The 206,338-nt window shown below is 45.5% G+C and overlaps 1 protein-coding gene and 1 long non-coding RNA gene across 2 annotated transcripts; one reads left to right on the plus strand and one right to left on the minus strand.

Annotated features, from left to right (window-relative positions):
• Positions 1 to 56,234: 56,234 nt before the first annotated feature.
• LOC129385892 (uncharacterized) lies at positions 56,235 to 58,084 on the minus strand. The gene is made up of 2 exons (XR_008613376.2): positions 57,617 to 58,084; positions 56,235 to 56,346 (listed from the first exon to the last, which is right to left on the minus strand). It is a non-coding gene; the product is annotated as an uncharacterized lncRNA (long non-coding RNA).
• Positions 58,085 to 101,620: 43,536 nt separating this feature from the next.
• On the plus strand, positions 101,621 to 184,632 carry LOC126535396 (ATP-binding cassette sub-family C member 2-like). Its single transcript, XM_050182278.2, has 9 exons — positions 101,621 to 101,857; positions 109,947 to 110,288; positions 115,252 to 115,353; positions 122,247 to 122,280; positions 123,800 to 123,912; positions 152,366 to 152,524; positions 155,148 to 155,314; positions 179,455 to 179,649; positions 184,207 to 184,632. The coding sequence occupies exons 1-9, from the start codon at positions 101,621 to 101,623 to the stop codon at positions 184,370 to 184,372; spliced, it is 1,515 nt and encodes a 504-aa protein (XP_050038235.1). The 3' UTR covers positions 184,373 to 184,632.
• The last annotated feature ends 21,706 nt before the right edge of the window (positions 184,633 to 206,338 follow it).

Below are 206,338 nucleotides of genomic sequence, written 5' to 3' on the forward strand. Positions count from 1 at the left end.
CAGTTTGGCTGATATACTTTTTTCCACACTTCAATGGTATGTAGTATACTACCCCTTCTTCACACTTCACAAAAGGGTTCTTATGTTTAATAGGACACCCTACTTTTTTAGAGTCATCCGCACCAATCAGGCGGCACAAAGTACAAAGTTTTCGAGGCGCGGATAAAACCACAGGAATGTTGTATTTCAAGGCGACGTGTTTAAGATTATGCGCCACTTTATGAGAATATCGTATCACCACCACTTTAGTTTTCTTTTCGACAGTTTGACCTTCTTCACTTCTTTTTCTTTCTTTTTTCAGCTTTTTCAATAACGCCTCCGAAACTGCGCTTAAAACCAGGCAAGGAAAACGAGCCTTCCTCAACTTCAAAATCTGGTCGTCAAAGCTTGCTTGCGCCTTATGACAGCACGATTTTTTCTGCGCGGATTCGAGGCACATAGTGGCAATTGCTCGTTTAACAGTCTGTGCCTCGAATCCGCGCTGCAAGAAATCTTTGAGGGGGGGGGGGGGGGGGGGTGGAGTGGGTGAGCCGACGTTGTTGGCTAAGTCTTGTGTGCGCAAAGGAGAAAAGCGGAAAGCAAGCGCGCCGCCTTACTTCGCGCGCGATACATCGGGGAGAGTGGATGGAATAGAGGTGGCATCTAGGATTCTGTGAATCTGTGATTGTGCAACATGTTGATTTGCCTTGTCTGACGCATTGTATACAGTGACGTTTTCTTAGATAGGTAGATTTATTGGATACTCATGCGTATACTTAAATATCTTGTTGCCAGGTTTTGTGTACACGTGCAGTGAACTTTCTTTTTAGTGACACTTTTTTGCCCTTTATTAAGCTGTATCTTCGCGTTTGTATATATCTTCAATTGTATATTCGCATTTAAATTGTACGAGGCCGAGTGAAATGAAAGTTAGCCTACCCACCGCGCGCAATAATGATTCGGTTCATTATCTGCGAGGCATGCGCGCAGCACACAGGCATCTCTGATTTACAAAAGTGATAAGCAGGTGTAAGGATAAATGTTCTTTAATCCTCTCATACACTGTGTTGAACATGGATGCGTGACGTAATGAATGCTCCAGTAGTTGAGCAGCGGGGTGCCGTGAAGTTTTTGACAGTTGAAGGTGTTTCCCAAAAGGAAATTAGTCGCCGTATGGCTGCCGTGTTCGTTGAACATTTCATTTCATTGGCCACTGTGAAGCGTTGGAGTAAACGGTTCAAAGAAGGACGTGAAAGTTGCAAAGACGATCCAAGACCGGGCCAAAGGCATCATGCAATCACCCCCAACAAAATTCCAAAGCTTGATGATCTGATGAGACAAAAACGGAGGATAAGCATCGATGAACTTGCACGGCGTGTGAACATCAGTCACGGTTCGGTTAACGCCATAATTCGTGAACAGCTCGGTTATCGGCTTTTGTGTGCGCAATGAATGCCCAAAATTTTGAACCATTGCCAGAAGACGGAGAAGTACGGCGTTGCCTTGAGTCATCTGATCCGGTATCACAATGAGGGAGACCACTTCGTCTCTGGAATTGTAATCGGGGACAAGCCATGGTGCCACTACTGCGAGCCGGACACACCATGGCAAAATTTACAGTGGAAACATTCGAATTCACTACGCCCAAAGAAAGCAAAGGCCGTCATTCTCGCCGGAATGGCGTTGGTGTTGTTGCCTTGTTTTATTTTTCGATCGTCAGGGGCCATTGCTGATAGAATTTGCTAAATCTTGAGAGACTATCAATTGTTTAAAAGCCAGAACGGCTGCGTGTCGCAACCAAGAACAAACGACGTGGAAAATTGAGTAATGGAGTCATCTTGCTCCACGACAATGCCCGTCCCACGTACCTGATGTGGTTCATGCAAAACTTGTAATGTTCCAGTGGGAAACGCTGAAGTATCCGCCATACAGCTCAGACCTGTCGCCTTTCGACTTCCACAGGTTAGGGCAGCTGAAAAAACAACTCAAGGGAACCAGATTCGTGTGGGACTATGACGTGAAAGAGTCAGTTGCAGGCTTTTTGAAGCAGCAACCCAAGGAGCTTTATGAGACGGGAATTACGCGACTCGCTAGTCAATGGTAGAAATGATTAAATGCTCATGAAGATTACTTTTAAATAAAATACTCCGTTTGTCATGTATTCCCACTGGCTCATTTTCATTTGACTCACCCTGGTATATTTTGCAGAACTCCCGCTTTTTATACGTGCTCTCTTTTGCGACTATAATTTCGACGCAATTACACACGACACACGACCGGACACACGACTGCTCCTGCGTAATACATTCGAACAAATGACAGCGTCATTGAGATTTTTCACTGCCCGTTGCATATGTACAAGAATGTGAACAAGGTTATTGAATGACAAAGTTTCATTAATACATTTGTCAAATACTTGTTCATTTCGTGGCCTTTACATTTTTCATATCAGCGGCATGCACTGCTTTGCTGGTTTCGAAATGATATAGTTCTAACGTTCGTGTTATATTTTTTTTTACTTATTAGATAGACAAAAAAATGGCTGTGGCTTAGCTAAGGTTAAGCCCAGGATGCGAAGCATACTAGCCTTTATTTTAGTTGTTGGACCACTGTTTAGCCTGGTGAACTGCTGTTGCTTGGCTATATTTGGTTCGGCTAGACGAAGAAACAACTCATGCGTTACTCTGCTTCGCCTTCAAGAGTGGAATGCGACAGCGTTCCCGTCGACCCGCCAAGGGGTGTAAGACAATGGGCTACAGCGTAGCGACTACGCGCCCCGCATTGGACGCGGTGAGCGTCGAGCAACGCAGCGTTCGGCGCGGCAACGAAATGTGCGCCTGAGCAAGCGACGCACGCCTGAGCCTTAGAAACAGCTCGTTTTAAGGCAACACCGCATTCACTAGAGGCGCTTTTGTACCGATTTGAAGCATCGTACTCGTGGCTCAGTGGTAGCGTCTCCGTCTCGCACTCGGGAGACCCTGGTTCGATTCCCATCCAGCCCATCTTGCAAGAGTTGAGCCAAAGCCACCTAGGAACAAGCGCAGCTGCTTATATACCGCTGCGACGCCGCGAGCGACGGCGCGAGTTGGAGCCCCGTTTCTCCTCTGTCGTGACGTCACGGTGTCACGTGGTCAGCCTTGAAGGCGACGGCGCGAGTTGGAGCCCCGTTTCTCCTCTGTCGTGACGTCACGGTGTCACGTGGTATGGCATGGGGTCACTAAAGGTCATTGAAGGCGACACCGCCGCGCCTGAGGAGCTGGGTTGAGCTCTAGTAATAATAGCTCTAGTTGACATCATTTATTCTAGCACAATTTTTGGCACATGCGAGTACATTTTTTTATGAAAAAATACACATTTTACTTGTTTTTACAGTGTGTAGCGTTCAAGAATTGGTTTGCAGCATCTTTGGCAATGACAATGCAGTTATTCATGTACTCGACAAATTGTTTAAGAGGAATCTTTAGCTCGCGCCTAACTCCGACGCCGGCTATTCAAGTACATTCAAGAACATTTTTATGAGATAACTCCTCGATCGCTTTTCTTGAAATTTGTTGCACTTGAGAGAGAAAGTTAAGTTCTAGTATCTGTTGGAAGCGGAATTACGATTTAGGGTCTGAATTTTGTTTATATATCTTGAAAAATCCGAAAGTTAGAAAAAAAATAGAAGCATGACGTTTAAAGCTAATAGCTCTGCATCAAAAACAGATATCGCGGTTTCGTAAAGGGCATCTATTATAACCGTCAAAGCGGACAAATTTGATATGTGAATTTGTATCTTACGCGAACTGGTTACGTTGTGTAAATGGGTTCTGCAGAAGCCGTATTTCCATAATACTAATTTTTCAGAATAATGTGTAACATCGATTTTGTCCGCTTTAGATGTACTATTAGATTCAATTCACAGAATTGCGATGCTATTCTTCATTGTTGCGTTACAGGGTGTTATACTTGATAGTGTCGTTTTCTGAAAATTTTAGATTTTTTCCAATTTATAATAAAGAACTGACAACCTAAATGAAAAAATCGAAACGAAAAGTGAATAGAACTTGAAGTTTTATTTTAAATGCCGCAAACCAGGTCAAATTTGGTGCAGTGGTTGCCGAGAAAGACGTGTTTACATGTATTTAAATGTGCACCCGAGCTAAAGCTTCTTAAGGAGGAGGCCGAGCTGCAATGTGAGCCCCCCCCCCCCTCCCCCCCGGGCGAAATTTATGGCTACGCCACTGGCTACCTGTGCACTTGTTACGGATTAGGGGGTTACCCACGCGATAGTTGCGGCCTCTTTGGCTACCCGACCATGGAGTCAACGCGAAAAAACGGTGAAGCGAAGCGAGTAAGCCATTTTGCAAAGATCACGAGATTCGCGAACGCCTCATGGTTCCGCCGACCTGATCGATGGTGACGCAGCTCTCTGCCAGGAAATAGTGGCGGTGGTGTTTACAGGAGAACTCGAGGTTTGAGGCCATCTTGTATCTACGTGTGTTCTTTCTATTTATAGCTCGTGGCACTCTGGCTGCGCATGTCCTCTCTTTCGTTGCTCGTGGCAGTGTGTGGGTGTGTGATGGCGATGAGGAAGAGGAGCTATAGGCGCTAGAGGAAAGAAAAGAGGCGCGGCTGTGGCTTTTCGTTGCTCTTGGCGCTATCGCTGCCCGTGCATTCTCTCTGGTTGCTCGTGCCCCCTCACACTCTGCCTGCGCTTTCTGTTGGTTTTCGTAGCGCTCTAGCTAAGCGTGCTCTCTCTCTCTCTTTCTCTCTTGTTACTCGAGGTGCTGAACACTGTATAATGAGCAGCATCACGTGCACTGCTTGAATAACGGCAATGAGTAAGCTACAGTGCCGTTTTAAACAAAATTTCAAATGAAGATTACCATTTCCGCGATGTGAACCCCTAGAAAAACCAGTGTGTGCTGTGCTTGTCATTTTAGGGCATCAAGTGAAAGGTCGAGAAAAGGCGCGATTTCAGACGCCAAGTATGTTTCACAAATCGGTAACGAGATATTCTACAACAACGAGCTCATGTACTCCAGTTTGTCGCAAAAAGAAAAAACTCCAATGCAAGAACTGTGGAAAAAAAAAAAAAACGAGCACTCTTGATTTCTTTTGGATGTAAAGCACGCTAATAACATTCGTGAGGTGCTTAGGACCCTTCATTTGTTTGGTAGCTGCATTTGTGTGCAAGCGAACACTTTCTTGTACAAAGCTTCTTAGCTGGGCTTGTATATTCATGTATATTACGGTAAAACAGCCCAATGTCCTTACCGTTTTTTGTCCTGTCCTCTGCACTGCTTTGTCATAATGCACATGCTTGTGTTAACGTCAGAAACTTTGGTACTTCGGCAACGATGTTTTGTGCCACCATTTTCAATGACCTTGTACAGACCAGGGGCCGTATAACGTAAAACTATTCCAATATGTTTTTATTCCAATCTCCTGACGTCAAATTTTTGTAACCTCTGAAGCAAGCGTCGGGCGGTCACCCGCAGGGTTGTCTGAACAAACCAATCAAATGCTCCCCTTGTTCATAGGAGGTCACTTTTCTTTGCTGGAAAAACGAATAACGTTGTCTGCACTGAGTGGCTTGTCTTATCCAATTGTCTTATCTAAGAGGCGAGGAACATGCTCAAGTGGAGAGGGATTCGAATGGGGCCGAGCCCCTGTACTGAATGTCGATAACCTGATGAAAAGCGTGGTGCCAGCGTCTGCGATAGGTCCGCTTTCTGTGATTTATAGCTTGCGGTGGCTCGTCGACAATCGCGGCGGCATGCAACGGAAGCTCCAGTATGATGCTAAAACGGATCATCAGCAAAGAAGAGTTGGCAGAACGAGGTCGTAGGCCTGCCGAAAGTGCTCGAAAACGTTACATGGCTACACAAAATGTTTTATTACACGCAAATAAACGCATGCTCTCCGCCAGGTGCGAGTAGCAAGTGCCTGAGCGATCGCCTGCAGCCATGTTTTATTCCTTTGGGAACGGGGCAGCCTGCCGCTATTCAGACGAAAATTAAGTTTTGTTCGGAATAATTATGCATCTTTAACGCGTAAAGTCACTTTGACGCAGTGAGTTCTTGCGGTTTTGTGACGTCGCGTGACAGGCAGGTGAAGTAGGTGCAGCCCGAAAACTTTTCACCAATAGCCGATCGGTAACGGCGAAAGGGCGCCGAATCAGAAATAACTAATGTTTTTTTTTTTCGTTCGGTCAAATCATGCATAATCAGTGTGTACACATCCGATCAGATCGGCAGCTCTCGCGGTTTTCTTGACGTCGCGTGATAGACAGGTGAAGCGGGGGTGGTGCAAAAAAGTTAAGTTATTCACCAATCGTGGAGGACAGATTGCAGAATTGGAATAGAAAAGTTTTGAACGGTTTTACGTTATAGCGCCCCAGGCACATATCTTACCAGGCACAATCTCTTTAGGAAAGAAGTGCATCATATATGTACATTTCTTTCGTGCTAATAAAACGTTGTTACGCATTTAAAAATACGGAATGTTAAGCAGCTCGAACTACTGATGGTGCTTTTTTTTTAAACGATTAGAACAACTTAGTACGTGAGCGGCACGAATGAAAGACGAATAAATATTGCTTGTTGATAGAGCTCCTAGTCAATATTTGTGCAGATTAGCGAAGAGTTGCGGAGAATAACTTATGTGCTATATTACAAACAGTGTGCAATTGCCAATTGGTTAACCTAATACTAACGCTGTTTTGTCACGCGCCGGTCGGCCAGACTCGCAGAACACGAGTACAATTTCCGGAAAACACCCAGAAGGTTTCCGCTTGTCATTGTTCCCCAAATTTGCTAATGCAGTTACAGGGTTCCCACATTGCACACTTAACCATGACGATGTTTATTATCAGGTATTTCTGCAGCACACAATTTTATGTACGAATCCTACTAAACATTGTAGCTGTGCTCGTTGCGGCCACTGAATTTTGCACACGGCACACGACAAAGGAACGCCTGCGAACAGAAAAATACGCGGTTTGGCCATGTGTAAAACGCGGCGCTTTTCTCATACGCTAATTTTCTTTAAACAGGAAGTTTCATGAGCTGCTCTCAGTGTTTCGTGTTTTCGGTGTTATTTGGTACAAAATGCATAAAAGGACTATGTACAATGCTTGCATATTGAAGAGGTGCCTTGCTCGCCACCGTATAAACACTACTACCGATACCACGCACTCCAGCGCGAACATCCGCATGGTTGCCCACACAAGAAACGAGGCGACAGTCGGCGTTCGATTCTGCTCGATAGGAGAGCAACCGAAGCGTATGTCGCGAGTGGATAATTGACGTTGCCTTGTCTATCGAACTGCTGTTTCGCATGGTTGAACATTTTTGTTGCGTAAGCCTTCTGGGACCAGATAGCTCGAAAACCTCTCCGTCCATAAGTCCGTCCATGCGTTCGTGTGTCTGCAATGCATGACACGATACACTCCATATGTATATTTATATGGGGTCCTATAGAGATATGCATGAGAGTGCCTCACGAATTGGTTGGACAACTGAGATTTATGATTAGGACCATATGTAGTGAGTACTGAGAGGTATTAAGGGGTTTTAAAGCTAATAAAAGACTAATAAGTACAGTTATGCTTAAAATATTTCAGTCTAAATAGACTCCTTAACGCGAATGTAGGGTAAGGAAACCTAACAGAGAATAATTAATCATTTCAGCCATATGCCACATATTTAACTTAATACGAAATAAAAAATAAATTGTTTTGGCTAATTATTTGTATCTTAAAAATTAACTAAATTACAAAATTAATATGTCTTAAGCGCAGTGATTTCGTGTAAGTCTGATTTTGCTTGACTAACATGACATTGAATAGCACTAATCAGGGTTACTTGAGAGTAAATGGGATAAAGTAAGCAAATGTCAGTTAATTATTATTTCATTGAGCATGGATAATTAGGAATTTTGAAGGTATTTAGGATGACTTAGATCTAATTATTATTGTTTACGATTGTATTAGCCCCATGAAGTAAAATAGGTGTAATCAAAATAAGGACTCGTGCACCTGTTTTGTATAAGTGAGGTATCAATCGCATAATAATGCCCACACTGTTTATTGGCACCTTTGCCACCCCCCCCCCCCCTTATGTAATACCCTGAAAGCGGTCTTTAAGGGACAATAAATGATGACTTATAAGTTATGCTTCTTGCGAGGACTGCATTTCTCAACCCGCGAGCAACTTCGAGTTGTCGCTTAGCCGAAGACGCGCCTGCATGATTTGAAATGAACTCGAAATTCATTGCTGATTCTAGCTGTTGTGTATGCTCTCGTGGAACTTTCTGTAATCACATTGTATGCGCGACACAAATAGTGTTGCCCTTCTTGGAAGCCACGCGGGCACAAGCGATTACACTGGAACTTTCGAAGAGTCATGCATGAATGCTGGCGCGCTGGACCACCAGATCAGATTTGCGACGATCGCCGACGGTGCTCGTTGCTATCGTTGTGCGTTGAGCGTCACCTGATTTCTTGGGCGCAGGTTCGCGCAGTAATCAGTATCAATTTCTCGAAATTTCCACTGCTGCCTGCTTCTTCACCGTCGAAGCAATGTGAGAATTTTGTCATGTTATTTAAGCCTGATTTAAATTAGCAGGAAATTAGCAATTTTGCCCAATAGAATACTAACGGATAATTAGCTTGACCGATTAGATAGTGCGAACATGTCATTGCAATGCTCGCAGCGCATGACATCATCCTTTACAGAGTAAGCCACGGTGTGCGTTACTCGGCCATTCAATCCATCTTTTCGTACTGGAGTGCACGATCAACGAGGGGAAATGACGCTTACGCCTTATCTTTTATGTTCCACTAGAGAGTATCTACAACATACATATATATATATATATATATATATATATATATATTAAGTTCACAGCGATGTCATGTGTACCATCGCAAATGAGAGACAGCACAGAATTGAGGCTATTCGTAACGACGTGTTCCTTCCGCTTTTTCCGCTATATGCGATGAAAACGTTCTCCACGCAGACGTTTAAACGTTCGCAAGGCGTAAACGTCATCTGATAAGCCTGTCTTACGCCATTACTTTTTTAACGCATGGATACATTTATTCTTCTTGGATGAAGTGCTTCAGGGACAGCCCTACTAGTTAAATTTAAGGAGCATTATTCTTGTTTGAATATTAGTGTATAAGTAAGTGTTTGCTATTCCAGTCGGAAACGTGTTAATTGCTGTAAAGAAAAGAACGAGAACTAGTGCTTGTGGTGAGGAGGATGGCTGCTGGACAATTGTACAGCTTTTAGGTCTCGCGTTTGTCAACGCTGTACACCTACTTACGGCTCCAATGATGTCTATATTAAAAAGGAGTCGGCAGAGCCGATGGCATATCATTGGGGATTGGGCGTAAACTGGGCACATGTGCAACCCTCCCCCCTCGAAATTTTTCTCCGAAGAATAACGTGAATAAGCCGCCGTGCGGGAACACTTGCCTACTCGGCCTCCTACCCCAATCAAATGCATTTCGCCTACCAACCCCCCCCCCCCCCCCGCCCACCTCCCAAGATAAAAGAAATACCTCGCTAGGCAACTGGGGAGCAAACAACAAATACAACACAAAGAGAAGAGTTGAGTACGACACAAACGCTACAAGAACTGACATCGTCCCGTTTTCGGCAGATCTAACCTTGGGCTTTTACAAACGCAGGGGAAGCTGGCCTTCGTGCCACAGAATGCCTGCATCTACAACATGTCCATTAGAGACAACATCCTGTTTGGGAAGCCACTCGATTCCGCTCAATACATGCGAGTGATGAACGCGTGCGGGTTGCTCGACGACATGGATCGCCTACCAGCTGGAGATCTCACCGAAGTCGGAGAAAAGGTACGGAGCAAAATTTTACGGCGGAACCGCTAGAGCCAGTGGCAGCACTCGTAAACGTTGCATGCGAAAACACCGGCATACTCATGCACGAATGCGTACGCACTAGAAACAGACACGCTTAAACGCACGAATGCGTATCAAGACGTCCACCTGCGAGAATGCAGGCAGACGCACACACTCAAATATACACTCATGCAAACACGCAAGAAGGTGCGTTGTTACGTGCGCACGTACACATACACAAATGCAACACGCCCGCATGATAACACACACCCACCGCAAGTACACGGCAATGTACTCGCACACGCTCACATACACCCGCTCGTACAGACGCAACTGAAAACATGTCGACACAGACATACACACGCAGGTATTGATACAGGCATGAACACATGTATACAAACTTGTAAGCGAACGCTAAAAAAATGCACATGAACGTAGGCGATCGATCGTGCACACATTGACGCGCAAACGCATCCGGGCACCTACACGTATGTTTTCGCACGCTCCAACACACGTGCATAACACATACACATGACCGTACATGTGCTAGTTCACCAACGGACGCACACACTGGCGCAATACAACACGCGCCCAGTCTGGCGTACGAACGAACATGCGTATGTAGACGTAAGCAAGCATGGACACGCGAATACACCAACGTAATAGCTGACGGTAGCGTAAGCATGTAAGTACGCGCATACGCGCACACAACGCAAGCATACACGTTGAAGACATTAACAAGCAAACATATAACATGTGTAAGCCTTCCATCTGCCATAGAAACTGCCAAAATGCACACTTTTATCATTATAATAGATCGCTTATGGCTCATTTTAAAGGCTTTACAAGTGTTATACGGGTATTACTTGGAAAAAGTTGCTCATTAATTTTTTATTCAAATAGTTAGCGAAATTAGCTTTCACGCCACCGCGTATACTCTAACTTTGTGTCACCATAAAAAAATCATTTTTCTTGGCAAAACTTGTAGAGGCAGATGTGTGCATTGTATGGAAAATAGAAATATTTGAAGATTGTTCAAAGCGTAATGACCACATAACCAAAATAGAAACGTGCCCTTCTTTCAGTTATGTACTGGTATTAAAATGTGCCATGTAAAAAGCCTTTGTAGCTTTTTTTGTATGTTGATATCACGGCCAACTTTGTCGCAAATACACAGCTAAAGGTTCATTTTAAAATCTTTATTAAAAAGAGAGCTATGCTTCTTGAGATATGAAATAACTGCAAGAAATGCGTTCCAAGACAACGATGAACAAAGATTCAAGCAGACACAATGTTCACAAGATGGATTCGGGAGAGCAACTATTGACCTTATTTGTAGCTTCTCTTCTGACAATTGCTCCAGCCTAATTTCGCCATGAGAAACCAAATCTTCTTCTTTTTCGTATTACTTTGCACTAGCTATGCAGTAATGGGTGCCCTTCAGGTTGAGCGCCTCGTGAATTGTGCCACGCCTTTGTATCGCATGAAGAGAGAGAGAGAGAGAAGGGAAGACGGAAAGGCAGGGAGGTTAACCAGACTGAGTACAGTTTGCTACCCTACACGTGGGGAGGCGAATGGGGAGTGAAAGTGGGAGAGAGAGAACTTAGGTGTAGGATGTCTACAGTCGGGCACTCACGTCTGTTGCCCTCAGGTAGCGAAAAAGTATCGCATGAAAAGCTAGGTTCTAATTAAGAGCTTGTAGTATATTTCTATTGCGATCAAGTGTACCTTTCTTGAAAATTCTGGAATAACAGAGGGTCTGACAAAGCGAAATTTAGAGTCAGAAGGTTCACCTACTTGACATTTGCTAAGTTATACCATTGGATAACTTATTCAGGGCAAGCCAACGTTTGACAGAATACCAAGATCTGGGGACGTGTCCTTAAAGTGCTGAGTTTGACACCATAATACTGCAGCCATCCGTCGCAATATTTCATCATCATCATAATCAACATCCCCTATTTTAAGTTCGCTGCAGGACGAAAGGCCTCTCCCTCCGATCTCCAATTACCCCTGTCCTGCGCCAACCGGTTCCAACTTGCGCCAGGAATTTTCAATAGGTGAAGCGCCAATAGTGACGGCACACAAGAAGGAATACAGACAGTATGTCAAGCAAGGCTTCATGATACGACCATCATGTTTAAAAGTAAAGATTCTGTGGAGCGTGAATTGTTGGAGGCCAACGAGATTAAGAAAAGAGGGGACAACTGTGTCAGTACCCCGTTTCTGAATTTATACACGAATGAAAGCATGTTTTTAGATAAGTTTTAGTTTTAGATTAAGCGTGATTCCCTTCACATATATCTTCAGTGTTCTCGCACGTGCGCATTCACATATTCAGTGTTGCTCTATTTTTTCGTTCCCCTCTCCTTATGGCTATATAATCAGCAATCTGTGACTTCAATAATTAGTTGTAAGTAGGACCTTGTCCTGTCTTTATTCCTTCGTGTGTGCCGTCACTATTGGCGCTTCACCTATTGAAAGCTATGCACCAACTAGCCCCACAGCGTGTTTTACTGCGCCTGCAAATCTCCTAATTTCATCACCCCACCTAGTCTTTTCCCGTCCTCGATGGCGTTTCCTTTCTCTTGGCACCCATACTGTTACCCTAATGGTACACCTCTTATCTAGCGTACGCATTACATGACCTGCGCAGATCGATTTCCATCTCTTAATATCAATTAGAGTGTCTGCTATGCCCGTTTACTCTCTGATCCAAACCGCTCTCTTCCTGTATCTTAACGCTACGCATGTAATTATTTGTTCCATCGCTCTTTGTGCGGTCCTTAACTTGTTTTCGAGCTTATTTGTCAGCTTTTCAGTTTCTGCCCCGTATGTTAACGGCGATAGAACTGACAGATTGCTCACCTTCCATTTTAACGCTAATGACATGTTGCAGTCAGGATCTGAGTACGTATGCCGCATGCGCTCCAATCTAACTTACCAAATTTCGATTCCCTTTCTGAAACACTCCTGTGAGCAGATCCTTCATTCACAATTGTATCTCTATTAGTTCCTGGTTAACGTTCGTTTCTCGTGTTTTTAAACTCCGTACATCGCCATACTGTACCGTCAAGTGCAAATACGAAAGATACAGCGCATAAATACCGCGATGAATGGCAATTTAGTGTTCCTTGAGAGGTGAAAAAGTCTGGACCAGTGTAAAGAATTTATTTCAAATTATATGCATCGCAGTGTGAACGCGTAGGTTTATGAGAGGTGAAAACCTGCTGCGAATACTTTTAAAACCGCACTTCCTGTGTCATCCTATCATAGATGACATAATTATGAGATGCTGTATAATCTAAGCACTTGTTTCTTTGCAGATAAAAGTGCTACCCTAGGTTTTTGTTTGACAGACACTGAACCTGCGGTTAGAAGTTTTGTATGCCTCTTCACAGACAGAGAACCTAAATTTGGCTCCAAAATTTTCTGCACGGTCGGCACATCTAGGATCAAGACCAAACAAACAAACAAACAAAACAACGCTGGAAGGAACATTATTACATTGCCGTTCCAACGTCTGCTTTCGCAAACAAAGAGCCATATTCTTTAAGTTTAGGTCAGTGTGACCTTTGCTGGGTCAATTAATGCAGAACATATAGCTGCAGTCGTTTGATTTTACCCCTGAGCTCTGGCCCTTTCCTATGGCGTCACCGCTCATCCCCGGCCAAAAGACTGAGCTAAGAAAACAGGCAATTGAATGACTAAGCGCCGTAAGTACCTCTGTTTTTTGACGACAATTCCCTCATGACGTTAGCTGTAAGTTGTAAAAATTCGCCCGAGATTAACAAATATTAAAAAAAAATTATTGGTGAATTGTGGGCTGAAGTGGTCCAATGCATTGAAGGCGAACAGATGGCTGAGGTTGCTCGCGTTCAGAATAAAAACAATCAATACTTGAAATAATAATACTATTTATTCTGGCCAGGTACAACACTGCTGTTTTAGGGCTGGTGTGCAGGGAAACAAGAAAGATGGAAATTCAAAAAGAAAGTCTCACTAGAAAGGTCATTAGAGAAAAAAATAAGAAGAAAACTAAAACGAAAAAGAGGTAGATAAATAGCAAAGGGAACGGTCAACTGATTGACGTAGTACTTATACTCAAGAGGGACAAACTGTGAGAAGACAGACGAAGAATGCAGCAAGAAAGAAGGCTCTAGGGAATGTGCGAAGTTGTAGCAACATAAAGACTACACGTTCCAAAAGATTCCAAGAGGAAATAACGTGGTAGTTGCAAATAATTTGTAATCTGTACACAGGCGAGTGCCTGCCGAAAGAGGCCGGAACGTGGTAGAGTTCTTATTTGCTGATGGTCGTCTGCGGAATGTTGAGTGAAACAGAAGCTTGTATATCTGAACATGCTGTAGCAGCGTGACTATCGCTTCCAGAGCCGGTGGGAAAGAACACGGTTCACGTGCATTTAGTGCTAGATAAGAACACCCCATTGCACGAACAACGACCTAGAGATGTTGACCTGAAGATATCCGAAACGGGACATTCGAACGTCCCTAGGACATAGGTAAAAAACCTGTGGATCATTTCTCGATTTTCATGGGGTAGTCCCACGGACGCGAATAGTCGAACGTAGCACATCATCATGAGATATTGGCACGCCCAAGGGATGTTTAAATGTGTAACCTTATTGCATCATCTCGAATACCTTCTAAGCACATTAATGTGAGGATTAAGGGCGTTTTGGCAGTGTTTGCTTTAGCAATTGTCCAGAGTACGTTTCTTTGACATTTGTTTACGGATTTAGAACATCTACACGATGTCCGTATTGAATGCAAATTACCCTAGTACAGACGTTCCTCAATATCTGCATCAGCTGTGCGGCAGGCCTGCAGCATTTACCAATATACTAGTAACAAAGTAAGCTTGCCTCTTTGTCTGTCGGCTTGTTGGGCAGGATGAAAAGGAACTGTACGGCTCTTGGAGATCCATCGCAGCGCTCCATTAAGGCAACCATTCGTTTTGTTCTTGTGAAAGTTGAAGTACTGCCAGAGAGGCCAGGAATATAGCCCACCGCTTCTCAACGCGTGCTAAAGAAGACTCCAGTCCAGCTTGGATCTTGGCTCATAATTCTGTGCCACGGTAAACTTAACATCACAATGACCACGATAGAAAGTACATAATATCAAAGCATATAGCATGACCTATATTCAGCTGGGACAAGCAAGCAATACTTTTTTGTGCCAACACGATCAAAGCTACAGAACTAAGTTCTGTAGGCTGGTTAATCATTTCACAACCTTTTTGGAAATATAACATTTATTTCAATAAAACAGCTGCAGGAAGAGTGCAAGTTCTTCTTTCAAATTAACTCAGCAGTGTTAAGTAAAGCACATCGATGTCAAAAATTAGACTTAGGAATTTCATCATACAAGTAGAGCCATAAGGATATATGACGCACCATGGCGAATAAAAGAGTGAAGCTGTGGGAGCTCCCAGTTTCGGTTCAGTGAGTTTCGGTTTTGTCTCCGGTGTCTGGTAACCACGAACGGACCCCGAATTCCGCCGGAGAGCGCGGATAAAATTAATGTTGAATCATGTTATGCGCGAACCCCGGCAGAAGACCAGACGCTACCGAGGAGGAGAGACGTGCTCGTGTGGTTCTGTCATGCAGTCATGTAAATCAATTATAATAACTAGTTAAGCCGAAGCAGCCGAGGTACGCGACACCAACCGAAGCAGCCGAGGTACGCGACATTATTCTCGGCCGTCCTACTGAGCAGCCATGAGACGCCCTGAAACGTGAGCTCATCCGCTGCGCCACCCTTTTAGACCAGAAGCGCCTGCAACAGCTCCTAACTGCGCAGACCTTGGCGACCACAATATATCGCAGTTCCTACGCGGCGTGCCTCAGCTTTTAAAGGATAATTCTTCGATGATGGACGACTCCTTCCTTTGGCAACAGTCTGTGCAGTGCCTCCCTGCAAATCTGTGCATGCTTCTGGCAGTGGCAGGGCAATTGATGAGCTCGCCGCTCTTGTAGACAAGGTTCTGGAGGTCGCGCCGCCGGGGATTTCTGCTGTTGACAGCACAGCAAAAGTGCGTGAAGCTTCTCCCGATTCAGTGATGGGAAATCCCATCGCGAAATTAAAGTCACTTAAGGCAAAAGTCCATTGGATTGGGCGTGCTCTTGCAGCACTGTAGATGCAAAGAGACAGATGCCAGCGCTCCATCTCACGCAAGGACGCGTTGTCTGCTTCTCCTGACGCTGCACGCATCTGCTAGTACCATCCGCGCTTGGGTGAAAATGCAAGCAAGTCCGTGGCGCCCTGCGCCCATCAGAGAAACAGGCCACCTGCGCAGTGTGTGTGGCTGGTGCACCAGTGCCAAGCGCGCCGCTTCTCACCTGCTACCCTCTCCGTCAAAAAAGCTCATGATCAACCATCTGTCAAAATGTCTACTTCCAAAAAGTTAGATTTGCCAGAGATTGGCATGCGCCATCTAAAAGCGACAACCCGCCTACTGGACGGAAGTTTTTGTCTCGAGTATCCGGCCAATCCAAATCCCGCCTGTTGTATGTCGTGCAGAAAGTCTCAACACCCCACTTTTTGGTTGACACAGGGGCCGAAGTCAGTGTAATTCCGGGGACACGTGCAGATTGGCAAGGCCATCCCACATACAAGTTTCAAGCCGTGAACGCCGCGTGAATTACAACGTATGGGCAACGATCTTTGAAGATGGACTTTGGCCTGCTCCCAAACTTTTGTTGCATATTCATTGTGGCAGATGTGAGGCACGCGATCATAGGAGCAGATATTCTTCACCGCTTCGGACTTCTTGGGGATATGCGGAACAACCGGCTACAAGTACAACGCACTCGAACATGCTCGGCATCACACCCTGCACTCAAATGATGACGTCAAACCTCCTTCGACAGGAGCGACCGAATGTGCACCCCAAACGTACAGACTTATTAAAAGATTTTTTTTCTGCTTCACATCTCGTTCACATCTCACGCCCCCTTAACCACAGCGTTACAAATCACATTGAGTCGTCGGGACCCCCAGTACACGCCCGTCCTCGACACCTGCCACCTGCCGCCTGAACATCCCCCGACGAGAATTTCAGCATATCGACACGTGTACTTATCTTTATCGGGCAACCACGTTTCGCCGCCTAACAAATGTAATCGCACAGCATGGGACGCGCCTGCATGTATCCGAAGTTTCTGGGAAGTTATCGATGTTTCTATCCGCTGTCTGTTGTCGCCGAGACTTATGTTATCTGATTTCATCACCTGACGCGAATGGTGTAGAACTTTGTGGAAGGCACGCGGGTCCGAACGATTAGTCTGGAACATTCGTCGACTGTTGTATAAAAGCCGACGCGCTTGACCTGCTGATCAGATTTTCGACGATCGCCGACTGTGTTCACCGCTCTCGTTGTGCTTTAAGTGTAGCCTGTTTTGTGGGCACAGGTTCGCCCAATAAAAGCTAGTTTTGCCTTTCACAGTATTGCTACTGTGTTCTTTGCCGTCACGACCACGTGACATCTGGAGGAGGTGCCGGGGTTGGATCAGGGCTTGTCGGGGGCGTCCGGTACATGGACCAAAAGCCCGGACCGTAAAGAGAGCACGAACGTAGTCACGGACCATCGAGTAAGCCGTCGTCTACAACAGCTGCCCCCGGAACACGGACTTCTACCTGAGAAGACCAAGAAGATCGTGGCCAAGACAACCCCAATGGCTGCCCCAGCGACCCCCGTTGTCCTGCAACAACCTCGGGACCCACCGACCTTCCATGGAGCAGCAACTGAAGACCCGGAATCCTGGCTGGAGACGTACGAGCGAATCGCGACTTTCAACAACTGGGACTCTGACGACAAGTTGCGGCATGTATACTTCGCCCTAGAAGACTCCGCGAGAACGTGGTTCGAGAACAGGGAGTCGACATTGAAAACATGGGACCTGTTCCGTACCGGCTTCCTGCGCACCTTTACAAGCGTCGTGCGCAAGGAAAGGGCCGAAGCTATGCTGGACGCCCGTGTGCAGCTACCTAACGAGAACGTCGCCATATTCACGGAAGAAATGAACCGCCTGTTCCGCCACGCCGACCCGGATATGCCCGAAGAGAAGAAAGTCCGCCTTCTCATGCGTGGTGTGAAGGAAGAACTTTTCGGCGCAATGGTACGAAGCCCACCGACGACCGTAGCAGAGTTCCTTCGCGAGGCCACCGGCATTGAGAAGACACTCGAAATGCGGAACCGGCAATTCAACCGCCGAACAAGCTCTACCCACTACGCAGGAATTCAATCACTGGCCACGGACGATCTGCGCGAGACCATCAGGGCCATTGTGCGCGAAGAACTGCGCAAGGTCTTGCCTTCGTCGCAGCCTCAAGTGGCCTCTATCGCCGACATCGTGAAAGAAGAGGTGCACCGATCCCTTGGAGTTCCTGAGGTGCAACCAGAACCACCGCAGCCGGAAGCAATGACCTACGCCGCCGTCGTCGCCCGCCGTCAAGGCCCCCCTGCGCGACCGCGCCAAGGTCCTGCAACACCGCAATTCCGTCGTCCGCCGCCGCCGCCGCCAGCGCGCCCACCCGTCGCCCAGCGCACCTATGCGAGGAAGACGGACATTTGGCGAGCCCCCGACCACCGCCCGCTCTGCTATCACTGCGGAGAAGCCGGCCATGTGTACCGCCGATACCCATACCGCGACAAGGGACTGAGAGGGTTCGCCGTCAACGCGCCGCGTCCACAGCTTGGGGAGCGCCCACGTGACATCTGGTGTTCACGAGACGTCAGTGTTCACGAGACGTCATTCTCGGTATGGACTTCCTGGACCAACACGGCGCAATCATCAACCTGAAGTCGAAGTCAGTAACGCTGTCGGAAGATAAAGCAATGCCGACGGAGAGCCCTCGTAGTCATCACGCCTTGAGTGTGCTCGAAGATCAAGTGAGCATCCCGCCTCGCTGCGGTATTGTTATTTCGGTCAGCACCGAAACACCCGCTGACGTAGAGGCGTCATCGAAGGCGACCAACGTCTACTGCTAGACCGTGAAATTTGCGTCGCAAGAGGGATCGCTCGACTGCATGGAGGGAAAACTGAAGTGTTGCTGACAAACTTCAGCCAGGAGTTCAAGCACATCAACAAGGGCACGACGATCGCGTACATCGAGGAAATTCTGGAAACAAGTAATGCGTTTGTCCTCTCGGATTCCGCCGCATCTACCCCGACGACCATGGTTGCTCCGACGATACAGTCTGCTCCGACGATACAAAGGCTGCTTTTCGACGTCATCGAGGATTCGACAAACACCAGTCGCCAAGCATCGCATAATCACCGAGGAATGCGCACGACCACTCCGTCAGAGCCCTTACCGAGTTTCGGCGCGAGAACGTGAAGCTATAAGAGAACAAGTCGACGAAATGTTGCGCGACGACATCATCCAGCCGTCGAAAAGCCCGTGGGCATCCCCTGTGGTTCTGGTAAAGAAAAAGGACGGAACCCTACGTTTCTGCGTCGATTATCGTCGTCTAAACAAGATCACGAAGAAGGACGTATACCCCCTCCCACGGATAGACGACGCATTGGATCGGCTCTGCAACGCTAAATACTTCTCGTCCATGGACCTCAAGTCTGGCTATTGGCAAATAGAAGTCGACGAAAGAGATCGCGAAAAGACCGCCTTCATCACCCCAGACGGCCTCTACGAGTTCAAGGTTATGCCATTCGGACTGTGCTCGGCGCCTGCAACGTTCCAGCGCGTAATGGACACGGTTTTAGCAGGATTGAAGTGGCAGACCTGTCTCGTATACTTGGATGACGTCGTCGTCTTCGCCGGAAATTTCGACGTTCACCTTAGGCGGCTGGCAACAGTACTAGAGGCCATCAGGTCATCAGGACTTACTCTGAAGCCGGAAAACTGCCGCTTCGCTTACGAGGAGCTTCTATTTTTAGGCCACGTCATCAGCAAATCTGGAGTCCGCCCCGACCCGCAGAAGACAGCTGCCATAGCAAAGTTCCCACAGCCCATCGACAAGAAGGCAGTGCGTAGATTTCTTGGCATGTGTGCCTACTACAGGCGATTTGTCAAGAACTTTTCACGCATCGCTGAGCCGCTGACGCAGCTAACTAAATGTGACGTCGAGTTCAAGTGGGAAACGCCGCAGGCCGACGCATTTCAAGAACTCAAACGACGCATGCAGTCGCCGCCCGTACTTGCGCACTTCGACGAGCACGCCGATACCGAAATCCACACTGACGCCAGTAGCCTAGTCCTCGGCGCCGTCCTGGTCCAGAGAAAAGATGGACATGAACACGTGATAGCTTACGCTAGCCGGTCGTTGTCAAAAGCGGAAGGCAATTATTCTACAACCTAAAAGGAATGCCTCGCCATCGTTTGGGCTACAGCGAAATTTCGCCCTTACCTATATGGCAGGCCATTCAAAGTCGTCAGCGACCATCACGCCTTGTGTTGGCTAGCGAATTTAAAGGATCCCTCAAGACGGCTGGCACGGTGGAGCCTGAGACTACAAGAATACGACATCACTAAAACATAAAAGTCCGGACGAAAACACTCGGATGCCGATTGCCTATCACGCGCCCCCATTGACCCGCCGCCGCAAGATGACGAGGATGACGACGCCTTCCTTGGAATAATAAGCGCGGAAGACTTCGCCGAACAACAACGAGCGGACCCGGAACTTAAAGGCCTCGTCGATTATTTGGAAGGGCACACCGACATTGTTCCCAGGGCATTTAAGCGCGGATTATCTTCCTTCACGCTTCAAGACAGTCTACTCGTGAAGAAGAACTTCTCACCAGTCCGCGCCAATTACCTTCTTGTTGTCCCGTCGGGACTTCGTCGCACGCCCTACATGACGATCCGACCGCTGGACACCTCGGATTTTCCCGGACACTATCGAGGATACAAGAAAAGTATTATTGGCCGCGCCTGACCGCCGACGTCACCCGTTATGTCAGAACATGCCGAGACTGTCAGCGACGCAAGACACCGCCGACAAGGCCAGCCGGATTACTACAGCCAATTGAGCCTCCTTGCCGACCATTCCAGCAGATCGGGATGGACTTGCTGGGACCCTTTCCGACGTCAATAACCAGAAATAAGTGGATAGTCCTGGCGACGGACTACCTCACCCGCTTCGCTGAAACAAAAGCACTGCCGAAAGGTAGCGCAGCCGAAGTGGCGAAATTCTTTGTCGAAAACATTCTGCTGCAACATGGCGCCCCAGAAGTCCTCATCACCGACCGAGGAACGGCCTTTACAGCGGAGCTCACCCAAGCCATTCTGAAATACAGTCAGACAAGGCACAGGAGGACAACGGCTTACCACCCGCAGACGAATGGTCTTACGGAGCGGCTGAATAAGACCCTCGCCGACATGCTAGCGATGTACGTCGACGTCGAACACAAGACCTGGGATGCCGTCCTGCCGTACGTAACATTCGCTTATAACACTGCGGTACAAGAAACAACACAGATCACGCCGTTCAAGCTGGTCTACGGCAGGAAACCGACGACGACGCTCGACGCCATGCTGCCTCACGTCACGGACGAGGAGAACCTTGACGTCCGTACCTACCTCCAGTGCGCCGAAGAAGCCCGACAGCTCGCCCGCCTGCGAATCAAGAACCAGGAGAGGACCGACAGCCGACACTACAACCTCCGACGACGCTTCGTGGAGTACCAGCCCGGTGACCGTGTTTGGGTTTGGACCCCTATACGCCGGCGAGGACTGAGCGAGAAGCTTTTGCGTCGCTATTTCGGACCGTACAAGATCATCCGACGTATTGGCGCACTGGACTATGAGGTCGTGCCAGACGGTATTTCGCTATCACAGCGGCGCCGCTCGCGACCTGAAATAGTCCACGCTGTGCGACTCAAGCCCTACTACCAGCGTTAACGAACTTTGTGGCTTCGCGTAACTGACCTTTGGACTTTATTTCTTTTTTGTTACTTATGTTTAAGAAGTGTCCTTTTGTGTTTCGCTCTCTTATATTTGCAGCATCGGGTCGATGCTTTTTAAGAGGGGGGTATTGACACATGTACTTATCTTTATCGGGCAACCGCGTTTCGCCGCCTAACAAATGTAATCGCACAGCATGGGACGCGCCTGCATGTATCCGAAGTTTCTGGAAAGTTATCGATGCTTCTATCCGCTGTCTGTTGTCGCCGAGACTTATGTTATCTGATTTCACCACCTGACGCGAATGGTGTAGAACTTTGTGGAAGGCACGCGGGCCCGAACGATTAGTCTGGAACATTCGACGACTGTTGTATAAAAGCCGACGCGCTTGACCTGCTGATCAGATTTTCGACGATCGCCGACTGTGTTCGCCACTCTCGTTGTGCTTTAAGTGTAGCCTGTTTTGTGGGCACAAGGTAGCCCAATAAAACGCTAGTTTTGCCTTTCACAGTATTGCTACTGTGTTCTTTGCCGTCACGACCACGTGACAATATTCTCAAACTCGATATTGTGCGCCCTATCACAAGTAAGTGGTCATCCCCGCTCCACTTAGTCCCGTAGTCTACTCCAGCTGACCGGCGTCTACGCGGCAACTACCGTTCCTCAACAAGGTAACACAGCCGGACCGCTATTCAGTCACTCATTTGCTTGATTTTATCGGAAAACTGCATGGAGTAACCGTGTTCTCAAAAATTGACCGCACCAAAGCTTATCATCAAGTACCGGTGGAAGAGGCTGATATTCTCAAGACAGCAGTCATGACACACTTCGTTTATTTAGTACACCAGAATGTGTTTCGGACTGCGTAATATATCAGACTTTGCTGCGGTATATCGACGAGGCGAACGGAGGCGTGTATTTCTGCTATGAATACGTCGATGACATCCTGGTCGCCAGCACTTCGGCTGATGAACATGCCGCCCATTTGCGGTAACTATTCTCTCGACGGCTCGAATACTGAATTGTGATCAATCGAGACAAATTCCTCTTCGGAGCAGGAGAAATAAATTTTTTGGGATATCGCATTACGTGCGGCGTCATAAGGCCACCGAATGACCGAGACCAAGCTGTTCAGAATTCTCTTCTGCCGGTCAACAAGTAAAAGCTTCGTCAATTTTTTTGGACCGGTTCATTTCCATTGCCGTTCGTACGAGCTTGTGCGCGCACGCTGAAGCTGTTAAACTATTTTCTCTCAATACGCAGACCAGGCACAGCATCGTTGGGTGTACAGGGGAAGCTCGCGCCGCTTTCTACACCTCCAAGGATTATCTGGCGACTGCAGTTCCTCTCACTCATCCGCGGCCTGATGCACCGACCCGTCTCATGGTAGACGTTTCCAGAAATGGTTTGGGCGCCATGCTACAGCTATGCTTTGGGGATGTACGGAAGCTTCTCGCATTCCTTGAAAGAACGCTCTCCCATGCACGAACCCGCTACAGCAGCTGCAGACATGAATTATTCGCTGTCTATATGGCAATGAAATATTTGCGCTCCTTTTTCCAAGGCAACTAATGCTATATTCTCACTAATCACAAGCCACTAACCGACGCTTTTCCAACCAAATCAGATGGATTGTCACCGAGAGAAATTTGGCAACTGGCATTCATATGAAAATTCTGCACTGATATTCCCCAATGTCACCACCTCAGAGAACGCCGTAGCTGATGCACCTTCCTGTGCACAAATGAGCATTGTAACTCTGCATTCAAATTCGATCGACTTCGATCGAGTTAAGAAATTCTTCAATGACTCTCGTTTTTCAAGACGTGCCCTTGCAGACATGCACGCAGGTGCTTGCATGTGACAAGTGACAAGTCCGCTCTCACACCACGGCCATTTGTACCCAAATATTTTCGCCGCTGTGTATTCGACTCTCTGTACTTTCGCACCTGGGAATTCGTGCAACGCAAGGACTTCTCCCCGCGTGATACCCGTGCCCAGGCATGAATAAAGATATCAGATATCGGTGGCACACATGCACTCAGTGCCAACGTTGAAAGATATAGTGTAACGCTCTGACTCCAGTGTCAACCTTCCTGCCAGCAGACACCCGGTCCAAGGAAGTGCAGATCGATATAATTGGCAGTTTGCTACCTTCCCAAGATTGTTCCTGCAGCCTTACCTGTGTCGATCGCTTCACTCGCTGGCCGGAAGCCGTCCCTATGGGAGATGTCTGCTGAGACTGTGGCAAATGCATTCCTGCAGACATGGATTACACGCTTCGGAATGCCATCCACCATTACAAAAGACCACGGGCCCCTGTTTCAGTCTCCACTTTTGAAGCAACTTCCAGCCCTCCTCGACATCATATTTGCACCACCGCGTATCAACCAGCAGCTAACGTCCTTGTTGACCGAATGCATAGGCAACCTAAATATTCTATAACGGCCTACGGGGAACCAGGTCGATGGACCGAAGTGGCGCCTTTGTTTTGCTCGGCATGCTTACTACGCTGAACATTGACTTGAAATGCACCACTGCTAAGTAGCTCTGTAGCACACCCATCGCCTTCCTGGCCAATTTCTATAAATGAGCAAAAATGAGCCCTTGCGCGACCCTCTCCAGTACCTGTCAGCCTTGCGGACTGTGATGGACAGCCTCCGTTCCACACTGACTCGATCAAAGCCGACTACTTTTGTCTACGTGTCCAAAGACTTCGATAACTGCACTCACGTTTTCCTGTGGTGACACTCCGCGAGGAAATACTTCAGCCACAATACGAGGACACATTGAAAGCACTACGTCGCAACCTAAATACTACCACAATTGAAATTGGCGAATGATGCCTCGCCCTCTCCGTGCACCGACTAATACCGGCTACATGGAGGAACAGCTTAACAAGACCGACACTGACCATGCTCAAGAGCCACAGTTGCATGCAACAAGCCTTCCGAAAGGACTCTGGGTCAAACTGTGTCATTTGGAACTTGACTGTTCGCCTATACTCATAGCCTAATCACTCGTCATCATTCTCTAATACACTTGTCTCTTCATTTTACAAGGAAGGGGAGTGCTGTGGTCGCACACAGTTTCGGTTCAGTGAGTCTGGATTTGGCCTCAGGTCTGGCAACCACGAGGGAATTCGCTATGCCACAGGAGGGCACGCGTAAACTAAACATTGGATCATCTTACGCGTGGACCTGGGGAGCAGGCCAGACGCTACCGCGGGGAACAGACGCGCTCGTGGGCTGTCTGCCACGCAGTCATGGAAACCTATTATAATAAATAGTTGAGCAGTTTAATGTGACCATATATATATATATATATATATATATATATATATATTTCCATAAAGCTCTTCAAATGTTTCCATATGCACTTTGGCAAACAGGAAAACTTAACTTGCGGTGAGGCCACTACGGAAGTTATCATGAAGCCTCCTGCGAGCTCACTTCCTTGGTCACCGGCACATTAACGTAAAATTTACTAAAATGTTCAGATAAGTTAGCCACTATAAATTATGTGTGGCTTTCTGTAGGCCCTCTTTAATAGTTACACGCACTAACACAAGTTATGCTAAAGATGGCGCAACTACATTAGGCATTAACGATGTTACTGGCATTAGGCATTACCTATGTGGTAATAGGCATAAACAGCTGACAGCTGGCAGCAAATTGGAATACTTCTGGAAATATCCGAGGTATTTTGGAGACTAAACAATTTACTAAGGCTCTGTGCAGGCTGGCATCAGCGGTCGAAACAAATTACATTGCAACTCACAGGTACTAAGAGATCTAGTGGGGCACTTCTGTGCACTTGCTTCAACAGTCAAAGAATGAAAATTTAGCCCAGAGTTCACAGGTACAGCAGCCTATAAGGAAGTTACCACTCACTGGATGCAGCCTTTCATCCGTGGTTGCAGGTGCAGAACAGATCGCGGGTACGTTCGTGACTGCACCATTAACTAGTAATCCTGAAGGACAGTGCAGCCGCAGACACGAAAAATCACTTTTAAGACCAGAGGTACTGAGAAAGCACGAAATTTCTGTGGGCTTGTTTCTGCGCTAAGCATCAACGAATAATAATGTCGACACAAGGTGACAGCATGCTGATGGCAGACACATCGTGGCTGTAGAGTATGCAAGAAAAACGTGTTTGAAGTATGTATGAAAATAACTATCTACCCTGTGCACGTTAACAACCTGCACTTTAAAAAGGAATCTGCTAGTTCTGACAGCAACTTTGCTTCCTCGTGGCTTTACACAAACTTTCTGAGCTAACAGTCACCAGAAAAAACGTTCTATTAATTTCCAGCTTATGCAAAAATAAAAGCAATTCTCCTAGTCTCTACATCGGCCTAGCTTTGTCAAACGAGCTAATGAAAGTAAAACATGTCGCAGTTTCGCCCAAAAAACCAAGAGGTGATTGCAACAGCAAATTACTAGACAGCTATTATAATAAATTAGGTAGCTGTATGTGTTGTCCGATAGTAAGCCTGCGCTTTCTTGGTAAATTAACAAAATTGTTGTCTTGAGCAACGCCACACATGAACGCCTCTCACTCGATCACGGTAAACTTTCTCTAGAAACGCTGGCATGATGAAGCCAGGCAGTAGCGACGAGCAATCACTTCTTGCTGCTTCCAGCTACAATGCTTTTCCTGAGTTAAATTTACGCGACCTTCGACACTAAAGCTGCTCGTGAACAGCGTTGACGAGTCACAACCCACCGCCGCACATGCACGCATCAGCGGAATTTCGTCACGAATGTCCCTACAATTTCTATCGGAATAAGAACTTTAAAAATCTGGCGAATGTCGACTATGTAGCTTCACTAAAAATGAAGACAATCTTAGATGCAACGGTCTCGTAGTGTTGTACAGCACGTCGTGCACACATGACCTAAGGTACGCCGACCCAAATGAAAGAAAATGAGATAGGAAAGAAAACTCAAGCAGCATGGCTGGTCGACAGCCCTGTAAGAGAGGTGCTTCCATTAAAATACAGATGCCTACAATAGTTCTGTTATTCGGCTCTTTTGTGGTTTAAGAATTGCCCTTGCAATCGCAGTTGCGCAGTGAAAACTCAAATTCTAGACGAAACGTAAGCGACATTGCTGAGCACCGAAGTTGCGTGACAGAAATATAACTAACCGCCATCAAAGACAACTGTTGCCCATTAAAAAATATGACAACGTGGGATCGAGCAGTAGTCTAAACGTAGCGTACATGTTTCCATCGTTCCAGACAGCTGAGACGTAAGTTTCACCTCACCATTACGCTAGCCTGTACGCGACAACGTCAAAATAACAAGCTGTTTCACAACAAATCGCCCAGAGTTTCGTTATTTCCAGGAACGCACGTGTGCAGCATTGTTTAGCACAATAAATACACCAGCCTAAAAGAAGTGCGTGGGAAAGTCCAGCAGTGCGCCCGGCCAACCTACACGCGTAGCAAGGAGTGCGATCGCGATACAAATGTCTAGAAAAGTTTAGTAATTCCAACATTACGCCGTCTCACGATTGCTCCCTCAATCGTTGTTACGCACAGAAAACTCAAACGGTAGACAAAGGTTCAGCGGCACAGTTAATCAGTGAGGGCGGGTGCGTGACAAATGTATTAGTCAACAAAGACCAATGCTCCCCACTACTAATTCCTAATACTAAGCAATACGGTCACGTGCGTGAGAGGAACAGTCTAAGTACCGTAATTGTTTCGAGTGTTACAGGAAGCTGTGACCCAAATTTCACCCTATTACCATCATAATAACATGAATCTGATCACGTGCAGATAGGCACCAGCCTAACAAGTCACCTAAAAGTGTTGTTGTTCAGAGAAATGTGCGTGGGACTCTTCTGGTGCGAACAGACGCGCCGTAAAGACAAGCGTGGTAAAGTTCAGCAGTGTGACCAGGGATAATTAGCCATCACGTGCAGCAAGTGCTGTGATCGTGATACAGATGCCTACATATGTATTCCATGTCCCCTATTTGCCTAAAAACTTCCACGCTTATTTCTTCATTCCGAGGACAGCGGCTAGCTGTTGCGTCATCCTTGAACACAGCAATTCCCACTTATTGCATAGAACCCCACTCCTTTCCGTAAGGCCTTACGTGTCATTCAGAGTATTGAAATAATAAATAAATAAATAGGTATATAAATAAATAAATATATAGATAAATAAATGCATAAATATATAAATAAAGGAAAGAAGTTCAGTTTTTCCGTCCTTACGCAGTTTTACGATTCCAATCGCTCTCCTTACGGAAACTAAACGTCAATGGCAGACGAAGCTTACGCGACACGTTTAACTCCTTCCCTAGAAGGCCATTGTGCATCGTTAGCCCGCTATCGATCTCTTGAAATGCTGCTTTAGATACCTTCCACGCCACTTACGGACGCACTGCGCCATCGGACATGAACGTGAAGAACCGTATTATTGTTTCTTAAGCTATTCGCATTTTTCTCGCTTGGCGGTGATGTTTGAACGCGCTCAGAATTTTCGCGTTCGTCAAAGTAGAAAGCAAAAATGGCCGCTTCCGAAAGCGGCACACATTTCGGAAATCTGCAGATTTCATGATTCATCTGCGTATGCGGCTGATTTTATCGATAGATCGAGCAGCAGCGAGTCTGAGGTTGCTGTCTTTTCGTCGTACTCTGACTGCGAGAGCGACGACGACGCAAACCAGCCTGGAGAATCGACGGCTGCAGGGCGGCTAGTTTGGCTCTTCGCTTTGGCCCACATTTGTTGCCGTTTGGAGTGCTTGAGAGCCTGCAAAGATGAGGGCTAATATAATCTGCAAGAAATGGTACAGCGACAGGAAAACCGAGCAGTAAACGAGAGTTTACTTCAAGCCACGCAACGTACTGCTATCTTTTACATGGAGGAACTGCTTCGCCGCATGGTACGCACACCAGCTTTTTTTATTGAAATGAAAATAAAAGAAAGAGATATAGTTACCCCATAGTGTTGACGGCTACTAATTTTCTCATAGCAGACATAACAAAATATTTAAAGAGATAGGAATTTGAAAAGAAAGGGCGTCACAGGGCCAGAAATCAACAGCACAGAGTCCTGTACATACACGAACATATACATAAAAATGCAAAGGCAAACCGCAGCACAATGAGTTTGCAAAGGATCACACAAGCGGCCGCGATGCAGACTGCGATGAGCACGTAAACAAATGGGAAATTACACAGAGTTAAGATAATGCGCAAATAATATGAGCGCCACAAGTGAGTTTCAGCGCGTTATACAAGGGAGTACTACTTGTAATATACAAGCGCTAATAATTACAAATAATGAAAGTATATTGTGTGTTTATACAGTACGATATCTAGTACTTGTCAGTGCATTCAATGCGTTTTTCTGTATTATATTTGATGACCACTTACGCAAGTTTGCGCGTGAGCAAGTTTGGTGAGGATCAATGGAGGGTAGTGCTCGTTGCAGCTGCCGCCTATGCTTCTCATGCTTGGGGCACTCGAGGAGAAGACGGCGAATACCCTCATCATCATTGCCGCTGGAGCGAGCCGAAGAAAGGGGAAGTCCGCAGGAGCAAGTCCCTTTTATTCGATATAGAGAACGTTTGGCGTATGCTGTCCTAAGGTGCGGTTTATGAATGAGTGTCTCGGCACTTTTCCAAAGTTCTACAACCAGCCGGTTTTTGAGTTGAGGGTCTACTTGGTAAAGAATCAATTACTTAGAATTTTCAATGAACCAGGTTGACATACAAATCTCCTTTTTTTTAGTACGCTCAATACGCTTTGTGTGTACATTGGGCACAAAAGGATGAGTTAAATTTCTGATTCTTCATGGGCCGACTTTGCCAATGAGTCCGATGATTAGTTGCCTGCTTAACCAGCTTGTCCTTAGAGCTCCTGTAATATCATTTGATGTTTTCTTTCAGTAACCTCAGTTTAACTGTTCGGTACTGCGTATGCTATTTGTAGGTCTGTTTTGTTGTCATAAATATTTTCAAGACATGCTAAAGCCGATCAGCAGTCCGTACAAAGTACCCGCTTTCTTTGTGTCTCATATCTTTTTACAACATTAGCGCTTTGGAGAGTTGCCACTAATTCAGCTATTGTTGGTGATGGCGTGCGCCCTAGCCGTCACTCGTATGCCACCTGTAAGGATGAGATAACATAAGCTGCAGTCCCAATTTTTTTTATTACAGAACCGTCCATGTACTCGTGAATAGGCTCTTGGTGCTTGTCAATGTAAATCTAATTGTTTAACTACTAATGTGGAAACGTCGCTTTTATTTTTAAAACCTTCCATTGGCTCTTCTACTTTCGGTGTCGGTAGTAGCCATGCATGGTGGACAGCAGAGGTCTGAATGCAAAAACTGATCGTGAAATTCGGGATTTGTGCTCTTGAAACATGGCGTGTGTCTGTGCACCAGGACGGCTCTCCATCATTGAAAGAAGTGGATGCGCCGAATGCTAGGTAGAAATTTTGAAGAGATGCCGGCAAGTGTCCAGGCAGCGAATAACGGCGAAATGTGGTTCCTGCGCTTCCGTAATAGTGAGGTGACTGGGTGTAACATACGGGATTCCTACGCAACACTCGTAAACGCCGAGCCTGCGACAGCTGTAGTCGGTGATGCAATATTCTGGCGAACAAGTGCTGTTTGAACATTGAATAGTGATGTAGTTGTTCCACCCCACAGCGTACCTGCGATTCTGCGAAGAACATTAGTGACACCACCAATTTGGTCCTCCAGGGTGGTCAAATGATGAGTGCATCGAAGCTGGTGGCTTCCTAACCAGTTCAATATCGGGGCCGTAACTTTTATAGTTTCTTTTCTCGTGAAGCGCAAAACAGCCGATTTGGCATATATGCACGCCCCTTTTTCTTAAATGATCACTTATTCGATTTAACGCTTCCGGCAAACGATGCGTGACCACGCCTAGAGACTTGTGCGATATACATATGCAAATGTCAACAGCATACATATACATCTTTACATCTGCTGGTAAGCCTGCTATTGCTGCAATGAAAAGAAGCAGACTTAATGCTCTTCCTTGCAGAACTGCTTTGTTTATCGTGCATGCAAAGCTTTGTACGTCATTGGTATGTATTTATAACTTTCTGCCTTTCAAGAAGTTAGCGACCGATTTGAGAACCAGCGCTGAGAGTCCAAGCGGGACATGTAGGTGACTGCCTGAGTGGAAGGCGTTCTTAACATCAATAAACACAGCAACAGCAATGTTCCCACAGCTAACCTCATGTTCAGCAAACTGCAGTGATCATAAGTAAATGTTTTTTTGTTTCGTGGAACGCCTGTTGGATGAAAAATATTGATTTCCTTTTGGAGATAGTGCCTGTTAGACGGCAATGCATTTTGTATATCTCACAGTTTTGTTACGCAGGTTTCTTATTAGATACAAGCGCTTCTTCACAAGCTTCGTTGAATTCCATCCCACAATCTTGATTATAGCAATTTATTCCTCTTTTATGACATACGCATTTCGGTAATAAAACCTTTAGACTCGAAAAGTGCATTCATTCTTCCCCCCCCCCCCCCTCTGTTTATGTTTTACATTAAATACTCAGTGCAGTTCTTTCAGAAAAAAAATTGGCGTAACATAGAAAAACCCAGAGATTTTCCTTTTCCCCATGGTACGGAAACAGTTATTCACTACAATCGCGCGTCAGATAAAGTTAACTCAGACAAACTTCCACAATGAAAAAATGCGACCACGTGCGAAGTGCCAATCTGCGCAAACGTTTCGTCGTTACTGGCATGTACCGGGAATTTGACATGAACACCATAATAGTCTAGGAAAGTGATGTAGCTGCTAGCATTCTGACGCATCAAGTAACCAGGGAGACGGCGATGAAGGGCGATAAGTTCTGACACGGGCAAGTCCATATCCAAGAATACGATGACGAGAGGTATAATTTGAAAACCTAGCTTTATTAACTTGGCATAACTTTTAGGTTTACGCTGTAAACATATTTACATGCAAAACGATGTCATACGGCCTGCCTGAACGACCTGGTCGCCCGCGGTGAAGTGGCAGTGCGGGCTGCTGTCTCGTTGATCACCCCGAAACTACTCAGACCCCTCCATGAAATTGGTTTCAACAGTATCCAAGGAACTCAGGACCAGCGGGGAGACGCAGGATTCTCCACCAATCACCTACTCAGATCAATCAGGCAAGCCGACATAGTCCAATAGGGACCAGAGTTTAAGTGACCAGAAATGGTCTCGAATACACCCAGCACAGACAATAAAATTGACCATGACTAATGAATCTCTGCCCCCGATACAGCCAAGCGTGAGAGAACCATGCGGTACGTGTATGACTGTCAGGTACGGCGGCGTCGGCCGGGCGACAGCGCATGCCCGATGCGCCGTCGTGGTCATTCCCGCACAAAGCCTCCCCCGTATCGATGCACACACAACAGCCACGGAAAGAAAAGAAGACCCCACGATATACTTTCTTCATAACACTAGCATGCATACACTAGCTCACGTGAGGCAGGAGTTCAACAAGTGGCACAAAGGTTCCGTTATTGCGAGAACGTGCACGACAGTGTTTCCCGAAAAGGTACTAGCCCTACAGACACGCGTGGTTAAATTTAGCTGCTAGGCCGGCCATCACGTGTAGCAAGTTTCCCGATTGACAATACAAACGCCAACAAACGTTCTGTTATTCCAAACCTACGCAGTTTTACGAGTACTTTGGAAATCTCGGTTATGCAAGCAAAACGCCAACAGCACACGTACCCAAGTTGAACTGACACGGTTATCACTACGACTGCGTAGAAGAAACAGACAACTGAGAAAAAATTGCATTGTTACGTACTAAAAATACGACCACGTGCGAACGAGCACTTAAGTTAGTGCAAACGTTTCAATTTTCACGGGCAGCTGAGGAGCCCCTCATGTCCTCATGTCATCCACTGAACGTCCTAACGGGAACTTGGACGTTGGGGCCCCAATAGTGATGTCCAGAGGATATTCGTGGCCGAATGGGACGCTAGAAAACTCGACCAGAGTGGCCGCGGTAGCTGCCGCTCCTGAGATCGCGAGATACCATGGCTGGACAGTCTAAATAAAGCGTGGCTACGGCGGCTACCTTCTCGCGCCGCCTTCCTGAAACTGGATGACACCGGACAACCAAGCCCAGCCATGACAGCATCGACGCACCAATTCTACCAAGGCGAGAGTAACGTGGCCTCACGCGGTGCGGTAAACGTCCCGCCGTTGTAGGGTGTAGGGGAACTCTGCATCGACATGCCGTACATCTGGTACATCCAGCTGGACAATTGTAGAAGCTGTATTTCCGTATCAAAAAAGTTCCAGGCTCCGGCTGTGTTCAAGGATTTGGCTGCCACCCCCGGCCCCCAATTCTATGAGGACCTGAGGGCAGTGGTCCTTATTATTTTGTTAATCAAGGACACACCGCCAACCCTATAAGGCATAATTGCAGAAAGGTCACAATGTAAAAAAAAAAAATGTACTTGGTGAATTCGTAGTAAAAATTAAAAAAAGTACGAAGGCATATACAGAATCTGAACAGCAAACATCTAAGTGGCAACATCAAAGTCGAAATGTAAAGAGACGTTAAATATGTATATCTATACGTTCTGACAGTATTTACAAAGATGTTGCAAAGAAAATTAGCAATTAAGTGTAGCAAAATGTAGTGAACAAGGTCCGCAATAGTAAAATGTCATAATTGAGAACCCACTAAGCCATTTTCAGGAAGTGAAAAAAATTTGTAAGTGTTATCTATTGGTGATAGCCGGAGTTAAACAATTTCAGTGACTTATGGCTAGCGGAAAAAAGAGTATTTAGAACAGGCAGCTTAAGAACGATATCCCTGTAGGGTATGCTAATGCTCAAGTTGTGTTGTTCTGGTCTTTGTTATGGTAACGTACTTGGAACTACTAAGGTTAGATTTGTTATGAATTAACGGGTGCAGTAATTTCAAACGGGAGAATGTGGCTTGGTTTTGGACTACGAATATTCTGGCAGTTTTGGTAGAGCACTTGGAGAATCTGTACGCCAATATTTATTGAAAATGTCTGTCACTGCTTTGTACTTCCTTTAGCATGGTAATTAGTTTGGTAGTCGACCGAAACCAAGCTGAGATAGCATTCTCTAGGGTTGATTTCGCAAGTGCATTATAAGCTAGTTTATTTAGTTACACGTGAAGCTTGGTCTAGGCGCCGCTTAAGAAAGAAAATTCAACTTAGGGCCGTCGAAGTAATATGTACCGTCTAAGGTCAGGCGGTAGTGCTATATCGAGATACTTGTGATCTGTGACTGCTGTTATTTGCCACTTCGTACACTACGGATAGACTAATATTAGTGCATTGTTTGGGATACGTGGTCTTCTGGTGAAGTAATTTCTTTATACAGTGTACAATCCTCAGCGAAGAGTCTTATGTTGACGTCAGTGGCAGTGGACGAATCGATAATATAAACTAAAAGTAGTACAAGTGTAGAACGGCGCCACTGCCTCCTCCAGATTTGGTGAAGGAGAACACAACTCACGTGTCTGTCGCGCGAGATAAGAACACGATAGCGCGCTTGACCTGAACGGCCGTGGTAGCTGCCGCTCCCGAGATAACATGGCCTCCGTGCTCCTGTTCTGGCACAGAACGCCACATCGAGGGCTCCGTCCCAACTAGTCTAGCCATTTCAACCGTCGCGTGATTTCGCGTAATGTCATTCTACATTGCCAGCGTCTGCTCTTGCCGATCGTCAGCACGCGCCGCCTCCAAGATCAAACTTGTACTCGGTCCGTGACCCTCGTCCTCATTTTAAAGCCGCCGCACCACTATGCTTTCCAAGAAATCCACTGAGCCAAACACAAGTGCTTTCATCTACTCTCTTTCCATGAATGTCCCTGGCAAGAGCTGACCGCTTTTCGTTCGGAGGCACCTCACTCATCACCGATTCAGAAGCTCTCCCACCGCGTCTACTGGGCACAAATTTCCTTCCGTTGGAACAGCGACGCCACAAGCACAACCTTCACGATGCCTTCACCAACCACCGCAACCCTGATGCTGTCGGCATTCCAGATTTTGCAGCATGCAGCAGCAGGCGAGCTTTCAGATGTTCTGTGCTCGCACGTTCTGCGGATGCATGACGTACCAAAGTTTTACAGGAGAAGCTCTGACACTTGGTATCTTCAACTAAAGAATCTCTTCTACGTCAACAAAGTAAGACACCAACACTTGATTGGTCTCCTCGCAAATCGCGAGCTTCCCAACGGTCCTACGCTGCCGGTGCTGCCTGGTAGATCTATCTTAGATTACATGAACCCGACACTACGAACAATGACAGAATCTAGTTTCCGTGGCACTTCTGAGGAACGGCCTAGTATATTACGCAAAAAACCAGCAGCGGCCTGAGTGACCACGCGATTTCGATACCAAGGCCTTGCTTGTTGTCAGAATACGCCGCCCTGCACAACTGTTTCCCTAACTTTAATGGCGACGCCACCTGATTCAGCAAGACACGGCACAGTGACACTCGAAGTTGTCTGCTACTGGCACCACTCCACGCCCTTCGAGGACAGTGTCTTCAGCGTTCCAGTCAACGGCCTGAACTCACGGCACTTGTCAAGAACCGGCGAATGCACCTAAATTGTGCTTGCCGAGTTGCACCTCATAGAGCGCACCAACAAAAGACATTGCGCGCTGTGTCCAGACAACCAGAGAGCTATTTGTGGCCTTTCCTGACGAACGGACGTTACCTGGACACCTTGACGGATGCTACGAACTGCCACTCATGTATATGGGCTTACCGTCCCTCTTTTTTATATACGCGGGCCTTTTGCACGTATTTTCATCGCGCTTTGGACTAGGAGGAGGACCCTTTAGCGATGCGAATATCGCTTCCAGAGCCGGTGAAGTAGACGGCTCACGTGTGTGTAGCTCGACAGAGCCCCGCTAGCGGGCTCCACCAGCGCACCCGGAAGCTGCCACTCCCGGGCGGTGGTGGTAACAAATTAATTAAAATTCTGCTCAGGTAATACCTGGCAGGCCCGAGTGCTTTAATGGCGCCTCACGGGGAGCGACTCTTTCGGCCCAGGCAACGAGGCCGTTGATCTGGCCTTCTCAGCGGCTCCTCCCACCTATGTTGTGAGGTAGCTGGGAGAAGCAACCTGGGAGGGGAAAACCCTCGTACCCACAAAGAAAGTTATTTTTGGTATCCATTGTTTGATTTCCGGAGTTTTTGACACAGTGTGTTCGTTTGCTTGTTAGTAATTAGGGCCAATCAGTGTGGGCCGGGGAACGAATCAGTTTGGATTTGACGCAGGATCGAAGCTTCTGCTCGTGTGAGGCTTGTGTTTGCAGGCGGATAGATTCGCCTTCTGTGCCTGTAGTAGTTTGTTATTTACTGGTATGTCGTCGGTGTCTCATCCATGGCATCCTAGTCTGAAGTGCACACCTCCAGGATGATTAAACCTCGGGATACACAGTGTGTCTCATCATTCGTTTGATTGCTCCAATAGGCAGGGACCCATAGAAGATCAATAACCTTTTCATTGTTGAAGTACCATATGTCTCGCGCCACGCAGACGCCTAAGCTGCCTCTCGAAAAGCTGACAATTGCCCTTTTTGAGTCGCTTATGACGGCTTGCATAGAGGGATTCGTGATGGGCAAAGCAATGATAGTCTCTTCCGCTTCCACAATGGACGGTATTCTTATGGTTGTGGCATTGAGGATACTTCCTTCTGCGGTTAGGACGTTCAATGCGTAACTTTGGCGATTTTGCTTTGCTGCATCGTTATAGGCGGTGCGCTAGTTGTTTTGTTACCTTTTTTGAAAAGCCTTGGCTCTAGCAGACCACTTCTCGCGTCTCCGAAGGAGCATGGTAACGGTTTGATAAGAAACCGGCGTTTGACTGCACCAAATAGCGTGCTTCATCCTGCTGAATTCATAACGATATGCCGCTGTGAATTCTCAGTTTACTCAGAGGTACCCTGCCAGTTCCGGTGCTGGAGAGTCGTCTACGTTGAGTAGTTTTATGGGCTTTCGTGAGTTCGTCTAGGACATCGTATATACCTAGCTCAAGTTATCGTTCAGTGCTGACATACCTAGGGAGAACAAGGACTGCTTTATGAGCTGTGCGCATGACACTGTTCACCTTTTCGTTGTCAGAAGGGCACAAGTGGTAGTAAGGAAGGGAGTATGCGATGTGACTGGCGGAGGCCTTATGAGTATGCTAGACATTTGGCGGGCTGTCGTCTTTAAGTGGACAATATCCTTATAAGTATTATGCGCAATCATTTCCTCGGGACCATGGCGAGACGGTCTAAATGAACATTGGCCATGGCGCTTACCTTTTCGCGCCGCCTCCCTCAATTTAACAAATCCATGAATATTTTGGTATAAAAATAGGACATAAAAGGACAAATAATAGGACAAAAATAGGAGCTTAATGACTGAATTGAGTAGTAAACGTGACATGTTCTTGGTGCGCGATGTCAGAAAACGTTGTTTTTGTGTACTTGCAGCCCAATCGCCCACCCGATTACTATGCTAACTGAACTGCTAGCACCATTCAAAACCACCTAGGTGTATTAAGATAATTCGACACAAATGGATTTCTGTACCTTGAGAATGTGAATTGAGGGACCAAAATTTCTTGAAAGTCTGCAGACGAAGCTGAGCGTGCGCCGTCCTCTTGATGCGACATGCTAAGGGGGGGGGGGGGGGGGGGGCGAAATTTCACGAATAGTACTTCAATAGTAAATATAGTAATGCAACTTTATTCCCACTCTGTGATTTTATACATTTCGTGCCCGCTTAAGGAAGTTACCGCCTGTGGGTATTCCGGGTTATGTATATGCAACCAACATCACTTGATTCAGTCCAGTGAATCAGAAAACAATTTTTCAATTTGCATGTAAATATGTAGCAGCTGTCCATGCCAGTACCAACCGCGAATTCGCGTTAAGTTCCCCCTGTCTGTCAATGTGTGTTAGTGGAGCCGCAGTGAAATAGCATAGGCTCCTGAGGACTTGCTTGCTTACCCACATGAGTGTGTAATGCTTTATTCTGCTCACAATTCCACGCGCTGATTATTTGGGCCGGTAGAAAATGTTATAACGTTCCTGTATATGGTAATGCATTGTGGCAGGGTGCAACCTTGAGCGGCGGACAAAAGCAGCGGATTGCCCTTGCTCGAGCGGTCTACAGCGACAGCAGCATCTACCTCCTTGACGACACACTCAGCGCTCTGGACGTCCACGTGGCTTCTGACATTTTCGAGCGAGTTATTGGACCACGTGGAATCCTCCGAAATAAGGTATTGAAACATGGCATGACGGCTTTCTGTCCAGTTCACAAGTATTTCATCATAAAATAAAGCCCGCGAAGTTTGAGCTCAAAATATGCCGTCACTTTCTGCCTGCCAACAGTTTGTGTCTGTTTGTTGCTGGGCAAGATGGTTAACCTTGTTTCTTGAAAGAGCACAAATGAGACCAGCGATACGAGAAAAACTGCAAAGGATAGTCTTGTTAGAAAGGTATAGGCCAGGAAAGAAGGTGAAGTTATTTTTTGTACCAAAGGTCACACGATCAGGAACAAGTGCTTCAGCGCCCTACCTGTTAATTCCTTTTTTTTCATACTTTATTCATACATCGCCCACAAAGCTATGAGTCTGCAGTATACAATATTTCTGCGGCCTATTTTTTGTCTTGGAGCTATTCGTTCTTTATAAATCACCACAAGTATAACACTTTAAAGCACAAGCCTGGCATATCAGACGCAATGGGGATGGTCGCGCTTTCGATGGCTCACACGCATTTTGTTTAATTTGTGTATGTATCCATCGTTGATTTCACGTCACATCAGCAGCAAAGCACCTATATCGAAGGAGACTAAGGGCTCTCGACATCGGAATCCTGATGATGTGGTGGCTCAGCATTCGTTGGTGGCTGTCTCTTCAATATTTTCTGAAGAGCTACCAAAAGTGCCATATGAGAAGCTTAGCTTAGCTGGCGAAACTAAAGTCACAACACCAAGCGATGCTCTCAGCTTTGTAATATTTTGTCGTAGATCACAGTGCGGCGTATTCCCTTGTAAATATACTTGTATATAGCTTTTTTGTCTGCGTCTTCCTACGTAACATATCTGGTGGAGGTGGACGTTCCTTGTACTTCGTCACGGAGCTTTGCAATGGACGGTACGTCGAGCCTTCCTTCATGGCTCCCTGCGACGACAACTCGACTCCGCCGGCTCCGACACCTGCTGCCACTTCAACGACCTATATCACCCTCCCCGCTCCCCGTGATCCTGGCGTATTCTCGGGCAAAGATGGGGAAGACGTCGATGACTGGATCAGCCTGTACGAACACGTCAGCCCCATAACCGGTGGCACCCTACTATCATGCTCACCAACGTAGTCTTTTACCTCGGTGCCACACCTCGAGTTTGGTTTCGGACGCACGGAGATGAGCTCACCAGTTGGGATCCGCTTAAGCAAAACCTCCGAGACTTGTTTGGCAACCAATACGGTCACCAACTTGCCGCGCAGAAGGCGTTATCCGGCCGCGTGCAGACGTCAATGGAGCCCTACGTCACGTACATTGAGGACGTCTTTGCTCTGTGCCGCAAAGTTGACGCACACATGACCGAGCCTGACAAGGTCTCCCACATCCTCAAAGGCATTGGCGATAACGCGTTCAACTTGCTCGTTTTTAACAACGTGGCGACGGTGGATGTAGTTATAAAAGAGTTCCGCCGCCTGGAACTCGCTAAAAGCCGACGTATCGACCAGCAGTTTGCCCGTCTGCCCTACACCCCAGCGACATCTTCATGTGCCGACGCTCCTCGTCACACCAACACTGGCGATGTTACCCAGATCGTCCGGCGTGAGATCGAGGCCGCCTATCCGGCTGCCTTCGACTCCAGCCCCTCCAACGCATCTGCAGTCATGGTTTCCCAGATTCAGGCAGTTGTCCACCAGCAATTTGCAAACATCTTATTACCCACCATGTTTCCGCAACCCATCTGAATGGCACACTGCTGACGACAAGCTCATTTGTTTTCACTGCCGTCGCATCGGGCACATTTCTCGGCACTGTCGCAGTCGTTGGAGTTTCCCGACCCGATCTGCTTATACTGACTACGCTCGCCCCTTTGGTGGCCCTCCTCGCCCCTATGTCGCACGCTCCGATAATGCCGCCAATGGTTCTCGTTCGCCTTCGCCCCAACGACGACAATCTCGCTCTCCCCAGCCCCGGCGCTCTTTTTCGCCGACTCCCTTCAAACGCCGCTCCCAGCCAGAAAACTAGACGTTGCAGCGCCTCGAGGTGACGCTGCATTGCTCCCTACGCCGCCAAATCCTCTACTGACGTTGCCCACTCATCTGAACCTTCTTCACGTGCAAGTCGACGGTGTTTCTGTATCTGCTCTTGCAAACACTGGGGCGCATTTGTCGGCAATGAGCGCTTACCTTCGCAACCGCCTGAACAAAATAATCACGCGTGCCACGACGCCTGTTGTCCGTGTCACCGATGGCGGAACAGTCCATTTTTTTGTATGTGTGCCGCCCGCGTCTCCTTCGCCTATCTCTCCACTATCGTACTATTTACAGTCATCGCCCACTGTCCCCACGACATCATCCTCGGCTTAGACTTCCTCTCCGCACATTCTGCTCTCATCGATTGTTCCGCCAGTACTCTCCGCCTTGTCCTGCCCTTTCTGGATGCCGCTGAACCACAACCCAGTCGCCTCAGTTCCGTCGACTTCCTTCACTTGCCACCTTCGGCAGTGACTTACCTTGACTTACTGTCATCCCCACCAGTGCCCGACGGTTACTGCATCGCGACTCCTACGCAAGACGTCCTACTTACCTAGGGGATCACAGTACCTCGTACAGTTTTATCTATCACGGTGAATTGCGTCGGCCTGCCAGTGGACAATTTTGGCTTGACGACACAAGTGCTGCCACGCGGGATGTCTCTGGCCCAGCTTTCCTCATTCGATGATCACTCAGTAGCATTTATTGCAGTAGCAAACAATTCAGCTGATCCTCCTCTACCATCGCAATCGGCAACTTGTACCATCGCCAACTTATAGAAAATGATTGCGCCCGACATGCCGTCCGAGCACGCTCATGAGCTCTACCTCGTTCTGTTTTCCTACCACAATATTTTCACTTTAACGATCGTCCTTTGGCCCAAACTACAGCTGTTAAACATCGCATTAATACTGGCGATGCCCCTCCTATTCATCGCCCTCCGTATCGATTGTCACCGGCTGAGCGTCAAGAATGTTATTGAACCGTCATGTCGTCCATGGGTGTCGCCTGTTGTACTGGTAAACAAGAAGGATGCCTCATGGCGCTTTTGCGTGAATTATCGGTGCCTTAACAGGGTTACCAAAAGGGACGTGTATCCCCTACCTCGGATTGATGACGCCCTTGACTTCCTCCACGGTGCTCGCTACTTCTCCTCTATTGACCTTCGCTCCGACTACTGGCAGATTGCCGTAGATGATCTCGACCGCGAGATGACTGCTTTAATAACACCAGACAGTCTTTATCAATTCAAAGTGATGCCGTTCGGTCTATGTAACGCTCCTGCCACTTTTGAACGCATGATGGACTCCCTTCTTCACGGTGTCAAATGGTCGACGTGCCTGTGCTACTTGGATGATGTTATAGTATTCTCCCCAACGTTCGCTACGCACCTAGAGCGCCTCTCCTCAGTCCTGGACGTTTTTCGTCGAGCCGGTCTGCAACTCAACGCATCGAAGTGCCAATTCGGCCGTCACCAGATTGCCGTCCTTGGGCATCTCATTGACGCGAAAGGAGTGCAACCGGACCCAGGCAAGATCCATCCTGTTAAGCACTTCCCTGTTGCGAAGTGTGTCAAGGATGTGCGCAGCTTCATCGGCCTATGTTCGTACTTCCGCCGTATCGTGAAAAATTTTGCGGCCATAGCACGACCACTAACCGAGCTTTTGAAGAAAGACGCCCCTTTCTAGTGGGGCTATGACGAGGCCACTGCTTTCTCGCACCTAATCGACCTTCTCAAAACACCTCCCGTTCTGGCCCATTTCGATCCTTCTGCACCTACCGAAGTCTGTACTGATACCAGCGGTCACCGAATTGGCGCATTACTGGCACAATGCCAGCGTGGCAACGACCGTGTTATCGCTTACGCCAACAGGCTCCCCTCACCCTCAGCGCGCAACTGTTCCATCACTGAGCGTGAGTGTCTGGACCTAGTTTGGGTGGTTGCGAAGTTCCGTCCATACCAATATGGCCGACCCTTTTCCGTTGTCACAGACCGTCAAGCGCTTTGCTGGTTATGCTCACTGAAACATCCTGCAGGAGGACTTGGTAGTTCCGCCTTACGCCTCCAAGAATATTCGTATACTGTCACCTACAAATCTGGCCGACTACACAAGGACGCTGACTGTCTGTCTCACTACCCGGTAGACGAGCCTGGTGACGCCCATAGTAGTACCGCCAACGGCCTCTTCACTGTGTCGGCCTTGCTAACATCGCCGATGAGCAGTACCAAGGCCTATCGCTGCGAGAACTCATCGAGCGTCTGCGCTCTACGCCTACCGACGTATCCGTTCGCCGATATGTCCTTCGGGGCGGTATTCTGTACCGAAGTTACTTCCTCCCTGACGGATCTGATCTTCTTGTCGCGCCAAAACATCTACGACAGACTGTGCTCTTTGAGATGCATGACGCACCCACTGCAGATCATCTTGGGGTAACCCGCACATACGACCGCGTCTGCCGCCGCTTCTATTGGCGTGGTCTCGCTCGCTCCGTCCGACGCTATGTTGCTGCCTGTGATCCCTGCCAGCGTCGGAAAACATCTCAGGTGCTACCTGCCGGTCATCTCCAGTCGATAACCGTCCCTGTAGAACCGTTCTTTTGTTTTGGGTTAGGCCTCCTCGGCCCCTTTCCCACGTCATCATCTGGGAACAAATGGGTAGCCGTCGCAACTGATTACGCCACCCGATATGCCATCACGCGGGCTCTCCCTACCAGTTGCGCCACTAACGTCGCTGGCTTTCGGATTCGTTTCATTAGCTTACTTCATGGCGCCGACAGCTGCTTACTGACCGTGGTCGCAACTCCTTTTCGAAAGTTATCGCCGACATTGTGCGTTCCTGCTCCACTCAACACAAGCTGACTGCCTCATACCATCCTCAAACCAATGGCCTGAGAGAGCGCTTAAACCTTACTCTTACAGATATGCTCTCCAAGTACGTTTCCAAGGACCACCACGACTGGTACATTGCGCTTCCTTACGTCACATTTGCGTACAGTTCTTCCCGGCACGACACCGCCGGATTTTCTCCATTTTACCTACTGTACCGTCGCCAACCGACCTTGCCCGTTGACACGGCACTTCCACCTGCTGCGATCTCAAGAAGCGAGTATGCGCGCGACGCCATCGCCCTCGCCGACCATGCACGCCGGCTTGACCGTGCTCAACTGACGGCCTCGCAGACCACTCAGCAGCGTCAGTACAATGCCCGCCACCGTGACGTGCTGTTTTCGCCTGGTGCGCTCGTGCTCCTGTGGCGCCCTCTCGTCACGTCAGACTTTCAGAAAAGCTCCTTTCGCGATACACAGGGCCCTACCGCGTGCTGCGCCAGGTGACGCCTGTCACGTACGAAATTGCTCCTGTGAGCTCAACCTCGTCCTCTGCTCTGGCCTCTAGTAATGTCGTGCACGTCAGTAGGCTCAAGGCCTACTACACTGCTTCCGAGTCCGACCTTTAGTCGCTGCGGGACGGCGCTTTTGCCGCCGGGGGTAGTGCGAAGAAACAGTGTTTAAAATGACGAAAAGGCGAGCAGTGAGAGGACGACGACAATTAGAGGCTAGCGCGGGCTGTTGCCTCTTGGCCAAGTGTGGCGTATTCCCTTGTAAATATACTTGTAGATAGCTTTTTGTCTGCGTCTTCCTACGTAACAATATTTTAAATTTTAGGTTATATTTGTGGTCACTGTGGTGATATAGAAGATTGTCAGAAACTATTTCAAGCCAGAAACGGCAAGAAAATTTTCCCTGACACATCAGTTACGAGGCTTGAATGAACCATCCTCCATCTATCTACATCTCTGGATATACGGTACAGACCGTGGATCCCTACTAGATTTTGTGTAAGAAAACAAATGATACATTTACATAAAACTTGATTCAAATGTTTTATGTCTCAGAGCAAATTTCCCACTTAAAAACTGCTTCAGGACAAGGCTCACTCATGTCGTCTATAAATGATGAACTGCACTAAAACATTTTACTGAATAATCTGGCCAGGTGATAGATTGGACGGGGAGAAAACACAGTGTGTTACAAGGTTTTCGAAAAATATAACTTTTTTTAGTATTGGTACCAATGTTTTCACGATTCATAAGCAACAGGAATTGAGAAAACAAGACAGGGCACATTAATTAGGCAAACAGAAAAGCGATCAGGCAGGGACCTCGTCTTCTCTCTGTTTTATTGAAATGAATATTAGGAGAGGTTGGCGCATTTATGATGCCACTGCATACTGCTTGTCACTTAGAAAAGGAAACAAATTTGCGTAAAAAGGTAGAATAGTGACACAATATATGGTACTGAGTAGTACACCAGGTGAATAAAATCTATGCAGTCTATTAGTACACGAATCGCAAAATTTTTTGCGTCATTTCAGTACCAATTTGCATGTATAAAGACAGACATGTTGAATAGTCAAACACACTATACATGTAATTAAATTGCAAGCAGAGAACACAATAACACACTGTGTAAAAATCACATCACCACATAAATAAATCTTTAGCCTAGAAAAACACCCAACCACTCATTTAGAATATTAGGATCAACTGAAACTTATTATTTCACTGAAATGCTAGTGTCCTCGAAAAACTTTTTTAAAGTAAGATGTGCTCTTTACTGAAGGCGCGCAATTGGCCATGGACCAAGTATATTTTTTAGAGTGAATGAATTTCTGTCTAAAAGCAACACATTTGCTTGTAATACCCTTCGTTATGGATCGTATTTAGTGCCCTCGATGAGGTTATACACATCTTCCTCTGGATGGCCACAAGAACACTGCGGACTGGAGGTACGTTTTAGCCTATGTAAGAATTGTCTCGCAAATGCAGTACCATGCCGTAGGCAATGCATTAATGTTTCAAATTTACGGTTTTCTCTTAAATTTTCGGGAATTGATAGGTTTATACGTGTGGCTATAAAGTATAACTCCGAGTTCTGAGACAGCTGATCAAACCAGGTAGCTTTGCTTAGGCGACAGGAAATGTGTATCAGGAGCAGATGGATTTTACTACGCAAAAGGAAAAGATTGGTTGTCTCTTCGGTATTGCGTGCCCTATTCGTTGCTGCATCCGCTGCAGTGTTACCAGGAATATTGCAGTGCCCAGGTATCGACTCACATGCAATTACGTGATTCATTGCGCTTGCTTTTGTATGTTCTTTGAGCGTCTCATCTTATAGCAAAGTGTTAAAAGAATTTTTCTTGTTGTCTTGTAATAATGTGAGTGTGGCTTGCGAATCGCTAAAGATACCCAATTTTTGCGAATGCTTTTCTGATGTTATGATAGGCAAAGCACACGGGATTGCAAACAGTTATGCCTTTAGTTTTCTGCGGATTAATTTTTAGACCCACCCTTCTCCCTTGCCTGTCCAGGTCAGTTAGCATGCGTTGTAATTCGTTCCCTGATTTACTAAGCAAGGCAATATCATCAACGAATCACTATTTACTAAGGTTTTCTCCCCTAACTCTTATCCCCAATTCTTCCAAATCCACGTCTCTGAATACCGCCTGTAAACACGCTGTGAATAGCATTGGAGAGATCGTATCTCCCTGCCTGACACCTTTCTATATTGGGATTTTGTTGCTTTCTTTATGGAGGACGACAGTGGCTGTGGGGCCGCTAGAGATAGATTTCAGTATTTTTACATACGGCTCGCCTACACCCTGATTCAGTAATGCCTGCATGACTGCTGACGCTTCGACTGAGTCAAACGCTTTCTCGTAATCATTGAAAGCTGTATATAAAGCTGGTTATATTCGGCACATTTCTCTGTTACCTGATTGATAGTGCGAATCTGGTCTATAGTTGAGTAGCCTTTACGAAATGCTGCCTGGCAATTTGGTTGACAAAAGTGTTAAGGTGTTCCTGATTTTATTTGCGATTACCTTAGTAAACTTTTTGTAGGCAACGGACAGTAAGGTGATCAGTCTATAATTTTTCTAGTCTATGGCGTCGCCTTTCTTATGGATTAAGATTATGTTGGCTTTCTTCCAAGATTCCGGTACCCTCTAGGTCATGAGGCATTGCGTATCGGAAAGGATGGCTCTGGGTAACTGCAGCACTAAAAAATTGGAGAATTGACCACATTCTGAAAACTTGAGTGAAAGGAGACAACGACGCACAGTATTCTCGCCATCTTCTAATACTTAATTTTTGTAAAAATCTGCGCGAAGTTGACTGAACTTTCTGTGTCATCTTGTAGTCATACAAGTTTCGTGTGAGGCGGTAAGCACGTTCTGGGCGTCTTCTAACTGATCTCAGACATTCATATTCCCTGTCAGAGGCAGCGTATTCATTTGAAACAAAGACTTGCTTTGTGCAGATCTGGTAAGACTCTCCCAATATATTTGCAAAGCTTTCAAAGTTCTGATTTTCGCCCAATGAGTTACTGAAAGAGTGGCAAAAACGTTGCCAAATTGTATATTTTGATTAGCGCCGGGTCCCTTCACTCCGTATGAGACGATTTTTTACCATAACTGGAAAATGGTCACTACCGTGCGTTTCTATGTCCGTTGACTATTCAACGCCATCAAGAGGGTATTGTGAGTAGAGCGTAACATCTGTACAGCTTGAGTAACAAAACCCCCACAAGAACGTTGGTGAGCTGTCATTTAACACGATCAGATTACTTTCTTTCTGCGGCGCACTATATAGTGCTTCCATTTAAATCATTATATTCACTGCCCCAGATGACGTTATGTCCGTTAAGTTCCCACATACCAGCACAAGTGAATTTGCGATACCAAACACATTCGCCAAGCTGTCGTCATATATTTTGCTAGAACATTGTAGATCAAGACTGGTCACTGTGAGAAATGTATTTGTAAAACATATCTCCCATGCTACGAACTATGGTATATCTAGATGGCTTAACTGTAATAAATAGAACGGCAGGTCTTTGTTCACGCATAACATAGCCCTGCTACTTCCAGCAATGCGGGATGATTTATGTATAACATAGCTTGAAAGACGAAAGTCATCTCGTACGTCTGCCTCCTGTACACGTAAAACATGAAAGTTATGTTTAGCTATTAGTTTGTGAAAATCAGCTTAGTTATTTCGAAGGCTATTAGCATTCCACTGAAATATGAAAACTTTGTTGTAACGATTATTAATGGTAAGCGTGCCGTGGAGCTGTTGGTGGTTGCGGATGCACCAATGATTCCATAGAAAACAGTGCTTTTACCTATGGCAGGTTGACTGCGCGTGGAGTGGCACTGAGGATTGCATGCAGAGCTGTGGTAAGCATGGGAAGATCAACTGTGTGCCACGTAATAGCCCGTAATCACCAAACGAAGCTGAAGCGCCATGTGGAATCGAAGCAGGTAGTTGAAGAGCTGACTGGGATGGTTGCTGGGATGAGTGGTGTGGTTGAGGCGAATGCTGAGGTAGTTACTCAGATGTTAGATAACGTTGCTGTGTCAATGGCACAGGGTGTTGCTGAGAAGGTCGGTGAATTTTACTCGATGCCTAGTCAAGATGACGAGCATTCTCTGAAGATGGGTTGTGCAGCTCGCTCTCAGGACGTTGTCGTCCTGAGTGCTCTAGAGCTGCAGAATAGTTAAAATTGTCCCCTTGCTCTTTTTTTCTTTGTTGGGAGTTGGAGGCGCATATGTTATAGTATCAAGGTTGGGTGGAGGCACATTACGAGAAGGCAGTCTCCCATATTTCAACTCATGACTATGTAACTTTGAGGCAGCTCTGCCCTGAGGGCAACCTCAGTAGAAAGATGTGTGGTTTCTGCAGTAGTTGGCAAATTTGGCTGACACACAGACTTGCACTCTGAATGGTTGTGGTCTTCTGAGCATATTTTGCAGCAACGTGGAGTGGTGCAGTTCTTCGATAAATGTCCAAATCTCAGGCAATTGTAGCCTTTCAGAACAGCACCATGGTATTCTTCTACACGATGGTTCGCGAAACCCAAGTGCACTCATCGCGGCATTGGCTTGTTTTCTCTGAACTGAAGAAAAACGGTTCTAAGAGTGCGCGATTATTTCGCTCCGTCTTCACTTCACTCAGGTCCACCTCTCCACCTTTCTGCCAATTAATATTATCACTCTCTATCTCCATCTTCTGTGCGATTGTAGAGCGCCTGACAAAGGGAAGATGTCACGCCAACACCTTTCAGGAAGTCAACCAGTTGTTCATCTGTATATTCAGATTGGACATGGCGCATTTTGCCATTATTTTTGGTAGAAGAAACCGGAATAAATGGTTTGACTCCCAAACCAGCCACTTCACTCATCAACTGTAGATTTCATGTAGATGAGACTGAAGTAACAGTGACAGAAAAGCTTCCATCTCTATTCTCGAGGAATGTCTGTATCTTCCTTTGCGCGGAAACAATTTCTGAGGCAGCGCGGTTTGGATCTACTCGCCAAATGCTGCGGCCGTCCTGTGAGGGTCGAAAAACAACTGAAATGACCTCAGGCCGTTTTTGTACATTACCAAAGAGAATGGCGTGTCATCACAGTCAATGTCTTCATCATAGGTGGATCTCCTGTCTTCGTCAGCCCGCGGCTTCTTGGCTTCACTTTCACGTGCCTCAGCCATATTCAATGAATATGCGCTATAACGCAGTGCAGTGTCGAAAACTACCGTCGCCAGATTGATGACAATAGGCGCGTGTTGTGGCGCTTCTGAGTGAGGTGCCGATTCTGCGGCACCCATGGGCCTATGAACGCGCTGTAGGACATATGGCTCGTTCCGATGTTCTTTGCTGCCCACCGCCGTGGTAGGTGCACATGCGCAGCAGAGCGCAGCAAAACCTCGCGATATTGTGCGTGATCTTTAGCACATAGGTATCCCACGGGATGTCTGTTCTCTCTGGTCAACAGCACAGTCTCAAAACAGCACTGATTCTTCAAGAAAACATAAAATAATATCTCACCGAAGAAGCAGCGGCCGCTTAGTGGGACTTCTTTCTTGTGCAATGCGCGAGATATTCATTTTTCTCTACGTGCTGCATATTAAATGTGGCACATGCATCCCTCCAGAGGCAGCATCGTCCCGATGCTCGCCTAGCGGCAGGTGCGTCGTTTCTTTTAGAACGTACCGCTCAACAAGTAAATATGGTGAGCCATATGTTCGTAACTGCGGAGTTCTTTAGGTTGCCGCGCAAAAAGTTCCTTTCTAAAGCATCTCTTCCTACATAAAACGACCATCAACTAATATATATCCTAAACAGCTGACAAATGTTGCAAAACATAAAGGGTATAATAAAGGGGAAAATCTATGTCTATTATCCTGCAAAATTTGCTTAGTATTAGTTTCGTGCTAAAGTCAGTTGTAAAGTGTACCATTTTATTTCACATATTGCAACCTACTCATTACCGTGACAGCCTTCTACATGCTAAATCCGCTAAAACCGTCCAGAAATGGAGGCGATGTAATAAAATAAACAAACAGCTTAAGGAACTGGTGTTTTAATACCACGAAATCGAAATTTTCCAAAGATGCTCCTATAGGGCTGTCCTTAATATATCTCTCTCACACTAATCGATAATTGCGGCTGTGATGTACCATCTTTTGGTGACATGCAGCCCAGAATTACGCAGCACCGAGGCTACGCCCAAGGAGAGAGAGCTACAAGCTTTTTGCTCGCTTCATGTCCAGCATTTATGCGAATTCCGACGTGCGCCATGCATCAGCAAAGTTTTTGTTGGTAATACTATATCCCAACGCTAACAGATAAACTCGCTGGTCGTACCATAGCTGAGTTCTAGCGTAACTTTGTTTGAGGGTTATTCAAATCTGTTTGACAAGCATTTCCATCCTTTCAGACAAGAATAGTGGTCTGCAATCACGTACGATATCTGAGACATATGGACAAGATACTCCTTGTGGACAATAGACAAGTCCGTTGCTTCGAAACTTTCGCACAATTTTTCCATGAAGGAAAACGTACGGAAACAATACGGTGTGAGCAGAAGCCGGACAAGGAGGACTCGCAACGAATCTTCAGGTAAGCCAGGTACATATCAATGTCAACGTCAGAGACTGCACCTCCACTGCTGCTGAAATCCTCGTTGTCTAGTTCTGAAGATCTGTAAAAGCTCCCTGTGTCGTGAAAGGTCCATTTGGCTTTAGCGCCCCGTGTACTGCGTGTTTAGCATGCGTTCTGCGTGTTTACATAGTGGTAGCGTAGGATCTGACGCAGTTGGCTCACCGTGACGTCACACGAAGCAGCTACCCATTTCCGTTTCGGGATCTCGTTTACTGGTTACTTAAAACTATTAATGAACTTCTAAGCAAAACTGAACCACCCTACCGGTGACAGGACTGTCAATGCCATGTGAAAATGCAGATATCCTTATATTGTCACGTGGTAGTGACAGTGACGAAAGCAGCCAAACTGAGAAAGACGAAACTAGCGTTTTATTGGGCGAACTTCGGCCCTCAAAAACAGGCTACACTCAGGAAATGGCGACAGCGGCGAACACAGTCGGCGATCGTCGAAAATCTGATCAACGGTTCAAGCACGTCGGCTTTTATACATCAATCATCGAACGTTCCAGACTAATCAATGGGACCTGCGTGTCTTCCACAAAGTTCTACACCATTCGCGTCACGCAATGAAATCAGATAACACAAGGTTCGGTGAAAACAGACAGTGGATAGAAGCATCGACAACATTCCAGAAACTTCCGAAACATGCAGGCGCGTCCCGCGCTAAGCGATAACATTTGCTAGGCGGCGAAACATGTCGCCCGATAAAGGCAAACAAGTACACGTGTCAGTATGGTTAAAAAAACTACGGCGTGGCCCCTGAAACCGATTGTTACCTTGCTCGGATCTGAGAAGCACCATGAGTTTATAAATCAACCATCTGTAAGTTGCACTCACACACCATAAGGTATATGAGAACACAGAGCAGGAATAAACTTTATTTGTGCACAGCAGATTTGACACGTAGGCCTCTCTACCTACATGACGGCCTCGAACCCTTGGCAAGGTAAATATAACTGGTAGCGAAGCTTCCATAGGAGCCCATACGTTCAAAACATGGCAGTCCATCGGCGGTTCATGGGGCTTAGCGCCACATGTATGTGGTGGGAACACATCCGGCGGAAGAAAAAATAATGTGATGCCATGTCCGTTAAAAGCAGAAGTGACGTCATTTTGTTTTCGAAGGCGCGAAATTTGTTTTGTTGGCCTGCTTTTGGAGCTATATATTCAAATGCCCCGCCATTCGACTTGATGGGCGTTTCGAGCTTTCAGCGTGGAAAGCGATGCAGGAAAAGCCAGCCGTACGGTTGTCGAAATCGCACCCCTGCACAGAACATACTTTCTTTGGAGGCCGACGAAAGCTTTAGGTGTAGAGTGCTGATCCTGTGGTCGGACGCCAAGCTCGTCGGCCGGCGCAGCCGCACGAAAACAACTACAAACTTATCTGGCGGTCGTAACTCACTACTTTTGACTGAACAGATTAAGAATGGATGAAGCTACACGCGTCACCAAATTCAGACAAATTTCGGCAAGCAAGAAAGCACAAACTGTGAGGGGGGCGTGTTTCAACAGGCGAACTTTACGAGCGCGCCTTCCTGCCCATTTCAAGACGTGCATTGCATTGCGAGTGATAGTGGCGTTAACGCGCCCTGTAACGAAGGGCGTCGAAAATAAATGCATTTATTAATAATAATAAACTTGAATAAACTTGTATTTTCTTAACTGGTCACGAATATATAAAATTGACCAGGACTTTTATTTTCGCTGAACAAATCTGTGTCTCGCTTGAATTAAAAAAAACGCTTTTTTTCTTTCCCAATGTTTGTTCCCTCCAAACATAGTCGCGCTTCAATCGCTGCTCCCATAACCCCCCTCGCTGATGTCGGTGACAGTCTATACTGAACCGATTTTCGCCCGAAGCTTCGCCACCTATTTGGATCGACCTTGCCCTTGGGCCCTGGCGGCATATTCGGCCTGTTGGATTGCCTCTAGTTGGTCTTCCGGTGCACAGCTGAGCAACGCGGTCTCCGACTGCTTTCTGGTCTTTTGGGTTGGATCAACAATATTGTGGCCGCTAGTTTATACTTAATGCATTACCATCGTTTGTAAAGAAAAAGAAAAAAAAACTTCAATGTATTACCTCTTGCTTTATCGAACTGTTTGATTATGAAGAAAACAGGACAGGTAACAGTATGAGCGCTAAGGCCTAGCTGGTGTATTCCATGACCTTATAGCGCATTATATGGGCCGCTCATTACTAACGCAACGAAAACAATGCAAACGACAACCATACAAGAGACACACGACTGCAGTTCACTGCACAAGTCACGACCGTCTTAGAAAGTCACGTTCCTTACCTGATAAAGATAAGGATGGTGTACTCCCGCGCACCTTACCGCATTCGGTAATGGCATCATCTTTTATGATCTCGCCTGTCAGTTGCTTGTGACTGCATCTTTAGATGACGATTTAAGAAAAAATAAACTGGTTTGCATCCACTGGAATTGCAACGCATGGCAAAGAACCCACTCGATGAAATTTTGTTTTTAACATTGTAAGTATGCTCGCGCAAGCGATCATTGATACACCTTCCGGTCTGTGCAATGTCGACACCGTCGCACGACGAGGGAAGCTTGTATATCGTAGCTCGAAGGCAGTCAGCATACCTGGTAATATGTCTTTTTTCCCACACTGGTTGCGCTTCCCTCTTGTGGTTGGTTAGTTTGCAAAGTCTGCCCAATTTATTAGGACCAGAGAAACGACTCGGATGTTCACTATCTGTGCAACCTTTTTCAAATATTGGGAAGCGTATTGAATATACGGCATAGCAATTGTTTTCATACCAGCTACCGTTGCATCGCACTCCTGCCGTTTGTGCTTCCGACAATGTTTCAGCAAACATTCTGCCACTGACACTTTCTCTGACATCGGATAGCCTACTTCGGACAACCGCTTGTTTTGCCTTTCCAAATTAGCGAACATAGAATGAAGACACGACTTTATCAGGGCATTTTGAAAGCAAAGTTTGCCTATGCCTCCTTTTGTCAGTTTCGAATGCGCGGCATTGTATGGTAGGAGAGTCTTACTAGATCGTGTTTCATAGCTTAGCATGTGTGCGCTACTGTACAAAACCTGCGAATGTCGAGAAACCCATTGGTACCTTCTTGTGGGATTTCATAGGTGATTTCCAGATCAGCTAGACACTTCCTAATTGTTGGCAGAATTGTGGCAACATTATTTTCCACTTCATCTGAAAAGCAATCAATATTAAAAAAAACTCATAATGGAAGGTTTTTAACACTATGGTCTGCACGAGTATGTCATCGAGGTTTACATCGAGTCTGGATAAAAAAACAAATCACTGATTCAAATCAGTTCTTAAAAATTCGTCATCATAGGACGCAGTTACAATCAACTGATGCGCTAGATTATTGAGGTTGATGCCATTACCAAACGCGTTAAGGTGCGCATGAGTACACCCTCATTACCTTTATCAGGCAGTCGACTTTCTAGGACAGTCGGCACGTGTTCAATGAACGGCAGCCGTGTGGTTCTTGTAAGGTTTTTGGGTGGATTATTTTGTCACGTGTGTTATGAGCGGCCCATACAATGTGCAATAGGGTCATAGAATAAATGCAGTTGAAAGATGGTGCCCCTCCTGTCACCGAAAATTTTACTTCATGCTCACTAAGTTGCACTAAAGTAAGCCAAGAATATGATGTACCAACTCGCCCGTTCACTTGTCCCCTTTAAGAATGGAGTGAACTACAAATACTTCCAATAAAAATCGTCCCGTCAGTAAGGTGAATCTGTGGTGGCCTACCTATATCACGTCACGGTGGATATCCTTTCTTCTTAGCTTTATCAGAACCATAAAATGCTACTTCGCACTGATTTACACCTTGTTTCATTTTAGCAAGTCGAAGTAATTATAACAGGTGAGGTTTGCAAGAAGCAAAACGTTAATACTGATATTTCTCTATCGTACTGCGTCATGAAATTTATTGGCAACACTAAGCGTTGGGCGTTTACACAAGGAGGTCTCTCTACATATTTTACCTGCCGAAATGACTCAGTATATATGATCAGGAATTCGCGTGTGGACCTGTGATAGCGGCAGCACTCAAATGGCCTTGAAACGTAAACGCAGTCGTATACCTTGCTATGGGTGCACCCTGAAGAACCTCACGTTCCCAAAATTAAACTTGACCTACGCCCGTGGGTTTTTTTCAAACGCCATGCATTGCTCTGGGTGTCGTAGGTTGTCCTCAAAACATGGCGGGCATACTGTGTTTTCGCCTCTTGTACTGGCTTCCTGTGCATGCAGCCTGAAATAGCGCAGCCTTCGTGACCTGTTTCTATAACTCCGATGTAGCCCTTGTGGAGGCATGAAATTTCATGCCATCAACTCATATTTACAAAGAGTGTCGCAGACAGTTTAAAACATCACAATATCTGTCTCCCAACGCAGCATCTGGTCAGGCTGTTAGTGACAATATTTTACTCAGGCCTGCCAGCTGCTCACTTCCCTCTCTATGGAACAGCAACTACGTAAATTTTTTCATCAAGAAATCATGGAAAACACTTGAAGTGATTATATAGCTGTAGGTCCGTGCCCTCGGTATTTCTTTTAATTCGGTGGTTTTTATGGGTGTTTCTCTTGGACCCTTGGAATCGGTGTTTTTTGGTTTCTAATCTAAATGCCGGAGAGAAACCGATGTTCATTAGTGCTTATGTTGCAAAGCGACTGCATAATTAGTGGAGAAAATATGACCAACCTGACATTACACACGTATGTTTAACACAGGGCAAACACAACACACAAATATTTACCGCACCAACAAGTGAATGTGCTAAGTCAAAGGCGAGGCGTTTGGGAGCATGTATTAGATTTATCGAAAGCAATTTGATGAGGTCCAACGCACTGTGGGATTTATGCTACGTCAAGAATTTTGCAGGTACCGCACTATCCAGCATTGTTTGCGGTTGCGGGGAACAATATCAGGTAGGCCAGCGCGTTCCTGTCTTTTGAGCAGTTTGTGTGTGGGCGTCAGCAAGCCGGCAACCCCGTTGTAGATAATGTTATTACAGCAACGGCATGATTTCTATGGCGGCCGTTGGACGCGAGCCTACGACATGATGACTGTTGGGTTCTACATAAGGAGTAAACGAGCGTAAGCGAGAGAAACATGTATTGTGACGTCATGAGTGAAGGCATTTATTACAAGTAAACTTGGATTTGTCTTCTTGAAGACAAGTCTACTTGTATTAAATGACTTGACTTGTTAGTGGACTTGTAAGTTTACTTTTCTTCTTTGGCTCCAAGTGTCACCATGTTCTCGTTTTGTTCATTGTCTCGAATTTCCAATTCTCGCCTTCCCCGCGTTTCCCTGCATTTAATACAGTCGCACGTGCACATGGTCATTTCATGTGGCGTATGTTAAAACTACGATGGCAGTTGTACTTTGGTAAATATATGGTAGAACGTGAATAACATTAGCGGTCATGAAGTCTGTACAACGTCGGACATTTTCTATGCAGTCTAGGCCGCTACGAGAAAAATACTGCGCAAATTGGGTCAGTCGCAGAGATGGTGCCGTGAATCACAAGACCTTAAGCCCCCGCTGTCTCCAGGAAACAAGAAGACCCTTATGAAAATGGTTATGTCCTTTATGTTTACTGTATGTTTCCTGCAGTTCACATGAGGAAATGTCCTTTATATTTCCTCCATGTTGAAATTTGGCCACTGCTTTTATGTTTCCTTCATGTGTCCTCCCTTTATGTATCCCTTATGTTACCGTACTTTATGTTTCCTCCATGTTGAAATTTGGCCACTGCTTTTATGTTTCCTTCGTGTGTCCTACCTTTATGCATCCTTTATGTGGCCCCAGTGATTAAATCCTGTATTTTACGTAGACATGCTTAGATGAAGAGTTCCGTGTACAAATTTTATATTTATAAACCTTTCCTGATTTAAAAAGTTTTGCATTGGTCTTCATTGTAAGGTTACTGTTCCCTACATGATGCAGCGCACGCATTGGAACTCTGCTATGGCAGAGAAATTCATGCCAATTTGTTCTAAAATTACAAACTAATTAGACTTCATAGATTATTTCAGTATAACACTTGGAGTACCACTGTACGTTCCTCACTGCAGTGCTGCTGTTGTAGTTATGTCTTTGTTACTAATATAAAATGTAATGTTTGGATAGAAAGATCAGGTTGGATCAGTGCTTGCACTTTTAAAAGAAAGTTTTGACTATACTTTGCAAAGGTTTGTCTGAAACTACGAACAGTTTATTGGACTATCTGGATGTTACTTCAATTTGCCACGTCTGCTCACAGCAGACCTCTGGAATGTGGTGCTTGGGTGAGAGCTCACAAGGCACCTGAAAAACAAAACAAAAGCCAATCTTTTTCACTTATTCAAAAATATTCATATAAGCAAGAATAGCCTGGCCTGTATGCACACAGCTAAGACACGTGGAGCAGTCAAAAACAGCTCATAAAAACATCAGGGCAACACAGAAGCTTTTAACTAATTGTTGTTTGAAACAGACTGAGCTGCCAGTCCACTCAGGTATTAAACCGCTCACAAACTTTTTTAAACATTATTGCAGCAGCTGCTAAGTAGTACATGACCTTTAGAAGTGGGCAACTGGCCAATAAACCTTTGTGTGCTTGCTTGTACAGATGCCTCGTAGTTATATCTCAAGAGGTTACACTGTTATATGGTAAAATTCAGGCGGGAATAAAACCAGCAGCAAACATCAGACTACCAAAACTTAACTACCTAGTAAATCAAACGAACAATCGATTATGAACGGTCTAAAACCAAGGCCGCGATTATGTAGCGATCCCTTTTCCGATGCTACTCGTTTTGCTCATTTATCTGACCGACATTCCGCTATCGTTATTAACTAGAACAGCCAGCCGTGCAAGGTGGGTTATAAGAGTGGGAAACATCGAGCGCAAAGCATCGCAAGAAAATCGCATCCCTTGTTAGGCAGTGCTACAAGCCACTGTCTTTAACAATCGCAGGAACTGACATCCTGTTCTTCGGATGAAAACATTAATGAAAACGAGCGTCTGATTGACATGCCTCGAATAAAAAGAAATTTCGCTGTTGTAATGTCGGTCTATATTTGCCCTACAATATAAAAGACAAATACGCGAGCACGTCGAAGAACACAAACAATGCAGACAAGTTCTCGCGAAGCTGGACTTCAAACTGAACACTATCAATAAAGTAATCTTCACACAATCTAATATCTGTTCAAGTGTCAAACATCGCAGTCGCGTGCCAACTCGCGATGCCCGTGACACATCGACATGCATTACACACGTAACTTGCGGAAATTCATATCTACGGAAGAATTTCTTGCCGGGAAACTACCGAGAAAACAGTAACTTTCAGCGTTTACGTAAATATTTGCCCATTAAATCCCAACAATCAGCGGTGGTAGCACATCACTCCATAGAGCAAGTAAGCGGTAAGAAATAATACATTTCACGGAAACTCCCCTCGTGAAACGCTTTGCTAAATGTGCACAATAACATGGTCAACGTACGCTCAGAAAGTCTTCTGTTGTCGTTCCACAAAGCTTACTACGTGAACCAAAAGCTGCGAGAATGCGCGCAAGCGTCAGACCAGCTTACCTTCAATGTGGTCGGCAAACGGCTTCGTCTCGCAGGCACCACACGACGACGCTCTTTCCGGCGCGAACACTGTCGAATTGCCGATGAACACCAGCGGACGAAAGCACAACTTGCAACAAATTCTTCCACGCACCATAATTCGAAGCCACAGTTCCAGGTATTCCACGAGCGAACGCGGACAGCCGAGAACAAAGGCAGCTCGGACGGGCGCTGTAGTACACATAAGACACTGGCGTATCGCAGGAAACATAAGGCGAACTAATGGCGTTACACGACTCCAGAGGTTTCCTGATGGTTAATGCACACGGTACGGATCACAGTTTGTTTAGGCACTTCGAAAATATGATTAAATTACCGTGTAACTGCAACGAGCACTCTCACCGCTCACAGCAACACAACGTGGCTTAGCTCACCGTCAACCGTCACACTGCGGCAGCGCCGCACTGCGGTTAACAAGTGAATTTAGCCTCCGAGATCTACATTTCATTTTAGGGCGTGCATTTTGGAAAAGCACGGCCTTTGAGATTCAAAAAAAAAAGTCGTAGCTGGAAGGAAGGCTAGCATTTAAACACAAATTATTGAGCTTAAAGTGTCTTGGTGCGCTGCCTTGTTTTTTTAAAGTTTATGCAGAGATTTTAGACTAACTATGCGCGAACTTTTACCGGCGGACACGAGCCAATAAGCGCGCATCATGGCGTACGGTGTGCGTGAAGCCGCGATAGCTGTGACACCCACCGATCAGAAATTCGGAATCGCCACACATATACACGCTTCTTATGGCGCCCAGTGGCGTGTTCTTGAGAATGTCAGGCCTTATCTTGAATAGGTGGAACCATATTTCCTCGTAGCGTAAGGAATAACGGCGACAAAATGTGGCGATGGCTGGCTTGCAGCGGCAGCGGAACTTCGGCCAAAGTGAAACAGGCGTACTGCTTGCATGCTCGCGTAATCTTAATACGGCCATACTCCGCACACAACTTTCATACTCAGCCAACTCACAATTATAAGTCATTCAGTCGTACGCCCAAGCTAGCATTTGCGGAATCCGCGCTGCCCTACTTCTACGCGTGCTAATATCGACACAGCAGTTACTCGTACTTGTGGTCAGCGCGAAAGCGACACGGACAAAAGGAAGAAACACAACAACACGGCGCTGTTTCTTCGGAGTGTTTGTTCCTTGATTCCGCGTTGCTTTTGTGCTGTTGCTAAAGGTACGATGAATCGTAACCAACTCGCCCACTTTGCTATCTCGCTACAGCAATCACACTCAGTTTCGAAAAGAAAGGCACCTTTAGCATCAACCGCCGGTTCTGCATTGGTTAGCGACCAAACTTTTGTGTATAATCTGTGTGAGTAGTAGAGAAAAAGTATCATGACAAGGCCGAGGGCTGAAAAAAAAAGATAGCGTAGAAAAAGCAACATGTCAAAAAGTGCTTCGAAGACCACAGTTTTGAGGTGGAGCAGTGGCAGCGTCTCCCAATGTTCGAGTTTTTTTTTTCAGCTTAGAGCATCAGAAACGTTACAGATATTCAAGTTCACTATATTCTTTCGAACTAGGCGTTCTAAAAGTTAGCGGCAGCTCCAGTTCAGCTTTGGAGGTGGCAGCGCTTGTATTTCCCGCTGATGGCTGCAAAAAAATCTTACGAGCGTAATATAGAGACAATCGTAATGTACGTATTAGATATTTATGTGTAATGAGGTCATCATGAAACCAATATAACACCGCGAACAGCTACTTAAATGGTTGTGTAATCATATACGCTCACAGCAAAGCGGCGGATTGGCTGCGGAGGCGTCCGCCTCTTTTGCGGTTCATGTAGCGCAAGCCATCGAAAACTGCGCGTCGTGCCACCGCGTCTCCAGCCGCCGCGCAATTGTTATTTGTCGTGAGGGATTATTCGCTGCATAAGGCTTTGATGTACGTATGTACTGTTGATGACGCGTGGTGATCAATACGGCCAAGATATATAGGGAGGGGGAGGCAGGCGCCCCCCCCCCATTTTTTTTTTTTTTGCTTTGATACGCCAGTAGGTAAAGTTAATACATCTTTCAGGTAGACGATCCATCTGTAGCATGAGTAAAAAGATAATCACTGGGCGCACTCTATGTTACCTGGATGTGCACTCGAGGGCGTACACAGCCAGGTAACATAGAGTGCCCACACAGGTAACATAGTGCTCATATATATATGTATAAATTAAGTAGAATATTTCTCAAACTGGAGGCGAAGCGGAGCATCTGAAAGACGCCTGCTATGAGAACCGTCTTAAACATTCAATGAACTATATTTGATAGCCTAGCTGGCACAAAACTTTCATGAAATTCTTGCATATTAGGTTAAATACTGCAGATTTCTGCATCTGACTTGCTACTGGAGAATAACAGGTTGAAAAAGTAAGAAATACTTTATATATTAAGAGAATGCATGGCATATATCATTATATACACCATCCTATTTCATGGCATGCTCAATTTTCCGCACAATATAGCCACAATTAGTGCCGGTCGGCATGTTTAGTGCGAGGGGGGCAAGCAGTGCCTTTTCCCTGAATCTGCCAGTGACTAACATACAGTACAGATAGCTCTAACTCTACTATTTGCAAGAGATGCTCACTGCGCACATTCTGTTACCTACATGTGCACTCAAGTGCACATGTAGGTAACATATAAAGAGTGCATGCACCATATATAGATTAATGCTCTATGTTACCTACGTGTGCACTGAAGTGCACACCTAGGTAACATCCCGCCGTAAACACAAAGGGCACATCCTACAATAATTATAGTAAGGGTTGTTTTTTTGGGGAAAAGGAAAGGATAAGTCAAGATTTAGTACTTACAATGACTCTGCAGAGTGTATCGATGGCTGTCACACAGTACAGATATATCTGCCTGTATTATATGTACAGACAGTTGTTATGTGCACTCTATGTCACCTACATGTGCACTCAAGTGTACACACAGTTAACACATAGTACACACCCAGTTAACATCCTGCCGTAAACATAAAGGACACATCCTAGAGGCATAATAAAGGTCACTTCCTCGAGGTATACGTTAGGATGAGTAAACATGTGGTACACACAAAGTTGGCGTCCCGGAGGTCACACAAAGGACAAGGAATCATAAAGGTCACATAGGGCACAAGAAGGAAACATAAAGGAAACATAAAGGCAATGACCATTTTCATAGGGGGACAAGCTGGTGTGGGGTGCACGCGCCGAGTGTTTCAATAAGCTCGCTGAATTTGAAACAAGAGTAGCATGCATGCCATCATGCCTAATCTCAACAAAGATCGGGAACATCATATTTAATTAATGTTCTTCAAGTATCTGCGGATAGGAACAACATAGTCCGAACAAGGAGATTCAAGAAATAAAGAAAAAAAACGTGGCTTTATAGTTAGGGAAGCTCACTGTTGTCCTCGACGGCAGCAGTTCGATTCCTTCGTCGCCTACTCAACGTTTTTTTTTTTAAAGAGGTGAGACAAGAACCTGCCTACCATCACGTGCCAAAAATGTGCAAAAGAATTATTTGCGTTAAATAGGCATGTACATTGAGAGAGATTCGTCAGTCATCGGAACGCACGCCTGCGGCTCAGGAAACGTAGGTCACAAGACAGGTTTTAATTTGCGTTGGACACGGGCATTGGAAGGAAAGTGAGCGAAGATTTTGACAAGACCGGCTATTATTTGTTGTGTGCTCTCCTAAAGCTGCCGAGGCAAACTTTCGCAGATGGAAATTCATGCAGAGAGAGGGAGACAGAAGCTTTAATGATTCAAAGATAATATTGTAAGACTTTCTATATAAAATATGGTAGGTTCGCAGAGATCACCACACGTAAAAACAATCCCCGGAACCTGTTGTTTCTGGTGCGAATCGGTCCTGTTTCCTGGCAAGGTTAAGAACTTGCACAGTTTAAATATGGAATTTTTGTGTGTTTCGCCTGATTGAGAGAAAGCCGCCTCGAGGGATTAAGTGTCGGTGTTAGTGTGGCGCATACCATGAGCATGTGCCAAGGGTATGTGCTCCTGTGGCCACTGGGTGTCGACGGCAAGAATAAACGGTTATACTTTTTCCTGCGAGCATGATGACTTTGCAGACACATATTGGCACTCCTGGTGTGCGTCTTAACTGAAAAGTGCGCGAAAAAGACGTAGACGAGAAAGAGAGAAACGACACTGTGTCGTCTACATCGTTATCGCGCACTTTTTCGTTAAAGTGGAACCAGACCAACAAGCTCACCTCTCAGTTTTCCTGACGTGCAGATGTGTACCTGCTACGTACACTGTGATGAATAGACTCCGTTTTGTGAAAGAGCCGGCAGCGCTACGAAATTATTTTCGCATGTAATAGTACTCTATCAGAACAACTTTTAGGTGCTCCGGTCACACGTTGTTCTGGGATTCTTTCATTGTTGTATTAACCATGCTGACAAAAAGAAAAGGTGTGGTTGTTATGGAATGGCCAACTGTTTTTTCAGGCGTTATAGTGAACCAATTAGTGAACACAGCTAGTTTATATTTTCTAAGACATATCAGGACAGCTGTCTGCCAGCTGAATGGATGATAGCAAAAATAGTCCCCATTCACAAATCAGGCGACGTCGCTTCAGCGCCTGATCACAGACCTATGTCGTTAATTGGTAACTGCAGCAAAATTCTTGAGCATGTCTTATTATAATTTCTCAAAGAACATACGGAGACTAACACTATCATTCATCACAGCCAGCATGGCTTCAGAGGAGCATTGCCCACTGTTACTCAACTTGCAGAAATTTTCTCATTACGTCGCGCATAGAATCAATGATCAAAGCCAAACTGATATAATTTTCCTCCATTACTCGAACGCTTTTGATGGTGTGTATGATGCTAAACTGAAGTTCAACGTGGTTCCGTTACGGGAGGGTCTCGTTACGGGATCGATAGCGACCTACTTATCGAAACACGGACACCACCATAACTCTTTTTTCACCGTAACAATGTGTTTAATATACTAACCATGCCTCTGATATCCTGCCGGTCTTTCCTGGACTACCGCAAGGCTCCGTCCTAGCACCATTTTTATTTATTTTATACTTTCATGACATTACGTATCACGAGGATCTAAAAATATCTCTCTTCTCCGATGACTGCGTGCTGCATTAAAGAATGAATCAAGCAAGGCTAAAATAGCTTTAAGCAGCGTGATAGATTGGTGTAATATCTGAAAAATGGTGATCAATCTAAAGAGAACGGTAGCGATGGTAGCCACAAATAGGAAATCAAAACTTAGTAATGTCATTATTACAACGGTAACCGAAAAGAAATATCTTGGTGTCATTATTTATGATGATCATAGCTCAAAACTCGAAGTGCGAAACACAACGAAAAAAGCAATAAACAGTTTGCTTTCTTAAGCACGCCTTGCGTTATGGAACTTCAGATACCAAGTTACTCGCATATAAGGTCCTTATCTGTGAAATCTTACAATACGCAAACAATGTATGGTTCCCGTATATGCAAAAAGATACACACAATCTCGAATCAGTGCAACGAAAAGCCATTCGCTTTATCTAAAACAGGTACCGGCGCACTGTATCCCTCATGAAGCTCGTTTTCTGCGCAGGCCTAGACAGATTATCAAGTCGCGTAACACGTCGTATTGCCATGTTTTTATATCAATTTATAGATAACGCGTTCAACACAGATCCTGCTACTTACATTACTTTTGACCGTTCTTGGGAACCGCGTCTATAGCATGAATTTACGATAAATGATTAGTCTTGTGTCAACAACATATATTGCTTCTTTTTCTTCCCCCGATCCATACGGGAAGGGATCGCTCTAGATAAGCTCACAATATTGCAGGATACCTTAGAAAAGTCAATTGTCCTCACGGCTCAAGCAGTCCCGTCAACAAGCCAGACATGATGAATATCTCCAGTCGGTTATCGATTTGTGTAATTACTTGCTCGATGGCTGAATGTACGAATAAATAATTTGCGACGTTGATTTGTAATTTTCCTCCATTACTCGAACGCTTTTGATGGTGTGTATGATGCTAAACTGCGAGCATGATGACTTGAGTATGATGTTACAGCCACAATTTGTAGTTCCAAGGCAGAAAATATTTATTTCGCGTAAGGTGTCGCAGGTACAAAACAACCGCACTGCGAAACGCGCGCATTTAGACGCTTATGACCGGACTACTTGTTTAGCTTGCGCAGAATCGCCTGTTACGTATGAAGCGGGATATATACTGGTGTGAGCGGAATAGATAGCAACCGTCAAGCTGAACCTATTCATGGCCACGCTCAAATGCGTAAGTGCTAGAGTTGGAGCTCACGTGACCTCCAAACACCGCCCACCTCACTCAGCATGAAACCTATCGAAGCAAAGGCGTTAAACTTACAGAAAGAAGGAATTCAACGAAAGAAGGAACTTCCAGAAGAAAGCAAATTTGAGCTTGAGGGTGCCTATTTTGTACACATCAGATATCAGGCACCATTGGTTGTTTCACTGCGTCATTTCATAGATAACAAAGCTATCAGCGAGCGCATCTGGACGCGTAGTACATAATAGGCTACGAGCATGGTAATAAGTACAGGGGACTTCAAAAGACAGGGACGAAGAAAGATAGAATACGAGCGCTAACATTGAAGAAATGGTTATATTAAACCGAGCTACACATATATGCCTTGACGACACCTTGTGGCAATGGGTTTTGTTTTACGTTCTAGAAAGCCGGCAGTAGCAGCAGCCATGGTCAGCCAAGTCTGTGAGGGCTACACTAGAAAATTGTGGTTTAATAAATGACAATGAGCTGAAAGCCTGTAACATTAATGGTTACATTTCGGCTGCTTTTTGGCATTTTATGTTAGACATTGTAAGCCCGCGGGAGAGTATTCGACTCACACTGTCAGGCAACAGTACCTGAGAGTCTTCGGAATGACCTGAATGCCTCACCACATGAAGTAAATCCCACCCTCTGTTTCTCTTTTTTTTTTCAGGAATTCCAAGCTCATTGAAGGCAACAGCGTCGGCGAAACTAGAGTGACAGAGGACGAAGTCGAGATGTCGAAAACAGTACGTCAACTATTACGTTCGTTATATTTCCTTCTATCCGATATGCGTTTGATTAGGACCATCGACAATGCCATATTGTCAGACATTGTTACATACTTGCTTAGAACAGCGCTGAGCTTAAAGAAGCGTATCTAAAGTTTATGTATCCAAAGTGTATCTATGTTTAAAGAAGTGCATATAAAGATGTTAGTATTTGATTCACTGCGATGATTATATTGTTTCTATGAGCTCTTTCTGTCGTGGTCTTTCTTCGTTTATTCAATACAATTTTCGTACAACATAGCCTTGCGAGACACCTGAACAAAAGGCTCACCTGGCCATGCCACACTGACAGCAAATCAGCTATAGAATAGAGTATAGTATGAGAAAGAAAAAAAAACACATAGAGCATCTCTTTATGTCGTACATCCTATAAAAAATCAAAACAGAAACGCATGTTGATTGCACATACATATAGTCGTTGCCCGCATGAGAGTACTAAACATAATTGTAAAAGGCACCATTAACACCTATACAAACTCGTACAAGTACAATGTTAGGAATTTTAGACATCGCGAGCTCTTTTGTATTTTCAGCTATCTGTTCTGTTCTTACTTTATATGCTTTAGATAAACTTCCACACTATAGTAAATCTAGTGTGGTTGTGTATTGATTTAGCATTTCCGCTTTTTTTCGAATTTTAATCATTGGTTTCTGTATTTGATGCGTGATTAAAGTTCTTCGCCAACAGAAGCAAATGTTTCTAAATTTAAGCATTATTCTGACTATTTCTGTTTAGTCTGAGTGCAAGTATATGGGCTCCAGAAATACAAAGGTGCATTTACCAAATTACCAAATACGCGAAATCTTTACGGTCACAATAACCGATTGCGTTCTTATAACTCGGTAACCCTTTCAGGCAAAGGTATTTGCGACATTTCCATATATGTATATAAGTTAGACTGCAGCTTCGCGTTTCCTGCTGAAGGCAGCAAGTAACGCCTACGGATAAATTCGTGGATCCAGGGTTTTTCCTGAAGTTAGTGAGGTTAATTAATAACAACGTGTCCACCAATTCCCAGCACGCAATTCTTTAGGAGAGCAAGACAGCTTCGTTGAAGCACCAGCGGCTCTCAACGCTTTAGTCTTATGTGCATGGCTGTGGGCAATTCTTTTGTTTTCCTCCCTATCCAATTGTATTTGATCGATTATATAGCCATACTTATTTAAACGTCAATGTAATTTTTAGCAAACGGCCATTTTTCATTTTCTTGGTTAAGTTTTTTTTTTATTTCTTGCTGCGCCTTCTGGCTCAGTACCCTAAAAAGTGGCCAGGCAAAGCTTCAAAGCTTCCTGCTGACAATCATTTCACAATGACTAGCTCTAACAAAATATTAGCATTTTTGAAGCGTCAGCTCATTTAGGCATCATTGCCTTCCTTTACATCTAAAATTTATTTTACTCTCTCAAGCGCTTCAATGCTTGGAGGATGACTTTCAGAATAGGGGCAAAGGGAGGTTCCTGAATAAATTTTGTATGACTGTTGACCAATTTCTAGAACTCTTCCAGTTCTACCTTTCTTCAGCATCCATCGTGTTGCATTATATGAAGTGTTTGTATTCCATCGTGCCTCGCACATCTCGTGAGAAACGTATTTCGACTTGCTATACGATACAGAAGTGTGTGCATTCGCTCGCAAGAAGTGAGTGCCACAAAGATGTATGTACGTATAGATAGATAGATAGATAGATAGATAGATAGATAGATAGATAGATAGATAGATAGATAGATAGATAGATAGATAGATAGATAGATAGATAGATAGATAGATAGATAGATAGATAGATAGATAGATAGATAGATAGATAGATAGATAGATAGATACGTTGTATTCGCAGGTTTCGTAGGTCAAATACATGGCGGAACGAATCAGGACAGTACACATTTAATGAACAGGCGAGCGGCTGCTGCAATAGCGCTAGCTAGCAGCTCATGGGGAGAAAGGAGAAAAGTTGCGGTCTACTAAAGATGGGGGCATTGGCTCCGAAAACTGGAAGGGGGGGGGGGGGGGGGCTCCAGGGCCCGTGCTTCCTCCGGAGTTTTCCGGACGAAGCGCCCCCCCCCCCCCCCCTCCCCGTGGTGGTGCCCAAGCCTACTACCCTTACTTAACGTGACACTGCCAGAGTTTTGACCCCAACATCATTCGAGGTTTCTTTTTGCTTGCCTCGACCTTTTCACTTAACATTTTATTGTGGTTAATAGCTTACTACATCATTGTTGGCGTGGACATCCACGGATTTGACTTCAATCTTTGTTTTATTTTTGTAAATTCTGACAATAGGAGAACAAGCGAATTAGAAGTCCACGCTGCGCCTGCCTCATTCGTCTTTTGTCAAGTCAACATTCTTTTAAATTTTTCACTGTAAACACTATGCACATACGCAATATATTTAACTATATACACATGACAATGTTTATTATATATTTAAATATGGGGAAGTAGCGAATTAGCAATTATTTCTAAAAGTATGGACAGCTTATGCCTAGAGGATGAAGATGTTATTGTATGTTCGCGTCATTTCAAAATACTTTGCATGCTTTTTTTCACCCTGCAAGAAACATGTAGACTTTAGTGGCCCCTTGGGCAGAGTGTTTTATCAACGGCGTGGGCAATTCACGGGAATGATAAGTGTCTCAGTATCGCTTCTCTTTCCAGTAAATAAAGTTAATGGCTCAAAAAGACCGCTTCTACTAATTTACAACATTTATTAGGGCGGGAAACATCGTAACTTGCATGCAGAGGTCTAAAGTATATACAGGGTATCCCATTTACCTATCAAGCAATAAGATGTTAAAAAGCAATGCGTTACGTGTAGAAAACATAGCGCATATTGCTTCCAGTACAGTGCAGAATCTGCCAATAATATTGTCGCTGCTGAGGCTTAATTAGGTAATTGTATTTATCTAATTCCAGGTGCACTATACTAATTGTCAAAGTGTTAACCAGACATTTGTAGGCACAGCCAAGTGACGTCAAACTGCGGTATTTTCGGCGATGTACTGATTGTGTACGAATTTTTTCCGACCGATAAGTCAACATGTGACTGCGGTCATGTGATGTGATATCATGTGACTGCGGTCCCGCCCGCATGCAGTGATAGCCAGAAAGAAACGAAGGAATTGAATAAAAAAAGCACTGCCCAAGCACTCCGCACAGATGGTTAACCAGCGAAGCTGAAACGTGCGGCCCCGGTGTTTACCACAGGGTTAATACCGACGGTTCATTAAACGACGCCTTGGTAGGCTGCCGGATCTTCGGTACGCCGTTGCTGCTCGCACTCGGCTGCACGAGCTTGTTCTTGTGCCCTGGCAGTAGCATCGGGACGGCGTAGATGAGCTCGTTCCCCGTTCTGCTCTTAGCGTTGATGATCGAAAGCTGCCTGCCTTAGCTGTACAACATCGTGATCGAGCTAGTGCCTTATCTGCGACGCCACCGCCAATGTAACCTGTAGCGTTTGGTGTTAGTTGGGAACAAGCGATGATAGCCGCTGTCTTAGCGTAGACAAAGTGCACGTATGGTTCCTTTTTTGCCACCAGATCTCTCACCTCAAACGTGAATTGGTAACGTCAGTGCAAATGTTTAAAGGTGCGCTTTGTTTCGTCCCAGTCACCATGTCTTTTTCTAATGAGCAGAAGGTAAAAATGACCCTCGCCGTGGGAGCTGCAAATGACCACAAGAGGAAGGCCGAAAATATATATCAGTCATGGAAGTCTGGCGGTAGACCAAACGCGTCCAATATCATCAGACATGACGAAAACCGGAGCTATACCGGCAGCTTCAAGAAACAGCGGCGTAAGTCTCCATCTTTGAGTCGTAGTCTATAGACGGATGTTCAAGCATTTATGGCCTCAAACCCTCATGCTAGCGGTCGGGACGTGGCCGCCCAGGTACCACTTTACAAGTCAACAGTTTGGAGGATTCTACACGGCGGCCTTTCACCCTTACCACCTTAACTAGCACCAATGCTTGGAAGATATCGACCTGTAAAATCGTCTAGATTTCTGGAATCGGGTCCCCACAAGAGCTGATGAATCACTTGACTGTTTGATCAGCATCACGTGCACAGATGAAGCCGATTTTAACAGAAACGCCAAGGTAAATTTACATACTGCACGCTATTGGAGCATACTCTTGGAGCATACCGTTGGAGCGCATACTACAATGCACATTGGGTAAAGCGCAATCGGCACCAGTAGCAGTGCTCTTCCAATGTTGGGTGCGGAACTTACGCCGACGCTATAATCTGTCCCATCTTATTCGATCACACACGGACTGGACAGCGTTACGTGGATGAAATGCTTTAAGGAGTGGTGGATGAGTTTGTCAGCGAAGTCCCGCTGTCACGTCTTCCACTTCTATGGTATAAGCAAGATAGAGCGCCAGGACGCAGCAGCAGCCGAGCACGAAACTGTCTGGATGCGACTTTTCATGCGCAATAGATTGGAAGGCGCGGGCCTGTAAATTGGCCGGCTGGGTCACCCGACCCCTCTCTCAACAATTTCATTATTTGTGGTTATGTGAAAATCGTGCTTACATGATCACGACGAACGACAGATTATCTAAAAACAAGTATAATGCATGGCTGCCGTAGAAGTCAAGCGTCCGTCATCAAGAAAGCCACTAAAGATTTGATAAAGCGGACTCAGTAATGCGTAGCTGCACAAGGAGACCTATTCGAACACGCCCTCTAGGCAGCACCTGGTGTTCAACGGCGCTTAGGAATTCATAGATAATAAGGGCACACTGAAAGCTGATGGTTATTTTTTCACAGGCGTCCTGGTTGCCAGTTTGGCTCATTTAGAAGTGGTATATTTACTTTCTTGAGCGCAACAATTTTGCCTTTTCTCTACACTTAAGTCGCCTCCCGGTATGCTTGTACCGCTTTTATTTTTTGCCACGAACCTGTTTTTGCAGAACGTATGCACTCTCATGGAAACTAAAACGGTCACTTTAATTTGGCTTTTTTATTAAACTTTTACTATATTTTAATTTTTTTTATTTAGCAGGTCCGAAGCAAGTTTCTGGCACGAAATATATCTTTATGCGTGCTCCTTCAATGCGGTGCTAGCAAAGCCGGGATTTCAAGGCATGCTATATCTGTTACATTTTGTTTAATTATACAATACTGCGGACGCATGGTCCAAGCAGGGTAGTCTATACAAATACAAGAAATACAAATGAAACAGCAACGAAAGAAGCAACAATAGCACAGGCTCAGAAAGGTTATTTCACAGTTTGACCACTTGTTTTCATAAAGCTGTTCCATTCACTAATGGTTCTTGGGAAATAAGAAAACTTAAATGTGTCTGTGCGAGCAAAATATTGGGTTAGGGCGTTTTCATTGTGGTATCGGGTGGGCCTGCTAGTTAAGGGTGACAAATATGTTTATGCATCTAGCGCTAGTTTGTTTTCCAAAAGTTGGGAAAGAAATTGTAATCAAAATTTTTACCTTCGTGCCAATAATACGGGAAAGTCATTTGCTTGTATTAAATCAGAAGGTCAATATAATGCTGACAATTTGTTAAAAATAAACCTTACGGCCCTTCCCTGAATACGTTAAAGACAATCAATGTTGCACTTAATATGAGTATCCCATATAATGCACGAATATTCGAGTCTTGGCCGCACAAGAGCAGTATAGCAGAGCAGCTTAACATTAGTGGTAGCAGTTTTAAGTTTATGTTTAAGAACACAAAGCTTGCTGAAGGCGGATGAACAAACATTATCAATATGAAGATTCCAAGACAGGTTTGAAGTGAGTGTTACATCGAGATATTTATGGCAATTTACTTCTTGCAATGGTGAAGACCCTAATATGTAGGTATATGACAGCGGATTTTTTTGGCGAGTTACTGGAAGGGAGACACATTTGCTCGTGTTAAGGGTCACTCCCCATTTTACACACCATTCTTGTATATTGTCCAGACTAGTGTTGAGATCGTTGTAATCGTTAGTGGAACTAATTTCTTTAAACAAAACGCAGTCATCAGCAAACAATCTTATTTTTACACCAGGGCGAACAACATCAACAATATGAATAATATACAATATAAAGAGCAAAGGCCTAACACGCTGCCCTGAGGTACGCCGGATGTGACCGGAAGACAGCCCGAGTGTTGACCCGCTGCATCAACGTATTGTTTGCGATTACTCAGATAGCCTGAAATCCAGTCGACAAGTATTTGCGGAATGCCTATTGCTTCAAGTTTAAAAATGGGTTTACTATGAACTTTATCGAAGGCTTTGCAAAAATCTAAGAAAAGCATGTCTATCCCACTGTGTCTATCGAGGGTCAATGCCAGAGAATGAAATAATGTGACGAGTTGAACTACGGTTGATATTCCTTTCCGAAATCCGTGCTTATATTGGGTCAATATGCAGCTTTCCTAGAGGAAGTTTCTTATACTAGTAGCTATGATATGTTTAATAATTTTACAGCATAGCAAAGCTAGTGAAATAGGACGGTAATTTTTTTTGTTAGGCGGTCTCCCTTTTTAAAGATGGGTACAATTCGGGCTGTTCTCCAATAACTGGGTAGTTGTAAAGTCAGCAAAGACGTGCGAAAAATAATAGCCAAAAATTTAGCAAGAGGTAAAGCATATCGTCGTAGGCATACGTTTGGGATATTGTCAAGACAACACGACATTTTGGTTTACAAATTTAGTAACATAGATACTACGTGCATCTGTATGTGAAAAGACTGTCGTGTTACATGCACAGTTTGAAACGGAAGTGTTGAACACGCTCTGAAAGTATTCATTGAAATTATTGGCAATGGCTCTCTGACCCGTTACGTTGATTCCGTCGATTGACATATGTGATATCGATTTTTTCTTTTCGCCGATACAATTTCGCGATGCAATTGCATGCTTTTCACGTTTAATGCGTGGCCAGATCGGCGCTTCAGCCGCGTTATGAAGGGCCTTTTGTTATCAATGTGATCAGCTGGCCTTGAGAGACGGATAATAAATGTGACGTAGAGATGAAGGAACAGCTGCAAAGCCACTAAACCTGCCTTTTCGGCATGTTCCGTACCATTATGAAGGTGATGCGCTGCCTTTTCGGGTCTGCGAAATTTCAGAAACCAAGGAATTACTGGCGGCTGCTCCAGTGCACTGAAACCGTATGCGCCAGGTTTTCTTGGAGCATCGCAATTACTCTTGTTTTAAAGTATTGGTGCGTGACACGCGTGGTTGCATATAGGCTATGGCGCTGGGATGCTATGCATGTGGTCAACGGATTGAATCCCGGCCACGGCGACTGCATTTCGATGGGGGCGAAATGTGAAAACGTCCGTGTACTTAGATTTAGGTAATCATTAAGAAACCCCAGGTGGTCTAAATTTCCGGAGTCTTCCACTACGGCATGCCTCATAATCAGATCGTGGTTTTGGCACTTAAAACCCCATAATTTAATTTAAGTGTTGGTTCTCGATAGTTTGGACGCCATGTATAATTAGAAAAGAGAGAGAGAGGGGGACGCTGCAGTTTTGCCGGAAAGGCGAATCAGGGACAGCGAAGTATACGACAATTACACGAAGGAAGATTACACTACCGAGAGTGACCAGATTTTTGGTGGTCGGAGAGGACTCAGGCTGTTAAAGTGAACTGTCTCCTACTATGACGCCTTGCAATTTTAATATAAGACCGTCCAGTGAAAAATTCTTCGAGGTACCACGAAGTTTCTTCAAGTGCCAGAAAAATATATATATACATATATGGGGTTTGGTTGGAAAGCTGGTCGGGCCCCAGCCACCCCTCCCCTGCGGAAGAATGATAACCTTCCGCCTAGGGATGTGGGTAAGAAGGATACCTAACAATATCTTGCGCCCCAGCAGATAACAGTAAATACTTCAGAAAAGGTTCGTTGCTCTCTTCCACAGTCCTTGCGAGACAGTGTTTCATAGACCACACAAATCTCAGTTATCCAAAAGGGCAAAGTGTTGTTCTCCTCAAGCATCGCTCTTCGCGGCAGTCTTCTAAAACAGGCATAAATGCAAAATTGGTCTAATTCTCGCAATACACGTAACATCTCGGTTTTCGCGTTCTCTTTGCCTTGCATTTTTTGAAGAAGCCCAAGTGCATTGAGTTTTGCTTACAAGGAAATTCGTCTTTAGTTGTAAGAGTGATTCATCACTGTGGAGCCGCTAACTTGTGAGATGTGCAGCTCTATCTTCGCTTCTTCGCGGGAGGGGAGCGTGCCCTCAAATGCCATCGTTCGGGCGCGCTTCGCATGTATTCCGCTTTAATTTCTCCGAAAAGTGAAAAATAACATTTTTTCGCCGTATCCACAGTACCATCTACTACCGGAAGGCTCGGGGACCTTATTGGCACCAACTTTGGCCATGTGGGCGAAATTTTCGCTAAATTATCGTCCTTCGACGATCGGAGGACCATGACTGGGTCTAGTGAGGAATATGCCATCTGGCCGATGCTCCGGCGGGTTAGGCCTAACTCGACAACGGCCTTCGCCGATGCCACGAAGCACCCCACGCCGTCCCCTGAGGTGGCGGAGGGGGAGGTCATCACCGCCTATGAGCTAGAAAGGCAAGGCTACTAGCACGTACACGGATCCACCGAGAAAATGATCAAGGAGGCGAAAGAATAGCGGTGGCCTCCGCTCAAACCACGACGCAGTAGAAATCTGCCATAGAGAAACAAATTCACCAAGAAGGGACACTCCCATAGAACCCAGCGGCCGAATTGAGTTCAACCCACGAAGCAGCGGGAATTAAAACTAGAAACACCCTTCATGTTTCGGTTTCGCCCAAACGTTTTTACGATAACTGGTACGCCTTACGCAACCTACGCTCATCTGCGCAGCAGTGTTTTTGCTTCTACTGCCCAAGCGCACGCAGTCTTGGTATGAAATTAGATTTTTCTTATTTATTTATCTATTTTATTTATTTACAAAATACTGCAGACGCATGTGGGCCCAAGCAGGATTGGTAAAATTACAAAGAATAATCGTACATGCATTCAGAAGAAAAGAAAGCGCTGACATTGCTGTTGCGAAATTAACAGATAAAAAATTATTCAGATCAATTGAGTAAGTGCTGTTTAAGACTGGTAATCTTAGTGTGACCCGCCGTGGTTGCTCAGTGGCTATGGTGTTGGGCTGCTGAACACGAGGTCGCGGGATCGAATCCCGGCCAAGGCGGCCGCATTTCGATGGGGGCGAAATGCGAAAACACCCGTGTACTTAGATTTAGGTGCACGTTAAAGATCCCCAGGTGGTCGAAATTTCCGGAGTCCTCCACTACGGCGTGCCTCATAGTCAGAAAGGGGTTTTGGCACGTTAAACCCCATAATTTAATTTTAATCTTAGTGTGTTCTATTCTTCAAAATTTGAACGCATTGGTTCTTGTTTGATAGGGAGTTAAGGATTCAGAGCGGGGATTTCTGGTTTGTCTTGTGGTTGATGGTCGGGAATATGGAGCACTATGGATCGGGAGTTTGTTATTCTTGAGTAGAAAAAAATATAATCCTTAGAATTTTCCGCCGTAGTTCTGATGCGTGTCTACCGCGATCGTGCATCGTATTTGTTAGTGAGTCAGTTTTACTCTACTTGAAAAAAATAAACCTAACTGCTTGCCACTCAATCATTTCCAGTACATTAATATTGTGTTTATTATGTGGATCCCAGACGCTGCATGCTTATTTAATTTTCGGTCTAATGAGTGATTTAAATGCATGAAGTTTAGTTTCTGGGGGCCCTTGTTTTACATTAAGACGCAGAATACAGTTTGCGAAATGATGCAGCACATGCATTGTAGACATGATAATTCCAGCTTAGGTTGGTAGTTATTGTCACACCCAAATATTTATATTCATATATTTCGACGAGAGGATGAGTAGGAACACTATAGCGAAACACCCACCTACGTATTTTTTTTTTTTGGTTATCTGCATCTATACTGTTTTTTTTCTTCATCCAGCTTCATGTCCCATTCTTTCCACCAGGAATAAATGTTATGAAGGTTATTATTCATAAGTTTCGAATCCCCTTGGCAACCAATATCATGGAACAAGCAGCGGTTGTCTGCGAAGAAACGTATTTGTACTTATTCAGTAATAGCGCTAACAATATCACTAATAAAAATCAAAAATAAGAGTGGTCCAGTACGCTACTTTATGGTACCCCGGAAGTAACTGGCAAACGACGCCAGGGGTGAACATTAACATAAACCGACTTGGTCCGGTATGCTAAGCAGGTGGAAATCCCGTTAATTATGAAAGTGGGGAGGCCAATGTATTGGGCCTTGAAGATTAACTTTTGGTGTGAAATAAGGACGAACGCTTTCGGTAAATCCCAAAAGATGACGTCAGCTTGACCACAGTTGTCGATAACGCTAACAAAATTGTGAATTACTGTAGTTAGTTATGTGACCGTAGAAAAGCACTTCGTAAAACCATGCTGAAAAGAGAGTGAATGCTTTTATCAGTTGAAAACATGATGAAGTAATTAGCACCAATATCTTCAAGTATCTTGAAGAAGTCTCGAATTTCGAAGAAGTCTGAGATATAGGACAATAATTTGATATCAGTCACCTTTCGTGTGTATAGGCGCCACACGCGCCGTTAGCCAGTCAGTGGGTAGATCCGCAGGGGATAGGGATGCGCGAGAAATGCATACAAAGAATGGGACGAGCGCTTTCCCGTAGCGAAGACGGCGATCTGAGCCAGTTGATGCTTTAGTCTTCGCGTTAAGTAGCATAGCCACAACCTCTTCTAATGATACGTACTTCGAGATCATTGTACGATAGAGGTGTGTGAATGACTGTTTCAAAAGGGACGAAAAACACGCTGTGAAATTAAAAGTTAAAATGTTCCGCAATGGTCTTCTTGTCGAAAATTCGCACACCATCGAGTTGTATGTTTTTCTTCTGATTCAAGAAGTCCCAGAATTTCTCAGGGTATTCTTTTCAAAATATTTGGTTGGGTATGTTGAAAATAATGTCAACTGGAACATTTGAACGCCTCATTAAACCCCATTGAAGCTATTTTAACAATGCTTGTGGCTGATCTACTTTCATAATGCAAAAAAGAGGTGGGTCGTGCAGAGAGTACACAAGAGTACAGAAGTGGACAACACGAACGCCGACTTTCAACTGAAGGGAGCACTGAGGCGAAAAAAGAAAGAAGACACAAAACTCACCTGCGCAAGCTCAGGATTGGTATCACCACGTGTTAGTCGGGTACATGTGTCGGTCTACGTGAGAGATAACTGTTAAGGCACTTAATCTCTTCCTTATGTCAACAAATCGAAGGCTGACTCACGCATGCACTTGCACCATTATAGATATGCCATGCCTCCAACATAAGACGGGTATCTTCATTCTTATCTCGGTACAATATCGCGCATTCATCTAACTCTGGCGTGCAGTTACAACCTTGGCAATTTAGGGAAAGATTAGAAGGCGATCTACCGGTTAACAACCTTTTACGTTCCATTAGCCTCTGATTGATATACCACCCCGTTTGCCCTACGTAGAACTGGCAACAGCTAAGGGGAATTTCAGAAACCACACCCATACGACAGTTACTAAAACTGTTGTTCTTGTAGTGCTTCACTGGACAAATATCTGATCTTTTCATGCCTTTTACCTGCTCCTTTTTCCTCTGTACGGCAGTGCATGCCTTACCTAGCTTATTGGGAGCAGTGAAAGCAACATTAACATCATATCTACTTGGAATTTTTTTAAGCCTGTGCGACACTGAAGGAAAGTACGGAATAGCCACTACTCTTTTTTTCCTTTTACTGGTTTGTGTAATCACGTACGTCCCCCTTGAAACCGACTTCTTTAGGCGCTCAGCCACAGTGGCCACTGCTACACTAGGATAACCTCCTTCTAATAGGCGCCGGACCTGCGCATTAAAACGTGCGCTCATTTTGTGCATGCCGGATCTGGTGAGGGAGGACTTAAGGCACGACATGGCAATTCCGTTTTTTACTACTTTGGAATGGTTGGATTGAAAGTTTAGCAACGGCTTCGAAGATCTTGGGGAGTACTGCCAAAAAACGTGATTTTGTTCGCAGACCAAGAAAATGTCAAGAGACTGAATTCCGCGTTGCTGAGGAAATTCCTTGGTAAACTTTAATCCTCCTCCATAAAGTTTAAATTGCACACTTACTGAGGTAGCAGCGAAATCTAATTGTTCCCTCTTGCAGAAAATCAGGTAATCATCAACGTAACGAAATATCTTTATAACGCTATCACCTACGGCTTTCTCTAAGCAGCTGTCAACCTTACTCAGGTAAATATTGCTAAGAATAGGGGCAACCTTTGAGCCAATACAAATGCCTGATCTCTGCAGAAAAACGCCATCTCTTCACCCAATCAGCGTTGACTTCAGGTACATTGAATGAATTTCTAGAAAAGGTCCCGTGGAAACACCGCATCTGTCAATAAAAGCCGACTCTGGCGCTCGTTCTTTTATGCACTCATTTATCGAATTTAGCGACCCGTCATGCGACAAGGAATAATACAGGTCTCTGATATCCATACGAAAAGCTGTACAATCACCAGGATTTTATTCTCTCAACTACTGAACTAGTACCTGAGAAATACGCAAGCAAAAGGGGTGTGAAAAAACTAGTGAAGTTAAGCAGTTCTGTAGGTAACTAGCGACACAGACCTGCCACGTCCCTTTCTCTGACAGTATAGCACGAAAAGCAATTTCTTGCTTATGGGTCTTAGGTGATAGCCTTAGGAAGCCTTAGGGGATAGCGTTAATCAAGATATTTCGTTACGTTGATAATTGCCTGATTTTCTGCAATAGGGAAGAATTCGATTCCGCTTCTACGACAGTAAGTGAGGAATTTAAACTTTATGGAGGAGGGTTAAAGTTTACCAAGGAATTTTCTCAGCGACGCCTAATTCAGTTTCTTGACATTTCCTTGGTCTTCGAACAAAATCACGTTTGTTGGCTGTACTCGCCAAGATCTTCGAAGCCGTTGCTGAACTTTCAATCCAAGCATTCCAAAGTAGTAAAAAAACGGAATTGCCACATTGTTCCTAAAGTCTTCCCTCACCAGATGTGGCATGCACAACATGAGCGCAAGTTCTAATGCGCAGGTCCGGCGCCTATTAGAAGCAGGTTATCCTAGTGTAGCAGTGGCAACTGTGGCTGAGCGCCTAAAAAAGTCGGTTTCGGGAGGACGTACGTGATTACAGAAACCAGTAATAGCAAAAAAAGAGTAGTGGCTATTCCGTACATTCATTCAGTGTCGCACAGGCTTAAAAAAGTTGCAAGTAGATATGATGTTAATGTTGCTTTCACTGCTCCAATGACCTAGGTAAGATATGCGCTGCCGTACACAGACAGAAGGAGCAGGTAAAAGGCAAGAAAAGAACAGATATTTGTCCAGTGAAGCACTATGAGAACAACAGTTTTCGTGACTGTCCTATGGGTGTGGTTTATAAAATTCCCCTTAGCTGTGGCCAGTTCTACGTAGGGCAAATGGGGCGGTGTATCAATCAGAGGCTAATGGAACAGAAAGATGGTTAAGTGGTGGATCGCCTTCTAATCTTTCCCTACATTGCCAAGATTGTAACTGCACGCCAGAGTTAGATGAATGTGCGATATTGTACAGACATAAGAATGAAGATGCGCGTCTTATAGTAGAGGCATGGCATATCTATAATGGTGGAATTGCATGCGCCAGTCAGCCTTCGATTACATTACAAAAGGAAGAGATTAAGTGCCTTAACAGTTATCTCTCACGTAAACCGGCACATGTACCCGACTGACAAGTGGTGATACCATTGCTGAGCTTGCGTAGACGAGTTGATAGTCGGCGTTCGTGTTGTACACTTCTAAACTCTTGCGTCCTGTCTGCACGCCTCACCTCTTTTTTGCATTGTGAATCCTTACCAATTAGCTTAGCTTTCGTTCTAAGATCCACTTTCGTTAGGGCGCTTAAGTTTTCTTTGTAGATGTAAGACCTCTCGTTATCCAGGGATTCGAATTTTTTTATTTTCTTAGTTTTCTTTTGTAGGTAATTATGGAGGCAGTTGGTGCATATCTGTTTAAATTGATTTCAAAGCATATTGACTTCTGAGCCTTGAAATCTCCTGAATTTTAGTTCAAGGTAATCCAGTACCCTCATCCCTGGCACGAGGAAAATATTTTACAGAAACTATTTCAGAGGCAGCAATACGAGGCTTTTCAAGGCTACAGGGTAGCAACACCATTGCATGATCAGAAATACCGGGATTCACAGAGACTGTATATTCCTCAATTGTCCTAGGAACAAAAACAAGATCTAGAATTCAAGAGGATGCACCACAAACTTGCGTAGGCTAGGCTACTACTTGTTGCACATTCAAGTTAAGCATAATTTCAAGCAAGGATGGAACATTTGAACACTGATCTCTATATGTAAATGGATAATACCAATCACCAGAAATTAACCTAAAATTGCCAACATTTACTTATTTGTTAGATGACCCTAAATGATCGCGTAGGCTAGGCTACTACTTGTTGCACATTCAGGTTAAGCATTATTTCAAGCAAGGATGCAACATTTGAACACTGATCTCTATCTGTAAATGGATAATGCCAATCACCAGAAATTAACCTAAAATTGCCAACAATTACTTCTCTGTTAGATGATCCTAAATAATCGCGTAGATCTTTCAGAAATCGCGGTGGAGCATTTGGTACTCTATAAATCGCGGACAACAATAAAGCACGACTTGAAGAGAACAATTTCAATGTAACACTTTCGTGATTATATACCTGACGTAGCAGAGATGTTCGAAGGCCGTATTTTATCAAGACAGTAACGCCGCAGCCTTTAGTAGGACTGGCCCGGCGAAAAACTTGATATGAGGTTGGAAAGACACCAATGTCATCAATGCCTTCGAGAAGCCAGGTCTCCGTGATAACAACAACACGGGGATCGTAATATTATAACCAGATGGCTTCTAGTTTTATTGACTTGTTAATGACGCCACGCACATTTTCATTATATATTTTAAGTTGATTAGTGGGAGGTCGTACAGGTCAGACAATTTTAGAATTAGCATGAAAGAAAGGTGCCTTTGTTGGGTTTGGGTGTCTTCGTCCCCCGTAAAGAGCTTCTCATTTACTCGCAGCTTGTCGTTAATGAGTGACACATTCTTTCCTTGTCATTGTTGGCCGTTGCACTTGCCCATCGCAGCTTTTTCTTTCTGCAATGTTTCCCCAGGGAGTAATCATTTTCGATGGATATTTTTGTCCCTTTAAGCTTGTGTGCGTTTTTAAGCACTGCTTGCTTCTCATTATTGTCCTGAAAATGAACTATAATTGGTATTAGATTACCACGTCTGCCTAAGCAGTGAATTGTGCCAATAGATACGCATGATGGCTGTAGTTCTGGTTAGAAAAGTCTTTTAGAAGTTTTTGCTTAAAATCGGAGTCTTCCTTATTAGGATATTCCTGCATTCAAAAAATAACTAAATTTGAACGTCCACTGCGGTAATTTAGATATCAAGACCTTAATTTATTTTTCCCTTGATTCGACCTGGGCAGTTCGTTTCTCTATTTCAAGAAAGCGCGAAGTATGAACAGACATTGCTTATTCATCCTCTCTTGCTGTTTCCTTAGGGCAGCCATTTCTTCAGCTAATCTATTTTGCCCTGCCAACAATCCCTTCAGCATTTCTTCTGTAGAAGGGCCTGGATTAGTCTCCACACCACCACAAGTAAAGTAGCGCACATACAGAGACTACATCGTACGCAATCATAATACACTTTTGTGGGCACGGCAGGACCAGAAGGCCACGATAATTATTACGAAAGCTACTGTAACTTGGACTAACCTGCACGAAGTAGAAAAGGGGATTTCGTGACAACATGCCGCAGTCTGGTCCGCCGTACCCACTGAAGGTGTTGTTCTGGGGACGATCCTTTATATACAGGGCCGATGACGCAGTTGCAGTAGATGATGCTGTCATCCCAGCTTCAACGAAAAAACTAGCTGCTGCGTGAACCAGCGGAGATGCGGTAGCACACGTGCCCGTGGAGAGTTAGTAAAAGTTAGTCAGTGCATATTTACTAAAATAAATATGACTGCGAGCGACCTTTACCAGCCTCCATTGAATGTGTCCCTATGCAACCTACAATTTCATAAAGTAGATGCCAGATTTCTTGTGAAATGAGGAAATGTATATCTTGATCAATATAAATGCTCGTTCCGTACATTTGCTGTGTTCATCCAATGTTGTGGCACCAGGTAATCAGTAATAGTTTCCGCAAGAAGCTCCACCGGACATCATGAACTGAAAAAAGTAAACTACCAGCATGTGTCAATGTGGCTGCTTATACCTTCTAGGGTAACTGCGTGTAGAGGCGAAACGTGCAAACGCAGTGAACCGGCGATACTACAAACAAAAGGAATTCGAATTTACAGACATGGAGTAGAAAATACCAGGCTCATCTGAAGAAATGCCGGACAAAAAAATTGTGAGGTCTTATGTGGCAAAAGCGATATGATTATGAGGCACACTGTATAGTGGGGGACTTCCGAATAAATTTTGACCACCTGGGGTTCTTTAACGTGCACTCACTGCATGGTAAACCAACGTTTTCGGCGTTTCGCCCTCCTTGAAATGCGGCCGCCGATAATGGGATTCAGGCTCAGCAGGCTCAGCGTCGGGCTCAGCAGCGCAAAGCCATAAGTACTACGCCACCCCGGCGGGACCTGGCCACAAACAATACTGTGTGCCAGGACATGCGGCAAAGAAAGGAGTGCCGGATGCGAGCGTAGTCGAAGAAATGTTCATATTATTGAGATCTACCCAGTCGAACCGGTCGAACCGGTCGCAGCGACAAGGTGCCGTGGTCCGTTTTTTTTGTTACTTTTGTTTATTTCTCTTTGTTAGATCTGAACAGAATCTCAGTTGTCAGACAGCACCCGTGTCGCGCACTCCTTTTGTCCTTTATCCAGGCAATGAAGTTTGTTCATTACCATAGATTCGAATAAACTAGCTGAATTTAGAATCGCAATGCACTCGTTACTTCTTGCACAGTCAAGCCAAAAAGTGTAGACACCATAAATCAGTGTAGACACCAAAAGCCTACGCAGGGAGACTAAAATCCAGTGGTAGTCAACGCGCTCCCGCTCAAGCCATGTCATGTACGTAGATACCTTTATGTCGCACGGCTATGTTAAAAGAACTCAAACTTTTTTTATCTGGTGCCATGGTCTCTAGACATCTGCTAGTGCGTCTCTTTTTGTGTAACGTTCGCTAGCCGTGTGCCACAAGTGATAAGGCTCGCACAAGCGTTCTCATTGCGAACAAAAAAAAACACCGCCCAAGCACTCGTCACAGAGGGTTAAACAATGCAGCTGAAACGTCCGGCCCCAGTGTTTATGGCTGGGTTAATCCCGATGCTTCATTCAACAAGGGCTTGGTAGGCTGCCGGATCCTCGGTACGCAGTTGCTGCTTGCGCTCGTCTGCCCGAGCCAGTTCTTGGGCGCAGGCTGCAGAACCGGTGCGGTGTAGATGAGCTCGTTCCAGGTTCTGCTCGCAGCGTTACTGATCGAAAGCTGCCTGCTCCTCAGGAGTACGCATGACGCGTGGCGTACCCCGTTCGGAGACGGAGAGAAACTGCTGCACGCGCGTTCGGTTGCTACGGAGAGCAACGACATCACTACTGACGCAGCTAATAGAACACCACCTAGATAGTACAAGGCATAGTCAGTCCCATTTATGACGCCATGTTACCTGTCCCGACTGTCATAGAATTTAATGGAGATGCTCCCGAGTAGACGATAGCCATTTTGACGTCACTGATTTCATCACGCCAATAAGGACGTCGGGGTAGCAGATAAATTTGGGACATAAGAGAGAAAGGTGCTTCACATGCAGGCGGCTGAATCACCGAGAGAGAAGCATGCCCAACACCCGAAGAAAAAAGGTGCCGAAAGCGCTGGGCCCTAAACCCGGAAGTGGGTCATAAAATGTTATCCGACATATGCTCTCTGTGGAAAGGGGCACCGCACTGGAGACAGAACCTGCCAGGAAAAATAAGACATTACCTGGGCAAGAACAGGGCCTGGAAGAAGACTAAGCATCAGCAATAACAGCAGCCACAGCGAGCAAAAGCAGATGAGACCAGCCGTCCAATGGAGAGCACGAGTGAGCACCATACCGGGGCCTGCAGGAACCGTTCCCGCTCCTGCCCGAGACTTCCCGCCAGCAGGGGTGGCAGCAGAGCCCTGTTCAAAAACAAGTTCACGTCCAGCCCACACCGGGGTCAGGCCACCACCAGGGTAGTCGCGAGGTTTCAACACTGGCAACGAGGGAAAAACACCAACAAGCTGAGAAGCGCAGACACGGCTTCCGGCAACTCAGCAGCTGTTTGGTCAGGCAATCAAGATATTAGACCAGGAACTGATGCAATATAGGAAATTACTGGAAAAAGTAGAACTTCAGAAGTCATACCAGAGAGAGGAGGCACACAGGCTCAGAGAAGAGAACGCTAAGCTACAGCAAGCCAATCGCACAGCTAGCATGACACCAACGCCCACAGAGCGCGGATGCCGCAAAACACAGCAACGCCACCGCTACAGAAGCGTAAAGCAGAAGATCAGCCTGAATCAAAATGAGACATGTTCCTCGAACTCACTGAGAGAACGGAGAAGCAATATGAAAAATGAAATCTCAATAAAGAAGTATGGAGGCCGAGCTGCCGGAATTGAAGCCAAGAGTCGTTGAAGGGACTCACGCAAAACAGCACTCGAAAAGTTGAACACCGAATAAGTACTCGCGGGAGTAGGCCCAATTAAGGCAAAGTCATACGTTCGATATACTTCGATAAAAGGGAATAAGGCCGTCGGGGGAGGTCAATCAGTCAAAGATCGCCCCGAACAGAAATGATCTAATTTAGCAATTAAAGTGTCGTGGATATCGCAAGAAACTGGCAAACCTGTATCAGGTCCTTATCAATCTAGATAGAAACGAGACGCCATATGTCATATTGCACTACACGAAACGCAGGGTGAGTCAAAATTGTTGGGATACAACTCCTATGGCAATACTGGAGAAAAGTTGCGCGTTATTACATTAGTAAAAAAGCAATGTAGTATGGCCCAAATACGACGCTGTAGTGTCTGGCTACTCACCTGCTACTTGAGATAATTCCCGACAAAAAAAAAAGTCACTGGCTTTCCCGGTATACGCAGCACACTCGCAGCGTAAGCTGGAGGAGCGGCTTCATAGCAGCTCCATTTCCGGCACCACGCACTACAGGGACTTTGCCGCAAAGTCTCTTCGCGTAGTGTTCTCGAGAAAGATCTGAACTCTTCGCCCGGCGTCAATGGCAAGCAACGCCTTTTTGTCCTCTCTGCACAGCGGTCTGCTGTGCCCTATTTTGCCTGGTTGCAACCGCGCGCGTACATCTAAGAATAGCTTCTTCAGCAGCAGTTTGTACCTTCCAAGGAGGCGCCATAACGTGTACCGAAGAGTAAACACAGGTATCCAGAATACGTGGTGCAGATATCACGTCCCTTGACGAGTGCCATGATATGTTGCTGTTGATGACGATGACAATAATCGTTCATTGTCATCCCCTTCGAAACGGGGTGGTGAAAAATAGTCATCTAGCCTAGTTGCGTTAGCCACGTCCAGCTACACGCAGAATGAAAGCGCTATAAGAACTGCTAAAAGTGCGGACCCATGGTTGAACATGACGGAACTGCAATGCAAATTTTGTAGTTATGAATGCTACGCGGCGCACATATCACATCATTTATCAAATGGCACAGTACCATGGTAATGATGCTGATCCTGATTTATTGGTATTCCCTTTGAGACAGGACGGTGAAACACAGTCATCTAGCCTGCTTGAATTATTCAGGTATGCCGTCCATGTCTTTCAGTACATCTCTATTTATGCGTCTTCATATTCTTTTTCTTCCTCAAGACTTCTCTATCTACCTTTTACTGCTACCTATGCAACAGCTACATGAGGTGCCTGCAGGTGTAGTAATATGTAACTGAAATGCAAACGGTGCACATATAGACGCTACGCGACGCGCATCTCACATCGCAAGGCAAGAGGCACGATACGATGATAACAATGGTGATGATTTTTTGGAATCCCCTTTGAAACGCTGTAGTGACAACCTCAGCTAGCCAGCTAGATTTATTCAGGCACATAATATATTTTCTAGCATTTTGTGTACATCTCCTTAAACTTCTTTTTCTTCTCTGAACCTTCTTTAACCTCGTACTACTACCTGTGCAGCTGCTACATGGCACTCTACCTGGTATAATAATATGCAACTGCAATGCAAAATATCAACGCACGGACGCTACGCGGCGTGCATGTGAGATCGCGTATGTCCTCGCGCGCCAGGGCGCGTTCATGGAGCATTTTACCGCGAAATGTTCAAGCGCGTAGTATGGTTACATTGTTGATCCCGTTCCAAAGTGGATTTCGCATCTGAAATTTTTCTTATGCCCCTTGTGTTTCTTTTTTTGCCCAAATGTTGAACTTTCATTGGAATGCCTAGCACTTGTGTATTTGTTTATCATGTGTGTCCAAATGTAACGTAACAATTTTCGAATGACATGACTCCTAATTCAATGCAAGAAAGAAAAAAAATTACCAACCTTCCCCTACCGGGAAATGGGGATAAGCGAAGCTTGTCCTGCATGCTACTGACCTACGTTACGGTTAAGTAACCCAAAGGTAACGGTGCCGGATTGCTTCGGCCTCTCGCTCCCTCAACTCGTGATCTTCTCGTTTCTGTCAGATTGCCCGGGCTTGGGCGGCTCTAAAGGCACGTTTATAGTCCGACGTTATAGCCGTGTGAGAGAGCGTCGCTCGACGCCACCCGCGGGCCGACAACGGGAACGCAAGCGATCGTGTAACCCTTTGGTGCCCTTCCCCTCTCCGGCGGAAGCGAATCAGCGCTGTCTTTGTAGCGCGCGTGGCGTGAGCGCGCGCCTGTGCAGCTGGAATCCTTCCTATTGACTGACGGTCCGGCGCCGGCGCAGCGCTTAACTCAGCAAAATGCCCTTACGCTCAGCTGCTGTGCTCTGGTATCAACTGTTTTTTTTTTGCATAACCATGACAACGCCACTTGTGAGCCAAGGGAAGCTTCGCTTGAGGAAGCGCTGGCGTGGCTTAGTGCTAGAGGAGCTGACTCAGATGTAGGAAGCGCTGGTTCAATCCCGTCGGGAACTGGGTATTTTTTTTTTTCACATGACCAGCTCTGGCGGCTACGGACACCGGACATTTTCGGCGGACAGCACTGTCGACCGAATCACTTATTGGAATAAGACCTGTAACCGATTACGCTGTAAAATATGCCGGAAACATCTATGTTTTGGATATCTATCGCACCCCAAGGCACAAAGTGTGAATAGGACCGCTCATTCGCAATGCGCTAAATATGTCGATGAGGCCTGCTTTTGTAGTGGTGGGTGACTTTATTGCGCCACACGTGGCGTGCGGCTAGCGCCACGAGACCACCAAAGGATGCAACATATGTCTTGATGCTCAGCAGGTGGGCCTTAAGCTGTTCACTGGCTTCCTATTATTGCGATAGCAATTATGCAGACAATCCAAGCACATTTCTGCCGTGGGTGTGAGAGTCGGCGTCGCCGTGAGATTCCCAGCAATGTCCAAGGGCAATTACACTGTCGTCGCGTGGCCTGCGCTGTATGTGCGAGTAAAAGCGCGCCAGGGAAGCCGACAATCGGGGTTCGACCTTGCCCGTGCGCAAAAGACAAATAGGGTCGAATGCGAAGAGGAAGCGTGCTGTCTTCTCTCGCGTGCGATGTACCCAACATTGCGAGGCGCCGGGGGGAGGAACTCAGTCGCGCGTAGTGTCTTGAGAGCGATCTGCGTTGGGGGCAGAGTCTACGTACGTCTGCGCCTCGTAGCTTTGTTAGTGCTGCGTGTCCTGGGCACTCGCCTTGCGCTGAAGAGATAGACAGCACGAATGTTGCCTCGCTCGCTGTTTTCACAGCGAGTGTCCGTAGCACGTGCGATGTGTTCATCTTTGCTGTGCGCGCTGACACCATGCTTATTTATTTAGTTAAGAGGCAAATATTTAAAAGGTGATACGGCCAATAAAAGCTGCTATCCTTACTTCGTATGGCTCTCCGCTAATTTGCTATCGTAATCGATGTTTCGTCTTTCAGGTGAAACTGCATCTTTTTTTCCTCCGGAACGGGAAACAGCGTATGTGCAGACACACGCCAGATCTCAACTTCGTTTACAACAGGAGGAACCCAAAATAGAGAAACACATAGGTGATTGGGCAGTGATCAATTATTTGTAGCCGCAACAATACACGCTGGGGCAACCAAAATAGAATATAGGATGTTAGGCATCACCGAATGGGATATTGTGTGCAAAATATGGGAGCAATATGCAGATGAGACAATTATGGACCTAGACGCATAGGCACTGTCACTCCAACATAGCGTAAAGAAGGCCACTAAAATTATCACGGCGGAAGCCGCATTAGCGGAAGTCGGTAGGAAATCACCTCCTTTGTGCGAATTCTCAAAATGGCTTGCAGAAAAGATGGAAATGGTAATCATTTAACAGAGCACTACGTAGACGCATATACAGATTACGCAAAGAAATAGAGGACCAGGCAAACAACGTAACGGGACATAATTGGGAAAACACATGCAAAATGGAAGGCCAGTTGGAACTAACAAGTTGGAATGTGTCGTCTTGCTGCGCTTTCACCAAGCACCAAGACCACGCAGAGACAAAACGTGAATATTACGCGCAATTGCGCAGTAGAGAAGCAGGACTTAGTTAAGGACATTAAAGAGTGATGTAGTGGCGACACGATGAAGGAAAGTGAAAATCAGTGCAAAGGCAAAAAGAACATAACAATAGATAGCACCATCACGGAAGCCGATGTCACGGGCACAGAACGTAAAGCTGGGGCCCTGCAACGTAAAAAAATTCCAATATCTTTTTATTCCAATCTCCTGACGTCAAATTCGCGTAACCGCCGACGTAGGCATCGGGCGGTGACCTGCAGGCTTGCCTGAACAGACCAATCACTCGCTCTCCTCTTTCATAGGAAGTTACATTTGTTTACTTGAAAAAAGAATAACGTTTCCTACACTGAGCGGCTTGTCTTATCTAATTGGCTGACAATAGGCGAGGAGCCCGCTCAAGTGGAGAGAGATTCGATGGGGCCGAGCCATTGCACTGAAAATCGATAACAGGATGAAGAGGGTGGTGCCGGTAACTGCGATTGGTCCTATTACCCTGACTTAGTTTGCGGTGACTGGTCGAAAATTGCGGTGGTATGCAACGGAAGCTTAAGAATGATGGTAAAACGGATCCTCAGCAAAGAAGAGTTAGAAGAACGAGGTCGTAAACGCGCCGAAAGTTCTCGAAAACGTTACACGGCCACGCAAAAGGTTTCATAATACGCAAATATACCCATGCTTTGGAGCAGGTGCGAGTAGCCAGTGCCTGAGCGATCGGCGGCAGCCATCATTTATTCCTTTCGGAACGGGGCAGCCTGCGGGTATTCAGAAGAAAATTCAGTTTTGTTTGGCATATTAATACATCTTTAACGCGTACACGTCACTTTGACGCGGGAAGTTTTTCGGTTTTGTGACGTAGCTTGACAGGCACGTGAAGTGGGTGCAGCCCGAAAATGTTTCACCAATAGTCGAGGGATAATCGCGAAAAGGCGTCGAATCGTAAATAACTATTTTTCTTTTGTTCCGTCAAATCATGCATATTCAGTGTCTACACATCATATCAGATTGGGAGCTATCGCGGTTTTCGTGAGGGGTGGTGGTGGTGGTGGTAACAACTTTATTGACAATCCGGCAGATTCGTTGCCTGGGCCTAGGCCGTCCCCGAAGAAGACCGGAGATCCTGTCTCCTCGCCGCCTCATGGGCTTGCTGGATGACCCATAGTTGATTTTGGAGGTTTGAGCTGCGCAACACGGCCGTCCATCGCCCCGCAGCTTCATCTGGGGAAACTGCAATTTCTCTGCATATAACCTCACATTTCCAGAGAATGTGTCGAAAAGATGCATGAACCCTGGCGCATAGTTTGCAGTTATTGTCTGAGTAGATGTCCGGATATATCCTCCTGAGATAGATGGTGTTGGGGAAGGTCTTCGTTTGTAACTGCCTCCAGTCTACCGCTTGGGCTCTGTCGAGTTTGTGGTTAGGGGGCGGATAAACACGCCTGGAGTTTTGATAAAATTTTGTAATATCACAGTACCTGGTCATTCTGTCCCTCTCTGTCCATGCCTCCGTTGGATTTCCAACCCCAAGAGAGGTGCTTCTACGCGGGAGCGGAATGTGAGACGTCGCGCTACGCGGTGCACCTCCTCGTTGAGGTTGGGTACGGGGGTGTCGGAGGACGTGTGGGCCGGGCAGCATATAATGTGTCGTTCCTCCGTCTCCTGGGAGGTGACATAGTTCGCGTTCGCTTTGAGTATAGCCTCAGCCTTAGGCGAAATTCTGCCTTGTGTATAGTTTCTGACCGCCGTCTGCGAGTCACTGAGTACGTATCTGCAACTCTTTTTTTTTTACCAATCGTGGAGGGCTGGTTGCAGAATTGGAATGGAAAAGTTTGGAATAGTTTAACGTTATAGCGCCCAGTAAAACTATTCCAAACTTTCCTATTTCAATTCAGCAATCAGCCCTCTGCTATTGGTCAAATACTTTTTTGGACCCCCCCCACTTCAACGCACGCGACGTCACGAAAACCTCGATGGCTCCTCATCTGATTTGGCGTGCACACAATGATTATGCATGGTTTGACCGAACAAAAGAAAAATTGTTACTTCTGATTCGACGCCTTTTCCCCATTACCCCTCGGCTACTGGTCAAAAGGTTTCGGGCTGCACCCACTTCACCTGCCTCTCACGCGACGTCACAAAACCGCAAAAACTCACCGCGTCAATGTGACGTGTACGCGTTAAAGATGCAATAATATGCTGAACAAAACTGAATTTTCTTTTGAATAGCCGCAGGCTGCCGCATTCCGAAAGGAATAAAAGGTGGCTGCCGCCGATCGCTGAGGCACTGGCTACTCGCACCTGCCGGAGAGTATGGGTTTATTTGCGTGTAATATAACTGTTTGTGTGGTCCTGTAACGTTTTGGAGAACTTTCGGCACGTTTTCGCGTCATCCTTAAGCTTCCGTTGCATACCGCCGCGATTATCGACGAGCCACCGCAAGCTAAGTAAGAGAAAGCGGACCAATCGCAGACCTCGGCACCACCCTCTTCACCAGGTCATCTATTTTCAGTGCACTGGCTCGGCCCTATCGAATCGCTCGCCACTTGAACCTGCTCCTCGCCTCTTGTGAGCCAATTAGATAAGACAAGCCGCTTAGTGCAGACAATGTTATTCGTTTTTCAAGTGAACAAAAGTGACCTCCTATGAAGGAGGGGAGCGTTTGATTGGTTTCTTCAGACAACCCTGCGGGTGACTGACCGATGCTTGCGTCGGTGGAAAGGCTAACTTGAAGTCAGAAGATTGGAATAAAAACGTATTGGAATAGTTTTACGTTATACAGCCCCGATTCAAATATGTTTTTATTACAATTTTCTGACGTCAAATTTACGTAACCGCCGACGCAAGCATTGGCCAGCGACAAGCATTGGCCAGGCCCAATCAAACGCTCTCCTCGTTTATTGGATGTGCCTTTTGTTTGCTTTCAAGACGAATAACATTGCCTACATTGAGCGCTTTTTGTTATCTAATCGGCTGAAAAGAGATGGGGAACATGCTCAAGTGGAGATGGTTTCGATGAGGACGGGACAGTGCACTGAATATAGATATCCGGATGAGCAGGAAGGTGCCGGCGTCTGCGATTGGCAAGCGTTCCCTTCCTTAGCTTGCGGGGACTTGTCTAAAATCACGCAGGTGTGCAAAGTGCCTTTAAAAATGTCGCTAAAACGGATCCTTAGCAAAGAAGAGTTGGCAGAGCGATGTCATATACGTGCCGAAGGACCTCGATAACGTTATACGGCCACGCAAAAAGTTTTGTTATAGGCAAATAAAGCTATGCGCTGTGGCATGTGCGAGTAGCCAGTGCCTGAGCACTCGGCGGCGGCCATTTTCTATTTCTTCCGGAACGGGGCAGTCTTCTGCTATTCAGGAAAAAAAAATCCCGTTTCGTTCGGCATATTAATCCATTTTGAACGCGTAAACGTCACTTTGACGCAATAAGTTCGGCAGTTTTGTGACGTCAAGTGACACACAGATGAATTGAGTGCAGCCTGAAACCTTCTGACCAATAGCAGAGGGTTACTGGCGAAGAGGCGTCGAACCAGAGATAATTATTTTTGTTTTGTTTGGTCAAATCATGCATAATCAGTGTGTGCCCGTCATCTCAGATTGTGAGCTATCATGGTGTCTTTACGTCGCATGACAGACAGGAAAGTGGGGGTGGTCCAAAAAAGTTTTTAACCAATCGTGGACAGCAGATTGTAGGAATTGGAATAGAAAAGGTCGCAATAGGTGGACGTTACAGCTCCCCAAGGCTCTAATTATTATCCTACGCACGGGGTCGGCAGTAGGCCATGGCCGAATGGCCCATACCGTGGTGAGAAACTTAGAAGAGACATCAATCTCGGCATTCACGAAATACATGACTGAGTGCTGGGAGAACGGAAACCTCCCAAAGCAGAGGAAGGCTTCACAAGTTGTCATGATTTACAAGCCAGGAAAGAAATTTTCGCTCTAAAATCTAACATTGACCTGGCTTACCTGGTGCGCAGAAAAGCAAATCGTGAACCTTGCCCCAACAAGACTCAATAATTACAAGGACGGTAGAGGTCTGCTTCCAGCCACCATGATTGTATTCAGGCCCAAAGTCACCACCCAGCGCATAATGCTGAAGATAAAGCATCAGTTCCGGGGGCTAGAAGTACGGAAGTCATCATGGGCCTTACCTGACCAAGGCTTTTGATAACATCTCTCACAAGGCAGTCCTATAGAACCTTCAAATGTCATGAGTGGGCGAATGGACCTACGTCTACATAAAAGGCTTCCTCTCAAATCGCTTTGCGCAAATGAAAGTAGGAGCCGCTAAATCAGAGGAAACAGAGCTCGGAAGCAAGGCCACACGACACAACTCAGTCCTCTCGCCCTATTAATCAATATAGTGGTAATTGGAATGCCTGACAAATTAAATATGATGGAAGAGCTGAGGAACACAATCTAAGCAAATGACGTCGCACGATGAAAACACAAGGTAACACAGGCCAAATGGGGGAAACATGCGAAGAAGCCATCAATGGTGTTGAGGCATACATAATGGCGATAGTACTCAAGTGTTGCCCTCAGAAGTCGTAGCTATTGATCTATCGATACAGAACAAGGCACAAAGGCAGATACGCACTTGAAATAAGGCCGGTAATTCACGGTGGCCCCACACCGACCCAAGAGTAAATCAGGATGCTGGCCCTATGCATAGAAGGGCTAAATCTCAATACCGAAACAATTAGCCATTAGCAACAGCGCTTGAAAGGGAAATCGCCTAATTAATAAGATTTCAGATAGGCATTGTGGAATAAATTGCAAATAAAACATGATCTAACAAAACTCGATTTTGCGAAGTTCCTGATCTAACGAAGCAATTTCCGTTCCCCGGCAAGTACCCACATGGTTCAATGTTGTCATCAACCTGAATTAGCGAAACCAACTTGACCGAACTCGACTTAACTAAGTTTTTCCTGAAAAAAATAAGTAAGAAAGTAGCAATGTTTTTTTTTTTTTATTTTGACATAGAGGGACTTTCTTCGAGCATGCGTTCTAACGTTATGGATGGATGGATGGATGGATACAACTTTCTTGTATGTCCGGCAAGGTTTAACGCGACCCGCGCTCAGGTCTCCCACGGAGGAACGTCAAGGCCCTGCCTCAACGCCGCTTCACGGGCTTGCTGGACTGCCCACATCTGAATTCCGAGGTCTGAGCTGCGCAGAGCGGCGGCCCACCTCGACGACAGGGTCTCCGGAGTAACTGCCATCCCTTCTATAACTACATTGCACTCCCACAGCATGTGTTTGAGTGTTGCTGGTCCTTCCTGGCACAATTTGCACGTGTCGTCCTGATGCTTATTTGGGAAGATACGTTTGAGACGGAATAGATTAGGGAACGTGTTTGTCTGTAGTTGTCGCCAGGCGACGGCCTGCCTCCTGTTCAATTTGGGACTCGGCGGTGGGTATATCCTTCTGGCGTTCAAATATGCACTGGTGATGTCGCTGTATCTGGTGAGCCTGTCCCGTTCTGCTCGAGAAGCGTTGGCTATTGTGCGAGAGGCGTTGCCCTGTTCGGCGCGGCGGGTCATGTCTCGCGCCGTCCGGTGCGCCGTCTCGTTTAGGTTCGGGAGCGCGTCGCCTTCCGTGGTGACGTGCGCGGGGAACCATATGATCCTCGAGCTCACGGTTCTGGATCTGCCCGCTTTGGCCAGAATGGACAGGGCTTCCTTGGAAATTCGTCCTTTGGCATAATTCTTTATTGCCGTTTGCGAGTCACTGAGTACAACTTCGCATTCCTGTTCTGTGAGGGCCAGCGCAATCGCTACTTCCTCCGCTATTTCCGAGTGTTTGGTGTATACACTGCATGCGGTTCTGATTTTTGACTCTGCGTCTATGACTACGGCGGCGTATGTTTGGCCGTTCGCAAATTCGGCTGCGTCGACAAAGCGCGCGTTTCTCTCCCTGCCGAATGAACGGAGCAGAGCCTCTGCTCTTGCCTTTCTTCTACCTCGGTTGTAATCGGGGTGCACGTTTCTTGGGATGGTTGCCACCGTAATGGTCTCTCTGATTTTGTTGGGGATTTGCATTTTCTGGCCGTGCTGGTTGTGCTACGTTATGCCGAGCGTGTTCATAATGTGTCTTCCCGTCGTGGTGGTCGACAGGCGTTCGAGCTGCGAGATGCGTTGTGCTTCGGCTATTTCTTCTATGGTGTTGTATATGCCCAGCTGAGTCAGGAGCTCGGTACTTGTCGATTCCGGTAGGCCCAGGGCTATCTTGTACGTTTTCCTTATGAGCGTGTTAATCTTGTTCTTTTCCGCGACGTACCAGTTGTGGTAGGCGGCTACATAGGCGATGTGGCTGATAACGAATGAGGGGATCAGTCGAATGACGTTGTCTTCCTTCATGCCCGCGTGTCTATTGGTTATTCTCTTTATGAGTCTCGTGGCGCTGATGACTTTGCCGTTGATCTTCCTCACGGTTTCACCGTTAGCTCCGTTGGCCTCAATGACCATTCCGAGGATTTTAATCTTGTTTACTTTGGGGATTGCGTTATCGCGTTAAAACATCTAGGTGCCCTATTCATGGCGCTAGCTTTATTTTTACGAAGCTTCGTACCGCGCCCATACACACAAGAGCAGACTCAATACCGCCTAGGTAGGGGCGGCGGTGTTTGCTATCATTATTTCATGGTTTATGCGACCGATGGCTGGATTAGTGGGAAATACAATACCGCGGTAACTGTTGCGTGTCGCTAAGTTACAATTTTAGCTTTCAAAGGACCGCCAGATTCATTTCTTGATTTTACGAACTTGCTGATTTGACGAAAAATTGGTATATCGTTAAATTCGTTAAATTGTTAAATCGAGTTTCAACTGTGCACCAATTTGATCAGTTTCGTGCAAGCCTTCGTATTTAGAAGAATTGTGTACGTGGCTACATATCTGAAGCTGAACTCTCCCGCAAAGGCCAAATTCGAGAGCATTACGACAGCCACTAATAAGCTTTTAGTGCACAGGCTGCACAACACGCGTGATAAGCTCATCGAAGCACACACAATAGCGCAGTACGAGAGACACACACAAAGCACTACGGGAAACACCATACTGCACCGACAAGGAACAGGCTATGAGGCACAGCACAGCGCCATATTCGACATACCTCAGTAGGAAGGAGAGGGCTTAAGGATCCCACCACTAATAAGGAATGTGCACCCCACTCACCATAAGGGGCGACAAGAAGCTAGAGTGAAGCCCACTGAATACGAATATGGCAACGTACAGGTCGTGGTTCATGTCGACGCTGTAATTTTCTGTGAACAGAGGGCATTGGCCTTGGTTGCAGTCGACGCTGAGCGAGAGCCCGTGGTAGGCTGCTCTATGGCGACAGACAATACCGAAGTACTAGAAGAGGCAGCCATTGTGATGCCAATTGCATCTACTGATTCGAGTCATCACCAGCGACTCTAAGAGCGCCGCACGCCACTTTGCGAGAGAATAAATAAACCAGCAAGCTCTAATAATCGCAAGGCCCGGCTCCAATTACCTATTCATAAAAATTATGTAAGCGTTCCCTCCATGGTAACAAAGCGGCTCATCACATAGTTCGTGGACCTACGTCCACATTGAAGGCTTCCTCTCAAATCGCTTTGCGCAAATGAAACTAGGAGCCGCTAAATCAGAGGAAATAGAGATCGGAAGCAAGGCCACACCATACGGCTCCGTCCTCTCGCCCTAATAATAAATATAGCGCTAATTGGACTGCCTATTTGCAAGACTGCCTTGCACACCGAGCACATGAGCCATGTCCGCTGGGGTTGAGGAGTGACCGCATGGTGACCTATATCGCAATTACGAGTCACAAATATTAGAGAGGTGCTGGTACTTCCCGCGCAACCGTCACTCCCTGAGAAGCAAACGGTGGCCTGGCGTCCACTGCAAAAAAATACTTAGCCGAACGCGATAGGCTGCAGCTATTGCTACACGGGCCTAAATTTAGAATTATGTAAATTTTCAAATAAAAGCGAATTTAGAATATATTATTTTCGCCTGTTCCAAGAACAATCATTTTAACGTGACCAGCGCTCAGCTGTGGGAGACCGTGCTGCTGAGGTCGGACTAGAGAGAAGAACTCCGGGTCATCGAGCTCGCTGAAGACCCCACGAGGGCCCAAAGGCCTCTGGCGAATGACTAGGTCCGGGGCCGCGATGTCTTGTAAAAAGCTGGACAATAAAGATATTGTGACACGCTGAAGAAGAACACGTTGTCAGCTTGGTCGGAAGAAGACGACCACCTGGACTTCGCGGGCTGTCTACCATCTTGTCTTGAAAGGTATAAATCTGGGCTCTTGAACTGGTGGCATCTCGTCTCTGTTGTCTGCAAATGCTTCACATTCGAAGAGCTGCGGTCACTATCAAAAGTGTCAGTATTTCGGAGCTTCTACAAGACTACCGCGGTACTGGGAACACAAGACTCGGCGTGAGCTCTCAATACGCGCTGATGCTGGTGCAATGAATCCTAATAGCTTCCACTACCTACGTCTTCGCTGGAAGAACTGAAATTATGTTCCTTAATGTGTAGTGGCCTGTACCAAGTGGATTTGCTAGGATGTAACCTACATTGTTTTTCCTATTTTGCACTTTTTTGTGCAACGGTATACAAGTATTAGGTGTGTGCAATGAGCCATGAGCGCTGCGCTTTCGGCTTTCCTGTCGTACTGCGGGCCACATTTTCACATCACACTTCTTATTCTACGCTGTCTTTAAAGTAGATTTAGTGTGTTGTTGGTATGTGTTAGTCATTCAGATGAACAAGACATTTCTTTTACGTTGTTTAATGAAGTTTACGCATCTTATGGGTAAAAATGCGGTCATTTGCATGGCACATTGTAATATGCCCACTGTATTGCTTAACAATGCTATATAGCCACGCGACAACTTGATTGTGTCCGCGCACGTACACTGCCCGGCGGAAGGTAATTTCTTTTTAAATGGATTTTCCTATAGGAACAGCAATATGAAGAAGCGCTTCCTCATTCAATAGAATGTTCTGTTCCTTTATGTCCGATTTCATTCAAGGAACTTGATCGCATGATAATAGCACGAAGTACGGCGACGTGCTGCGCAGGAAAAAAATGCTGAGTGAGAAAACGATGTGCTACTTGCGAGGTATGTTGCCCTGGCATGTGCCCTAGAGCAAACCATGAAATGAACTTAAAGCGCCAATTACTGCTGCAGGTGATCGACTACATTGCTCTTCGCCTCTAGCAATCTTACCATTTGGGCAATTCTGGAAATAGCCTAACTAAGAAATAAATGATAAAAGGCGATTCGCTAAAACAAAACCACTGCAGAAGGCGCGTGTAATTTTCATTACAGAGCAGTATGGATCTGTTCCTGACAGCAATGCGCATGGGAAGTCCCTGGTTTGTTTTAGCTTCGGTAAGCTTCGTGATACGAGCAGCTACAGTTGGAGCTTTCCTGCTTTGGATTAAGCAATGGACAGACTCAGATGTTCTCGGGAACACTGCAAGGCCTTGGGTCACTGGAATTGCAGCACTTTGCCTAATGGATGGTATGTAGTTCTTTCCCTTTTGTGTGACTTTTCGTTGTTGTTTTTCTTTGTTGTTCCCACTCCTGTAAGAGCCTGTAAAGGCTTACAGTATTAATAAATAAATAAATAAATAAATAAATAAGGGATATCGCCAGCAAACAGTGCTGTACGCACACTGTGTTGTGTCTTTAAGTAAGCAGAATCATGATCTTCATGCTAGTTTGTCCCTGGTTGCCCCGTTTAACAAGTTGGAGTTCCAGGAAATGTGTAAAACTTGTACAGTCGTCAGCACGCTTACCACGAACGCTCCGCGGCGTGGCCTGGACCAGCTTAGACTGATGCCAGCGCCGCGAAGTATTTTGGTCTGTTATCTCCGTACATTGGCGGCACCTTACGGTAGCTGCAGCGCAGCTCAATTTCACTGCTTGTCTTGTATTTCGCTAGTGCCTGACCGGCGGGGAAAGCGCCCTGAGTAAACGCGTCCGTTACGCCACGTTTCCCTCGTGGCTGCGGTCTCACCCGCGTCCAGAATACGTTGCGGTTCACTTATGTCAGAAAAGCAAAATGGCGGGCAAGAGGCCCCGCGTCTTTCGACTTCGGCCTTAAAGCTAGCGCTTTAAAGAAATTATAAATAGAAAAAGGGAAGCAAATGCAGGTTTAACGCGTTTGTAAATGCAGGACAATAAATAAATCTGTGAATCAGTTGGCATAGTTGTTCGTGTTCATCATCTCTTATATTCTATGACAGCGCGCATCGGAGTGCTCTCGCCGACTAGTGTCTAGCTTCCTGTTTAGTCCACGCTGCACTGGAGATACAGTGTCGGGGCGTATAAGCTGCGCGTGTCCTGAGCAAAAAAGACGCGCGAATGCGATTCAAACTGAGCTTTTATTGTCTAGTTACTGGAGAAAAGCGCTAAGCGGCATCTTGTCCGATAAGAAACTGACTCTTTGGGCAAACTTGATTTTATGGGATTTAATGTCTCGAAGTAACTCAGGCTGAGGATGCCGTAGGGAAGGACTCCGGATCAGTTTGGCCAGCTGTGGTTCTTTAGCGTGCAATAACATCGCACAAAACACGTGGCTGAAGCATTTCGCCTCCATCAAAATGCGACCGCTGTGGCCGGAATCGCACCCGCATCTTCCGGGTCAGCAGCTGAGTACCATAGCCACTGAGATACCGTGGCGGCATTATTATTCAAAATAGGAAGACTGTGGACATAAATGCAAATGGTCCAAGGTTATAAGCCGATGGAGAGCACCGGTTGGCCTATAGTAGATAACACTTTGGGATATTCTGCGGTCAATGTAAACTGTGGCTGCGCACTTATTGACGGGCACTCTTGATGGCATCTTGACAAAGTGCCATTGACATACATGGTACAATATTTTGCGCGCACATTAGGATCAAGACGAAAGGTCACTGTGAATTGGCGTTGCTCGTCACGGGCAGAAACGCCGGGTGACATCGGGGGGTAATTTATGTCTAACAGCCTAGCCATTGATAATACGATAGCATGAAGTGATGAGAAAGCACGAAGCAGCGCGTTTTCAGGCAGCTAGCAAGATGGAAAAGCGTGATAGCGCTAATGCCAATATAGGCGCGGTGACAGTCAATGAAATATGCGATAATTTGGAACGGCGTTAGAACTGAGGCTAAAAAAATACATGCATCTCAGAATCATCTGCTAAAGATGCCTCGAAGAGTACCAACAGAAGAGCGCATCGCTATAGTCCACATGCCTCGCATAATGTCCCGACGAGAAATAGCTGCTGCAGTAGAGCGGCCCCTTTCCGCCGTTAAGAGTTATCCGGGTATTCAGATATTAAGACCGGATAGATGATGCTGCACGTGCAGTTCAGGAACGGGCAACAACCACAGAAGAAGATCTTGTCATTGTCCCAGCTTCGGTCGGTGGCCCCCTCCTCACAGCACGCGCAATAGGCGATGAGTCTGCTCTGCACATTAGTGCGGACTGCATGAAACGTAGACTGCATGAAGACTGCATGAAGTGGACATCATAAGCCGGGTCGCCACGAAGAAGCCAGTTCTTCAGGCGTCGCATCGCCACCAGCGACTCCAGTTCGCACAAGAGCACGAGGATTGGACACCGGAAGACTGGAGACACGTCGTTTTAACTGACGAATCAGCTTTTTGTACTTGGTGGGAACAACGCCAGAGAGTTTGGCGTCCTGAACGCTGCCGGTAAGTCATTTTTACATAAATTTTATACCCATGCGGTACGGACAACACGTCGCTTTTTTTAGGTACGATCAACAGTTCGTCTGGGACGTGCGCACAAGCGGACGCGAAGCCGTGAGCATGTGGGGGCCTGGGGCCAACCTACATAATTCGAGGCCGTATGACAGCTGACGTCTACGTGTAAACATTGGAGCACGTGCTCATGCCTTACTTGCTTGATGAGCCCTTCCGAGAGGGATTCTTCTGGTTTAAGCATGAACATGCCCCCGTCCGCACTGCACGAGCTGCGAATAACTTTCCAGATACCCAAGCGGTCATGCAGCTTCTGTGGCCGAGCTGCAGCCTCGACGTAAACATAATCAAAACTTTTGGGGAATGATGAAGTTCAAGCTTTCGAGGCGCTTGGGTACGAGTCGCATCCCGGCGGACCAGCTCTGGACTGCCATAAAGCAAGCATGGAAGCTCCTGCGGGTGAGCCGCGAGGTCATGAACGCATTCTACAATTGGCTGCCTGAACCAATGAAAGCGCTGGAGAGCGCACATGGCGGAAGCACGCGCTTCTAGACCGTCATTCAGGCAGATGGTGCTTTGTACCGTGTAGTTTTTCTTGTTTTATTACTGGCTTAGCGGCCGACAATTCTTTCAGCCATTATTTCTCGTTAACACGTGGACTGGTTTGTCCTTATTTTGTATTTATGCTAGAACTCAGCTCGTTTAGGTTTTCTTAGGCTCCCAATGATGGCCAGCAGAATGAGTGACGTCATCAAGCGGCCTTCAGATGCACACGGCCAGCCAAGCACCGCCACTTCAGACAATCCTATACATGTCGGTCGTCTATATATAGCCGCCACTGACCGATCTTCATGTGGTGCCATTCGTACCAAACGTGTGATGCAACCGGTTGTCGTACAACGTTCCGGGTGATGTCATACACGCGTGTCTGTGTGTGTGCGTGGTGCGTAAAATTCGAAAGATTAAAGACTGACTACCTGAAAAAGGCGGCAGATACCATGCCCTGTGGCATTCGATGTTAAGCGAAGCAGTGCGAGGGGAGCCTACCAAGTTAACGAAATGACCACGAGAGCACCAAGACGTAGGCGGCTAGATAGATAGATAATAGATTGATAGATACATAGATAAATAAATAGATAGATAGATACGGTCAAAGTAGCAAATGATAGCCAAGAAATGCTTCGCATTTATTAAGCTCAATTGGCAAACCACAAGCAAACGTCTATGCCTTTCCTACTTGAGATGTTTTGGCATTCCTACGTGTAAGAAGTCTTGAGTGTCTCTGCCGGATATCTTTCCATGGGAATATGCAGCCATTTAAAATATTAACTGCAGTTTGCCTTTTTGAAAACTAGCTAAAAACCGTATAGGAAACGCGCATGCAAAGTGTTAAGGATGCCATTGTGAATAAGATCGGGAACCCGCTGTTTAAGTCACCAAGATGCGAAGGGGGCGTCGAGTTACCTTATGTGGTCATATAAGCTTCAAGATGCTACCTTTCGATAGATTCGATCCATGGCCATAGACTTTCTAGTTACCTAAAAAGCCAGTTTCGTATCCAATAACGTGTCACTTAGCGTTTTTCGTCGGTAACTAAACATTGAAAGCTTAGTTTAAATTGCATCCACGCGTCTTTCTTGCTCATGACGCCAGCAGCTCTGTCGCTACTTTTTACGGGTTCTGCAAGAATGACGGTTAAGCAATAATGGTTACTGCATACAATTAAAAAGTTCTTGTTTCGAATGGCTTGAGAACTTGCTAATAAGTTATTCTTTAACAAATTATTGCGTTACACAAGCGACAATGCTCGGGGATTATTAACGCACGCAGATAAATATTCCCGTCTGCGCTTGTAAAAGCAGGATTGCATAACAGCGAGTAGGCCTAGTTGGAACAGATTCATCTTAAACTTTTGCGCGCAAACAAACAGGGACGAAGAAAAGGGCAACACAAGGACGAGCGCTGCAAGTTTCACAAGGACAAGCGCTCGTCCTCGTGTTGCCCTTTTCTTCGTCCCTGTTTGCGCGCAAAAGTTTTAAGCATGATTGCGTTAAAATTTCGGCTATTAAGTAAAATACCACATAGTACAGCAAACTATTCCACTAGGACGTCTCAAAGCACAAGCATGCAGATGAGATTAATTCACGCACTGTCATTTCCATGTTAGCTGCAAGTTTTCATGCACCAGGGATCCCATCAGTAACTATAGTATACGCTACGTGAAACAGTGTGTGTGTGGCCTGTGTCCTAATCCTTCCGCATTGATTCTTTCCCTAAATGGAAACCAATGAAAGGGTGAGAGAAAGCACTTTCTAAGCTCGTATGCTGTGCGCCGTGTTTTTCAGTGTTCCTTGGATGCCTCGGCGCTTTGTTCTTAGCGCTCGGCTTCCGGCGTGTGTCAACCCAAATGCACCGCGAGATGGTATGGCGTGTGCTGAGCAGTCCGGTCAGTTTTTTCGACGCTACGCCTCGGGGCCGGCTGCTCAATCGTTTCTCTACTGATCTGGACAACGTCGACACGCGGCTCTTTTTGGCAGCAAAGCAGGTGATGCAGGCGCTGCCGGTGGCAATTGCCAAGATTATCGTGACGGGCCTTCAGTCAACGACCGCTGGTCTTTTGGGAGCCTTGGCAGCAGCAATTTTCTTTGTGCTCATGGTATGTTCTACGCACCTTGATTTCATTAGCCTAACACACTGCAGGTAAGACTACAGGCACATATAAATGTGTCACGGTACCTGCACAAGTTTCTTTGTCAACAAAGAATTTGCCTCCTTGATTTCGGTGTCAAGGGAAGCCAGTTCGCTTTAGCGTATTAGTGCTTTGATAGGTTTTCTATACATCTTGATGATCACTCTTTCTTAGGTGGAAACCTTGAAATTTAAGGGCGAATACGTTCTTGCGCATTCTTTTGACGCTTCCCAGTTGAGGATAAGCAACATGTGCTTAGAAATTGAAACCTACAAACAAAATTCAAAGTCTTCGTCATAAATGGTAGTCGTTGCGAGTTCCTGCCTATATTTAATTTTACTTGATGATAAGCTAAGGATCGCCAGATGCAAAGCAAAGTTTACGCATATAATAAAAGTTTTATTTAATCATTAAGTTGTCAGTTCTCCGTGACCTTAACAGCAGGCTTGTGTCCCATTACGGCTCCTTAAGAAACCGGTGGCGCTTATCAGAAGGTGCTTAAACGCCCTTGCAACATAGAGGCAATGTTGGCCTAAGATGAATATGGACTTCATAACTGAGGAGCTGGCGTTGAGTTTGTCCGTAAGGAAAATAAACATTAACCAGGCATATGAAGCCTCCAGAATTCTCGGTTGAAATATGAAGGAGTACGTCTAATCTTTCCGGTGTTCGGTTTTCGCCCAAGAAGGTCAATCAAAGCATAATTTTCAACGAGCTAAGATAGCGATTGGGGCGCATCTGCTAGGACACATGCACTCAAATGCGAGTGGACTGGTGAAGTCAACATCACGTGCTAACTTGCCAACAAAGAAGTCCTTAGTTATTGTCTTGTCTGCGCCCGCGTCGCCTGTCGTTGCGACTAAATCGAGAAGTGGGAGGGATTTTAGGGATACGCAGGAAGACTGAGTGAGCCCTGATCCGAGTTGTTGCAGTGTTCCTGCTATCACCACGGTGCTGCATCAATCTTTTCTCTTAGGCTAACGTGGGTTCACAGGTACAAAGTATTTTTTTTATAGTTCGTAGAAGCTCTGCACGCGCATCATGTTACCGTTCAGTTTTCATTGGGATATGTTCGAGTACGAAACGCAATTACTATTGTTACTCAAACGAAGGATAAAGAATTAGAAACTATTCACAAAGTATACTTATAGAGGATAGCTGCAGCGCGGGCCAGTTCAGCCAGCAGCTCGAAAGCCAGAGAGCATTCGTCGTCTTCGTCGGGGTGCCCGCGTGCATCGTCCACGAGAAACACGCAATATGCATGCATCATTACTCCAGCGGTAGAAGCACCGCCCGGTGCGTCCAAATATCGGTGAGAACAGGTAAGTAGTATGATTTGAGGCGTGCGACATGCACAACACCAGTGGAATTCCGGGAACAGGAGGCACTGGTACTGACTGGGGCGATTTCGTACGTAACTGGAGTCACGGCACGCAGCACTCAATATGGGCTTGTGTACCGAGACAGCAGTTTTTCTGACAGGCCAACGGGGCGAGTCGGGGACCACAAGAGTACCAGAGATCTAGGCGAAAAGTGGACGTCTTTGTGTTGGCGATCGTACAAACGCCGTTGCTTCTCTTGGGAGGTGAGGAGGCGAGCACGTGAAAATTGGCGTGCTTGGGCTGCCCTGATGATGGAATCAAGTGCATACTCACTGGTCTCTACTACGACGGATGGAAGGGATGCGTCCAGTGGCAATGTGAGTTCTCGGCCAAACGACAGAAAGAACAGGGAATTACAGGCAATGTCGTAACGTGAATATTTATATGCAAAAGTGACATCCGGTGGGGCAAGCTCCCAATCAGCCAGGTCGGACGAGACATACTTTGCAAGCATGTCTGTTATGGTGTATCCACACGACGGACGGCTCCGCGCAAATCTGTGCCGCGGACGCTTATTCCGCCGCCCGTCCGGCTGCGAAGCGCATCCAGACGACGGACGGACTGAGTAGACGACCGCGCCGGAAAAATAAAGATGGCGGCTACGCCCGAAGCGACTGCCGTCCGCCTCGAACCTGTCAAGCCGTCGTCGTCCACTGTGTGGCCCGTAACTTTCAAACTGAGGATTGTATTTGGTTTAAATTTGTGTCCAGAAGCTTCGTCAGCGATGTATTCGTGATGAGTGGACACCGTTTCCGAAAGCGATACTCAGATTCTCGACGTGTAGGCTTAGAGTGGCTGTATTGGCTGAACATGGCCTCGAAGATGTTGCCGCGGCCCGGGCGGATCTCAGTGGCCGTAAGTTAATATAATTGCTTGTTTTTACTCACTCTAGATGGCGCCATCAGTGTAACAGAGACTTTGTCATAGGTGTTTTCACTCTGAATGAAAATGGAGATCGAAAGGAAACGACGGTTGGCCGCAATGGCTGTTGTTTTGTCCGAATTGGACACGAATGGTGTCAGCAGCGATGAAGCTGTTTCAGAAAGATCCCAAAGCCGCGCTTGTTGCCAGACTGTAGAGCATGCTAGGCTAAATCCGCAGCATTCGACCCCCAAAATCCGGATGCGAAAAATAGCTCGGCATTTTCCGTCCGTGGGGGTCGCGGACGACGCGCGGACGGCACAAATCCGTGACGCGTAGTCACGTGATGCGCAGTCCGTCGCGAAAAAGACGGATTTCGTCCGTCGTGTGGATCCACCATTAGGGTGCGATTCGGATGCCCCGTGAGACCATTAGTCTGTGGGTGGTAAGATGTAGTCAGCCTGTGCTTGGTTGAGCAGTCCTGCAGGATGTCGGCAATGACTTTAGAAAAAAATGTCCGACCACGGCCAGTGAGCAGTTGGTGTGGAGCACCATGCTGCTCCACACCTATGCCACCACACCACAATGGAGGTGGTCGGGCTGCAGAATGACGTCGTGTAAAAGAAAATCGGAAACATATGAGGTGCAGCTTGTTGGAAGCACTCTAATGATGCCGTAGCACGTTAAGTAGTTTGTCGCCAGAGCGACCCACTTGCTGCCAGATGTGGATAGAGGAAAAGGGCCAAGTAAGTCCAAGCGAACGCGAAAGAACGGCTCTGAAGGAATGTCAAGCGGCTGAAGGCATCCGGCAGGCAGTCTCGATGGTGTGTTTCGGCGCTGGCATTTCTCACATGCTGCAAAGTATTTCCGGACGGAGCGGGCAAGCCGTGGCCAAAATAAGCGTCAGTGAATGCGGTCGTAGGTGCGGGAGACGCCAACGTGACCTGCCATTGGTACATTGTGAAGTTCTTTGAGAACAGATGACCGGATGTGCTTAGGAATAACGAGGAGTAGGGAAGAACCGCCGCAGCGTACAGTGTGGCGGTGTAATACATCCCGGAGTACAAACAGGTGAAGGGACGAATCAGAAGGCGAAGATTCCAAGCCGTCACTGATGGCGCGTAAGGTGGCATCACGGCGTTGGGGGTCGGCAACGTGTAGCAGATGAGAGACGGAGAAAACGCAAGCGTTAGCATCGGGTCAGGGTCGGCATGTGACTTGTCCACTGGATAGCGTGATAAACAGTCTGCGTCTTGATGTAGTCGGTCCTACTTGTACACTACTGCATAGGAATATTCTTGCAGTCGCAGAGCCCAGCGACCAAGCCGGCCGCTGAATCATTGAGTGAGGAAAGCCAGCAGAGCGCGTGGTAGTCCATGATTACAGAGAAGTGCGTGCCTACAAGCACGGGCCGAATTTGGAAACCGCCCAGATGAAAGCCAGCCATTCACGATCTGTAATGGAATAGTTGCGCTCCGCTGATATGACGAAGTGGTTAGTGTAGGCGAGAACGCGATCTTGACCTTGTTGACGCTGGACTAAGACGGCTCCGATACTGTGACCACTGCCCTCAATACGCACCTCTGTAGGAGAGGTCGGGTCAAAGTGGGCCGGTATAGGTGGCGTGGGGAGAATGTTGGTGAAGTGGGCAAACGCGGCAGTTTGAGCGGGGCCCCATGTAAACGGCACGTCCTTCTTCAGAAGATCAGTAAGTGGTCGGGCAATCGCGGCGAAGTCTTGGACGAAGCGTCGGAAGTAGGACCAGAGTCCTACAAAACGTCGTATGTCTTTGACATACTGAGGTACAGGAAAAGGCGTGACAGCACGAATTTTCTCAGGGTTTTGTTGATTAGTGGAAGCGTCGACGAGGTGGCCCAGCACTGTAATCTGCCGACGACTGAAGTCACACTTCGATGAATCTAGTTGGAGCCCAGCCTCGCGGAAGACTTCAAGAACGGCTGATAAGCGCTCAAGGTGTATCTCATTTGTAGGCGAAAATACGAGAACGTCGTCTGTGTAGCACAGGCATCTTGACCATTTGAAGCCTTAAAGCATTGAAGCAAAGAGTGCTTCATACTTTCGAACGCTGCTGGGGCATTGCATAGTCCAAACGGCATAACTTCAAATTGATAGAGACTATTAGGGGTAAAAAACATGGTCTTGTCTTGGTGTTTTTCATCCGCAGAAATTTGCCAATAACCAGACCGAAGGTCAATTGATGAAAAGTAGCTGGCACCGTGGAGACACTCGAGAGCATCGTCACTGCGAGGCAAGGATCAGACGTCTTTCTTTTAATGTGGTATATATGACGATAATCTCCGCAGAAACGCCATGTGCCATCTTTCTTTTTAGCAAGCATCACGGGCGACGCCCCAGGGCTCGATGAAGTTTCAAGAATGCCTTTGGCAAACATCTGATTCACTTCATCTTAAATCACTTTAGGCTCTGAAGCAGAAACTCGATATGACTGGCGATGAACAGGACTGGTATCGACATTATTTGTGCGATGCTTAAGAAATGAAGTCTGGCCCGATTGGCGATTGTTGAAGTCGAAGGTGTGGTAGAAAACCAAAAGGCGACACAGAGCTGCACACAGAGCTTGTTCAGGCAGTTGGTCCAGAGCAACCAAGGCACGAAATGTTGCGTCAGGGCAATTAGGATCCTGTGAACATGATGAAGAATCTGAGCAGATGTCTACAGAAAACGTCTTGACGTAGTCATCTCCTATAGCATGCAGCGCGGCAACTTATATGCCTTGGGGTGGAAATTCCTTTGTCAGGCTTAATTTGACGAAGGGGAGGCGTGTCCGGTTAACGGTGATGGTGACGATGGAGTGGGACACGGTGATATTGCGCACCAAAATGACATCAGGGGCAGGTGTGGCGACCTAATCATCATCGCGAACAGGTAAATATGATAGCAGATCCACGAAAGTCGGCTTTAGGCGGCAGGCGCACGAAGGCGATCGCACTTAAGGTGTACGGCACTTCGGCACGAATATGCGCGAGTAGAGGAAGTTAGATGCAAAGGGTACTGGCAGAACAGTTGATCAAAGCTGAATGCGCCGTAAGAAAGTCGAGTCCGAGGATTATGTTATGTGGACAATTGGTCAGCACTGCAGAAAGAACAGGAACGTGACGATGGGCGATACTTATACGGGAAGTACAGATTCCAGTGAATGGAACAGTGTTGCAACCGGTCGCGCATACGGCTCGTGTAGTAGCAGGCGTGAGAAGCTTCCTCAGCCGACGACGGAGATTACAACCCATTATGAACACCTGGGCTGCAGTCTTGATTAACGCCGTCAAAGGGACATCGTCTACATTAACCACAAGTTGTGGTTCGGTGAGAGTGTCAATGTAGGATTTCGACGCGTCGGAGATAATGCAGCACTGCCCCCAGGAGCTGCGTGGACTAGTTTTCCGTCGGGGAGGTTCCATAGTTGGTCGGTGACGAATAGTGGCGTGGTTGGGGCGACGGGGACCGATGGTACTGAGGAGACGGCGAGCGAACAGGACGACTGTCATCGTCAGATATGTCAGAGGTAGGAGGCATACAGCGAGGCGAGTAACGGCGCGGGCTCGGCCTATGCACGAGGAGACGGGCAAAAGAAGCTCGAATACGGTGACTTCCAGGAAGTGCGGCAGTGGTGAGCGACGTGGCCAATGCGGAGGCAAGGGAAGCAAATGTGCTTATCATCCGGGGTTCTCCTCTCGGCAGGGTTGCGGTATCTGGGAGGGGAACACAGATTGCTGTGCTGCGTACCTGTCGGCGCCGGTCCGGCTTCAGGTCGGGAGACGGAGCAGGCAGCAGGAAAACCGAGGTTTGCAAATTCTTGGCGCACAACTGCCTGGATAAGAGGGATCACTGGGGCTGTTTGGTTACTGGTGGGGTCAAGTTGGCGTGGTTGAAACAGCGCAGCATTTGTAGCTTTGAGCTCGTGGCGAAAAATACCTGTGACGTGTTCACTTAACGGCGGTGAAGCGGTAAGGTCGACGGAAGACGATGACGCAGCGGTGTTAAGGAGCCGGGAGAACTGTGGAAGGACGCGGCGGCTTTGGCGAGCTCAACGCGGCGGCATTGTTTGACAATGACGTCGAAGGTGGAGATATTGTTGAAGACCAACAAGTTGAACGCGTCGTCCACGATCCCTTTCAGTAGGTGGCGGACTTTGTCAACCTCGGCCATTTTCTCGTCGACTTTCCGGAAAAGAGCGAGCACGTTTTGTACGTACAAGACGTACGATTCCGTAGAAGACTGAACTCGGGTAGCAAGCTCTTGTGTAGTAGCCAGCTGCCCACCGGTGAGATTTCCAAAGAGGTTGCTGAGCTTTTCCTTTAAAGCATCCGAGCTGGAGATCTCGTTCACGTGTGTCCAGAACCAGACACGAGGAGTTCCGCCCAAGTAGAAGGGGACATTCACTAGCATGATGATTGGGTCCCAGTGGTTGTTTCGGCTAACACGCTCATATAGGCTGAGCCAGTCCTCAACGACGACATTATCTTGGCTGAAGAAAATGTCAGAATCGGGGGATTGGTAACCGTAACGTACGGTGTCATGGGGGTCGCAGCAGTAGAAGCAGACGAGGTGTCGTCACTGGCAGCCATGGCGGGAAGGAGGACGGTGCGGCCGCTACGAGCTCCATAGATAGGTACGGGGATCGATATCCCGCACCTCCACCAATATGCGACACGTCCGAAGGATTAAGAACTAGATACTATTTACAATGTATATTTAGAAAGGATAGTTCCAGCGCTGGCCAGTTCAGCCGACAGCTCGAGAGCCAGAGAGCGGTCGTCGTCTTCGTCGGGGTGCCCGCGTGCATCGTCGACAAGAAACAGGCAATATGCATGTGTCACTATTAATTCCCACAGAACCACATCATCTGCGGTTGCGCAGGTTTTTATTCCTGCCTTTGCATTTTTATTGGCTGTAAAAGGATAGAAAATGCGAAATAAAGTTGAAAGTCGAATCACACGGCGCTGTGCCATTGCCTGGCAGCATCTGGCAACCTTTCTGTTTCGATGTATTAGTTCAACGGAAGTAATGAAATGCACAATGTTACAGTCGTATAGCAAGTTGGAACAGCTACAAAAATAGATAAAATAGATAAAATTGCGAAGCTGGATGCCAACAGTTCTGCGCCCAAGAACGATACTGTGAATGATCATCAGAAAAAATATACTCATAGAAAAAAAGACGAATTATAAGTTGGAAACCAAAACTGTAATACCCTGAATTACCGGGAAAAAAGCGAGACCGCTGAAAGCTAGACGAGATGAGAAGGTGATATTTTAGCATTGCATTATAGAGACAAACGTGTTTTTTTGGCGACAACCAGCTCAAAGTGTCTTAAAATTTCGGAAGCAGGTATCTAAAATCTTATGCCTTAATAACGCCTATAACAGAACGCCTTTATTCTCAATTCCACACGCTAACACACTTTCGCTCGTTGTCGCACCCACCCGCCTTACACCCTCTCCCCTTTAGAAGAACCCCACCTATTTATACTGTGGCGAGGAAAGGAGATGTCGCCTTGAAGAAGACAGGTCCATTTGTCGAAACGTCGGCGCCTGCTTTCACATTGTTCTCGTTTTGCTCATCCTCTAGAACAGTAGGTGTCCGTTAAAAGATCTTAAATGAGGCCTGAACGCTCACCATGTAAGAAAAGGTATCTGGAGCATTGCATTCCTTCTGTGCGCCACAACTAAATGAAATGTAATTTTTCTTAACGACTCTCGATTGTTGTAAAACAACAATCGAGAGGCGCCGAAAGCACTCAAGAATAATAAACAGTGCCTTGTTTGTCGCAGGTGTGTTTAGCCAAGGCTTCCAATGATGCGAGACGCCTTGAAAGTGTGGAGTACTCTCACCTGCTTCAGCACGTGACGGAGACTCGTGACACAATGACCGTCGTTCGCTCGTACAGAGTGGAAGAACGCTTCTGTAGTCACTGCTACCGGCTCATCGACTCAACTATTCGGGCGCTAGTCACATACCTTGACATTGTACGGACACTACGATTTTCCGGAGGACTGTCTGGAATTGTGACCATCTCGGCAACCCTCGCCTCGATCATGTTGACACCGAGACCGAGTCCCAATGCAGCATACGACGGCAGCAGAATTGGGCTGGCTCTTAGTTCATCTATGGGGGTGAGTTTCTGATAGGGAATGATGTCGTTGTATGTCTACCACCTCAATACATTTTTCTTCAACCTCACTTCAATACCGGGGGCTTAGGCTGATTTTAGTTACTTGAAGCTTGAAAAATCACCGCGATCGATTTTTGGTAAACGTAGTATGACAAAATACTTTGTAGGCAACGGACAGTAATGTGATCCATCCGCAAGTTTTCAAGTCTTTGGCTTCCCCTTTGTTATGGATTAAGATTATGTGTGCGTTCTTCCAAGATTCCGAGTAAACATAACGGTTACATAACGTAAAGTTGCCGGGAAGCGTGAGAAGCAATAAAGGATCTTTGAATGCAATGGAAGATAAATCGACTGGTGCCGCTGCTAAAGCCAAAAAAAGCCTGTTACACTTGGCAGCACATCACCGCTTTCCTTTAGCAAGCAGCATCGGAAAGGCGATCTAAATGACCTTTCTTGCTTGTGTAGAGTGGTACCTCGAGTAGTCTGACATCTTCTCCACGTCTCTGTGAGGCTTTCGTCTTTGCCGTACCTGAATCCGTCCGTCATTCACTTCTGCACGTTCGTTAAACAGCATATAAGCCTTAAACGCATGTGAGTGGTGCTTTCTAGACGTGAAAAGCGCCTACAAGAACGCTGCAGATAACTTCATGATTAAACCCCTGCAGACTACTGCCTACATAGCGCGCCACTCTTTTTGATGCAAACAGACGATGTCCGACTGTCGTATATTACAGACGGCAGTTTTCCACGTCGTTCAATGTGATATTCACTTCACTCGCAGAAATTTCACCAAAAATAATCTACCTCTCGATATAGGAAGATGACGTTTCACTTTGGATTTCTGCGATTACTCACCTCCACGTGCACGCGCGATGGCAGAGGGTAGAAATTTTAACATCAGCATACCGTCAAACACGAGATGACTGTAACGACCAAGGAATTAGCGTTGACTGCATTTGTATTTATGCGATATGATGCCACACGTAATCTCCACTAATAGATGCACTATCAACTATGGAAAGACCCATCCGGTCTTGCATGTAATGATGAGCCAAAACCTTTTGTAAAGCTCTCATTGCTTGTACCAGAAAAAAGTATTGTCGTCGATTGCCCATTTACTGAATTTCATGTACGAAAAAACATGGGAAACCCCTATACGCTACGCTTCTCCCTTGCAGTGCGCTATTTTAAGAATATTTATGGTACAGATTTTTAGTGTTGCCCGGTGCGTGCGAGTCAAATGTTCGGTCATCGGAGAGCTTCCTTGGCAAAATGTTACGCACTTGCTTAGCACTTCCTAACTGTCGTTCAACATATGCAACAGTCGCGCTCGCCCAAGATCGTCCATATGAAACATAGGTTGCTGCGGATTGCCTCATGGCACATATTCGTCATCTTCCCCGCGTCCGCATGACGGCTTCATGTCGTTGCCCTCTCAAAGACCTCATGCCACGTTTTCTGAAGTTATTACCCGTGAAACCTCAGTTCCATCAATATGAACACTAGAAACGAGCCTTTAGTTTCCCTTGCGGTGTTTCCAACAGCCTCAGGTGCGCCTCAATATCCTGGGTCGTATGAAGGCCAGTTAGCCAAGAATAGCACAGAAGCAAATGCACTGCTGACAATAAATTAGACGTACGGGGACTGGTTACACATATTCCGATGTTTTGGTGCCATCCACTAGCTTTTCGGGTGTCTTTGTCATTCCGGCTACAAAAACTTCAATCACATTTAGACTGTCACACATGACAAAATTAACGGCCGCAGAGCTTGCTACCTTGGGCGCTCCTGTAAGAAAATGGAGGACGCTCTAGGTTCGCCTTTACGAGTGGAACGTGACAGCATTCAAAGATTCCTTACAGCTTTCGATGCTTCCCGGAAACTGTACCTTACGTAACCGTTAAGTTTACTCTGAAACGCTGATGACTAAGGCCAAGCACAAAGGGCAATCTTTCTGTTATAAATTCGGCTCTTGCGCGAGCCAATCTTCTCTTATTGTTTCACACTTTTAGTATTTAGGTCTGAGAACATCTAACATAAAAGGCGTGCGCAGTCGGTGCTTCCTTTGATGACATTTGTTTGTGGGTTGTCATTATTAAAATTACGAGGAATACCTTTGTAAAGAATGTGCGACAAGCTATGAGCAACTTTGATGATAGAAGGACTTTTGTGCTTTATAACATACATACGGCAATTTTCGCTCATGAGACTCCGACGCAGGATTTTCGGTGACACGGGGCCCGTAACGCCGTCGCCGCGCTAAGCCTCCTGCAAGAGACAGACACCTAGGAAATGGGTTATTTTTTGCGTCTGAGTCCACACTACAGGGTATGCATTTTGTTATATCTCACAGAACTAATGAGCAGCTGGGTTATGAGGTAAGCGAGGACCACCCTCAAGCTATTCCTAAAATGCATGAAATTATATTTTTGTCACTACGTGTATATACCAGCACTGCTGATAATGACCTTGCCGATGAAGCCGCCCAGTCTGCCCATGCAAGAGCCTGCTCAATTCCGATCACCTTATCTAGAACTGACGCTGCAAGAAAGCTTCATTTCGTTGCTAAAGCTACGAAACAGATATGAATATTATTATAACTTCCAAAAACGTCATCTTCATATAATTTCTGCATTCAAAAATCTACAAGGGCCATCAAAAGTGGGGTGCTCTGAGGGGGCATTTTTCTACCGCCTCTGGCTCGGAGTAGCATTTCAAAAGGCCTACTGGTTCCACTTTTGAAGGGGGAGGAGGCATGCCTATGTGCGACTATTGTGAAGCTGCAGAAACGATTGAACATATCTTATGTCCTTCCTCCGGTATGACTTCGAGCGTAAACGTCTCCGGACAGCACTAAACCTGCTGCAATCTAGGTTACTTTCGAAAGTGAAGATGCTTGGCCCATGACCATACGCACTGATGTAGCAGATAGCCACGATAGCTTATTGCACTTCATTAAGTGGAGCGGTCTTGGCCACCTCTTGTAGACTTCGTGCGCAACTATAGGTGACGGAAATTGTGCTTTCTCTCTCTCTCCGCTCTCTTCTTTCCCTCCTGTGTCTTTTTCCCCAGTGCAGGGTAACAAACCGGACGTGCATCTCAGGTAATATGGCATCTCAGGTTGCATAGGGCTGACAGCACAATTCTAATATTGAGCTGCACTGCTCAAACACGGGGAGCTTAGTTCAGTCCGCCAAAGGAACGAAAAACAGCGTAGACAAAGAAACCGGTGACTGAGACAATCTTTGCGGCGTTTGTGGTGTCGCCGTGGCCAAATTTCTTGTTTTCTCTCTTTCCAAATTTTCTAGTTTCCGTAATTTCCTCATTGCTTCGAATACAATAATAACAAGAGAAATTACAGTGCATATTGGAGTTAATAAATATAGTCACTAATAAATATTTTAAGCAACACATCATATATTTCAATTTAAGAATTGGAGCTGGTCAGTTCATTTGAAACAAATTCAATGATGACAAAGTTTCCAGATATTTATTCCAAAAGTATGAAGCAATACATTTTGAGTTCCCGCTATTTTCACCCTTAAGTCTATAAAACAACTGCTTTGAAAAAGGAAAAGACGATTCAAACAATATTGCATTTTTACTGGATACTTCAAGGCGCATATGTCAAAACAGGTGTCATCCGCCGAATTAGTTTTAAAAGTATAAATGTTCACCTCGTTTAGGAACCCCGTTCAAAGATGACAACCGTGTTGCGACAGAGCATTTCTTCGTAGTATATACATTTTGAAAACTTCAATCTTTTTTGTTATAAACTGGAGCAGCGGTGTATAGTGGGATTCTTCTAGCAAAATGTCCGGCTTGAATCCTTCAGCCACCATAAAAAAAACGTGAATCATACGTCTATCTTTCTCCAGACTTTGCATTTATGGGTAGAACAAGAACACTGTGGACTTTTGCTTGTTTTATGGCTACGTTGTATTACGTACTGGCTTCACAGCATTTCTTTAGAGTTGCAAGTTGCTTTAGATACATGAATAGTTCATTCCTTGGTGCTCCAGACAGCCCATTAGTTAGGCGTTTGAACTGTTCAACAAGACGTAAGGCGTTTGATTCCTGTCTATGGCTACCGAATTTCCGCGCGAATGAAGTAAAAATAATAAATCCAGAACCTCATATTTCTTGTTTCAATAAATAATATGGCATGCTTCATGAGCAAGAACATCAATGTGTCAAACTAAATCCGAAGGCCCTCCCTACAGCATTTCATATCGAGTCGCTTTAGAAATCGGCAAACTGTTTTAATTGATCTTTTTCTGTAGATGTGCAAAGCATACATAGGTCACGAAAAATGTGAGCATGCGCTAAATTTTACCTAGACCTTGTATGTGAATTACATCCACCGTACGAAAATATTTTACATTTCCTGCGTTTAGAGGAAATGGGAAAGCTCTCTCTTCAATACTATCGAATCATGAAACTACACATTCATAGAGGCTAGTTATTGCAAAACAACATATTTGTAATGAAAAAACTTGGCTGTGTAAACATTATTGTAAGAATCTACAGTTATGCAAAGCCAGAATGACTCAGTTCTGTGAAGCCCATGTACGGCCCCACTACACAGGATGCTGTTAGAACTTTGTGCCATAGTTCCTTCGGGCATTCACAGTAGAACACTGTGAGAAAACAGGAGCATTTTATTTGTTCAAATAAATGTGGTGCACCTAGTTTGCAGTTACGGGCACTGGTTTTCTAATGACATACTCTAAACTTGCTAGATACGTCGAAAGCAAGCGGCATCATTGCGAACGTGTTTTCTATACAACAGCAATGTTATCGACGCCTGTACCTGCACTTTGAATAAAAACACCACTGTATAAAACAAGGGAAGAATTTGTGGCGGGATGTCCGTGTCAGCTGTCAGACCAATCCTTCACTGCTGTGGATGATATTCGTTTATTTGAGTATTAAATATTTTGTGCATCTTTTACTGAATACAGATTCCTCTCCTCATCATGGCCGTTTCTTCGGGAGTGTTCCTCTTCTTCCAAACGTTCGTGTCTTTCGAACGTTGCCTGGAATACACTCGGCTTCCTCCAGAGGTGAGTATGAGGCATAAATAGAACCATGGACAGAGAACGCACTGCACAAAAACAAACCTTCGAGAAACAAAGAAATCGCAATGTTCTCAAGGTCTAAGAACCCGTCAGTTCATTTTTTTCCACACAGCAACTAAGACCGTTTTCCTTGAACTCGCCCTATCTCATGCATACGTTGTTCCCGTGTACTTCCTTCTATTCAGTATGCGCCAGCAGTTTTTAGAGTTTATCCTAACCACACGTTGTCAGAACTCACCTAATACTGGTATTCTGAGCTGCAGGAGTCATTACCTTGACTACGCGATGTCTTTATCACGTGTACGTAACGCGGTTATACGAAGCCAAAAAGCATGAGTATGCTTCAGCACCTGATATCAATAGTTAGCACAGCAAGATGCACTTCGAGTGCTTTGAGAGAGTACTGAACAGGGAGTGGTGTGTTTCGCGCTTTTAGAGACTCTATATCACGGAACGCTTGCGAAAATGGCCAGAACTAGGTACAAAAGAACAAATCTACAAAGCTGAACATATCTTACGAGTACTTGTGACGGCGAAGACTACTACATCGTCCTTTTAAATTTCCGGAAGCATGCAAAGTGACCTTAGCCGTGGAATTATTTCCCTAATCAATTTTGCAATTAAACCAGCAACATATAAGACAGTGCTTCTCATAGACGCCGTCATGGTGAATCATGGAATAATTTCTCAAGTTGCTTTCCTTATGTGTTGACATTCGATTAATGTGCAATGATGTCATTTATTTCTCCTGTTCACAAAAGAAAAAAGCAACAGCTAAGGCCACATGGCCTGGCAAAGGGTTCTGTTCTTAGAGCAATTTTGGATGCAGGCCTTAGAATAGATAGAAATGACACAGATATGCCGAAATATATCTCGGGACCTGAAACACAAGATTCTTTTGGTGGGAACAAAGATATATAAAAATAATGGAATTGACAAAACACAACCAAGGTGCACCTTATTGGAAAAACAAGCGCTTGAGAAAGGAAAAGAATACAAGACGATTCATACTACGGATTCACTGAGACATACGCGGCATTGTTTAAAATCAGAAACTAATAATACGATCTATTCGAATCCTCCATAATTTCGTCATGATATTTATTTAGGGGACTCAGTAGTGAAAGCGCTTGACAACCGACTCGTCATTTTCTATATTCTGAAGCAATGATAAAGCCTTAGGTATTCATATTATTCCATCGCGCGAGTCGCCCATCATTACAGCCCGAAGTGCTGATGATGACCACCTACAGATGAGGAAGATAAAACGCATAGGCAGAGCTCGCAATAATTTCCCCCGTGCGCTGAAGCGAGCGGCCAAACCACAACTTATGCTGGCAAGAAACGCCGAACAAGCGTTTACAGACAGTAAAAGGCGAACAATCTCTAAACCACGGCAATGACGGTGAGAATAAACTTCAATTACAGCGACACAGTAGTTCGCAAGGGAGGTTTGTTCTGCATTCACGTAGGGTCCTAAAGAAACGCGATAGGAACTTCTCACAAAACCCCGGGGTACGAACTAGTTTCCAGAGAAGCAACTCATCTCCGGAACAAAAGGAAACGTTTCGGTGAAAGCTGTCGTAACGCTGCTTTCGGTCTTGTTGGCTGGCTTCTGTAATGAGTCAAGCGCGTTGTCGACATTTGTCAAGTCTTGAGACATGTTCGGAGGCAGATGCGGAGGAGCTAGTAGAGACATCTTAATAAATATGCGGTAAGCGTAAGTGTCGGCGGGCGGCCGTAAACAAGGCAGACAGGGGTGCCCAGCAATTCCCTGAGCAGCGATGTTATGCGCAAATGCCACAAATTTAAGAATTGTGTCCCAGTTATTTTTGTCTGGTCCGATACCCATACATATTATTTCAACTGTGTCATGGAATCGCTCTGTCAAGTCATTGGTTTGTAGGTGGTAAGCTGACGTCATCTTATGAACTGTGCGTCGGGTTCTGAGTACTTCGAGGATTGTCGACAAAAACGTCTTGGTTCAGTTACTCAACAGGGCGCGAGCTACTCTATGAGGTAACACGATGGCTTATAAGTAGAAGTTTGTGACGTCAAATGCAGAACGTAGAAGAGCGGTCTCTCTGTTGCATGTATGTTAGTCGACAGCACTCACAATCAATCGTCGTTCTGTCGGCGTGATAACAAGGGCCCCGTAGAGGTCTACACCAATGATATCAAAAGGTGTTCCCGGTCATGTAATGGGTTATAGCAGGCCAGCAAAGTAGTTGTTAGAATTTTCTGCAGTTGTCACAGCGTGCAAGATGTGACGTTCTTTGAACAAAGGTACAAATGCCAGGCGAGAAGAAATGGTTTAGAACGGCAGAAAGCTGAGCTAGTTGGTAAGGATTCATTATGCAAAAAGGAGGTGAGGCGTGCAGACAGGACATGGCGTTCGTGTTGTCCGCTTCTCTATTCTTGTGACCTGTCTGCACGCCTCACTTCTTTTTCGCATAATGAATCCTTACCAACGAGCTCAGTTTTCTGTCGTTTTAAGCTTTATAACGGCGTTCGTGTTGTCCACTTCTCTACTCTTGTGTCCTATCTGCACGCCTCACCTCTTTTTTGCATACCGAAGAAATGGCTTTTGATCCGGTTGTAGATTTTCTGAAATCCTAAGTGACCTAAGTGAATACTGAAAGATATCTATAGCGGCTCCAAAGCCACCATAGTCCTCCATAAAGAAGGCAACAAAATACCAATAAAGAAAGGCGTCAGGCAGGGAAATACGATCCCTCCAGTGCTAGTCACAGCGTGCTTACAGAGGTATTCAAAGACCTGGATTGGGAAGAGTTGGGGATAAGAGGTAATGGAGAACACCTTAGTAACTTGCGATTCGCTGATGATATTGCCTTGCTTAGTAACTCAGGGGACCAATTGCAATGCATGCTCACTGACCTGGAGAGGCAAAGCAGGAGATTGGGTCTGAAATTAATCTGCAGAAAACTAAAGTAATATTTAACAGTCTCGGAAGAGAACAGCAGTTTACGATAGGTAGCGAGGCACCGGAAGTGGTAAGGGAATACATCTACTTAGCGCACGTAGTGACCGCGGATCCAGATCATGAGGCTGAAATAATCAGAAGAATAAAAGTGCGCTGGGGTGCGTTTGCCAGGCATTCTCAGATAATGAACAGCTGGTTGCCATTATCCCTCAAGAGAAAAGTGTATAACAGCTGTGTCTTACCGGTACTCACGTACGGGGCAGAAACCAGGAGGCTTACGAAAAGGGTTCTACTTAGGTTGAGGACGACGCAACGAGCTATGGAAAGAAGAATGATAGGTGTAACGTTAAGGGATAAGAAAAGAACAGATTGGGTGAGGGAACAAACTCGAGTTAATGACATCTTAGTTGAAATCAAGAAAAAGAAATGGGCATGGGCAGGACATGTAATGAGGAGGGAAGATAACCAATGGTCATTAAGGGTTACGGACTGGATTCCAAGGGACGGGAAGCGTAGGAGGGAGAGGCAGAAAATTAGGTGGGCGGATGAGATTAAGAAGTTTGCAGGGACGACATGGCCACAATTGGTGCATGACCGGGGTAGTTGGAGAAGTATGGGAGAGGCCTTTGCCCTGCAGTGGGCGTAACCAGGCTGATGATGATGATGATAAAGTGACCAGCAGAGTGGTCATCGTGGGAGGCTTCGGGAACCTGTGTGCGGAACGAATGAGGAAAAACGGGAATCCAACGATGTACATCAGAATGGAAAATGTAACGGTGCAGGACATGGTTCTCGTGCTTAACGGCTTCCTTTAATGAAGAAGCATAGCATAAGGCGGGCGCTAAGCTCCACATAGACTATGTATATTGGTGTACTATTACGCGTGAGAACGTTGTTAAGAGGCCAACTTTGAAAAGTCCGTACTAACTAAGGTACACAGAAGGCTGGTTTTCTTTTAATTAATTGTGGGGTTATTTGCCTTATAATCTTAAGGCTACTGTTTCCGTGTCATCATTAAAATGTTTGCTTCGTGATTTTCTTCGTAACCAATAACGCAGTTTGACAAAGGAAATAACCTGTTCTTTATTGTTTGTGCTGCATATTGACAATGTATTTATTGATTAGAATTGTTTAATCACTGAAATAATAGACCTAATTAATTATTTAATTATTAATTTTGTTACTAGTATTTTATTGTAAGTGTTTTACTACTCTTTTTCGCTGTTTAGTAGTCTCCATTTAAAGTAGCATTCCATTGAAGGTCCCTCCACAGTGTTTTACTATGGGGCCTCCCGTACAATACCGCACTCAACTCTATATATGCTTCCTTATTCGAATAAACTTGAAACTGCAAACTAACTGTAGCGGTTGAGGGGGGGGGGGGGGGGGGGGTCAGCTTGTTGTTATGTGCTAGTGATGACAATTTTCATGGTCCCGTGAAAAGTAATGCATAGAGTTGCTTGTAGACGATAGTGGCAGGGATGAGCGAGAGGAAGCGTCAGCATCTTGATGATTGTTGCCGGCCTCTTGCCGAATTATTGCCGAAATCAATCTTGCTACCAGAGAAGCCAGCGCCGAAGGCGACCAGGCAAGCTTTTTTTTTTAAGCGAGAACAGCCAGCACATTGCATAATGCTCAGTAACTATGGTATAGTGTAGTCCATAAATATAAGGCCGGAATGTTTGCATGGTGAAACTACAGCAAATCATTTCTGCTCTGTTATTGAATAGTTCGGTCACCAGCCGGTAGTTTGTGACTGGCATACGGAACAACTCTCTCTCGTGAAGTGTTGTCATGTTGTATGCTCTAAGAAGAAAAGGAGGAAATGGGGTATTGAGGTTACTTCCTTAGGGGAGAAACTGATCTGCCACAGCCATTCCTCCCTTTAGGGGGTAAGTGCGAGGGGATGAACTGTTATCCCCTTTGCCGTTACGCCTCCGAGGACTAAAGGTTGTGCTACCGCACGCAACCGCACCATGGCAACAGCGTGGTGGTACCGCTCGCAAGGAAGTAGCATCCAGTGCCGCATGGTGACACGGTGGTAAGGAGAGCCTTCTGTACTCGCGGACAACTTTCGGTGGCTATGAAGGGAAAGCTACGGATAGCAAAGCGATTACATGCACGTTGGTTTAAGCTAGGGAAGAGATAGCAGGAACACCTTGTTAGCAACAGGTAAATAAGAAAAAACACATCAAGGAATGTAAAAGCTCAGTAATTTTGCGGCTTTTTCCTTCCGCGTCTAGGCAAACAGGATACCGTCGCATGGGGAAGCTGCGCCGATTCAGCGATCGTTTCGAGCAACCAAAAGCACTGTCTAACGCTGGCGGACTACTTGGCGCGGTAACACAAGTGCAGAAGCTCCGTCCCCGTAATTTCCCTTCATAGGCACAAAAAAGTTGCCCGCGAGTAGACACCTCTCCTCCTGACATCTAGCGCTTTGAGACACTGTCGTTGAGACGATGCGCCTGTGGTCGCAGCGTTTGCGACCAGTGGCGGTGGCAGGCGCTGCCTGTGGTTTCGAACGCGTTGCTTGAGGAAGTGGCAGTCGAAGTACCGGCTGGCGTCCGCGTACGGGTAAGCCGCGGCGGTAAGGGGGAGCACCCCCCACAAGAGACTGCAAATGTAGTGGCACAAATACCCACCTCCCATTGCATGCTCAACGTATTCTTCCATACTAAGCAGGGTTGGTTTTCATAATTTTTCTCGTTATCTATTAATACCTAACATTTCAGCAGCAGAATTTCGGACGTATGCGTGCTAGACTTTATTATTAGTTTCAATGGTATGAAGGACGCTTAGCAATTTTTTGCTCTGATTTCAGCATTGTGGTTGTCCATAGTGCTAGATAAATGTGGAGTCGAAATTTCCCGACAGCCCAGAGAACGCATGCAGGCCTAGGTGCCCTCTACGTTCGCATACTTCGCGGCTTCCCAGAAAGCCGATTTCTCGAGCTGACCATTTACGCTTGCTTGTAATAATGCCACGGCCAAGCGACACCTGCGCACTCTAACACAGACCAAATCGTTGCCCGTTCTGTTAAGCGAGCAACACTTATTTACCCCACGTGCACGAATAATATACCACTTCTCAACTTACACACCATACACGCATTCTACGCATTCTAGTCCTTATCCTAATGAGCTACACATTAGCTGAATGTTCTTCTACATTATCCTACAATGTGTGTTTCATTTACACCCTTCAGGGGGATGGTAGGCGTTTGATATCAAATTTTTTGCTAAGTTTTGATCTCCCCTGACTGAAAAATTTATAACGTTAGCACGTGCTGAATAAAGTTCAATAAACTCAAAGTCAATTTGCCTTACTCATACAAATCTTTGTTTTAAGATATTGAGAATTGTTTCGATTCTAAACTTTTATATGTGGCTGCCATCGTAATTAGGTCAAGCAATCTTTAGAAAACAACTAATGCCGCTGTTGTGTTGAAATCCTTTAAAATGTTACCAATGTGGACTTTTCATTGAACGAAAGCGACATAGTAACATTGCAAATTGCTTTAAAAATCAGCATTAAAATCAGAATTCCCTATAAATTCGCCAAGGCGCAATTTAAAGGCTAACTAAATGCATCGGACACAGTGCAACAATTTATCAAACTTTAGAAAGTTCAATAGTTGCGGAGATAATGTTCTCTTTATGAGCAAAAGCAATGTATTCTAAAGGTCGCGTTTAGGTACTTTGTTGTGAACCATCGAGCTTAAAATGGGCTGGGTACTCAATTCCCGGCTATATTTAGCCGGCATTTCGTTGCCAAACGCTCTCTGGCAGTCGCCAGTGCTCGTGTATGTCGTCCACCTTATCGAGTTTCTAAGGAGGGCTGTTCTTTCGCAGAAGTATGTAACAACCGGACCAAGTGAGTACACTCTAGTAACTAGGGCATTTCCCTTTGGATTGTCTCTGAGTAATTGAGCAAGGGAGCAGCAATTCTCACAATCCTTACACTGCATGGTTAGTCCTGGCTGAGCAGGTTGTGCACGGTGGTTTGCATGCCAGTTTCCGCAGATCCTGGTGTCTTCTTCGGGTATGATGAGAAACTAAGTATCCCTGTAATATTAGTCTAGCTTGCGTAAATTAGAGCTATGGTCCGATTATGAATTTAGCGATTTTGAACTTGCATGATCAAGATCACTGATGTACAAACAGCACTTCCACATAAATATTAAGAACTCTGAAAAACTAAAGTATGGTCTGAAGCCGTTTCCTCAGTTGCAATTGCAAAAAAAAAAAACAATACTTTTTGCAATTTGCTACATCTTTTGTAGAATTTTTATAGGCGGTGGGTAACTTTGGTACAATTTCTGAAGAACTTGCATGTTCCAGCGTGCCGCCTGGGGGATATATTCACCGTGAAATTGATTTTTTGAAGGAAAATTGAAGAAACGGTTTTTTTTACGGCGTAACTTACAATTGCTCTTTAAGAGGAAGATTTACCTCCGTAGCACAAGCCTGTATACATGGCACCGAAGACATCGTCATTCTCTGCAACCGCTGGAGCGAAGTTCATGAGGTTTCTTACATTAAAAATAAAAAAAAGATTAATTTAGTGTCTCGTAGCAACTGCTGTATTTAATCCGCATATTTTTCATAAAAACTTCGAATATTGGAAAATTGCGATAACAAAGCTACCAACTTTAAAACTGCGTAACCCAGCACGAAAAATAATTTTACAGTTCTGTGTATTGCTACTAATGCTTGATTGAAGTAAAAAAAAAACTGATGCCTTTTGTAGCCTTCCGAAATAAATCATCAATTTGTGAATAGTACTTTGCAAAAGCCTTGTAACGCTGCAAGAATTCACAAGCTGTAATTTCATGCTTAAAATTTTACCCCCTTGCATGCTCTAACAGATGCTGTTTGCAGAACTACAATATTTCGATTGGTGCCTGAGCTACGCATTTGCACGTATTTGCAAACCTCGTGCTTCTATTTAATTTACGCTATAATTTATTTTAATATCTTTCGTTATAATATTTAATTTCACGCTATCTGCTCTGCTTTTTGCAGTCACTAGAATTTACTTTCCCTCTCACATACAACGAATTTTATTCAAATTGGTCAAGTGGTTGTCTCAACCGTACATATGTGCTTTTTACATGCATTTCATCACCAAGAACAGAGTTCGCTCTTGCCTAAACTTTCCTGCTTGCGCCTTTCGCCGGAGTCATAAAACAGTCTATGAGCATGTCGCTAGGCTTCTTCCGTTCACTATTTTCTCTCCCCACCCGGTCTCTGTCTCTCGCGCTATTGTTTTTCTATAATTTTCACTATAGGCAGAACTTCGCCCTACTGCGAAGTGTCTGCATATCGACACAATATGTATATATGTAAAATCCAGGCAAGCGCATTCTAATGTGCGAATTTGAACAGAATGGCGCATCCTGGGATCAAAATCGTGAGGAAGGAAAGAAAAGAACGTCTCGGAATTTCAGCACCACGATCCCTTACACACCCGCACTCAACAAGGGAGACTGGCCCTCCAAAGGAAAAATTCACTTTGACGGCTACACAGCATCCTACCGACCCGGAGTTTTGCCAGACGTACTGGTCAACGTGTCTTTCAGGGTGCATTCACGTGAGAAGGCAAGTACATTTTTGCGGTCACTATATTGAGATATAGGTAGAAGCGCTATTTCGAATAAGAATTAGTAAAGAAGTGAACAAGAATAACAATAATATGTACGGATTCACCGAACCTTTTTTTTTTCAAAATCCAATATTTTTCGACAAGCTGACTTCTTTGACGTTTGCAAAACGTGACATGACTGGTTTTGCACAAACACAGGCGAAAAGCATAAGCATCTGTCCCCCTTGTTCTTTGATATTCTGAGTAAGACGAAGAGTACGTCCGGCGGTTTTAGCGCCAGGACGCCAGGCCTATACGTGTGCTTCCCTCGGCTCACGGTAATCACACCGTTAAGGCCTCTGATCTGCGTACCATGCGTATGCACCATAACTAGTAAATATATCGATCAGATTTAAGACACTACATTAACACTCCTGCTGCTTACGGCAAAATATGACAAATTGTTGTCGACTTGCACGGAAAGACACTCATCGCACTTTACCTTTTCCTGATTCGAACGAAAGGAGTAAAGCCTTCTGTCATCCTACTCTAATGACTATGTTATACACACCAAAGCTTCAATTTGTCCCACATAAATGGCGCCTATCACAGTTGGACACATTTTCATCCTCCATGCTTAGTCCTTTCATATTAAATATGATCGGTCTACGTGGTATGTGTGTCGCCCATGAAGGTCACCATTCACCAGTTAAGTAATAGCCTTCCTCCTCATAGGTTTTTGGATGTGCCAAGTTGAGGCGATTGCACAATTTCCTGGAAAGCCTGCGAAGACCTTGCGATCAGCGGCAAGACGCTCCTAGCCCCCTGCCTTCTTAAGGCAGTGGCCCTGAGACCTGAACCGTCTTGAATACTTCTCCTTGCATATATAAAAAACTACATCCATATGCGGTGTAAATTTGCGTCCCTCAGAAATATCTGTATCGCCAAGCAGGTCAAAAAAAAATACTTCTGAAAATAGGACTCATCGTTCTGAGCTATACCCATAGTGAGTGACGATGCACGCGCCACGGGTGGCGGCCTTCCTAAGTGTGCTCGGGAAAGACGACAGCTATCCGCCGTAGTGTACGGGGTTGTTGCTCGTGTTTCACTGTTAGAGTGAGGTTACTAGAGCCAAATGAAAACACCCGTCGCACGTGTGTGATGGCCACAGACTCAAAGCATATGGAAGACCTGATGTTGGGCGGTGCGGTGCTCAAGTATTGCGAATAACTTGCCGGCGCCACGGTTTTAATCATTACATGCGATGCCTCACCGGCGGCAGCAACGGCTGTAATGGAACACCCCCCCGTTTGGCAAGAATTTTGTTGTTATCGCACTTTCTTTTGTCATTTCGGGGTTTTTGTACACTCGTTCATGTTTATGAAACAACAAACTTCGCCGCGGGCTACCGATGTTTGGGTCCGGTTTCTCCGCATGTAGCATGCGGTTTAAAGGCATTTCTGTAGTGTTCCGACTGCAGCTTGTAGCATCTTTACCGTGCATCTCTTTATGGGGAGCCCGACTGTTCGAGTACATGGCTTTATGTGGTCGAGTTCGTGATGTTTGCAAGGACTGATTTTGTTCGTTTATTATGGCCCGCTGAATCGCCGAACCTGCTGGGACGCAGTTTATGCCTTTATCTCTATTTTATGCATGACTTCGCAAACGTCGCTTATAAATTGTTTCCTTCGTGCAGAACTGCCGATTTTTTAAGTGTGAATTTCTCGCCGAGCCTCTTTTGTTAGGGGCATGAGTCCAGCCGTGATTTATCGGCATGATTACCGGAAAGTAATTCCCCAGCGCCTTTATTCCTTTCGCGTGAGGACGTCTTCAATCTTGTGGTTGCTTCAGAAATGTGTTGGAGAAGCCGTAGCCCAAGGTGAAGATTACTGCTAGCTGTTGCGGAGAGTATTGTTGTTCAATTTCCACAGAAGCATTCGTCATGTTTCTGAACTCGTTAGATTTTGGTACTCTAGGAGTAGATTAACCGCGCAGGGTGCCCTCTTGCGCGCATTTTATGCTGAACTGAATTACCTTTTTTTTTTTCTGCTTCGTAGGATCGCAATGCCTATGCCACTAACCTTGATTCCTCGGGCAGGCGCTGCTACGCCGTTAAATTTATCGTAGACTTCGATCTTCTGTAACTGCAGCAGCAACGGCAGTTCGTAAATATACGAATCGTCCGTGGTGCAGCGCAAACTAGCGCTTTTATTGACACGCGCGCTCGGTAACTTCGTTGACTAGTGATTAGTGCAGGCTTCTTTATTACCAAATTTGTACTTACAGTCTTTTGAGGCGACTTTGACGGCAATTATTCGGAGAAGTCATGTCTATTTATGGTAGAAAGATCCCTACAATTTGTGCCAGCACCACGGCATGCGGAGTAGATTGAGATAAATCTGTCTACTTATGACATGTGCCCAATAATTAGGTACGCAGCAGTAATATGGCAAAGGCAGAACAAAAAATATCGATTTAGAAATCACATTGATGAATGAGAGAGCAAGTAAACGCGATCTGCACTTCGCATAACTCCGCTTCATTGCGCTTCTCTGCGGGGTATACGTGTCTGTAGGCAAAATACATTCTGCCAAAGTGCAGTAACATCGCGTACATTTCTACTCTCATCAAGGGCCGAGCCTTTCCTGCACTTATCATCACTGAAGTACTCTATGTGGCATTCGAACGAGGAAATACTGATGCAGTGAACTTCAGCAATTATTGTTGCAACAGATTGTGGTGGGCTACTACATTCCAAGCGTATTTCGAAAGTGACCTCTATGTGGCCCTGCGTGGTGCCCTTATAGTCGGTCCACTACGCATCCAGATCCAATTAGGGGCCGCATGCACTTTTGGAGACCCCCCGCAATGTTGACGCCAGCGTACCTATGCTAATCCGCTAATACATGGAACGATTCTTTGCTACGGCGAGGAATTGCAAAACCGACAGTTAGGCCACTTGATAGCAAATCGTTTTAAAACGTGAGAAGCAGCATAACGTGCGTGCCACAAAATTGGAGTAAAGGAGGCTTGGCAAAACTCATGTGCATTTCAATGAGCGCTGTAAATGTTGTCACGTGGTAGTGACGGTAAAGAAAGCAAAACTATGATTGGCGAAACTAGTGTTATATTGGGTGACCTTGTGCCCACAAAACAAGTTACACACAAAGCTCAGCAATCGCGGCGAACGCGGACTGCAGTCGTCGAAATCTGATCAGCGGGTAAAGCGCGTCGGCTTTTATACATCAGTGATCGAAGGTTCCAGAGCAGTCGCTGGTGCCCACGTGTCTTCCAGAAACTTCTACAGCATTCGCGTCGCGCATAAATGACATCAGATTACGCAAGGTTCAGTGACAACAGACAGCAGATAGAACCATCGATAACTTTCGAGAAACTTCCGATAGATGCAGGCACGTTCTGCGCTGTGCGATAACATTTGTTAGGCGGTAAAACGGGTCGATAAAGAAGTGCACGTGTCAATACCCCCTCCTAAAAAGCATCGTCCTGGTGCTACAAACATAAGAGAGAGAAACACAAAAGAACATTTCAATATTCATTAACGCTGGTAAAAATGCTTAAGTCGCACAACGTGGACTACTTCAAGTCGAGGGCGGCGCCGTAGTGATGGCGAAATACCTTCTGGTACGACATCATAGTCGAGTGCGCTAATGCGTCGGATAATCTTGTACGGTCCGAAATAGCGGCATAAAAGCTTCTCACCAAGTCCTTGTCGGCGTATTGGGGTCCAAACCCAAGCAAGTTTGCCGGGCTGGTACTCGACGTAGCGTCGTGAAAGGTAGTATTGGCACCTGTCGGTCTTGCGCTGGTTCTTGATCTGCAGGCGGGCAAGCTGTCGGGCTTCTTCGGCGCACTGGAGATAGGTGGCGAGCGACGTCAAAATTCTTTTCGTCGGGGACGTGTGGCAGCATGGCGTCGAGAGTCATCGTCGGGTTCCTCCCGTAAATCAGCTTCATCGGCGTTATCTGCGTTGTTTCTTGCACCGCAGTGTTATAAGCGAAGGTTACGTATGGTAGGACGGCATTCCAGGTCTTGTGTTCGACGTCGACGCACATTGCTAGCATGTCGGCGAGGATCTTATTCAGGCGCTACGTAAGACCATTCGTCTGCAGGTGGTAGGCAGTTCTCCTCCTGCGGCTTGTTTGGCTGTATTGTAGAATGGGTTGGGTGAGCTCCGCTGTAAAAGCTCTTCCTCTGTCGGTGATGAGGACTTCTGGCCCGCCATGTCGCAGCAGGATGTTCTCGACAAAGAATTTTGCTTTTTCGGCTGCGCTACCTTTTGGCAGAGCTTTCGTTTCAGCGAAGTGGGTGAGGTAGCCTGTTGCCAAGACGATCCACTTATTTCCGAATGTTGTTATTGGAAGGGGTCCCAACAAGTCCAACCCGATCTGCTGAAATGGGCGGTAAGTAAGCTCGACCGGCTGTAGCAATCCCGCTGGCCATGTCGGCGGTGTTTTGCGTCGCTGACACTCCCGGCATCTCTTGACGTAACGGGCGACGTCGGTGGTCAGGCGTGGGCAGTAATAATTTTCCTCTATCCTCGATAGCGTCCGGCCGAATGCGATGTGCCCAGCAATCGTATCGCCATGTAGGGCATTATGTACTGGACGCAGCGCCGAGGGAAGAATAAGATGGTAGTTGGCGGAGACTAGTGAGAACTTCTGCTTAAGCGCAAGTTATCGTGAAGCTATAACGAACACAATCTTCGCTTAAATTGCGCTGTTCCCTTGGAAATACTCCACGATGCGTTTTAGCTCCAGGTCTGCTCGTTGTGGTTCAGCGAAGTGTTCCGCGCTTATTATTCAACGACAGCTGCGCCATGATAGTCATCTTGTGGCGCCGGGTCAATGGGGGCGCGTATGAGGCAATGGGAATCGGAGTCTTTTAGTCTGGACTCGAATTTACAGTGATTTCTTATTCTTGCTGTCTAGGGCTCCACCTCGCCAGCCGTCCTGAAGGGTCCTTTAAGTTGGCTAGCCAACACAACGTGTGACGGTTGCGGACGACTTTGAATGACCTGCCTTGTAGTTAAGGGCGGAATATTGCTGCAGCCCGAATGATGGCGATGCATTCCTTTTCAGTCGTAGAATAATTGTTTTCCGCTTTTGACAGCGACCGGCTAGCATATCACCCGTTCCATTCCGTCTTTCCTTTGGACTAGCACGGCACTGGGGCCTCGGCTACTGGAGTAAATATGGATTTCGGTATCGGTGTCCTCGTCGAAATGCGCAAGTACTCGGGGCTACAGCATGCGTTGTTTCAGTTCTTCAAATGCATCGGCCTGCGGCATTTCCCACTTGAACTCGACATCACATTTGGTTAGATGCCTCAGTGACTCAGCGATGCGTACTGGAATCGATGCGTGTGAGAGGTACTGGGATCTATACCCAGCCCCTCCACCAGGTGTCACGTAGTAGTGGCGGTGAATATTACAGCGGCAACACTGTGAATGACAAAACAAACTTTTTATTGGGCGAACTTGTGCCCAAAAAGGCAAGTCACACTCAAAGCACAGTGATAGCGGCGAACCCGGTCGGCGATCGTCGAAAATTTGACCTGCCGGTCAAGTGCGTCGGCTAGTATACAGGAGCCATAGAACGTTCCAGAGTAATCGCTGGTGTGAGCGAATCTTCAAGGAAGTTCTACACCATTCGCGTCTTATATACATGCAATCAGATTACACAAGATTCGGTGACAACAGCCAGAGGATAGCACCATCGATAACATTGCAGAAACTTCCGGTACATGCAAGCGAGTCCCACGCTCAGTGATAACATTTGTTAGACAGTGGAAACCGTTCACCGAAAAATGATAAAGAAGTTCACGTGTCAATACACATAGTTACATAGCACACTCTAAGCACATTGTACGAATTAGATCGTTTTAAAGGTGCCATTGAGAAAAGTGCGAAAACCCAACCCTGTCCTCGTCTCTTCATTTCCCAGCTTTCTCGCACTTCCTAACATTGGGTGTTTGAGGTACTCCGTTCATATTTCCGCATGGTTCTTCGTGCCTTGTGGTCGCGAGTCATAAAGATTGACGAAAGTTTCGAGCAACCAATTGTTCACATATAATTGCGGTAAAGGAATCAATTATTGCACATAATGTTTAACGAACAATGATGAAAGAGATATGTGCATTATTAAAAAATAAACGATCGTAATAAATGGACATAAATATTAACAAAAGTTGTGCCTCTATCTAAAATTCACAGTTTGCTAGGATGAAGGGAGACTAGTGGTTAGGTCAGACCTGGAATTCCGTCCTGCCGTGCGTAACCTTCGCTTACAACACGGCGGTGCAAGAAACAACACAGATCCCGCCGTTCAAGCTGATTTATGACACGAATCCGAGGAATGCTGCCGCACGCCACCAATGAAGAGAATATTGACATCGTGATCTATCTTCAGCACGCTGAAGACGCCCGACAGCTCGCCCGCCTTCGGATCGAGCAGCCGAGGACGAACAGCCGGCACTACAACTTTCAACGGCGCTACGTGAAGTGCCGGCCGTGTGTCCGTGCTTTCGTTTGGACCCCAATACGTTGACGAGGACTTAGCGAGAAGCTATTACGCCGCTGTTTCGGACCCTGCAAGATCATCCGACGCATTAGCGCACTCGATTATGAGGTTGTGCCACACGGCATTTCGCTATCACTGTGGCACCGCTCACGACCTAAAGTACATTCTAAAAAATCCACGTTCATACAGGCGTGCGTTTCCTGTTTTTTTACATGCTTAACCTAAGTGTGCTATTTCTTCACGCTTAACCATCAGGCCTACTCGAAGTGAACAGCAACCCCTCTTAACGCTTAGCAGGCGTAATAAGGACCCCTCTTCACACGCTTAATATCGCGTGAACATTCTCCACGCTTACTAGAGACGGCGCCTGAGGAATGGCGACCGTGGGAGAACGGGTTAGGGTGAGGAGAATGCCCCATGCTCCCTTCTGCCTTTTAGCACTCGTGAGAGGCAACGAAGAAGCGCTGACCCTTGTCCACTCTGGGTCGCTTCTCTGAAGCGAGCTTTGCTCATCGAACTCTTCGTCGTCATTTCTTGAACTGCTGCTTCACCGGTGTAGACTGTGACGGGCCAAGACGGTGGCAGCAGAACGGCGAAGTAGAAGCTGAATATGCTGCAGAGAGATCGCGCAAGACGCTCCTGCCGGTCCCACTGAAACTTATTCATTAAGAAGCGGCTTTGCTAATCCATTGAACATTTCAACGACACTAAGAAGTGTAAAACGTGAAGAATCTGCTTGGTATCTGCTTGGCAGAAAAGTACGAATGCCCTCTGCATTCTGCCCTCTCCATTCTGTCCTGTTTCCAGTGATCTGTGGCGCTCGTTCGAAGACAGCGAGCTGTATGCAAGACAGCATTCGTCACATTAAAAGCCTATATTATTGCACTCTTTTCTCAATTATTGGTCCAAAATTCCTTATGAAGTCATATTTCACTGGCCTATTTTTCTAAGAAAGGCAAGTATTCTAAGCCGTGAAATGAATGTGACAGACATATTTCTTCCGGGCTTAAATTCTTTATTCTTGGTACTCATTCCCAGAAAATCGGATACATTGGAATGTCGATGCTTAAAAACAAAACTTCCAGAATTAAAAGATATTCAGAATGTTGATAAAGCCTATCTATTTATACTATCTCGATTTAAACCTATAACGCAGTTGCAAATTCTTGAATCTTGTTACTTTCTTGCTACATTCCGGCTTTATTATTGGCTGTATGAACCAATCACTGTACCATATGCAGCTGGCAATGTTATTTCTTTGAGGCAAAAAAAGCATAGAATCATAATTAGTGCCTTTTGTAGGGACGTGTCAGAACTAATGTCTATGCGTTGCTGCTCACAGCCGCAGATGAGGAGCCGTCTTTTCTCCCAGGTAATGCAAGGGCCTATGTAGTTGCTTGGCGGTGTCTGGAAAAAGAAAATCTTGGTAACCAGAGTACAACGCTTCGGAGGTCAAAACACGTTTTTTCAGGCCAAAAATGATTACCAATGACCGCTTGATTTTCAGTGCTTTAAATGTGATTGAATTTCTTTGGACATGACTGATATCGGCCGCTCCAAAAAGTTTGGAAGTATTTAGAAGTTGGCGATATGGGAAAGAGGGTCAACGCACTGCAGTAATGAGCGCATGCTTTGCCATCCTGGGCCACAGTAATGCTTCTAAATGGATGTATGTTGGCTGAAAAAATTTGAGGATTTTATATACCATTAGAAGGAACCTTTTCAGTTTCTCTTCATTTTCTTCATTCGTACTTTAAAATCTCAGTTCACTTTCAAAGGCGACGTGAAAAATCAAAAGAATAGTGTGAAAAACGCTCTTAGCTGAGACGCGTAGCTTAAAATGATTTTAGTTCATCATGCTCTCCATAAACATTAAGGCGGAAATTCGAACACAAGTGGCAACGCAGTCGATGAACCCTTTTAATATTGGCGCGGAAATGAGCTAAAAATTCGTTGTTATGTTAAATTTTCCACTCACGGTAAATTAAGATTTTGACAGGAATGACATTCTATGTGAGCTTGTCACTGCGGTCTCAAAAAAAAAAAGAAACATTTCCTTTCGTCCTAGTAATGCACTTCTTTAGGAAAGAAACTGCAAGCCTGAAAAAGATTTCCTGCAGCTTTTGAAGCACAAAAATATCTATGAATTCCGGATATGAGTTATTCGCAATCATTTTTCAATACCCAGCGGACATTGTCAAAAACGCCTGCATCCTTGCTTTGTTGCCCCCAACTATAAACACTACCACACAAAGACGTGATCGGGTGCTATAAGGAATATAAATGCGTCCCTTACCAGTTCTTCACTGAGCAAATACGTGGGCACTGCTGTCAGTGCGTCTTGACATCGAATTGAAAACGATGCCTTCATCAGGCTTTTAATGTGGTTGACAAATATATCTGCTCCCGGAACTGCTTCTCCTTCTACGGTCTGGTACAAAAAAAAAAAAAATGGGTGGAAGTACAAAACAATCATCTCCAACATAGTTGCGCAACTAAGGTGAAAGCGGAAAAGCCCACTCACGCTCACGTTATACACCAACAAACAAGTAAATATTTTTTGCCAATGAACAATACAAAACGTCTTCTTATATCTGTGCGTTCAAAATAAAACAGTACGAACCTATTCAAAAACCCATTAAAATGAGATCTTCAGCATTGTTTCTGTGTATCAGTGTTGTTTGTCCATTATACTTCAGGTGTTTGACTTTGTATTTACTTGGGGCATCAGTGGTAAGATAATTAAACATCGAATTTATAGACAGCGCTAATTAGAGCATGGAAGCTGCATTTAAGGAAAAATAAGAAAACGCACTCCGATTTTGTTTTTACATGTGATGAGCTACTATTCTAATCAATAAATTATAAGCAAGACATCCAGAGCTCGAACTAGCTTGGATTCACGGCTTTCCAGCATACACCGCCTTGCAAATAAGTACATGAATCTAGAATCCCTAAATAAATAAAAGCTGTATAAGAACAATAAAATGTGGATCAATATATTTCATTGTAGCAGAGCACAGTTCATAAAACGTCGCTTGCCTGCAGCGCGCGAACTGCCGATTCCGGTGTATATTCTTTAACTGTAGTCACCGCTCTGTCTTGCACGCTTAGCTGCTGCATCTCCGTCTCCTTTCATTTCAGTCACTCATTACCTCGCCTCGGATAGCCGAGCAATAAAGCTGCACTATGCACGAAAAAAAAAACATGTTTTTAATTGGCGTCTGAGATGCTTACCCATTCATTTCTGCCAGTGAAACGCGCCCGGTATTCCGGTTTTGGAGCTTACCACTTCATATCCGGATATTTTTCGGCAATGCAAATGCCGAGATCATTGTGCTTCCATGGCCGAACATTGCATTTGTTATCAGGTTTTATGAAATGTGTGGACATGTAACATGTGCTTTGTAAAAGATAGCTAGTTATTTCCCTGTGGTAGAAAATTTTGCCGACGCTTGTATACTCGCTTGAAGAAAGCAATGAGCTGATGCCGCATCTGCATGCATAAATGTTTGCTCTGGAGGTTTCCAGGAGCAACATCCCATTAAAGAATCAGCAGCAGGGTGCTTGAAAATAGCGAAAGATGGCGTGTAGCACTCCTTGTTTTCTTTTTGACAGCAATTATTTCATTTCTGTAATGCTAAATTTTAATGAAATATTAGAAACTGATAACAAATACTTCCTGAAATGTCACTGTTTCAAGTTAAAGTTGATTGCTCCTTGTCACACAAACCTCAACATTGCTCAAACCTTCGCCTGTAATCTAGGGCAACATTGAGGTCGCATTACAATGTCCAACACTAATACAAGCGCATTGGATACAAATAACACATGCGCACTCCTTCTATCAAATGCAAAAGCTGTGTGCAACTGAACAGTGTACAGCTCCACAAACTGTGCTTGGTACCATAGTAGTGCTTGGTAGAACAATTCTGGCGGTTCATAAGTCATCATCACTGTCATAATAATGGCCTTCAAAAATGTGTTACCCACAGCGATGCATGAGGGATGCATTAATAAAATTGTATGGCCATAGGCCAAGTGAGCACACAGCAAAAAGGGCAAGTCACATCAAAGGCTGATTTAGTGCAACACAAAAACACTAAGGGTGAGAAAGAGGTCAGAATACTGTTCAGCAGAATATTCTATTGCCTTAAAGTGCATCAATGTATTGAGACTGGAAAAGAATGGGGACGCACACTGGAAAGGTTGTCCAACTTTGCAGGCATTGTGTGTTATACCTAATGCTTTAGTGAAGGAAGTGGTGGAGAAAGCGCATGGCAAAGAAATTGTGCGTTGTAGTTCATATACTATGCGTTATAGTAAAGGCTGCATAAATATAATGCGTACATTCACCTTTACTTGCCCTTATTTACTCACGGAATTCTTAAGTGCGTTGCATGCGAATGCACGTCATGGGAAAACAGCATGTGGTACGTTCTCTAATTAAACAAGGACTGAGTTCTCACGAACATAGTGGCAGGGCGATGATGTCTAGACGTTAGCAGTGACTGAAGTGTAAAAATAACCAGTGAAGATGATGAATTTTTGTACCCTATAGTTGTGAAGCAAAAGGAGTAAGAGAGGGCATATCATACATCACTGAATAACAAATGAGTTACGGTAAACGTATCGAGTTGTAAAATAAATACCTACATACTTTTCTATGCAAATTATGCCTAAGAAAGATGGGTCAAAAATTGAAGGGAAGGCGGAATGGCGAGATGCTGTCAGCTCCGAGTACCTATATGTGGGCCATCGGTGTAGAACCTGGTTCGAACAAATAATCCTAGTGGCATCTGTTTCCGTGAGGGCAAACACATTTGCAGTGGTATCGTCGTGCACAGTGGACATAAGCATGCATACAAAAATTGCTCCTCCACTAGAAGTTGCGATCAGGAGAATATCCATGGGCTGAATTTTCATGTTGTTCACATGGACAGCGTTGACTGACAGGCCAACTTTTTCGGCATAGTCATTTATACCGACCACTAAAGATCACTTGTCAAAAACAAGTAGCTGCTTTGCATTTGATAAAAGTGCTGGTTGTAAGGTTGTAAGCCTTTGACTCCCCCCTTTCACGCCAGAGCCCAAATTACTGGTTCATTTGATAGTAACCTGCTACTGAATACGGTATGTTCTTGAAATCAAAAACTAATTCATCAATTAAGGCAAAATATTTTTGCTTTCTACCCTCATCGTCCAGTGGTGTCTCACAGGGCCGAAATTCTCAATTTGGTCTCGAATGTGTAATAATATGTGATGCTTTAGCGTTAGAGCGTCAGAGCCATAACAGATGCAGTACAGGCAGGCGATGATGATCTGCTATGGGCTCTTCAAGATCACAGGCTGTATCGGCATGCACAACAGGTGATAAAGAAATCTGTATAATCTGGGCGAGAAGGGCCAGACATTTCACGAACATTTCTGCCTTTGCAGGCAGCAAAGGATGCTTAATGAAAGGGAAATGCAAGATTAGCACTAATTGTGTGCTCGCGGAAGCAGTTAACGGTAGCTCTGTTTCAAATGCTCTTGGGTAATCACTTCGTCACACAGAAGAGTGAAACTTGGCTTCTTTGACAGTATTACTCAGTTGGTTGCGAGAAAACCATCGTTCCCTTTTCACAGCAACGTTGAGAAACTGTGTGACCTCTTTCGGAACGAGACCTTCAAGGAGGACATGCATGGGATCGTACAACATAGCTATAGTGAGGCGAAAATATGGGAATTGTTTAAGAACCAAATCCCCGTTTACACCGTACTCCCGTGGCAGTGCCTTTCTTTCTTCGGGATTCGCAGCAGCTTTTATCTCTTCCAACTGCATGTCGATTTGACGATTATTTCTTAGCGGGCAGTGTGAATGATAGCTGTACTCGGACATCACTTTTTATGCGCACAGAGCATGTTCTGCAACAGCGAGAAATATTGCGACCAAATGATTTTTTTAACCCAGTCACATTGTTTGGTTAAAACACGTTGGCGGGCTAGCTGGTTAGAATCCATGATAGAGTGTATAAGAGCGAGTGAACAAGGACGTAGAAAGAAACAGATACACAGAGACAGTGCCTCACTTTTAACTATAGGTTGTATTTTCGCACGCATTGATGGTATATACCGTACGAGCACAAACAAATATGACTGAAAAAAAAAACATTCAGTGGTGCATGTCGAGGAACCCTACACGTGTGCAAGGCATGGTGAAAACATATACTGCAAAGGTTACAAAGAGAAACCGAGGAACCATATCTCCTTTTCAGATAACGACACTGAAGGCTTGCTCACGCACCTTTCCCGTAATTTTGCAATTTCGTAGGCTTCCACAATTTCCCTTGTCATCCTGCTTTGAGCGCTATACAGAATGTAGGTAATTTAAAACAAAGGTTTTCAGGAACAATCTCGACAATGACTGCCCAAATTACCCGAGAATACCCTAGTGACGTTATGTCGATGCTCTTTTAATGTCTCATTGATGCATCTGCTGGTTGAGTCAACATACGTTCTTCCGCACAAAAGTGGAATGGCATAGACAACGTTATGAGTGCAGGTTACAAATTCTTTGCGATACTGAGTAGGACCTACGTGCCTTTTGTTATTTTCTGTAGTAACCTGTTTGCATAGCTTCTGAAGACGCTCAGGGGCAGAGAAAACAATGTCCATCCCAGATTTCGCCGTTATTCTTCTGAGATTATGTGAAATCCGATGAATGTGTGGTACCACAGCAACTTTCTTCACTCTAGCAGTGGCACTGCTTCCATTTGATGCGTTTTTACGGTTCCTGCTGAAGTCACCTGGGACAGATGTGAGCATACGCATCGGGTATCCGGAATCTGCCAGGGGCTTGGCCGGATCTCTGAAACTGGCTCCCACTTTGTGGTCACAAGACTTCGTCAGAGAATTATTGAAGCGCGATGCTACTACTGCGTGTTCGACGAGTTTTGAACGAGCAGACCAAAATTGTAGGACTGACTTATTTCCTATTGAGTTATCAGCCCTGTTAAACATGTGAAACATGCAACAAACCCATGGAACAAAGCCCTCTCACTAGGTGCAGCAAGCTCTGTCCCTGTAGTTGCCAGTCAATGCATTACAAATATGGCGTCCTCAAGAAGCTCAGATTTTGGAGTACATGACTTCAAATAGCGTGAATGCTCCACTGCGAGCAGGAAAATTTGGTTTAGACTTGGTCGTAGGTGTAGAGGCAGATTTAGAACTGACATAAAATACTGTGACGTTGCCTTTGCCACCCCTTTTCGTTCCGATAGGATTCGTAATTTCCAAATTATGCCAGTAAATATTCAGTGCAAGCACATTTTTACAACATCGGGCTAGCACTGGGTGCGATGAAAAATATGCACCGTCCTTGAAATCGTACATGATGCCACCTGCATAAGCAGCAATTTGAGGATGCTTTAACAGGTTCCGTAGAAGGTCCTCAAGGGCTACAAAGTAGGATTTCTTTCCAGAAGAAAGTGTAACGGGCTTTGGGGGGACGCATCTTCCTCACCTATAATAGTAAGCTTTCCTGTTGCGTTCGGATGCCAAGCAGTTCGCATTTAATACAATGCCCTGTTCTAACACCATACTGCTTACACCCTGCACCACTGCACCTATTGCTGCTTTGCAGCACCTATGACGTCCTTCGAGTCCTAGACACAGGTCACTGATCTTTGTACTGAATAGATTGCAAGGTGATACTATGTACCGTGGCTCTTCACTCATCACTGGTTCCGTAACTGCGGTTTCTTCTACAACGCACACGCTGTCACTTTCCCAAAATTGGTGTGCGCCCCAACTGCACTCAGAGAAGTGACGAAGGTAGGCATTCAGAAATCTAAATCTTTAACTGCAGCATTTGCATAAGTACTTCAAGAAGCTGCCTTTTCAGTGTTAATAACTGGCTTAGTGGTTATCACACGGCATCGATGGCAACTCAAATGGCTGACCGGTTAGTTTTCACACCGAGGGGTGATTGCGTCTTCTCCAAGGCAATCCATACAATTCGCACTTCTGTTGCGATGTTGGCTCTCCGTGTCACTGCGATCGGTCGAGGGCCGTTCATCAGTCAAGCCTTGAATGACATCCGTGGAGCTTGAGTCCGCACGGTAAATCGAAGATTACAGTTGCCCACATGGCAAAACAACGCACCTATTTTATTAAAGATAAGCATTTCTTTATCCTTAACAGATGTGTTGTAAGCAATAGCGCAAAATTAAATGTAGGCCATACTGAACCCGCAGTGCTATTCCAGTAATATATAAATTTTTAATAAGAACAAACACATTATAGACTTGTTCTAAACGCGTTTATATGCCCCCATCTTTATTATTCTTGCTTTATTTTACATATTTTGTTTTATATTACACATTTAATATATTTCACTACCTCAGTCCTATAGTCACTCTAGTGATTCCATGGTAACACTTGGCTCACATCGCACAGCTCACGGCCGCCACGCCAACGACGGAAGTTGCACTGCTGTAAACTCGCACATCATTCTTCCCTTTGACTACTTAAGTACACGTTCTTTTTTCGTGTGCTTTGCCAAACAGCCTGACTCGAAGGGATCCTGCCAAGGGAGGGGAAGCGACCCGTCATTCAGAGCAGGTGGGAAGGGGGCGGGTAGAGGGGGAGGTAAATGCTGGTTTAGCGGTCACCCACCAGTAAATAATGACATGTTAATCTGTTTAATTGTTAATGTAACATCAATATATTGTAAAATGTATATTTGGAGGTAATAGTTCATTACTGGGCGGAGCATACGCAAAGTGGGCACAGCTTGTGCGTAGTGTAAATTTCACCTCCCATTCCGTACGCGTGGCGCCGTGTACGAGGTTTGGGAATCGTGCTATAGATAGTCAAAAACCTGCAACAGGCGCGAAGCGTGTGCTTAAGGCAAATCATGTTTCGTATTAAACATTCAGCAGGAGCCGTCTTTGAGATATTGCGATTTATATTATCTGCCCTTGCCATAGCAAGCGGGTGATGGTGTGGTCAGCATGTGGAAAACAACTCGTCGATAACTTGAATTCATAAAACTGGTTACCACGAGAAACTATTGTCGGCGGACGAATAAGTTCCTCCGCCACTACTTGGTGTCCGTGCCAAATCCATGGCTCATGGCTCGCGAATTGTTGCTCATCCTTTCGCTGGTCGGGCATCGGTGTGTTTGCAGCTGGAAATCAAAAGCTGCATGAGTACATTTGCGACGGGCAGATTACACTCATGTTCCTCTCTTGAAAGCCCAAAATGCAAAATATGCGCAGCAGGATATAAATAGATATCGTAATTCTGAGTGGTATTCAGTTTACAGGTAGGATGCGTGCTTGCAACCCCACATGCAGCGCTTGTGAGATGCAGGTTACTCTCAGTCGACAAATAGGTGACAAAATTGGGAGTTTTCACTTTATCGGCAGTGGTACACCATGAGCAGCACATACTGCACTAGCCCGACCAGCGGAGAGGCGTCTGCGACACGCAGCGGATAACCTCCTCACTGGTACAACTTGCAGAAAATGGATCGCCAGCCGGCGTGCGGCTCGCCGGGAAGCTTGCAGTGCGCTCGTAACGTGATTTCCCTTAGCCCGTTTTAATGCAGCCATCGGCATGCTTTCAAAATTAGGCCCAAGAATTTATGGTCACTCTTTGTAACCTCTGAAAATACCATTTTATTTCCAGTTGACCCTTCGTGGTGAGCAACGCGAGAGAGTATAGTTGTGTCAGATATTGCTTCTCGTAGCATTGCTACCCGGATCCAACGTTCACCACAGTAAATAACGCATGGGATAAGCTCGTAGTATGAGATTATTTACTTCGATAAACAACTTTTCTAACAGCAATATCTCTGCCGAGCATATACTTATACCAATGCGGAGCGCACGCAATGCAGAGCATCTAAATTGGGCACTAAGCATTACCACCATCACAGGGGTACAACATACCGGGCTTCGATTCTCTCACGGACCAACGCAGATGCAATCATAACTGTCCGGCCGGAACGTCGCCTGTAACAGCGTTTCGGAGTGAGGTGTGAAAAAATATCGGGCACTGTCACTGGCTGGAAAACTACCGGAAAGTTATTTTTCTTATTGACGTGTATACCGTATATTCACGTAAATACCGCGAACACAAATATAAGGTGTGGTGGTAACTTTCGACTATACGGAAAAGAAAAAAAAAATACATTACGCTTATCCCGCGAACTTATGCAGCAAGTTAGTAGGAAACGAAGCTTAAAAGCATAAGGCTACAGCTGGCGCTTCATTCATCGTTACTGCGAACCTTTCATCGGAAAATTAAGTAAAAGTACGACAGCTGACGCTTTTGACAATGTTGGCGAAAGCGGCGTCGTCCTCTATGGCACCTACCAAGGTTATCGGACAAGCGTAATGCAAAAAGTGTCCGCGATACAATGGAACACGCCAAGGCCTTTCACGGATTGCGAATTGGTGCACCGCGCGACTTCGAAGACCGCTCACTTGACGCACCTGCGCAATAGCGCCGATCATCTTCCTCAATTTTGCGATTAATACGCCGTAAGTACATTCACGCGCCACTGACAGCGTTCTAATGATGGGAAGAAACACGGTGCGAAATGCACAGTGGCAACTCGAAGCTCACCACCTTTGCCTGAGGCGAAGTGGCCGTGGCACGGAGAGCATGACGAGCTGTCTGGCATAAAATTAGGAGAAAACCAAACACATTTGGATCATGAACCAGAATATAACGCGAGGCACGCTCCCACTCGAAACTTTATAAAGTAAGCTCGCGTTATAATCGTGGGAGTCTGGTAATTGACCTCAATAAACTGAACAATTCAGAAGGATTCAACAGCCCGGCTTCCAAACTTCGTAAAGCACGAGGTTCTCGCTTTGAACTAAAATACACCACTAAGGCAAATTAATAATATTAATATTATTTGTTTTCAAACCATATATACGTTTAACAGGAACGGGAAAGCTAGGAGCAGGCTGGCAACTGCCACCGGTGCCACACATAATATATTCAGACACCGGAAATCATGACAAATAGACAAATAGGCACCCTTTACTAACATTGAAAGATGACTTACCTATATATTGTCACGACTAAAGGACAGCAAAGAAAGATAAGAAAACGAATTGAGAGCCATGAGCAGCAACCACGATCCTTTTTGGAAAAAAGACGTAGTTGGCGCGTTAGCTCTGGTGGTCTTTGAATACAGAAACTTGTTTTGTTTTTCGCATCCTCGTCCTGCGTCCTGTGTTTTTGACGAGGTGACACTGGTGGAGTTGCTGGATTCCAACATCTCATGCTCGGGACTCCTCTGCGCAACAGCACTTCCAGTCCGAACCCACAACCTGTCCAGGCCGTGGATACGCCTGTCCACCGCTACAGTTACCGACAGCGAGGTATTAGCCCTTTCAAACTACCCCAGCCAAGGAGTCCTCAATCTGAAGGAATGGCAACGGCAGGCGCTTCACAGGTGTCTGTTGAGCACCCTCGGAATCCCGAGACCTTCCACGGTGATGTTTTTGAGGACGTCGAGGATTGACTCGGACAATTTGAGAGAGCCTCCAAGGCGAATCGTTGGACCTCGGAACAGAAAATCTCACACGTGTACTTCGCCCTGGCGGACAGCGCTCGTACATGGTACGGCAACCGGGAAGGCACACTGTCTTCCTGGGATGAATTTCGGCAGCAACTTTTGGATACCTTCATCCACAAAGATCGTCGCCATACAGCTCAGCAACTCATCCAATTGCGTATACAAAAGTCGAATGAGAGCGTGGCTATGTTTGCGGAGGACATGACCCGCATTTTTTCCCGAGTTGACCCCGCGATGCCTGAAGCGAAGAAAATCACATTCGATGCGAGGCGTGAAGGAGCAACTGTTCGCCGCTCTTCATCGCAACGCCCGGACAACTGTTGCGGAGTTCATCAAGGAGGCTACAACGATCGAGCGCGCACTTCAACAACGGTGGCGGCAATACGATCGACCGAGCCACACCTCGATCTGCGCCTCTGCACTGACTGCGAGCAAGGAGTGCTCCCTGCGTGAGCTCAGCCGCGAGGTCGTTCGAGAGGAGCTTCGCAACCTTGTGGTGACTTCGCAAGAGCCTGTGGAGGCTTCTGTCCCACAGTTTGTACGGCAGGAAATCAGGCAAGCGTTTTCTTTGCCCGAATCACTACCAGACCAGCGGTCTGTAAGTTATGCGTGGGCCGTACATCATCCAACCTCAGCGCCGCACAGCTCATCGTTCCTGCCTCTTCTTCACAACCTGTCGTTAACACCTTCGTACGCCACACCGACCCCCCAGCTTATGTGACCGTGGAAAAGCCGTCCTAGTACCCTACGCCAACTACCCCTACTTGGTCGCAGAGGCTGCACATCAATCGACCACATGTTCGCAAGATGGACTTGTGGCGCTCCGTCGACCGACGTCCAGTTTGCTTCCATTGCGGGGAAGCCGGCACTATTTACCGTCTTTGCACGTATCGTGACCGAGATACCGGACCTTTCCAACTACCTTCCCTCGCGCTCGTTGGGACAACCAACGCGACACCAGCAGTGGCGTTGCCAGAAATTGTGTTCGGGGGGGGAGGGGGGGGGGGCTGAGGAGGGGGCTCACGTTGGAGCTCGGCCTCCCCACAGAATATGCCGAGGGATCAAATACATGAATAATAACTGCATTGCCATTGCCATAGATGCTGCAAACGAATTCTTGGACGCTATGCACTGTCAAGAGAAATAAACCATGTATTTTTTCATAAAACTGTATATTCTTATGTCCCAAAAATTGTCCAGAAATAACGAATATCAATGCTTCCATGTTTTTGTCTCTTTATAAGAAAAATATCACACACACTTGAAAACTGTATTAGTGCAAAACCAGCAAACAGTGCATACCACTGATATGATAAATGTAAAAGCCGTGAAATGAACAAGTTGAAGACAAATATTTTTATGAAACTTTGTCATTCAAGAACCTTGTTTACATTTTTGTACATATGCAATGGTCACGGAAAAATCTGAGTGATGCTGTCCTTCGTCCCAATGCACTGCGCAGGAGCAGCTGTCACCGGTCGTGTATTTTAAGTGCAACGAAATGGTAGTCGCAACAGAGATCACATATATAAAGCAGCAGTTCTGCAAAATATAGATTAGAAATGCGAAGTACAATGGAATACACAAAGGCGAATATAAAGCTTAATAAAAAGCAAAAAAGTGTCTCTGCAACAAAGTTCACTGCATGTATCCACAAAACCTCGCAACAATATATTTAAATATACGTATAAGTGTCCAATAAATCTCCATATCTAAGCAAAAGTCATTGTATACAGGCTGTTTCAGCTAACTTTAGCCAGAAATAAAAAAATATGCCGATGCAGTCTAAGACGACGCGACCAAGTGCATGTTGCTCACTTTTGTATCTAGTGTGCCACGCTATTTCTTGTATTTTGCCTTATTAGATTTTTAGTCAAGATTAATAAACCAACTTCTGAAGAAACGAAGCTAGGGAAACAATGCTAATTAGAAAATTACAGAGCGGTCTGCAAAACGTCAGAATAAACAGTTTCTGTCTTTCTGTATATCTATTAAGTATAGTGACGACGTCGCATTCGTTGGGGTGAAGAAGAGCAACAAGCGTTCAACGAGCTGTGGCAACGCTTTGAAAAGCCCGAAGTCCTCGAACACTTTGACGAAGATGCCCTGACAGTGATTCACACCGACGCCAGCAATGTCGACTTAGGAGCAGTACTGGTGCAATGGCACGGCGGTGCTTAGCGAGTAATAGCGTAATCAAGCCAACCTTTTCCCGTAAGGAAGCTAATTACTCCACCACGGAATAAGAGTGTTTTGCGGTGGTGTGGGCCGTTATGAAGTTTCGCCTGTATTTTTACGGCCGCTACTTTAATGTTGTCAATGACCACCATTGCCTCTGTTGGCTAATGAAGTTAAAGGATCCATCAGGACAATTGGCGCGCGGGAGGTTTAGGCTTCAAGAATTCGACATGGTTATTGTCTAAAAATCGGGAAAGCGGCATGCAGATGGTGATTGCCTTTCTCGCGCTCCATTCGAATCTGCCGCTGTGGAAGATGACGACGGTGCAGCTTTGGTCGGAGTTGTAAACACAGCTACCATCGCACAGCAGCAACGCGACGACCAGGAATCGCAAGCCATTATGTTTCTTGGGGGTCGCACTTCCGTTTTCCCGAGGCTTTTTGCAAGAGCACTACCATCATTTTTCTTGCCTAACGACGTCCTTTAAAAGGCCGACTTCTCTCCGAACGGAAACACCTATTTACTCGTCGTCCCAACATTTCTCAGGAGTGAAGTATTATAGGCATGCCAAGGTGAAGCAACATCCGGTCATTTGGGCTACAAACAAACGCTATGTAGGGTGAGGTAAACACATTATTGACCAAGACTCACATCTACCGTTCAACAATCCGTCCTGACGTACCTTGAATGCCAGCGGGGAAACAATAAAACAAATACACTCTACACTCTCAAATAAACACTCCAAAAACAAAGCGGGTTCCGGGCACTCTCTTTGAGGGAGTATCTGCTTGTCCCATATTTCACTGTCTTTTAGAGAGTACATCGACGTTCTTTGAGAGAGTAGGTCAACTCCTCCTGACAGAGTTTTGTTACTCCACCGCAAGCGAGTGCTAGTACTCTTCCGCAGAGTGCTAATACTCTGTCGACAGGGGTAATAGTACTCCCCCAGACCGAGTGCTTCTACTCCTCCAAGCCGAGTGTTTCTACTCCCCCAAACAGAGTGCTTGTACTCCTTCAAAACAGAGTGCTAGTACTCTTCCCAACAGTGCGAAAGCATGATGTAGATCCATGGTCACGTTTGAAAGGATTTGCAATACTGACATTTGGGGCACTTCATAAGCAGCTTCTGCCCTTATGCTTGGTCAAGGGATGTAATCTGTAGTCGCCAAGTTACTCAAATCAATCTTTTTCTCTCTTAAAAGGTCAAAAATCTTTATTGATCAGTCACAAGACAAACTGAATAATACTTTGAGAAAATACTGACAAACACATAAAATCATATTACAACGATGCCCATGAACTTTAGAACACATCTTGTAGTAAAGCATAAGTATATTCTTTAAAGTTTCATCAGTATTACAGTGCAGAAGGATCCTTAAATTTGAATTGGCTCCGCTTTTTTTTTCAAAAATAATGTATACAATGGAAAGTTAAACATAGAACAAACGTGTGCGAACTCACAAAGTAATAACACTATGATCGAAGAGAAATATACACCACATTACTGGCCAACAAGCGCATTTCTGGCCCAAAACGCCTGCACTGATATGGCAGAGGTTACCAGATGAGCTGCTAAGCATGGGGCTGGTAATGTAGATAAATTGTGCTAGAAACATTCTTGTGTGCCATATTCTAAGACAGCAGCTCTTTTGATAACGTCCTGTACAGCGTAAGGATGTTCCTGACTGAGAGTACAGTGCATTTAGAAATGTGTTGCATATTCTCATGTGGGGCTGCAGGTTTAGGTAGCTTTGCTTATATTTCACATAAAGTTGTTGATGCATGGCCTTCACCCCATTGTTTCTATGTGTGTCTCTTGGTTCTGCAGCAATATCTTGCCCGGTCTCCAACTGGTACAGAAGCGTATTGTATTTCCTATTCGGTTGGCCTCCTCACGAAAGTAGTTTCCTGGTGCTGTTGGGATTCATCTGTTAGAATTTCTCAAAAATAAATAAAATTAAATTTACAATATTATCTAGTGTGCAGCAAATGAGTATAAAACTGCAAGGGGCATTGGCATTAAAATCTGGCGCATCAGATTTCTTCTCATATACAGTAGCTTTTCATTCCGTTTACGGTAGGAATGCTATACTTCTGAGGAGCAGCTTGCATATTTACATAATAAATTATTGTGACACGTTCAATACGCAACCTAACTAAAGTATAGCGTGGTTTGAGATGGGAACCAATAATCAGATGTGATGGATATGAGGCATCAAAGGCGACATCAGCATAAGTGCAGGCAGGGAAGTGCACGAAAAAAGACAAACAAAGAAGCAAAACATAAATTGAGAATGGCACCATCCTGTTTCACATCTCCCTTCCATGCACGTGGATATGGCATGCGACTTTGCATATACTTACATAATGAACCAACTACATGGAGTCAGAGCGTTTTTCCTTATTAAGTGTTTACGATTCGCTAAAGTAAGAAAAATTATCGCACTTCACAGAATCGTCTCAAAACAAGTACATATGTGTCTAAGAAGATTAATACATTGCCTCACTGTGCACTTTACCTTAAGCCCAGAAGAATTATGTAAACAGAAGCCATGAAACTAAGGGGCTTTTGCTTAACACAATATGTTCCCATCAGCAAATTGATGAACAAGTGTTCTACTCAGATGGTTTCAGCAGTTCTTTGCATTGAACGCATCTCTACCTCCAAAAGCATACTTGGTTGGCAAGTAGATTGGAGAAACCACAATTTTACATTTTTCAAATAATTTTCAATTCCAAGTGACTTTCCAGCTTCTAAGGCGTATGGTGTGCACCACGGCGTACACAGTTAAAGGCCTTAATTGCTCCTTGCTTTCGCTTCAGGAGGCACGAGCGGTTCTAACGAACTGGTTTCGTTAGCATGCACGTAAATGATAATGACTTCTTAAACATGGGATTCTCTTCCCCCAATGCTTCCCCTTTCTGGAACCTAAAAGGAAGCCATACTTCTAAAATTAGGTGGAAAAAATACATAAAAAGGAAGACATGAAAGTCTGCCTGCTTCATGTCAGCGTTAAAAATTTACAATTACAGTGGTTTGTATTTGCATCCTTGCGTTCACATGGTGTTAAATGTAGGCTAATAAAGCTCCTAAAAGTTAAATGTATGTAAGCACCTAAGCATCAGCTGTTACTTTTTATAGTGAACACAGGCGCTGTGCTCATTGCAAGTACGTACCATGTCACTATGCGAATATGCAATTTCATTGTACCACTATTTTTATATATCTGTTGAGAGGCAAGACAAAAAGCAGCCACTTCTGACAACTAATCAGCTTCTTCTAAACACATTTCTTACTTTTCAATGACACTTGCTCCTATGTGTTTGTCTACAGAGAGCATACTTGATTTTGACTTTCCCAGCAGAGACATTACATAAATATACCATGTTAAGATGACTACATAGAGCACGTCAGAATTTGCATCTTGGTGGGACATACTGCATCTTGATTTTGTTGACATTTAGTCAAATGGCACAACCAATATACCAACATTCAAGTTTTTTGTCCAAATCATATGGCAATGTATCTTGATTCTATGGCGTGCACTCCCCTGCACTACGTGAAGTCGCACTGGGCTGGCTCTTTGACATCCTTGTGTCCTTGCAGCTGCCTTCTTGCTTTATATAAAGCGGGTGCCTGAAAAATATCGTGTGCAAAAGTCAACACGAGGACATGGTGCAAAACAATATGAACACAGTCAAGGTCATGGTACTAAAAGAAAGTCTTAGCTCTTACTCTTCCTACTCAAATGCATGCGATACGAATAAATCACTGCAACAGGCAACTACTAAACTAACTATAATTTTTAGATTTAAACAAAAAATAAATAACTGACAGTTCATCCTAGTTGGGCACCAATGCTAAAATTCTCCCGCTAATAATTAGAATATTGGCCATTTTCAGATGTCATAGATTTGTCAGCCTCGTGTGTCGAAAACACCACTTCTGACTCATCCTAAGCACGTGACCAGTGTGCCCCCCGCACCATCAATGAATGTGCCACTGCTCAAGCCATATTTGAGGATCATAGCTGCAAACATGATGTTCAGTAGGGATGAAAATATGGTCCTCCAGTTCCATAGGTATGACTGGAAAAGCCTATAAGAAAATACAAGAAGGCCTGTTATGGCAAGCTTACCCGCATTTGAATAATAAGAAAGTTCACTGCGGCCTGCATCTAAGAATACTAAAAGGCATGAACGTATCTTCATACATGAGGTGCGCAATGGAGTTCATTTTTGAGAGACTCCACTACTGCTGAAGTTTGAAATCTAGCATTTTACTTTCTTGAAGAGATGTAAAAGTTGCAGTTAGAACGCAGTTACTAGTTTATTCGACCAACTCATTTTTTTGTGTACGACAGACGACTGGTAACACGGAATTAAAGCAACGTTTTATTTTGATACTTTATTTCTGTAATAAAAATAATAAAGCAATAAACAGATTTTCTTCTGCAATGCAGTAGCAAGATGTTTACATTACACTTGTAACCCCCAGAGGAAGGGCGATTAAGCTGTTCATATGTTTTAACTCTGAAACACCAACTCATATTAGCAAATGCACAGGCACATCGAAAACAACACGTGTATGCAAAGCGCCCCTGCAATTGTAATTCTACACAGCAGCCGTTACAATTGATGTCCATGCATAAATCGCTCCTTGACAATTCACCGAATTCGTAGACATAACCACCCTTTCAGATTTGCACCGTGCTCGAAAACCGCAACAGGAGACATAAAATCAGACATATAATCAAACCATTTCAATACATGAGCAAGATAAGTTCAGCCTTAGGGCTAAACACAATGAGAGCGATCTGGTGCGTGACAGCGACGAGCGACGCCTTCGAACGACAAGACGGGCCGTCGTTTGAACAGATCGCTCTGTTCTGGAAATCTAGAAATCGCCGCTTTTCTCCCGGAAGTGTTATGAGCGACTAACGAACAGCGCAACGCCGGAACTGGATGCACATTGCTCAAATACTACCCATTGTCGCGCGAAACGAGCAAACGATTGAATTTTTATACGTGCAAGGATAAGAACCTACTGCAATACCTACGGAAATATTTTATCTAACCTATTACAGTAAAATACAGCAACTTAAATTACTAAGGCACGCGTCACGCTACTTTCAACGCGTGTTTGTAGCCCTCGTACCGGCAACACCGGGAAGGCATCGCTCAAAATCGTCGCTCGCAAGGAGTATGACTTGTAGGCAACCAGCGAACGCGACAGCCATCTGCATCGCATCGCTTGTAGCTGTCGCGCGCAAGATCGCTTATAATGGGGTTTATACTTTATTCAGCATAAAACAGGGATTCCTCATGCGTTTTCAGTAAGTTCAAGATAACGCACCCAATTGACCTCTAGCAGCATGCAGCTGAATGCCTGCGGCAATGTTTCTAACTAGCACTGGTGCTGCACGTAAATTCAGTGGTCGCAGATTGCCCATGCCTGAGACACCGACAAGCGCGTGGCTTATTTATAACGAAAGCATGCCGCCAGCAAAATGACGCCTTCTGTTATGCGACTCCTTATTTCAACAGCGTTCCATAGACAGTAGACTGCCAAACTGAATAAATTCAAAAACACAAAACGCATGCTAAGCAGGCTCTGTATAGGCTCTGGATCATGGGCTGGTGAACAAATCATTTTAAGCGTCCTCTTGCCTCACGTCTTATTGAAAATACGATGGTTCTGGCAGCGTTTGCGATTTACAACGCTCTTGCGGACAGCGGCAAGTGATAAAATCACATGCAGTTATCGCGACGACTGGCTTTTTCAATTGACAGCGAGACACAGCACGCTTGCCTAGTCCGTTGACAATCGTGTCGGCTAAGCGCCGCGACGACTTCCTGGCGACAGCATGTCATGTACGCAGAATGTGCACCTCAGTTAGAATTCACTTACCGTGGAGGATTTGTTGTTATATCCAACGAATGACGAAGCACTGTTGTGTTTTCGCTGCGACACGAGATGACTAACACATGTCCGTCGAGGTGAACGTGGCGATGCACGATAAATTTCAGAATTAGGCCAAAAGCTACGTACTCCAATGAACGAACGTTGTGACACTCCGCCGAGGAGTGTCACAACGTTGTGACACTCCTCGGCGGAGTGCCACAACGTTCGTTCATGGGAGTACATAGCTCCAATGCTCTGCTCAGAAACAGGAACATTCACACACATAATGTGGGAATGCACCTCGCTCCCGTTTTCTCTTCCCCCCGTCAGCAGTGAGACTGACTGGAGAGCCTCGCTCAGTTCCGGGGACGTCGACCGACAGCTTGAACTGGTGGACTGGGCAGAGAAGGCCAAGCAGGCCCAGGGCAGGGCCTTACTTGAGCCCAATCCCTCACCCACGTCCCCCTTTACCCTTCCCCTTTCAATAACGTTTATCACCACCACCGCCGAAGAATCCACGCCAAAAATTGCTGATAGCACGCTCTTAGTCAGCCTGTCTAAGAAAAGTTTCGTATTCTCTGCAGGGGGGTGAGAAGGCGCAGAGCGTCTTTCTCATTCGCCCAAGTTCCGTGGAGGTCGTGTGATAAATAACGGCTCCCCTATTCGAATTTTTATATGCGTGATGGAAAGCTCCTGCGCGAGCGTTTCGCGGGATGTTAAGCGTGTGATTGCTGTTTCTCACGCATACGCGGCTTGCTCACGCTCGCTCAAGACCGAGCCATGGCACATAGTCATGTCCTCACGCTTACATGAAGAGATGTCATGGCTATTTCCGGTCACGTGGCGCATTAAACGTCTTCCGTGCCTTATTCGCATGCCTTTCACGCTTAAGCTTACAATGTAGCGCGAGATTAGGCGTGAAATTTTTTAGAGTGTAGTCCACGTTGTGCGACTTAAGCCGTTCTACCAGCGCTAATCTACTTGGGGACTTTGCCTAGGTGACCTTTGGAAGTTCCTTCTTTTTGGACTCTGTTACTTTGCACTTTGTTTATTTGATATGTGCAATTTTGTCTTTCGCTCTCCTGTTATGTTTGTAGCATCGGCACGATGCTTTTTGAGAGGGGGGCATTGACACGCGGACTTGTTTATTTTTTCGGGTGAGCGCTTTTCGCCGTCTCACAAATGTTATCGCTCAGCGTGGGACGCGCCTGCATGTATCGGAAGTTTCTAGAATGTGATCCATGGTTCTATCCGCTGGCTGTTGTCACCGAATCTTGTGTGATCTGATTGCATGTATGCGTGACGCGAATGGCGTAGAAATTTCTGGAAAACAGGCGGGCCCCAGCGATTACTGTGGAACGTTCGGTGGCTCGTGTGTAAAAGCCAACACACTTGACCAGCAGATCAGATTTTAAACGATCGCCGACCTTGTTCACCGCTATCACTGTGCTGTGAGCGTAACTTGCTTTTGTGGGAACAAGTTCGCCCAATAAAAAGTTAGTTTCGTCATTCACGCTGTTGCCGCTTTATTATTCACCGTTTCTACTACATGAGAATATTCTTAATTTGAATTCAACATCATTTTCTTTTATTATGGATGACCAATGTCCACTAGCATGATACGAAAACCCACATATCTGCGAGACACGTTCCCGGGCACCGAACAACGTTTATGTGTAACAGAGTAATAGATAGCCAAATAAAATGCGTTAGCGCTGTAAGACGTAGCTAACAAGAAAAAAGAAAGGTAAAACAGCTGGTATTCACAACGTGCCCTCATGTTAAAGCGTTCGCGCCAACCAATATTGATATACGACATATTATTAGCCATATTATTAGCCAATGAAAGACAGCACTTACGAATGAAAAGCTTTGTGAATTCAGCCCGTGTTTTTACTTATAAACGCACAAACGCCGAGGCAAAGGCTGCGGCAACTCATGTGAATTTAATTATGGTTTAATTAACCAAAAAATAAGAAAAAACCTTTCTAAGCTTGCATTTAAAATATAAGTAGTTTACAATTTTTTAAAACAATTGGGCTCGCGTGACATTCTGCTCTACATGAAAAATAAACGATAACCTATTCAGAAACGCTGCGATCACATGCTGGGCGATTGTGATGCCTACTGTGATCTAATACTCATGAAGAGTAACAAAAGGCTCGGGTGTATAAAATTAAAGGTCTTGTTTTACGAGCTCATTCTTATATGCTACATTGTGAGAGGAATTGCTTTCTAATGGCGGCACTACACCCATTTACAGGTTGGCGTTGTCGGACGCACCGGAGCAGGAAAATCGTCGCTTATGATGGCACTGCTCCGTGTCTTGAGACCCTCTGCTGGATCTATTTTCATTGATGGAGTCGACATACAATCCGTCCCGCTTCGGACTTTGCGGTCTGTCATCACAGTTATACAACAGGCAAGAAAAGAAATGACTTTCTCTTACCCACTTACACTAATGCTGCACAGTATGCAGGCCGCGAACGAAGTCTGACTTCTATGGATGGTTTCTGATACAATTGGTGAAAAAAATATATACTTCGTAGCCAGACACGACACACGACATAATTCATCGTTGTTTCCAATACCATAATATACGTGTGGCTGCTGGCATATTTTTTTTTGGAGACCGAAAGAAAAGGGATGCGACTTCGAAATATCTGCGTGCAGTTTACGACTTCAAGGGTGCGAACCCGGGCAGCACTGATTATTTATTCGAACTCGCATCTTTGCAATTATTTCACAGGAAGATAGCAGACGGAAGCGGCTCAAAACCGGTGCTATATTGTTTCGTGCGTGTCGCGCCTTCACAAAGACTTCCTCACACGGCAGTGTGTCGGGAGTCAGCTTCGATCAAGATTTTTCGGTCTAAGAATATTATAGCCAAATGATTTTTCTCGCAGCTACTTAATCGACCGATAGAAATAAGATGCCGCTCGTCACCGGCAGTGAAGCAGTTCTTATAAAGGTGGCCGAGGCATGGCGGGACAATCTCTTGACAAGCTGCTAGCCGATTCACAATATGTTTATCAGATACAGAAATGTTGTTCATTCTAATGGAAAAATTAGTAACATTTTCTGCCCTTCTCATACTTAAAAACTGAAAATGGCGCCTTTGCAGTAATTTCTGGCATCAGATGATAAGTACGAAAGCCGAGTATTGTCAGCATTGACCCTCTTGGTATATCAATGCATGCTCAAGACAGGAGCGAGTGCAATGACGCTAATCAAAAGAGAGGCTGGTTTCCGCAACAAGAGGTGCAACATATCCACTAAAGTAAGGCTTGCGTTTGCCTCGGAGAAGTCCGTCGTGGTCCTAAATAGTTTTAGTTGTGCAGCCCTGGATTACACTCTTAGGGAAGCTGCCGGTGCCAATTTATTCTCTATAAAAAACGACGAATCGACATTTATTCACTAATAATGAATATCTCCGAGGAATGCACTTCTGAAAAATTTAGTTGCGCAGATTCTGAAACGGCGCCTAACACGTTTTCATTCATCGTTGGAAATGACCTCTAACACGTACAATATATAAGTTCGACTGCTTGATTTTCAGCCACGCGGACGTAAAGAGAAACCACTGAATAATACAGCTTCCAAAAAGCATGTTCAACCGTTATCAGCGCCTTCAAGTACTGCTGCCAGAAATCATTTCCAAAAATCCTGGAATTTAGGCGTGCGAGAGGCCTAGCTCCCTTTCTCATGGGCATCTGCTTGGTGTTGCATAACTGAATGAACGCCGCAGCTTACAAATAAAATCTCTTGAAAAAATTAGGTAATTATTATGATTTCGTGGATGTTTGAAAAGCATTGATTTGGAACACCGCTGGAAACTTAGAGTACTGTGGCGAATTCGACAAAAGTGGCAGAGTACTTTCCTTTAACGGGACCTAATTGAAATGTTCAGGCTGCTGAGAAACGTAAAGCGAAACTATGACATCAGCTAAACGTCCTTAAAATATACCCAACGCATCATTTTGAAATTTCAGTGAAATTATTGTTGTTAACTATATTTTTCGAACAATATAATTTTTTTGATACCTGCCGTGCCTATTCGGGTACGCAACGCCAAGCAGACGCCCACAGCGAGAAGGCGCCACGCGCCTCGTTCGCCTCATGTCCGGCTCTCGCAACGGCAGTTCTCTGCAGCACTTCGTCTATAAAGCATCTGGTTTTCCGGACGACTGAACTTCCAGAGAAGGTGTGGTCGTTTTATAACAATGCCTCTGTGCTGTGGTCATTGCTTTGAGCAAAAGGCTGATAACTGGAATGAATTGTTCCATCACGTAACCGTAGCTCACAAAAAATACGCACATAAAACGTTGTTGATGCGGGCAAGTTTTAATATACGCATAACAACAGTTCTCAATGACGTTCAGCTAGAAGAAACACTTACATAGTATCTTATAAATCGGCTGTATTGGCTTGAGGACCAGTCTTACCGAGAAAGACAAAGCACAGCCAACATACGCCAGCTCAAAGCAATGCGAAGTAGAGACGTACTCTTGCATCTCTTTGTGTATGCTCCATTTGAAAAATATTTTAGAAATTTCGAACTATCAGTCTTCCCTACAACTTAGATGTAGAGTTTGTTTTATAATCTCAGTCGTAAGATGATAATGATGATGACGATGATAATGTAGTGGCATCCGCTTTGACACAAGGCGGTGAGAAATAGTCAGCTAGCCTGCTTGATTTAATCATGTATGTTGTACATGTTTTTCAGTATAGCATTCTAGCATCATAGTTGTAGAGAATCGACATCCCCTGGCGGTTTACTTTAAAACCTCAACCTTTGGTCGCGGCTCACTCAATTGCCCATTGTATGGATATGTTTAACATCCTGGTGTTAACCTCCAGCACTTGTGGCTACATTGCAGGGGTAGGGAGGATTTATTACAAAAGTATCAGAGGCTTGAGTATATTTTGTAGTTAACTCAGATGCTTATTATAATTCCGAATCCTTTTCACAGCTGTTGTACTATTTTGTGAAAATAAATAAAAGCAATCTCCTTGGTTTTTGCGGCTTTTCGTTCTCCTAGGACCCATGCTTAATGCGAGGACCGCTGCGGGAAGTCCTGGATCCCACGTGCACTTGCTCCGACGAGGAAGTCAGGCAGGCGTTGGTGAAGGTACACCTGACGGACCTAGTCGCACAACATCCGAACAACATATTCATGGAAGTGGGTGAAGGCGGCAGCAACCTCAGGTATTGAGCCACCTTGGTCTCTTCTCACGGACGGAGAATACGTTGCAGGAACATTCAGGGCTACTTTTAAAGCTCAGTCGCTGGTGCATGAAGGACTAACCTCCGTATTGCTCCAGGACTGGCAAATCAATAGCACTTTTTTTCAGCTCTTAGGCACTCACCGCAAGAGCTTATTGGCTATGTTGTTGCAATTGTAGTGAAAAATTCATTGAGCTGTGCCGGACGTACGCAATTTCTTAACGAAACGTTCTTATACTAAGTAAGGGCTCAACAGAAGTGGCAGCGCACTTATGGTATTTGTCAGAGCGTCAATGAAGCACGCTCCCATTAAATGTCAAGGAAACAAAGCAGCTGAGTCCACTGACAGCATGATCGCCCGTCATGCATCTGTAGTTGAGGCTATATCCTATACTGCACCTAGAAGCGCAACTGCTCTTGCCCGTTCATCACACCGCCATCCAAAGAATCGCAGTAGAATTGTCGCATTATTTTCACATTTATTCAAACGACAGGGCTAATGAGCACATGGTGACATATTTGGCGAAGAAAGAGACGGTGAAGCAGAGAAATTACTGGCCACGTTGGCCTTGCTGAACCCCGTGCCGCAAATTCACCACCATAGCCGCAAGTAATTAGGAAAAATGAAAACTAAACAATAAATAGATCATATGGCACTAAGGCAAGGTCACTAGCACCGTTGCGTGCATCAGTGTGGTATGTCATCGTGCAGCACACTGTTTCACGTGCGGTTCACACGCGGCACATAGGCTCAATATCAGCTTCCTCGTAGGCCGGTGCTGCCCACGTGGTGCTGGAGTTTCCTAGCGCCAATCAACGATGGAATGCGGGCTTTCTTCGCATAACATATACGTCGAGACCACAGAGCCCTACGAAAGCAGCCATGGAAACCAAATGGTGAAATAAGGTGTGCCTATCGACACTGTCACATGTATGACACAAAACTTCGCTTCGCACATCCGCACATGCATGTATCACTGCCTATCCAGCTTATACGTCGTATCAGCGTTCAGCGATTTCCCACGGCTTCTGCTACGCTGATAAGACATGACGATGCCTCGGACCAAGTAAAGAACAAACTCACGTCGGAATACGGCGCAGAACCGCACACAATTCACAGAACGGTTCAATATGCGAGCTGGTTTAGAAACAAATCGGTTTAAGTAGGTAATATTTCTACACTGATGCACATTATTCGGAACCGGCACGGCACATATCGTACGCGGATAGGTTGGGGAGTTGGTATCAAGGAGGCGGCAGGCACCGCTCGGTAAACACCCGAATGTGGCCTCGCAGTACGAAGTGAACTGCGACTTAAGATCGAGAGTGCCTTAAGATACCGAACGAATTTGGCATTTTTTAGAACATAATTGCGGTGCATTGCACTACAAGGGCCGATTTCGCTAATCTCTATTACCTCTGCCATGGGCTAGCTGGATGCAAGTTGTGCCTGTAAATTTTCTCATTTCATCACTCCACCTAATTTTCTATCTTGCGCAGCAATGCCTTTTTTCCCCGCAAAATGCAATCTATAACTCTAATGATCAACCGTTTACCTGCACAACGAAATATGTTTCCTGCGCAGTTCCAGTGTTCCCTCGTAAGGTCAAGAATATCGGCTACCCCTGTCAGCATTCTGATACACGCTGCTCTATTCCGGTCTCTAAATGTTACCCCAAACACTTCTGCTATTATCTAACACTGCTATTACCTAACACTTCTGCCCTTAACTTGTTCCAGAACTTCTTTGTTAACTTCCAAGTCTCTGCCCGTGTGTTATTAGCAGTAGAACGCGTTGCATGTACACTTCCTTTCTAATGAAAAGAGTCCGTGGGGAGTAACTGACCTACATAAACATGAACCTGTACTCAATCTAGACGCTCACTGGCGACCATGAATTTTTGTTCCCTTTCCGGACTATTGAACACCACCGTTGTCTTTTGCTTATTATTCTTCAACCCCACTCTTAAACTTTCTCGGTTAAAGTCCACAACCATTTGTTGCAAATTATCCCCAGTGTTGCTGAGTAGGACAATGTGATCTGGAAACCTAGGGTTATCGAGATATTCGCCCTTGATCCTCACTCCTAAGCATTCCCAGTGAAATAGCTTGAATTCTTCTCGTACGTATACAGTGAATAGCACCGTTGAGATTGTGCCCTTCTTGTTCCCCTCTTTCATTATAAATATTTATTCCACTTTTCTTGGCAAGAATTAAAAGTTGTTAAGCCGGAACTATCACAAATGCTAAGTAGAAGCGAGTCTGAAGAGCTGCGCACACGTACACGTTAGGTAAACGTAAATATGACAGTTTAACATAAATGAAAAACAAGTTTTTCAGTCGTCACCCGAGTGCTGCAAGCACCACGGCCTCGATGTGAAGTTCCTTCAGACCCTCAGTGAAATCCTTACCGTATGCACTTAATCTTTTTAATGGAAATAAATGTCATAGCTTCGTCCAAACGGAGTGAATTGCGTGATCCAGCTCTGTGCCGCCAGAGAGCACAAGTTCGAGCTATGCAAACGCTGACTTTGCTGTAATGAGGCGTTTGCTGTAATAAGTCGTGCATGCTTCACAATGTTCACTTTGCGATACCAGGCCTTTCTGGCCGGCTTTTGCATGCGACCCTGTTGACTTTAATACTCCGCAGTAGCAGCGGAGCACCTTAAGGCGGCCGCTAGTTGGAAGAAAACTATTGTCCCAAGTCCACAAACCTCTGTAGAAGCTTTCCTAAGTGAGAGGAGTAGAAAGAACAACACGCGATGCGACTGAAAGACGTGAATGACATTGTTTCACCAATGACTGATATTATTCTGGTGTTTAGGATAAGCCTCTCGAGCTTAAACGCCAAAAAGGCTGTCGTCTGCTCTCGATTTTCTTTCTCATCTCCTATTCTCATGGCTGTGGCCGTGTCAATAGCTGAGCGCTTGCAAATAAAGAAAGAAACGTAGTGACAGCTTTAAGGGCTATGTGCTGAATACGTTTTTTATTTTTATTTTTTTACCAAAACGACGTGTCTCCAGTGGTACGTCTCGCTGTGGCTGTCGAAATAAATTTGTGTGTAGGAGTGTTTGTGTGTTTGCGTGTGTGTTTTCCCAGAGCCTATGTACTTGACGCAACCGAAGCCTACCAAAATTTCTATGACTTTGCTGTGCATTCTGAAATACCTTAAGGGCGCACGTTCTGTGCATTGCTAAATAAAGAACCAAAACGTCGACATACTATACGTCCCTGACAAGTGTGCATAACTGCCGCTGTATGAGGCGGTACCCTAAAGGGTGTAGTTCATTTTATACCAAAGGCACGTTAACAATTTAGAGCAATGAAAGTTTCGCGTCATTTAACATTCTACATATTGGATCGCAGGCGCATATAGGAAAACACACTGCTGACCAATCGAACGATGCTTCATGGCGGCATGGATGTTGGTGGTGTATTAGAATCGTGAGGTACACAACAACCCGACAGATTTTGTCTGCTGAAATGTTCCTACCAACACAGAAGAATATGTGTTCGCTTTCATTTAATACAATTGGCTACTTGACCACTCATGCGGTAATTATTTCCTCCGTTCATGAAATATATTTTGTTTCACACCACCACGTTTGTTAGAGCTATGAGCTTTCACATCGGTGCCGGTACATGTTTTATATGGCATTTTTTATGTCATGGTACTGACTTCCGGCTTCGTATCGTAATATTCCCGTTTGTCTAATGCACATGTCCGCTCACATCGTAAGCTCCACGATGAGCAAAACCGTGGGCACAGACACTACGTCGCTGCGACTTAGTGCTGAATTCATACAGTGAACAATATAAGAGCAGGCTAAGGCGAGCTGTACGGGCGTTGACCCGAGTTGTCCAGCAGCAACAAGTTTTCATTATTAAAACCGTTTAGTCCTTTTTTTTTGTTTCGTCTCGCATGGTGTTGGGGCTTGTGCCCTATCGGCCGTAGAAGCCTGTTCCAATGAATAAGCGCTATGTATACAAAAAGTGCAGTCGGCCGGTTCTTGAAAACTACCGCGAGGGCGCCAGCTGGGCGGCCGGTCAGCGCTATCAAACAGCGCCAAGCGACGAGATCAGGAAGAGTAGCGCACACGCACAAAGTTCACTGGAAGCCGTTATACCCGATAAGCCACGGAGCTTGCACCAAGTTCATCGTGGGAGAGGCTGTGTCGTGCTGTTAGAAACAGCCTAGCAGACGAAAATTGCGCTTCCAGTGAACTTGGTGTGCATGTGCTACACTTGCCGATCTCGTCGCATAGCGCTGTTAGAAGCCGCTGACCGGCCGGCTAGTCGATGCCCGCGCGGTACGGTTAAAGAATCTGCCCACTATACATCTATTTAACGGATTACCATTATATACACGCCTTTTCTCGAACAGAACGCTCTTTTTTATAGCAGCGAGCAGCGGGAATCGCAAACTCGCTCATCTTACGCAAGGCTATGACCTTGTGGACACGCTTTTCTTCTGAAGCGTTTTCTTACGCCGAAATTTGTTCGTAATTGCGCTTATTTAATTCCTGCCCTGGACACCACTTAGGGGGTTCCATCCCAGGCACAGCAGCCGCACTTTGATGGGACGGAATGTAAAGAAAGCTCGCATGCCGGGCATTTGGAGCAAGAACCTCACAGGATCAAAATTAATCTAGTGGTGCACGCTAGGGTGTGCCTCATAATTCGATCGCTAAGCAAGACATATCCTTAAATTGAAATTCTGCCCGAATTGGTAAATATTGTGTTTTCGAAGTCACTCCTACGGCTAGTAACATCTTTGAAAAACATGAGCAAATACAACAGCATGCTTGAACGCAGCCGGCGGATAAACTTTGGCTCCATAAGTAAGGCTCATCGTCGATGCAAGTAAGTCGAAAGTTAGATGTAGTTGCAGGGCAGCATGCGTTTCGCAGGTCTGCTGTAAGGACTTGCCGCCAGTACTTTTTACAACGAAGCTGTATATATCCACCCTCCGGCAGTGGTCGATGTCCGTCTGTCCTCGACGTAATTGTCCGCTAAGGCGACTCTATCATTAGGTCGACTTTCATTGACTTGTCATAATTAGTTTACAATTACGTTGTAAACGTTAAAGAATTTCCATCTTCCACGAAGCAGTACTTGCACACCCCATTACTTCATAAAAGAATTAGAATATATCACTCCACAGCCAAAAAGCGTATTTTTCGTCTGTTTCCTTTAACAACAACAACAATAATAATAATAATAATAATAACAATAATAATAATGGGGGTGATATAAAAGAGACGAGAAATGCAAGTAGGTTAACCAGAAGATAGCTATCTAATTTATTACCCTGCACTGGGAAAGGGGTCAGGGGACGCAGATCTTAAGAAAGCACACACACGAAAAGAGTTAGAGAGGCGAAAGAAAAAATTAGAAACACACACACACAAGGGAACGCAGGAGTGTCACAGTCGTTCCAGCAGGTCGCTTGACTGGAGAAGCCTCAGTAGCGCCTTCACCGCCTTCTGGTTAGAAGGTCGCATCAGCCGGAACTCCGAGATTGTCTGCTCACAAAACGGCCGGTCATCGAGGTGCGCCAACGCCGTCACGAACGACTGCCTCTGCGAGCGGTAACGAGGACAATGAGAGATGATATGTTCGATTGTTTCCTCGCTGCCGCTACTATCACCGGTTGCACTGTCAGTCATTCCGATTCGGCAAGCAAATGCATTCGTGAAAGGCAGTCCTAGCCATAGTCGGCAGAGAACAGTTGTCTCGATTCAGGATAGTCCAGATGGAATGCGTATTCGGAGGGATGGGTCAAGACGGTGCAGTCGAGTATGTCGGAAAGATGGCGCGTTCCACATGGAACATGTGGCATCATAGGCTAGCATGCCAAGCTTTGGTGCTGCGTCAATTCTTGATAGGGGGATAGGTTCTTTCATGGCATCTTCGTGAGCCCTCCTAGCAGCTTCATCGGCGTTTTCAATGCCCGTCATGCTGCAGTGGCCTGGGAGCCACTGAAAAGTGATTTCATGTCCTTCCTGTGCTAGGTGGGGATATAAGCAGCTATATTATATAAAAAAAACATTGACCTCTGACCATTTTCTCTTTCATAAACAAGTTCTCAAGACAAGATTAGCGAAAATATGGTTTCGAAAATTCCGCTGTCAGTATAACCTGAGTCGGTATTTGGTATTTCGTGGTTTACTTCAAATGACAATTCAACGATATTGTTGATCTATTGGAAACTCCTGCCAAAAGAAGGCAAATTCACGTGTGGTCAAGGTTTCATACTTGTTTTTTTATTTACTTAGCTGATCAATAATTTAAAACACATAAATATCAGAAGAAACAGCAGGACATGTTTTGTTAACAAAGCCTGCACACTTGAACATCCTACTTCGGTAGCCCTTGGTTTTCGCGCTTTTGCCACTGTGAAAATTGTTTGTTTAAAGAAGCTCTTCATTCTATTTTCATAGAGCTACGTCTCAAAAACATATATTGCCTCTGTCGAAGTGCTTTTGCTCATGGATATTGGGCAGGTGGTGCACGATGACTCCACACAAAATGATTGATTGGCCACCTATGCGTAAAAGCGCACTCCTCATGCTGTGTAACTGCCGTATTGCATTGCATCGCCTTTATAAATTTCAGGCAGAAGTTATATAGAGTGTGTTGCATTTGCTATAACAGAAAGGTGTGAAATCCACATTCGAAATTACCTTCTGGGCAAATTTTTTTACAAGATATCTCGTTGGCAAATACGGGGATGGTGGGCAATAGAAATTCAAGACGATGAGCAAAACGAGATCCAGGTTAAAGCGAGAGCTAACGTTTGGACTAGTGGTCTTGTTATTTTGAAGGTGACATGTGCTTCCCTTCGCACAGTATATATAGGTAGGGTTCTTCTAAAGGGGAGAAGGTAATGCGGGTAGGCAAGGTTACGACTGGGGGTGTGTTAGTGGTGAGGGTGTAGGTGTGCTATTCAACGTCGGTGGAGGAATGTGAGATAGCGCCGTGTGTCAGTCGGTTTACGTGTCACTGTAGGTTCTCCTTTTCGTGGAAGAGGTCTGGACGAAGGAATAGGGGGAGGAGAATATCTGCTCCGCTGGAAGTCAGGGAACTATCGTCACTCTGCAAGAGAGAAAAAAAGAAGCGGCGCAAAATGGCGGTCGTTAAAAATATCATAATGTGGAATAAATATATAAATAAAACAACAAGAAAAAGGCAGGGAAGAAAAGAAAAATGACCCACCATTCCCCTACTGGAAAAGGGGGGTAAGCAATGCTCCTGCGAGCACGTGCCCTTGGCCAGGGGTTAGGAAACCACCGGCAACGGTTCCGGATTGCTTCGGCCTCCCATTCCCTCAGTTCAGGAACTTCTCCTCGCTGTCAGATTTCATGTGCTCGGGTGGCTCTAGCGGCTAGATCGCCGCACCGACGACGAGCCCTTTCATAGGCAAGTTCTCACCGCCGCTCGTCGAACGCTGCCTCTTCCTCGGGAGAACGCATAACACGCCCCCCCCCCCCCCCCCATTTATTTTCGAGACTGAACAGAAACTAAGCCGGAGCAGGCAGGGCGCGCGAAACGCTTTCCTGCCCTCGCTCTCCGCAGCGGAAGCGAAACGGCTCGGGTTGGCTGAGCGCGTGGCGTGAGCGTGCGCCTAGCAGCTGGAATCCTTGCTATTGACTGACGCTCCGGCTCTGTCAAATAATCAAACCGTCCTTTCCCGCAGCTGCTCTTCTATGTCAGCAACTGTTTCCTTTTTTTTTGCGTTACTAGCACAATGCCACTTGTGAGCCAATATAAGCTTAGCTTGAAAAACAAAGCAGTAAACAAGCCAATGAAAGATATCATAGTGATGTTGCCTAAAGCTTGAAATTTAGCCTAGTGAATACATTCTAAAGCTCCCTTTGAATCGTTTGTGCCTATTGGTGGCAATTGCTTGAACTTATGAACGAAGCATGATTCTATGTATTGTCTGTCTCGTGCAGACCAGAAGTTTGACTGTAGGACGTAGAGCTTAAGTTCATTAATGTTACGACGTGGTTGGTTAAAATGCTTGGCGACGACTTTGGTGCGCTTTTTAGCTCCTGTCCGCGGGATGTCCATTTAACGTGACATTCACTGAATGTCGCGTTTCACCGATATATTCTTTCATAGAGAAGAAACCTTCGAGCATATAAAACACCCGCAGTACGATAAGAAAAGCTATATTTCAATTCATACCTGTAACTATTTGCGGTATTTTTACTTGTAATGGCCCTTTAAAGGTGCCTGCCGGTTTTGAACCTGGGGTGACAAGGTGTTTTTATTACGGCAGCATAATGTTGGCTTAATTTTGCGTGCGATTACGTATCTTTATTAAAGTTTTTGTTACGGCGATAGATCACCCCTGGTGCCACCGGGAGCTCTTTTCTCAGCACCTCGTTACGTGATAAAATTAGGTGGCATTTTCTCAGGCTGTTTACGTTTGGGAAGATGTTATAATATTTTGCTATTAAGGTTCACGGTCTGTCAGATTCTGGTGTAGGCAGTTTTTTAGGTAATTCCGACTGCCTTTCCAATCATTACGCGACGTCATAAGCTCTGTCGAGAGCAACTTGTGGGTAGTCTTTTTCTGCTATACTATCTTTAAGGTCAATTAAGTGGTGGATACAATCGTTGTCTTCGCTGCAGATTATTGATAATTGTTTCGCTTGTCCGACGAAAATTTCCCGCCTGCACCGATGCGGGTTATGACTGTTGTTCCCGTAAAGTGTTCTTTTAATTTTATTTTTAGTTTTTTGTCAAGACCCTCGTGTCGAGGAAGTTGATTTGACTGAGAGAGTGGTGAGCAGTAAATTTAGTACTCGCGTGAAAGCGATTTAAATGGCTAATTAAGTCGGTCAACATGCTTGTGCTGTGTTCCCATGTTATAAATATGTGGAAAATGTAACGCAGATAGGTGTGGTGTTCTAAAGGGTTGGATTTTAACACCTCGGGTTCCAGCTGCCCCATGAAGATGTTCGCATACGTGGGAGCGAACCTTGTGTATTTCAGGAAGAAGATAAAAACGGCATGCTTAATTGTTCTGGCGCATATTGCTGCGATATTCAGATTGTGTGACTACTTCGCTGAACAGGAGCACCGCTGTTGTGCTTTGCACAATATTGCTGCATTCTGAAGTTGGGTTCGAGTCGAAGTTTCTGAAATGGGTGTGGCGGCTCAGTTTGGAGGCCTCATTCTTGTACTTTTCTTTAGGCCAGATTACGATACTGCCACACTGTTGGTTTTATCACTTCTGTGCAGTACTGATTTTCTAGCAATTTCATTTCTTCCCGTGAGTTCTTTCCGCACCACGAGTTTTCTGCGGTGCTGAGCGGGTGAAAAAATTTTTGGCGTTTCCAGCAATGGCGCGTCGACTCTAGAATTTCTTTGACATTAGCTTTATCTAGAAATCAATATGTGGGGATTGAATCCTGGCGACGGCGGCCGCATTTCGATCGGGGGGAAATGCGAAAACACGCGTGTACTGAGATTTAGGTGCACGTTAAAGAACCCAAGCTGGTCGAAATTTCCTCCACTACGGCGTGCCACATAATGAAAAAGTGGCTTTGGCACTTAAAACCCCATAATTAAATCACTATGTGGGCACTGTTCGACTTCCGGTGTCCACGTGATAGGTGGTCTAAGAAAGGCTCAACTCTTTTTCCTACGTCTGGCGTATCAAAAAAAAAAAAAAAAACACCTTGTTCCGCATGCTTCTCTAAAGCTCCGTTGTATCTTTGTGGAGTCCACATTCGTTTACTGCGTTTATCGTGGGACAAAACGTTAGCCACGTCTCGGGAGATCCACTTCATCGGGGCTTACGCTCTGGGATATGTCTACTGCCTTGCTGCAGCGCTCTGGATGCTCGCTTGTAGTAATCTGTGTTCAGCTAAGGGCTGTAGAGGTTACATTAGTTTTCTTGGGTGCATCTGCAGCTATACTACCTTTGTGCTAGAATTTATCAAGTAGGTTTTCCTCCCTAGCTTCGAGAAATAGTTCATGTTCTCTTTATTCAGCTTGATTATTAATTACGTAAGTTGTTCCTTGCAGTGTTCTTCGAGAATATGAATTAAGGAAAGCGATGAATATTCTAGGACAGCATTCCACTGCACCAGGAAACCAGGCCTAGCCTCTACCTCGGCTCCTACTACTCCCATGGAAAAATCAGTGATCTTTTTTTGAAGGTGAAGTGCCGTAAGGGAGAAGAAAAAAGTCTGTCCGACGTACCTTCAGACGCAGCGATCACCAAATGGGGCGTCCGTAACCATTTCCTCACCGCGCGGGCAGCCAGCGTCGGAGCGTAATCAAGCTTGACCCTACTCCGAAGTGCAGGCATCCCTAGGGGACGAACTCATACAACACGCACTGAGAAACCTCCTCCATAGTCCCTAGGCAGAGTCATATATTCAAGGAGGGAAAGCCGCCAGATTTTCTTTCTCGCACCCGCTCTTACTCGCGACTGCGCACAAATGTCGGGCGATCCCATCAATGACTGTCTCGTTGGTGCGGCCGCGCTAGAGGGTTCTGCCATATGGGTCTATTCTCTAGCTCGGCACTAGGCCCGGTGCTAAGTGGCCATAATATCGTGGCCAGCCAGGCCGAATCCGGATGTGATAAAGTTTCGCTCATTTCACTCTGGCAGTGTCGCATTCCTGCATGGCTTGCCGCCGCATCTACACGATGGCCGCCGCGTCACGTTCGCCTGCGGGACAAATCCATCATGCGTTTCTTTCTGGCAGCGCTTCTGGCGCTGATGCAGAGACGGGTTAAATGCCTCGAAGATGAACCGGAAATTATGGGTCGAAAACTCCTCCCTGCACACCATAAACCCTTGGTTTTCATGCGCTATCGCGGCATATATTAGTTACAGTGATCCCGAGAAAGCGTTTGCAAAGCAGCTCTTGCATGTGCAAATGAACGTGGTGCTGAAGGGTTGCTTGTGCAACAACTGCAGTTTACATGCTTTCTGCGGGTTGGCTTGACCCCGTCGCGAATGGCTGCTCTGCCACGGTTTGCGCTTGCGCTCTGAAATCTGAGTAAGGAAAGATGTGTGCGGCCTTCCTCTATTCAGCGGTCTGTACTGCAGAGCCATAACTCGCCATCGAGTACGTTTTTGAGCACCCGACGGCCACGCGACACGTAGGCATTGTTGCAACACAAAATTACGCGCGCTACGACAAAGCACACATAAACCGACAGCCATCAACTTGCACATATTGAGCGAACGACGCGCCTGGGAACTTAGGCGCAACTAAGAGATTAGCAGTTGCTTAAGAATGTCGCAGTTTCGTCATTTCGGCAATGCTACCACTTACCGCTTGGTGCACGTGTCGGCTGCGCAATATAAAGGTTGCTAATAAGAAAACGAGACAATTATCAGCCCTACTGCATTGCCAGGTTACATGGATAATATATGCTAAGCATTTATAAGCAAATTAGCAAACAGTGACATTTTGTTGCAGTTAACCTTTCAGGCATCATAAGCAGAACGCTCCTGTGTACTAAAACCCACCAGAGTCCATCAGTTACCACGTGGAGTTGGAGAGGATGATGCAAGCGTGTGAAGACACGTGTGAGAGTTGGAACGAAGGAGAGATAGCAGGTGGGAAAAGTTGTGTGTGAAAGAGTGAGAGAGTGGTGTGATGTTGCCTCTTAGGAGCCAATAGAAATACAAGTGGAAGGTTACTTCGCACTCAAGTGCTTCCAGTGCCAGACAGCTAAGGCCATAGGGAAATCCCATTGTCGCACGTTGTGGTGGACATGGCAGATGGCCTGTGGCGTGTGACAGGTTCAGAGATATTGTATAAGGGCGCGTGCCTTTCAGTTTGCCTTAAACAGCTGCGGTACAGCCAAGGGGTGGTGTGGAAAATCATGCTGAGAAACGTCGCCCAAGTAATGACAAGGCCTTCTTTCAGCGTCGAACAGCAGAATCAGAAGAAACGCGTAAGGCTAGTTTTGAAGCAGCAGCTGAAGTGAAGTGCCGAAAGCAATGCATATGCACGCATTGTAGCGAAGCTCCCACGCAAACATATACTGTCTGTCATGGGAGCTTCATAGTGGACACGGAGCGGCGTGATAGGACAGGGACCAACAATGACAAGACACATACAAAGCGCTCACTTTCAACTGAATGTTTTATTCAACAGCACGTGTTCTTTACTTAATGTCAGGGGATTGAAAATATTACAAGTGAGACAAACATAAAATACAGTACTGAACCCGCACGGGTCGTCACTGTAATCAAATCGCATTTTTCTTTCGTTTTATCGATTTCATGAGCTTCAATTACCTCACGTGTCATTCTGCCTCGGGCCGTAGTTAGAACAATTGTGTCTTTGTAGACTGGACGCCACCTTAATCCCAGCAGTGCATTCCTAGATGGCATGACAACGTTTCTTCCACGTTGGACTGGTGTTCTTTAAACCTCTGATTAAGGCACCGGCCTGTATGACCTATGTACATGTGCCTACATGACAAAGGTATAAAACAACACCTGAATGCAATCCACGTGTTTTCCACAGTGATTTATGTCACAACCGGGCCCCTTTCTCATGTGAACATTTACCTTTTTGCAATGTACTTGCAACCGTTCGGCAGTGGGAAAAAGTACGTGTACGCCTGACTTTCCCGCTATTCTTCACAAATTATGCGAAATTGTGTGCATGTATGGAACTACGGCCCCCTTGTTTGCGTTCGTACAGTTGGTCCGATCCCTGAGGTCTGCCGTACACTTCCTACTAACATTTTCAGCTACGGTGGTCAACAGGCTCAGAGGATAGCCTAAGTCAGATGTTCAGCATCGGCCGAAAATATTGTTTCAAGCTTATTCTGACAAGACTTCAGTAGCGAATTCTGCAAACACGAAATTATCACGGCACCTTTTGCCAGTTTCGAGTGGGCAGAAGCAAATGGCAGTGCAGGCTTGTTGGCTCTAGGTTCGTGACTCCAGCACACGCCTCCTGGCGAGAAATACAACCCTAAGTCTGAAAATCTTGTGAAGTGGTTTTTGGGCCCTTCATGGATATGCGCCAGAGGAGATAGGTCCACGTAAACATGGCTAGCGTTTCAGAAACCACAGAGTAAGAATTGTTAGCTCCGTTATTGGACATAATTAAACAGTCGTCTACGAATCTAAAGACAGCAACCTCCATGTGATTCAAGCGCTCGTCAAGGGCTTGGTTGTGCTTTTCTAGAGATATATCATTCATACGTGGAATGATGCATGATCCTATAAATATGCCATCTTTTTGTCACACTATGTTTCCATCTTTCCATTCCACGTCACATGAGTTGATTTGACTTAAAAGGAAAATGAGTTCCATATAGTGCTCACCTCGTACCCCGGCAGTATTCTCAAATTAGACCCCTTCCATTCCGTCAATGCCGTCAGTCACAAATGGCATCAAGTTGGTTTGAAAACGGGGAATAATAAATATATTTTGCGTCAATAGAAAACGCTCAGAGGTTGTTCCCTCTGCTCATTCTGCCAAAAATGGAGCACTGGCAGGTAAAATTTCAGGTACTTTTGATAAAACAATGATAAGCATTTCTCCAGGTTTTATTCTAAGATGGCTCTGAAGTGGCAATTTGGTTTACGTGTGTTCGCGGAGAAGACTTCGAATTTCCTTCTTTTTTTGAACCGGAAAGGGGGTATGAAAAATGTCATTTATATAAACTAAAAACAACAGAGGCCCTAAAATGCTTCCCTGTGGTGCACCGGATAAGATTGGCTCAATATCTGATGAGGTTTCATTTAAACACACCATTTGTTTACGGTACTTTAGGTAAGACTGTATTAAAGCAAGACTGATGCCCCTAATGCCATAGTGACTGAGTTTCTGAGATAATAGAAAGTGGTCAATTAGATTTCTTTTCCATCAACCTGGACTGGCCTTCCAGATTGAACCTCTTGCAGAGCCTTGTTTTGCGTTAGACGGGACTTTGTTCACGGAAATTCATTGTAGGTATCAAAGACAGAATCAATAGCCGCCGACGCCTTCGCTTGGTACGTCGATTTACGCATAGCCTCGAAACCTCCCTTTCATCTGCCAGCAACAAAGTGAGCGACTTGTACTTCCAGTACATAACTGAGCCAGTTAGAAAAACCTTCCCAGCCGGAGGGCGAACACGCATCAGAACGGTGACACCTTCAGATGCACGACTTCTGACCTCGCCTTCAGGGACTTGTCTTGACACATGGCGAACCATCGCGAAAAGTACCGGAGTGGACTTGCATGGTTCAACTGCAAACTTCGGTACATGCTTTAGCACCTATTGTACTTTGTGCGGTAAAGTCACATCACCCACAAGGTGGAAAAGACCTGTTGATGGAGAAGGCTTCTTCTGTACTTGTTTCGTTAGGCAGGGAGAGCTTGCTGCCAAAGAAACTCGGTTGTGCGGTCAACCAGTAGAGAAAATTCCTGCAAGTTGTTGAAGCTTGATGAGGGCGTCACCGATAGAAAGTGGAAAAAGCGGTGTGAGGCCGTCCAGGCATCCCTTGCCGTGATTGCGGCTGCGTCCCGGTCTACAAACACACGGCTATTATAAGAAGCGCCTGAGGCAGAATGACCCGTGAAGTAATCGAAGCTCATCAAATGTACAAAATTAAAGAAAAATGTGTGGCGTGCTTTAATTTTTTGCCCTATCGGAGAAGCAAAATAGGTATCTAGAATGATCGCCTTGAATTGACCAGGTGCAATGTGATTACAGGGACGACACGGGTGGGTGGAGTAATGTATCTGTATCTGTTTGTCTCATTGTTTTTATTTTCGATCGCCTAACATCGTATAAACAACACGTGTGATCGCAGAAACGGTTTAGCTGAGCGTTAGCGCTGTGCGTTTGTCTTCTCATTCGGGGTCCTTGTGGTATCGGGCTGCTGCGTTTCTACTATGAATCCAAACCAACTAGCCTGGCAACGTGCCCAAGCAATAGCGGATTCTTGATGGCGATGATTTGATGGCAGACCCTTTGAAATGTGGCGCTGAAATATAGTCACCCATCCTGCTTGAGGTACTCAGGTATACTATACGTACTTTTTATTGTAGCATTCTTCTATAAATCTTTTTAGTCGTTTTCTCTTCCTTAAAACTTCTCCAACTACCCCGTACCGCTACCAATACGTGTAACGAATCCGGTCGTATCAATCCCTTCCCTGATTTTTTCGCACAAATACTCTGAACAACCCTAGCTTATCTCGACTGTTGACCGGTTGAAGCTTCCGTCCACTTTAAATCGAAGCGCTTCTGAAATGTGCACGTTGTCTACGGGTCTCACTGGGTGAACCACTTAGCATTCCATTAGTATGTGCATTGTTGATGTGATTCTTATTGTAGCATACACATGCGCCATCTACCTCAGATTGTGTTCTCAAGTATGGTTTTGTCCTTAGGCAACCAACTCGACCCTCGAATGGCAACGCACTTCGTGTTATCCTACAGATATTTCTTCAATTTTTTGTAATTATTGCAAATATCAGTGGTCTTTTTGTTTCCATTATTTGCATCCGATTCCGTGTCTCTGTTTTCCTCACTTGCTTTGTGATGCCTCGTGGTTGTCAATTTAGGCTTTCAATTAGCCTGTACTTGTTAGCCAACATTTTTGACCTCTTCCTCCATTAAATATCCACCGTTTACAGGCACAAATACTTCTTTGCTATAGCCGCTCATTTATTTTGATCCTTGGTCATCAGTCTTTCTTCAAAATAATTTTGCTCTCCGCGTCTCTGACTTCAAACGAGGCTCAATCCATGTCACCCTGCACTCCCTGATTTTTGGTTTAGCTGTGGGCTCCAAAAATCAACCGGCCTAGCGATCTTAGGTTAACTTGAACTGCAGACAAGATATCCAATTTTAGGCGCAGAATGGTATTTGCGAACGTTAGAGTTGACATATTTACTCCTTTCCAGATTCCACATACAGCGTCACATTTATGGTGTTCCCAAAGTTGTCTATACTTGTGTATTTCTCCATTCTGTGTACCCTTTGTTTTCAGATTATATTGGTGAGTGCTTGAGTGGTGAGTGCTTATGCAGATATGTTTTGCGTCTTCTTTCTTTTTTCGCCTCAGTGCTCCCTTCAGTTGATAGTCGGCGTTCGTGTTGTCCAGTTCTCTACTCTTGTGTCCTGTCTGCACGCCTCAGCTGTTCTTTTGCATAATGAATGTTTACCAAGTAGCTCAGCTTTCTGTCGTTCTATACTTGAGTAAGTGTTTATCTCTTTGCACTCAGTTAGCCTAAGCATATCCTCTAAGCGTCTATCCGGTCTGAAGCCGTGCTTTATTTCACGCAGAAAATAATTTTCTTCCACCTAATTCAACTATTCTTTTTTTATGGTTTTCATTGCCATTTCATACATCGCCGATTCCAGTTTAGATTGTTGAGGCACAGCAGCCCCATCTAAATTTCGCTGGGCCAAGTTCTCCGCGCAAAATAAACAGCGCTTGCCGTTCGGGCTTGTTGCGCCAAGCCGTGTACTGTGCCAGCTCACCTCTGATCGCATACATAAATACGCAACAGCACCACTGAAGCATCACATATTCGCCACAACATTCTGTAATAATCCTACACGCAAACACCTATATCTATTTGTAGCCTTCTTTCTATAACGACAGGCATTACACTGGGAGCCTTGATAGTTTTGCTGGAATTCAAAGCGATGGGCTCACCTAGATTTTGAACTAAGTAGCACATGCATGTGGCCTTAGTACCAACAGTCATCTGTTATTTCGTTGTTAAGGTGAACTCAACCCTGAAATAAAAAAATTCAGGAAAACCACACTTTAATCCTGACAAACGCAGCACGGGTCGTACCTGTAGTATTTCTCTGCTAACGAAGACATGGTTAAACCATATTGGCACAAAGGTAAGGCGGACTCGCTGTATTAGAACAGCCTTCTTTAATGGTGACCAACACCCCCCCCCCCCCAAAAAAAAAAAAGAAATGGTGCACAACTGCGTCCTTGGGCGCCTTCTCTCTGGCGATCGGGACGCGTAGTAAGCTGCTAACTTCGCGCAATATTATTGATTGAAAAGGCACCTAAAATAAATTTCCTGATCAAATATGATAAGGTAATGCTATATATGTTTCCATTACATTTTATGGATATTCATAAGAGAGTTTTGATGACATTACACTCTTAATTACGGTAATACAAACTCGGTGTATCTAAGCCCGCATCGTGACAAGTAAGCTTCAGAAAGCTTCCATGGCATCGCACTGATAATTATTGGTGGGTGGAAGAAAACAAGCTGTGACTTCAGATTTTACTACTCAAGAGGAACTGACTCTACTTGTTCACATGTTTCCGTTGGTGTCGTATTGACTGCATAATTTGCGTCAACTAGTGTTTTGCCCCCCGAGATGTTCTTGCGCTTCAAGCGCATTATTATAATTGATGTCGCATTTCACTAGTTTGTAACAGCATTTCAGCGTCGCTTTCATGGCCATGTATATTACCCTTGGCCAAAGCGTGCCGCAGAGTAAGAGGAGGAATGAAAACGTGGGTTCACAGGGGAGGCTGAAGCACAGCGCGCAGACAATACGCAAAGCAAAGGAAACGGAAAGATGATGCTTGCGATGGTTTAATGCCAACGTACTTTCGTCTTGTCAACCAAACGATGCACAAAAATTATTTTCTAATTAGTTTTGGGACTACTGCAGGTATTGCGGCGGACAGTTGCACTTCACATTTCAGATGTCGCGTGTTATGAGTGGAGGACAGAAGAAAACAATTACGTGAGACATAATGTGAAGAACACTACTGACTCGTATATTTCCAGACACAATAACTGTTCTTTTTTCATCAGTAGGCAGGCCATAATTTAAAAGTTAGGGGTTACTTGTTAAAGATAATTATCTCTTATAATGCAGCAAATAAGCACACAAAGTTGTTTTGCCAGCGCAAAAATATTGACGACTGAAAAAAGAACGATTCTTCTCATACCTTAGTACTGTACGTGTTTCTTTTTTTTTTATAACAAATTGGCTGAATATCTCTGGGGTACTCGGCATAGTGAAAAGCGGTAGCAATTACTGCGGTTTTTATTCGGTGTAGTTCCACTCAAGAACGCCGTTTTAGGAACGCGAGCATACGCCAGTTTTCTTGTAAACAAGGTAAAAGATTGCAGAATATTTTTACGCGAAGCAAAGAACACCAAGAGGCGCAAGAAAGAATTAGGCTCGCATCAAAGCGAATATATTCTGGCGGAATCGCGTCAACGTATATGCCCGAATAGATCAGCAGGGGCACAATAACAAGCAAACTAATTATTTTATTTTATTTATATATTTAGTTATAGTATACTGCGGTCACAAAGCACCGTGCAGGTGGGAAATTGTGTATACAAGTGCCCAGTTTTTGGCACGAATGAAGCCACGCGGAAGACACGCATACAAAGTGGGTAATACAAAGCAAACATATTAGTGTAACTAGAACTATTAAATCAACCGGCACAAGTTACCCGGGTAAACTAATACAGCTCGCAATCGAGTGCAATACATATAACAGCAGGAAGATTCAAATATAAAGAAACTCCATCCCGAAATACGTCGGTTGTAGAAATTCAATGTTTTTCAAATTATCAAATAACACTGCATCACTAAAGCATTTATATACCAAAAAATTACAAAATACTCAAATGCTAATAAATGAAGGAGTGCATTATCAAAAGCACTTTCACATTCTGATCGAACCAATTTTTCAGGCAGGCAATTCCAATTAGTAACAGCTCGCGGAAAAAATGAGCACTTCAAAAGGTTTGTGCGCGTTTGATACGGAAGTAGACTGTGAGCATACCAATTTCTCGACGTGCGCGAGAAGAATGGCTGAATATATGCGCGCGCATCCACATGCAGTTTGTTGTGTTTAAGCAAAAATAAAAATTTTAGCCTATTTATTTGCCTGCGCGGCTCTAAAGTAAGGATATCATTTACGAGCATTATGAACGACGGTAAATATTTATATTTCTTCAACATAAAGCGTACTGCCCGCCCCTCGACCATGTCGAGCCTATGCTTATCTTTCTGATAGTGGAGATCCCAAACTACGCTCGCGTATTCAACCTAGACAAAAGAAACGTTTTCTACACAAGAATCATTGCATCGGATGGCGCATCTTTTAGTTTGTGTCTAAGTAAGCCGAGTTTCCGAGTAGCTGCTGTACAAATGTTTTCGATGTGGGAGGACCACTTAAAGTTGTTAGGGATTGTCAATCCCAAATACTTGTATTCTGTGGCTTCTGTTACGCTGTTGTTATTAATTTTATGCGAGGATAAGAATGTTGTGTTTCTCAGCAGTTTCTCCAAGTTCAAGGATATAGACGATCTTGTGCACCATTCGTGAATTTTCGCTAGGCTACAGTTTAATGAAATCTGGTCGTCCCGGGACGTCACTTTTTTGAATATCAAACAATAATCAGCTAACAACCTAATTTAGGCATCAAGACACACAGCAGTGGTGATAACATTCACATACATGACAAACAGAATGGGTCCCAAGACGCTTCCCGGAGGCACGCCAGACGTAACTGTCAAACGCGTGGACGAGTGTCCATCGAAATCCACAAACTGCGTTCGGTTGGTCAATTACTTTTGATCCAATTTATAATAAAAGATAGTAGGCCAAACCTGTGAAGTTTGTTTAAAAGTTTACTATGGAATACGCGACCAAAAGCTTTGCTGAAATCCAAAAAGACTTGATGAATCTGTCCGGCCGAATCAAGGGTTGAAGCGATCGTAAGCGAACGAATGGTAGCAGTAAGCTGTATGATCGTTGAAACGTTTCAGTGAAATGAACGCTGGGGATTTGATAGCAGTTTATTACGTTCAAGAAATTGGGTTATGAAATGCACGAGAATGTGTTGAAGTATCTTGCAGCAGGACGAAGTCGGGGATATTGGGCGAAAGCTTTCTTTTTGTAAGCGGCGTACATTTTTGTGAACTGCCACTACAGTTCAATAAACAGAGAAATCTTAACTGTAATTGAGTGGTAAATCACACATCACACTAAGGCAATATAAAGAACAACTGGTATTAAATTAGAGATTGAGCTTAAAAACCCACAAAGGAAGTAATAAAAAAAGCCCCAGGTTGCCCTACTATCACGAATTTTGTGTGTTTGCTCCAGCGTAATTAAATGGTTGTTACATTATGACGGTATTGCGTTGTAATAGAAACCAAAGAGGTCATCTAACCATTCTTAATAAATATTGCTCGACTTTAATGGCTCGAATGCAAGAAAATGCTTTGAAATCATCTGCGTAACACAGATGTACTGGCGATGCTGTTCTAGAGCGAAATTTATAAAGACTGAGAGTTTGATCTTCCTTTTATCTTCTACAGAAAAGCTTTGTACTGCTTTTTATTTCGGGACATGAAGAGGTATACAAACTCAAGGTATACTGCACCAGCCTAAATAAACGAGTAGACATTTAGCGTCACTTTTAAGCCCAACGTACGTGCAGGCTTCTAGTGCATACATAATTATTTGTACTTTTATGCTGCGGAACCGACGGTTTATTTAAGTAAGCAGCACGAAAACAATGAATATAGCACGGTTCTATTCTGACGTTTGTGGTTTCACCCTCATGCCAGTGAATAATGATACAAGCATTAATGCTAGGGTAGCAACAGCAGTACTCAGCGTGCATAGATAATTTCTACGAAGGCACGCCGCTCAAAGATATTGCTACACGCGTGTGGCATTTCATTGTTTGAAAGAGGCATGGGGGCGGCATCACTCGAGAAAAGAGAAGGAAGAACGAACTGGGCTCGCGCGGTTAATCTAACCGGTCAGCGCTGCAATTACCTTTGTAATTATAACCTGTAAAGAAGTTGCTAATCTTACTTACTGTCCTTCGCGTAACATTGTGGTGGAGGTGGAACTTTCCCCGTCCTCGCCATGGAGTTCCGAAGCGGCCACACCGTCGTCTTCTCAGCCACGGTTTCTGATGGAACCATCCCGTTGCCATCTGCACCTGCGGCGCCAACCACAACGTACGTTAAGGTTCCTAGTCTCCGTGATCCTAGGATATTCTCCGCCCAAAATGGCGTTGACATCGACGACTGGCTCAACATGTATGAGCGTGTTAGGCAAAGCCACCACTGGGACCCTACCCTCATGCTTGCCAATGTGATTTTTTTATCTGGATGGGATACCGCGTGTCTGGTTTCGCACCCATGAGATCAAGCTCTCCAGCTGGGACATTTTCAAAGAGAGGCTTCGCGACCTATTTGTCAACCCGTGAGGTCCCCAACAGGCTGCGCGAAACGAGCTTGCCACCCGTGTTCAGTCGTCTACCGAATCATATGTCTCTTACATACAGGAAGTGCTCACGCTTTGCCGGAAAATTGACGAGCACGTGACCGAGGTTGACAAGGTGGGCCATATCTTAAAAGGCATCGCGGACGACGCTTTCAATTTGCTGGTCTATAACGACGTTTCTACTGTCGACGCCATCGTCAAAGAATGCCGCTGCTTCGAGGTAGCCAAACGCTGCCGCGTCGTCCCACAGTTTTCCCGGCTTCCAAACACCCCTGCCACGTCCTCTTGCTCTCACCGCCACACGACCATTTCAAGGGAACGTAACACGAATTGTTCGCCGTGAGATTGAAGCGGCGAGTCCGGGCCCCCTTCACGACCCCTTGACGGTACCCTCCCGCAAGCGGCCCCCACTATTTCCGTTATTAAAGCAGTTTTGCGGCAAGAACATGCAAACCTTGGCATCCCTACCGCCTGCTCTGTCTCCCGACCTGATTCGGCTCCCATTGCCATATCCAGAACCTGCATGCGATCGCCGTCGCATCAACGCCATCGCACCCCGTCACCCCAACATCGCCGCTTTTCCTCGCCAATTGGTTAATTGATGTATAAGGAACTACTTAAGTGAATCCTTTTCCGGCAGAATTTTTGTTATACGGGAATAAAAGTTTATGTTTTTTGGCCGACTGATTACTCTGATGTGTCCCCAAATAAAATGATAAAACTGTGAATCAATATACAGTTTATTACCACCTAGCTTAGATAAACCAAAGATGGTCACAAAGAAGTTGTTCTTACATATACCTAAAATTAAGCCCTCTTCATAGCTATGTCGTTTTTAAGAGAGAGAGAGAGAGAGAGAGAGAAGATTCAATCTTTTGAATTGCAATGCTCTAGTGGTTACGAAGCGCCGATCACAAGACCACTGAAAGAGGGTGACACGAATTGGTGGCAGTAATTATTCTACTCATTACTAATGCTACTCATCAATGACTTCAAAATATCTACTTCAGCTGGTATTGGCAACATTAATTCCAAGATAAGAAAGAACACTGTCGCTGCCTCAAGCAAGATATTATGCCATATTTTTCAACAATCCCTAGCATCTGGAAAGTTACCCACTGATTCGTTAATAGGAAAAATAATACCAGTTCACAAATCTGGAGATGTTGATACACCTGACAACAATCGGTCCATATCTTTAACCTGCATATGTTGAAACATGTTCGAGTACATAATCACTTCTCACGTGTACAGCCACGCAGAAGCTCAGAATTTCTCTTTTTCTCATCAGCATAGTTTTAGGAAGGGATTTTCCCGTGACACACAATTATTTGAACTAATGACTGACTTGCACTTTAACATGGACTGCAACCTTAAAACTGACTGTATCTTTCTCGACTTTTCTAAAGCTTTTGTCCGCGTGCCCCACTGTCGCCTAATTTCTAAGTTATCTGCCCTACGACTTGACTCTTTAATATGATCCTGCATTCCTAATTTTTTTTCTTTTCAAGAATAGTTTACTTTTGTTACAATTTCTCTGCCCCGCCTTCTTCTGTTAGCTCGGGTGCGCCACAAGGCAGCGTCTTCGGCCCCTTTACTCTTCTTAATCTAGATCGCCGATTTACCCACCCGGATTACTTTCTACATGCGCCTTTTGCCGATGACTGCATAATCTACCGTCATATTCACACGACTGACGATCACTTGGCACTTCAAGCAGATCTTAACCTTATCGCTAACTGTTGTAACAAATGTCTGATGACACAAAACACTACAAAGTGCGAGGTGATGTGCTTCAGCGGAAAATGTGTAAATTATAAATTTTCGTATGACCTTACTAATACAATGTTTTCCCATACTTCATCTTACAGGTACCTTGGTGTTCTTACAGAGAATCTTTCATGGGTCCCACATATCACTTCCACATGCGCCAAAGCATCACTTTCTCTTGGCTATCTACGACGCAACTTGCGAAATGCCTCGACAAACATTCAAAAACTTGCTGTCCAAAGATTCATTTTGCCAGATTTAGAATTCGCCTCCTCAGTTTGATCCCCTTATCAACATTACTTAATAAATATGACGGAAAGGATACAAATTAGAGCAGCCCGGTTCATATCACGTAACTACGGTATAAACTCAAGCATTTCACAAGTAAACTAGACCTTCTACTGCCACCATTAGATATCCGCCGCAACATCGCTCTTCTGTGCTTATTCCACAAGTATATTTACGCTAATAATCGAACCCGGTTACAACAGCGAAAACCGCACTCTTTCTCTACGCAGATTACATAATCAGTTCAGTTACATGCTGATATACGGTAAAACAAATGCATTTAGTTCATCTGCACTACCTCGTGCCATTCGTCTCTGGAATGACCTCCCTGATAACATAGCCTCCATATCTAATGCCGACACCTTCCGCTCTCAGTTGCTCCCGCTTTTCCCATTTAATACAGTTCACGAGTGCCCAATCTAGTGTATTTGATCGCGCATTCTCGCGATGTTGTACATTGTATTCATAAACAGTATTCTTTTTGCTCTGTTAATAGTGTCAAGTGTTCGTGTGCCTTCAGATATTGCTTTGTATTCCCTATGCCTTCAATATTACATAACATGGCAATCATAACTTTATAGCACTGTTCCTGTTCGAAATTTGTATTTCTATATCTTTATTGTTTAAAATGTCCGCCTTACTTTATGCCCTGCCATAGGGCCTGCAAGGTTGTTTTGAAGAAATAAATAAATAAATAAATAAAAATAAATACATAAGTAAATGAATAAATAAATTATGTGTGAATTAGCTGGATTTGATGCTGCAATTATGGCCCTGACTACGTGAACATGTTCTCTCTATGTGCCCCAGTGCCGGACAGAGACAACTGGCGTGTCTCGCAAGGGCTATGCTGCGAAAACCGCGGATTCTGGTCCTGGACGAAGCCACGTCTCACATGGACGGCGACACGGACAGGCTGATACAGAGGACATTGCGAGAGGGCTTCAGCGAGTGCACGATGCTCACCATCGCTCACAGGCTGGACACCGTGTTGGACCACGACAAGTATGCAGCGCTGACCCTACACGTCTTATTGCTCCCAACAGTTCGGAATAAATAGCAAGGAAGCACGTAGGTAAAATACGTGGTATTTCGTATAAGTCGGGCCAAACATTGAAATATCCACGTGTGCGCCACGAGAATCCAACCAATTTAGTTTTGTTCGCTCTCCTCTTTAGCATCTCAAAGGGTTTCTTAGTATGGGGTTAGATAATAAATAACGAAACTTAATATTCACATTGAAGGCATTGATTTAAACCCAAAATAAGCAATGGAGTGGTCGAGCGCTAATGAGAAATATCCAAACAATTTTTCTGAGATGACAGCTGCTGAGTTAGAAATATTTTCGGGATCTAAATAAAGCGTACAAGGTTTCAAAATTTACTACGTATGGTATGGTATGGTAAAACTTTAATGAAGTCCTGCAGGTCGTGAGTCTTCACGAAGCGGGCCGTTCCCACGTGGGAACCGGAAGGCCGAGCCTCTCGGCCGCATCGTGGGCCTGCTGGACAGCCCAGAGTTGGTCAGCCAGAAGAGGGCTGCGGAGAACCGCCTCCCATCTGGCCGAGCTGTTAGCGATGATAGAGCGTGACCGGGTACACCGCCAGAGCATGTGGTCTAACGTGGCTATTTCTCCACAATCGTGGCAGGTAGCATTGGTGCAAATATCCGGATATATTTTATGTAAAAGCGACGGATTGGTATAGGTATTCGTTTGTAGTAGACGGAGCGTTAATGCTTAAGCTCTATTGAGGCGTGGAGGAGGAACAAAGTAGGTTCTACGGCTGAGATAGTAGTGTTTAGTAATCTCGTTGTAGGTGGAGGGCGTGTCCCTGTTCTCTGGGAATTAACTACGTGACTACGCGTTTACGCGTAGCGACATCCGTGTCCTGAAACATGCTACCATCATGACATCGACACTGTGTGGCGTTCCTTCCTGTTACTCAGTCCGTGTTCAGTCGCGCTGTTCTAACCAGGATTCCAAGAGACCATGATTCATTGTAACCAGGTGCAGTGGCCCGGATTATACAGAGCCGTCGCTATGCTATGCTATTGTCACCAGCCGCGGAAACGCCGCAATGCTGTGTTGGGATGACGTGATTGGTCAGCGCGCTAGGGCTTCACAACTGCTGCTACGGCAGCATTGACATCGCTTGGTGGGCCTTAGAGTACGTGACATTGGTGGAGAATGATTGAGAACCCACCAAACTTAATGCGTTTTCTTTAACGTTTAGAGCGCTACTGAGCACTTAGAAGCAATTATGATAGGCTTAGCATAAGGGCGTAGCAATTACAATGCGAGTGAAATTTAGTAATTGCATGCAACTCGCTCGTTATTTTTCACAAAATTATAACCTGCGTGATCATGCTTAGAACGTCGTTAACATATTGTCGCAGGTGACAAAGCACAGGGGTTTTATTGCGGCAAGTCGCAGTACCGCGTTGTACTCGAAAAGGACGCGCAGGATGCAGGACAGCACAAAAGACTGTCTCTGTCTTCTCTTTTTCCTGCTCGTACTCTCGACTGGCCCAGTCGTCGTCTGTGTCGCCGTCAGGGTGTAGTTGGCACAAATAGTGACATGGCATTAGCCTCCTTCCAGAGCGAGAATCGTCCGGGTGCTCATCAAATGGTAGTCGTTAGACTCGATAAACAGTTTGTCGGTGTCCACATCACTCAGAAATATACGGCTTCATGCGCACCACGTGCACGATCTCAGGCACCTGTTGACGGCATTTGGAGCTGCATGAACCCCACCATCGACCTCATAATTCACGTCGTTAATACGCCGCAGAACTTTGTATGGTCCGAAGTATAGGCGTGCAAGTTTCTCAGAGAGCCCTCGGAATCGTACCGGGTACCAAACCCAGACTATTTCTCCGGGTGTATAAGCGACGAATTGGTGATGGAGAATGTATCGTCGGGCGTCCCGTTCTTGCTGTGCAGTTCTTCTGACGCACGTGAGCTTTCATGCTTATTTGGCGCACTCACTGAATTCTGTGGCATCTTCGTGTGAACTATTGTAGTCATGAGGCTGCATAGCATCAAGCATCGTAGTGACTTCTTGATCATGGATCAAAGCAAACGGCGTCATTTTGGTTATTTCCTGGCGTGCCGTATTACAGGCGAACGTGATGTGCGGCAATATTTTGTCCCAATTCTTGTGCTGCACATCGACGTACATGCAAAGCATGCCTGCGATAGTCTCGCTGAGGCGTTCTGTAAGCGCATTCGTTTGTGGGTGATAGGCTGTCCTCTTCCTATGCGCTGTGTCACTGAGTGTGAGCACAATGCGCAAAAGATCTGCTGTGAATGCGGTTCTTTTGTCGATTATGACGGCCGCCGGAGAACTGTGTCTCAGGACAATGTTCCCGATAAAGAACCGTGCCCCTGCAGCTGCAGTGCCGCTCTGAATCGCCTTGGTTTCGCGTATCAAGTGAGATAGTCCGTCACGACTATGACCCATCGGTTGCCGCTGTCAGATATTAGAAAAGGACCAAGTAGGTCTATTACAATTTGAGCAAATGGCGTTTTCGGTACGGCAACGGGCTGCAGTATCCCAGCGGGTTTAGTCAGTGGTACTTTGCGTCGTTGACACTCGAGAGAAATTCGAGCGTAATGTTTCCCCTCTGCTGCGAGCCTTGGCCTGTAGTATCTTTCTTTGATTCATGCCAATGTTCGCGTGTAACCAAGATGGCCAGAGGTGCCTTTGTCATTGCAGGCTTGCAAGATATCGTGGCGGAGATGTTCGGGAACTACTAGCAGACAGTTCTTCCCTGTTTAACAGAAGTTCTTCCTGTAGTGAATTCCATTATGCAAACAGAATGAAGATAGACACCTTGAAAATAATCTGGACACATACGTAGCTCGCCCTTTCAAGACCTCTATGATTTAGTTCAGCTCCCGGTAGTCTTCCTGTTGCCGAGAGATGGCGGCCGCATCAACAACTCCTAACCTTCGTATAAATCCTCGTCGGTGCTCGCGGGTGCAATTGGTGATCCCGACAGGCAGTCGGCATCTGAGTGCTGCCTTCCAGAATAGTAGTATATTGTCATGTCGTATTTTTTAAGTTGTGAGCTCCAGCGAGCCAAACGTCCAGAAGGATCTTTCATATTGGTCATCCAACGAATGGAATGGTGGTCGCTTGCGACTTGAAAAGCGCGGCCGCATAGGTACGGGCGAAACTTCGCAACTGCCCATACGACAGCCAGGCATTCCTTCTCCGTGGTTGAGTAGTTCGACTCAGCACGTGAAAGTGTTCTGCTCGCATAGGGAACTACTCTCTCGGCACCCTCTTACCACTGACCCAGAACAGCGGCAAGGCCCACGTTGCTTGCACCTGTTTGGATCGCTGGTGATGTATCCTCGTTAAAGTGGGCGAGCACAGGCGGAGTTTGTAGACATTGTCGTAAATCTTGAATGCCGCTTCTTGCTCCTCGCTCCATACAAACGCAACGATTTTTCTTGTGAGGCGGGTGAGTCGAGAGGCGAAGTGCGCAAAATCTGCGATAGATCCTCGGTAATGGGAGAAGAAACCAAGGAAGCGACGGACTGACTTCCATGGCCATGGAAACATTGTGACGGCTGTAATTTTATCCGGGTGAGGCGTAACACCATCTTGACTGAAGACGTGACCTAGGAACTAAAGTTCCACAAACCCAATGTGCCATTTTTCTGGTTTCAGTGTAAGCCACGTGGACCGTATGACTTGACGAAATGACAGCAGCCGTTTTAGGAGTTCTTCAAAAGTAGCAGAAAAAACAGTTACGGTCGTCGAGGCACACAAGACAAGTCTTCCACTTTAGACCGGATAAGACAGTGTCCATGAGGCTTTGAAACGTGGCCGGGCCGAGCATAAGAATAAAGGCAGAACATTAAATTCGCAAAGCTCATCAGGCGTCACAAAAACAGTCTTCTCTTGAACGCCCTCATCCACCTCTATTTGTGTGTATCCACTTTTAAGGTCCCTAGAGGAGAAGTAACGCGCATGTCGTAGCCTGTTCAAAGAGTGATCTATCCAGGGCACCGGATAAACATCTATCTTTGTAACGTGATTCAACTTGCGGTGATCAATGCAGAACCTCAAGGTACCATCTTTCTTTTTTATAAGCACTACTGGTGATGCCGAAGGTCTCTTTGATGGCTGGATTAAATCATCCTGTAGCATTTTCTCGACCTGCTGCTGTATTGCATCAAGTTCTTTCTGAGCCACGCGGTACGGGTTCTGTCGAATGGGTCTTGCTGTCACCTCCGTGATAATGCGGTGCTTTGTAAGCGGCATTTGGCCTACTCGCGACGCAGATGAGAAGGAGTCCCAAAACTCTACGAGCAGTTCCATAAGATGGGGTCGTTCTGTTTGCGTGAGCGTTTTCCTTTTTTTCTACTCATTTCTAACCATGTGTTTGTTTTTAGTTTGTGCAAATCATACTTTCAATAGATATTGACCAACTAGTGCAGTAAGGGGTAATCAGAACCTTAATGTTGTTCACGAGGTTATTGACCTGCACTGTACACCGTATTGCTGGCATCATGGCGCTCAGCAGCGTCTTAACATTTTCCCGCAGGATTCTAGTCATGGATGGAGGCCACGTTGCTGAGTTTGGACCTACGCTTGAGCTCGCATCGAATTCGTCTTCTTATTTTCACACCATGCTGAATAGAGCAGGACTTACAGCGGAGGATGTTCGTTCTGTTTCGGAGCCGATCAACACGGTTAGCTCTTACCTGTAGGTCTGCTAACTGACGCAAGGTGTGAGCCCTGATACACGCCAGAAGTGATACTGGAAATAACAAAACGATGAGGTGTGTAAAAACCTGTCTGAACACAGTCACACTGTTATCAGCTTTGCAGCCTAATAACCGGAAGAAACAAGGCTGAACAAGTCATTTAAATATATCAGTACCACTCCACTCTGTGAAGGTGGATGACCTGCGAAGCTGTGTATAGTGATGACTATATACAGTGCATGGTGATTACTATAATGATTGAATAAAGAAACATACACGTGACTTCTTGCTTTTAGTGTCTCCTATTTTATTTTGTTATCATATGTGATCATTGCTTTATTGTGAATATGGTAGACGGCCGTGGGCTGAACGACGGTGGTGTGAAGTTAAGTGTTACTACCGATGACGCGTAGTTGGTACATTGACATCTGTATATCATTGACTGCCGAGCCTATCCAGCAGGAACGGCACTAACCACTTTCCGTCAGGTCAGCTCAGATCGATGTCAAAATCGCCTACAATGACGATGGACACAGAGGCGATAGGAGGGGTCCAACTGAGCACGCAGGTCCAAAACGACTCAATGTTCCTCTTGGACGTAGCTCGTCGGATGTACACTGTTTTAATGGCGGTCCGATATTCCGTGTGGACGCCGACCTTCATGGCCACACTGCTTTTCTTCGTCGGACGGAAGGGAACTACGCGTCGGTCCAGGCCCGTCGACCGACGCACGCTCGGCGTTAGCGGCTTTCCGCCTCCTTCGCACCCATTGCCTCTTCTGCTCCCGTCATCACTTTTGGAGGGCAGGCGTTTCTCCCATGGTGCGCACAATATGGATGCTATCTTAGCACGGCGAGAACGCAACTGCTGATAACGTCGCTAGGCGATGTTGACATCACAGTGAAGAGCCGCACACATTGGAATTTCACAAAATTTCCCCCCCCCCTTCCCCAGATTGATGTCCTGGCTCTACCATGGAACCAAATGGGCAGAGCAGTAGCAATTAATTTGTCTGCAGGAAGCTCTTCTGCGCACGCAGAAAAAAAACGAAAACCTAGCCATATACAGTTTCACTGTAAGGGCTGCCCATAGTACCCTCATGTTCACAGCACGGACAGCCAAAACGACGCAAATTTTCACAGTTTTCTTTCTGGTCTTTGGAGTCTCACTTCCTGCCTGAATACGCCTCGCCAATAAGTCTAGATTATGTCGCTATCAAGAAAAATTGGCCACAATCTTTACGTTACTACTGCCTACAATAATATCGGTATCAGCGCTATCACGAAAAGCAACAAACTGTTAGGTTGATGTATATGATGAACTGTTCATCGGCGATTAGGAGAAATCTTTGCTCATTGGAATTCTGCGCTGAAATCCCAACCCATAAATTACAATTAAATCATTTGCTTCAGTATCGTTATTCGATTGGTGTATTTATGCTAACCACCCTGCCAGAATCTACACAATAAGGCTGCATGAAGGAGACAAAAAAATTCAGAGCCATTCCACTCCGTGAAGTTGGATTACCTGCGGAGTTGTATATATGGTGAAAAATAGGCTCATAATACACTGATTCGAAATGAGACACATACCACCATGAATTTCGTCTTTGATAATGTTTTCATTGTTTTAATAAATTGCATAGTGAATGCTTTTCTGATGTTTAGCCTTCTTTTGTTCGCATTTTTATTTATTATTTCGCTACAATCGTGAATATCGCTTTATGATCGCTATGATATACGGCCAGTGAGACTGTGGCGACACTGGAAAGGTTGTTGGCCAATGTGAGGTCTGTACACGACCGATGACGCGTCTCAGTGCCACAGATGCTTGTGTAACATTGAATGCGGAATGTTTTGAAGAGCAACGCTAGGAACCACTTTCAATCTGACCGAGACACGTTCAACTCACCCAAAATTCCCATAGGAGCCGAGTCGGCCCGGGTGATCTAAGCAAAGGTGCATGCTCTTGGCGTTCCAGGTGTTAGCTGTCTGAATATTTATCCATCTAGCTTTACTTTTGTATCTCTTTCACATACATGCAAGATACATATGACAAGGGTACAGACAAAAAGCCACATTTTTTACTCGGCTAGGTTTGTCTCCCCACAACGATTGTGTTCGCGGCAGGTACAAACATGTGTTTTATTACAAGACGTGCACATGTATTCAAGTACATAGCATGATACCTAGAAAACATTATGCGTGCAAAATTTCGGTCTTGAGAGAATTTGTATGTTCAAATTAACTTTTTCCAGAACATCAAGCACCGACATAGATCCAGAAATATGCATTTTATACAGGAAACAGAAAAACACCGAAATACAAAAGATCAATGACATTTGGCACAGCAGCAAGCACCGACATTGGTGAAGAAACGCGCATTTTATACACGAGACAGCAAAACGCCTAAATACAAAAGATTAATGACTTTTGGCTTAACAGGAACATCGATAGAAATATATAGATGAATACGGCATTGTGCAACTGCAGGTTTAAAGTCACGTAGATCAGAACAAAGAAGAAAACAAGAAAAACGCATAAGCGCACACGCAAATAGTAGTGTGAACCACAAGTTTGAACACAATACTGAAAGGATAATAAATCTGGTTATTAAGGAAGATAGTTAAGCAATGATCGTAACGCATGGCTCAGCATTTGGTTCCCGTAGTTTGTTCTTGAATGTGGAGCATGCAAAGTTACTCTGTGACGTGTACTGGAACAGCTCGCATTTAACGCGTTTTGACAGGTGCCAGGGAAATCGGCGTTGCTTATTCTTCCCTTTGAAGAACGTTTCACTAAAATTGCGATGTCAAACGATTTTATTATGCTTATATCTAATGTAAAAAAGCAGGATCAGTGTCCAAGGCCAATGAAAATCTTGAACTCGCATGGACGGCATTTTTTAGCAAGAAAAATATATCTACCTATATATATATCTATCTATTCATCTATTTATCTATCTGTCCCTATATCTAACCGTTTTTCGTCAGTGGTAAGTCCATGGTCGAGTATTTACGAGCATCCGCCCACTGCCCGCCGGGAACAGGGTTCCAAACCAAATGTAGGGTCAAATTGGGTCAGTGGGTATGTTGAATGTGTACCTGTGTACCGGTCACAAAAGTGCCTCTTTCACGGCGACATGTGTCGCCGTGGGTGTAGAACTGTGTCCAAGGCATTCGGCATGTACCACTCTTCAATTATCATCTTTGACGCCGACATAGAACAATTAGCGTGTGTCATTGCGTAGTCGCTCCTTTTTTACGAACCTCTTCGTTGCCATTTTTGCTGACTGGGTATGGGCCAGAAGCTGTGTGCCACTTTTCAGCGAACCTGTCTTACGCCTAATTGGGTTGCGGAGTAGGTACAACTGGGCATGTGCTGCTTTTCAATCAACATCTTGGACGTCAACCAGAGTAACTGTGTGCCGCTTAGTATGTGCCGCTCTTTGTTATTAAAACAATTTTAAAGCATTTATCCGAAACATGGGTGCATTGAAACCGCGCCACATATATTCAAGAAAACATGTCTGAGTGGATATTTGCAGAAGCGACAGAGACTGGCTTCGCGCCGGTGCTGCGGAATAACGCAGTTTGCCTAGTGAGAAGTGCGAGAGGTGAAGGCGGCTACACACACGACTAACACGTAAGGCGTCCCTGCGGCGGTCATACGATGTTTCGCTAGGAAAGTTAAATGATAATCGCGTTTTCCTTGGCATTCATCATAAGATGGATTCGGCATAGATTTCTTGTATTTCTCAGAAATAGTTGATGCTTCTCGAACGGCCAACTTGTCCAGCTCTCTCAGGTAAGCATCTCGACGTGGCAGCCGAACTACAACAATGCCTAAACGCTGACAATAATGTGCGTGATGATCTGAGCATCCCTTAGGAATGATGGTTTTGGAAAGCTTGAGCGCTCTTGATCTTTTTATACTTCCGTATAAAATAAAGAGAACTTGGGTTAAGGTTGACTTTAGCTACGAAGTATTATGTCTGTAATCTTAAACACGACATCACTCAACGCTTGTCCTCGACTCAGCCAAGTCGAGGCGACAGGGCTTCCTTCACTAAAGCCCTCGTTGCGTTTGATGAACACTGCTCCACATTTCCTCCTCCGAGGAACGCTTTGAAAATGCGCCCTCGATTCTACTGAAGTGCACCCACCGAGAAAGGCGTCTAATATTGAGACTATTCCTAAATTAGCTTATCAAAACCACAATTAATTAGGACAAATGTGTCTTTGCGTTAATTCGTCTTGCTAATCAAATGACTAACGACTACATGGCGCAATGCACAACTTTACCTCGACAACGGTGCCACTGTGAGCACTCGACTGATATATCAAATGTGAGCTGTGTTTGATGTATGGCAATAATCGCACCCCAACCGCTCAGAGCAGGGCGCATGGCTAACAAGAAAGGAAATTTGCTCCGGTTTTTGTCCGCTCCTCTTTCCTAGTGTTTCATTGGTGCTTCACGTTGCGGTTGTTAATCGCGGTTGTTATGGGTGTTTTTATCCGTGTGTGTATGGTGACCGAGCAGGATTGTCTTCGAAGGAGGCCACAGATGGAATGGCCGTTTGGTAGCTTTGTTTACCTTCAATACCGACTGGTGGTAAAAGTTTGTCAGAAGCAGCAACAGGACGAAAAATATGGGTGAGTCATTTTTACAAGGAAACACGTTATGTTGATGCGGTACTTGTGAGGTTGCTGCGGCGCTGTCGATAAAACGTGTCTGATGTGCCGAACGCGTAGTCACTCTAGTTAAGCTTCTAGCTGAGCGCATACCTAGCGTTTAGGGGCAGTGAGGAGATTTTTGGTTCACCGAGAAATGGCAATTATATGTGAGTTCTTGAGGCCATTGCCAAGTTTGATCCCTTTCTAGAAGAGCACATAACACGCTACGCGAACAAAGGAGAAGGTCACCCATCGTATCTGCCAAAAACCATTTGTGATGAATTTATTGAGCATGTGGCAAAGGCTGTAAATGAACGTCTCGTTGACGAAGTGAAACGCGCAAAATACTTATCTTGAATTGTTGATTCAACTCCACACCTTACTTACGTTGATCAGCTGTCAGTTGCTTTACGATACTATTTAAATGGGAAAGTGTACGAACGCTTTCTTCGATTTGTTCCAATTGAATCGCATACCGGCTTGTATTTTTTCGATACCGTGATGTCCCTCTTGACGACGAATGGCATCTCAATTGATGATTGTAGGGGCCAAGCTTATGATAATGCGAGTAATATGTCAGGAAAATACAAAGGACTGCAAGCTCAAATCAAACACCTGAACGAATTGGCAGTCTACGTCCCGTGTGCTGGTCTTTCACTGAACTTAATTGGCGCGTGTAGCGTTGACAGGAGTCTTGAGGCTGTCAAATTTTTCACTGTAATTCAGAGACTGTATGTGTTCCTTGCTGCCTCACGTAAGAGATGGATGTATCTTCTGGACAGCACGGGCGGAAATGGCCAGCAGCTTGTTTTGAAAAGTGTCAAGACACGCTGAATCATGTAAGGCCATTCTGAAAAGTTTCAATGCAGTCTTGTGTTGCCTTGAAGCTATATTAAAGAACGCGGAAGAAAACGGTGACATTAGGAACGAAGTGCACTCTCTCTTCGAGGAAATGACAAAACTAGAAACTGCATTCATGGCGATTTTCTGGAGTGAAATCTTGGAGCGCTTTGACAAAACGAGCGTAGCGCTTCAGAAACCAGGACTAGACATTTCCACTGCTGTAGACCTGCTGAGTTCTCTAGAAGGCTTTGTTAATTCATTGCGACCTTTCTTTGATACCTTCGAAGAGAGAGCACGCACGCTAAGTACCAATGAATGTTACCAGGATGAAGGCAAACGCATCGTTTTGAGTAAGCACCAGGACGAAAAAAGTGATAGTGCGCTACAAGGTAAAAAAAATTTTATCTTACCTTTAACGAAAATATTGCGACGGAACAGCCGCCACAGTGTGGCTGCACTGAGGAGGAGGAAGACGACGTGGGCCCGCTTGATATATCGTCGCCATTTTGGCCTTCCGTTAGCGTCCCTGTAAATAGAGTGTATATAGCATTGGGCTTCAGCTACACGTAACAATAATTTGGTGGAGGTGGACGTTCCCCGTACCCGTCATGGAGCTTCGCAGCGGTCGCAACGGTGACAGTGCAACTTCGGCTCCTGCTGGCGGCACTTCATCTACACAACCGTCTCCGCCTGCAGCCCCGACCTACGTCGCCGCTTCCCCCCCTCGGGATCCTGGTGTTTTCAACGGAGTCGGCAGTCCTGATCTTGACGACTGGCTCAACTTATACGAACGTGTCAGCTCCATTCACAGGTGAGATCCGACTATTATGTTGCGAACGTTCTTTTTTACCTTGACGGAGCTCCACTTGCATCGTTCCAGACTCACGAAGAGAAGATCTCGCGCTGGGATCTCTTCAAAGAGAAGCTCCGCGAACTTTTTGGCAACCCGTTCGGTCGCCAAGTCAATGCCAAGAAAGCCCTTTCCCCACGTGTACAGACGTCGACCGAGTCCTACGTGGCGTACATTCTCGACGTCTTGGCCCTTTGTGCCAAGGCTGACCCGACCATGTCTGTGGACGATAAGGTTAATCACGTCCTCAAAGGCATTGCTCACGGCGCCTTCAATTTACTGGTGTTTACAAACGTCACCAGCATCGATACGATCCTCAAGGAGTGCCGCCGTCTCGAACATGCTAAAAGCCGCCGGGTATCCCAGCACATCACGCGACTTGCCAACACAGCTTCTACGTCATCCTGTGAGGACCTCTTCCACCAGCCGTCGCGATGTGACAACTTGACCCGCATCATTCGTCGTGAGGTTGAAGCGGCACAACCGGCGGTCCCATCATTCCCATCACCTCATCATTCCCCGGTGACAATCTCCTTGATCCAGGCCGTCATCCGTCAAGAGTTGTCCAACGTCGGCCTGCACTCCATTCTTTCCGTATGCTCGGCACCTCTGTCTCCACGCACGGCCCCACCGCGCCCTTCTTGATCTTATGGACAGCACAACGCCTCCGAATGGCGAAGCGTGGATGACAAGCCGATCTGTTTTAACTGCTGACGCATTGGTCATGTCGCTCGACACTGCCGCAGCCGCTAGACTTCTCCGACACGCTATTCTCCTAATTACCACCCTCACCCCTCTAGTGCATCCTTTTCCTTCGCCCCTTCCATGCCGCCTCCATCATCTGACCCTGCGACACCTTTGACACGACCCCGCTACTCGCGCTCACCTTCTCCCTCCCGTCGTCAATCTCATTCGCCCCCGTCTCGCCGTGCTCCTTCTCCGACCTACTCGCCGCACCCCGACCGGAAAACTAGACAGTGCAGCTTCTGGAGGTGAAGCTGCAATGACGACATTAGCACGAAATCCTCGCTTCACATTACCCATGAAAAATACTCTTTTGGACGTTCTCATCGACAATGTTCTTGTGTTCGCATTGATTGACACCGGGGCGCATGTGTCCATTATGAGTGCTCCTCTTCGCCGTTGGCTCAAGAAAGTTCTGACGCTCTCCCCGAACCGAGTTGTTCAAGACGTCGACGGAGGGACTGTCGCTATTGTTGGCATGTGCTCTGCCCGACTCACCATTGCTGATAGACACACCGTCGTTCTCTTCACCATCATCGAGCATTGCCCTCACGACCTCATTCTCGGTCTGTATTTCCTTGCCAATCATTCTGCCCTCATTGACTGTTCGAGCAGCTCCCTACGCCTTGACTTGCCTCTTCTTGCCGGCCCTGTGGACCCGCCTCCAAGCCGTTTGAGGTGCATAAATTTTATTCCCCTACCGCCTCACTCTGTGACACATGTCGACTTGTCCTCACCAGCTGTACCTGACGGTAATCACGTGGTCGCACCAATTCTGGCAGTTATACTTAGACATGGTGTTACCGGGCCGCACACTGTGCTGACAATTACTGGCAACCGCACCTGCCTTCCCCTTGTCAATTTCGCGCTAACCATGCAAGTTCTCCCTCAGGGGATTTTATGGGCTATAATTAGCGATTTGCAGGATGATGAGATCAAGCCATTCACAGTGGAAGATCGTCACAGCTCAGCCTATACCGTGACATCATCGCACGGTACTGACGTCGACATTGAGAAGATGGTTTCCTCTGACCTTACACCTGCTCAAGCTGAAGCTCTTTGCCGCGTTCTTGAAGGCTATCGCGACATTTTTTACTTTGACAATCGACCCTTAGGTCAAACCTCCGTCGTGACCTATCGCATAAACACTGGCGATGCCAACCCTATTCACCGCCGTCCATATCGTGTTTCTGCGTCCGAACGAGCTGTTATCCAACAGGAAGTCAAAAAGATGCTTGTAAAGGACATTATCGAGCCTTCCTGTAGTCCCTGGGCTTCTCCCGTCGTACTTGTCAAAAAGAAGGATGGAACGTGGCGTTTTTGTGTAGATTATCGCCACCTCAATAAAATCACAAAAAAGGACGTGTACCCTTTGCCACGTATTGATGACGCTCTAGACTGCCTGTACGGTGCCACCTATTTTTCTTCTATCGACTTACGGTCCGGCTACTGACAGATATCCGTCGACGACATGGACAGAGAGAAGACTGCTTTTGTTACCCCTGGCGGCCATTATCAGTTCAAGGTGATGCCTTTCGGTGTCTGTAACGCGCCCGCCACCTTCGAACGAATGATGGACTCTTTGCTTCAGGGGTTCAAGTGGTCAACCTGTTTGTGCTCTCTGGACGACGTCATCGTCTATGCGCCTACATTTGACACGCATCTAGACCATTTTTCAGCGATTCTTGACGTGTTCCGCCGCGCCAGTCTCCAGCTGAACTCGTCAAAATGTCACTTCGCTCACCGCCATATCACCGTCCTTGGACACCTCGTGGACGCTAGAGGCGTGAGACTATATCCGGACAAAACTCGCGCCGTTACGAATTTTCCTGTTCCGAAGTCTACCAAGGACGTTCGTAGTTTCGTAGGGCTATGCTCTTATTTCCGACGCCTTGTGAAGGATTTTGCGACCATCGCACGTCCCCTTACCGACCTCTTGAAGAAAGACGCCCTATTTTCTTGGGGACCTGACCATGCCGGATCTTTTTCGCAGCTCACTACTCTCCTTACCACGCCTCCAATTCTGGCCCACTTTGAACCGTCTCCCTCAACGGAAGTTCGAACTGATGCCAGTGGCCACGGCATTGGAGCAGTGTTAGCACAACGCCAGCGTGGACATGATCGCGTTATAGCCTATGCCAGCCGACTTCTATCAGCCGCCGAGCGCAATTATTCAATCACAGAGCGCGAGTGCCTCGCTCTTGTGTGGGCTGTTGCGAAGTTTCGTCCATACTTGTACGAACGCCCCTTCTGTGTCGTCACTCATCACCACGCGCTCTGCTGGCTATCCTCGCTTAAGGACCCCACGGGACGACTCGCTCGCTGGGCATTACGCCTGCAAGAATATACCTTCTCCGTGGTATATAAGACGGGACGCTTGCACCAGGATGCCGATTGTTTGTCCCGCTACCCCGTCGACGAACCAACTGATGCGGACGCCATCGCTTGCCTTTTCTCTGTGTCCCAGTAGCTTGAAATCGGCAACGAGCAACGCCGCGATCCTTCATTACGAGCCCTCATCGACCATATGGAGTCAACGCCTGGTGACGCCTCTCTCCGGATGTTCTCCTTAAGGAGGGGACATTATACCGTCGCAATCTCGATCCACATGGCCTTGACCTTCTACTCGTAATTCCATCGCACCTGCGTTCGACTGTCCTACAACAACTTCATGACACTCCCTTGGCTGGACACTTGGGCGTCTCGCGCACATACGACCGTGTACGACGTCGATTCTTTTGGCCGGGTCTCGCCCGTTCCGTGCGGCGCTACGTTGCCGCTTGTGAGCCCTGTCATCGCCGGAAGAAGCCCTCCACACCTCCAGCTGGATGTCTCCAGCCGATCGACATCCCACCGGAAACCTCTTTTCCGTGTTGGCCTAGACCTGCTTGGACCATTTCCTCTCTCGGGCTGCGGAAATAAATGAGTCGCCGTCGCTACTGATTATGCTACGCGGTACGCAATCACCAGAGCCCTCCCGACAAGTTGTGCTACTGACGTTGCTGACTTTCTGCTCTATGACATAATTTTAGTGCACGGTGCTCCGCGCCAATTACTCACTGACCGTGGCCGCAGCTTTCTGTCGGCAGTCGTCGAGGACATCCTCCGCTCCTGCTTGGCGAAGCACAAGTTCAGCACGTCCTACCATCCACGACCGTGGATTGTAGGACGCCTCTATGATTGCGACAAGGGACCGATGTCACGTATGAAGTCATCCCCGCCGACCTCTCAGCGTCATCGTCGGCTGCAAGTGACATCGTTCACGTGGCGAGACTAAAGCCATACCACACACCTTTAACCGCGGATGTGTAGAATAACACTGGTGCTTCTACTGCCGGGTTTGATGCTACAGAACAGCCGCCACAGTGTGGCTGCACTGAGGAGGAGGAAGACGACGTGGGCCCGCTGGATATATCGTCACCATTTTGGCCTTCCGTTAGCGTCCCTGTAAATAGAGTGTATATAGCATTGGGCTTCAGCTACACGTAACAATATTTTCAAATAATGTTTTGTAATTACAGTAGGTAATTTTCATCTGTATTCTAGTGCATTTTTATGGTATTTGTATTGCCTTAAGTATTGTATATATCTATTGCATATTTATAGAGTAACGTGTATAACAATTACTGCAGTCTGGTGCTTCAATTTTTATAAAGAATCTTTTGAATACAACCATGCGTCTCATCACGGGATTAAACTTAGTGATGTAAACAAAGCCTACCTTCAGATGGATCAAAATCTGAGCTCTGTTGTCTTTTCTACGTTCTTGTTCGCCTTGAGTGCAGTTAACTTTTCCTTAAAGCCTATCTTGTGCTGAAAACAGAATGCAGATTCATCACAAAGTCAACATATGTGTTGGTGTTTACAACAGCGCGCGTTTCAAGCGAGTTTGGTTGTTTTCCTTATAACAATAATAATAAAAATAATAACACTGTTGATCGCACTTCGTTCGTTGTAATTCGGTGGAATTAAAATGAAACACGGCATATTTCGAGTAGCATAGTAGGCGACTGGGGGGGGGGGGGGTTCAGCGCAGGGAAAGGGGGCCTGCATGCGCGCATTAGCCCAGGGCCCTCATATTCTTAATCCGCCGTATTCTGTGCATGTTACGGTGTTAGCAAGGCTTGGACAATTTACGAAATCTTACAGCACACAAATATTCGGAAAAACGTAAGGCTCAAAGTAAGCATCGATATATAAGGCATTTTTCAAACAAGCAACCGATAGCTGCAATAGCAAACATATTGGTATACAGAATATCAAAGTTGATTAGCTGAACAAGATTTTAAGCGCCTGCAACATAGGTAAAATGAGCGATATATCTGATATGTCATACAAAATCTAATTTTGCCGCGAATGCGAGACTTTCATGCAACTATGTAATAAGTTTTGTAGTAATACCAGTTCACCTGCAGGAGCCATCCTGTGAATTTCATGTGTTATTCGTCTTATAATGTAGTAACCATGTTTCGTAGTGCCGGTAACCAAGACTCGCAGCTTTCAGAAATAGTATACAAGGTAACTTATTGGTAGAAGTATGACAGCATGAAAAATAGGGGCAAATAGACAGATATAATCACGACTGGCACCAGCTGATCTTGCTTCACGATGGAAACGACTATCTATAAGCACAATCGCTATCAATCTTTCAATGAGGAAGTGCATGAACTCAACATGCACGATAAAGGACTACCGTAGCCACGTGGCTGCACATGTGAAGAGCTGCGGGTGCTTTCCTATGTTCCAGCACACAAATTTAGTGGCAATTACCCATGAGAGAACTAAGGGGGAAGTGATTGAGGTTTTCGGCATTAGTAAACAGGGATCGACGTGTGCCGGCATGCAGTGTCTGGCCCACCTAGACAAAAAAAAAAAAAAAAAGCCACAGGGGCGTCTGCGTCAGCAGTCTTTTGGTGTGTTGCGACACCACGTAACCTTCCGCGTGTAGCCGTGCGTAGCATAGCCGTCTCGGGGGAAAGCGGTGCCTGGGGGTTGAGTAGACGCCGGGTGTTTGGACCTTTAAAGCCTCCCGGTGGAGGCAATACACCTCTTTGGCCTATGCTTCACGTAGACGGCACCTCGCGCTGACCCACCCGGGGGAAATCGATAGTCGCCTTTTCCTGTCCCCCTCTTCAATCATTTTCTTTCTCTCTATCACTTTCAACCTTTTTTGTCTTCTACTCACTAATTCTTATTGCCCAATATCCGGGCAGCAAGTGTTAACCATGTGTAATATATTCAACCTTGGATATATACAATACGCTATAGAGGCGGTGTATAGCCGGCGTCTGCAGGTTTCTTGGAACCTGTAGCGTCCCCTTGTTGGGTTCAATGGTGGGTGGCCACCACCGCCGCCACATTCTGGAACCAAACAATGGCAGGAGCGTTCCCCCGACTCTCGAATCGGCCTCTGAAATGAGGTGGCACGGAAGGAACTTTTCAGTTCTTTTTAAAATGTAGCGATGTCCCATTTCCAAAATACCATGTTATTTATAGTGAAGGCAACACAACTGTAAGAAAACTGTCACCATTTCTTGTTTGTAAATGCCTAGCAATCACTATTGGACCTGGTTACAAAGCCTCAAAGATGGCTAGCGGAGACGTCCTCCTATAACTGACCAAGAATGATCAACTAGAAAAGCTCGCTGAACTCACGAGTTACGGTGACATTAAAGTGACAATCTCACCACACGGCTCACACAACACAAGCAGAAAAGTTATACCAGAAGAAGACTTCCTGAACCGCATTGACGAAGAGCTCCTTGAAGGATTTCAGGAGCAAAAGGCAATTAAGCTACAGAGAATTACACTACGGCGAAATGACCAACAGATCCCGATGAAACATGGGATATTTACATTTGGTAGCAGCACTCTCCCTAGTTCCCTCGATAGAGGATACTTCAAAAACAACGTCAGACCATGCATACTAAACCCGAGGCGGTGTTTCAAATGCCAGAGGTTCGGGCATGCATCACAATCATACAGAGGCAAAGAAACATACGCGAAATGTAGTGCCGATGACGATCCTTCTTATAAGTGTAATGGTACCACACTATGTGCCAATTGCAAGGTCGATCATCCTGCTTACTCGTAGAGCTGCCCTTGCTGGAAAAAAGAAAAGAAATCATCGCAATCACAGTAAAGGAAACGATTTCATTCTATGAAGCGAGGAAAAGGCTAGGACACTTACCTGAAGTGAGCTATGCCAGTGTGACGTGTTAGGGAGCAGCGGCACACCGGTTTAAGGAGCCTACAAGGTCCACGTCTGGTATCCTTGTAGAAACTCCGTCCGCCCCCTTGGTGACTGCAGCCAGTGCTGCTCCATCATCATAGAAGACGGGATGGCCGACCGGAGTTCTGCGGGGCCCAATGTTGAACCTAACTCCACGGCCAGAGAAGCACGTCGCAGCGCCTGGCTCTCGATCATCCAGCGCCTTAGAGGAGGCACTGGAGGTCGACTGGAAAACCCCGTCGTCAGTGACGCCAAAAAATCCGCGCTCCTTGGAGCGCTCCATGAAGGAGAAATGTCTTGTAATTGCGCCGAGAAAGGAACAGGTAATCTCAACGGTTACCGCCCTTCATAAGTGTAATAAGCTTTTTATTACATGTCACCTACAACTTGTAAGCTCACATGCATAAGCATTTTCTTTCTCAATTGCAATAAAATGGCTTTCATTCTTCATTGGATTGCCGAGGCCTAATTCACAATCTAGGTACCATCAGAGACATTATAAATAAGTTATCACCAGTACACTCTAAGAAGCGTTTACACCCTTTGGGGTGTATCTTTGCCACACAACATATAATCGTCATCTGTCTTGCCCGCATTGCCTTTCTTTAACGCAGCGAGCCCGGTACTTCCAAGTCTCGAACGGCATGTGCGTTATCAGTATGACAGAGAATTCTCTACGGCAAAGTATCGAGCGCAGCGTTTTCAAAAAAGGAAACACAAGCAAGACACATGACGATTATGGTTGTGTGGCAGATATACACCCCAAAGGGTCAACTATTTTTAGAGTGTAGCATTCTGCCTTCAAGAAGTGAACCCAGGACCCAAACATACACATTTTCTTAAAGGTTTTACTGTCGCAAGAAAGAACCACAAGCACTCCAGCCGTCTATCAGGAGGTTTCGCTATTGTTGTCCAAGGCGGCATCCCCCCAGGAAACGTTTTATTAAATGCTCCGTAAGAAGCAGTAGCTGCCACCGTTTTATCATTTAAGACTGTCACCATCTGTTCACTATACATCCCTCCCCATAGCCATTTCATAACTCCAGCCCTGGTAAATTGAATTGACCAGATGCCGAAGACTTTTGTTTAGTTGGAGATATTAATGCTCATTGCAATATTTGGGGCAGTGATAAGAATGACCATAGAGGACAACTTATCCAAGATTTCATTTTGACAAACATCTGTCTTTTTAATTCGTGGGCGCCAACACATTTTTGACTAACTTGGCGTAATGTTAGCTGCCTTGATTTAGCATTTTGCTATCCTGATATTTTTACTGACTTTAAATGGGACATACTAGAGACTTTATATGGCAGTGATCATCTGCCTGCTATAATCAACCTCACATCAAAGCCACCCATTATATCACACAAACCGCGCTGTTGAGATATACGACTGGAAGACTGGTCTGTTTTCATAGAAAGTTCCAGGATGAAGGAGAACATTTTAACAGACCTAAGCAGTGACGACAATAATGAAAAATTTACTAATTGTATAATAACTGTATACTAACTTTATGCTAGCTGAAAAGGCCGTACCTCAACCTTCGGGCATTGTTCGGAAAAAGTTGTATCTTCGGTTGACACATGAATGCGCCGAAGAAAAAAAGTAGCAAAATAACACCTGGGAAATGTTAACTAGATACCCAACACATAACAACTTTTTGAATTTCAAACAAGCCAAAGCGAAAGCTCGATATATTTGGAGACAGGTGGCAATATTGTGTGGGCAGAATTACATATCTACAAATAACAGCACCATCACATCCAAAAGGATGTGGGAACAAGACAGGAAGTTTAGGGGGAACTACTCACCATGAACGATACCCTTACTTACACCTTCAGGCACTCAGACAAGACTACAAGAACAAGCGAATATACATGGGTAGAATTTCTATAATGTCTATGACTCGGCTAATTATTCAAACACGTTCTAACAATACAAACTGTCCGCAGCCAAGGAGAAACTTCCAACTCCTTGTACGTCAAGGGAAGAATACGACGCTCCATTCACTTTGCAGGAACTTAACAGGGTTCTCTGTGCTGGCAAAAAAACTGCAGTAGGTCCTTGCCGGATTTATTATTCTATGCTTGCGCACCTTCCCCACTCATCCGTAGGTGCTCTCCTTAAATGTTGCAACAGAGTACATGAATCTGGAATCATGGCCAGAAAGTTGGAAAACCCAATCATCATCATCATCATCATTATCATCATGAGCCTGGTTACGCCCACTGCAGGGCAAAGGCCTCTCCCATACTTCTCCAACAACCCGGTCGTGTACTAAATGTGGCCATGTCGTCCCTGCAAACTTCTTAATCTCATCCGCCCACCTTTCTGCCGCCCCCTGCTACGCTTCCCTTCCCTTGGAATCCAGTCCGTAACCCTTAATGACCATCGGTTATCTTCCCTCCTCATTAAATGTCCTGACAATTCCCATTTCTTTTTCCTCATTTCAACTAAGTTGTCATTAACTCACGTTTGTACCCTCACCCAATCTGCTCTTTTCTTATCCCTTAACGTTACACCCATTATTCTTCTTTCCATAGCCCGTTGCGTCGTCCTCAATTTAAGTAGAACCCTTTTCGTAAGCCTCCACGTTTCTGCCCCGTAGGTGAGTACTGGTAAGACACAGCTATTATACACTTTTCTCTTGAGGGATAATGGCAACCTGCTGTTCATGATCTGAGAATGCCTGCCAAACGCTCCCCAGCCCATTCTTCTTCTTCTGATGATTTCAATACCCAATAGTTGCGCCTTTTTTAAAAACAAGTAAATCCCCTGCATCCCCAAGCACCTTTCGACCCATTGCCCTGACAAGCTGTTTCGCTAAATCGTCTAAAGTATCTAAATGCGAGATTAAAATTCACGTTTGATACACGGAACTTCATTGACTTTCATCATTGCAGGTATAAGAAAGGGTGTTCAACGACGGACCACCTCGTCCGACTTGAACACGAAATAGATGAAGCATTCGCACACAAACAGCACTGTCGTTCCATCTAGAAGAAGCGTATGACACCACTTGCAGATTTGGAATCTTACGTGACATCGCTGCGTTAGGAATCTGTGGAAAAATGCTAAACTTTCTCGCTGATTATTGTCCAACAGAACATTACAAATCCGTCTAGGCACTGTGCTCTCGCGCGCAATTATCCTGGAAAACGGCGTGCCACAAGGTCGCATACTTAGTATAACACTCTTTATAGTAAAAATAAACTCTATTAACAAACTTATTCCCTCCCTCTGTTATCACTCCACATATGTCGAATATGTGCAAATAGCGTGCGGCGCATCAACCTTACCAACATGTGAAAGGCAGCTCCAGACAACAATACATAAACTAATAGAGTAGGCTGAGAAAAAGGGCTTCCCCTTCTCTACTCAAAAAAAAAAAAGCTGTTACAGTGCTTTTCTCGCCAAAACGAGGATTGTATTTAGACCCGGTTTTAAATTTCTATGATGTCGTTTTGCCGGTGAAACAATAATAATTCTTGGGAGTGATCTTTGACAAAAAGTAAACTTTCTAGCCCACAATAAAACACTAAATATTCAGACAAGCACTGAATATCCTGAAAATTTTATCTCATAAGCACTGGGCTTCCGACTGAACATGTCTTTAACGTATTTACCGGTCTCTTCCGCGTAGCCTTTTAAACTACGGCTGCGTGGTTTACGGCTCAACCAGACAGTCCTACATGCGACGACTTCATCCAGTACATAACCTTGGAATGCGACTGTCAAGTGGTGCCTACAGAACATCGCCTATTCAATGTTTATACGTTAACTGTATTCACCCCTCCTTTCAGCATCGCACAGCGTTACTCACTTTTTCCGACGTACTCAGAATTCAGTCATCAGCGCTACACATATGCTAGAACATCCGCACAGGATGCACCTCACTCTTACACTATGCAAATAAACCGAACATAATTAGGCCGCTTGTCCTGCGGTATGAGCAATATTGTCGGGATTAGGACACTCCTCATGAGGTCCTCAAGATTGCCAAAAAACACAACGGCGGCCCCCGTGGTACAATTTCACTCAGTTATGTAACTGGACGTTAACAAATCTAAAGAAAAGAGACACCCCACACGAACACATTCTGCAAGAATTCTGTGCTTTTCAGGACAAATATCAAGATAACATGAAATACTACACTGATGGCTCTAAAACCAAAGAAAACGTGGGTGTGGGGGACGTAAAGGAAAATTCGGGAAAGAGTATTCAATTACCACAGCACGCGTCTCTTTTCGCGGCCGAAGTTCACGCTATATAGGTTGTTGTTAAAGAGATTATCACCTGACAAACACAAAAATGCAGTCATATACATTCATTCCTTAAGCACATTGAGGACTCTATATCTGAACTCTAGTGTGAGCCTCTGATAGGAGACATTTTAAACATGGTTGCGCTTAACAAACAGGGGCGGTCGATGCGTTTGTGCTGGATTCCAAGCCATGTTGGGATACCGGGTAAGCAAGCAGCTGATAGATGTGCATCGATTGCAGCTTACAAAGGCTTAACAAAGACAACAGTTTTATATAAAGATAGTATCCGCGCGATAAGGAAAGCCTTAACGTCAAAATGGCAACACGAATGGGACCGTTGTGCCGACAACAAGCTACATCTCACTAAGCCCATAGTTGGTGAGTGGAAGTCATGTTATCATCATGCGCGGTTCTTCCAAGTACTTTTATGCCAACTACGCGTTCGGCACGCTCACCTCACACACAATTATTTACTTACGAAAGAAGACGCACCAAAATGTGAGTAATGCCCGGAACCACTAACAGTTATGCATATATTACTGACATGTACACATATTCAAATGCACAGACGAGACCTTTTGCACAACTTATATTAACTTCACCTACATTTACACCCTGCTTAATTTTAGGTGATGACACGCTAGTCCCATTATCACACCTGCGTAAATTGCTAGGTGACACTGGATTTTTAACTAAAAATATACATTATTAGCACAGGCTTTTCCCTCCTAAACTGAATTTTAATACACCTCGTCTTTGGCGCAGAATAGCCTTAGCCGCATTTGCGCCATCAAACCACATTTAACTAACTTGGCAAAAAACATCCCCTTTTTTATGGAGCACTTGCCACGATTGATCACTCACATTGGGACGTGTGCATATTTTGTTTTTATGCTATTGTTAGTGCCCCATTATAGTATTACCCCTGTCCATGCCCAATATTACTTTTAAAAAATCACTCAATTTTCCGAAGATTCTATGAGTGATTCATGCTGATGATGTTTCACTGCTGCAATATCAGCTGCTAATTTAATATTTCCTGTATTTTAGTAGCCGTCAACTTCTTTAATTCTTTCAAGTTGCAAATACGCAATGGCACTGCAAGTCTATATAATGCTTTGGTATTTCTTGGAAAAGAAGACAAGCCTGATTTTGTTATCCTCTATGGAACGTATTATTGGTGGTGTGGCATGCAAAGTCAATTGCAGAGGTGTAAGCGATAAAGTGTTTTTATTTTCTAACCAAATCGCCAGGGCCCACATTTTCCTCCCAATTCGTAGTACTAAGTTGAAGCTCCAAACATGAGACGTTAGACATTCCAGCTCCAGTTCCTTACTTCATATGAATAAACAACCCAAAACATTTCTTCCCGAAGAGAACAGGCGACCTTTGTCGGTGCAGCCACAACACTTTGTACTGCCATTTTCAAAACCTAGACAAGCCAGACTTCTGTTTCGTTTCTACCCGCTGGGTGCTCACAACATAAGTTCACTGGGATTGCGCTGCACATATTAACGCAGTAGGTACACCAAAATTATGAAAACATTCCGGATTTTCCATGGCACTCAGAGGCGAAAACAAATCCCTGGACAAGTGAGACTCATCACTAGCACAAAAAGAGGGATTGTGGTTTGAACTGCTCGCCTGCCTCCACAAATAAAACCAGATGGTACTTGGTGCCAGTGATGTCAATGTGTTTCTTTGTGCTCGTTTCTTCGTGTCCTTATGTCTACCAGTATGTCTGAACAAGAAGCTTAACCACAAGCTGTGCTCTAACTGTGTCATCAATTGTAATTTTTACCGCAAACAATGCCGGTAATGCAACATGAGCTCACTGCTTGGGATATACTTCACGAACTTACAATCATCGACTTTTGAATTATTTATGTTAGGTCACAAGTTGTAATTGCACAACTGAAGCTTGGCAAGAGTGAAGTCAAACAAATAAGCTAAGCATACTATCTACAGGCTACTTTGTTCCAACGTGCATAACAATTGACAACCTTAGAGCACACACTCGAAATGTGCGTCACCTCAATGGCAATGCCTTCGGCCGTTGTGGAGGACACGACTGCAGTGAAGCGAACCGACCAATCATACTTCAAAGAGGGAATGTGAGAAGCAGCTGCACTAGATCCTCTGGCCTTGTCTCTAAAGAAGCTACGGTTTTGTACGCCTCAACCTATTGTCATTCTTAGAGATTCGAAATCCGCCCTTCAAAGCTTAGAGCACGGATTCCCTACTGATGCCTTATGTCTAAGCTCCCTACGCTCGGTGCACAATATCCATATCAAAGGCTTCTCCATACGACTCCAATGTGCGCCCTCGCACATAGGTATCATAGGCAACGAGATGGCGGACAGCCTCGCCCATAGAGCGCTACCTGAGAATCCTTTGAGAAAAGTGCCTCAAGAGGGCAAGAGACTTTTCAGAGAAGCGGTGTCGTGCCACTTGAGCTCTTTGTGGAGCTCACCTCACAAGCCATGTGTGACCAAGGGTCCCAAAAGAAACCAAGCCATTCGCACGGGCTCTGCTCGTACCCCTGCGTGGATATATAAGACTGGCCTGGCGTTGTCTCCATTATGTTCAACGTGTGGTGTGTGCGGTGACATAGAACATCACCTTATGTGTTGTACTCTGTATAACGCGGAAAGGAGTGCGTTATTCAGGTCCCTCAAGAAGACAGGAATTCCCCACAGTTCTCTTCAGGACACTGTATTCGCGCGCGGGAACCTGTTACATAGTAGGGAGGTTTCTCGCCTTCTTTTAAATTACCTGCAGGACACGGATTTGGCCTCCACATGGTGACCTTAGGAGTGACTATGTATAGTTGTGAGGTCTATGTCTGATTTATATTATTTATGTATTTTAGTGTCGCTACGGTCGAGCAATTGCCCGCATCTACTGCAAGGCTAAACCCATCAGCAGCCTACCACTCAACTCAGCTCAACAATGTGCGTCGCGTACAAAATCACTATATTGCTGCTTTGCAAGCACAAAGACGTCAAGCAACATTTTGCAAGCTTCTTGCGACATATCCAGGCTTCCATCCATCAGGCTATATACCAGCACCAAGACCCCTGTTACCCCCCTGTGCTGCCTACGAAAGCCACAAGTACGGCTCACTATTCCGCGAGCTGCGACGGAGACCCATAATAAAAATTGGTTCTACGTGAGTTGACACTGTCATTACTGAACGAGGCATATGAACAAAGAACGCACATTTACACCGATGCATCTGTCTCAGTCACCCGCTCCACAGTAGCTGTTGTCATGCCGGCCTTACAAATCACAACTAAGTTCAAAGTGTCCCACATTGTGTCCCATAGTGTCCTTCTAGAGCAACAGAACTTTATGCCCTAGGTGCCGCTGTTAACTAGATATTACAAGTAAAATCTCGAAGGTTGGTTGTTTTCTGCGACACCTAGGCAGCCGTTCAGAGGCGGCAGTCTACTTTACGATGCAAGATCCATGAGCAACTGCTGTTTGAGACGAGAGAGGTTCTCCAGCAAGGCCTCATATGGACATGACATCATCTTCTAATGGCTCTCGGGGAGCTGCAGCATCGTCGGAAATTACTTCGCTGGAGATGCCACCCGGTACGCCCATAAAGAAGCCCTGACTGTCCATATACCCTTATCAAGGACAGAGGCTGCAAGGGGTGTTCGTTTAGTTGCTCAAACCAAAATTGAAACTTGGTTAAACACCCCAATTTGCTCCAGCTGCCGTATCCACCAGCTATATCCTGCATTGAAGCAGTAGACTCCGTCCAACTTCTCCCGCCGTGATGCAACATGACTGTGCCACCTCTGGTTAGAGATGCCTTTTACGACTACGACTCATTCCATACTGAAATGTCCGCCACACCGATCTGTTAGTCATGCAACTTTGAAGGGATGATCGAGCGCGAGTTGTGTTTTTGCAATCTCCAATATCGAGCATGACATTCCTCGCTGTGTTTTAAACCGATTAGAAAACAGACCATTTTCAGAGAGTAAAATTCTGAGACCATGGCCACACGTGTCTCATGCTTAGAATGCGGCGCGAGCATTGCTACGATTCGTGAAAGCTACTGGCCTCAGTCACCAATCATATGCGTGAAGTGATCCACAATCGCACATGTTCATTATAAGACTAAATTCTTCTCTCCCTGTGCTTTCTTTCTTTTCATCCCCTGAACCCCTTCCCCCGTATAGGCTAGCAAACCAGGCGTGCATCTGGTCCCTCCCTTTCGTTGCTTCTTTTCCTCCTCCTCCTCCTGCTCCTCCTCCAGCCAAAGGCCGTGGGTTGGAGTGCCCTAATGTATTCTTTATTGGTTAACTGCGGGTTACCGCGCCTTATCACCACAGGTCATGGG

Source organism: Dermacentor andersoni, chromosome 7 (assembly GCF_023375885.2).
Source record: "Dermacentor andersoni chromosome 7, qqDerAnde1_hic_scaffold, whole genome shotgun sequence".
NCBI lineage: Eukaryota > Metazoa > Arthropoda > Arachnida > Ixodida > Ixodidae > Dermacentor > Dermacentor andersoni.

Coding starts and splice junctions, on each gene's coding strand:
- LOC126535396 (XM_050182278.2), top strand. CDS start 101,621: ATGGTATGGCGTGTGCTGAGCAGTCCGGTCAGTTTTTTCGACGCTACG. Junction 110,289..115,251: donor CTCTTAGTTCATCTATGGGG/GTGAGTTTCTGA, acceptor TACTGAATACAG/ATTCCTCTCCTCATCATGGC. Junction 152,525..155,147: donor TCATCACAGTTATACAACAG/GCAAGAAAAGAA, acceptor TCGTTCTCCTAG/GACCCATGCTTAATGCGAGG.